At 43.3% G+C, this 286,538-nt stretch overlaps 7 protein-coding genes, 2 long non-coding RNA genes, 2 other non-coding genes and 1 pseudogene across 31 annotated transcripts in view; 5 read left to right on the top strand and 7 right to left on the bottom strand.

Moving 5' to 3' along the window:
- The first annotated feature begins 6,965 nt into the window (after nucleotides 1-6,965).
- MKNK2 (MAPK interacting serine/threonine kinase 2) lies at nucleotides 6,966-18,759 on the top strand. 2 transcript variants are annotated; one of them, XM_043912118.1, is made up of 14 exons: nucleotides 6,966-7,127; nucleotides 7,276-7,411; nucleotides 10,720-10,807; nucleotides 10,908-11,009; nucleotides 11,092-11,189; nucleotides 13,011-13,090; nucleotides 13,421-13,494; nucleotides 13,745-13,849; nucleotides 13,982-14,037; nucleotides 14,122-14,217; nucleotides 14,623-14,817; nucleotides 15,499-15,663; nucleotides 16,279-16,322; nucleotides 16,622-18,759. In XM_043912118.1, the coding sequence occupies exons 2-14, from the start codon at nucleotides 7,361-7,363 to the stop codon at nucleotides 16,860-16,862; spliced, it is 1,395 nt and encodes a 464-aa protein (XP_043768053.1). In that variant the 5' UTR covers nucleotides 6,966-7,127; nucleotides 7,276-7,360; the 3' UTR covers nucleotides 16,863-18,759. The 2 variants fall into 2 exon arrangements, with proteins under 2 accessions (XP_043768053.1, XP_043768055.1); XM_043912120.1 differs by lacking the exons at nucleotides 6,966-7,127; nucleotides 7,276-7,411; nucleotides 11,092-11,189 and having other exon boundaries at nucleotides 10,716-10,807.
- Nucleotides 18,760-19,011: 252 nt separating this feature from the next.
- On the bottom strand, nucleotides 19,012-20,664 carry LOC122699763. The gene is made up of 3 exons (XR_006342669.1): nucleotides 20,611-20,664; nucleotides 19,652-19,919; nucleotides 19,012-19,123 (listed from the first exon to the last, which is right to left on the bottom strand). It is a non-coding gene; the product is annotated as an uncharacterized LOC122699763 (long non-coding RNA).
- Nucleotides 20,665-80,030: 59,366 nt separating this feature from the next.
- Nucleotides 80,031-107,051, top strand: SEPTIN8 (septin 8). 10 transcript variants are annotated; one of them, XM_043912130.1, is made up of 10 exons: nucleotides 80,031-80,055; nucleotides 92,159-92,279; nucleotides 93,265-93,460; nucleotides 93,794-93,980; nucleotides 95,037-95,198; nucleotides 95,769-95,865; nucleotides 96,060-96,228; nucleotides 96,437-96,569; nucleotides 96,673-96,863; nucleotides 105,716-107,051. In XM_043912130.1, exons 3-10 carry the CDS (start codon nucleotides 93,294-93,296, stop codon nucleotides 105,879-105,881), a joined length of 1,272 nt encoding a protein of 423 aa, XP_043768065.1. In that variant the 5' UTR covers nucleotides 80,031-80,055; nucleotides 92,159-92,279; nucleotides 93,265-93,293; the 3' UTR covers nucleotides 105,882-107,051. The 10 variants fall into 10 exon arrangements, with proteins under 10 accessions (XP_043768065.1, XP_043768064.1, XP_043768060.1 ...); XM_043912129.1 differs by lacking the exon at nucleotides 80,031-80,055 and adding an exon at nucleotides 80,246-80,379; XM_043912125.1 differs by lacking the exon at nucleotides 80,031-80,055 and adding an exon at nucleotides 80,405-81,036.
- Nucleotides 106,763-114,731, bottom strand: CCNI2 (cyclin I family member 2). Its single transcript, XM_043913798.1, has 5 exons — nucleotides 114,701-114,731; nucleotides 109,721-110,187; nucleotides 109,289-109,420; nucleotides 108,656-108,730; nucleotides 106,763-107,017 (listed from the first exon to the last, which is right to left on the bottom strand). The coding sequence occupies exons 1-5, from the start codon at nucleotides 114,729-114,731 to the stop codon at nucleotides 106,763-106,765; spliced, it is 960 nt and encodes a 319-aa protein (XP_043769733.1).
- A 98-nt stretch (nucleotides 114,732-114,829) lies between these two features.
- KIF3A (kinesin family member 3A) lies at nucleotides 114,830-199,567 on the top strand. Of its 8 annotated transcripts, none has more exons than XM_043912132.1 (19): nucleotides 114,830-114,907; nucleotides 118,224-118,497; nucleotides 134,966-135,110; nucleotides 135,251-135,335; nucleotides 153,238-153,343; nucleotides 174,382-174,521; nucleotides 174,914-175,111; nucleotides 175,628-175,802; nucleotides 181,636-181,734; nucleotides 183,375-183,446; nucleotides 185,546-185,554; nucleotides 188,624-188,780; nucleotides 189,015-189,195; nucleotides 189,405-189,515; nucleotides 189,871-189,996; nucleotides 193,113-193,166; nucleotides 193,685-193,753; nucleotides 194,335-194,459; nucleotides 196,568-199,567. In XM_043912132.1, exons 1-19 carry the CDS (start codon nucleotides 114,830-114,832, stop codon nucleotides 196,614-196,616), a joined length of 2,253 nt encoding a protein of 750 aa, XP_043768067.1. In that variant the 3' UTR covers nucleotides 196,617-199,567. The 8 variants fall into 8 exon arrangements, with proteins under 8 accessions (XP_043768067.1, XP_043768070.1, XP_043768073.1 ...); XM_043912135.1 differs by having other exon boundaries at nucleotides 114,857-115,014; XM_043912131.1 differs by lacking the exon at nucleotides 114,830-114,907 and adding an exon at nucleotides 115,023-115,372.
- LOC122699767 lies at nucleotides 140,896-141,693 on the bottom strand (annotated as a pseudogene).
- On the bottom strand, nucleotides 142,773-142,879 carry LOC122701078. The gene has a single exon (XR_006342928.1). It is a non-coding gene; the product is annotated as a U6 spliceosomal RNA (small nuclear RNA).
- Nucleotides 199,568-205,110: 5,543 nt separating the features above from the next.
- IL4 (interleukin 4) lies at nucleotides 205,111-213,017 on the bottom strand. Its single transcript, XM_043912140.1, has 4 exons — nucleotides 212,817-213,017; nucleotides 212,486-212,533; nucleotides 207,588-207,713; nucleotides 205,111-205,306 (listed from the first exon to the last, which is right to left on the bottom strand). Exons 1-4 carry the CDS (start codon nucleotides 212,949-212,951, stop codon nucleotides 205,208-205,210), a joined length of 408 nt encoding a protein of 135 aa, XP_043768075.1. The 5' UTR covers nucleotides 212,952-213,017; the 3' UTR covers nucleotides 205,111-205,207.
- Nucleotides 213,018-226,137: 13,120 nt separating this feature from the next.
- LOC122700925 lies at nucleotides 226,138-227,943 on the top strand. Its single transcript, XR_006342877.1, has 2 exons — nucleotides 226,138-226,258; nucleotides 227,244-227,943. It is a non-coding gene; the product is annotated as an uncharacterized LOC122700925 (long non-coding RNA).
- Nucleotides 227,944-229,635: 1,692 nt separating this feature from the next.
- Nucleotides 229,636-232,474, bottom strand: IL13 (interleukin 13). Of its 2 annotated transcripts, none has more exons than XM_043912141.1 (4): nucleotides 232,280-232,474; nucleotides 231,258-231,311; nucleotides 230,914-231,018; nucleotides 229,636-230,563 (listed from the first exon to the last, which is right to left on the bottom strand). In XM_043912141.1, exons 1-4 carry the CDS (start codon nucleotides 232,451-232,453, stop codon nucleotides 230,456-230,458), a joined length of 441 nt encoding a protein of 146 aa, XP_043768076.1. In that variant the 5' UTR covers nucleotides 232,454-232,474; the 3' UTR covers nucleotides 229,636-230,455. The 2 variants fall into 2 exon arrangements, with proteins under 2 accessions (XP_043768076.1, XP_043768077.1); XM_043912142.1 differs by having other exon boundaries at nucleotides 230,419-230,560; nucleotides 232,280-232,414.
- An 18,933-nt stretch (nucleotides 232,475-251,407) lies between these two features.
- LOC122701087 lies at nucleotides 251,408-251,515 on the top strand. Its single transcript, XR_006342936.1, has one exon. It is a non-coding gene; the product is annotated as a U6 spliceosomal RNA (small nuclear RNA).
- A 21,344-nt stretch (nucleotides 251,516-272,859) lies between these two features.
- The window catches only part of RAD50 (RAD50 double strand break repair protein), a 248,484-nt gene continuing 234,805 nt past the window's right edge, over nucleotides 272,860-286,538 (bottom strand). For 2 of the 3 annotated variants that reach the window (XM_043912145.1, XM_043912143.1), the window contains 4 exons: nucleotides 277,851-277,936; nucleotides 277,160-277,302; nucleotides 274,899-275,032; nucleotides 273,167-273,512 (listed from right to left, as the gene is read on the bottom strand). In XM_043912145.1, coding sequence (XP_043768080.1) covers nucleotides 273,326-273,512; nucleotides 274,899-275,032; nucleotides 277,160-277,302; nucleotides 277,851-277,936 — 550 coding nt within the window. In that variant the 3' untranslated portion in view covers nucleotides 273,167-273,325. Of the gene's footprint in view, nucleotides 273,132-273,166; nucleotides 273,513-274,898; nucleotides 275,033-277,159; nucleotides 277,303-277,850; nucleotides 277,937-286,538 lie in introns of those variants that run through there. The other variant, XM_043912144.1, reaches the window with a different exon arrangement.

Here is a 286,538-nt window from a genome sequence, read left to right on the forward strand (position 1 = left end):
TCCAGTACTCTTGCCTGGAAAATCCCATGGGCAGAGGAGCCTGGTAGGCTGCAGTCCATGTGGTCGCTAAGAGTTGGACATGACTGAGCGACTTCACTTTCATTTTTCACTTTCATGCATTGGAGAAGGAAATGGCAACCCACTCCAGTGTTCTTGCCTGGAGAATCCCAGGGATGGCGGAGCCTGGTGGGCTGCTGTCTATGGGGTCGCACAGAGTCGGACACGACTGAAGTGACTTAGCAGTAGCAGTGGTGTGCTTTATCATTTTTGCTTTGTGTTGAACTAGTTTCAGATTCACAGAAAAGTTGCAAAAATGGTACCACGAGATCCCAGATGCCTTCCACCCAGTTCCCACTAAAACTAACATCTCACAAGGCCAGAGGACAAAGACCAAAGCAGGACACCTCAGGTTAGTGGTTTTCTGGGGTGCTGGGGTGAGGGGTGATGGAGGGACAGGAAAGAGGACCACCAGGGGGAAGCTGGGTCCACATCTCAAAGCCTGACATGGACCAGGGACCCTAACCAGCTCTTTGTCCCTCTCCTCCCCAGATCTCTGGGCCCGGCCACCCCTCTCTATTTTTTGGGACCAGCCATGACAGAGGCCTGGGACTTGGGCATCTCTAGGCCCCATAGGCCACCCCTGGGGGCACTCCAGGTGTGGGACACAGAAGGTGCAAGTGAATGTGTTTTTTTCCGGGTGGAGGGGTCACTTCTGGCTGCTCTCTGCACCCAGGATCTGCCAATGTCACTTCTTACTCCTGATTTGTCTTTCATTGACACGGGCCACCAGACAGCAGACAGGAGGGCCTGTCCAGAGTGAGGGGACGTTGCTCCCAGAGTCCACAGGAAACAGACCCACATCACCGACCCCCTTTGCTTTCCTCTGCGGGAACTGAGAAGGGAGTGGGGGGGATGGTGCGGGGGCATGAGACTTGGGCACAAAGGGGTCAACCTCCCGGACCTACGGGTGGAGACGGGGTCCTTGTGAGCGATGTTTCCTGGCCCTCGAGGAATAGGGATGGATGCAGGGACCCAGGCCTGGGGACAAATCTGATTCCCCAGCTGCAGCAGGGTCTTGGCGAGGGCAGGGGTGCGAGGGATTCGCCCTAAACCCCTGGGGCGTAACTGATCCTTCGGGCGGGTTTGGGCGGGGAGCGCAGCATGGTGAGCAGGGGGCACCTTCTGGGGAGCTGCGGGCTCCGGATGCACTGCCCCCCGCACCCTTGCTATGCTCACCTGGGGAGCAGACCCCTAACCCCAAGCCACGTCGTGCTCCCTGAACTCCGAGGCAAACCCGACGCAGTGAGATTCGCGCGGTCCCTTTAAAGGGGCGTGGCCCTCCTAGCACGACCTAGACAACAGCAATCCTATTGGCCCGAGGCAGGCCTCGGTCACGCCCCTTGAGTTCAACCCCTGGAATTCTATTGGCCTAACGCCAGGGCCCCGCCTCCCAATCAAAGGGAGCTCCGGCTCAGAGCCAGGTTCTTTGACGCAAACGCGTTGCCCCGGCAACCGGTCCCGTAGCGGGGCCCAGGGACCCCGCGCCAGAGCCAACGCGCAGGCGTGGCCTTCCAGGCCCCCGGGGCACCTAGTCTTACAGTTCACGCCCCCCCCCCCACTCCCCCCGCCATCGCCCCAGGCAGACCGCCGCGTCAGGGCAGCTAGCAAGGGGCTCCCCAGGAGACCCCGTACGAGAATGAGGAGGAGGCGTCTGGGGAGGGCATGCCTGGTGCTGGTCATGGCGTGGGAACCCGCTGGCCGCTGCTGGTGTCCCGCTGCAGATTGCGGGGAGGGTTCAGAGAGGCCGGGTCACACGCCAGGCAGCAGATCGGCCCGAGCATTTAGCAGTACAAGCAAATCCAACACCGGGGGAGGACATTCCTGGAACCTGGTCCCTGCGCCAGCCCTGGGGTCATGCAGAAGCCCCGCCTCCGGCCATAGCGGCTTCTGGGGCCTTTGGCGGGTCAGCAGACACTGGGCCCAGGTGTCCAGGTTGGAAGGGCCACTGAAGACATTGCCCCTGTCCCCAGTCCCTATTCCTGGCCCGGAAGCCAGATCGGTTGGCCTTCTCCAGGCCTGGCTGGACTTGCCTCATTTTGCTCATCTGCTAAATGGGGACTCTGGGGACTCTGGGATGCTGCCGGGGTTAGTGCCTGTATGAGCCTCCTAGGGCCGCTGTAATAAAACACCACAGATTTAGGGGCTCAAAACTGACAGAAATTTATTTTCTGACAGTTCTGAAGATCAGGAGTCTTCTGGTCTCATGAGGCTAAATCCAGGCATGGGCAGGGCCGGTCCCTCCAGAGACTCCAGGGGAGCACCGGCTCCTGCCTTTCCCATGTTCTAGAGGTGCCGCCTCCCTGGATCGCGGCCCCTCCCTCCATCCTCACAGCCAGCAAGGCAACATCTCCTGTCTCTCTCTGCCTCTGACCTCCCCCTCCCTCTTATAAGGACCCTGTGATGACACTGCCTGACCCTCTAATCCAGGATCATCCCCATCTCTTGGCCCTTGATCTCATCTGTAAAGTCCCTTCTGCCTTGTAAGGTTTCATATCCACAGGTTCCTGGGAAAGCCCTTCACCCTCCTTAAAACCAAGGGCTCCTGTAGGTGATGCCCAGATCACTGCTGGGGGGCAGGGGAGCTGGGAGTGGGAGACCTGACTCCCCTGAGAGCCACCAGGATGACACTGCCTGAGACCCAGAGAGAAAGTGGGACTACAAGACCCATCTCAGTGGCAGAGTGTAGCCTTTGGCCAGCTGTTAGGGCAGCACTGCTCAGCCCCCAACCCCACCCCCGCACCCCCTAGGGAACTTTCAGTGCCTGACCCCTGAGAGGCCACACAACCACCGCAGCAGAGCAGGCTCCACAGCTGCAGAGACACCCACAGCCAGGCTGGCAAGCCAGCTTATGACTCCTGGCCACACCCGCCCCTGCTTTCCCTTTTCCCTGCCCTCTCCCCACCCCCACTGAGGACAGCGGGCCTGGCTCCCTCCCCAGGACTGCTGAGCCACTGGAATGGAGCGGGCTGTGAGTCAGCCAGCAGGAAGGGACACTTACAGCCACTTGCATCAGATGTTCCTGCCACCGGGCCTCACGTCCAGAGGCCCCAGTCCAGTGAGGGCCCAGTGATGACCCTAACCATGACCCTCACTTACCTGGGGATCTGATAAGACCAGAGACTGGTGGTTCCTGTCCCTGGAGGTCCAGACAGGTGGGAATAAGAAGAGCAGGCGCCTGAGCTGAGGAGGGAGGGGCCCAGCACTCCACACAAAGGCAGGGGCTTATGAGGGTACTGCAGTGGTCCCAGCACCCCCATCCCCCACCAAGCACAGGCACCTACTGCTCTCTCGTGTGTATGCACCCTCGCCATCCACTTCCACCTGCACACAGTCTGCCCCACACGGACGCAGGCTTAGTGCTTCTCTAAACGTGTACAGACACATGCACACCCTAGTCCAGTCACACTCGCACACACTCGCACCCAACGAGTTCTGCTTTTATTTTTTGGCCTCACTACGAGTGGCATGTGGGATCTTAGTTCCCTGACCAGGGATCAAACCTGTGCCCCATGCAGTGAGGCACTGGAAGCTCAGTCCTAACCACTGGACAACCAGGGAAGTCCGGATGCTTCTTTTTAGCACTGGAAGACAAAAGTCTTTACCATTACCCCTTGGTAGGATTGCCGATAAAATAGAGGATACGCATTTAAATTTGAATTTCAGGCAAACAATGAATAATTATTTTGGATATACTAATGCATGGGGTATACATGAGAATGATACTGAAAGGTTATTCATTATCTGAAATTCAAGTGGCAATCAAATTTAATCAAATCAAATTTAAAGTGGCATCCTGTATTTTTATTTGCTAAATCTGGGGGCTCTCCCTGCTGAGTCTGGAGGTCCTGAGCTGTCCTTGGGTCCCCTGGCTGCTGTCTGGGAGGTGATCTCTGCATGCACATGACTAAGGCCCCAGGATCCCAGGGCTCAGCTACCCTGCCAGGCCTAGGAGGAGGTGGTCAGAGTGGACCCCACCCAGCCAACCAGTCTGCCTCCTCAGGCCCACAGAGGGCAGGGGGAGCAGAGGCCCGGGGATTCAGGACCTGTCTGCTGTATCCTCTAGGCTTTGGGGGAGATGCCCACATACAACAGGGGTAGAGTCACCTTGTAGAATCTGCCTCTCAGAGAGCTGGTTCCCTGCACCTTTGGCCTGAGTCCTGCCAAGCCTCATCCATGACTGAGGTGGAAGATGGAGGCCAGACCCCTCTCCTCTTGGCCACCTAGGATGCCACAAAGGAAGCTGGGATGGATCTGAAGTTGGGGAGGGGAGGCAAAAGCTGTGTAGCCCTGGAACTGCTCCAATTGATGCAAGAGACTTGTCCTCCTTGATCAGACCAGAGCCTCCCGACTCCTGCTCCTCTGCTCCTCGAGGGCAATCCTGAGACCCCTTCCCCAGCTGGCTGCCTCTCTGCCATCCTTTGGGTGGGGGGAGTATCCTTGTTCCAGAGTCTGTCTGTCCTGCCCACAGTTCTGTGTCATCCTTCCCCCTGCTGGACTGGCCCCTGACTAAACCTCACTGCCCCAACCCCGACAGTGCCCCAAAGGGGGACACTGGCCGGCAGGAGGGGAGGGAGGCAGGGCCCAGGCTTTCTGCTTCACCTCCTTGGCAGGTGGCATCTCCTAGAGGCAGGCGAGACTCCTTGGGTCCCAGGGTGAGGCGGGCAGGGTGGCCAGCTCCCCAGGTACCTCCCAGCCCCTGGGCACCTAGCACCTCTGGGAGTTTGGCCTGTAAACAGGGCTGTCCTCAAGGAAGATGGCAGCAATAGGCTATCCAGAGCTGGCCGCCAGTCTGTGGCAGGACAGGACTGAGGCCTCTGTGCCAGGAGCTCAGGCTCAGAGGTCCCTCTCCCTCCCTCATTCCCATTGCCAGCACTGGCCCCCCAGTGCAGACTGAGCTGGGGCTGGGCCTGGCTGTCTTGCCCTGGCCAGCACAACCCAGGCTCCCACAACAACCAGCACCCAGACCAATTCTGCTGCTCAGTCCTGGGACTCAAGTGTCCCATTCCAGGGGATCTGCAGTGGTTGTTTGCATATACCTGTATTTACCCGTGGATACGCACACACATGCATGGCCCCTACCCTTGTTGAATAGCCCATGTGTGCACCAGGACCCCCTCCCAGCACCCAACCAAGTGCTCCCTCCTCAAGCACAGGAGGGGGACTGCAGGATTCAGGGCACCCAGAGGGCATAAGCAGTCGGGGTCGGGGAGTGATCCTGCTCTCCAGGAGATGCCGGGAGGTGTTTGGTTGTCATGACTGGTAGTGGGTGAGGCTCCCAGCATTGAATGGGTAGGAGCCAGGGAGGCTGTTCAGCTGGGTTGAGGAGAGGAGATCTGGGTGGAAGGACCTCAAAGGCGAGGGCTGTCTTCCCATCTCTGTTTCCTGCTTCCCAACCCGTGGTACTGGGCTCACCAAGGGACCACCTGTCCAGACTGTGTGAGAGTATGAAAGCTCCTCTGAGCAGTGCCCAGTGCTGGACCTGGCTTCTGGTTTAGGGGAAAAAATCTGCCCCCACCAGCCGGACTCCCAAATCAGGCTGCACAGGACTGGAGCTCCACTGGACCTAGGAAGATAGCCCTGCAAGACCTTAGTTCATTTCTATTCTCTGAGGTCAGCGGCATGCATGTTCTTTGTTGCGGCACGTGGAATTTCGTTCCCTGACAGGGATCAAACCTGGGCCCCTGCATTGGGAGCACAGTCTTAGCCACCAGACCAGCAGGGAAGTCTCCAGGTGTGATCAAATTAAAATAAGGTTGTACCAGATTAAGGTGGCCTTCATGCAATTACTGGTGTCCTTAGCAGAGAGAGGAAACACAGAGAGACAGAAAAGATGGTCACAGGAAGACAGACAGAGATCAGGTGATGTGGCTACCAGTCAAGGAGTACTGGGGATTGCCAACAACTACCAGAAGCTGGAAGAAGTAGGAAGGATCCTACCCTGGGGCCTTCGGAGAGGGTGTGGCCTTACTGATGACACCTGGAATTCAGACTTCTGGGCTCCAGAAGCAGCCTCTGGAAGCCCACATCTTATCCCACCTCTCTATGCATGCACATAGACATGCATGCATGCACGTATGCTTCAGTGGACAGGCTGAGGCCTGGAGGAGAGGGAGGACAGTCTACTCTGCAGACGTGAGACACCACGTGTCCAGATATGGGCTCTGAGGATCATGCACGGCAGGGCTGCAGGGGTGGAGAGCTGGCTCATTCTCTCAGAGCCTGGGTCAAGGGCTCCAGCCAAAATGGGGCTGTGTTTTGCCTCCTGTCCTGGTCACCCCTACCTCTTGGGTTTTTTCTCCATCAGTCAAGGGAAATGTTCCTTTCTGCAGGACTGAGAGACTGTTCTTCACAGATCTGTCGCTAACCGCTACTGCGTCCCCTTTCCCAGTCAACAATTGGATGAACTCTTGGGGAGCAACCTGGGGAAGCAGCTGGGCCTATAAGCCTATTGGGGTGCACCTGAACGACAGCTAGTGCGCCTGCACGACAGCTGGGGCCAGGATCCGGGAGCTGAAAAAGAGAGCCACGGCAGATCCTAGAGCCGAGAGATCCAAGTGGGAGCTATAGCAGGTTCTAGAGCAGGCGTGTTGCCCATAGAAATCAGTGCATCCTAGGCCCTGACCGGTAGACTAGGGCTGTTGCCAGAGGGCAGAGCCGGGCTCCAGCTCAGAATCAGGGTCCCGCGGGTCTCCCCGAGCCTCCGGGAGACTTGTCCGAGCAAGCCAAGATCCTTCCCAGGTCCCGCGCCCCGAGACCCGCGCCACGCACGGCGCAGGCGCGCAGACACGCCCCGTAGCCGGAGGGGCCTTCCAGCCCCGCCCCTGCCGTGTGCGCATGGGCGGAGCCCAGAGGGGTGGGGTCTGCGTCGGGGCGGGGCCGAGCCTGGTCTATAAAGGCGGCGGCGACGCGACGCGCCCGGCTCCTCTCGGCGGTGGCGGCCCAGGCCGAGGAGTCCGCGGTGGTGGCAGCGGCGGTGGCGGCGCTGTTCCCCGCGCGGTCCGCGCAGCGGGGTCCGGGCTGCGCGTCTCGGGCGGCGGCACTGCGGCCCCGGCCCGAGCCCGACCCCGGTGAGTGTGGCCCTGCGACTCCGGCCCGGCCCGGCCCCGGCCCGGGTGCGGGGATCGGGCCCCACGAAGCCTGGCCGCCCTGGCCCGGGCTCCCTGCGCAGGCGGCCGCGGCCACTCAACGCCCTCCTTTGTCTGCTCCCGCCTTCAGGGTCCCCTCCCCTGCCGCCCCCCTCCTACGGGCCGCCCCCCCGGGCCCCACGTCCCTTCCCCCGCTGGCGGGGCCCGGACAGAAGATGGTGCAGAAGAAAACAGCCGAACTTCAGGGCTTCCACCGTTCCTTCAAGGTGAGGGTCAGGTCGGTTTGGGGGCGCCCAGGGCTGGACCACCGGAAAGGCCGATGGTGGGACTCGGAGCCCGCCCCCAGGTCCCGCGGCTCATGCCAACCTTACCCTTTGCCTGGGGCTGCCCCAGCCTGGTATGCATTGGAGGGGAGGTGATCTTGGGCCACAGTCCAGTCTCAAGCACCCTGGGACCTGTGAGGTCTTTCTTCCAGGAGCTCCCCAGTCTGTGGGGCCCCTACCCATGTGTACCCCTGAAGACCCCAGCCAGGCATGTGCTGGTATGGGGAGGGGTTCAGTAGGCCACAGTCAGTTCCTAGTGCCCTGGGGCCTCTGGGGTCTTTACTCCAAGCATCCCAGGCAGAACTGGGGGGCCCCTGCCCATGAGGGCCCCTGGCTGTGTGTCCCCTGCAGACCCCAGCTGAGTGTGCACTGCTGGGGCAGTCAGCAGCCACAGTCCTGTCCCCAGCGTCATGGGAGGGTCTGGGAGGGTCTGTTAGGTCCTTCCTCCAGGAGCCCCAGACAGGGCTGCAGTCCCCAGGATACCCTCCTGGGTGGTCTACAGAATGGGGCAGTGGATTGAATGCCTTCCCAGCTCTGCACCTCCCAGACACCCCAGGCCCAAGTGCTATTTCCTGTCGGAGCAGGAAGTTTCTGCGGCGGCCCCATGGCTGTGGCAGCTGAGTTCTGGTCTCAGATGAGCGAGTCTGGGGGGTGCGGGCAGGTGTTAGGCAGGGGCCCCAGAGGGCCTGGCCCTGGGGAGGCAGTGATGTCAATGGCCACCCCACTCCACTGACTGGGTTATGTAATGGCTTCCCTGGGCCTCCTTGGGCAAGGACCTGTTGCCCTGTAGAGAACGCAGGACCTGGGTGTGTGTGTGTCTGTGTCTGTGTATGTGTACGCTTGAGCTCCAGTGCCTACAGGTGAACTGCAACCAGGGTAGGAGGAGCAAGCTGAGACTAGGTTAAAATTCCCAGCCCATCCAGGCAGCGTCCCAGGCCAGCGCCCCACCCCTGCCCACACGCCTGTCATCCTGGCTTCCCCCTGCCTCCCAGAGCAGCTCCAGCCTTGGCATGTCCAAGTGTTTGGGGCTGGGGCGGGAGTAGGGTGGACGAGAGACGTCCCTGGTAGTGGTCTGTCCCCTCTGGGGGCTGGGCGGGAGCCAAGATGGGGTGAGCGTGTGGGGCCAGCACAGTGGCCAAAGCACACTTGAACTTTCTGGATGGTTCCAGCCACCTCCTGCCAAGGCCTGCTGACTGGAAGCCTGCAGCCAGCCCTGGGCCTGGTCTGGCCACACTGCCTGGTAGCACAGACTGGCCTCTGCAGGCCACACTACAGCCCTGCACTGAGGTGGGACTGTGGGAGCCCTAAGGGAGTTGGAGGGACCCTGGGCAGGGAGTCCTGGCTCTGAGGTGGCCCTCTCGGTGGCCAGGGCTGGCCACTCTCAGCGTCTCCTCCAGCTGCTCCCCTGGTCTGCCAGGTGTCTCTGATGTGTTTTCCCCATTTTAAGATGGGAAAGTGGAGGCTTGGAAGGCGTGGGCCTCCCCCCCAACTCCACCCCGCCAGCCCTCTGCACATGGTGACAAGGACACGGGAGCAGGCCTGCTGTCCCTTCATCTTGGTGGCTTGGCCATCTCGTCTCTCCAGGGTCCAGCTCTTTGCATTGGAGGCTAGGACGGGGCAGGGGGTTGGTCAGGACCCAGAGGTTCTCTCAGGTCCTTGCACCCTTCCGTAGTCCTATGATTCCCCACAGGTGCTCAGATCAGTAGGCCGGGGTGGGGTAGCTGGTGGGGATCTGCTGGCCCCGAGCTTCACGTCCACTCTCCCTCCTGATCACCCCCACAGTGCCACCCCTCCTCCCCTCCCCGGTGGAGGTGGTCACCCGGTGCCAACTTATCGGAGCAGTGATTGCCAGTGCTGGCACAGCTGTGTCCCTGACCCTATGGGTGCCAGAGCCCTGGGCGGGCAGGGCAGGGGCTGGTGGCTGAGCCCGCTCACACTGGCTGCAGTGCTCCCTCCCTCCCTTGCCCCCGCCCGCTGGGCCTCCTAGCAACTATCTGCAGGCGGGTGGGGAGTCCGGGCGAGCCCACGCCTGTTTTTCAGCCGCTCCCTCTGACCTCTGCCTGCCCCTCTGCTGCTGGACTGGCTTCCCGGCCTCCTGTCTGAAGGAACCTGGCCTGGCTTCTTCTGCCAGTAGACCCCTGGGTGTTCCTGGAGGGTCTCTTGGCATTTCTTCTCTGTCAGATGGCCCTCCTGCCAAAGCCCTGGGTCCAGTTGGTCCAAGGTCCAGAGAGGGGCAGCAACTTGACCCAAGTCATCCAGCTTCAGGGCTGGCACCATGGCTGTGTGTGCAGGCCCCCCATACCCACCTGAAGCCCTGGCCACCTGGTCCACCCTGACTCGTGGAGCTCAATGAGAGCAAGCTCGTAGAGGAGCTGGTGGGCCTCAGCGTCCCAACCCTCATGCCTTGGCATGGCTGCCAGTCATCATGCTCAACCTGCTCTGCAGGAACATATTTATCCCAGTTGTCTTTTGTTGGGAGGAACCCCAGCCGCCTTTGTTCCCGGGTTAAGGTCCCTTGCAGAGGACCTGGAGGCTGTCGGGGGTGATCTTGAGCTGGCCCCTGCTTGCTACATGGGCTCTTTCCTTAGCTGGACACCGGGGCCTGTGAGGGGTTCCCTTCTGGCAGGTAGCAGCCAGTGCTCATGTGGGAGACCATAGGCACTTCTTCCTTGTGCCCTGCATGGGTCATGGTGGTGAGGATCTGAAAGCAGATGAGGACAGGGGTCAGAGCAGGAGAGGAGGCGCAGAGCTGGGGGATGGGGGTACATCACAGGCAATGTGGTGGCAAGAAGGTGCAGCGGGGATGAGAGGACAGTGTGAGGCAAAGGAGACTGTGCTACCCCATTTCGCAGAGGGGAAAACTGAGGCCAGGAGGCCATGGGAAAGCAGGCAGGGCCACCTGGCTGGGAGCCCCACCCGGGGAAGCCAGTGACTCAGTCCTTCCCAGTGGCTGCCCCACGCCTTTGATCCCTGTGCCAGGTAGTGGTGCTGGCCCCATCCTGCAGGTGAACAGACCAAGGCTCATGACACAGCCTGGGCCCCACGGTAACTCAGGCCTGGCCTGGGAAGCGACACTCCCTCCCTACCTGCATCTGGCCTCTTCCCGTACCACATCCCCTCTGTATAGGCCCTGATGGCTGCAGGTGGGGGGTGAAGGGTCAATTTTCTGGTGGCCCAGCAAAGCCAGGCTTTGTGTCCCTTGGTGTATGAATAGGGAGCAGGCCTGAGCTCTGTCCTTTCCTCTCCTGCAGGGGCAGAATCCTTTCGAGCTGGCCTTCACCCTAGACCAGGCCCACCACGGGGAGCCTGACTTCAGCCCAGAGTGCCCGACCCGCCCTGGTGAGGGGCTGAGGGGAGGGCACGTCTCTGGTGGTGGAGCGGGGGGGGCTGGACTGCCTCCTGAACTGGGTGGGCCTCACCTCTGGCCCTCCCGGCACAGATATGCCCACGAGCCAGCCCATCGACATCCCTGATGCCAAGAAGAGAGGCAAAAAGAAGAAGAGATGCCGGGCCACTGACAGCTTTTCAGGCAAGTTTGAAGGTGAGTGGAGCGGGCCCGGGTGGGGGCTTTGGGAAGATGGGCTGGCCCAGGGAGGCTCTCACTCCCACCGCCGGGTCCACAGATGTCTACCAGCTGCAGGAGGACGTGCTTGGGGAGGGTGCCCATGCCCGTGTGCAGACCTGCATCAACCTCATCACCAACCAGGAGTATGCTGTCAAGGTGAGCCAGCCCACGGCACCAGAGCGCGCCCCTTGCCTCTCCCCAGCAGCGCCGGGGTCTGGCACCACCAGAGGTGGCAGAGGGAAGGGAGCTGGCATCTGAGCTGCCGGACTGGCAGCCAGGGAAAACCAGTGTCTAAAAATGGCCCCAAGGCTGGTGACTCAGGCCACCCCTGGGAATCTAGGTCAGCCCAGGCTGAGCCCCCAAGTCCAGGTGAGAAGTGACCAGGGGTGGCATGCTGGCACAGGTGGCCAAGGACCTGCTGCCGGGGGGTCGCCGAGACCTGGGGGTTCAGTCAGAGCCAGTGCTCACCTGCTGGGTCATTTGGGCCAGGCTCCTGTCCCAGGGCTAAGGAGTGCTTCTGGGCATTGATACAGAGATCAAAACCCTGTTCTCTGAGTCTGAGGAGCTGGGCACCTGGGGAGACCAGGGCAGGCCTGTGAGAGCCTCCTGCCTGTCCTGTGCTGCCCTGACCCAGGGTGTGGCCACGCAGCCTGTGTGCCTGGCCAGGCATCAGACCCCACCTTCTGAGAAGCCTTCCAGGCTTCCCTCGTGACCCTCTGCATCTGGGCTGGGTGAGGTCATGAGAGGCTGGCTGCCCAGGAAGGAGGGCCAGGTACTCCAAGGCAAGCGGAACTGGCTGGAAACCTCAGGCCTTGGTGGAAGCCTGGTGACCTGGGTGGCTGTGGTCCCCGCCCCTTGGGAGTGCCTGGGTGAGGTGGATGATGGTGCCACAGGACTGGACACCTAGCATCAAGCACTTTCATAGTTGGGGGGTTCCTGAACCCTCCCTTCTACGGGCCCTGCTGGGAAGGCTGGCTCCTGTCACTCTGACGGACAGGGAGACCAAGGCAGGGAGCCGTTAGGCTAGGTGTCTGGGTGGGAACCCCAGAAGGCCATACCCCTCATGAGAGGGACTGCTGTTTCCTCCATAGAGTGGGGGCCGTAGCCACGTTCCCAGGAGATGGGATGAGGTTCAGTTAACTCCAGAAGGGCACGACTGGTGGCACTGTGTCAAGGAACCCCTGGAATCTGTGGGGCAGGGGTATCTGTCACTCGATAGGTGGGACAGCACTTTGGGTGGCGGCCCAGGCCCAGTGGCCAGTGGACATGGTGCCAGCTTGCTACTGGAGCCTGGCCAGCAGAACACACCATAGGCGTTCCCCTAGGCTGCTGGTGGGCTGGAGCCCCGAGCGTGCTGGTGACCAAGCCTGCCCACCCACCCAGTGAGAGGGAGCCCAAGGTCCAGCCTAGGAAGAGGGTCCCAGCAGGTGCTGGGGGTGTCCCCCCAGATTAGCATGGGACTGGGAGACAAGATGTGGTGATGTGGTGCCCTGGCAAGGAGGAGAGCTTGGCAGGAGCCAGGTGCCCCAGGCATCTCTACTTCTCTGGGTCGGGTGTGAGTCAGCACAGTGGCCCCCAGTCTCCTGCTCCGGGCGGTGGGTGGGGGGGTGCCTTGTCTAAAGAACCTGCTGCCCTGAAGGTGTAAGTTGCAGGGGCTCCAGGTCCAAATCGGCCTGCTCCAGTAGGAGAGCTCCAGCTCCTCTCTGCCTCCCCTGCCATGTTTACCCCTCCTGGGAGGCCTCTGGGGACACGCTGCCCCCAGTTTGTGCTGACACCACAGTTTGACTTCCGGTAAATTCTGGGCCCCCATGGGAGAGCTCTGCTTTCCAGAGCCTAAAAGTCTAAGCTCTGATGAGTTTCAGGCGTGACCCAGGGGAAGTTTCTGGTGGGCTGTGGAGGATCCAGCTGCTCCAGTTGTGTTTCTGTATGTGTATCTGTCCTCACCACCCCTATCCCCCCCACCCCCGGCTGTTTCAGATCATTGAGAAGCAGCCGGGCCACATTCGGAGCAGGGTTTTCAGGGAAGTGGAGATGCTGTATCAGTGCCAGGGACACAGGTAACGTGACCTAGCCTCATCACAGCACTGGGCCCCTAGCCACCTTTCAGCGGATGAATGGGCCTGAGAGCCTTCTCATCACCCACAGTGGCCACTTAGTGAGCACCCACTGTGTGCCAGGCCCTGTGTCCTGGGTGGGCCCAGTGGTGGGCAAGCCAGACAGTCCAAGGTGGGCAAGGTGGAAGCAGGCCCATGGCCCTGGGCCCATGCCTCCTGCCTGCAGGTAGAGGTGGAGGAGGTGCACCCCTCCTGGGCACGGCTGTGGCTGTGGCTGCCTGCGGGCCTGAGGAAGCCTCAACCTTTCCCCTGCCCCTCTGCCCTGCACCCCAGGAACGTCCTCGAGCTGATTGAGTTCTTCGAGGAGGAGGACCGTTTCTACCTGGTGTTTGAGAAGATGCGGGGTGGTACGTGGGGCCTGGCGCAATTTTTATCTGGATCCCGATGGGCCTGGGGACTCAGGGCCACCAGGGAGAAACTTCCAGGGGGCCTGCCCATCAGAGGGACCTTGGGGGGTCCAGGGTGGCGGCCCCAGCTCAGGTTGAAGGGCTTTGGATTCAAAGAGACCAGAGTGGGAACTTCCCTGCCAGGGTGGGGTGGGTGCTGGGCGTTGGGCAGTGGAGGTGACACCTGTGTATTCTCCATGGTCTGGCCCAGGCTCCATTCTCAGCCACATACACAAGCGGCGGCACTTTAACGAGCTGGAGGCCAGCGTGGTGGTGCAGGACGTAGCCAGTGCCCTGGACTTCCTGCACAACAAAGGTGGGTGGCCGCGCCACCTGCCCCAGGGGTCCTAGGTGTCCACCCTTGCACCCCGTCCACCTGCCCAGGACTCCTGAAAAACGTGCCCACCCACCCCTGACCAGCCCTGGTGGTTCTTGGTTCTCCCGGCAGGCATCGCCCACAGGGACCTAAAGCCGGAAAACATCCTCTGTGAGCACCCCAACCAGGTGAGGGGCGCGGAAGGGGGCGGCCTTCTTTTCGGACCAGGCCCCCAGGATCCAGCCCTCACAGCCTGTTCCAACCCCGCCCAGGTGTCCCCCGTGAAGATCTGCGACTTTGACCTGGGCAGTGGCATCAAACTCAACGGGGACTGCTCCCCCATCTCCACCCCAGAACTGCTCACCCCGGTGAGGGCCTGCGAGGAGGGGCAGTGCTGGCAGGGGCGGAGGGGGCGGGAATGGTCCCGAATCCGGTCCCAGACCGCAGTTACATAACCTCAAGGTGCGGATCCTGCTTGACTGCTGAGGCCTCAAAGTTTGAGCTTCCGCTTAGCAACAGCCGCTGATTGGCTGGGCAGGGCCGCAGTCGCGGGCTCCGTGAGCCTGGGCGTGCTCCCGGCACCTGTTGATTGGGTGGGGGTGAGGGTGGGGGGTGGGTCCGGCTCCCTCGGTGGCTTCTGATTGGTCGGCAGAGCGAAGGCGGGGCTGTTTTCTTTATTAGCCTCTGATTGGTCGGGCACGGGCTTCAGGAAGTCCAGATCGGTGAGCCCCCTCCCGCCTCCGCGGGCCCTAACGCCCTGCCCCCGCCTGCAGTGCGGCTCCGCGGAGTACATGGCCCCGGAGGTAGTGGAGGCCTTCAGCGAGGAGGCCAGTATCTACGACAAGCGCTGCGACCTCTGGAGCCTGGGCGTCATCCTCTACATCCTGCTCAGCGGCTACCCGCCCTTCGTGGGCCACTGCGGCAGCGACTGCGGCTGGGACCGCGGGGAGGCCTGCCCCGCCTGCCAGGTGCGAGGGGCCGCCTGCTGTGCACCCCTCCCCCAGCACCCCGCCAGGCCTGCTTCGGCTTGCGCGCACACACACTCATACACACAGGCTGTGCACCTTCACCGCGGCCTGCCTGGTGCACCCCAAGGCCTGGTCTATGTACACACTTACCCCCCACCCTGGGGACCGGCTCGTGCATCCCCCAGGGCTGCCCTGTGTGCACATCCAACCGCAGGTTCTGTCGCGTGTACCCCTGAGCACCCCTTAGGGCTTCGCCTCCAACCGCTGGCCACATTAGCAGGCCACTGCCAGCCTTACCTTGCTGCCTTTCCAGAGGCTCTTTGGGAGCCTGAGGATAGGAATTTGAGGTAAGGCAAAGCCTATGGTTTGGCATGGTCAGGTTCTAGCCTTCTACAGACCACCTGAGGCTCAGGCGTCATGGCCTGATTTCCCCTTTATTCAGCTCACTCCAGCAGAGCCCAAGTGCCTCCCGGAAGCCACTCTCTGGCCCAGCCTCCCAGTGCCCCAGCTTTGCTAGCTGAGCTCAGAACACTTTCCCTAACTCTAAGCCCAGGCCAGGTCACACAGGATGTGGTGGAGGAGGGGTGCTGCTCCAGGTCTGGGCTTGCCCATCCAGGCATTGGGGACATGGCCTCAGCCCTTGCTGGCTGCAGCTGACCCCTCTCCCCGTGTCCCCTCCAGAACATGCTGTTTGAGAGCATCCAGGAGGGCAAGTACGAGTTTCCAGAGAAGGACTGGGCCCACATCTCCTTTGCTGCCAAAGACCTCATCTCCAAGCTCCTCGTCCGTGATGCCAAGCAGAGGCTGAGCGCTGCCCAAGTCCTGCAGCACCCCTGGGTGCAGGGGGTGAGTGGGGGCCCCAGGCGGCGTGGGAGTCCTCAGACCTCCATCCAGCCTCTGCCGATGGGCCGGGGTTACTCAGAGCAAGGGTCGAAGAGCCCCAGAGTGAGCTAGGGCGCAGTAGGGAAACCCCCACTGCCTGCTGGCCAAGTTCAAGCTGCACTGCAGGTGCTCCTCCTTGCCAAGCCCTGTGTCCAGGAGGTGCTGGGGCCACCTCTTCTGGAACAGCGTCAAGCTGAGGTCAGCCAGGTGGCAGTCTGGTAGCAAGCCAAGGTAGACTCATGGCCTGCCAATGGCCCAGGCTCTCTACCCACCAGTCTGGGAAAAGCGCGATGTCTTTGTCTTCTGCCCAGTGGTCATTCCAGGGGATAGGTGCTTAGGTTAAAGATCGGCACCATGGGGAGCAAAGACTCAAGGTGGAAGGGGCTCCCACCCTCTTCCAGGAGCTGGGAACCATCTGGAAGGGGCAGCTGTGGTGAGAGGCAGGCCCCGCCCCCAGCCTGGCGGGCTACCGGTACCACCCCTGTGCTCTGGTGTTCTCCGAGTCAGCCGGGCGGCCCGCTGGGGGGAGGGGGTGGGTGGGCTCTGCTCTCCAACCTCGCCTCTCCTGTCTCCTTGCAGTGCGCCCCAGAAAACACCCTGCCCACGCCCATGGTCCTGCAGAGGTGAGGCCCCAAGCGGGGAGCCCCAAGTCCAGGAGGGGCGCTAAATGTTAAGATGTAAAAAACCCTTTCAGTCCTGGGGCAGGGACTTGGGTGGCCTTATATCAGGTACAGAGTTTTTGTGCCTACAGGGGGGCGCCAACCCACTGCCGCCCCAGCCCCACACCCACCCGTCGGAGACTGGGACCTCTTAGGCCTGCGGCCCCTCCTCTGGGGTACTGCACTGGCCCAGGGGTTGGGGGGGTGTGTGGAGGCGAGGCTACTTCTCCCTCTGGTGACCCTCACCCCCGCCCGGTCCCCAGGAACAGCTGTGCCAAAGACCTCACTTCGTTCGCGGCAGAGGCCATTGCCATGAACCGGCAGCTGGCCCAGCGGGAGGAAGACGCGGCGGAGGAGGAGGCGGAGCAGGGCCAGCCCGTGGTCATCCGAGCTACCTCACGCTGCTTGCAGCTGTCCCCGCCCTCCCAGTCCAAGCTGGCCCAGCGGCGGCAGCGCGCCAGCCTGTCTGCGGCCCCCGTGGTCCTGGTGGGAGACCACGCGTGACGCCTTCCTTCCCTCTGTACATAGGCCTTCCCCATCCATCAGATCTAAAAAGATTTTTTAAGCTATTGCCCGCCCGCCCTGACCAGCGGGCTCCCCTACCCCCTCCCCTTCCTCCCTCTCCCGGCTGGATTCCGAGGCGCTCTGCTCAGCTCGGGGGTCTTTTTATATAAGGTTTTTGCTGTTGGTTGTTTTTTTTTTTTTTCTTTTTTTCTGTTTCTCTCCCCCCACCCCCCCTTCCAATGGTGTTAAAAGCAAAGCAGGCTGGGGGGAGGAGAGCTGAGGGCGCGCGGCCGGGTGGGCCCTCCCGCCGCCCCGCCCGGGACGCCTCGGCCACTGTGAAGGCCCCTCCCTCCGCCCGCGGGACTCAGGAGAGGAGGGCGTGGCGTCTCCCGGGCCGGGCGGGGCCCCGCCGCCCTCTCCGGCCCTCGCGGTGTTTTCAGGGACCGGTCCACCCCCACTTCCCCTGGATGAGACGGTAGCTCCTTCCCTCCTCACAGACACCCTGGCGGGCGGCGGGGCCGGGGGCTTCTCAGGTCTCCGCAGTCGCGGGAGCGGAGCCTGGGGCGGGGAGGGCGGAGTGACACCGCCCGCTGGACACCCCCACCCCCTCCCGCCGACTGACAATCGGGGCTCCCTCGAACCTTGACCTTAAGCTGCAGCTGATGGGCCCTCCTCTGGCCCCTCCACTGGGGACTGCCCACCCGAGAGGGGGGCGCCAGGGCAAGCGGGAGGGGCTGGACAGGCGCCCGTCAGCCGACGTGGGGGTCCCGCGGACCCCAGACCCGGGCACCCGAGTGCCCCTTCTCAGGGCTCAGTCTGACCACGGCCACGTCCTGCCCGGCCGCCCCTCGGGTCCGGCGTGGATGCCCCGTCAGCCCCCCCTCCCCTGCCCCGGGCGGCGTCTCTGCCCCGCCCATCTTCAGGAAAAGGCCGCAGCTGCTGCCCCGTCCGCCCGCGCCCGAGTCAGACGTTGTCGCGTGACCCGCCGGTCTGGGGAGTCTGGGCCCTCCCCGATCTGACGCCTGGGCCCTCGGGTAGGAGACACTATGCAATACACAGGCTTCCTTTTCTACGTGCACACGGGCTTTTGCCGGGGCGAGGGGGTGGGGGGGCGCCGGCAGGCGGTCCCCGGGGTCCCGGCCGGCCTCTGAGGGTACCCCGATCCGGCTTCTAGTCGTTCGTTCTGTTTCGTTAGTTTTCTAAAACAAAAGTTGACTTCCCTTCCCTGTTCTTGAAGAATACTTGAATGTGGGGGGAGGGGTTCGAGACGTGGGGAGCTCGGGCGCCGTTTCTGCGGTCCCCCCACGTCTGGAGGTTGTCGCAGTCCTAGGTGGCTGGTGGGGGCCGCCGCCCCTCCCCGCCCCCGCCCGCCGGATCTGTGGACTGGCCTTTCCAAAGACTCCGGGGGTGGGGAGGCCAACCCCCACCATCATTTCTCTCCCATTTGTGATTCCATGTTTTGCAACCGAGAATTCTGCCTTTTTGTAAAAAAAAAAACAAACGGACTCTCGCCCGCTGCGAGGCGCCATGGCCATTTTACTCGGGAAAGCTGAGCTGTGAGCCGCTTTTTTTTTTTTTTTTTTTAAATCCAAAGGTGGGACATCCACTTCCTCCCCGCTGTCTCGAACAGTGAGGCCCGGAGGACTGGTCAGAACCGTTACTGTGAATGAGCCTGGCTCTCAGGCTGCTCCGGCGCTGGGGGAAGGGGGTACAGCAGTGTTTCAATGTTAAGATGTGTAAAAAAAAAAAAAAAAAGATTTTTTTAAAGTGGGGGAAAAACATCCAAGCACTTTAACTCCACTCTACCAGGTGAGCTGATACAGCTCAGAAGTTTTCCTTTACACCAACTGTCAATGCCGGAATTTTGTATTCTGTTTTGTAAGGATTTAATAAAAGTCAAAAAAACCCGTTTGCATCCTCACATCGTGGCTTTCTGTTGTCCTGCAACAAACTGCCCCAAACCTAGTGTCCCAAAGCCGTTTTGTTATTCCTGGTGGTGCTATGAGTCAGGGATGCAGACGGGACTTGAGAGACTCAGTTTGTCCTTGTGCTAGGACACCTGGGTCCTCCACTGGGAAGGGTCATCATCCACAGGTGTGGGCTGGGCTCAGGCTGAGGCTAGAACCTGGACCAGGTGCCCACAGGGGTCTCCTGTGCGACTTGGGCTTCCTCCTGTGGCTGGCGGATCTGAGCAGCTTGGCTTCAGAAGGCATGCTGCATGGCCTTCCCAAGTCCAAGGTCAGGTGGAGTTCAGCAAGCAGCTGTCCCCGGTCCAAAGGGAGGGAGGAAAACAGCTTTGAGATGGGGCGGGGCACCTCTGGACAATGCAACCTAATTCAACAAAACCCAGTAATTCAGACCTCCCCCTCATGGCTGGCCCTCCTCCCTCTCTAGACTCCTTTCTCTCAACCATGATTATATTCTTGCCACATGCAGGTCTTTGCTGGACAGCCCAGGGCTGACTTCAGATCCTGGGGGGAAGAGGGGGAAGCAGTGTGTCAGGGAGGGCTTCCTGGAGGCAGAAGACAAAGTGTAGGGGGCGGTGAAGTCCAGTGGTTAAGGACAGCAGACAGGCTAGAACCCCAGTCCCTTTCAGACTGCTGTTCTTACCAGTTTCCTTATCTGACAGCAGGGGTCTTGAGAAAAAGCCAGGTGAAACCAGCAGGTAGCACAGCAAGAAGGCAAGAAGAAAGCAGATGAGGGGCTTCCCAGAGGTCCAGGGTTAAGACGACGCGGTGCCAGTGCAGGGGACATAGGTTTGACCCCTGGTTGGGGAACTAACATCATACCATGTGGTGCCACCAAAGGGTGGAGGGGGGACATCCTCTGCAGGGCCTGGAACGGGCTGGTCTGGGATCAGCCCCTGGAGCCTTCTGTGTCTGGCTTCTGTCTCCAGACATCGCGTCCTCAGGAGTCACATGTGTTGCAGTGTGTGTTGGTGCCTCACCCCTCTTCACACCCGAGTAATAGCCCCACTGTCTGGGCCGCACTGTGTTTATCTGCTACCCACCGATGGACACTGAGGTGTCCTGCTTTCTGGAGTAGCCAGTTGTGCTGCTGTGAACATGTAGCATACATTTGTCTGGATGTTGTTTCATTGCCCCTGGGTGGACACCCACAGAAGGAATTGAGCAGGGCACAGACCCCATTGGATGTCATTTCAGAAGGACTGATCTTGTCACCATGTGGAGTGTGGGCTAGGGGCCAAAGGACCCCATGGGGCACCACTGTCTCCCTTGTAGCCAGCCCAGTGAGGGCTGACAGGCCTACAAGGGTGGAGCCCACAGAGCAGATGGGTGCTTTGTAGGGAGTGGTATCTAGTAGCACCTAGGGACAGCCTGCGTGTTGTGAAGTGGGGCTCAAAGGGGGTTCTCCCCGCTTCTTGAAAGGCTTCCTGGAAAGGTGTAGGCATTGGGATTCCCTCTCCTGCCTAGGACCCCAGGTTTGGCAAGTGGCACCTCCTCCCTGACCTGGCCTTACCTGAGGCATCTTCAGGGATGCCTTGGAGCCTGGCCCCGCTCCTGCATTTGTTCAGCCACCCTCTGGAGCCCTCCTCTCAAACCCCGCAGCTACCCTGCCCCAGCCAGGACCATGGCCCCCTGCCTAGTTCCCCCAAAGCCCGACCTCAATGCTGTCCCTTACCCGGCCTGGCATATGTGGGGGAAATGGGGTGGGTGCCACATGCTAAACCACCACCCTCCCAGGTGGCATGGGGCCCTGCCCAGCCCTGCCAGGCTGCGCCACTGACCTCTGCCTGCCCCCTGCCGCCTGCCAAGACCGGGCCACCAGGCACAGCTTGTTCTCTGAGCTGCAGCCCTAAGTTTGATGTTTGCGGTTTCCTCTCGGCCGGCCCCACCCCTCCCAGGCCGACCCCGCCCCTTTCACGGCCTGCCCCGGCCCTTCCACGTCCTCTGGAGGAGTGGCAGGAAAATCCTGGAGACCCAGGAGCTGAAGACTTTCCCAGGCTGGCGGCGGGGCCTCCTGTCCGCGCCGCGGGAAATGCGGCTCAAGGCAGGCAGCTGGTCCAGAGCGTCTGCAAACTGGGTCTGTTACTCCAAGATTACGAGGAATCATGCGTGATTCTGGAGCTGCCCTCCCCCACCCTTCAGACAGCCACGCACACTGATGTACAGTGCTAAGGGTAGGGGAAACAGGGCGAGTGTTATCTTCCCAGCTTGTAAAGCACACACGCCCCCCTGCATTGGAAGCCTGGAGTCTTAGCTGCTAGACTGCCGGGAAGTCCCTTAAAACTTTTTTTTTTAATCTTTATTTATTTATTTGAAAAGACCCTGATGTTGGGGAAGATTGAAGGCAGGAGGAGAAGGGGACGACAGAGGATGAGATGGTTAGATGGCATCACTGACTCAATGGACATGAGTTTGGGTAAACTCCAGGAGTTGGTGATGGACAGGGAGGCCTGGCGTGCTGCGGTTCATGAGGTCGCAGAGTTGGACATGACTGAGCGACTGTACTGAACTGAACTGATTTATTTATTAGGCTGCACTAGGTCCTGTATAGTTCTTCTGTGTATTCTTGCCACTTCTTAATCTCTTCTGCTTGTGTTAAGTCCTTACCATTTCTGTCCATTATCATGCCCACCCTTGTATGAAATGTTCCCTTGGTATCTCCGATTTTCTTGGACAGATTTCTAGTCTTTCCTATTATATTGTTTCTCTCTATTTCTTTGCATTGTTCATTTAAGAAGGCCTTCTTATCTCTCCGTGCTATCCTCTGGAACTGTGCATTCAGTTGGGTGTGTCTTTCCCTTTCTCCTTTGCCCTTCACTTTTCTTTTTTCCTCAGTTATTTGTAAAGACTCTTCAGACAACCACTTAGCCTTCTTGAATTTCTTTCTCTTTGGGATAGGTTTGGTCACTGCCTCTCGTACAATGTTACAAACCTCCACCCATAGTTCTGCAGGCACTATCTACCAGATCTAATCCCTTGAATCTACTTGTCACCTCCACTGTATAATCATAAGGAATTTGATTTAGGTCATACCTGAATGGTCTAGTAGTTTCCCCTACTTTCTTCAACTTAAGCCTGAATTTTGCAATAAGGAGTTCATGATCTGAGCCACAGTCAGCTCCTGGTCTTGTTCTTGCTGAGTTAGTTGTAGCATGCGGGATGTTTAGTTGCAGTTTGCAGGATCTAGTTCCCTGACCAGGGATTGAACCCAGGCGTCCTGCATGGGGAGCATGGAGTCTTAGCCACTGGGTCACCAGGGAAGTCCCTCAAAACTGTTTTTTTAAAAAGATATTTTATTAAAAAAATAAAATGAAATAAGCCAGATACAAAAGGTCACATAATGTGTGATCGCACTTATGTGAAACGTCCACAACAAGCAAATCCATGAAGACAGAGAGTGAATTCCTGGTTGTCAGGGGCTGAGGATGACAGCCGGTGGCACTGCATTTCTTGTGGGGTGATGGAATGTTCCGGAACTACAAGTGATGGTTACACAGCCCTGTGACTATACTAAATGCCACTAAAGTCTTCATTTTATTTTATTTGGTTGTGCCATGGAGTAGGTGGGATCTTGGCTTCCCCACCAGGGTTTGAATCCGTGCCCCTTGCAATGGAAGCCTGTAGTCTTGACCACTGGACCACCAGGGAATCCCCCTAAAGTGTTCATTTTAAATGGATGAATTTCATATTCTGTGAATTTCCCTGCAATAAGCATGAAAAAGATGACAGGACCGAGTCTGTACTGAGTCTGGGACACAGTAAGTGCTCACTCAGTGTATGGAAAAGTGATTTACCACCAGCACAGGCGTCTCCACCCTAGAGTTTAGGGATTTGTTGCAGGTTTTGTTCCCAATGCTGTCTCTAGTCCGCACACCCGGCCCTCCTGGTGGTTCATCCTCACAGCTTCTTTCATCGTCCCGTCCCAGGAAACTGCAGCCTGTCCTGGTCTTTGACTCACCCAGAAAGTAGACAAACTGGTTTAAAGTGAAGCGTGATGAAATTCAGTCGGACGTGAGGAAGGACTTACCTCGTTGGTCGAAGCCTGGATGGGGTGAGCTGGCAAAGGAAGGAGGAAGGGAGGGCTGGGTTCTTGGGGCGGGGCCCATGAACGAGCCAGGTACTCCCAGCCCAACTCGCCTCTGGGATTTGGACAAGTGTCTGGAGCCCGGTGGCTCTGGGTTCATCACGTGCCGTGAATCCTCTCTGGTCCTGACACTGGGCTATATTCATCTCTTCCATCTGCTGGGACTTGTGCTCCCCTTCACACAGGGTTTGGGGTTTGTGGGCAACTTCAGGAAGATGCTGTGGGGTTTCCATGACATCTACCAGTTCCAGCTCTCCCCTGCCTTGGTTTCCATTTGATGACCTCTTGAGAGGATGCCAGCCAGAGGGGGTCTGCCCAGTGCTACATCTTTGGCTCAGGGACCAAGGAGGCCTCCAGAATCTGGGCCCTGGGATGGTGATGTGGAAGGCCCTTGGGGAGAGTATCTGGCGGCAAATCCCCAGCACAGACTGGGGGACAAACAGGGATGCGACCCTGTTGCCAGCATTTTTGTTTTGTTTTGGTCATGCCACATAGCATGTGGGACTTTAATTCCCTAACCAGGGATCAAACCTGTGCTCTCGCAGTGGGAGCTCAGAGCCTTAACCACTGGGCCGCAAGGGAAGCCCTGTGTTCAAAGGCACATCCACTCCATAGGTACAGGAGCCACATGAAGGCTGTGGGTTGGCACCCTGGTGCCTCCCCAGCCAAGGTTATCAGCCCAGTGGGTCACCGTTGTCCAGTCTCTGGTCCCATCATGGTCCTCACTTCCTGGACCGCTTCTTGCTTCACTGGGGGACTGATGCCAGGCACACCATGGTGAGAAAGCTGCTCGTCACCACTCCAAACCTGGGCCAGGACCCTCACCTGGGCCTAAAATTTAAGGGGGCACCAACTGCCTGCAATGCAGGAAACTTGGGTTTGACCCTTGGGTCAGAAAGATCCCCTGGAGTGGGAAATGGCTACCCAATCCAGTATTCTAGCCTGGGAAATCCTGTGGACAGAGGAGCCTGGTGGGCTACAGTCCATGGGGTTGCAAAAAAAGTCGGACACAGCTGAGCAACTGAGCACACACACACACAAATTTGTTCATGGAGGTAATGTTTGTGCTGAGAATGTTTGCTGGAACACCAGTGAATTCCCAGCAGTTGTAAGAACTAACATTTCCCCTAGTGGTAACATTTTGCAAAAGTCTATTACAATGTCACAAGCAGGAGCCCAACATGCTACAATCTTACTCGCAAGTAACCACTTTCTCTCTTACTCAACAGTGTGTTTGCAGTTCCTCCTCCCTTTGGTCTCAAAGTAAAACAAAACTCTACTTATTTCTTGTGCTCACTTGAAAATATTGGGTTGCCCAAAAAGTTTGTTTGGGTTTTTCTCTAAGATGTCATGGAAAAACCTGAACAGACTTCTGGGCCAACCGAGGAGAAGGTATCGGATGGGACCGTGGAAGCAGGTGCCTTCCGGTAGGACCTCCTGGAGCAATGAACCTGTTCTCCATCTTTGCAGCTACCAGCCACACATGGCTACTGAGCAGGCGCAACGTGGCCAGTGCAGTTGAGTTCCCTTTCATTTATTTATTAATACATTTCTTTGGTCTAGGGGGGCTACTGTCATCCCTACCCCTTTGGAGAATGCATGTCACAAGGCCCGATATCTGTGTTTCACCCCCAGTCCTTGGCTGAGCCTCAGCCTGTTTGCCCTGAGCCCCAGCCATATAGTTGGTGCTCAATAAATGTGGTGGGACAGGCTGAGTGAGTGAGGGCTCTGGATGGGTGGTCTCTCCTGGTCTTCTAATCACCTCCGTATGGTTCTGGCCCGGGCATGTGAGACTGGGTTTGTACTCAATATGCCCATCTGGTCAGGGCACTGGAGTACCAGGAGAATGACGTCCCCCATTCTTTACACCTTCACCCCTTGCTGGTGCAGATCCTTGGGTCTCCCGCCCCCTGATGGCCACATAAGGGAATACACCCCCATCTGCAGAGGCGTGCCCCTGGTGGCTCAGATGATGAAGAATCTGTCTGCAATGCAGAAAACCCAGGTTCGACCCCTGGGTCAGGAAGATCCTCCGGACAAGGGAATGCAGCCCACTCCAGTATCCTTGCCTGCAGAATCTCATGGGCAGAGAAGCCTGGTGGGCTACAGTTCATGGGTCGCAAAGAGTCGGACACGACTGAGCGGCTAACACACACACCCACACACACCACCAGGATGCACACCACAGAACAAGAGATGGAAGCAGGGCGCAGGGACCCAGTGGGAGCAGGAGCACCCTAAGCCCTGCCTTTGGGGCTGGGGGCACTCTGGGTGTCCCCACAGGGAGGAGGCGTCTCAATGGGGACCCGGAGGAGGTGCAGCCGTGGGAGTCACCCGTCCGCAGGCATGGAGCTGATGTGTCCTTAGTTGGATCACGGCCTCCCTCGCTCTCTCCTCTCCACCTGTCTTTCTGTAATAAAGGAAGTTACGTGTTCGTTGTAACACATCCAGAACCACTTTACATCCCAGAATAAACGTATATAAAATATATTTGCACCGTGGGCTAAAAAGAAACCCCAAGGGGATAAATGCTTTAATTTGCAGTGGCCATGGTTTTCCTGATAGCCAGGGGTGGGGGGTGGGCCCTGCCCACAGAGTAACCATCCCCCCACTGCTGCGGGACCCGGGGGGATCTTCACGCCTGGGTGTGTCGGTCACATCACCTGCAGGCCTACCTCTTTGGAGTGCTTGTCTGGTCTTGTTTATTTTGCCTCCTTGACTGGGCATGTTTGGTATCAGTGGCCTCCCCTGGCTTGGGGAGGAGCCAGAGAGGGGGAGCTTCACCTTGTGAAGAATTTAGGGGCCCAGAACCTTCTGTGAGATGAGGACTTGGAGGCAAGGAATCAGCAGAGGTTGAGGGAGCTCAGGAGACCCAGCCCCAGACCTCCTACTGCTCCAGAGGTATAAGAGCTCTCTCAATCACTTGTTCACTCCCTCTCTCTTTCTTCTTTCTTTTTATTTTTGGTTGTACCTTGAGGCATGTGGGATCTTAATTCCCTGACCAGAGATCAAACCTGGGCCCCCTGCACTGGGAAGCATGGAGTCCTAATCACTGGACCACTAGGGAAGCCCCAGGAGGTAGAAGATTTATTTTAAAACCCTGTGTTGAGTACCATTCGAGTGGAACTGCCAGTCTTGGTTGCCTTTCATGTTCATTCCCTTCTGTTTATTTATTTATTGAATTAAAAAATGTTGTTTGTTATTGAATTATAAGTTGATTTACAACATGGTGTTAATTTCTGCTGTCCAGCAAAGTGATTCAGTCATACACATATATACAGGTTTTTTTTTTTTTTTTAAGTCACCACTTTTTATTAATTAATTTGGCTGCCTCGGGTCTTTAGTTTCGACATGTGGGGCTAGTTGCTCTGAGGCATGTGGGATCTTAGTTCCCTGACCAGGGATGGAACCTGAGTCCCCTGCATTGGAAGGTGGATTCTTAACCATTGGATCACCAGGAAAATCCCCACATTCTTTTATTTTTTTGTATTCTTTTCCATTGTGGTTTATCCCAGGATATGAGAGTTTCCTGTGCTATGCAGTAGGACCTTGTTGTTTATCCATCCTATACGTAATAGTTTGCATCTGCTAACCTCAAACTCCCAACCCTTCCCTCTCCTACCCGCTTCCCGCTTGGCAACCATAAGTCTGTTCTCTATGTCTGGGAGTCTGTTTCTGTTTCACAGATAAGTTCATTTGTTCTGTATTTTATTTATTTTGTATTTTTGGTTGTGCCGTGTCTTCCTTGCTGCATGGGCTTTTCTCTGGTTGCGGCAAGGGGGTGCTGTTCTTCGTTGCAGTGTGCAGTCTGCTCGTTGTGGTGGCCTCTCTTGTTGCAGAGCACAGGCTCTAGGGCGTGAGGGCTTCAGTAGTTGCGGCACATGAGCTCAGCAGTCATGGTCCCTGGGCTCCAGAGCTCAGGCTTGGTAGTTATGGCACACGGGCTCAGTTGCTCTGTGGCATGTGGGATCCTCCTAGACCAGGGAGTGAACCCATGTCTCCTGCATTGACAGGTGGATTCTTTACCATTGAGCCTCCAGGGAAGCCCTGTGCCATATTTTAGATTCTGCAGATAAGTGATATCATAGGGTATTTGTCTTTTTCTGACTTACTTCACTTAGTATGGTCATTTATAGTTGCATCCATGTTGCTGCAAATGGCATTACTTTATTATTATTTTTTTTTTATGACTGAGTGTTTCACTGTGTATATGTACCACTGCTTATTTATCCATTCATCTGTCGATTGGAGTTTAGGTTGCTTCCATGTCTTGGTTATTGTCAATGGTGCTGCCATGAACATAGGGTGGCATGTATCTTTCCAATTATAGTTTTACCTGGGTATATGCCCAGAAGTGGCATTGCTGGATCATATGGTAACTCTAACTTTCATTTTCCATTCCCCAAACTCCTGAGATGAGCTTCCAGCATGTAGAGTGGCTTGATTTTTCCCTTTCATGATTCACCTGGTTATCTCAATGCCACCGATCATCACTGCTGTGACCAAGAATTTCACGAAAAGCTTCAAACAACTGGCTGGACTTGGTTGAAGCTGTCTTCTTCTTCCTTTCCCCAAATCCAGTCACATCCTCAGTTTATGACCTAGTGAGTGTTGTGCTGTCTCTTGGGCGAATCTTCTACTCTATGGTCTAGCAAACTCCACAGTCTGATGGGGTGTGAGAACTTAAATGGCCCCAAAACTAAATCCAGACAGAGCAACTGGCCCGGGCTGGGTCCCATCTGTTTGGGGTCACTGTCCCCCTTTGTAAGTGGTCCCTTTAGGACTTCAAGGAGAGGCTGGGGGTTGGCTTCTCAGAAGTGTTTTCACCTTGGACACTGGTTGATTTTAGGAAAGTAGAAACAAGAAACAACAGCTAACAGCTGATCTCATGGTATGGGCAAGGAAAATGTTTTCCTCTACCTTCTTTGTTTTTTTTAAATAAAGACTTTTAAAACAGAAAGAATTATTTATTTATTTGCCTGGGCCAGGTCTTAGTTGTGGCATGTGAGATCTAGTCCCCTGACCTGGGATTGGACCTGGGCGCTTTGCATTGGGAGCATGGAATTCTTAGCCACTGGACCACCAGGGGAGTCCCTCCTCTACACTCTCATATTTATGAGGGATGGCCTGAGAATTAAACTGACAAAAGATATTTTAACAAGAGGCAAAATGTACCAGTGTATTAATTTTTATTTTTTCTTTGTAATGGTTTTGGCTGTGCTGGGTCTTTGTTGCTGCTCATGGGCTGTTCTCTAGTTGAGGTGAGCAGGGGCTACTCTTTGTCATGGTGTGTGGGCCTCTCCTTGTGGTGGCCTCTCTTGTTGTGGAACATGGGCTCTAGGGTGTGCGGGCTTCAGTAGTTGCGGTTCCTGGGCTTCAGAGCGCAGGATTGGTAGTTGTGGCATGCGGGCTTAGTTGCTCCTCGGCATGTGGGATCCTCCCAGACCAGGGAGTGAACCAGTGGAGTCCTGCCCCAAGGCCACAGGTGCAAGGCTTGCACCAAGGCCACAGAAGTGGAGCCCAGAGCCAAGGTCATCTCCAAAGCTGACTCAGTCGCTTTTATAAACATTGCTCAAAGACCCCCCAATTTGACTGTTGCCCAGAGATCAAATTGCCATTATCCGTTGGTCACTGAAAAAGCAAGAGAGTTACAGAAAAACATCTGTTTTATTGACTACGCAAAAGCCTTTGGCTGTGCGGATCACAACAAACTATGGAAAATTCTTCAAGAGATGGGAATCTCAGACCACCTGACCTGCCTCCTGAGAAGTCTCTATGCAGGTCAAGAAGCAACAGTTAGAACCGGACACAGAACAACTGACTGGTTCCAAATTGGGAAAGGAGTACTTCAAGGCTGTATGTTGTCACCCTGCTTATTTAACTACTATGCAGAGTACATCATGCAAAATGCTGTGCTGGATGAAGCACAAGCTGGAATCATGATTGTCTGGAGAAAAATCAACCCAAGATATGCAGATGACACCACCTTTATGGCAAAAAGCAAAGAAGAACTAAAGAGCCTCTTGATGAGAGTGAAAGAGGAGAGTGAAAAAATTGGCTTAAAACTCAACTTTCAGAAAACTAAGATCATGACATCTGGTCCCATCGCTTCATGGCAAATAGATGGGGAAACAATGGAAACAGTTCAGTTCAGTTCAGTCACTCAGCCGTGTCCAACGCTTTGCGACCCCATGGACTGCAGCATGCCAGGCTTTCCTGTCCATCACCAACTCCCGGAGTTTACTCAAACTCATGTCCATTGAGTCGGTGATGCCATCCAACCATCTCATCCTCTGTCGTCCCCTGGAAATAGTGGGTGACTTCATTTTTGGGGGCTCCAAAATCACTGCAGATGGTGACTGCCGCCATGAAATTAAAAGACTCTTGCTCCTTGGAAGAAAAGCTATGACCAACCTAGACAGCATATTAAAAAACAGAGACATTACTTGGCCGACAAAGGTCCATCTGGTCAAAGCAATGGTTTTTCCAGTAGTCATGTATGGATGTGAGAGTTGGACTATAAAGAAAGCTGAGCTCCAAAGAATTGATGCTTTTGAACCATAGTGTTGGTGAAGACTCTTGAGAGTTCCTTGGATGGCAAGGAGATCCAACCAGTCCATCCTAAAGGAAATCAGTCCTGAATATTCACTGGAAGGACTGATGCTGAAGTTGAAGCTCCAATACCTTGGCCACCTAATGCAAAGAACCAACTCATTAGAAAAGACTCTGATGCTGGGAAAGATTGAAAGCAGGAGGAGAAGTGGACAACAGAGGATGAGATGGCTGGATGGCATCACCGACTTGATGGACATGAGTTTGAGCAGGCTCCAGCAGTTGGTGATGGACAGGGAAGCCTGGCGTGCTGCATTCCATGGAGTTGCAAAGAGTCGGACACAACTGAGCGACTGAACCGCCCCCCCACACACACACCCAATCATTGCCAGCAGACTTCCAGACCACAAATGAGGCAAAGATGCCCACTCCAGTGCTCATTCTGTAGCACCCTAACCAATCACCTAACAGCAATCTTCCAGCAGGAATTTTCTTTGTCTTAAGGATATAAACATTGGCTACGAACCCACGAAAAGCATTGACTCTCCCTGATCTGTCATGAAGTTAACCCATTGCTCTTGCAGAGCCCTCATCATCTCTGCTCTTTGTTCTTAATAAACTCACTCCTTTCTGAAATGCTTTGTGTCTGGAAATTCTTTTCCAACCCATGTTTGAACTCCCGCCATAGAACCCAAGTCCCCTGCATTGGCAGGTACATTCTTATCACCAGACCACCAGAGAAGTCCCTCCTCTACCCTCTTACATGTATGAGTGGGGGCCTGCAGATTAACCTGACAAAGAATATTTTTTAACAGTAGACAGAGTGTATAACTGTACTGATTTTTTTTTAACTGTACTGATTTTTAATTTTACATGCTTGGGGCATCAAAGAGGTGAATCCCCAAAGGAACAGTGAGATTTGAGAGCTCATAGACTCTCATATGGGCTTCCCTGATGGCTCAGATGGTAAAGAATCTGCCTGCAATGCAAGAGACCTGGGTTTGATTCCTGGATTGGGAAGATGCCCTGCAGAAAGGAATGGCAACCAACTCCTGGTGTTCTTGCCTGGAGAAGTCCATGGACAGAGGAGCCTGGCAGGCTGTAGTCCATGGGGTCACAAAGAGTTAGACACAACTGAGATGCTAACAGTTTGGATACAACTGAATGACTAACACTTTCACTTTCAGACCATCATATTAGAGAGGTGGGGGATAGAGGCCACTGATGGGAGAGCAGACGAACTTTAGGGAAGATAAATGGGCCTTTGAAGAGTAATTGAGACACATGACACTTTGTGACAAACTCTGTCTGGGAGCCCACTTGTCTTCTCCCAGAAGAGAAAATTAGAGTTGACTCTAGGCAGAGATTTATGACAATACAAAGCTCTGTGTTTAGGCAGAGAAGAAATTTCAGGAACTCAGAAGGTTTCAGCTCAGAGTCATTCTTATGCCAGAGTGGCATATTTTTGGATGGCAAAGCCTGATCTCCAGTTTTTATTGTTGTTGTTCAGACACTAAGTTGTGTCTGACTTTTTGCCACCCCATGGACTGCAGCACATAAGGCTCCTCTGTCTTTCACTCTCTCTCAGAGTTTGCTCAAACTCACGTCCATTGAGTCAGTGATGCTCTCCAAACATCTCATCCTGTGCCACCCTCTTTTCCTTTTGTTTTCAATCTTTGCCAGCATCAGGGTCTTTTTCAATGCATTGGCTCTTCACATCAGGTGACCAAAGTATTGGAGCTTCAGCAGTCCTTCCAATGAATATTCAGGGTTGATTCCCTTTAGGATTGACTGGTTTGATTTCCTTGCTGTCCAAGGGACTCTCAAGAGTCTACTCAAGCACCACAGTTTGAAAGCACCAGTTCTTCTGTGCTTAGCCTTCTTTATGGGCCAACTCTCACATCCCTACATGACTACTGGAAAAACCACAGCTTTGACTATGTGGACCTTTGTCAGCAAAGGGATGTCTGCTTTTTAGTACTCTGTCTAGGTTTGTCATAGCCCCAGCTGTCTCCTCCCAAGTTTTTTTCACCACCTCTCCAAATTTTTCTCCAATATCAGGCATTTTTGGTGTGAGTGATATCCCTGTGGACAGCCCCAGTGTCCTAGAGTTGGCCAGGCAGGATAGGAAATGACCTCTCACCTTTCTTGCCTATGATGTTTTCCTAAAAATTGCTGAACCCCCAGAATGAATGAAAACTCCTGGGATTGGCTATGTAAACAGCGCCCTCTAAAGGCCACCACCAGCTTAGACAGGGTTGGGGGTAGTTCAGTGACCATAAGTGTTTAACTCAAACACCCTCCAGGAATGACTGAAGGTCGCTGGATAAACAGACAGGAAACATGTCAAGGAGGTGAGGCAAAAAGATTGTCGACCTTCCCTTGTTACTCCCGCGTCCCAGTGGGCTGAACTTTCTGCCTTCACAGCTAATCTCTCTGCCTTTGAAAAGACTCTAGACATGAAGCTGTGTTGGTGGCTCAGTCGTGTCCAACTCTGTGCGACTCAATAACTGTAGCTCACCAGGCTCCTCTGTCCATGGGATTTTCCATGACAGAACCCTGGAGTGGGTTGCTATTCCCTTGTCCAGGGGATCTTCCTCACCCAGGAATCTAACCTGGGTCTCCTGCATTGCAAGCGGATTCTTTACCATCTGAGCTACCAGGGAACTTCAGTTCAGTTCAGTCACTCAGTCCTGTCTGAATCTTTGAGTATCCATGGACTACAGCACACTAGACTTCCCTGTCCATCACCAACTGCCGGAGCCTGCTCAGACTCATGTCCATTGAGTTGGTGATGCCATCTAGCCATCTCATCCTCTGTTGTTCCCTTCTCCTCCTGCCTTCAATCTTGCCCAACATCAGGGTCTTTTCCAGTGAGTCAGTTCTTTGCATCAGGTGGCCAAAGTATTGGAACTTCAACTTCAGCATCAGTCCTTCCAATGAATATTCAGGACTGATTTCCTTTAGGGTTGACTGGTTTGATCTCCTTGCAGTCCAAGGGACTCTCAAGAGTATTCTCCAACACCACAGTTCAAAAGCATCAGTTCTTTGGTGCTCAACTTTCTTTATGGTCCAACTCTCACATCCATACATACTGGAAAAACCATTGCTTTGACCAGATGGACCTTTGTTGGCAAACTAATGTCTCTGCTTTTTAATATGCTGTCCAGGTTGGTCATAACTTTTCTCCCAAGGAGCAAGTGTCCTTTTAATTTCATGGCTGCAGTCACCATCTGCAGTGATTTTTGAGCTCAAGAAAATAAAATCTGTCACTGTTTCCATTGTTGCCCCATCTATTTGCCATGAAGTGATGGGACCAGATGCCATGATCTTAGTTTTTTGAATGTTGAGGTTTTCACTTTCCTCTTTCACTTTCATCAAGAAGCTCTTCAGTTCTTCTTCATTTTCTGCCATAAGGGTGGTGTCGTCTGCATATCTGAGGTTATTGATACTTTTCCCGGCAACCTTGACTCCAGCTTGTGCTTCATCCAGCCTGGCATTTCTCATGATGTACTCTGCATAGAACTTAAATAAGCAGGGTGACAATATACAGCCTTGAAGTACTCCTTTCCCAATTTGGAACCAGTCTGTTGTTCTGTGTCCGGTTCTAACTGTTGCTTCTTGACCTGCATAGAGACTTCTCAGGAGGCAGGTCAGGTGGTCTGGGATTCACATCTCTTGAAGAGTTTTCCACAGTTTGTTGTGATCCACACAATCAAAGGCTTTGGTGTAGTCAATAAAGCAGAGGTAGATGTTTTTCTGGAATTCTCTAGCTTTTTCTATGACCCAGCAGATGTTAGCAATTTAATCTCTGGTTCCTCTGCCTTTTCTAAATCCAGCTTGAACATCTGGAAGTTCTTGGCTCACGTACTGTTGAAGCCTTGCTTGGAGTATTTTGAGCATTACTTTGCTAGTGTGTGAGATGAGTGTATTTGTGCAGTAGTTTGAACATTCTTTGGCATTGCCTTTCTTTGGGATTGGAATGAAAACTGACCTTTTCCAGTCCTGTGGCCACTGCTGAGTTTTCCAAATTTGCTGGCATATTGAGAGCAGCAGTTTAACAGCACCATCTTTTAGGTAATGCCAAGGGATGTCATAGTGATCCGCAATTGCAGCCCTCCAGTGTGAGCCAGTGAGCCCTCAGGGAACTCAGGAAGGAGAAGGATATCTGCTCTCTAGCAGCCATCAGACTGCAGCCACTCCCTAAGGTGAGCCCCGAGGAAAGGAAGCTCAGGATGCTGGCCCCAGATAGGTGAGGTGCATATGAAAGGAATGACTTCAGTGAGCCTGACTCTTGCATCTTCCTGTACATAAAAAATTGCTAAATTCCTTGACTTAGGATATCTGGTTTTCTTTAACAATAATCTTTCGACATTTGGACTACCTGCCCTTTGTTACAAAGTTCTGTGTAACCTGGCTCTTCCCTTCACCTTCTTGGGGCAGTTCTCTCAGGGTTACTTGAGATGGTGTCTCCTGGGCTTGAAGTCCCAAAAATTCCCACCAAATACAACATAATTATCAACTTTTAGGTTGTGAATATTTTTTAATCCCACAGGAATATTGCAATTTTGTTCCCATTTTCATTGTTTAAAGAACCTGCACACTGTCTCAGTGGGCTTCCCAAGTGGTGCTAGTAGCAAAGAACCTGCCTTCCAATGCAGGAAACATAAGAGATGCGGGTTCGATCCCTGAGTGGGGAAGCTCCCCTGGAGGAGGGCATGGGAACACACTCCAGTATTCTTGACTGGAGAATCCCATGGACAGAGAAGTTTGGCAGGTTACAGTCCACAGGGTCAAAAAGGGTTGGATGTGACTGAAGTGACTTAGCATGCACGCACACTGTCTCCATAGAGGCTGTTTCCAATTGACATTCCAGCATCGATGGAGGAGGGTTTTCATTTCTCCATTACCCTCTCCAGTTTTGGTTTTTCGTAGGGTATTTGACAATGGCTATTCTGACTGGTGTGAGGTGATATCTCATTGTAGTTTTGATTTGGATCTCTCTAATATTTAGCAATGCTGACATCATTTCCTGTGATTTCTTTTAAAGGGTATGAGTGAAACATCTTGCAATTGACTCTTTTTTTTTTTTTTTTTGCAATTGACTCTTGAACATTTGCCCTGTGCTTTAATGAACACTCCTAGAACATTCCTTGAAGTCAGGTGTTTTTTTTTTTTTTGAAGGCAGGTGTTGTTTACTCGCAACCTCAGGAGTCTTATGAATGCTAAGTGCCCATCAGTGCAGCTTTCGATCTTGTTGATATGGCAAATGGCCACAAGGTGGCAGCATTTTTTCATGCCCCCTTTTTCTTTTTCTTTCTGTGCAACTTCATTTTGATCTTATATTGGAATAGAGTTGATTTCCAATGTTGTGTTTGTATAAAGCATACAGGAACTTAATTCAGTCATGCCTAAATGCATATCTATTCTTTTTCAGGTTCTTCCTATATACAGAAGATCCTAAAACGTACTGAGAAGCAAGAATCAGAGAAGAGAATAAAAATGCAGCAAGAGGTGGTGGAGGTGTTGGAAACAAATGCAAAATCCAAGAAATGTAATCTTGTAGAAGCAGGGCTCTACAAATTTAAATCACAGAAACTGGATTCCGTGTCTGGCTAATGTCACTGAGCATAATACCCTCAGGCTTCATCCACCTGTAGCCTGTGTCAGAACTGCCCTCCTTTCAGACTGGACAACATTCATTGTGTGGATGGACCACGGTCTTCTTGTCCATTCTTCTGTTGAGGGACACATGAAATATCTACATTCATCACTCGTGTCTTGTAATATATGCGGAATAACTTCAGAAAGCCCCATGATCCAAAAGTCATTCACCATTAACTACTTTATAAACTTTTTGTTTTGAAATCCATCAAAGCTCAGAAGGGAAGAACGCATGTGAGCTTCACCTGTGTTTAGGAACGAACGCTTTAGGGTGTTCATTTTATTCCCATGTGTGTGCAGTGTGTGTGCGTGCACCTGTTTGCGGACATGTGCTATTCACGTGCACAGTGTAGGTGCGCAGCACATGTGTGTGTGGGGAGTGGGGGGAAGGGCTGGTAGTGGGTCACGGGCTGGGGGCTTGGGGCCAGAGGTGGGCGCAGGTGGGAGCTCCCCGTGGGTTCTCTGCTCTGATGGCATCTATGCCCCACCTCTGCCCACATTCCCCCTTGGATGCAGCACGGTGCCCAGACCCGGAGCCTAGGAGGCGTCAGCCCACCCTCCCCCCTACCTTGCGAGGAAGCAGGACCTGCGCGCGCTCCACCCATAACTAACTATCCGGATGGACGGACCCTCTCTCCCCGCCCGACCCTGCAGGACTGTACTTCCTGGGCGTCTGGGGCAGCGCCTCCTGCTGGAAGCCTGGGACGCTGCAGCCGGGTCACTTCCGGTCTGTCCTTGCAGAACAGGGCGCTCCACGAGGTTCCTGGCTCTGCCCTGGGCCCTGACCAGCATGTGGCCACAGAGCCTGGTCACGGTTTTGCTTTGCCCGTTGAAATGTTTAGTGACACAGCTTTTATTCCGTTTGCTGATGTGGGTGAAGTGTGGAGCCCGGTGGTGATTTCTTCTTCAAGAAAGGTTCAGGTGGGTGAGCCCCCTGTGCAAAGATGAGACACCCCAGGTGTGTGACCTGTGCCTCCTGGGAGCGCATCCCTCAGCTACTTTGAATCTACATGGTAGATTCAGATCTCTCTAAGTCCTGTCTACACGGATTATGTTTAGATGAGACTGTGTGCTTCTACAATGAGAACATTTACACCTGACTGGGTTTTCTGTGCAGTAGGACATGGAGACCTGGGTAGAGACCCGGCCTGGCCTCTGTCCCGGAAAACTCCATGCCTGTGTCAGAATGTCAGTGCTCAGATGTCTGGGGTCTGGAGCTGAGGTGGATTTCTCTGGGTAATCGTGCTGTTCTCTGAGTGGGGTTCCATGGCCCTCCCAGGGGTCAGTGTGGAGGTAGGGCTTTTAGTCTTTCCCTCCAACAAATTCACCTTCCCTGGGGTTCATCGAGACACCTCAGGCTACCTGGTTGTTCGGTCTCTGAGTCATGTCTAACTCTTTGTGATCCCATGGACTGCAGCACACCAGGCTTCCCTGGCCTCCATTATCTCCTGGTGTTTGCTCAAACTCATGGCTGTTGCATTGGTGATGCCATCCAGCCATCTCATTCTCTGTTGTCCCCTTCTCCGCCTGCCTTCAATGTTCCCCAGCATCAGGGTCTTTTCTAACGAGTCAGCATTTCCCATCAGGTGGCCAAAGTATTGGAGCTTCAGCTTCAGCATCAGTCCTTCCAATGAATATTCAGTTGATTTCCTTTAGGATTGACTGGTTTAATCTCCTTGCTATCCAAAGTCGCTCAGAAGTCTTCTCCAGCACCACAGTTTGAAAGCATCAGTTCTTTGGTGCTCAGACTTCTTTATGGTCCAACTCTCACATACAGGTCCAACTCTCCATACAGGACTACTGGAAAAACCACAGCTTACTATATGGACCTGGCTTGTTTACACATTGAGGGCCTGCCAACCACAGCCATGGTGTCCTGACCAAGGGAACATATGACCCCAGGTTGGGGGGTGGGTATCTGGGGTCTGTGTCTCACCCCATCTGCATGGGTCAAAATCACGTGCAGACGGAGACCATACACACAAAACTAAGAAAAAGGGAAGAATACATGTGAGCTTCACTTGTGTTTAGGAATTAATGCTTTTCAGTGTCATTTTATACAGGCCTGTGCCTATTCCCTCTTTACTCCTGTAAGGTTCCCCATCCCTGGGGCTCCTGGAGACTCCTCAGGTGAGCTACCTGGTAATTATTCCAATTCACCAGCACAAGCATGACAAGAAGAGAGCAGGTTTTCCTGGGCAGTTGATTGCTGGGCACGTGGATCAGGCGAAAAGCAATGGCAGCAGGTGAGGTGCTGCTGCACTGTCCCTGCAGGAGACCGTCCGTCCTCAACAGAGGCCGGGCCCGCCCCTCGTCTTCCAGCCCAGCGTCTGGTGTGTTTTCACAGCCCCTCCGTGGGACAACAAAAGGCCAAGACTGCCAGCACCAAGGTAGTGTGTTCAACAGTATTGTGGCAGCTGTAAAAACAATCACCATTACAGAGAACTGAAGGGAAAGGGGAGGACTTCCCTGGGACAAGTGTGGGGGAAGGAGACTGACCCAGCTCTTCCATCTACTGAACCAGGAGGTCACAGGAGCTCACTCATTTCCACCATAGCGGCCCAACCAGCAGAGGCATGGGGTCCTAACCAAGGGTCTTGCCACCCCAGGTGCAGGGTCTGGGGAGGTGAGGTCACCCTGGAGACTGTGGGCTTGTGACCCCAGGTACAAGTCTGGGAGATGGGGTCACCCCAGAGACTGTGGACATATGACCTCAGGTGTAGGGTCTGGGAGGTGAGTCACCCTGGAGACTGTGGACATGTGACCCCAGGTGAAGGGTCTGGGGGTGTCACCCTGGAGACTGGATGTGTGACCCCAGGTGCAGGGTCTGGGAGGTGAGTCACCCTGGAGACTGAATGTGTGACCAAAGGTACAGGGTCTGGGGAGGTCACCCTGGAGACTGGGACATATTGACCCCCAGGTGCAGGGTCTGGGGGGGGGGTCACCCTGGAGACTGTGGATGTGTGACCCCAGGTGCAGGGTCTGGGGAGGTCACCCTGGAGACGGTGGACATATTGACCCCAGGTGCAGGGTCTGGGGGGGTCACCCTGGAGACTGTGGACATGTGACCCCAGGTGCAGGGTCTGGGGGGGGCGTCACCCTGGAGACTGGATGTGTGACCCCAGGTGCAGGGTCTGGGGATTGTGTGGGTCTCACCCCATCCACATGGGCCTGGACCCTGTACCCGGAGTCCCCATCTGTGCTCTTTACCTGTGTGTCTTGCCCCTCTGAGATTTCCAGCATCTGAGTTGCGGGTGTTGCCCTGAGTAACCGGCGGTCCTTTTCCTTCTCTTCATGTAGTTGCATTCACATGAGGTCAGGCACCTTTGAGTGAATTGTGGCTCTGTGTTCTGCTGAGTGAAAGAAAACCTTTGGTGGTGTCGTATTAATATCATAGCATGTCATTATCTAATTCATAGGGTCACCACTGTCTGATTTCCTCTAGACCGAGTTCATGTAATTTAATTTGTAATTTATTGTTATTTTATATTGGGGTAGAGTTGATTTCCAATGTTTTGTTTGTTTTAGGTGTACATGAACTTGATTCAATTATACACAGATGTATATTTTTCCTTTGTTCAGTAGAGTCCCCAGTTCTACTCAGTAGGTCCTTTTTCATTATCAGCTTGATATATATTAGTGTATGTATTTTCATCCCAAACTCTTAATTTATCTGTCCCTTCTAATTTTCCTTTGATAATCATAATTTGATTTTCTCAGTCTGTGAGTCTTTTTCTATTTTGTAAATTAGTTCATTGATGTGAACTTATAGATTCCACCTGAACATGATATCTTAGGATATTTGTCCTTTTCTCTCTGAAAAGTATTTGTCAAATGATAATTTCTTGGTATATCAAAGCTGCTGCCAGTATCATTATTTCATTCTGTTTTACGGCTGAGTAGCTTTCCAGTGTATAGATGTACCACGTAGTCTTCATTTTTCTGTCAATGGACATTTTGGTGGATTCTGTGTTGCCGAGGTCCAGCCCCGGCAGGACCAGGAACACCCAAGGGATGAGTGGTGTCGGCGAGGAAGAAGACAGACAGACACACACACACAGAAGGTTTCGTAGAAGAGGTAGCTTTTTTTAATTTTTAGGATAGCTCAGTTTTTATAGAATGAACGTTACCTCCCCCTTAAGTCACCACATATAACATCAGATATTGGTTTCGTGCTTCTGTCAATATTTTTTTTCCATGTTTTTCCCCTATGCATTCATCTAGAACATTTCCGATTACAGGGTTTATTCTTAAATGTCCCGTACATAGTCTTCTTGCCTCAATGGCCTAACATTTTCACTCTAACAAAAACAATGTCCTACAAATCTCAGGTACAGTGTAAATTCTTTGGACAATAAAACAATACATGGGAACGGTCACAGTAACATGTTTGACATTTCTGAGAATAGTACCATGAGAAAAACCTGATATTTTTCTTTACCTGAAACCACAAAATCTCAATTTACAATGATTAACTATTAAACAGCAAAAACACCTCTAAAGCAGCAAAACACCTCTATTAATAGTGAGATAATGGCACTGAAGCTGGTTAATATAAATCTTCTATTGAAATCCTATGTACCCCATTTTCTAACTCTACAAAAATACCCATAATCTTCCATGTTGTTTAAAGAAAGGGAAACAATGAACAAATAGCAGCAAGGAAATAGCAATAATGAAAACCCTCTCAAACAAGGAGCAAGTAAACTGAAGCAGCATATCTACTTCTAAATCTAAATGCGTCTACTCTTTTCTTTTCTAGAACATTATAATCTTTTAAGCAAGCAGCCAAACTATACCTGTGGCCTTTTCTTTTCTGACTTGATGTTTATGGTCGTGTCCTGGGCCAGAGCAATCATGAGCATCTCCAAAAAGGCTTGGACTTTTCCAGGGAGGCCTTATTACTATATATTATATTTCCAAAAATTAATAGAAAGCCCAACAACAGTAAGACAGAAAGAAGAAAGGGACATACCGGGCCCCCGGGACAACCTCGAGGGGAAGAGCTGCCTTGCAGATTCCTTTCTCGTCCAGGCGGCTCCCAAGGGGACATATTGGGCCCCTGGGGCAACCCCGTGTGAGGAAGAGCTGCCTTGCAGCTTCCTCTCTTGTCCCGTGACCTAGTCACGGTTTGGGCGCACCCCGGTGGCTCCCGACACTGTGTCTTGGCTATTATAACAGTGCTGCCATGAAAATCAAGGTGCACGTGTCATTTTGAATGGTCATTTTCTCTGGACCTAAGCCAAGGAATAGGATTGCAGGATCATACGATACCTCTACATTTAGTGTTTCAAGGAACCTCCATGCTGTTTTCCATCGTGGCTTCACCATTTACATTCCCACCATGACTGTGGAAGGATTTTATTCTCCCTACGTTCTCTGCAGTAATTATTCTTTGTAGATCTTTTCGATGATGACCACTGTGGCCAGTGAGATGGTACCTCATAGTTTTGTTTGGTATTGACTTAATAATTACTGATGTGGACTATCTTTCCTTGTGCCTTTATTATTGTTTTTATTATTACTCTTACATCTTGTGAGAACAGTTGATCTCTTGTCTGGCTTCTTGAAAGTTGACCCTGTTTGGAATTTTTTCCCGATGATTTACCCCAGGACATTTCTTGAAGGCAGGTGTCATTTACAGCCCTCTTGGGCTTGTGACTATTATGAGCCCTTTAGCATCTGTTTTAAGGTGATCTGAACCAGCTAATTACTCCCTGCCCCTCCACCTTTCTTTTTTGGTAACCATGAGTTTCTGTTAAGGAGTACGTCAAGGCTGTTTATTGTCACCCTGCTTATTTAACTTATATGCAGAGTACATCATGAGAAATGCTGGGCTGGAGGAAGCACAAGCTGGAATCAAGATTTCTGATAGAAATATCAATAACCTCAGATATGTAGATGACACCACCCTTATGGCAAAAAGTGAAGAAGAACTAAAGAGCCTCTTGATGAAAGTGAAAGAGGAGAGTGAAAAAGTTGGCTTAAAGCTCAACATTCAGAAAACTAAGATCATGGCATCCGGTCCCATCACTTTATGGCAAATAGATGGGGAAACAGTGGAAACAGTGGCTGACTTTATTTTTCTGGGCTCCAAAATCACTGCAGATGGTGATTGCAGCCATGAAATTAAAAGAAATTTACTTCTTGGAAGGAAAGTTATGACCAACCTAGACAGCATATTAAAAAACAGAGACATTACTTTGTCAACAAAGGTCTGTCTAGTCAGGCTATGGTTTTTCCAGTGGTCATGTATGGATGTGAGAGTTGGACTATAAAGAAAGCTGAGTGCTGAAGAATTGATGCTTTTGAACTGTGGTGTTGGAGATGACTCTTGAGAGTCCCTTGGACTGCAAGAAGATCCAACCAGTCCATCCTAAAGGAGATCAGTCCTGGGTGTTCATTGGTAGAACTGATTTTGAAGCTGAAACTCCAATATTTTGGCCACCTGATGCGAAGGACTGACTCATTGGAGAAGACCCTGATGCTGGGAAAGATTGAAGGCAGGAGGAGAAGGGGATGACAGAGGATGAGATGGTTGGATGGCATCACTGACTTGATGGACATGGATTTGGGTGAACTCCGGGAGTTGGTGATGGACAGGGAGGCCTGGCGTACTGCAGTTCATGGGGTCTCAAAGAATCGGACACGACTGAGTGACTGAACTGAACTGAGTTTCTATTCTAAGTCTATGCGACTATTTCTCTTTTGTAAAGAAGTTTATTTGTATCCCTGTTTAGATTCCACAGGAAGTAATATCCTATACTTGTCTTTCTCTATCTCACTACACTTAGTATGATTATCTCTAGTTTCTTTCTGGTAACTGGAAGTGGGATTATTTCATCCTTCTTTATGTATGAATAATCTTGCATTGTGTCCATGTACCCCATTTTCTGTCTTCATTCATCTGTCCTTGTATGTTTAAGTTGCTTCCGCGTCTTGGTTATTGTACCTAGTGCTGCCATGATTGTTGGGTGCAGGTGTCTTTAAATTTTGTTTTCCTCTGGATCTTTGCCTAGGTATGGGATTGCTGGGTCACTGGGTTCATCTGTGTTTAGGTTTTTAAGAACCTCCATAATGTTGTCCCTAGTGGTTGTACTGACTTACATTCCCCACACAGTGTAGGAGGGTTCCCTTTTCTCCACACCCTCTGCAGACTTTATTGTTGTAGGGCTTTCGATGTGGCCATTCTGATCAATGTGAGGTAATACCCCATTGTACATTTGATTTGCCTTTCTCTAAGAACTAGTGATGCTGAGCATCATTTCATGTGCTTTATGGCCATCTCTATGACTTCTTTGGAGAAATGTGCATTTATTCTTTGGCTGATTTTTTATTGGGTTGTTTGCTTTTTTTTGATATTGAGCTGTACTAGTGGACTGAATGTGTTGAAGAGAAATTCCCTATAGGTATCTTTGCAAGAATTTTTTTCCATTCCAAGGGTTGTCTTCTTCTTTCACTGATGGTTTCCTTTGCTGTGCTAATGCTTCTAATGTTTATTAGGTCCTGTTTGTTTATTTTTGTTTTATTTTCATGATTCTATAAGATGGATCAAAAAAGAGCTTGCATTTTAAGTCAAGGCGTGTGCTCTTTTCCTTAAGAGTTTCATAGTATCCGTCCTTTTATTTAGATCTTTAATCTGTTTGGAGTTTATTTTTGTGTATGGTGTTAGGGAGCATTCTGATTTCATTCTCATTTTCATGAGAGGCTAAGGAACCTGCCCGGTCCTCCACAGTGGCTGCTCCCAATTTCCATTCCCAGCATCTGTATAGGAGGGTTCCCTTTGCTCTACACCCTCTCCAGCAATTATTGTTTGTAGAATTTCCATTTATGGCCATTCTGGCTGGTGTGAGGTGATGCCTTCTTGAAGTTTTGATTTGCATTTCTCTCATATTTAGCGATGTTGACATCTTTACATGTGATTTTTTAAAACAGTGTGAGTTAAACTTACTTATTCAAATTGGCTTCTTGAACGCCTGCTCTGTTTTTAATATTTTTCTGTTGTCCTCCCCTAGGACATTTCTTGAAGGCAGGTGTTTTTTTACTTACAGCCCTCAAACCTAGTGAATATTAAGTACCCATGAGCAAAGGTTTCAAAGTTGTTGTTACAGGAAATGGCCACAAGGCGGCAGTGTGTCTTTATGCCCCTCCCCGGTTACTGGGGGAAGCAGAGCCTTAGGGAAAGTCCTGTTCCTGGATTGTCAATTAGAGTGGAATGTGCTAGAAGAAACACCCAAGGCTTGTGTCCCATTCCTTCTTCCTTCCTTCCCCCTGTGCCCTGGACACATCCCAGCTCCTGCAGCACAACTCTGTGGAGGAGGCTCTCATCATAGGTGGGGTGACCCTTAGGAAGGAAGCTGAAGGTGGGAACCCCATCACCTGGAGACATGAAGCCCAGGGGGCTTTTCAAAGCTCTTCCAGCCCAGAAGCTCCACATCCTTTGGGTGCAGTAGGAATAGTTTCACTGCACCTACTGCAGTGAAACTGCCAGGATCTGGAGGTTGTGGGCTGGTGCAGAGGGAAACAGACACGCCAGTCCATGGGGCAGGGTTCATTGACTGGCATATCCTCCCAACCTCTCTCAGCCCCAAGACAGTTCATCCAAGAGACTCAAGCCTGCCCAGGCTTCAGGGATGTGGCAGCAGCCCAGGTCACGAAGGCCTGAAGGGAATAGGGTCAGCATTCTCTTTTTGTAGTTTGTGTTTTGTGTTGGTGTCGATGTGACTTACAGTGTTGTAGAGTGTGTGTGTTTTTTTGTTTCAGGTGTAGAGCAACATGATTCACTCATTCGTAGCCGTGTACATGTTCTTTTATTTTTAAATGTATTTCTTTACTTTAATTGGAGGCTCATTACTTTACAATATTGTAGTGGTTTTTGCCATACATTGACATGAATCCGCCATGGGTGTACATGTGTCCCCCATCCTGAACCTCCCTCCTACCTCCCTCCCCATCCCATCCCCCTGTGTTGACCCAGTGCACCGGCTTTGAGTGCCCTGTTTCATGCATTGAACTTGGACGAGTGATCTGTTTCACATATGGTAATATACGTGTTTCAATGCTGTTCTGTCAAATCATCCCACCCTTGCCTTCTCCCACAGAGTCCAAAAGTGTGTTCTTTATATCTGTGTCTCTTTTGTTGTCTTCATTTAGGGTCGTCGTTACCATCTTTCTAAATTCCATATATATGCATTAATATACTGTATTTGTGTTTTTCTTTCTGACTTCAGTCTGTATAATAGGCTCATTAGAACTGATTCAAATACATTCTTTTACATAACTGAGTAATTTTGCATTGTGTATATGTGTACATGTTCTTTTTTGGGTTCTCTTCCCATATAGTGTTTTATGCAGTGTTGAGTAGGGGTCCTTGTCCTACTGTGGGTTCTTGTTGATTATTTTACAAAGAATCATGTGTATATGTTCATCTCCAACTTCTCATTTCCTTTGCCCACCACCTTTCCCTTTTGGTAACCATAAGGCAGTTTGCTATGTTGCAAGGCTGTTTCTGTTTGGTAAAGAAGTTAATTTGTATCCATTTTTAGACTCCACCTCCAAGAGATATCATATGACACTTGTCTTCCTTTGTCTTCCTCACATCACTTAGTGTGATCATCTCTACCTCCTTCCTTGTTGCTGGCCGTGGTGTGGTGTGATCTCCCCCTCTTTATGGCTGAGTGACATTGCTCTGTGTGTGTGTGTTCCGCACCCGTCACCCATTCGTCTGTCCTTACATCACTTAGTGTGATCATCTCTGCCTCCTTCCTTGTTGCTGGCCGTGGTGTGATGTCACCCTCTTTATGGCTGAGTGACATTGCTCTGTGTGTGTGTTCCGCACCCGTCACCCATTCGTCTGTCCTTACATCACTTAGTGTGATCATCTCTGCCTCCTTCCTTGTTGCTGGCCGTGGTGTGATGTCACCCTCTTTATGGCTGAGTGACATTGCTCTGTGTGTGTGTTCCGCACCTGTCACCCATTCGTCTGTCCTTACATCACTTAGTGTGATCATCTCTGCCTCCTTCCTTGTTGCTGGCCGTGGTGTGATCTCCCCCTCTTTATGGCTGAGTGACATTGCTCTGGGTGTGTTCCCCGCCTGTCACCCATTCGTCTGTCCTCACTCACTTAGGCTTCATCCGTGTCTTCGCTCTTGGACATAGTGCTGCCGTGAACATTGCAGTGCCCTTGTCTTTTAAAATTTTGGTTTTCTGTGGATCTGTACCCAGGAATGGGATTGCTGGGTCCTATGGTACGTCTCTGTTTAGTTTTTCCATGCCCCTTTGTCCTGTTCTCCTTTGCGGATTTACTGACTTTCATTCCCACCAACAAGGAGGAGGGTTCTTTTCCTCTATTACCTCTCCAGCACTTATTGTTGTAGATTTTCTATGCTGACCATTTTGACGTGTGTGAGGTGATGCCACTTCTGATGCACAGTTCTCTAATATTTATAGATGCTGAGCACCTTTTCATGTGCTTCATGGCTATCTATGTCTTCTTTGGAGAAAGGTCCATTTAAATCTCGTGCTCCTAGTTGGCTGGGTTGTTTCTTTGATATCGAGGTGAATAAGCTGTTTGTATGTTTAGGAGAGAAATTTCTCGTGCATGTCTTTGCACATATTAGTTCCATTATGAGGTTTGTCTTTTTGTTGTGTTTATGGTTTCCTCTGATGTGCCAGCGCTTTTAAGGGAAGTTAGGTCTGATTTATTTATTTTTGTTTTATTTTTCATGATTCTAAGAGATGAGTCAAAGAAAAACTTGCTGCATTTTATGTCAAAGTGTGTTCTGCTTTTTCCCTTAAGAGTTTCATATTATCTATGCTTTTATTTAGGTCTTTAATCTATTTGGGGTTTATTTTTGTGCATGCTGTTAGGCACTATTCTACTTTCATTCTCATGACCATTTCTTAAAAACCCTGCACACTGTTCTTCATAGTTCAGTTCAGTTCAGTCGCTCAGTTGTGTCTGACTCTTTGCGACCCCATGGACCAAAGCACGCCAGGCCTCTTTGTCCATAACCAACTCCTGAAGTTTACCCAAACTCATGTCCATTGAGTCAGTGATGCCATCCAACCATCTCATCCTCTGTTGTCCCCTTATTCTCCTGCCTTCAACCTTTCCCAGTTTCAGGGTCGTTTCAAACGAGTCAGCTCTTCGCATGAGGTGGCCAAAGTATTGGAGTTTCAGCTTCAGCATCAGTCCTTCCAATGAACACCCAGGACTGATCTCCTTTAGGATGGACTGGTTGGATCTCCTTGCAGTCCAAGGGACTCTTAAGAGTCTCCTACAACACCACAGTTCAAAAGCATCAATTCTTCAGCACTCAGCTTTCTTTATAGTCCAACTCTCACATCCATACATGACTACTGAAAAAACCATAGCCTTGACTAGACGGACCTTTGTTGGCAAAGTAATGTCTCTGCTTTATAACATGCTGTCTAGGTTGGTCAGCTTTTCTTCCAAGGAGTAAGCGTCTTTTAATTTCATGGCTGCAGTTACCATCTGTAGTGATTTTCACCTTTTCACTAACAGTATGGGAGGGTTCCCTTTTCTTCATACTTTCTCCAGCATTTATTGTTTGTCAACTTTTGGACAAGAGTCATTGTGAACCATGTGAGGAAATACATCATTGTAGTTTTAATTTGCAAGTCTAATATTTAGTGATGTTGACATCTTTTCATGTGGTTCTTTTAAAGGGTGTGAGTTAAACTTACCTCTTGAAATTGGCCACTTGAACATCTGCCCTGTTTTGAATTTTTTTTTTCAGTGGCACCTAGGCTGTTTCTTGAAGGCAGGTATTTTTTACTTATAGCCCCTTGATCCTTGTGCGTATTAAATACCTAGCAGCACTGCTTTTCATGGTGTTGTTAAAAAAAAAGGCCACAAGGGAGCAGCATTGCTTCATGTCCCACTCCCTTTCCCCCCCTGTAATTTTCTTGTTATTGTATGTTGGAATATTGTTGATTTGTGATGTATCTGTTTCAGTCGTGCAGATACACGATTCAGTTATGCGTAGACGTTTATTTATTTTCTTTGTGCTCATTTTCCCAGATGGGTGAATATGGTGTGTTCATCAGCTTTCTTATGCTATTCAGTAGTTACTTTTTAATCATCTATTTGATGTATATTACTGTGTATATATTAATTCCAAACTCTTAATTTCTCCCACTTGTTTCTGAAGGTTGAGGTCTCTGCAGAGGGCAAGAGACACTCCAGGTCCATTGTGGAGGAACACTTCCTGCACATGCTTCCAGTTCCCTCAGCCCCAGGACACTCAGGCCTTGGTACCCAAGCCAATCAGGCTCCAGGGATGAGACACCAGCCCAGGTCACTATGGCCTAAGGGGAATAGAATCAGCATTTCTTTTTCCATATTTTTCTGTTTTTACCCTATGATTTGAACTGGAGTATATAGGTGAATTACAATATTGTGGGTTTTTTTTTTTTTTTCAGTCTAATGAGGATTGATTTTCTTGGTGACCAGAAGTTTCTTTTCTAAATCTGTTAGGCTGTGTTTCTTTGGGAAAGAACTTAATTTGTACCCATTTTTATATTATACCTAGAGGTGATATCATATGATACTTGTCTCTCCCTTACTTCACTTGGAATGATCATCGCTACTTTATTTCCTGTGGCCGGACTTCGCATTATTTCCTACTTCCTTATCGCTGAGAAATATTGCCTTGTGTACATGTGCCCCATCTTCTGTTTCCATTCATCTGTAATTTCTACGTTTAGCTTGCTTCCCAGACTTGACTATTGTACCTTGTTGGGCTGAGATTGCCGGGGTTCCCATGTCTTTAAATTTTTTATTTTCTCTGGGTTTATGCCCATGTGTCGGACTGCTGGGTCCTAAGGTACTTGTGTTGCAGTGAAAAGAGAAAAAAGAGGAATTTGTTGCAGTAAAAAAAAAAGAAAGAAAGAAATGAGTTTTTCTTTTTCTGCTTCCTGAGAGCTAAGAAGATAAAGGGAACAGTGAGCAGACCTGAACATTCCTAGTTGTTTTTTTCACTTTAGCCAATCCTAATTCTGCATGTCTATAATTAAGTTTGCTTTCCTGCCCCCTAACTCTAAAGGAGCTAAACTTTGCACCTATTTAAAGTCTCCTCTATACTGGGAACAATTAAATCATACTAAGAATAATCAGTCTAATAACACTAGAAAGCTAGGCTGGGTGCCTTATGGACAATGCCAGTATCTAGTTTCCCTAAAAAATAAGGTTTGGTATGGAACAAACTAAGTCAGATGACTTAGGTATATACTGGGCTACACATAATGGAAGTTCTTGACTTCAGTTCTTACTGATGACCTTATTATTGCTACCTATATTGCCTGTTTCAAAAGCGTTGTCCCAAGCCTATTATACAGAGTGAAGTAAGTCAGAAAGAGAAACACCGATACAGTATATTAATGCATGTGTATTAAATTTAGAAAGATGGTAACGATGACCCTATATGCAAGCAGCAAAAGAGACACAGATGTAAAAACAGACTTTTGGACTCCACTGGAGAAGGCAAGGGTGGGATGATTTGAGAGAATAGCATTGACACCTATATATTACCAAATGTGAAATAGATGACCAGTGCAAGTTCAGTGCATGAAGCAGGGCACTCAAAGCTGGTTCTCTGGGATAGTCCAGAGGGATGGGGGGAGGGGAGGCGGGAGGGGGGTCAGGATGGGGGAACACGTGCACACCCATGGCTGATTCATGTTGATGTATGCTAAAAACCACCACAGTATTGTAAAGTAATTACACTCCAGTTAAAATGAATAAATTTTTAAAAATAAAAAATAAAAGTTTTGTCCCTTATATTACCAAGTGTGTGACAAAGTGGTTATGTAATGCCCCCATCTGTGGTCAGATTCATGACCCTGAAGGGGCTCTGCCATCTACCTTTATAAAGATTAAATCATAGTGACTGAAGCTGCTGACCTTTAATACCCCCGAAAGGAGTTCAGGGCGGAAATTAGGAATGAGGCACTCTGTGCTTCATCCGGCATGGCATTTCGCATGATGTATTCTGCGTAGATGTTAAATAAACAGGGTGACAATATACAGCTTTGACATACTCCTTTCCCAATTTGGAACCAGTCTGTTGTTCCATGTTCAGTTCTAACTGTTGCTTCCTGACCTGCATAGAGATTTCTCAGGAGGCAGGTCAGGTGGTCTGGTATTCACATCTCGTTAAGAATTTTCCAGTTTGTTGTGATCCACACAGTCAAAGCCTTTTGTGTAGTCAATAAAGCAGAAGAAGATGTTTTTCTGGAACTCTCTTGCTTTTTCGATGATCCAGCGGATGTTGGCCATTTGATCTCTGGTTCCTCTGCCTTTTCTAAATCCAGCATGAACATCTGGAGATGCACGGTTCAGTACTACTGAAGCCTGGCTCAGAGAATTTTGAGAATTACTTTGCTAGCGTGTGAGATGAGTGCAATTGTGCAGTAATTGAACATTCTTTGGCATTGCCTTTCTTTGGGATTGGAATGAAAACTGACCTTTTCCAGTCCTGTAGCCATTGCTGAGTTTTCCAAATTTGCTGGCATATTGAATGCAACACTTCACAGCATCATCTTTTAGGATCTGAAATAACTCAACTGGAATTCCATCACCTCCACTAGCTTTGTTGGTAGTGATGCTTCCTAAGGCCCACTTGACTTCTCATTCCAGAATGTCTGGCTCTAGATGGGTGATCATACCATCATGGTTATCTGGGTCATGAAGATCTTTTTTGTATAGTTCTGTGTATTCTTGCCACCTCTTTTAATATTGTCTGCTTCTGTTAGGCCCATACCATTTCTGTCCTTTATTGTGCTCATCTTTGCATGAAATGTTCCCTTGTATCTCTAATTTCCTTGAAGAGATTTCTAGTCTTTCCCATTCTATTGTTTTCCTCTATTTCTTTGCATTGATCACTGAGGAAGGCTTTCTTATCTTGCTGTGCTATTCTTTGGAACTCTGTGTTCAAATGGGATGCATTTGAATCTTTACTTTTCTCCTTTGCCTTTAGCTTCTCTTCTTTTCTCAGCTATTTGTAAGGCCTCCTCAGATGGCCATTTTGCCTTTTTGCATTTCTTTTTCTTGGGGATGGTCTTGATCACTGCCTCCTGTATAGTGTCATGAACCTTCATCCATAGTTACAGGGACTCTGTCTATTCGATCTAACTCCTTGAATCTATTTTTCACATCCACTGTATAATCATAAGGGATTTGATTTAGGTCATATATGAATGGTCTAGTGGTTTCCCCTACTTTCTTCAATTTAAGTCTGAATTTTGCAAGAAGAAGTTCATGATCTGAGCCACAGTCAGCTCCCAGTCTTGTTTTTGCTGACTTTATAGAGCTTCTCCATCTTTGGCTGCAAAGAATACAATCAATCTGATTTCAGTATTGACCATCTGGTGATGTATGGTGACCATCTGTATCACCATACTCAGTGATGGCTTCAGTCTAATGCCTTTGCAAAATGTTTCCTCGTCAAGATTTATGAAAAGGACTTTAAGTTGCTAACTTTCAGAACATAATACTGAACTGAGTAAAAAAAAATTGAAGCATTATATTGAGAAACCTGAGGACTTCATGAAGCTGTTAACAGAAAGGATTAGTTACATAGAACTTAGTAAACTGGTAAGCATGGTTGTAATATTATGGTTTCTATCTGAACAGAATTATTAGTTTAAATCTGTGTTTTCCAGGTGTAAGAAAAACTTCTTCAATTCATTATGACTTGCAATAAATAGTTTGGTAGATTATGTCTTTTGGAACATTTATCTTTTTCTCTCTACTTGGTTGATCCTGCCAGTAACATATGCTTGTTTCAAAGATTAAGCTGTGAGTAAGTGTGTATGGCAGTTACAGTACAATGAAATTGCAGATACGTCATTAAGTCAATTATAGCTCCTTGGGCACTCTATTATTATAAATGGATTATAGCTAGTTATACTAATCATTAGTTAAATTTGCTCTTTGTTTTCAGATCATGCTTTGTGTCTATGCTGCTCTATGCCGTTGTCTGCATTACTTATATCCTGTCTAATTTGTAAGACTGTCTCTTACAATAACCAGTGTGTAAATCAGGCCTCCAACAAAATTTCCATGACTAAACATTTGAGAAGAAATAATTGTAATCGTGTGGTTCTTGGTATGGGAAGAAGCAATGGGGGAACATGTCTCCTGGATTATAATTAGACAGAATCCAGACAATTTTAATTATTGATGGAAGCTGGTCCAAAACTTAACACCTGGAGTGAAAAAATCAAGAACTTTTTAAGTGAACTGGAATGAAGCTCCCAGTGCCTTGGGACAAACTTTGATCATGAAATGTTTCCCAGTAATGGTCATTCATGAGCTAGAGGGGAAGCCCTGAGAAATGGAATCAGCAGTTGCAGCCCTTCAGTGGAGCCAGTGTGCCCAGAGGAAGGGGAATGCCACCCACCTGGCAGTCCTTAGATGGCAGCCACTCCAGACACTCCCTGTGGTGAAGCTTCAGGAGACTGAGAAAGCAGGATGACAGGCCCCAGGTAGCTAAGATATGTTAACTAGACTCAATGAGCCCTGACTCTGACGTCTTCCCATGCACAGAAAAGTGCTAAATTTCTTAACTTGAGATGCTGCCTCTTATGTTTAAAGGTAAGTATTTCTAAGTCTACAGGTGTAAAGTAGGCACTTTTCCAAGAGGAACAAAGGAAGACAAGTCTCAGCATTTAAAAACACCGGCACCAATGGCAGGAACTTCCAGGAAGATCCATCTGACAAGCAAAACAGCCCCCCTTCTCCCACAAGATTGTGGGATGGACACTGTGGGGCTTGTTACAAGGAAGGGTTAATTTTAATTTTACACTGGATCTGCTTCTGTGACTTGAATCCTTTTTTGTTATTACAAATATATATAAAGGCCTTCTTTAGGGAAAGAACCTAAGCTGCCCACCTGTGAAGGACTCTAAGGAAGTGAAACTAACACATTCCCCTGCCTGAGGCTTGCCATTCTAGGGGACATTTGCAAGGATTGAATAGTCTTTTTTCTTTATTTCTTCACCTCCCCCGCTCATCTCTGATCCATAAAAGAACCTGGCAACCAGGCCCTGACAAGATGGTTATCAAGGCGCTAGCCTGCCATCTTTTTGGTCAGCGGGCTCCTCTATTAAAGTCTCTTCCTTGCCACAAGCCCTCGTCTCTCAAATTCATTGGCATGTCTTGCGGTAGCAGAGCGAGCCAGTACTCCGTAACAGAAATAGTGCTCCCGTCTACGTCGGATGCATGCGCCTTTTGATCGATGGTTTTCTCGGGATATAGGCCATGGTGTGAGGCTGTCAGATCCTAGTTTTAATCTCTCTGAGAGGGTTTTTTCAGGCCTTCAAAGACTGTCCATTATGCTGACTGTTGCCAGTGTATATTCCCAGAGACCGTTTAGGGGCACTCTTTTTCCTCCAGGCTCCCGCCTGCCTTTATTATCTGTAGATTTGTGATGATGGTGGTTGTGACTGGTGGGATTTATTTCCTGTTGTCGTTTTGATTGGCATTCTGGCAGGAATTCGGGATCCTTAGCATCTTGTCCTGTTGTGGAGGTTTATTTTGTCTTTTTTTTTTCCTAACGGTGTCAGGACACTTTAACTTTGACAGTTGGGTTCCTGAAAGTCAGATGTGTTTGGAATTTATTTCTCCAGTACACACCCCAGGACACTTCCTGAGGGCATTTGTCATTAACAGAATCCCAGCCCTTGTGAACTGAAGTGCCCATGAACACCAGAGATAAAGTTTTAGTTATGGAAAGTGTCCACGAGGTGGCAGCAAGCAGTGTTAAGTCCTACCTTTAGTTCTTGGAATAAGCAGAGCCTTCGACATATCTGGGAAGATCTTGCCTTATACATTGTGAATATATATATATATTTACACCATTCACATTATACTTTTGATGCAGAAAAAAGAGAAAGAACTGCAACTCTGGGTTAGGACACCTCGGTCCTAAGTAAGGTTGGGTACCTTCTCATCCCACTTCCTTCCTAGGGCTGCGGGTGCCCCATTTTGGTTATGGTTGGGGCCATGAGAGCCTCCCTTGTGGCTCAGCTGATAAAGAATCTGCTTGCAATGTGGGGAACCTGGGTTCAATCCCTGGGTTGGGAAGATCCCCTGGAGAAGGGAAAGGCTACCCACTCCAGTATTCTGGCTTAGAGAATTCCATGAACTGTATAGTCCATGGGGTTGCAAAGAGTTGGACACGACTGAGTGACTTGAGGGAAAGTTGTGGCAGAAGTCGAAGAGGAGCTAAAGAGCCTCTGATGAAAGTGAAAGAGAGTGAAAAAGCTGACTTAAAACTCAGCATTCAAAAAACTAAGATCATAGCATCTGGTCCCATCACTTCATGGCAAATAGATGGGAAAACAGTGGAAACCCTGTCAGCCTTTATTTTCTTGGTCGTCTCCTTCACCTCCTGCCTTCAGTCTTTCCCAGCATCAGGGTCTTTTCCAATGAGTTGGCTCTTTGCATCAGGTGGCCAAAGTATTGGAGCTTCAGCTTCAGCATCAGTCTTTCCAGTGAATATTCAGGGCTGATTTCCTTTAGGATTGACAGGTTTGATCTTGCAGTCCAAGGGACTCTCAAGAGTCTTTTCCAACACCACAGTTTGAAAGCATCAATTCTTTGGCGCTCAGCCTTCTTTATGGTCCGACTCTCACATCCGCACATGACTACTGGAAAATCATTCTTTAATTATTAAATTTTTGGCTGTGCTGAGTCTTTGTTGCTATGAAGTCTTTCTCTAGCTGTGATGCGAGGGCTTCTCATTGCAGTATCTTCTCTTGTTGCAGAGCAAAGGCTCTAGAGCAAGCCCACTTCAGTAGTTGTGGAGAATGGGCTCCATAGTTGCAGCTCCCAGGCTCTAGAGTCCAGGCTCAGTAGTCATGATGCGCGGGCTCAGTTGCTTCACAGCACATGGATTCTTCCCAGACCAGGGATTGAACCCATGTCCCCTGCTTGTCAGGCAGATTCTTAACCACTGGACCACCAGGGAAGTCCTTTGGAAACTTCCTCCTAACTTGTTTTCCAGAAAAGTTACACCAGGAAATTCCTTTGTCTCTCCCTCGCTGATGTTGAGTAGTATCTTTTAGTATGTCATTTTGAAAGGCAAAAAAAAAAAAAAAAAAAGCATCTCATTCTAATTTCCATTTATTACTAATGAAGTTAAACTTTTCACCTCTTATTTGTTCTCTTTGATTTGTTCTTTTGTGATTTTGTTGCTTTTTCCCCATTTACTCACATTTTCTTGTTGATATGTAGTTTTAACCCTTAACTATATACGTTGTAAATATTTTCCTACTTTGTCATTTGTCCTTTAATTTTGTTTTCTGATGGCACTTTCATTTTTAGACAACTAGTCTTTAATTGCAAATGTTGTATCCTTTGAACTCAAGAATATAAGTGAAAAATAAGAAGGTACATCTCCCTTGTAAAGGAAAACTTTTAGCATCAATTTACTCTATAGCAACAAGCAGTCTACAACAGAATGACAACAATGCCCTTGGGAAAAGTCCTTATGTTTTTAACCCAGAAATTATAACCATAATCTGCTATCAGTTCTCTGTGAGTATTACCCCTTCTTTAAACCCAGCTCAAATCCTACTCTGTCAAGTCTTTTGCAACTGCCCAGGTGTATCATTCCTCTTCACTCTTCTTTAATTTATTTCGGTGAACATCTATTGGCTATCTTTGAGTGCAAGGCGGTGAGCCGGGTGGGAAGAAGACACAACCTGCCTTTGAAGAGCTTACTGCTTAGTGGAGAGAAAAACACAAGTTTGTTACATGTCCAAATGAAATGAATGCTCTATGTGATTTCTAACAGGTAGATTCTAGGAGAGGCACCTGGGAAAATCTTCACAAGGCAGGCTGTGAGAACAGGATAGGAAAGGGCTTGGAAGTTGGACTGTGAAGATTGAATCTGGGGTGAAGAATGCCTAGTGTGTTTTTTATTTAGGATATGTGTCAGAGACACAGAAGATAATATTCAAAAAGTAATCTGGGGCAATGGATGGAAGAATTTATATGCTAGTTTGGACTTTATCCTCTGCGGTAGGATGCCATTAAAAACTTTCTTCTTTTTAAAAAGTAGCTTATGGAGAAGGAAATGGCAACCCACTCCAGTATTCTTGCCTGGAAAAGTCCATGGACAGAGGAGCCTGGCGGGCTGCAGTCCATGGGGTTACATGACTGAGCATGTGTGCTCGAGGGTGGAGGGAGATGGGCTGGTAGCAATAAAGTGGTAGAACTAAAAAACATAAAAAATAAAAAAATAAAAAGTAGCTTAAATTATTTCATGATTATGAAGTTAATAGTGATGTTTTCCCAATTCTCAGTAGTTTCCCATATATGTGAAGAACAGAACATATGTTAAAGAACCACTCCTAATATTTTTTGGTTTATTTTGTGAGGTTTTCTTTTTACATCCATAGATATATATGCCATATATATAGCCATATATACCATTCTGCTCAGATAGAATTAGTCCACTAGCTGTCCCATAACCGCTTCTCCCTTACTGCCTGTTGTAACTGGTGCTGACATGGTGAGTGGGTGGAGGAGGAGGCCCTAGAGAGGTTATGACAGGGTCTTTGTGAGAGATGGTGAGAGTCATCCAGCTAGGGCAGAAAGACAAGGATGGATGACAAAGATGTTTCAGGAGGAGAACTTGTATTATATTGCTGGTTTTCATTTTTAAAACCACATTTCCTTTGTTGCAATTTTCATTTCAATATCTACTTTTTCTATTTTATTTTCTTAGCTTTTGCAGAACAAATGCTGGGTCCCTTGAAAAAATCATTTCCATGATCTCATAGGTAGTAGAGCCTCAATCAACTTGGAATTTTGTTACTGCCCCTCTCTGCAAGGAGAGGAGGGAGGAGCTTCCCCTGTTAAAGATTGTTATTGATTGATGTGGTTTGAATTCATGCTATGATTGGTAAGAATAGACAGGAATTAAATACTTTGCTTGTACTGAATTGCTGGTACAAGCAAAGTTTATTGACAATGCTTAACAGGCTTCAGGCTCTGAGCTATACAAAGAAATGTGCCCAAGGTCACAGTTAATAATTCGCTGAGCCCAAACTCATACCCCAGGCTGTCTGATTCCAAAGCTCGCGCTCATTTACCATGCAAAATTGGATCAGCAGTGCTTGAAATTGATGTTCTTTATGTTTACTAAATAGACTAGGGAAGAAGTCATCAAATAAAAATCTAAAAAAAAAAAAAAAAAAAAAAAATCTAGCTTATATAATTTATAGCTGTGCATCTGAACGTACTCTGCTTTATTATATTAAGTGATTGGTTTACAGTTTGGGGACACATTAGGATGAGAATGCCAATGACATCCAGGTCCCCAGGCTGCTTTTAAATTTTGGTGCCCTGCTGCCAGTGAGGCCATTGAATCATTTCTTCTAGTGACCCAGCAGTTTCCCAGTAAACATTTCCCAGGAAAATCAAATATATAATGTTTATTTATAGCAAGGATAAAAGTCTATAGTGTTTTGATCATGAGAGAAAGCAATAAGAAGGACATTTGGTTCCTATCTCAGTATCTTAAATTTGGAGGAGGTCAGGGCAGACAGCTCTTTGCATTTTTAAAGTCATATTATTAAATCAATATAAAATTAAAATCCTTCATAACTGTATTATATTATGTAGGACCATAAAGAAAACTGAGTGCTGAAGAATTGATGCTTTTGAATTGTGGTGTTGGTGAAGACTCTTGAGAGTCCCTTGGACTGCAAGGAGGTCAAACCCATCAATCCTAAAGGAAATCAGTCCTGAATATTCATTGAAAGAACTGATGCTGAAGCTGAAGCTGCAATACTTTGGGCATCTGATGCGAAGAATTGACTCACTGAAAAAGACCCTGATGGTGGGAAACATTGAGGGCAGGAGGAGAAGGGGACGACAGAGGATGAGATGGTTGGGTGGCATCACCAGCTTGATGGACATGAGTTTGAGCAAGCTCCGAGATTTGGTGATGGACAGGGAAGCCTGGCATGCTGCAGTCCGTGGGGTTGCAAAGAGTTGGACATGACTGAGCGATTGAAGTGAACTGATGCTACATTGTTATGTTACATACCTATTCCAACCCACACTATGCTCTGAGCCCTATAGAGAGCTGTAGCAGAGGCTTTATGTTTGCAACTATCTTGTCTTGGCTTCAATAGGCACCTTCCATTAGGCTTAGTCCACCACAGCCTGTCTCCTCTGCCATCTGCAGTCTCATCGGTGCGTTGTTATCTTTTAGGAAGAGGAGTGTCTGGGGCCCCAGTAGGCAGGAACCCCAGGGACATGAGGGGGATGGGCCACCCAGAATGGCTGTAAAGGGACTTTGTCCAGATATCAGACTTTTGTAGTCCTGACTCCAGGAACAAATCATGTTCTGTTCTTGCTTACCAGCCCAGGGGAAGCAAGAGGGGCCTCTTTTTTCTCATGCCTATGACTTGTTGAGGCCATCCTCTCTGAGGTTCAAATGAACTTTATTTCTAAATCTTAGTGACAAATGTCAGATCCTTCACCTCTGAGTTTTCATATCTGCAATTCATTTTTCAGGCTGCTTTTCTGACTCCTCAGACTGTTACCTGGTTGCTTAGTAGGAAACAGGAGACTTGGCCTGTGAGAGCTAGAAAGCTGTGTCCTGGCCAAGCGTAGCATGAGAGGATGCCTTTTGCTGGCTTTGGTCATCCCTTCTTGGGCTATTTTATTCTTATAGGCAAGTTTTTCTTAAGCCCCTGGAGAGACATTTAGGGGCTTTCACCTGGGTTAGTGTCTACATTAGGAGGGCTTAGTTTGCAAAGCCTGCAAAATGCTGTTTTAACCATTTTCTTAATTGTAAATTAGAGTCCCTGCTTAGGTCAGGGTGGACAGATCAGCAACCCAGAGGCCAGCCTTCCATTCCATTATGGTTACCCCTTCAGATGGGCTTGCAGATGAAAGCACCACACATTTGGAAATGTGAAAACTACCCTTAGCATCTGGCCTTAGAGACGGACAGGCAGAAATAGCTCAATCCTTCCCTACACTTTTATTGTACAAGCACACCATGTTTTTCTTGCCTTCCATGTGACAACACGGGTAAAGCTAGAAAGAATCCTTAGAGATCAACTTATCTAGCTTCCTAGTCACTGTTTCTTAGAGCTCATGAACAGAGAGCTGAAAATATAATAATTTGAAGTAAATTAGAAGAAAAGACTGAAAGCTATATGTTGACCGAGACCCTCCCTTCTAGAGGGAATGTGTTGGGGTGTAGCTGAGGCCTGTGTAACAGAAGGAGCAGCAAGGGGTGGGGGGTGGGCAGGCGGCCGAAGGGCTAGTTCCGGGTCCTCAGGAGATCTGCATGTTTGCCACTTTGAGACCATCAGCTGAGAAAATATCGAACAAATTTATTAACAACCTTCAGAGTAATAATTGGTGATACTGAACAACAAACAAGAAGCAGGAAGATGAACTGTACTTCTGAGGCTGTGTGGTCTGGGGAAGAGGTCATTAACAGTGCTGGTTTTACTTATCTAAGCATTAATAAAATACCAGCAGTACTAACTGAAAACGAGGATGATATATGTCTCCTTTCTTCAACCTATGCCCATAATCAAGCTCCCGGGAGCAAGATGTCGCGTCCTTATCAGTTCAGATATGGCTCTATATTCAGTTAATATTGATAGTGATAAAATGGCAGCAGTTTGTCACACAATAGTGACTTTCATTGCTTTGATTTTTCCATGATCAGAATGGAATTTTTCCATTTCCATTATCGGCTCCATTATCAGAATGGAGCTAGAGGGCACTGTCTACAGCAATTGTTCAGTAGTTATTTAATATGTTCAATAACTATTGATAATGAAAAAACAGTAACAGTTCGTCATATGATAGTGACTCTCATCCCTTTGGCTGTTTCTTTTCGAAAGTGGAGTCAGAGGTGACTGTCTATATCCCTGACTCTCAGTAAACAACTTGAATATGTTACAGCAGGTTATCATGGCTCACTAGCCGCATGATTTCAGAACCCATGGAGAGGGTTGCCTTCCTGGGCTTATGTAAATGTAAACTGGTTACCTTCCCAGATGGTGATCAAATGGAGGTGAGTACAGCATAGTAAACAATGCAAACATCTATGCTGACCTTGTAAAACTTCCATTTCAGATAAGAATGGCTGCAGCAAGAGCAAGGAACAAAAATGCAGAGGAATTTGGGGTGCTCTTCTAGAGGAGAGGTTCTGCTTTCCCACCCAGTCTCTGAAACAAACTATTGAGGGTTTCTCTCTCAGTGGAAAAAGGCTGGAGTCTGCAGTTTGGCTCTTCATGCGTGTGCTGTGTTCCTTCCTCTCTTCTTCCTCCTCCATCTTCTCTTCTTTGGCAGTGATGATAGAATTTCCTGGGCAAAATAATCCTTTCTTTTTTAACTGGAAAAATCTGGCATAATGTCACAGTGTTCTAATGTCCTCAGAGCTCAACATACTGGGCCTTAGAAAGTTTCCAGGGGAGAGACAATAAGACCACAGTCTGCACAGAGCCTTCTGTGTGGCTGTGACCGTGAAGACAAAAACAATCATGTTAATGTTGTTGTTTAGGATTGGGCTTGTTTGCTGCCGCTTCTTTGTGGTAGTTTTTCACTATTCAGTCTAAGTGTTTAAAGGACATTGTGTATGTCTCCATTAAGACAAATTGTTTACATCTCAGAGTTACCAAATTCTGTATCCTCTTTGTTATATTCTATTCAGAAGATATAGGAGGTTGAATAGTGGACCCCCCCCACCCCCAAAGATATACCTACATCCCAGAACTTGTGAATATGACCCAAACTCAAAAAAAAGCATCTTTGTGAATGTAGTTAAGGATCCCAAGATGAGAACATCCTGGATTATCCAGTTAGGTGCTAAATCCAATGAAAAGTGTCATTATAAGAGACAGAAGTCACAGAAGAGAAGGCTATGTGAAGACTGAGGCAGAGATTGAAGTGATACAGTCAAAGAAACCAGGGCATGCCTGTAGCCCCCAGAAGCTGGAAGAACTAAGGAAAGATTCTCCCCTACAGCCTTCAGGGGACTACAGCCTGATGACACCTTGATTTTGTTAATTTTATGTTTTTAATTTTTTAATTTTTTTTTTGCCAGATCACATGGCTTGCAGAATCTTAGTTCCCTGACCAGGGATGGAACCCTGGGCCCTGGGTCCTGGAGTCCTAATCACTGGGAGTTCCCAACACCTTGATTTTAGACTTCTGGTCTCCAGAATTATGAGAGAACACCTTTCTGCAGTTTTAAGCTGCCCAGTTCATGGTAATTTGTTATGGCGCCCCCAGAAAACTAATATAGAAGGTTAGGAGGACCTGGTGGATTTATCCAAACATTGTTGGAATGGAAGATTTCATCTCAAAGTAGCATTCCTCAGGTCTCTAGGACTCAGATAACCCAATGCTGTGATGTGATCTGGCCCAGGCATGTCTCAACTAAAACCCATGGCTGTGGTTGTCAAGTTCTAATATATACATCAAATTTGGGGAGCAGAAATTCCTTGACAGTATAAAGGTATCCAGACCTGGAGGAATGCTCTTCATTCTGTGAGGCATTGTATGTGATAGAATGGTAGACCAGCATGGTCTTTTCACTCCATTGGAAAGGGGTGTTTCTTGTTAGTTTGTTCACTGAACTCCTGGTTTCTGTCTCCTCTATCCCTGACGGACTTTCTCTTTCCCAGAACCCACCGCCACCTTTCATTGCCTGCATCCCTTCGGAGTCATCTGCAATGTGGCATTCCATGTTATCATCACCAAGCTAAGAGTGTTGGCAAACAAGATGAAATATCTTCATACTTCTAGTTTAAGGGGTAAAAATATAAAGGCTAGTAAGTGACAGTTCCTCTGTACTATAAACCATAGCCTGGGGAAGAAGATAGACATACAAATGGAGATCTATAGGAGAATGTGCTTAGGGCCAAACAGAGATCTGCTGGCCCCCTGGGGCACCCAGGGGAGGGAGCACTTCTCCTTGGGAGAAGATTGGTGAGAAGACAAAAGATTTGTGCTAATGACCTGGAACTCTGCAAGCTGAGAAGGGAGAGGAACGCATTCTCAAAAGAGGCATCAGCATAAGCAAAGACATATAGTCAATTTGTGGAATAGCAGAAAACTCTGGGTGGCAAGAGTAGGGTGAGATTGGAGGTGAGTGAGTGCAGAAACACAGAAATCACGGTCAGCCAGGCATCGGTTGTGATTCTTCCTCACGCTGTTTATTACTTCTTGAGTCCATCCAGCTCCCTCCATTCCTATGCCAGGCTGCCATCATCTCCAGCCTGGACATCTGCAATGGCCCTCTCTCCCCCTTGAACTCAATGTCCTTGCTCCCTTGTCTGCCCTGATCTCTAGTCCATTCTCTATTAGGAGCCAGAGCAATCCATTTAGAACACTGACCTAATCATATCACTCGACTGTCTTTGTAAAACTCAAAACTATTTTAAATGGCTCATAAAACCCTCTATGATATACCTTCTAATCAAAGCAACATATGCACGAAGGAGCTTATAATAGGAAGCACCAGTGCCCTGACATGACATTCTCTATCCCCGGGCTTTCTCCCTGCGGAAACTCATTTGACTAGTTCTAGATTTTGTACTTCTGGTGATTACATCCACATCTCAAGTTTTATGCTTGTGCTGAAGTCTCCAGGTTTATCAATCATGAATGTCCTAGTATAATAAATAAGGATTTAATTGACTTCTGTTACCTTTGTCTCCTTTCTCCATCCCCAGATTATTCCTGGTTCCTTCTCAGATCTGTTCTGAAACCTCAAAAAATATACCTAAGCCTTAATTTCTTTCTTTATCAATCTGGGACACATTTATCTCTAATTTATCATGTTGTAAGATGGGAACATTAGAGCTCCCACCCTACCCTCTGCCTTCCAAGCCCCATGTCTTGCCTACACCTTGATTTATACATTTGTCATTTGACGACATCTGTATTCCATTTAACTGTAGTGAAATCGTCCATAAGTGCTTTTTAAAAAAAATTAATTAATTATTTTTGGCTGTGCTGGGTCTTCATTGCTGTGTGGGCTTTTCTCTAGTTGCATGGAGCAGGGGCTACTCTCCAGTCATGATGCACGGGCTTCTCACTGCGATGGCTTCTCTTGTTGTGGATCGTGGGCTAAGGGCATGTGGGCTCAGTAGTTGCGGCTCCTGGGCTCTAGGGCACAGGCTCAGTAGCTGTGGCTCATGGGCTTAGTTGCTCCGCAGCACGTGGGATCTTCCCAGCCCAGGGATCGAACCAGTGTCTCCTGCATTGGCAGGTGGATTCTTTTTTTTTTTTTTTGGCAGGTGGATTCTTTACCACTGAGCCACCAAGGAAGTCCCCCAGCCCCCTGAATTCTTTTAAAGTTGATTCTAAAAGGCACAACAGTTTTAAAAAATTTTGTAATAACCATGAAAACCCATTCACTGCAGCTCACTTCTGTGCTGTGTTTCATTTTGCTTTATATTTGAGTCCTGCCTTTCTTATCTATTTTTTGTTTTTCTGGGAGTATAATTGCCTTTTTTTTTTGCCTTCTGTGGGTTTCCAGGGCATCAGTCACACTCTCCATCGTATGGGATCCCTCCCCATAACCCCTCGCCGAGAGCCCCCTGGTCAGTCTGCCTGGGGCTCCAGGCTCGCTGCACAGCTCTCGGCTCCCATCCTGGGGCTCCCCTGGACTGCTCTCCTGGCTTGGACACACTGTCTCTGAGCGTCATACCTTTCTCGCTTTCTTGGAACCTGCTGAAGCATGCTATCAAGTAACTTCCTAACAGAAGATGCCTAGGCAGTAATTTTTTTTTTTTTTTTTACCTTCTTGTTATGGAAAACTTCAAACATGTATAAAAAGGTAGAAAATAACAAAATGAGTCCATAATGATGGGTACATGACCCAACAACCAGCTCCAAAATTGTCAACTCATGGTCAATCTTCAGTTCAGTTCAGTTGCTCAGTCGTGTCCGACTCTTTGCGACTCCATGAACTGCAGCGTGCCAGGCCTCCCTGTCCATCACCAACTCCCGGAGTTCACTCAAACTCATGTCCATTAAGTCGGTGATGACATCCAGCCATCTCATCCTCTGTCGTCCCCTTCTCTTCCTGCCCCCAATCCCTCCCAGCATCAGGGTCTTTTCCAATGAGTCAGCTCTTCACATGAGGTGGCCAAAGTATTGGAGTTTCAGCTTCAGCATCAGTCCTTTGGAGTCCAGAATGGCGGTGGCTAAAAGACCTGGAAAGGGAAAGCCCGTGAAAATAGAAAAAAGGAAGGTCCAAGGACTGGAGTGAGAACCTCAGGTAAAACAAACAACAGTCCTGGCTGGCCCAATTTACATAGGACAGGCCCAGGGACAGAGAAACATACAAAAAGAGGAGCCAAAGCGCTCTTCTCTCGCTCTCTCCCAAGCGATGGGGCGCTCTTCACTTCGCGTCTTTGGATCCACGTGCTCTCAAGCCTCGAAGATGGATTGTTCTGCTATTATCTAAATAAAATAGAGCTGTAAAACTGATTTGTCTAAGAGCTATAACGTGGTCCATTCGAGACCTGAGAGCTATAACACGGTCTGTCTAAGACCCGAGAGCTGTGACCCGCCAAGGGGGCTTTAAGGTCTGTCACTCCAAATTTTTGTTGTGACAAGACAAAGAACCGAGGAGCATACACTCGCCTGACACTTCCAATGAACACCCAGGACTGATCTCTTTTAGGATGGACTGGTTGGATCTCCTTGCAGTCTGATCTTATTTCACCTATATTCCTAGTCACTTCCTACAAAGTGAAAAGTGAAAGTCACTCAGTCACATCCGACTCTTTTCAGCCCCATGAACTGTACAGTCCATGGAATTCTCCAGGCCAGAATACTGGAGTGGATTGCCATGCCCTTCTCCAGGGGGTCTTCTCAACCCAGGGATCGAATCCAGGTCTCCCGAATTGCAGGCGGATTCTTAACCAGCTGAGTCACAAGGGAAGCCTCAGTCACTTCCTACACTCCCAGATTATTTTGAAGCAAATTCCAGATATCCTATTACCAGTAAATACTTATGTATATATCTCAAAAAATAAGGATTCTTTAAAAAAAAAATTGCCATACCATTAACACATCTAAAAATTAGCTATACTTTCTTAACATCATCAAATAATCAGTCAGTGTTCAAATTTTGATGTACCTAAATGTTTGCTGGTTTGAATTGAATCCAATTACAGCTGTTTGATACACCTCCTGAGTCTTTTTGAATCTGTGGTTCCCCTGTCTCTTTCTTCCTCACAATTTATTTGTTGAAAAAGAATTTTTTGTTTGTTTTCCTTATAAAATTTCCCACAATCTGGATTTTGCTTCTTGCATTCCTGTTGTGACATTTGACATAGTCTTTTATCTCCTGTACTTTCTATGGGCTAGTAATTAAAAATAGAGTCTTGAGCAGATTCAAGTTTGATTATTGTGGATGTAGTTTCATAGGTGATATCTTGTACTTCCAAAAGGAGGCACATCACATCTACTTTTCTCTCTTTTATAATGTGAACAGTTGCTGATGATCCTTGCCTAGATCCATTATTTTATTGGGGATTATAGCATGGTGATATTTTGTCTCTCCTTCATCACTAGCTGGAAGATATCTATATTAGGGAGAAATTTCCCCTCATTTACTATTTAGTTACTCTGAGGTTTCTGTGGGAAAAGTTTAATAAATTCCCTTTCTTTCTTTTTTTTCATAAATTGCAAGAAGTGTATGTAAGATGTAAGCTGTGGATTTTTCATTTATGACTCTTACTATGCTGAGGTAGATTCCTTTAATTCCTAGTGTGTTGAGTTTTTAAATTTTTATTTTATATTGGAGTATAGCTGATTAACAGAGTTGTGATAGTTCCAAGTGGACAGCAAAGGGAATCAGCCTTATATGTATCCATATACATGTATCCCTTCTCCCCCAAACTCCTCCCATCCAGACTGCCACATAATGTAGACCAGAATTCCCTGTGCTATAGGACCTTGTTGGCAATCAATACATTAAATTCCCGTTATCATTTTTCAAAATAATGGGTCCCTAGCATCTTCATGGAGAAGGAAATGGCAACCCCCTCCATTGTTCTTGCCTGGAGAGTCCCAGGGATGGCGGAGCCTGGTGGGCTGCCGTCTATGGGGTCACATAGAGTCGGACACGACTGAAGTGACTTAGCAGCAGCAGCAGCATCTTCCAAAGGCAACCTGTGAGTTTTGAAAATTTTACTCATGAATTTAAACATATTTGATGAGCTTTAATTTGTTACAGTTATTATCAGTGATGCTCACACTGTATCTTATTTGTCAGTGGAAACTTTGTTCAGTTGCTCCTGACCCTCTAGACTTCATTCTTCCTTGATATCTGAAATAAGATGTTTCATTTCCATCTTGTGTGTATCCTATCCTAGATCTGGAATAAATAATTTCTCACTGTTACTGGATCGGTCATTTTTCTAGTCCTTTTCAGTAGACAGAGCTGGAAATATAATTTTTTTTTCCTTTTTCTTTTAAACTTTACAAGCCCTTTGGAAATATAATTTTTAAAGAGGAAAAAATATAATACTAAAACTTGTAAATCAAGTTGAAGACTGAGAAATTTTATTTAACTTCAAAGATCTTTTATTTCCTTTCTCCCACACTCAACAAAAGGTAAGCATTGTACTTTTAAAAATGTCTAAACATTTCTTTATTCTCCTTTACATTTAATGGACGGCTTCATCTTGTATAGGATTCTGTGTTGAAAATAATTTTCACTGAGAACTTTAAAGACATTGTTCCATTTTCTTCTAAGAAACCAGTGCTGCTAATGAGAAGTCTAATAGCATTCTGACATTTTTCTTGTGTGTGGTCTCCTATTCCTCCTCCTTCCCCTCCTCCTCAAAGAGAAATTCTTTCTTTGCAAATATCTCCTCTTCTTCCTTTGTGTAATGTAGCAGAAGGAAATATACATAAAAATTTCCTTACAATTATTGCAAATTGGAAAGAGATGGTAAAAACAACTGGAAGGCTTGACATGGTCTCTTAGCACTCTTCCCCTGACCTTTAGTTCCTCTCCATTCCTGGCATGGGCCTCTCTTTCTCTAAATGCTCTTTTATAGTCTTAGGATCTTCTCGTCACTTCACAGCCCACATGGACTCTGTGCCTGGTTCATTCCTGCTCATCTTACGTCTGAGCCCGGGCCTCCGGGTGGTCTCCTCTGATCCTTTGCTAGATGGGGTGCCCTCTTACATGCTCCCCTCACAGCCTGTACTTCCCCCATCACCACGTGGCCCCACCTACAGTCATTGCTTGTTCAGTGCCTGTCTGCAGGCTCTGAGTCCCTTAAAGTCTCATCTGCCTTGTTCAGGGTTGCAATCCTGCTTCAGAGAAGTTATGTGTGGGCCACAAGAAGTTAACGTGTGGCCGGTGTGGCTCCTAGCAAGCTATCTGATGGCGACATGGGTGCTGAGCTGTGGAGAGAGCCGGGTTAGGGAGACCAAAGAGGAAGCTACTGCTGGAGCCCACAGGAGATGAAAAGCTCTGGACTAGGGCAGTGACACAAGGGTGGAGGAGAGAGCCTGGTTGAGGCGATGTTTCTGAGGGTGCAGTCAGCAAATGGTGACCATCCAAACAGAGGTGAGGGAATATGGGTATTCACAGGTAATTCCACAAGTTAAGTCTTGTCAGAAGAGGAAAGCAGTGTTGCTGTTTGCTGAGATAGGAAGATTAAAGAAGGGGAAGGTGCAAGTTGAGTTTGGACAAGCTGAAGTTTCAAGTTAAGAGGTGTTTGTGTATCACCTGGAAGGTAGCTGCGAATGAGGATCTAGAGCTCAAGAGAGATGTCTGGTCTGGAGACGTGGGAGTGAGTCATGAGCCTCCAGATGATGGAAGATGTGAAAGTGTGGGAGAGCCCAGCTAGGAAGACGGTGTAGAAGAGCAGAAAGGAGTGGGTAGAACCCTGGGGAACCTCAGTACTGAAGGGGCAGGTAAAGAGCAGTCCATGGAGGAGAAGAGAAGTGAATGCATAGAGAGGCAGGAAATCCAAGGGAAGAAAGTGTTTCCGAAACTTAGAACATAGGCAGATGGCTAAAGGAAGAAAGGAATGGGAAAAGAGTGCTCAAGATGGCAAAGGGTCTCATGTGACTTGCATACAGAGAGCTGGAGTAAAAGTCAGAGAAGTAATGAGGAGCTTATATCATGTACCACCTTGCAGGCCATGATAAGAACGTAGGCTTTTACTCTGAGGGAGGTGGGAGCCACTGCAGGTTTGAGAATGGCAGTGATAGGATCTAACTTGATCACCCGTTAAGCAAGGGAACCGGTATTGAGAGTTCATGCTTTGAAGCCCAACACAGTGGTAGATAGAGTACGGGAGGAGAAAATTCAGAAGTTGGAGCTACACTGAAACAAGATAAACATTTCCATGGGCCAGAAACAGAACACAAACCCACAGCCTCAAGTCACATACCTAATGGGTTCAAAGTCCAGATGCAGTGGAGATACCCAGGAGCTTGGCTTTTGTGAAGTGCCAAGGTAAGAACACTCCTCACAAGTTTGGGGATTAGAGCCTGGCCCACGGTGGGAAGTCAGTGCTGGGATGGAGTTTGTAGAATGAGGTGTATAGTTTCTTATGTTTGTTTTTCGGAAAAATCAAAACTCTAACTGTGCATGAATTCTATTTTTGTTTATACCTGGACAAATATTTGGAAAGCCATGCATCAACCCAGGGAGTGGAGTGGGAGGCTGGGACAGGGGCCTCCCACTCTTTCCTTTTTATGTACTTCTGAGTTATTTGGCTCTTTTTCACCATGAGTATATGCAGTATTGTTTCTCTCCCAGGTGGCTTAGTGATGAAGAATCTGCCTGCCAGTTCAGGAGATGCAAGAGATGCAGGTTCGATCCCTGGATCTGGAAGATTCCCCTGGAATAGGAAATGGCAGCCCACTCCAGTATTCTTGCCTGGAAAATTCCATGGACAGAGGAGCCTGGCAGGCTACAGTCCATGGGGTCTTAAAGAGTCAGAGCACACGCACACATATACGGTATTCCAGAGAAAGTAACAGGAGCCCAATGCAGCGTGGGAGGAGTAAGATCAGAATTGAAAAGAAGCCACTGGGTTTGAACACTACGAGATCAGTAATAGCATCAGCAAGCGGTTCCCTGGGAGATATGGAGAAAAAAGACAGACTGACAGGAAATATGAGACATGTGAGTGAGTTGACAAGTAGATTTTTCCTTCAAGAAGTGGGACAGGAAAGGGAAGGAGAGAGATAAGTAGGGGACACAAGAGGGCAGGTGATCAAGACAGGAGGATGAGCAGGCTTGTGAGTGTTGGCTAGGTAAGAGGGTAGGAGAAGGGAGGAGGAAGGGAGAGATTTAAGATGTGGGAAAAGGAAGGAATAACTGACATTATAAAAGGGAATGGCCTTACTTTGTTGGATCCCAGAAGATGGTCCAGGCGGCACTGGTGGACATATGTGTTGGGCTGGGTGAGTCCTGGAGGGTGGGGTGTGGGATCAAGGCTTGGGAAGCTGGCTTAGCACCTTCACTTGTATCTGTCTGTATTTCTCTGGCTCCTCTGTACCGCAGGAGGGCAGGAACCAGGGCTGATTTATCCCTGTGGCTCCAGCGCCCTGTAGACCTCCAGTTAGTATCTGTTGACTGAATGAATGGAGTTTCTTTGTAAAGAAGAGGTCAAAGTGTCAGCTGAGCGTGAAGAGGGATGGAGTGGGGAGGAGTGATTGCTATTTGGAGCCACAGCGATGCGGAATGGGCCAGGGTGGTGCCTAGAAACAAGCACGGGATTTCTAAGCAGCCCTGGGGGTCTACTGAGCACGGCGCCACCAGGAGCTAGTGCTGTCAGGCAGCAGGGCTTGTGTTACTTTTTTTTTTGTACAACTCCAAGCTGTGCAGGAGCATGCCGAGAAAGCAGATGGGATTTTTGTAATGTGAGTTGACCTGCTGTCATCCTCTCAGTGGAGGCCTGGAAGAGCTAATGTAGCTCCCCAAAGGCCCTGGCTTCATTCCTAGACCATGTGCTTGCCTAGGGTGGGCTCATCCTTTGTGTTAGTAACTGCTGGGGCCAGCGGAGATTCCTGTGTCTGAATGTCATCTCCGGAAGACTTCTCCCCTCTCCAGCCTCACAGCCTCTGGACCCCTGGCAGGGGGTACCGCGAGTCCCACTTGGAAGCCTGGGCTGAGGGTGCAGTATCTGCCCAGGCCAAGTACATAGGAGGAGGGCAGGAGTCAGGGTGAGCTGTGCGGTGTCCATCGGCAGGCCTTCGGTAGGATCGCGGAGCCAAGGAGAGCAGGAACAGTGGTGTTAGCCAGGACCCAGGGGTCGGGAGGCCAACAGAAAACTAACATGCCCGTCACGTGGAGCTGGCTAGGTGAGTGAGACAAATACAAGGGGGAACAAGGTGGAGATTGGCAGTAAGAGACTACAGCCGGTTGTTGGTACATGGGGGTACAGGATCTGGGCTTCAGGATGCTGGTGCTTGTGCCTTTTATTGGACCCCTGACACTGCTTTGCTGAGGGCAGATTCTTAAAGGGGTGGCCAAGTTCGGCTATATGTTATTATCTTAAGCACTTTTTATATTTGCTTTCCTGTTGAACTCTGAACTCCAGGAGGCAGTAACTGTGCCTTGTTATCTTCACGGCCACAGCACATGGGAAGTGCTCAGGAAATCTTTGCTGTGTGAATGATGAAATGACCTCAGTGTTCAGCCAGTCTAGGAACTTATAAAATCATAATAGCCTGGACCAGCAGGGCCCTGAGAAGTGAGCTAGTCCTTCCCTTCAAGAGGATTTCATAGATGACAACAAATTCGAAAGGCCTTGTGTCTGTAATTTAACCAGAAAAATAGACTCTGTCTCAAATGAACTCGTATATCTGACCTCGAGTCAGAAGAGTAGACTAAGTGAACTCTTGTGACTTCAAACAGCTGACTTCAGCCATTCTCCCCTTCTTTATAACAGGACTCCAATTTTGTTTAGATAGTAATGCACCCAGTCCTAGAGGTTGACCATTATTGTCTATCATATGGGAAATTATCTTGATTCCATGTGGCTTCCAAGTGCTTTATCAGGGAAGCTGTCCAGAGGTCATGAACAGAAGGACTCATAAATCAATTTAAGATGGTCGAATTACTCAGCTTAAGGATTCAGTTTAAAACTTGCAGTAATAAAAAAGGGTAGGTAAATCCTTAGAAGTGGAGTAGGTAAATCCACTTAGAATTCAGTGTGTGTAGAGTGGAAGGAGCACACTGCTTGATCCTGAGTTCCAGTGTTCACATCCTCTCTTTATACCCCAGCATCCTTGCCTACGGATAGTGTGCTTATGAGAACCAGAGTTGAGATTGAACAAAGGGGCTTAGCAAACAGAAGGTGCCCGGACCCAACACGTGCTTGCCCAGAGAAACACAGGCAAGTACCCCTGGCTACAGCTGTAGCGTGTGGGTGACCCTGTGGGCAGCCGGGGAAGAGCAGAATGGGCCAGAATGAGATGATAATGGGTGTCACCAAGACAGTTAATTTGGGGATGACAGCTGTCAATCTGGCATTAACAGCATCCTTACCTTATAACTTACTTTTTCTATCCCTTTCTATCTGCAAATAACACTCTTGTGTTCTTGTATCCTTCTTATCTATGTTCAACATCCATATGTTTCATTTATTCTAAATCTAGCACTTCTCACAAGTTACCAACTTACTGTCTGTACTTAACAGATTTTATGAATTTTGCATGTTTTTTTTTTGTTGTTGTTGTTGTTTTTTCTTCCATTCTACAGGATATTTAAACATTCTCAACGATACAACCCAAACACATTAGTCTGAGCCAACCTTTGGCAATCCCCATGTGACTCATTTCTGGGGTCAATGAGACCCCAGGGGGAGTTTTTGAGGAGGCCATCTGGGAAAAAATTTCTTCTTCACAGAAGACAAGGGCAATGGAATGGAATGGAGGAATATCCCCTCAAGTCTTTGCCTGCTTTCTTAGAAGTTTTTTGTTTTGTCCCTTTTCCCCACCTCAGCTTGCCACTCCCCACCCACAGAGGATGAATATCTGGCAAACCAGCGGTAGGAGCCAAACAGCTGAGTTATGGGGCCTTGGCTGGTCATTGGCTCATCTGGGTTAGGTTCTATACATTAATCAGGTCCTTTGTTCTATTTTCATTCCTCAATCAGCTGGCCCCATCCTTCTCTATGTGTTTTCTTTATTGCTAAGTTAGTCTTATTTCTACTCCTAATACAAGTTAGAGTAATTTTTCTCAGCTCCCTCAGATTCATTCTTCCAATCTCCCCGGCCAACCCCCTGGTTCCAGGTAAGACTCCACCTCTCAGCGCTCTTGACTCAAACTCAGTTGTTCCCTTGGATCCCTTCCAGCAGCAGCCTTTTCCAGACCCATTTTGTCTGTCTGAATAAATTCCCCCCAGAGATGTGGTTTTCAGACTTATTTTTAGCTGCAGAAGAATCCTTTGTTGAAATGAAAACCCAATATATAAAGCAGATGGAATGGAGCTGTTTGGGAAGGGGGTAGAGCCCTTCTCTTCCCCACTCTTCCGCAGGGCCCCTCTGGGCCCAGTTTGAAAACTATTGCTCTGCAGACCCCTCCTACTCTAAGCTGTACCCTGCCATTGCTTCTCCTGAGTTAACTGTCTCCTTTCCTGAAGTCTTCCTTTGACACCTTGGCCAGAAGGAAGTATTCTTTCTCCCTCCACTTTCCACGTGGGCTTTGAAAGTAATTTTTTTCCAAAACTGCAAAATATTTTAACTTTCCCGTCTCTGCCTTGCGTATCACTATGTGGAGCTGCCTCTCACCTGCTTGTATCTCACCTGTTCGTGGCTGCAGGGGTGGAGAACATGCTGAAATGGGCTGGCCAGCCAGCTGCTTATCACTGGCTATTCCATATGTGAGCATCTTAAGTCTAACATTTGTACAGCTTGTAGCTCTCTGGTCACTGGACAGTCAGCATATTTTTCCCAGAGGATTCTGTTGGTCACAGCTACCTTGGAGGAGCTGAAATGCTTCCACAATAGGGAAGTCTGTGCCTACTGGGGGAAGCCGGGGGAGGCAGGGGCAGAGCCATGGGAGGAATCTTCGGACAAGTCACATACAGTCCCTTGTAAAGTTGGTATCAACCCCTGTCCTTGGCTCCAGGCCAGGTTTGGAGTGGGGTTTCCTCCTCATTGGGCAGCTCTGAACTATGGGGGTTGCTTCAGAAGTCCCTGTGGACTCAGGGACTAGGCACCTGTGGGTGTCTTTGTGGCCCCTTTACTAAGGACACCCTCAGTTCAGTTCAGTTCAGTTGCTCAGTTGTGGTCTGACTCCTTGTGACCCCATGGACTGCAGCACGCCAGGCTTCCCTGTCCATCACCAACTCCCGGAGCTTACTCAAACTCATGTCCACTGAGTCAGTGATGCCATCCAGCCATTTCATCCTCTGTTATCCCCTTCTCCTTCTGCTTTCAACCTTGCCCAGCATCAGGGTCTTTTCAAATGAGTCCGTTCTTCCCATCAGGTGGCCAAAGTATTAGAGTTTCAGCTTCAGCATCAGCCCTTCCAATGAATATTCAGGACTGATTTCCTTTAGGATGGACTGGTTGGATCTCCTTGCAGTCCAAGAGACTCTCAAGAGTCTTCTTCAACACCACAGTTCTTTTTTTTTTTTAACACCACAGTTCAAAAGCATCAATTCTTCGGTGCTCAGCTTTCTTTATAGTCCAACTCTCACACCCATACATGACTACTGGAAAAACCATAGCTCTGACTAGATGGACCTTTGTTGGCAAAGTAATGTCTCTGCTTTTTAATATGCTGTCTAGGTTGGTCATAACTTTTCTTCCAAGGAGCAAGCGTCTTTTAATTTCATGGCTGCAGTCACCATCTGCAGTGATTTTGGAGCCCCCCAAAATAGTCTGTCACTGTTTCCATTGTTTCTCCATTTTTTGCCATGAAATGATGGGACCAGATGCCATGATCTTAGTTTTCTGAATGTTGAATTTTAAGCCAACTTTTTTACTCTCCTCTTTCACTTTCATCAATAGGCTCTGTAGTTCTTTGCTTTCTGCCATAAGGGTGGTGTCAGCTGCATATCTGAGGTTATTGATATTTTTCCTGGCAATCTTGATTCCAGCTTGTGCTTTATCCAGTCCAGCATTTCTCATGATGTACTCTGCATTTAAGTTAAATAGGCAGGGTGACAATATACAGCCTTGACGTACTCCTTTTCCGATTTGGAACCAGTCTGTTGTTCCTGTTGTTTTAGGACACCCTGGGCCTCCTGAAACACATGAAGTTTGAGATCCCAGGCCTCTCACTTATATGGATCCCTTCTGAGTCCTGTTCTTTCCTCATTCAGTTACTTCCAAGCTTGTACTTATAATTGTGTATCCTGTTTTCTCAAAGAAAGCCTTTCACATTCTATAAGCTTCAGGCTCTATAAAGCCTGGATGTGTCCCTGGGAACCATGGTCTCAGGGTTCCCCTAAGAGACCCAAGGACTCAGGTGCTATAGGAGGCTCTTCTGTCTAAAAAGGCAAAGATCCCCATCTCCAGGGCTTTCCAAGGCACTCCTAGTGCTTTGTGTATGAGGCATCCATGCCACATGTTCTTGTGGAAGGCAGGGAGGTCTAAGTTCTGACCTGCTTCCTGTTCTGCCTGCAGCCTGCAGTCTCTACTGTGGGACTTGAGGTAAAAGACAGCTGGAAACCCATGAGGCCAGGGAAGGGCTGCTTCCTGCTGGTCGTTCCCCTTATGCCACATGACTCCTGCATCCAGCCTTGGTGCAAACTCTGACCAGTCTCCTGGAAAGAGTTGGAACATGGTTTCTTCCTCCTGGACAGTGGACTCCTGGCCTAGCCCTCAACCTGGCAGTACTGCCATTTGACTATCATTCCTAAATCTGGCTTGTAAGAGTCATGTTTTGCAAAATGCAAGAGTTAGCCTGCCTGGTTGGGACAAACTGGGATGTGGGGACTTGTGAACTCTGTGCCTAAGACCCAGGAGGTTCCTCGGATCTGCTCTCATTTTGGATCATTTCACAGCCCTTGATAACAAGGCAGATGTGAAAGCCAGAGATGCCCAATGCTGCTTTAAAAATGGGCAGGGGCTCTTCTAGATGTAGGTAGTGGATGAAAGCTTCCCCATCGGATTTCTCTTTCTCAATTCCTGACAAAATAAAGTAGATAAAAATCACAGGGGAAATTTACTGTCAGCAAATACAACTTCAAATTTCACATCCAAAGAAACAGCCAGGAGATTTTGGAGTGGCAAGAAGGGGCACAGCACATCTCTGCTCTCTACCCTATCCTCAATGCCCAGAGATTGACAAAACCTTGAACATTCTCCTCAGTTCTCTTGACTCTGAAAAGAAACAGATATGAGTCATGCTCTCATAGTCTTCCTTTCCTGAATGAGTAGTGTTACAGAGTGTACTGGGGAGAAATAGGGGAAGCTTGGAGCAGGATCCACGGTGCTGACTCAGCGAATGGAAATAAAGACTCCAGAAACAACACTCCAACTTGAGAAATTGATCCAAAGCCCGAGTTATTCTCCTTCCTTGGAAAAGGTATGTGGTGTCCCCCTATTCATCCCCATTCAGGTGACATGAGCCTTGTGCTGGACACTAATCAGAACCTCAGGACAGGAACACTCACAGTTATTCCAACAAACACTGCACCCTGCTTTGGCTGAGTGCCCCTCCTCCCCCTGCGACCATTCAGACGACTAGAAAGTGTACAGGCTAAATCCCCAGCCTATTGCTTAGGTCAGAGGGAGAAACAGACTGGTCTCAAACCTGGGGAGATGGTCAGTAAATGCCCCTCTCTTGCCATCAAGTTATAGCAGCATAAAGAAGGTCTGGACAGAGCCAGCAAATCAAGGTGGAAAGAAATGGATGCAAACACATAGTAGCAGATGATAGATGATAAATAGAGGGAAAACACTGCCAAAAAAACCCACCAAGGGCTCCTCTCCTCCTCCCCAAAGAAAATTTCTTACAATGGCTTCATATATAAAGCAACTTAATAAGAATATGAACTTAATAAATTGGAGGCTCAAAGATGGGATGATAAAATAAGAGCATTGGTGGAAAGGAAACAAAATGAGGACAAAACAGCATCATTATAGAACAAATAGATACAGAAGAACTAACAAGAAAGAGAACTGACCTCACAGAAGTTCAAATTACTGAACTGGGATAACTAAACAAGGTAAACAGATTTAAGAAATTAGAATAAATAATAAAAAAGAAATTAGAATGAATAGAAATGGAATACAGACAAAGATGATTCAATATAAGGATTAATTGATATCCCTGAAGAAGAGAAACCAAAAATAGAGCTAAAAAAGAATGTTTAATGCAGAAAAAGCAAAACTAAAACTGCTGGTTGAAAGACATTCTGTTCCAGAAAAGCTTTATTCAGAATGGTTAATACTAAAGCATGTTTTAGTTAAGTTACTGAACTGGAAAAAATAAAGGATGAAGAGTGACTGCTTTAAACACACAAGCAGGAAAAAAAAGTCACCCACAAGGGGGAAAACTCAGGCTGGCCTCAGGCTTCTTCCCAGAAAAAAAGGAACAAAACCTACCACATTCTATGGGAAAAAAAAGGTGAGACCTAAGAATATTTTATCCAGCTAGGATATGGTTCCAGTGTAAAAGCAACAGACCGACATGCTTAAACATTGAAAACCCTTCTTGAAAGAACAACTTAACAATGAAATTCAGTCCATTAAGAGATGAATTGAAATAAAGACCTCATAAATGGAGAATTTTTGATATTAAAGGATCAGTCATGAACACTGAATTTATTTAAATCTAGAATGTATACTAAGTAACTAGAACAGAATATGATTATCATAAACTTGGACAATGTAACAATAATATGTAACAAAAGTCAGGATGCAGGGTCAAGAGCTGTGGAAAGATGGAAAGAATCATGAGAGCTAATACACACACACATACAGAAACGTGCAATTAAAATGCATAATAAAAAAAAAAAAAACTGACTCCAGCCTCTTAATGTTTTTCACAGTTTTTACTTTAACCTCAGAGGTATCTTTTAGGAAGTAATCTCTCTTGTGGTGAAGAAGCATTATTTGAAGCTCAACTTTTCCTTCAGTTTCACTTCTTTAAATTAAACTTCTTTTAAATTCGAGTAAAATTAAATTTACTAATTAAATTGGCATCTCTATTATTGTCCAATTCTTACAAAATATCTCTATATTTTCTCCTGTCTGTAACTAGGCATAGTGGGTTTTCTGGAATGAGGTAATATTAAGGTAATTTCTGTGGTTGATTCTAAAAGGTGTATATAGCTGATTATTTTCTTGTCATTTTTAAAAATTTTAATTTCTCAATACATAAATTAAAAATTAAAGAATTAGAAAAAAATTTCAGGCATCTTACTCAACACATTCAGAAACAGATTTAGCAGAGATTGCTACCATCTCCCAAAGTCTACTCTCCTAACATTTTACGGAATTTTTAGCTTGTCACATGATGGCCAAAATAAAGACCCCATTTCCCAGCAGTGGTCAATATGATATAAACAGACGAGCCATTTGGCAGTTTCTGGAACCATCTGGGAGTGTTTGTTCATTTTCCTTTATTACCTTCATTCCCTCCTGCTGTCTGGAATGCTGACTTCACCACGTGGGACCATGAGGTCCAGGTTTTTCAAAGCAAAGCAACATAGGAGGTGTGGACAGAATGTCACATCACCGAGACTGCCTATCTGGATAATGTGAGAAAGAAATGTCTACCTTATTAAAACAAGTAAACCTTCTAACTGAGCCACAGACATACACACACAAACAGAAATTTAGTCTGATACTATTTGCATTGTACCTCAAGTGATGATGAAACAGTAGGTTTGGCACACACATAAACAAATCACTGAGGAGCTAAATGTGAAAAAATTAACGTTTTATTAGAAGATACAAAGAGAATATCTTTATGCATTTGAGATAGGGAAGGACTTTTTTTTAAAGGGGGCTTCTCTTGTGGCTCAGCTGGTAAAGAATCTGCCTTAAAGGAAATTTTATGGTGAAAACCATAAAGAAAATAACAGGTAAATTTTACAACATCAACATTTTAAACTTTTGTATGACAAAAAAATTATAAACAAAAGTAAAAGACAAGCAACAATGAGGACTGTCCAGTTCAACTTCAGTGTGTATGCAGGGAAGGGGCATAGAGATGGTCAATTAAGTTTGAGGAGGGCTGCATATTCCCTTTACCACTCCAACAGTGACAGTGCATGTTACCTTATCAAAAGCTCTGACGACTTGTACAGAAACATTTTCCTGTGTGGAACTAAGCCTTCCATACATACAGTTGTTTAACTATGGGACCACTGTGTGTCTATGTGTGTGTAACCGCTATGAAGTTCTCCAGGGTTTCTAAGAAACACTAGGAAATGCTGCCCTGGTGGCTCAGCTGGTAAACAATTTGCCTGAAGTGCAGGACACCTGGGTTTGATCCCTGGGTTGGCAAGATCCCCTGGAGAAGGGAACAGCAACCCACTCCAGTATTCTGGCCTGGAGAAGTCCAGGGACTGTATAGTCCATGGGGTCGCAAAGAGTTGGACATGGCTAAGTGACTTTCACTATCAGGAAATGCTGCCTTGAGAAATAACATTTCACCTTGTGTGAGAAATGATTGCTGTATTCAGCTTTGCGTCTTCACAGATAACTCTCCTTCCTTCAGTAGTTCTGACCAGCAGCAACATTGAAGGAGGATGGGGCAAAGAAGAAGGAGGAGGAGAATGTGATGGAGGGAGCAAAGAAGAGGAGGAGGGGAGGGGAGGAGAAGGAGCAGAGAATGAAGAAGAAGAGGGGAGGGAAGGAGAAGAAGAGGAACAAAAAGCAGATGGAGAAGAGGAAGAAAGAAAAACAAATTTGAGGTTTGGGGAGTAGATGTAAATTTTCCTAGTAGAGCCGAGCAAACATATCCCAAGAGAAGGAAGTCAGCTGTAATCTGGGCTCTTCCTTCTTACAGCCAGCAGCTATAGCTGCTAGAAGTAGATCATTTTGAAAATATGCCCCACTGGGGGGTGGAGGGGAGGAACCATTTTAGAAATAATTTAGGGCAGGTCTCAGAGAGTTGTGATGCAGAAAATGGTAGTTGGGACAGATTTCTTGCCAGTTACAGTGGAGAAAAAGGAAATAACAGATCTGGTCTAGGATGATCAACTCAACACTGAGTGACCCCCTCCCCCCCGCCCCAGCCGGCCACACCCTCTCTGGCTGGGTTCTGACATTAGGGCATCAGTCATATTTACAGGAAGATTTTATTATGCATTTTATTTCAAATATAGTTTAAAGCCCTTATTTTATTGTGTTTAATCCTGTGGCAGAGGTACTATAAGTGAAAGTCACTCAGTTGTGTCCAACCCTTTGCGACCCCATGGACTATACAGTCCATGGAATTCTCCAGGCAAGAATACTGGAGTGGGTATCCATTCCCTTCTCTAGGGGGTCTTCCCAACCCAGGGATTGAAACCAGGCCTAGAGTGAAAAAGTTGGCTTAAAGCTCAACATTCAGAAAACAAAGATCATGGCATTCGGTCCCATCACTTCATGGCAAATAGATGGGGAAACAGGGGAAATAGTGGCTAACTTTATTTTTCTGGGCTTCAAAATCACTGCAGATGGTAATTGCAGCCATGAAATTAAAAGACACTTACTCCTTGAAAGGAAAGTTATGACCAACCTAGACAGTATATTAAAAAGCAGAGACATTACTTTGCCAACAAAAGTCCATCTAGTCAAGGCTATGGTTTTTCCAGTGGTCATATATGGATGTGAGAGTTGGACTACAAAGAAAGCTGAGCGCCAAAGAATTGATGCCTTTGAACTGTGGTGTTGGAGAAGACTCTTGAGAGTCCCTTGGATTGCAAGGAGATCCAACCAGTCCATCCTAATGGAGATCAGTCCTGGGTGTTCATTGGAAGGACTGATGTTGAAGCTGAAACTCCAATACTTTGGCCAACTGATGCAAAGAGCTGACTCATTGGAAAAGACCCTGATGCTGGGAAAGATTGAGAGCAGGAGGAGAAGGGGACGACAGAGGATGAGATGGTTGGATGGCATCACCGACTCAATGGACATGGGTTTGGGTGGACTCCGGGAGTTGGTGATGGACAGGGAGGCCTGGCGTGCTGCGGTTCATGGGGTCGCAAAGAGTCAGACATGACTGAGCGACTGAACTGAACTGAACTGAATTCCCACATTGCAGGCAAATTCTTTGCCAGCTAAGCCACCAGGGAAGCCCTAATTATTCTCAATTTTAGTATGAGGAAAGAGAGGCATAGGTAAGTAAATTGCCTTAAGTTAAAAAGATAGCAAGGGATAGAGTCAGGGTTCTAACCCCGGCAGTTTGCTGTAAGTCCAGCTTCCTTAACCACAGCTTTGCCCAGTTCTTGTAGATAACTACAACATAGCTTGTGAAACACCGTGATAGGGAGGAGCAAAGTGAATACACTGAGTCAGAAGGGACCAGCAGGATGTCGCTCACCTCAGTGAGTGTTTGCCCTGGAGAGAAGGGAGGGGAACGCCACTTCAGGGTGACAGGATCAACTGCCTGAAAGTCAGCAGATGGGACAGGGAGGGGCTCCTCTTAAAGTCAGGTGTGCCAAGTCCACATATGGTTTTTGGGCACCTTCAACCAGGACGATTTCCTGAGTCAGAGGGACAGGCTGGGTTGTTCCTCAGGAAACTGTTGGTGGGTGGGAGGGGTGTGGAGGGTGGATACGCCTGGGATGAGGCCACTGGAGGAGCAGGAGGCAAGCCTTGCTATATATATTTCCAAAAGAAGAGAGCACAGAGAAAGGCAGAGAGAAGGGAAAGAAAAAGAATTTCAGAGGATTTAGAGATGGATTTGATATAGTCAGTGAAAAGGTCCAGAACCCCCTGAGGCCTCTGGCTTGGGCAAAGGTATTCGTTTTTCCAAGTTTTGTACAGGTTTTGAGCAGTGAGATTAGCAGAAAGAATGTGCATGCGTAGGGAGCCGCAGTCCTTTCTGCACAGTGCCCAGATTCCATTAAGACATTTCCCCAAACCCTTGGGGGCAGGAAGGGTGACAGTCACTTGCTATCTGATGTCCTGACTGTCCAGCTCGTTTTTTCTATTGCTTGAGTCCTGAGACTGAACTGCGCATCCTGAGCATTCGTTGCGCAAGAAGCTGAAGGCTGGTCCCTGGCCCGGGAAGGCCGCCCGGCCGGACGCGCGGGTCCGCCCTGGCTAGGACCGGAGCATCAGGTGGGGCCCAGGGTACGGTCATTCGAGGCTGAGGCTCCTCTCCTGCACCCCACGGGTCGCAGGCAGTCCGTCGACACTCTGGCCGGTGGTCCCGATGCACTGCAGGCTCCGGCCGACCGGCTGGAGGCGGCTTGGTGGGGGAGACCCCTAGGGCGCACGCGGCACCCCAATCTCCTCCGCACGGAACGGACTTCTTAGCGCGCGGAAGCCGGGCACTCCCTCCGGGGCTCGGCCCCAGCCTCTCGGGGACACGCGGCAGGCCAGCAGACACCGGCCCCGGCCACCGGGGACTGCCCTCCCGGCCCCCCAACTTGGAGACTACAAGTCCCAGCAATCCCCGTAGCTGGCACCTCCCGCCTCGCAGCGGAGACCCCCGGCCATCCCCGCTGAGGGGCTTGGGCTGCGCTCGTGGTCGGACCGGGCCAAGCGGGGAGGCCCGTCCCGCGGGCGGGGGCGGGGGCGGCTCCGCGGCTTCTCCCGCCGCCGCCGCCAAGGGGAGTTTCCAGGAAGTGGCCATATTGGATCCATTCAGCCGCAGCCGCCCGGGCGGAGCGCGTCCCGCAACCGGCTTGTCCCCGTCGCGGCCCAGGTGTCGCCCCGGCTCGCCCGCCCGGTGCGGAGCTCGCCATGGCGGCCACTGACCTGGAGCGCTTCTCGGTGAGGGCCCTGCTGGGCCGCGGCGCGCGCGGGAGGCGCGGGGCGCGGGGAGGGGGCCGCCCTGCTGCTGGCCGGGGGCGCGAGCCGGGCTGTCAGCGCCGCGCGGCCGGGCCTTGACGCCGGGCGGGCCGGGGGACCCTGGAGCGGGCTCTTCGCGGCGCGGGTCCCGGGTCCCGGGGCGTCGGGCGCGGGCGCCTTGCCGGGAGGCTGGCGGGGTCGCCTTCCTTGGGCGAAGAAAAACAGACCCCTTTCGCGAAAAGGAGCAGATAAATACCCGCCTGGTTGTGGCCCGGTGTGACGACAGACTGGGGCCCCGGGAATCAGAGGGAAGATCCAGGATACTCCTGAGCCCCCCTTTCCCTGAGTGTTCTTTTGCACGGCTGGGGAGATTCCTGGCCGCGCAGGTGCTGCTGGATGGACACAGTCGGTGACGATGGAGCCCTAGGGATCCTAGGAAGTCCCTCGGATGAGCTCAGGGCAGTTGCAGACTTGGGTCCTGAAGACCTTGGCCTGCTGCTCCTTCCCGCTCCAACCCCCGCCCGCCACCCAAGCGCCAGGATCCAGGGTGCGATTCCAGTGGGTGCCTCAGTGGTCGGATCTGAGGCAGCCGTTCCCCAGGAACTGGAGCGATTCCACATTCAACCCAGTGGATGTTTGTTTGGGCCCCAGACCGGGTATGCCTTCTGCAGGGGTATCATCTCTGGTGGTCCCTGCAGAGGTCTCTTTGGGCTTGAGCCAGCCAGTAACCAACTTCCCAAAGGTTTTTATAATCTGTCCCCCCAGCCCACTCCCCCTGGGGAGAGAGGCCTTTTGGGGATTGTATCTGCATGTCCCCCGATGTCTAAGGCTGGATTTGGGTGTGTCTGGGAGGTTGAGCTGTGACAGGGAAGGAAACTGTGTCCTCTTGCCAGCATGTGAGGCCCTGGTCGGTGCTAAGGGGAAGGGAGGAGGGCCCGGGGATGTTGTGGGTAGGGGGTAAATGCTAAATATGTGACTGATACGGAATTGGTTCTGGGGCTAAATAAGGGATTCAGGACTTATGTAATTAATGCTATAAATATTGTCATCTGAATTTATATATGTAAATTTTCTCTTTAATCTGAAAATACATTGGTTGGTCTATTTTGGAAACATGCGTAACTAAAGCAGGAACTCTTGGTGTCATAATTTTAGACTTGAATGTTTTATGAGGGGGTTGCGAGTCAGTATAAATACAAGAGGAGCAGATTCAGAGGTTGGGCAAATCAGAGATTCACCCCAGCCCTGCACTCTGAACAAGAATTTATGTACCCTAGGAGGGCTGTGCCTGAATCCCAGCAGACCTGCTGGTTAGCTGGAGACCAGCAGACCTATGTGTGTTTGCACATCTCTGCCTGCATGCCTGTGTGCATTTTCTGTGCCCAGCTGACCAGAAAGTTATGTCTGGGGCTTGTCTTTCTGTGGCCAGAGGTTGCTCTAACAGTTGGTCTTACAGGTGGGAGCGGTATGCAGAGTAACTGGAATCAGACTGCCTGACATGAATCCTAGATTACTACTTGTTGGCTGTGTGACCTTGGGCAAGTTGTTTAATCCCTCAGTATTCTCATCTGTATAATGGGATAAAAATACTACCTCCCTCATCAGGTTATAGGAAGGATTTAATGAGAGGGTCCAGATGAGGTACTTAGAACAGTGTCTGGCACATGATGAAGACACAGTAAATGATACATGATACTTAGTACCCATGTGGATGTGAAGACTGGCCCTCTGTGTAAGAAGGTAGCAGAGAATGAATTTGCTCTGTTCCGGGGCACCCTCCCTAGGGGCTCCCACCACTACCCACCCAGAGATTATCCTCAGAGGCTGAGCTGAGGGGTCTAGCTGCCGTGCCAGACGATGGGCTGGAAAGGCTCTTCCCCTTAGATTCCTGTCTTTGCAAGGATTTCAGGTGTTATCAACTTGGTAATAATGACTGAGGCACAGAGAGGGGACCGACTCAAGTAGGGATGTATAGCCTGAGTTCAGGATGGATACCTTCCACGCCCTTCACACTCTGAGCCATCAGCCTCCTGGGAGGACTTGGACATGGTTGAATTTGGGTGGAGACCTTGGGTTGGGTTTGGCCTGAGTCTCGGAGTCTGGACTCCATTCTCCTCTCCTATCTTGTCATCCTGGGAAAATGATTTCTTCCTTTCTCCTGCTGTAAAGTCGGAACAACCCTACTGATACTCTTCAAAGCGTTTATGAAGATAATTGCAGTCTGTGACATGTTTGGAGATATGTTTAGCTGTCTTACCAGCTGCAGGTTGAACTGGGTGTTAGTCAGTGGCCATGAGGTTATAATTTGATTGAGCTGTGGTAGGTTGACACTGTTCCTCAGGCTCGCTTGGTGGTCAGACCAGCTCAGGAGGACATGGGAATTGTCCCAACCTGGAGCTTAGATGAGCATATGGAATGATACTTTTTCTTGGGGGCGGGGGAGTCACATTGCATGAAATGTGTGATTTTAGCTCCCTGACCAGAGATCGAACCCACACCTTCTGCAGTGGAAGCATAAAATCCTAACCACTGGACTGCTAAGGAGGTGCCTGAGATGGTTCTTTGAGGTCAGTGTGTGCTGGGTTCCTATTGTCCACAGGCTGAGTGACCTTTACATTTTGACTGGGCCTTGCTCAATCCTAGATCAGCCCTGAGGTTATGATCAAAATCTCCTAGGATGTTCATGTCTGGGACAGCCCTCTGGGGAGTCTGTTGCCTCTTGCCCTCCTTGGGCAGCCAGATTCCTATCCACTCTTCCTCTGCCCTTCCTCCTTACTGGATCCCAGACTCTTTTTCTGTCCCAGGGGCCATCTCCTGTGCCTCTCCTGTCAGAATCTCATGGGGCAGGGTTCAAACTCCATGGTTGGGGAGGACCGAGGAGGGGCTGGAGAAAATGAAGATCTGAGGGAGAGAGGGAAGAAACGTGTGGCATGGCAGCCTGGAGCCTGGCACTCCTCCCAGCCAGTCACTCCCCTCCCAACCCCATCTCCACTTTATTCCCAGCACCATCTGTCACTTCCGTTGTCACCCCTGTAATCTTGACACTTTCCCAAGAAGCAGGCTATCCAGGGAATGCCTATTCTGTCCCCAAGACAAGAGCTGGTGGGAAGGAATGTAGAAAGCAACCCCTTACTCAAGTGGGGGTGTCACAGAGGGTGTCTCCCTGTCCTATAAAAATGGCCAGAGACCTCTCTGCTGAGCTGTTCTGAAGGAGAAGTGAGAACTGAGCAAGGGACATCTGTGCAGCTCTCAGTGCCTGGCGGTGGGGAGCGGTCATACATGAGCACCACCTGCAGAGCTGAAGCCCCACCCCCTTCCCCTGGGAGGTTGGTCCACCCTGCTCTGCCCCCTGCGTCCATGGACATTGTCCCATGCTATGGGTGCTCACTTTAGAAAGGTCTGCCCAGGATCTGCATTGGAATGGACCAGAGCAGGCACACTGATGAGAAGGCGCTGGTAATCCAAGGGAGCACATGACAAGGGATTGGCCAGAGCAGGAGCAGAGAGGGTGGTAAGAGGGAGACCGGCCACAGTGCTAACAATGCGGGAGAACAAATGGAGGCTGGGAACCCAGGGCCCGATATTTATCAAAAGCTTTGGATGGCAGGAGGGTGCTGGGTGCTTTGTGTCCGTCATCTTGATGCCAGCAGCTCGCAGTTGGGTGAGATGCAGACTCTGGGGCCTGAGACCTACGCTCAGCCCCCAAGGACCCCTTGTGATGACAGAGAGGGTGGAGCCCTCTGAGTGTGGAACCCAAAGATGAGCTAGGTGGAGGTATGTATTGGGGGCAATAACCACCATGAAGGTTTCTGTGGCTCTGGTCCAGCTACCAGAAGGAAGCTGCTGCAGGATGACGGAGCAAAGGGCCTGAGGACTGGCTGGCCTCTGTGTGTCCCTTGCAGCCTCTCCGATCTTCCTGCCTCTCTGCTGCCAGGTTGGCTCTCTCTCAGGATCCCCAGTCCCGGCCCCCAAGGCACAGGCTTTGCCAGACTAGGTATGGAGCTCTGCAGGCAGGAGGGAGACACGTGTGCCTGGGGAAAGGATGCCTTCCAAGGTCGACATGCCCTCCTGATAGAGCTGGGGTGTTCTTTACTGGAGCTGTCTGCATCCTTAGGGCTCACGTGAGGAACTGTGGCTGGGAAGAGGTGGTGGACGACAAAGCACGGGGCGTGTGGGCTGTAAGATTCATCGCCCCTGTTGGCATTGGGGCAAATTAGATATTCTCTTCCTCAGAACACAGGGCTTGCAGATGGTTCTTGGTCCTTCTCTTGGAAGCTGCATTAGAGGGACAGAACCAGGGGAGGAAGTAGTAAGAGCCTATTTCAGATCACAGGTGCTGGCTTCTTTCTGAAGGCTCTCCTGGGCTTGGGCCACCTGAGGGCTGTGGTTCGAGAGGGCCTGTGGGCCGTGGATCCAAGTCCACTCACCAGATCTGGCTGTGGGGCCTGGGTGCGAATGTGACGCTCTGCCTGGTGCTGGGGTGAATGGTGCAAGCAACAGAGAAGCATAGCCCTGCTGCCCTGAGCCCCTGCTGGCTCACGTCAGTGCTCATGTAGTTCTCTGCTTCTTCCTGGCACCGGCATCCGTCCTGGGGCAGGAGGGGGGCATGGTTACCTTTGCTGCCCGTATTCTTCTTTCCAAAGTTCACTGTGGAACAAAGGCCACCTCCGTCCAACGATGTCTCGACCCCTGTGGTCGACCCTGCTGTGGGGAAGTCCCCAAGTCCCAAGTGGGAAAGTATGAACGCCTGGGCTTGCAGTGCCTTCCCCATCTGCTCTGTGGTGGGATGGACCATTCCCTCCCACGGGAGGCACAACACCACAAAGTCTAGGGGCATTTTTGTGTCCTGGCTCTGGGGAGGGCTGGGTGGGCCCAGAGGCCGATAACTGGGCTCCTGGCTTCTTGGAAACCTGATTCTGACATGAGAAGTGTGAAACAAACCATCCCAAATGACAGAGTGGCAGTCCTGGCTGGCTGTGTGCAGCAAGAGGGGAGGAACGTGCCCTCAGTGAAACAGGGAAGCAGGGAGACTGAAGTTTTGGGGTCAGGGCACTGGGTGGCTTTGGACTCCTAGGGATAGTTTTGCTTCCAAAGTCCCTTCACTTCTCAGGCTGGGGGAGAGGATGACTGGCCTTGAGAGAGTGACTGGCAGCCTTCTCCTGGGGCCCAACTGCCACCTTGCCATTCTTACCTCTTCTGCTACTGTGCAGGCACCAAGAAGGCTGATCCTGGCTTGTGTCGTCTCCCCGGGTTTGTTGCCGCCATAGGAGAGAGACACCAGAACTTTGGTTCTCTAGTGTCTTCTTGATTGGGGACAGGTATATCTTGCCTCTGTTCTTCCCTCCTGGTCCAGGGTGGCACTATTCTCCCCCTTCCCACCGCCCCCACCCAACACACATCTCTGTGGTTATTTCCCGTCACCTTTGACCTGGGTTTAGAGGCTTGCTATGGAATCCTGGGACTAGAGCCTAAGCCTTTCCTGGGAAAATTCCTAGGATTCCTCTCAGACTCAAGGACAGTTGCGCCGTGACCACGGGTTCTGGCCAGAGGCCTCTGCTCTGGCTATTTAAGGCCCAGGCTGCTGAGAGCGGTGAGAGCCGAGGGGAGAGTGGTTTGTGCCAGAACATGGGTGGAGGAGGTTCCCGATGGCAAGTGACCCTTGGGTCCACTGCACAAGGACTCTGTAGGGCCTCCCAGAGCTGACTGGTGGCCTCCTGGGGCCCACGTGCCCAAGCCTTCTTCCTGCCTGCCTGTGGGGTGCTCAGGGTGGTGGGAACCTGAGGGGAGAGAAGTGTCCGAAGTCTAATGCACTTGGAGAGAACTCTGTGGAAGGCCTGGAGTGGGGGCTGCTCTTTGCCTAGGATTTAGGAGCCAAATACTTGAATGTTAGAGTGTCACCTCTACTCCCACCCCAACAACTAACCTCATTTGGGAGGTTTGTTCTCAAGGGGCTCTTTTCACCCATAGATTCTCTGGCTATGTTGGTTCAGACATTCAGCAGATTTCCACTTCCTTCTGGATGAAAGCCTGTTTCTGTGTGGGCAAGTGCAAGACATGGTTTTCCCCCAAATCCCACCTCTCTTCTTGGTTAAAGGGGCGGCTCCTTTTGGCTGGTGATTGGGGCTGCTCCAGAAGGCTCAGACAGCATTTCCTGGTCAGGAAAAGGACGTCCTATTTATCCACTGGGCTGCATAACAAAATGCCATTCTCTGCTTTGTTCTGGATGACCGGGCATGGAGGAACGCAGTCAGCCTGAGCAGTTATTATTTTGGTTGTTGTCTTTGATGTGCCAAAGAAATGATGACATAGAAGCCTGGCTCAGGAGCCAGAAGCTTGTTAGTGATTAGAATGGGGATAAAGGCCCTGTGGAGTTTCCCATTGTGTGTGTAGAGCTCAGAGCTGCCAACTCTATCCTGGAGCTTTGAGTACAGTTTGAGCCCCCTGAACTGGCCCCCTGGGAGCTGGGTATGTGGAAAGAGTCAGAAGCAGCTAGGTCTGCCTCTCATCAGAGTCCGGGTTAAGTTATCCAGCCCAAAGGCTCCTCCCACAGAGCCTGTGGTCTCCTTGCCCCAAGGGTGCACCCTGGGTTTTGTTCTTCCAGGTCACCATCTTGCCAGTCCTGGGGTTGCAGACTGTCAGGCCATGGATCCGGTTCAGCCGTCAGACACGTTGAGCTGGGCCCTGATGGTTTTCTCCATTGGCAGTTGTTGCCAACCTTTGAAAACTAGTGGGTTTCCCATAAAAATCTGGATTTCTGGATTTTCTTTAAAAATTGGAAGGTTTGGCAACAGTAGGTCTGCATTCCCACAGTTGGCTGGAGTCACGGAACCATAGCCATCGTGGACTGAGCCCAGCCTCTGCAGTTGCCCACTGCTCCTGCCTTTCCCCGAGGGCCCCCGTGCTCAGCCAAGTCACCGGGTCTTCCATCCAGCAGAGAGCGGAGTGATGTGGCTGGAGGTGTGGCTTGTGCTGTAACACCATCACCACTGAGATTCTGCCTTCACCCTCCTGAGCAGTGTGATCTCGGGAAAATTCCTTCATCTCTTGGTGCTGCAGTTGTCTATTTCGGTACAGTGGGCATAATATACAGCCTGCCTCGCAGGGCTGATGTGTGGACTGGGTGAGATCAGAGTCATAACTGGTCAGCAGTTGATAACTGTTCTGTGTGGTTGTTGTCATTTTTGTTACTATCCTTCACCCATGTACATGACCTGCCAGGCCGCCACAGCCATTTGAGTCTAGACTGAATTAGACTGGGCCCCTGAGGTCAAGGATCTGGTGTCTTCGTCTTTGCATTGGCTGCCATTCCAGTACCGGACACCCAGTGGATGTGACCAGCGAACCTGTGTTTTCTGGCTGAATGAGTGAGTTGGGAGCATAGTAAGAGTAGGGGGCAGTGTAGCTCCGTGTTCTGGCTTGGCTGCTCTCAAATCCCGACTCTACCCTGATTAGTTCTTTAGCGTAGGTGTACCTCAATGTCCTTACCTGTACAACGGGCATGATAATAGTGTCTGCCACTATTGGTGGTTAAGGGTGGCTAAGGGCTGTGTAGGAGGTGGTGTAAGTCACTTGGCTTAGCCCATACAGGTGTCCTCGGTGGGGTGTTGGTGTCATCATTTGATGTTCATTCTTCCCTGTGTATGTAACTCCACTTTTTTCTTCCCTGTCTTTACTCTTCTTGCTTTCTCTCTGTTCCTCTGTGTTCACAGTTTCACTTTGGGGACTGTAGCAGTCAGGATATTTTCAGTTGCATGTAATAGATAGCCCCATTCAGCTAGCTTAAGCAGTGGAGGGGAGATGTGGCTGGGATAGAGGGAAAAGCTGGCGTGGGGCAGATGCCGGCTGTCTCTCCTCTGTGAGGTGCTTGGCTCTGTAGTCCTGGGTGAGTGGGCTTCCGTCTTAGACTGACTCCCCTGATGGTTACAGGATCGTCATGAAGGTTCAGTCAGGGTCGCTTGCCCCTGCCTGTGCCCATCGTGGGATCATGCTGATTGGCTCAGGACTAGTAGGACCCAGCCCTGGAGCTAAGGGCTTCCCTGACAAATTGCAGGTAACCAGTGGGAGATCTGACGTTCCTTCCTGAGCTGTGGTAGCTGGGTCAGAGGTGCTTTATAGGCTCCTGGCTCCTCCTGGGCTGAGACCCCACACAAGTCAGCAGACACACCTGGGCAGGCACCTTGGAGAGAGTGGTGCACCTTGGGTCACATGTTGTTGATGCCACATGTAGGATCACGGAAGCTGGCATTAGTCAGAGTCACACCTCAGTAGAGCTGGGAGGTTAGAGCAGTCTTTTGAGACCAGAGAAAAACAACTCTGTCCCCATGAGGACTAGCGGCCATTCTCTCTGTGCGTGTGTGCGCATGCTCTGGGGATTGATGCTCCAGGGGTCCCTGAGGCTCCTGAGCAGGATCAGTTGCCCCAGGTCTGTGGCCCTTGGATTGACAGAGAGCAGCCTCGGTGACAGCTTGGGGATGGAGACTGCCTTGTACTCCACACACTTCTGCAGAGAGCCCAGCTGCGTGAGGAAGGCAGGTAGGGCTCACTGAACACAGGCAGGCAGACTTGTGTGAGACCCCCGAGTTCTGCTGTTAGACTCGGGGAAACTGAGGAATAGGATAGCTTCTGGATCTTTGCAAGGACTCTGTAACTGGTGAGTGCGCGTGCGTGTGGCTTCCAGACACAGCCGACTTGGTGGGTTTTGGCGGCAGACTACAGGATGTTGGACTGCATCCTGATTGTGTCACCCTTGGAAGAAGAGGATGAATAAACACATAGCCTTCTCTGCAAGCACAGCACGCCTTAAATTTTGGAGATTTTCAGTCTTGCCCGAAAAGAAAAAAGCTCTAGACTAACAGCTCTGTCCTCTATTTGATCCTCAAGCTGCCATGAGCAGGTGGGACAGAGATGGAATAATGAAGCTCTGTGTAAGGTGGGCAGATGCGCCCGATGCTGTGGCAGTGAAGCCGTGCTCAGTGATTTATAAATGGTAGGGTTGTCTAGCACGTCGGCCATGGTGGTGGGAGGGTGGGAAGAATGGGAACACTGACCTCCCCCAGCCTGCGGCCCACTTTGAGGAGCTCATGGAAGAGTTGAAAGTCACGATGCATATCAGGACAGCTAATAGTGCGAGGAAATGGGGTCACAGCCAAGTGAGGGGTCTGCAGTAGGAGTACTTAGGGGCCAGGTCAGGGCAGGTGCCAGGGAAAAGGTAGTGAGCTCCAGGGCCCAGGGAGGGGGCCGAGTTTGAAAAGTATATCCAGAGATAACCAGCTGTGCAGGAACCGAGCCTGGGAAAAAGGCCTCAGATGGTAAAGACCTGGCATGCCATGCTAGGGAGTTTGGACCTGACCCAGCACATGCTATGCTCCATTTACTGGTTTTGCTGTAGCCACCAGTGAGAGGAAGCTGCCTTTGGGGCCTCTTTGTTGTTATGTTTGCAGCCCTGGGGGGCCTGGACTTGATTGGGAAGGTTGTGACTCAGTTCCCTGGGGATAGAGGACTCCAGCTTTGAGAGCAGAGACTCTGTGGAAGAGGGTCATTGGACAGAAGAGATTAGGGGTAACTCTGACTTGTTTGACCGGGTAGCACGGCTTCCCCAAGGGGCCATGTGAGGTCTAGGCTGCCCATGTGCACACTTGGGAGTCTTTGATACAGGGATACATCATGACTGAGCTGGGGAAAGGGCTTGGGGAAAGGGCAGGGGGACTTAGTTAATGAAGAGGAGGGGGGTGGGTTTGAGTGTTGAGGGGCTCTGGTTGAGAGGAAAGAATGGTTGGAGGGTTCAGGCTGAGATAACAGGCTGTAACTGCAGAGAGGCTGAGGGACCGCAGGTGCTCCAGAGACCCCTGTGCTGGAGGGCAGGCAGCCAGGGCCCTTCTGGCTGGTCCTCAGCCTCCTCTGCCCCCTGGGCCTGCACCCACATAAGGGCTGCCACTGTCCTGATCTGTGCCCCTGGGACTGTTTTCAGCCGGGCCTTTCCTCCCCTCTGAAGGTGTGGGCTGGATGGCAGGATGAGACTCAGATCCATCATCCTGTCCTGTCCTTGCTCTGTCTGGCTGGCAGTCAGGGCAGAAGGGCTAGGGGACAGAGGAGGTGTGTTTCTGCCCTACACGGAGCTGCCTGGGGTCTGCCCTCTAGGGGCCAGACCCGGGAATGCTGAGCCTGGGAACCTTCCCTCAGGACAACATTCCACCCCTCATTCCCAGGGAAGCAGAGAATCCGCACAACTTGGAGCCTGACCTTGACCCTGTGCTTAAGGTCATGCTGGGTCTTTTTTTTTTTTTTTTCATGCTGGGTCTTTTTATAGTGCTGTGGGCCGGCTCAGTGACCCCTGCTCACCCAGGACCTGCTGCCTGCCTCTCTGGGCTGGCCTCCACATTCTCACCCAGAATCCTCTGTCTAAGCAACCAGGACTGGGGCGGGGCTGGGAGGGGGACACGAGCCAGAGCCTGGGAGTCCCTAGAGAGTACCGCTGAGGCCTTGGACTCAGGATGCCCCAGAGACTGCTCCTGAGACCCAGTGGTGGGTCTGAGTGAGTGCTGGCTCCTTTAGCAGGGCTCATGTGTGCATTCCATGCTTGGGTGCATGAGAGGCAAGGGGTGCCCATGGAGGACTGTGAGCCCACCTGATGGGAGAGCCCCCCAACGGTGTGAGTGTGAGCGGGTCAAGCCAGACCTGCCCCTGTCTGCGTCCTGCTTCAGCAGGAGAGGGCCACAGGAACATGCACATCCTCAAATCTTGGCCTTTTGAAATCTTTAAGATCTAGGGACCATCTGGGGCCTCCTCCCAGGCAGGAAGGCAGATGAACCCTTGGGGCAGCAGCCTTGGACCTGGGGCCTTCTGCCAGGAGACACCTCCGGCTCAGGCATCCCTTGCCAGCCCAGTAGACGCAGAGCCCCACGTAGAGTCATGGGTCCTGAGGCCCATGGGGCTCCCTGTGTGGAAACTTGTCCTGGAGTTGGAGCTCCAGTGTACTCACGATATGTCCTGAGATTTGCTGAGAACTGAGACAAGTTTGAGGGGTGTATTGACTCTGGTTTCACCTCCCCTCTTCTCAACCCCTCTTCCCCAGCGGGCTCACTGCATCTCTCTTTTCTCTTTGCAGAATGCAGAGCCGGAGCCCAGGAGCCTCTCCCTGGGTGGTCATGTGGGTTTCGATAGCCTCCCCGACCAGCTGGTCAGCAAGTCGGTCACTCAGGGCTTCAGCTTCAACATCCTCTGTGTGGGTGAGTGTCATGCCTGGCCAGGGAACAGCCTTCACTGAGGACGAATGAAGGCTTCCTGGGAGATGAGATGCCGCTGTCCTGACTACCCGTTGAGCTGCAAGGGGACCTCCCAGGCAGAGTGACACTTTGGGGGGTCAGGATGAGGCTTTGGTGTGTGTCTCTGCCAGGGTCAAGGATAGCGTTGGAGCCAGGGCCTGACTCAGTTGCCGTGAAGAATAAACAGGATTAGGTACCTGAAAGTGCTTTGTAAACTAAGGGTATTTATCACAGTGGTTGGGATCCATTTGTTTGTTTTAAAAACATGTATTGTTGTTCTTACCATGTGTCAAGGACACTGGTAAACCAGACTCTCTCTCCATTACATTGTCATGTAGTAAAAGCTCCAGTACTCATCTAAACAAGTACACCCCCAACAGGGAGGCTCTGGAAGGTTCCATGTGCCCCAGGGCACAAAGAGTTCTGCCAGAGCCTCCACAGGTGCTCTGGGAACCCCTTGGAAAGCAACCTCTCCTGAACCTCCTCCCTCCCATTTAAAGCTTCATGGAGTTGAGGCCACCCATGACAGGTGCGCTGAGCCACTCGTGCCTTTAGACCTCGGTCCTGCTGGCCCCGTGGCCCAGGAGGAATGGCCTGCAGAGCAGGTGACCAGGTCCCATTGAGGCCAGAAGAGGCCAGTGTCCACTGGTGTCTCCCAGCTGCCTGGCTCTGCTTCTTCTGCACTCCCAGCAAAAACATCTTACACAACCCACATAGCCACATCTTATGTCCAAGCCAGCCTTTTGGCTCTTCCTTCCACATGTTATTTCTGAGGCCACTAAGAAGGGATGGTTCTTGGGGTTAGGGACAGTGAGGGATGGAGTGGGAGGCCTGCCTCTCTCTTGTATGGAGACCAAGGGTGCCTGAGCCCCTCCTGGCCTAGCTAGGAGCCAGGACAGCTCCAGTTCCAGTCTGTGACAGTCCCTCTGCCCACTCCCCGCTCCCCCAGGGGAGACTGGCATCGGCAAGTCCACACTGATGAACACGCTCTTCAACACGACCTTTGAGACCGAGGAGGCCAGTCACCATGAGGAGTGTGTGCGCCTGCGGCCCCAGACTTACGACCTCCAAGAAAGCAACGTGCAGCTCAAGCTGACCATCGTGGATGCCGTGGGCTTTGGAGATCAGATCAATAAGGATGAGAGGCAAGAGGCAGGAAGGGCGGTGTCTTCCCCGTCCCTCCGTGTTGGCCGTGGTTCTAACACTCTGCCCTAGCGCTCCGCACTCCTTGCTGCCCCCAGACAAGTAACCAGCCCTCACTCCATGAGGTCCATGGGAGGGCTGCCTGGAGAATATCTAAGGTCCTGAGGACCCTGTGGGGGACCAGGAGAAGGGGTCAGCCACCTGTACCCAGGCAGGAATCCCCAGGTAGAAGCTGTTTGTTCTCACAGAGAGAAGGCTGGTGGGCAGCTTGGCTGGGCTCCGGGCCCTGGGCCGTGGCCCGGCTGTCTGCCTCCCTGTGATGGAGCTGTCTGTAGTTACAGGCCCATAGTCGACTATATCGATGCGCAGTTTGAAAACTACCTGCAGGAGGAGCTGAAGATCCGCCGTTCGCTCTTCGACTACCATGACACGAGGATCCATGTCTGCCTCTACTTCATCACACCCACGGGGCACTCCCTCAAGTCCCTGGATCTGGTGACCATGAAGAAACTGGACAGCAAGGTGTGGCCCCCTTCCAGCTGATTCTGTGGGTGCCCTGTCCTCCATGGAGACGGGGCGCAGTGACTGCATGAGACTGTCCACTGCAGTCCCCAGGGGCTCTGCTGGTTGGGGGCTTGTAGACAGCTCCCTTGGCTTGGTTCTCTCGGTATCTTCTCTTGTGTCTGTCCCTATGGCTCCAGCCGGTCCCCGTTGATCCGACCTCTTCAGAGCTCTATCTTTGCCTCTGGCCCTGGGCACCTTCCCTCCAGCTGAGATGATTCTTATTCTCAGCCTGGTGGCTCCTGGCATCCTCCCCGTGCCCCTAGAGTTACCTCCCCACCTCGCCCTGTCCCTCTGCCCCTCTAACCTCCACTCCCCAGAGCGTGCCAATTCTCTGCTCTTTTTCTCTCAATTCCTAGTTCCTCTGCTCCCTTCACTTCCCCTGGCCTTCCTGCTGTGACTTTCCCTTGGGGTCCTCATGAGCACAGCAGAGAGAGGAGAGTTAAGCCCCAGAATTGGAGTAGGAATGAGGAGTGTGTATTAAAAAGGCAACTGCATGGGAATGACAGGAATGATGGGGGGTTGTGGAGGGTGTACAGCCCCAGGGTCACCTGTCAGCTCTCATGTGACTGTGCTCCCCATCTCAGGAGTTAATTTTCACTGTGAATAATGAGATAACTTTGGCCTGGGAGATATTGAGGTCTTCCTGTGGCTACTGCTAATGGGTCATCTAACTTGTGTAGGGGTACAGCCCCCTACTGCCACTCCTATCAGGCCCCATATTGGCTAAGACCTTCAGAACACTCTGGGTCAAAGCTGAGTGTGCCCACAGGACACATTTGGGGCTGGATGGAGGTTGAGCAGAGCAGGGAGGGGCTGTAAGAAGCCCGCAACCAATTGTCACGACCTGTCAGAATGGTCCCACCTGACTGGATTCAGGCTGGGACTCCACTGGGGAGCTTTGGGAGCAGCTCCATCTCTTTGGCTTCCTGCCCCTCTGCCCAGGGGCGTGACCTGAGATGGGCTATCCACAGTCGGGGAGCAACTCACCCCTGACCCTCTCCACAATCCTGGCAGGTGAACATTATTCCCATCATTGCCAAAGCTGACACCATCTCCAAGAGTGAGCTCCACAAGTTCAAGATCAAGATCATGGGTGAGCTGGTCAGCAATGGGGTCCAGATCTACCAGTTTCCCACGGATGACGAAGCTGTTGCCGAGATTAACGCAGTCATGAACGTGAGCATTGGGCAAGGGTCTGAGGGCTCTGGGGTTGGAGGGCTTGGAGCTAGCCCCCTGGCCACTGTCTTTTCCCTGGGTTCTAGCCTTAACTCTCCAGGAAAGATGGCTGGGCACCTGGAGCTGGCCAGTCCTGAATCCTCTGGACAGGGGATGGGAAGAATTGGGTATTGGGCTGGTCCTGGCGCTTCCCCAGGTTTAAGTACCCCAAGGTATGAACCCAAGGCAGGGACCTGAAACCTGCAGGATTGAGCAGGCAGGATGCTCGGACTTGGGAACCTAGAAGAGAGGCCCACAGGTCTTTTGAGGGAGCTTCTTTCTACTGGCTCCCGAGGAGCTCAGGGGCTGAAAGAATACCCTATAACAAGAGGAACAGGGTTGTGGGTTCAGCCCACTCCCTTGTTTGGAGGTCCCAGGATAATTTTCTAAAGGACAGCCCGAAAGTGAGCATCTGGCCCTGCCTTGTTCAGGTCTGGGCAACCCCTCCCCGGGGCCCAGGGGCAGCGAGGGTGGGTCTGCCCATGGGCCCACGTCTGCTCAGTGCTCACATACGCTTGGGCCCCTTTCCAGGCACACCTGCCCTTTGCCGTGGTGGGCAGCACCGAGGAGGTGAAGGTGGGGAACAAACTGGTGCGAGCGCGGCAGTACCCTTGGGGAGTGGTGCAGGGTGAGTGTGGTGGTGAGAGCACAGCCCTGGCTGGGAGCCTGGCCTCGGCCCCCTGTCCTCTGTCCTCCCCGTGACCATCTGCTGCCTGTCTTCCCTCTGGGGTCGGCCTCTAACACCCACCGCTGCCTGCACCCTGTCCCCTCCGTGCTGGTGGCCGGGTCCCTGCCTGATGCCCGCGTGCCCTCCACTTCCAGTGGAGAACGAGAATCACTGCGACTTCGTGAAGCTCCGGGAGATGTTGATCCGGGTGAACATGGAGGACCTCCGCGAGCAGACACACAGTCGGCACTATGAGCTCTACCGGCGCTGCAAGTTGGAGGAGATGGGCTTCCAGGACAGTGATGGTGACAGCCAGCCTTTCAGGTGACAGCCTGTCTCCCCAGCCACAACCAGACTTGCCATGCCAGCATCTGTTTCTAGGGGCTTGTGAGCCAGGAGTGGGGAGAGGCTGTTGGAACAGTAGCATGAACCCCTGACCCCCATGTGTCCACATGATTCCACCCCTCTGGCTCTGCCCAACCCCATCCCACCATGATCCCCTCCTTGGCCTCTTCTCTCTGGGTCTCCACAGCCTCCAGGAAACATACGAGGCCAAGAGGAAGGAGTTCCTGAGCGAGCTCCAGAGGAAGGAGGAAGAGATGAGGCAGATGTTTGTCAACAAAGTGAAGGAGACGGAGCTGGAATTGAAGGAGAAGGAGAGAGAGGTGTGTGCTGGGCTCGGGGTTGTGTGTGGCCAGGCCAGGCTGGGGAGGGCCAAGGCTCCCTTGGGGCCCACACGGAGCTGGCCTCCCCACCTTCTGCTCCCAGCTCCACGAGAAATTTGAGCACCTCAAGCGGGTGCACCAGGAGGAGAAGCGCAAGGTGGAGGAGAAGCGCCGGGAACTGGAGGAGGAGACCAACGCCTTCAACCGCAGGAAGGCAGCAGTGGAGGCCCTGCAGACTCAGGCCCTGCACGCCACCTCGCAGCAGCCTCTGAGGAAGGACAAGGACAAGAAGAAGTAGGTGGTGGGCTCCCTGCCCCGCGCTGGCTCGCTCTCTCTCGCTCTTACTCATTCTTGCTGGCTCACCATTTTGCTGTCTCCTTTCACTCGCTCTCCCACCTCTTTCTTGCTCACCTTTCTTCTTTCAGTGGTGATCTTCACATCTTCAGGTATCAACGTTCATGCCCACTCTTGTGTTTGTGCACGAGTGGCTCCTCTCCCCACTCTTCTACCCCACACCCTATTTTTTCTCTATCTCTTTTTCTCTTTCTCCTGCAGCCCCCTCAAGAGCTGGGTGGAGAAGGCTGGGCCACACGGGCAGGGAGTGGCCCCTGAGAGGGTCCTAGGGTCTCAGGGAAGGTCCATCAGGCCAGGAGATGGTCAGGGCCTGGGAATGTCAGCATTTTCCAGACAGATTCCAAAAGCTCCTGTGGTTTCTGCTTAGACAGCTGTGGTGCCTCCCCCTCAGTCCTGAGGCTGTGGACGTGGGTTCCGTTTCGGCAGGTGGGTGGTGACTGAGGGCAGTGGAGACCTGAGCTCAGCCAGCACTGACCCCCAGACAGTGTGGTCACAGCCTGCTGAAGGAAGGACAGCAGCTCCCTGGAGGGGCTGTGTGAGTCCTGCTGAAGAGAGGAGCTGCCCCTCCAGTAGAGGCGGGAGCTGTTCCTCAGCCTCAGAGCGTAGCCTCAGAGGAGATAGAGCGATGGGGGAGAGGAGGAGGCTTTTCCCAGCCTCCGGGAGTGCAGTTAACTTTGGCAAGGTGGGGGCTGGTCTAAGTCTCTTCTCCTTGACATAGCCTGTTTCCATGCTCACAGCTGGATCCCAGATGCCCTGGCTCTGGGTGGGGGTGGGGGGGTGCCTCCCTCCCCTGCCCCGCTTCATTCAGTGTCCCCGAGGGCATCTCTCCATGGGGATCCTGTCTGCCCCTGCTTCTCCCTGCCCCTGGTCTGTATCCAGTACCTTCTTTCTCTTGCCAGCCTGGAAACTAAGCAGGTATACGCACCTCGGCCCTCACTCTTATTCTCTTGGAATTCCATTTCCTCCTTGAATGTTTGGGAACGTGTGTGTTCAGGCTGTTCCTTCCTTGGCGGCAGTGGAGCCTCGTGGTTAGGGCCAGGCAGTGCATAGCTAACTGTGGCCCTGGGGTGCTGCTTGTGGCGTTGGCCCTCCCCCTGCCCCCCAGTATTGCGTCCCCTAATGCTGCACACGTGCATGACACATGTACACTGTCTCCCTCTCTCTTTTCCCGTGACATACACAGATCCAGACATATCTCCACTAACACACACAGTCTCCGAGACACACAGGCACAGAGGTACAGACACATCGAAGTTTAAAAAGCTTCTCCCTGGGGAAGACCAGGGGGACAGAACCAGCCATTTAGGAACTGGACGCCAATTCTCGTTCCTGAGGCCTGTCTTCTGCTTTGGGACAGACCCTGTAGTTTCCTCCATCCTGCTGACTGCCTTGCCCCCGGCCGTTGGCCCTGCTGCAGCAGATAAGCCCCTGCTGGTCCCCAGCTCCACAGGCCCCTCAACCGTGTACATTTCCCTTCTGCTTTGCATTTGCTTCCGGCCCTGGTGCCTGTCTCGGTCTTGGTGAGCTTGGTGAGCATGCAGGCTCTGTGAATTGCAACCCATGTGGATTTTGAGCTGGTAGCTCAGAAATCTGGTTTCTCCTGGGAAGTGGTGTGCTATCCATGACCCAGTGCTGGCTCCCAGAGAAACTTTGCCTTGCTCCCTGCCAGCTTAGCCCAGGCCATTTTGTTTTTTTATTTGTTTTTCTTTAAAAAAAAAAAAAAAAAAAAGGGCAGGCAGAGTCCCCTAGGAAGTAAGCTTATGGAGAAACCACTCAAAAGCAGCTCAAGGACCCGTGGCCAGGTCAAGGTGTTGAGGGCCAGTGGGGGTGGGGTGCAGGCTGGCTGCAGGCGCACCAGGCCAATTCAGGGTGGGGCTCATCACTGATGTCAGGCCTCCCTGCTTTTTTTCATGTGACGTGGGCCTGGAGAACAGGTCTTTTCTGTTTGCTGGACATTCCAGAAAGCTTCAGTCAGTTTGGCCTCTGGGAGAGAGCCCTCTCCTCCCATGCTGGCCTTGCGGAGGCCAGGAGTAGTGTGGGTGGGCTGGCTGGGAGCACCCCTTCCCTCTGCCCTGGTTGGGATGGGTCAGGAGTACATTTGGAGGGGGGATGTTGTTTTGTGACCATTTAGTTGAATGGTTTTGATTGATTGTACTTATTCTTCAAATTTTAATTCATTTTTACAAAATTACTTCCCAATCAGATCTTGACCCCTCAGCCTGGGATGCCATAAACTGAAGTGAATTCTCTGCTTTGCTCGTCACAAGTGCCAAACTGACTGTCCTTTCCCAGTGTTCATCTTGCTGTCTTTTGCTTCTGTTTGATTTGGTCGTCTGTGTATCTTTTAATGTGTCTGTTTTTGTTTTGTTTGTTTTATTTTTATTTTTCAGTTAACGCACGCACAGACTTACATGTCAAGAGCGGACTTTAGACTTTCATGTGTTAAGTTGCTTGAGTTACACCTTGTGACCCTTCTCCCATATCATGGTGTGAGGACGGACTGGGAGCCGGTACAGACTCCAGTGTTTACAGCCCTGCCTTGTCCCCCACCCCTGCCCCCCGGGCTGCCCAGGCCTGGCGGGCTACCCTCTCTATGCAAACTTGTTAAAGCCATGAATGCTGGAACCCAAAACTGATGAGGTTTATTTTTTTCAGAGCCAGTGGCTGGTCTTCCATTTACAGTGTCACTATTCCTTGACGGAGCAGTTTTGTGCCGCTCTAGCAGAGGCCCCAGCCGGCGATGCTCGGCCTAATTGTTCAGCGTCAAGATGGCAACTCATGCAGTGCCCTAGGTGTGGCCACGTGGTGTGGTATACATGCTGCAGAATTCCCCCCACTCCCCTTCATTTTAATTTTTCTAACCTAGAGCTTAATTTCAATAATAACTTTTAAAGCACTTCTAAATTTTTATTTTGGCACGAGCGTAAAGACAAATAATACCCCCTCCCGTTATTTTCGTAAGTAACACAGATTCCCTGATTTTTAAAAACTAAAAATATCTCTAAACCTTTCTTATGTATAAAGTATCCCTATAAAATATAGGGAGAGGTGGGTAATAAACGTCCTGTAATGACAGTGTTTGGGATTTCTTTATGAATGAAAGTGGATCATGAAAAAGGCCACGTTCAGTGTTGTTACTGTGAATGTAAATGGAACAGCAGCCCGAAGCAGTTATCTCTGTGCCCCCCCTCCCCCCCGAGGTGCTACCTGTGAACAGGGACCAACCCCATGTGTGCATGTTAAGTGTTTGACTCTTAATTAACTAAGCCCCCCACTACCCCCCCCCCCCCAGCCCAACCCTGCATATTCCAAATGCAAAGAGTGCTCAGGGGGAACAGGTTTCTCTCTGGGTCATTCTTTCCTTTTTCCTGGCTGAGTTGCAGGGAAAGAGATGAAGGTGCCTGATGTATGTAAACAATTAAGAAAAAAACTACCAGCAGAGGAGCTTTTTCCCTTTCAGCTGCATTCTTAAAAGAGAACCTTCTCAGAAAGTACAGCGTTCTATGTTCCTGTTGGTTGGCAAGCCACTGAAACTATCAGGGTTGAAAGTATGGCCTGATAATATGGGACATAAAAAATTAATAGATGAAAGGAAGGATCCCACTTAATGCTGATCAAGCGCTGTGCTGGACACAGGCTACCCAGAGTACCGCACAGCTCTGCCCTCAAGGAGCTCAGTCTAGTGCACTCTCTAGTTGGAAGCCTTAGGAAGCTGTGCTGATACATTGTTGGATTGGCGGTTTGTGTTTTTATGTCCTTCATTTTCTTTCCCATCATCTTTTCCCTCTTCCTGCCTTGGCTTGCTTTACTGATTTCCAAGGCTAGAGTTCTGGCTCCCTCCTGACCTTCTCAGATCATGCTCCATTCAGAGAGGGGTGGAGGGTGAGCTGTATGTATCCACTGAGGTATGACCAGGAAAAGGTGGTCTTTTTCGCTTCACCTGGAGCAGAGCAGGTTTTGTTGAGACTCAAAGTGAAAATTCTCCAAAGTTATGCCATGACCACGGGTGGATACAGATTTTTGAGGGGCTCAGGCTACTTGAGAAGCCTTCTTAAGAGAACATGAGTATAAAATCAGGTACAGGGCCTTGGAAGAGGCCCTGAGAATTAAGTTTTATTAGCTTTAGAGTAAACCCACTTGCGGTTGTAACTGGTAACTGATGCTTCAGTGTGGGTATCTAAAAAGGTAAATCAGCATATCTAAGGCAGATGTGGACTGCAAGTGACTTAACTCTAGGGTCATTATGTGTCTGAAAGTATATTCAGTTGGATGGAAGTATGACCTTTAAGATAGCCTCTGTCAGCTAGTGTATTTCTGAAGATGAGGCTCAATGACCCAGCAGGCTCGGTTATGTAAGAAATGAGCACTCCTGGCCAATCTGGGGACTCTTAGAGTGGTCAGATCCTGCTGCCCATCTACCCTCACCTGCACATGGGCTGCACCCAGGGCATACTTGGGTGGCCAGAATTGTGGCTGGTCACCTGCCTGCAGGCCCCAGGCTTCCAAGAATCTCGGGGCAGACCCGTCCTTGTTACATTTTCTGGGGTCTGGGCTGCCTCCACAGGACCCTCTGACTTTAGTGAGCCTCACTGCACTTTTCTCTCATGCTGTTTGTGTTTAGAATTTTGTCATTTTTAGCTGAGACCAAATTAATCTTTGGTGCACAAGGTGAGCTTAAAAACTTACCATTCATTGTTTAACAAGCTACCCACCTCATGGAATGTGACCCCTGTCTGCAGGATCTGATTTTCCCCTCATTTTCTGTCTCCGTATCATCTGTTGGCATTGTTAGGGCTGTCAGCGGGATCACTGGCATTTACTATCATGTCTTTCATGAACCAAGTTGATGTTGGGTAGGATCACCATATAATTTATTGCCCAAGCTGAGACTTTTGAGAGTGAAAGGAGATTTTGCTAAGTCAACGAGCATAAGCCATGATTGTCTCAGGCAAACTGGGAGATATGGTCACCCGAATTGTGGGTAACCTGAGTCTAGGTGGTCTGTACTTATGCAGACCGACTCCATACATGTTGTGTATGTCTTTGTGTGGGTTCCCTGTTAAGTGGGGCTCCAGTTACTGGATAAGAGGCCCAAGGGAAGTGTGGCTTGCTAGTCTGTTACGTTAACATGCTTTTCTAAAACTGCTTCACTTGTTAATTCATTTATTCCTTCATTCATTGACTGTTTTTGTTCCTTTCCATTCACTTTGTACTCATTTTTTTCATTAAATTTTGCATTTATTTTGAGTTTTTGTGGTGTCTTTTTTGGGCAGTGGCTTTTCTGATTTAATGTTTCCTCTATTAATCTGCTACAGCTGTGGTAAAATACAGCTTGTTTTTTCTGTGAACTTTGTGGGGTTGATCAGCTTCTATAGGAGTTATGTTTTAACTCTTGAATGGGTGTGGGATGGAGGCAAGATAGGAAAGAGAAGTTGCAGCCTGTGGTCAAAGGATCCTTATCAGACAAGACACAGGAGAAGGCAGATCCTGCCCTTGAAAAGTTTACATCCTTGTGGAGGAGGCTTGTCATAGGACAACTAACATTTGAGTTCTTACTGTGTGCTAGTCATTGTTCTAAAGTGCATTTACATGTATTAATTCCTCTAATCTTCACAATAATCCTATGATTAGGTACCAGTTTCTCCTTTTTATAGGCAAGGCACAGAGAGGTTAAGTAATTACCCAAGGTCACACAGCTCATAACTGGAGCAATTGAGGTTTAAGTATTGCTATCCTGTAGCCTTATTCCTGTGCAGTTTGACAGTGTAGGTTGGTGGACCTAAGAAGGTTTTGCTGAGGTGGGATGCTGTAGTAAGTAGGCAAATATTTGGTTGAGGAAGGGATGGCAATCTCCAGGGCCCATTTGTCGAGGAGCTTTCTCTGTTGGACACTAGGCTAATCTCCGGGAAGACCAAAATGAGGAGATGGAGGACTAAGCCCAGCAGGGAGACTGGCATGCTGGCCTCCCCAGTGAAGGTACAGCACCACTCTGCTCCTGGGCAGGCAGGTGCAGGGAGGCAGAGTCTTCACCAAGCTTTGAAGGACGAAGACTTTCCAGGAAGCCAGGAGAAATAGGGCCACCTTGGTGGAAGGAACTTGGCTCACCCAAACGAGGAGGTAATATTTGGACAAGTTTAAGATGTGTCCGTGATACTCATCTACTATGTTCTTCTCTTAGCCCACCCACCTCTGAGCCCTGTCCCATCTCTGTTTTCGGCAGTCACAGCCCTTTACCAATCTCTGTGTGAATGGTGACAAATGGGAGATGGATCATGTCCTTATTTCTCCCTCCACAGTGAACCCCAGTCTCTAATCTGAAGTGGAACAGAAATTCCTAACTGCAGGGAAAAAATGTTAGAGGAGAGTAAGATAGAACTTAGGGCTCCAAGGCAAGCTTGAACAACATAAAAACTTAAAAACAAACAACAAAAACCCCTCACAAGTGGTACTTTGGCAATACGAAAGTTTGCCAAGGGAATACTATTTACAGAAAGATGAAGCAACAAGGCTGTCCCTTACCCCCATCTGTGGCTCACAGGTCTATCTTCTTCTTTTCCCAAGAGATGGAGAGTTGGTTTAGCTCTGGGGAATGAAGCTTACATTCCAGAGCTACTTGGTTCGGGGGAGGGGAGGGGTCCAGGTAATTCTTACCTGTTTTCTGAAGTCAGAGACAGCCTGAGTTGGCGTGGGCCCTCAGGATTAGCCTCTGTTCCACCAATGACGGTGCTGCTTACAGTGGAAGGAAGGAGGCAGGGGAAGCTGAGGCCATGAGCAGCAGGCTGCCCCCCAGCACGTTCATTTGTGCTGGACTAGAGGACAGTTACTGATAGGGTTTGAGAGATTGCATTTCATGTGTGTTTGACTCTATCAAATCTCAATGCATGGTATCTAATACATGTAAAATAAGACACAGAAAGGATTGAAAGGAAGTCAAGTGTATTTGGAAAAAAGCTCCAACAAGCAAATCTGTCTTAACCAGAGGCAGAGATTTGTGCTGACTACAGTGCAGACACTAATACGGTATAGCTAGTATTGCACCTAGTAGCAGATCACCCTCTACATTTACAGAAAACTGTTCACTGTGGAAGGACTTCACAGATGACCTCTAAATGTGTGGCCCAGTCATTCACATCCCCAGGACTACTTCCACAGTCCCAGCTGGCGTCACTGTCAGCTGGACTCCACTGCCTAGAGAATGGCTCATAGTCTCACCGCTCCCCAGGGGCAGCTGGTTTCTCCCTCACAGCATGCTAGTGGTCTCTCCCTCCTCTCTGCAGTAGTGGGAGCTCAGCTTCAGGACCTGCTCATCTCAACCAAAACTCAGGGAGCTGTGCCTTCCCAACACAAGGATCACCTCGAAGTGTCATTATTTAAACACAAAAGTTCCCCTAGTTAAGCCTGTAAACTAAGAGTTAACCAAGCAGAAATATGCTTAAAGCTTGAACTGGTTACTGTATATGAAATAAAGCACAATTTATGAATTGAGTTCTTAACAAAGAAAAGACTTAGATGCTGGGCAATCAGGGTAAATCCCATTTCTGCAAAGGCGAGCAGGGCACTTGGGACTTGAAGCCTGCACATGCTCTTGGTACAGGCCTGGGAAGCTGGAAAGTCCCGGCCAGTTCTGGCAGGTGGAGCAGCAGAAACTTGTCTGTCAGCACCCGCCTGGCCCTTCTGCCCTGAGCAAGGCCTGCCTCTGACCTCATAGTCCAGTTGTCTTATAGGCTGATACAGCCCTTGATGAGGAAGAAAAAGCAAGCTGCACTATGAGCATTTATTCCCTCTCCCTGGTTTCAGGCCCAGGGTCATGAGGGAGGCAGGAGTCTGAGTTTGATTTATCAGACTACCTTTCCCTTTAGGGACCCTGACCTGTCTTTTTGCCCCCTTGTTTCCCCCCCCCCCGCCCCCCTCCCCGCCGAAGAATCAGGAGTGTTTTCTCAGTTGCTCTTTCAAGGCCTTCTTGCTTTCTTGTTGCAGGATCCATAAAGCCTAGACTATAGAGGAGTCGAAGTCCAGCTTTGCCAGTATGCTGTAAAGGGCTCTGGGGTAGGGCACAGATGCTGGCAGGTGAGCCAGAAAGTGTCTGTGCAGGAGGACGACTAAAGGCTTGCCAGTTGCTCCTTTACAAGTTCTTTGCAGCGGTTCCACTGCCTTATACCAACCTGTAATTAAAACAGAGTGGTCATCCTTGAGGCAGAACCATTTTACATTCTAAACAATGAGCAACTGACTGCCAGAATGTTAGCATGGAGCACTTCCAGGAAGTTCCAACCACCCAACTTGAGAACATTAACCCCACCATCTCAGGGACACCCATCTTCAACCTTAGTAAAAACTCATTTGTCTAACTGCATTCCATCTTATGCTGTCCATCCAGAGTGGTTCTGACCTCCCACTACCTACTTCATAGTACCTTGGTGCCTGTAAAGGGTCTGAAATTTATACTCCCCAGTGTTAAGCTCAGTGTTGTTTTCTCCTGAGCTCAACATGTCCCCACATCCTCTTGACTACCAGGGCTGCCACTGAGATACAGCTTCGCTCATTGTCAGAGAAGCCCACTGTGGTGAAGGGAACGTGTAGCTAATACTCAAGCCCAGAGGATAGGTCGTGTGTGGAAAGCCTAGCCCTTAGGAAGGGTCTTCAGAGTCATCACAGCCAGAGTATCTCCTGGAGCCCATAAGGGCCGAGAAGGGGCCATAGGTACCCTTTTGGGGGCAGAGTGCATCAGCTGAAGGGGCAAAACTGAGAGCCTGGTGTGGGGCAAAGTTGATGTCTACCTGTGCTTTCTTTAGCAGATCAGATATAGGAGTACAGCAGTCGGGCATGAGCCTCTCCAGCTCTAAGGTGATGATGACCAAGGCCAGTGTGGAGCCCTTGAACTGCAGCAGCTGGTGGCCCGCCATACAGTGCTGCAGCTGCCTGGTCAGGGACGCGACGTGGAGGGAAGGATTCCTCTGAGGCATCAGCTCCTTCACGTGGGGCCAGCCCAGGACCACCAGGGCGTGGAACTGGAGACCGTGGTTTTTATGTTAGAACAGAAAACCCCATACTTTTCATAGATCAATGACCAAAAGTGCAAAAAACAGTTTAAATTTTCATCAGGGAACATTAAATGTTGCCCAACCCTTTTCGTTCCCATCCATGGCCCCAGAAGGGGGTTGAGGCTTAATACCCACTGTGCGGCCAAGCTAAGCTTCAACCCTGGTGAGAAAAATACAGTCTGCTTTGTGACATGGTCCCTAAGAGCCTAACGTACCCACTTGACAGTGTTTCACTTCTGAAAAACAGAAGCAGACAGTTCAAGATTAAGGTAGCAGAGAAGTTACTTATATGTGCTCGACATGAGAAGAAACGCTGCCGCTTGGCCACAATGGTCAGTTTTTATAATGGTACAGCCCTTCATGATTTAATCGTCACACTTCATAACAGACCAAAACCCCATGACATTTCCATATGACATAATTTTGCCTTACTAACAGAATCCTATCCTTAAGGATGACCATCATTCTCTAACTAAAACAAATACAAACTAACATGACATTTTTAAGTGCCAGATCAATATGGTCTAAAGCCTCAGTAAGGATTGTGTGTAGGTGAATAAAGACAGCTAAGTGAATGTGTGTAAAGTGCAGCAAAAGCAGACAGATTTTTATGTACAGTATTCATAGAATGGAAAGTTAAATATTTTTGCAGTGTGTATTTAAAAGAGAAGCTCACCATAATAGTGCCGTCTAAATATCTTTGTAAAGGTAATGTCCTTTAGAAGCGGGAGTCTGGCGGAACCGTGTTGGATGTAAGATAATATTTTAACTCTGCCGTTATGTCGTGAGCCTTGTGGGTCACGTCACTGTGCTGCATGTGTAAGGACGTGTGCTTTGCCGTCCTATATTGTGAACAGCTGTTCCAAAGGCACAATGAGTCCAGGGTAGGCTCTGGAAGTTCCTCGTACTTACTGTGAACAGAAAGTCCAGCGGTGTCCCGATGTAGAGGTCCCAGTGCAGTTTGTCCAAAATAGCCAGCTCCATCCTGAGGAGCTCATTCGGGGAATAGCCAGAGCCATAATGCTTTATGAAGTCTTTTACGCGTGGAATTAACTGTAAAAAGAAAATAAAAGAGGCCAAAGCCCTACACTATGTCATAGTAGCTTTTGTTTTCTTGTTGCTGGGGACTGGGCATCCATGACCCTAGTAGAGTTGTCTTCCAGTGACCCACCACAGAAAACGCTTCTGAAAGAAAAACCAAACCAGATCTTGGCTATCTGTCAAGTCCCCAGGTAGTTGTGACAGTGTGTAGTAAATGTCACGTGGTCATCTGCTGCCAACAGGTCTTGATCCCCAACTGCACTCCAGCTCCTACTCAAAGGTGCTTTGGAGGCTGGGACTGTGCCGTCTCCCACATTCAGCTGCAAGAACTCACTCAAAGCTTTCCAGCTATGGACTCTACCCATTCCTGGTTCCAATCACTACCATGATTGTTAGTCATAGAGAGAAGTAGGCCTGTGAGCTTCCTGGTCTGCATCAGACAGACTCACTGATAAAACCTCCCAGAACCAGGTAACACCACAGCTGCAAACACATTCCTTTCAGCCTTAATTGAAGGCAGTTCAGTTCTGGAAAAACTATGACTCTTTCCCAGAGAAATTATAAGGCTTGTCTATGAGTAAACATTCAAATACCAAGTGCATTGAAGACTTGGTCCTACTCTTTTAGATAAACAAAAGTATAACCTCTAGGAGTAGTTCTTTTAAAGGTTATTTACTTGGTTCTTAGTTGAACAAAAGCATTTTTGCGGGACACACATTACATTCTAACAAACAGGGTTAAAATAGTTTTTAATCCAAGTTTGGAACTGGACACACCATGCCTTTTTCTGGCCCCTTGGACCCTGAGATCAGCCAAGGGGACCTTGTATTAATGGCAGTGGTTCCACAAAGGGGGAGAGGTTGGAGGGAGGGAAGAAGGAAGGGAGGGAGGTTTGGGAAGGATACTGGGAGAGGATCTTCTCCTGAAAAGAAGCCATAGCGAAACTGAGAAATTCAAGCAAGCCTGAAGCAATTCCAGGGGCTTCTCTTCCACCCACTGCTTGTGGCCCTCGTGGCCCTCCTGCCCCTCCCAGACGAGGGTCCCAGACTCCCTGAAGACCAGTTTCTTTGACACAGGCAAGTCCTCAAGTCTCAAGCAGCTTTCTTAGATGTAGTTTCTGGGGGATGGCTATTAGGCCATATGGTCTGGGAGGCCACTTTCCTCTGCTTAGTGGGAGGTGGCATCTACCATCAACCAATGAGGCAAGATATATCTGCCAGGAGATCAGGCTTCTGGCTTTGGTGGGCCAGGACAATTCAGCTCTTCTGTTTTCCCATTTGTGGGGTACCAGAATTCCCATGGCCCAGATCGGTAAAGAATCCTTCAGGAGGCCTAGGTTTGATCCCTGGGTTGGAAAGATCTCCTGGAGAAGGAAATGGCAGTCCACTCCAGTATCCTTGCCTAGGAAATTCCACAAAGGAGTGTGGCAGGCTATAGTCCATGGGGTCGCAAGAGTCGGACTCAGCAACTAAACCACCACCACCAGCGTCTGACAAGCCTGAGGAACGGACAGCTGAGATCCTGGGAGGTGTGACTTTTCCCAAAATGTCCATTCCCAAGATCACAGACCTTTCAGGAAACTTGTGTTTCCAATGTTATACACCCCTATACCTCAAAAGCAGCCATTAATGAGCTTCCAGGGATGCATACCTCCTCTTCTTCATTAACTTTTGTAGCAAGTCTCAAGGAAGTAATTGTGACACAATGGAGTAAATGCTTTTTTATCTGCAGTATGGAAGAGACACATTTGCAAATATGAGTGCCAGAGACTAACCATAAAGCATGTGGGTTTGTTGTTTTTTTTTAAGAAATCGAGTTTTTTTTTAATTTTTAAAAAGGACATTGTATTTATTCACAAAGAGTTTAGCCCATTTTTAGATGTGACCAGTGAAAACCTCCTGGTTTCAGAACCACAGATGACTAGTCAACAGCCCTTTGTTAGAAGACTGACTGGAGGTGGGAAATACAGCATCTTCTCAGGGAACACACAGGCCCCTCCTGGCCTCAGGCTGCGAGTACTGGTCCAGACAAGCACACCTGACCTCATAGCACACTGAGAGTCCTTTCTCAGCTAGGTCCTCTCATGCTCCCCAAGTCCACCACTGATGGCCACACAACACTGAGCCAGACAGGTAAGGTGGTAGGATTTTCCAATTCCAGTTCTATTCTGGGAGTCACTGACTTAATTTATAATGTTGGGTTTGAGCACCTGGGGTGGCAACAGGAAACAAAGGTGAGTTTCCACACCCAACCATCTGTCACCATCCCTCATAACTCCTTTACCTTTACTGAAACAAGGAGGCGGCTGAAGATAGTGAGAGCCAGGCTAAAAGTGTTCTGAGAGAAGTCAAAGATGTTCTCCACTCTCAGGAGCCACAACACAACTTCTCTGAAGGCTTCGCAAATTTCCGCCTGCTGGAAGGAGGAGGTGGGGGAGAGCAGGGAAGGTCGTTGGTCTCAGCCTATCAGTGGCTGGACCAGAGGTGTTGTAAGAAGCCCCTTCACCCGAAATAGCGGTCACATAAAAGTGTCTCTCTTGTCCAGATGTTCCCCCATTCAGACCCTCTCCTTCCTGCGCCCGTTTTTTGGGTCTTCAGCTGAATTCCCCAACTCAAACAAGCCCTCTTCCAAAGCCCTCTAGTGAAGCACCGTTTCAGTGAGATAAGCGGAGGGGGACGCACCCGGGGAAGGTGCAGGCTCCAGGGTGCGGCTCACCTGGTCGCGGGTGCACGTGGAGCCCGGCCTCGTCCCGTGCGCGCGTGAGGGAGGGGGATGACCGTGCTTCCGGGAGGGCCCCGCGAGGGAACCGGTACCTGGAGTTGGCCACCCCGCCACAGACGCGCCTCGCGGCCCTGGGCCTGCGTCAGGTAGGCGAGCAGCCGGCGCTGGTCCAGGAAGCCTCCCCAGGTTTTCTGCATGAGCCTGGGCGGGCTGGGGACTGGGGGCTGCGTAGATGGTGCGGGCGGCGGCCCCCCAGCTGCGGCTGGGTCGGGGGCTGCAGCTGGCCGAGCCCGCATTCCCGCCCGCACGGATCTGGTCCACGAAGGTGCGGGGAGCCGGAGAGCATCGCGCAGGCACGCCTCCGAGAAACTTTTCCGGATCGCGGCGGAGAGAGAGACGTTCCACGGCCGCGAGGGGAGCGGACGGCGAAGGGCCATTTCGCCTTGACTTTCGTCCGAACTCTTACCTGGACGTCGGGAGGCTCTCACCTCCGAGGCCGAGTTCTGCGGCGCATGCCGCCCTCCGGAAGCCATGGCTGCGTCAGATCCTGGGTCTGGGTCCCGGCTTGGCTCGGCGTTTTCTACCCCAGCGTCAGTGACTTGCAGCTGGGGAGGCCACGAGGCGGGGCGGGGCGGGGCGGGGCGGGCTCAGCTGGCCCACCCCCAACCCCTGGCCCTGGGACTGTCCTGGCGCGCGGGGGCCCGCTCTCCCAGCCCTTTGTTCCCGAAGTGAGGGGCGCGGGCCTGGGACGCGGCGGGAGGGAGAGCGCGCAGGTGGGTGAAGGATCCTCTGTATTCTTACTCCACCCCGCGCCCACCCACTGAGCCCCTCTTCCGCACCTAAAGCCCTAGCCCCAGGCGCAGAGTCCCCAGCCGGGCTGGGGCGGCTGGTAAGCAAGCCGCCCTGGAGAAGGTTATCTATTGAAGGCTGCAATGTGTTAGGCGCTGGAACATAACAGTGAATAGAAGAGACGTGGAACTTGTATTCTAGTTAGGAAAGAGGAAAGCTTGAGTAGAACATATGAAAATCCCAGCAGTTCCACTCCTAGATAGATGTCCAACAGAAATGCATATGTGAACCTACATGTTCACAGAAGCACTATTTGTAGTAGCCCTAAACTGGATACAACCCAAATGTCCATCAATAGTTGAATGGGATAAACAAATTGTGGTATAGTCACACGATATAGGGGATACTATACCACATTGAAAAAGAATGAACTGCTGCACCCGATAAGGAAGAATCTTAGAAACATAATATTGAATGTCAGAAGACAGATAAAAAAGGATTCATACTGTATGATTTCACTTATAAAAAGCATAAAGAAGGGATCTATAATGTTAGAGTCAAGATAGTGGTTACCCTTGGGGGATATGTGTGTATGCTACAGAAAACTACAGAACATTACTGAAAGAAATTAAAGAAGATCTAAATAAATGGAGAGACATTCCATGTTTATGGACTGGAAGATTTAAACTATTAAAATACCAATAGTTCCAGAACTGTCTATCAATTCAACATAATCCCTGTTAAATTTCTAGCTGTGTTTTTGATTCCTATAGCGTATCATATACAAAAATAACTGAAAATAGATCATAGATCTAAACTAACAAGGTGTTTTAAAAATTCCTATGAACAACCAAAGAATTCAGAATGATCAAAACTACCTTGAAAAAGCAGATATGTAGGCTTTGTAGTATCTAATTTCAAAACTTACTACTAGCCTATGGTAATCAAGACAATATAGTATTGGATGGACATATAGATTCATGGAATTGAAATGAGAATCTGGAAATCAACCCTCATATTTATGACCAATTGTTATTTGCCCAGGTTGCTACAATAATTCAATGGAGGAAAGAAGATTCTTTTTAGCAAATGGTGATAGGACAGATGAATATTCACGTGCAGAAGAATGAAACTGGATCCCAATAACATACCATATACAAAAATAACTCAAAATAGATCATAGATCTAAAGGTAAGAGCTAAAACTAGAAAACTGTTAAAAAAGAAAATCTTCATGTCTTGAGTTAGCAAGTGGTTTCCTAGATTTGCACCAAATGTACAAGAAAATAAACAACAAAAGAAAATTTTGGACTTGATCAAAATTTAAAACTTTCGTGCTTCAAAGAGCAGCATCCAGTAATTCAAAAGACAACACACATAATAAGAGAAAGCACATGTATATCATATATCTGAAAAGAGACTTGTATTTAGAATATTTAAAGAATTCTTACAACTTAATAATGAAAAGTGCAAATAATTGATTAGACATGTCTCTGAAGGAGATATTCAGATGGTCAAAAAGCGTATGAAATCATGTTCAACATTACTAATCATCAAGGAAGTACAAATAGAAGCTACAATGTGATGCTATTTTACATCAGCAGGATGGCCATAATAAGCAACTCAAGACAACTGCAGGTGGTGGTGAGGATGTAGAGAAAATTGTAAACCTCATACACTGCTGGTGGGAATGGAAATCCTCTTACATTGCTGGTGGTGCAGCCACTTTGGAAAACAACTTGATAGTTCCTCAAAATGTTAAACATTAGTTACTAAACAATCCATCAATTCCACTTGTAGTATATACCCAAGAGAAATGAAACATGTTCACAAAAACTTATAGCAGCATTATCCATAGTACCAAAAAGTAGAGACAACCCAAATGTTCATCAATTGATAAATAGATAAAAATGTGGTATATTTATACAATAGAACATGATTCAGCCATAAAAAGTAAAGGATTATTGTTATGTGTTATAATAGGGATGATTTGGCTCAGAGGGTAAAGTGTCTGCCTGCAATGCAGGAGACCTGGGTTCAATCCCTGGGTTGGGAAGATTCCCTGGAGAAGGAAATGGCAACCCACTCCAGTACTCTTGCCTGGAAAATCCCATGGAAGGAGAAGCCTGGTAGGCTACAGTCCATAGGGTCACAAAGAGTCAGACAAGACTGAGTGACTTCACTTGAAAATATTATTCTACGTGATAGACATCATTTCACAAAAGGTTACATATTATATAATTCCATTTATATGATAAGTCAAAAATAGGCAAATCTGTAGATACAGAAAGTAGATTAGTGGTTGCCTAGGGCTGGGATGTTGCAAGGGGGAAGGGGGAGTGATAGCTATAAGTGTTTCTTTTGAGTGTGATGAAAATGTTTAAAATCGATTGTGGTTATGGTCACACAACTCTATCTATAGTAAGAATCACTGAATTGTATAAATTGGTGAATCTCAATAAAGCAGATATATATTATATCTATCATATATCAGAGAGTGATAAGTACTATGGAGAAATATAAAGTAGGGAGGGAAGATAACAAGGCTGGGACTGAAGATTGGAGTTTTGTTTCCTTTTTTAGTTTTTGGCTGTACCGTGTGGCATGTGGGATCTTAGTTCCCTGACCAGGGATGGAACCTGCATCCCCTGCATTGGACCGTGGAGTCCTAACCATTGGACCACAGGGAAAATCTCTGAAGGTTGGCATTTTAAGTAGAGAGATCATTGGTAGGGTTCACTAAGGAGGTGATATATGAACAAAGATATTCTGAAGGCAATGAGGGAGTCAGGCAATATTTAGTGAGGAGCTTTCTAGGCAGGGCCTGGCTTTGGATCTGAGCTTTGTCACTGCCTATATGTATGACCTTGGACAAGTTACTTAATGGCTCATGCTTCAGTTTTTTAAATATGTGAAATGGTTACTCATATTTTCTATTAAAATGACTAATGGTACCTATTTCAAAAGGTTATTATGTGAACTAAATTAATAATTAAAAAGGAATTAAAGCACTTAGAACAGTATGCTGACACTAAGTATTTTTATTAGCTCCTACTGCAAGCATAAAAGGCCTTGTATTCTATCATGAAACCATGCCTGCAAGGTCATGCCTGCAATGAATCAAGGAGGCCAAGTGGAGCTGGTGCGAGAGGGATAGCTTGCAATAAGGAGTAAGAGGGAAGACTGCAGGAAACAGGGAGAGGGCCTGTGACTTTTATGCTGGGAGATGAGAAATCACTAGCAGGTTATGAATGAAGGCAGTGTTGTTTTAGTTGCTAAGCCATGTCAGACTTTTTGCAACCCTATGCACTGTAGCCGCCAGGCCTTTCTATCCATGGAATTTCCCAGGCAAGAGTAGGTTGCCATTTCCTTCTCCAGGGGATCTTCCCCACCCAGGGATAGAACCTCCGTCTCCTGTATTGGAAGGCGGATTCTTTACCCTTGAGCCACCAACAGTATCTGACTCATTTTAACACCAGCACTCTGCGTCTTATGTTGAAAGTAGACTAGATGGGCAAGGATGCACTTCAAGGAAATCATAACCTGCAGGCGAGAGATGGTGGTACTCAAAGTGTTCAGATTCTGGTTCTACTTCTGAGATAGAGAAGACTAATTCTAGTTCTATAGAAAGATTGGATATTAAGTATGAGAGAGAAAGACTGGTTTTAGTCTGATCAATTGTCAGAATCCAGCTTACATTATTGTGATGGATTTTTTAAATTGTTTATTTTATATTTAACAGCTGTGGCGTAGGTACTAGTAGGCGATAGGAAGTGGGAATCAACGTTTCAATTTTGGACATGATAAACTTGAACTGTCTATTGCACGTCCAAGCAGAGCAGTGTTCAGGGGAGAGGATCGGACAGGAAAGAGGATAGATCATTCTTTCTTTCACAAATATTTATTGAAAACCCACCTTGTGCCAGCTTCTATTCTAGGCTCTGGAGGTAATTGTGAGAATGCTGACAAAGTTCCTCAGCTAATGGTGAGACAGGTCATAATCAAGTTGGCAATCAAGCACAATAACGTATGTAAAGTGGCTCTTCTGAGGAAACACAATGTACAATTGCTATTGTTGTTTATAATATTTAGAACACAGCAAGCGCTAGAAGATGGGAGGCGTTGCCAGTCTACGACTGCCTCTTCCCCATCGGTAGTAGCCAGATATCCCACCTGCAAATCCGGCCAGATATCCAGAGGCAGCGGAATGGCAGCATTGCGCAAGCGCAGCCTCAGTCTGGCTTCCTAGGAGACGGACTCGGAAAGTTCTGGCGCAGGCGTAATACAAGAGGCGGAGGAAGCCTCGAGCCCGGGGATGGGGCGGGGCGAGCCCGGAGTGCGCCTGCGCACAGCGCGCTCTCGCCAGAGGAGCCGCAGTCTTGGGTGCGCCAAGGTGGTGTTTCAGTTGTCTTCTGACCCGCCTCTCCCGTGAACCCGGCGTCGTTGGACTGCACCCCGGGCGGGGACGTCCGCGGGGCACGGGAGGAAGCCGCAATGCCGGTTAGGAGAGTCACTCAGCCGCTGGGGTTCCTCCTCATCTCTGAGGCCTGGCCGGGTGGCGCGGCCGTTACCATGGAGGCGCGGAGCAGGCGGGCGGCCCGGGTGGGGTGGGGCGGGGCCGGGCCAGGCCGGCCAAGCGGTGTGGGAGCCAGGCGGGTGGGCCCGGGCATGTGGGGGTCCACCCGACCCTGGGAGGGGCCCGGAGCAGGCTTTGCCACCTTGGTCGCTGCTGCATCCCGAAAGGCCTGGGGTGCTTGACATAAAGGCGCTGTGCCAGAGGATGCGCTCTCGCTCCCAGCCCTGTTCTCTGGGTAGGGCGTCTAGGAGCGGCCGCGGAGAATTGGCTCTTGGATGCCGGGTGGGTCTCTGCGTCGCGGAGCCAAGCTCTGGAAGGCAGCAGAGCAGGGGTTGTCTGCCCCTGCTCCAGGCTCCTGACTCCAGCTGTCATTCCTCTCGTGGCGCTCTAGCTTACAGTGCAGAATGTGATCCGTAGGTGTCTTTGTGTGTGAGGGGGGCGAGTGGTGGGTGATGGTTTGCTTGTCTTGTAGGATTTCAGAGATTATTATCGTGTAACTTAATAAGGGGACGTCGTAAGTCCAGTACAGAGTCATGGGGAACATTTCAACTGTGGCCGGTTGTTTACGTGAGGGGGTGAGTGGTGGGTGGTCGTATGTTCGTCTTGTAGGATTTCACAGATAATTATCGTTCACTTAATAAGCAGGCGTCGTAAGTCCGTTATAGGGTCATGGAGAACACCTGAGCAGTGGCCGGTTGCGAGGCCCTGGGTAATTTATCTTTCTGGGTTCTTCTTTCCTGCATAATTAAACTTTTCCTCATGGGGGTATCAGGATGAAATAAGATAATGCGCAGGAGGCTTGAAGGACAGTGCTTGACTTTTAGCATTAAATGCTTAGTATTTGTTCCTTGTTGCTTTCTATTTAATTATCAATTTATTCAACAATTTATTACTGGGCACCAGCCACACTGGTGGCTCAGTGGTAAAGAATCCCCCTGGTAATACAGGAGAAGCTGGTTTGGTCCCTGGTTGGGGAGGTTCCCCTACAGAAGGAAATGACAACTCACCCCAGTATTTTTGCCTGGAAAATCCCATGGACAGAAGAGTCTGGCAGTTACAGTCCATGGGGACACAAGTTAGCTACTAAACAGCAATTACATACTAGGCACTGGAGATACAATATTGAGCAAAACCAGCCAGGTTCTTGAACTTGGGAAGAGAAAAGCTTGCTGTGTAGAGCAGAAGTGAAAACCACACATATTTACAGTGATAGAATACTTAGCTAAGTGAAGTGGATAGGTGGCATGCAATAGATAGAAGTAGACTCTGGTGAATTGTTTAAATGTTGCCATGTAGGAACGCTGGCTTACAAATGTCAGATATGTATTTTTTTCAGAGAGTCTAGAGATTGTTATTTTAATGAAATTTCTAATTTTTAAATTTTAGTAACTAACTTAAAAGATTTTTAGATAATAGGAGCCAAACAAAAGACTTTCGTGGGCTGGATTTAGTCCCTTGACTGAGTACCTGTTTGGAACTTCTCATTTTAGATACAGACATGGACTTTAATAGAATAAGAAGCCCCCCCCCCCGCCTCCAAAAAAAAATAAAATTGTAACCAATGCAGAAGAAAGAATGGTGCTATCAGGACCTATATTAGGTCAACTCTAGTCAGGGAAGTCTTCCCAGGTGAAGGAGCTATTGAGCTGATCTCTACAAGGTAATTGAAGAGGGTGGAGTATGTTTTAGGCATGAGAAGCAGCACCTGGAAAGGAGTGTGGTGAGCGGAAGCATGAAGACAAGAAAAGGCCTAAAAGAAAGCCAGTGTGAAAAAAAAAAAAAAAAAAAAAAAGAAAGCCAGTGTGGCTATGACTAAGAAAGTCAAGCAGAGTAACTTGTGAAATAAAGCTGGAGAAGTGGACATGGGCCAGGACCAGATCTTACAGACCACTGTAAGGATTTTGACTTTTATCCTAAAATCTGTGGGAAACTATTGCAGAGAGTTCTGAGTAGGGGAGTGACATAATTAGATTTGTGTTGAAACCGACTGCCACGTAGAGAACAGACCATAGGGGAACCTAATTAGATGCAATAGTACAGTTGTAGGTGGTGGTGTTTAGTTGCTAAGTCATGTTCAACTCCTTGCCACCCAATGGACTGGAGCCTCCCAGGCTCCTCTTGACCTTGGGATTTCCCAGGCAGGAGAACTGGAGTGGGTTGTCATTTTCTTCTCCAGGGGAAGTTCCCAACTCAGGGATTGAACCTGAGACTCCTGAATTGGCAGGCAGATTGTTTATCGCTGAGCCACCAGGGAAGCCCAGCAGTACGGTTAGGAGCCTCTTAGAATTCGGGACAAGATGATAACCTGGAATAAGGTGGTGAAAGTAGAGATGGAAAGAAGTGTGTTGAATTGACACCATCTATTCCTTGTGAATGACAGTGGCTCATGTTTGTTTCTCTGATGCTTAGAAGAGTATCTGAAAGAGTAGGAATTTAATATCTGTTCAACTAAACTGTTAAACTGGATGATAATTGGATTATATTTAATAATTGGATTGAATTTTAATATAGATGCTTAATCATAGAATTTCAGAATTTGAAACTTCACGTATACAAATGTTCTTAAGGGTAGAGTCATTTAAAAATTTTTTCCAAAACATTTTTTCTCTGCCATTAGGCTTTTTTTTCCTGTCTTTCACTAATATAGAAAAAGTAGACCTTATGTGGATATATTATTTGATTAATTTCTTTTTTTTTTTTTTACTAATGCATTGTAGAAAATTGAAAGTCTCAGAGGGCACAGAGGACCTACTACTGGATTCTTGATTAAAGTTATTAACCACATTCACATTTGTTTTTCTATAGGCAGGAAACTCAGAGGAAGTCAGGGACTTTGTGCAGAAAGACAGGTCTCTTATAGATTCTGATTTTTCTGCCTGAATAGCATTAACTATAACTGTAAATTAAATTTCCTCTTCCATTATTTGTATTTATAAAAGAAACTTTTTATACCTTTTAATAAGTTTTTCTATATATCTGTAAGGTCTTTAATTACATTTAACAAGTAATTATGGAGAGTTTAACGTGTGCAAGGCACTGAGGTGGCAAAGTAGCCTTTTCAGGTTTTAAATTTAATCTGTTGAAGGTAAAAGTAAATGTTCTTTTCATTATTTGTAAATATTTTCTCCACCAGATCAATAAATCAGAGAAGCCGGAAAGCTGCGATAACGTGAAGGTGGTGGTTAGGTGCCGGCCCCTCAATGAGAGAGAGAAATCTATGTGCTACAAACAGGCTGTCAGTGTGGATGAGATGAGGGGAACTATCACTGTGCACAAGACTGATTCTTCCAATGAACCTCCAAAGACATTTACTTTTGATACTGTTTTTGGACCAGAGAGTAAACAACTAGATGTTTATAACTTAACTGCCAGACCTATTATTGATTCTGTTCTCGAAGGCTACAATGGTGAGTACTTTAGTTTACTTTTAAACAACTTTTTATCAAGTTATTAATAATACCCAGTGAATTCACCCACTGTAATTGTATAGTTGAATTGTACAGTTTGAGTTGTAGCAAATACATACAGTTGTGAAACCATCAGTTTTATCATCCCCATAAGTTCTTCTGTGTCTGTTTGCAGTCCTACCCCCAGCAACCATGGACCTGCTTTCTGTCTAGTTTTCTTTAGAATTTCGTATAAATCAGATTATACACTATTTTGCCTTTATCTGTTTTCTTTGAGTTGTTCAGTTGTGTTGGACTCTTTACCACCTCGTGGACTGCAGCATGCCAGGCTTCCGTGTCCTTCACTATCTCATCAAGTATGCTCAAACTCATGTCCATTGAGTTGGTGATATCATCCAACCACTGTGACTCAGACAGTGAAGAATCTGCCTGCAGTGCAGGAGACACGGGTTTGATCCCTGGGTTGGGAAGATTCTTTGGAAAAGAATTCTCCTGTATTCTTACCTGGAGAATTTCATGGACTGAGGAGCCTGGTGGGCTACAGTACATGGGTCCGAAAGAGTCAGACATTAGTGAGCGACTAACACTTTCTTTGATTTAGTGTAATATTTTTGAGGGTCATCCATGTTGTAGCATATATCAGTAGTTCCTTTTTTTTTTTTTCACTAGTTCCTTTTTATTGTTAAATTTTATTCTATTATATGAAAATACCACCTTTTATGATCTTTGGGGATTTGAATGATTCTAGTTTTTTGGCTATTAAAAATGATGCTGTTAGGAACATTGTTTTGTTAAGTCTTTCTGCAGATAAGTTTCAAAATTTGTCTTGGATAGATACCTAGGAGTGAAATTGCTGTGTCTTGTGGTTTATGTATGTTTATCTTTTGAAGAAACTGCAAAACAGTTTTTTACAGTGTTCACTATTTCTTTTTTCCCAACAGCATAGTATGAAAGTTCTAGTTTCTTTATGTTCTCACCAACTCTTAAACTATCATTCTTCTTAATTATAGCTGTTCTAGAGGATATATAGTGATATCTCATTGTATTTCCCTAATGATTAACAGCATTAAACATCTGTGTACTTATTGGTCATTTATGTATCTTCTTGGTAAAATATCTCTTAAAATATTTTACCCATTTTAAACTTTGGTTGCCTGTGTTCTTATTATTTAATCATGCTCTTTATATATTGGATTCATATATATGATCAGATACGTGATTTGAAAATATTTCTCCCAGTCTGTGGCTTGTCTTTTCATTTTCCTAGTGACGTTTTTTGAAAAGTTTTATATTTTGTTGAAGTCTAGCTATCAGTTTTTCTTTTATCATATGCTTTTGGTGACATAGCTCAGAAATTTTTTCCAAACCCAGGACCACAAAGATTTTCTCCTGTGGTTTTATCTAGAAGTTGTAAACATTTAGATCTTACATTTCTTAAAAATAATTTTGTTTATCTTTTTGGCTGTGCTGGGTCTTCATTGCTACAGGGCTTTTCTCTCGTTGTGGCGAGCCAGGGCTGCTCTCTAGTTGCAGTGTGCAGGCTTCTCATTGCAGTGGCCTCTCCTTATGCGGAGCACAAGGGTCAGTAGATGTGGCACATGGGCTTGGTTGCTCCACAGCATGTGGGATTCCTGGACCGGGGATTGAACCTGTCTTCTGCATTGGCAGGCAGATTCTTTACCACTGAGCCACTGGGAAAGCCCTCTGGCCCATTTTAATTTTTATATATGATGTGAAGTTAGGATTTGAGTTTTTTTTTTTTTTTCTTCCTTTCTCTATCTCACTCCCTTTTTTCCTTATCTTGCTTGTGGATATCTAGTTGTTCCAGCATTATTTATTGAGAAGACTACTCTTTCTCTGTTGAATAACTTGGTGCTTTTGTCAAAATTCAACTGACAACAAATAGGTGGGCTTATTTATGGATTGTCTGTTCTATTCCATGTCTGTCTTGTTTTAATTATTATAGCTTTGTAAAATGTTTTGAAATTAAGTAGTATATGTTTTCTTATTTTGTTACTCTGTCAAAGTTGTTTTAACTTTTCTAGGTCCTTTGCATTTTTATGTAAGTTTTAGGAACACGTTGTCAATTTACGTATACAACCTCCTAGGATTTTGGTAGGGATTGTGTTGAATTACTATTCTGACAGTATTGAATCTTCCAATACATGAACATGATATATCTATTTATATCTTAATTTCTCTCATCATTTTGTAGTTTTTAATTGCAGATCTTATACTACTTTTGGTAAACTTTTTAAAGTATTTTTTGATGCTTATTGTGAACAGAATTGCTGTCATAATTTTCTTTGGGGAATTGCACATTGTTAATGTATAGAAATGCAATTGATTATTTTAGGCTTTTTAAATTGAGATAAAATTTAAATAACATGAGTAAGTGGTAAAGCGTTAGTCATTTCAGTCATGTTTGACTCTTTGCGACCCCATGGACTGTATCCCATCAGGTTCCTCTGTCCATGGAATTCTCCAGGGAGGAATACTGGATGGAGTGGGTTGCTGTTCCCTCCTCCAGAGGATCTTCATGACCTAGGGATCGAACCTGGCAGGTCTCCTGCATTGCAGGCAGATCCTTTACTGTCTGAGCCACCAGGGAAGCCTAATAAGTTCACTATTTTAACCATTTTACACTGTACAAATTAGGGGGTTTTAGTACCTTCATATATGCAACCATATGTCTGTTTCCAGAACATTTCCATCACCCCTCAAGGAAACTCTGTACCCATTAGCAGTTACTCCCAATTCTCTCTCCTGCCCTGGCAATCACTTACTTTGTGTGTATGAGTTTGCCTTTTCTGGGCATTTCTAACATATAGAGTCATATACCATTTATTCTGGTGTGTCTGGCTTCTTAACATGATGTTAAAAATTCATTTACTCACTTAGTTTTTGGCTGCACTGGGTCTTCACTGCTGCTCTTGGCCTGTCTCTAGCTGCAGTGGCTGCTGTTGCAGAGCCTGGGCTCTAGGGCGCGTGTGGGTTTAGTTGCCCCATGGCGTGTGGAATCTCCCCAGTCCAGGGATTGAGCCTGTGTCCCTGGTATTGGCAGGCAAATTCTTAACAGCTGGACCATTGGGGAGTCCTAGCATGATGTTTTTGACATTCATCCATGTTGTTGTGTATATCCATACTTCATTCTTTTTTAATGGCCAAATGATGTTCCGTTGTCTGGATATACTATATAGTTTATTCATCAGTTGATGAACATTTGGGTTGTTTCCATTTCTTGGCTTTTGTGAATAATGTTGCTATGAACATTGTTGTACAAGTTTTTATGTGAACATAAATTTTCAGTTTTCTTAGGTACCTAGGAATATAACTGCTGAGTCAAAATGCTACCTGCCTTCATGTTGATGTTTGGCAGAAACCAACAAAATTCTGTAAAGCAATTATCCTTCAATTAAAAAATAAATTAAAACAAAAAAAACAGTAACTGAGCAACTGCTGGTCTGTTTTCCACAATGGCTATACCATTTTTACATTCCTGCCAGCAATATGTGAAATTTCCAATGTCTGCATAACTTTGCCAAAACATGTTATTTGTCTCTTTGATTATAGACAACGTAGTGGGTGTGACCTCTCATGTGGGAGCTCATGTTTTGCAACTGATTTTTGTATATTTTGTATACTGCAACCTTGCTAAACGTATTATTTCTAGTAGGCTTTTTTTGGGGGAAGGTAATCTCCCTAGGATTGTCTACACACGAGAGCTCATCTGAAAATAATGACAGGACAGCTTCTTTCTTTCCAGGCTTTTTGTTACCCGAATTGCCCTGTGTAGAATAGAAATGGTAAGGGGGGACATTTTTGTATTGTTCCTAATCTTAGGGAGAAAGCATTCATACTTTTACCAATGCGAAGTTCTCTGTAGATTTTTCATAGACACTCTTTACCAGATTGAGTGAGTTCCTGTTTGTTCTTAGTTTGCTGAGAGATCTTTTCAGGAGTGTATATCAGATTTTGCCAAATGCAGTTTTTTTGCACTTAAATTATTTCTAAAAGTTTTTTAACATGATCCATTACATTGATTGATTTTTAGATGTGAAATCAGCCATGCCTCTTGGTCGTGGTGTATTATCCTCTTGTGTAATGTTAGATTTGATTAGCTAAAATGCTGTGTAACATTTTTGCAACTGTGGCCATGAGGGATGTAAATAATGTGGGTTTCTTGTAATGTCTTTATCTGGTTTTGGTGTCAGAATAATGCTAGTTTCATAGAATGAGTTGAGAAGAATTACCTCCTTTTTAATTATCTGGAAATATTTGCCTAGGATTAGTATTATATCTTCTTTAAGTGTTTGGTAGGATTCGCCAGTGAAGTCTAGTAGGCCTGGAATTTTTTTCATGTAAAGGTTTTTAGCTACAGATTGAATTTCTTTAATGGATACAGGAATATTCAGATTATTTTTTGTTTTTTTTTTTTAGTGAGCTTTGACAGTTTGTCTTTAATGGAATTTGTCTGTTTCATCTAAGTTATGAGCTTTATTGGAGGAAAGTTGTGTGTGTCAATCCTCTATCCTTATGTTAGAATGTAGTGATGTAACCTTTTTCATTCCTGATATTGGTAATGTGTGTTCTTTTTTTCTCCTGATTAATCAGGCAAGAGGTTTATCAGTTTTATTGATCTTTTCTAATTTTCTCAAAGAACCAATTTTTGGTTTTACTAATTTTTCTTCATTATTTTTATGATTTTCAATTTTATTGATTTCTTCTTTGATCTGTTTTTATTCTGTTACTTACTTCATCTTCTTTTTCTACTTTGTTAAGGTAGACGCCAAGGTCATCATTTTGAGACCTTTCTTCCTTTATAATATAGGAATTTAATGCTTTAAATTACCCCCTAAGTACTGCTTTAGTGACATCATACAGATTTTGACATAGTGTGTTTTCATTTTATGCAGTGCAAAATACTTTGTTTTCCCTCTTGATTTCTGGGTTATTTAGACATGTCTTGGTTTCCAAATGTCTTGACATCTTTCTGTTACTGATTTCTAATGTAATTCCATTTTAGTTAGAGAAGATACTCTATGTAACTTGCATCTTTTGTTTTATGACCCAGAATGTGGTTTATTATTATTCATTGTTTTGTGTATATCTGAAAAGGATGTATATTTTTGCTATTGTTGGAATTTTTATAAATGTCAATTAGGTCAATTTGTTTGGTAGTGTTCAAATCTTCTGTGTACTTAATTATTTTCTACTTGGTCTGTTATTGAGAAGGGGGTATTGAATTCTTTTATTCTTGTATTTCCCTGTCATTAAATCTGTCAGGTTTTGCTTCATATATTTTGAAACTCTCTGAGTAGCTGCATAAATGCTTAGGGGTGTTAAGTTCTCTTGATGAACCTCTTTTTCAGTATTAAATGATTTTCTTCATCCTTGGTAATATTTTTTGCTTCAATATCTACTTTGTCTGATATTATTATAAACATTCTAGCTTTCTTTTGATTGGAATTAACGTGGTATATCTTTTTCCATCCTTTTGCTTTTAACCTATATGTGTTTTTATAATGAAAGTTCATTTCTAGTAGGTAGTTGTCCTGGAGGTCACTAAGATCACCCCAGGTTTGATGATTGCTAGGAGGATTCATGGGAACAGCATATGGTTGTACTTACAGCTTTGGTTACTAGAACAAAAAGGATACCAAAAAAAGAATCAGCAAAGGGAAAAAGTGCATGTTGTGAAGTCTGGAGGAAATCAGGTACAGACTTCTAAGAGTTGTCTCCTAGTGGACCCTCAGGATACACTTAATTCTCTTTGCGTTGATCGTGAGAGTACTTGTGAACGTTGTCTGTCAGAAAGCTCTGCGGAGAGACAATGCCCAAGGTTTTTGTTGGAGGCTGCTCATGGAGGCCCTCAGCTTGGTACATGCAAAGATCCCAGACTCTCATAAGTAAAGCAGATGTTTAGTATAAACCACCATGTTTATACAAACAGTTTGGGCATAGTGAGTTATTCTTAATAGTCAGGGATTGGTGGGAACCCTTCCTAAATCTGAATTCCCAGATATCAGCCAAAGGCCAGTTTTGAAAGCGGGACTTTGAAAGTATAGCTTTCTCAGGTCTGCTAAGTTAGCTGTTTTCTGCACAGCAGCATGTGACTGGTCTTGGGTTTTAGTCCAGTCTTATCTCTGCTTCTTAATTAGGGTATTGAGACAGTTTCTATTTATTGTAATTACTTGCTTAGGTGTAAATCTGTCATCTTGCTGTTTGTTTTCTGTTTGTCCCATTTGTTCTTTGTTCCCTTTTTCTCTTTTTATGCTCTCTCTAAAATTAATCAAGTGTTTTTATTATTCCATTTTATCTTTGTTGGTTTATAGCAGTGTATCTTTGTTACATTTTAGTGGTTGCTTTAGGGTTTATAATATAAATATTAAATATATTATGGTTTTACAAGTGCTATTGCACCACTTTATGGATAATATAAAAACTAACACTGTACTTCCATTTCTCTCCTCCTAAGCTTTGTGCCATTGTTGTCATACATTTTACTTGTACATGTTATAAACTTCAGACCATATTGTTATTATTTTTGTTTAAACCATCAGTTATATTTTAAAAAAACTGTGTTTATTTACCCATGTAATTACCATTTCTAGTATTCTTTGTTCCTTTATGTAGATCCATATTTCCATCTAGTATCATTTTCCTTCTGCGTTGAAAATTTTTGTTTAAACATTCCTTAGAGTGCATGTCTACAGGTGATAAATTATTTTAGCTTTTGTAGTCTAAAAAAAGTTTTTTTTTGCCTTTGTATTTGAAGGATATTTTCACTGGATATGGGATTCTAGATTGATGGTTTCTTCCTTTAATATGAAAGACAGTGCTCTTCTTTCTTCTCATTTAAATTATTTTCTGACCAGAAATCTACTTTCATCCTTTTCTTCTTCTTCATGTAACATGTCTTTCTCTGGTTGCTTTTAAGATTTCCTCCTTTGTCACTGGCTTTGTCAGTTTGTTTATGATATGCCTTAATGTATTTTTTCTTCATGTTTCTGGGCCATAGTTCATTAATCGGCTTGGATCTGTGGGTTTCATCAAATTTGGAAAATTTTCAGTCATTTTTCTTCGAATATTTTTTCTGTCCTCTCCACTTTGGGGGGGCATATAATGACACATATGCTTAGCTGCTTGAAATTATCCCACAGCTCACTGATGCTGATTTTTTACTTTTAATTTTTTTCTGTGTTTCATTTTAGATTGTTGGTATGTTTTCAGGTTTATAGATCTTTTCTTCTACAGTGCCTAATCTACTATTATCCCTGTGTGTTGTATTTTTCATCTCATACACTGTAGTTTTCATCTCTCGAAGTTTGATATGGGTCTTTGTTATATCTCCCATCCACGTTCTTCCAAACTTCCATCCAGAGTTTCCACTTTATTGTATAAAGAGTACAGTTTTTATAACTGTTTTAAAATCATCTGCTAGTTCTAACATTGTGTTAGTTATAAACTAATTTTGATTGATTTCTTCATTATGAGTCATCATTTTGCCTTTTTTTTTACAAGCTTGGCAATTTTTGGTTGGGTGTTCTGAATTTTACTTTGGGTCTTGGATTTTTTTTCATTCTATAAATATTCATGAGCTTTGTTCTGGAATGTGCTTACTTGAAAGCAGTTTCATTCTTTCAGGTCTTTTTTGTAAGATTTTTTGGTTAGGACTAGAGCAGTGCTTAGTGTAAGGTTATTATTCCCCACTACGGAGGCAAGGCCTTACTGTATACTGTATGTTCCTAATGTCCTGTGAATTATGAGAGGCAACAGATACAGTTCTTGGCCTTTGTGAGTGCTGGGGACTTTTCCTTCCCATCTTTCCATATGATTCCTTCCCCTACCACCCATACTTAGATAGTTTCCTTATACTTTCGTGCTAACGAGTACCCAGCTGAATATTCAAGGAGGAACTTCTGTAGATCTCTGGAGATCTTTTTGTGCAGCTTTCTCTTCTCTGGGAATGTGTCCTCCAAATTTTAGCTATGTTGGCCTCTTTGGAGTCTCAGCTTCTTCTCAACTCAGGGAATCTGCTGACAGCTACTTGGGTTCTTCCTCCTCCTGCATGACTTGGATTCTCTCTCACGACAGGAAGCTGGGCAATCATATGACCTACCTTACCTGTTTTTCATCTTTCAGGAACCACAGCCCTTTGTTGACTGATGTTCATTCTCTTGAAAACTATTGTTTTTATATATTTGGTCTGCTTCTTGTTCTACCGGGAGAGTGAATTTGGTTCTTATTCCATCTTTGTTGGGAGCAGAAATGCCACAAGTTGAATTTTGAACTGTTATGTATATATAAAAAATAAACATTATAGAGAGTAATGTGTGAATGTCAAGGACTTTCTGCCCGTTTTCTAGTGTATTATGCTGACTGAAGATTGTTGATAGTAAAAAATAGAAAAACATTTTGAAAAAGGACAAAAATTAAGAATGCTATAATATATAATGCAGTTTACTCTGCATTATTCACATGTAGTTTAATTGTAACTTTTTGGATTGTCAGTAGCAAGTACATAATCCTTCTACCATTTAAAAAAGATTTTTAAAATTAATAAGCTATTTTTAGAACATTTTATGCTTGCAGTAACATTGAACAAAGTAGTGAGAGTTCCCCTATGTCCCAGAATGCACAACCTTCCCCGCTGTTAACATCCTGCACCACAGTGACTACATTCGTTAAAATTGATGACCCTGTATTAGCATATCATTATCCTCCAAGCCCCGTAGTGTGCATTAGTGTTCTCTCTAGATATTGTACATTCTGTGAGTTTGGACAAATAGATAATGACAGTTATTCACCATTGTAATGTCGTACACAGTCGTTTCACTCTGTACTCCACCTGTTCATCCCTCCCTCCCCCTTAAACCTTGGCAGCCACTAATCTTTTTACTGTCTCCATAGTTCTGCCTTTTCCAGAGTGTCACATAGTTGGAGTTATATATATAGTATGTTGCCTTTTCTGATTGATAGTAACATGCACTTAAGTTTCCTCCATGCCTTTTCATGACTTATTAACTCATCTCTCTTTTTTTAATCAGTGAATAATATTCCATTGTCCTGATGTACAACAGTTTTATCTGCCTACGGAGGAAATCTTGGTTGCTTCCAAGTTTTGGCAGTTATATATAGCTGCTGTAAATATCCATGTGCAGTTTTTTGATGAACCTTCTGTCATTTTAAGTATTAGTGATCATAAGAAACAAGGAGACTGGGTAAAATCTCAGGCCATTTTTAATTTTTAAAAACTAACATTTAAAAAGTTCATATGAAGGAAATGATAGCATTAGATTTGTTAAGAGTGATATTTAAAAAGTAGAAATTTGGAGTCTCATTTCTGAAAATAAGATGAGATTCTTTAATTTTAGGAGATTTGTGGTCCTTCTTTCTCAGTTTTAATATTGTGAATTACTATTCTTTTAACATTTTTTAAAGTTTGATTTTTATTTCATATTGGAGGATTTACAATTTTGTGTTAGTTTCAGGTATACAGCAAAGTAATTAGGTTATACGGATATCCATCTTTTTCGGATTCTTTTCCCGTATAGATTAGTACAAGTAATTGAGTTCCCTGTGCTGGACAGTATGTCCTTGTTGATTATCCATTTTATATACAGTATGTGTGTATATTAATCCCAAACTCCTGACTTATCCCTGCCTACCAAGGTTCCCTTTGGTCACTCTTAAGTTTGTTTCTGACGTCTCTAAGTCGGTTTCTGTTTTGTAAACAAGTTCATTTGCATGGTATGGTAACACAAATTTTTTTCAAGATTTTTTTTTTTTCAAGATTTTTTTCAAGATTCCACATATAAGTGATATCATGTGATAGCTGTCTTTCTCTGACTTCACTTGGTATGAGAATCTCTAGATCCATCTGCGTTGCTTCAAATGGCATTGTTTTATTCTTTTTTATGGCCAACTAGTGTTCCATTGTATATGGGTACCACATCTTCTTTATCTGTTCTGTTGTTGATGGACATTTAGGTTGCTTCCATGTCTTGAGTATTGTAAATAATGCTCTAATGAACATTGCGGTGCCTGTATCTTTTTGAATTATGGTTTTCTCTGGATAAATGCCCAGATGTGGGATTACTAGATCATATGGTAGTTCTAGTTTTAGTTTTTTAAGGAACCGCCATACTGTTCTCCATAGTGGTTATACCAATTTACATTTCCACCAGCAGTGTAGGAGGGTTCTCTTTTCTCCACACCCTCTCAAGCATTTATTATTTGTAGACTTTTTAATGATGGTCATTCTTACTGGTGTGAGATGATCTGTCATTATGGTTTTGATTTGCATTTCTCTGATAATTAGTGATGTTGAGCATCTTTCATGTGCTTCATGGCCATCTGTATGTCTTCTTTGGAGAAATGTCTGTTTAGGTCTTCTGCCCAATTTTTGGTTGGGTTATTTGGTTCTTTCATATAGAACTTCATGAGCTGTTTGTATATTTTGCAGATTAATCTCTTCTCAGTGGCATACTTTGCAAATTTTTTTTCCCATTCCACCTAATTTTGTTTATGGTTTCCATTGTTGTACAAAAGCTTTTAAATTTAATTAGATCTGATTATTATTTTTATTATCCTAGAAGGTGGATAGAAAACAGTCTTGTGATTTATGTTAAAGAATTCTGCCTATGTTTTCCTCCAAGAGTTTTGTAGTTTCTGGTCTTACATTTAGATCATTAATCCATTTTGAGTTAATTTTCATGTATGATGTTAGGGAGTGTTTTATTTCATTTTTTTTTTTTTTTAATATATAGCTGTCCAGTTTTCCCAGCACTGTTTATTGAAGAGATTGTCTTTTCTCCATTGTATAGTTTTGCCTCCTTTGTCATAGATTAATTGACAGTAGGGGTGTGGGTTTATTTCTGGACTTTTCTATCCTATCACATTGATCTATATTTCTGTTTTTGTGCCAGTACCATGCTATTTTGATGACTGTAGATTTGTCGGATAGTCTCAATCAGGGAGCCTGTTTCCTCCAGCTCCTTTTTCTTTCTCAGGATTGCTTTGGCTATTCTGGGTCTTTTGTGTTACCATACATGTTAAAATTGTTTTTGTTCTAGTTCTGTGAAAAACGCCATTGATCATTTAATAGAGATTGCATTGAGTCTGTAGATTGCCTTGGGTAGTATAGTCATTTTGACAATATTGATTATTCCAATCCAAGAACATGGTATAACTTTCCGTCGGTTTGTGTCACCTTTGGTTTCTTTTATCAGTGTCTTACAGTTTTCAGAGTACAGGTCTTTTGCCTCTTTAGGTTTGTTTTAGGTACTTTATGCTTTTTGATGCAGTGGTAAATGGAATTGTTTAATTTCTCTGTCTGATCTTTTGTTGTTAGTGTATATAGAATTGCAACAGATTTTTGTGTTTTGACTTTGTATCTTGCAACTTTACCAAATTCATTGAGCTCTAGTAGTATTCTGATAGCATCTTTAGGATTTTGGATGTATAGTATCATGTCATCTGCAATGGTGACAGTTTTACTTCTTTTCCAACATGGATTCCTTTTATTTCGTTTTCTTCTCTGATTGCTGTATCTAAGACTTGCAAAACCGTGTTGAATAAAAGTGGCAAGAATGGACATCTTGTCTTGTTCCTGATTTTGGAGGAAATTCTTTTAGTTTTTCACTGTTGAGAATGATGTTAGCTGTGGGTTTGTCATACATGGCCTTTGATTATGTTGAGGTAGGGTCCTTCGGTGCCCACTTTTTGGAGAGTTTTTTTATCATATATGGGTGTTGAATTTTGTCAAAAACTTTCTGCATCTATTGAGATGATTGTACGGTTTTTATCTTTCAGTTTGTTAATATGGTTCATCACACTGATTGATTTGTGGGTACTGAAGAATCCTTATATCCCCAGGATAAATCCCTCTTGATCACGGTGTGTTATTCTTTTAATGTATTGTTGGGTTTGGTTTGCTAGTATTTTGTTGGAAATTTTTGTGTCTGTGCTCATCAGTGATATTGGAGCCTGCAATTTTCTTTTTTTGTGTGTGTGGTGTCTTTGTCTGGTTTAGGTGTCAGGACGATAGTGGCTTCATAGAATGAGTTTGGGAGTGTTCATTCCTCTGCAATTTTTGGAAAGTTTCAGAGGCGTTAACTTTTCTCTAAATGTTTGATAGAATTTGCCTGTGAAGCCTTCTGGTCCTGGACTTCTGTTTGTTGGGAGTTTTAAAATCAGTTTTAATTTTCAGTTCAGTCGCTCAGTCATGTTGACTCTTTGCGACCCCATGGACTGCAACACTCCAGGCTTCCCTGTCCATCACCAACTCCCGAAGTTTGCTCAAACTCATGTCCATCAGTCAGTGATGCCCTCCAACCATCTCATCCTCTGTTATCCCCTTCTTCTCCTGCCTTCAATCTTTTCCAGCATCAGGGTCTTTTCCAATGAGTCAGTTCTTCCCATCAGGTGGCCAAAGTATTGGAGTTTCAGCTTCAGCATCAGTCCTTCCAATGAATATTCACGACTAATTTCCTTTAGGATTGACTGGTTTGATCTTCTTGCAGCCCAAGGAACTCTGAAGAGTCTTCTCCAATACCACAGTATAAAAGCATCAGTTCTTCAGTGCTCAGCTTTCTTTATAGTCCAATTCTCACATCTATAAATGACTACTGGAAAAACCATAGCTCTGACTAGAAGGACCTTTGTTGGCAAAGAAGTGTCTCTACTTTTGGTTGTCTAGGTTGGTCATAGCATTTCTTCCAAGGAGCAAGCGTCTTTTAATTCCATGGCTGCAGTCACCATCTGCAGTGATTTTGGAGTCCAAGAAAATAAAGACTGTCACTGTTTCCATTGTTTCCCCATCTGTTTGCCATGAAGTGATGGGACCGGATGCCATGATCTTAGTTTTTTGAATGTTGAGCTTTAAGCCAGCTTTTTCACTCTCCTCTTTGACTTTCATCAAGAGGTTCTTTAGTTCCTCTTTACTTTCTGCTGTAAGGGTGGTGTCATTTGTGTATCTGAGGTTATTGATATTTCTCCCGGCAATCTTGATCTTAGCTTGTGCTTCATCCAGCCTGCATTTCACATGATGTACTCTGCATAGAAGTTAAATAAGCAGGGTGATAATATACAGCCTTGATGTACTCCTTTCCCAATTTGGAACCAGTCTGTTGTTCCATGTCCGGTTCTAACTGTTGCTTCTTGACCTGCATACAGATTTCTCAGGAGGCAGGTCAGGTGGTCTGGTATTCCCATCTCTTGAAGAATTTTCCACAGTTTGTTGTGATCCATATAATCAAAGGCTTTGGTGTAATCAATAAAGCAGAAGTAGATGTTTTTCTATAACTCCCTTAATTTTCCTATGATCCAACAGATGTTGGCAATTTAATCTCTAGTTCTTCTGCCTTTTCTAAATCCAGTTTGAACATCTGGAAGTTCCTGGTTCATGTACTGTTGGAGCCTGATTTGGAGAATTTTGAGCAGGAAAATTGAGCATTTTAGGAATCAGTGAACATTTCAGGAATGTTTTGGGTTTTAGTTCTAGAAGGTCTTGTAGGTCTTCATAGAACTGTTCAACTTCAGCTTCTTTAGCATTACTGGAGGCAGTGATCAAGACCATCCCTGTTGTACCTTGTAATTGGTCTGTTTTTATTTTCTATTTCTTCTTGGTTCAGTCTTGGAAGGTTGTATATTTCTAAGAATTTTTCCATTTCTTCTAGGCTGTCCATTTCATTGACATATAGTTGCTTGTCTCTTACGATCCTTTGTATTTCTGCAGTGTCTTCTGCATTGTAACTTCCTTTTCATTTCTAATTTTATTGATGTGAACTGCCTTTTTCCTTAATGAGTCTGGCTGAAGATTTGTCAGTTTTGTTTATCTTTCAGAGAAGCAGCTTTTGGTTTGATTTTTTTCTGTTTTCTTTGTCTCTGTTTCATTTATTTCTGCTTCTCCTCTGATCGTTTGATTTCTTTCCTTCTACTACTTTTGGGTTTTGTTTGTTCTTCTAGTTACTTAATATGCTTTTAAAATTAGTAATGATCGTGTATTTAATCCATTCATAGAAATTGCATTCATTTTATTTATGTATTTTTTGGCTGTGCTAGGTCTTTGTTGCTTTGCATGGGCTTTCTCTAGTTGTGGCAAGCAGGGGCTACTTTTTGCTGTGGTGTGTGAGCCTCTTATCATTACAGTGACTTCTCTTGTTGCAGAGCACAGGCTCCGGGCACACAGACGTCGTGCGTTGTGGCACAGGCTCAGTGGTTGGAACCCGTGGCCCCTGGTGTGCGCAGACTTGCAGAGTTGTGCCATGCAGCCTCAGCAGTTGTGGCTTGCGGGCTCTAGAGTGTTGACTCAGAGGCACACAGGCTTCGTTGCTCCACAGCATGTGGAATCTTCCCAGACCAGGGATCCAACCTGTGTCCCCTGTGGTGGCAGGCAGATTCCTATCCACTGCACCACTAGGGAAGTCCTGCATTAAATAGGTGTTAATTTTGAGTTAAAAAAATTTTTTTTGGTCATTACATACTGGTAAAAATACATGGGCTGTGGAGCCAACTGGAGTGTGTCCAGATTTTGTTTAAAATGACCAAGTAATTCAACCTCTCTAAGCCTTTGTTTCCTCAGCTAAATTGTGGGGATATAAATATTGCCTAGCTCTTAGGATTGGGGTGAAAAATAGGAATGCATATAAAGTATATGACATAGCACATAGCAGATGGTCAGTAAATGATAGCTGTTGTGTCTTTTCTAAAATGCAGTATATGAGTTCATGGTATTTTTAGCTCCTTTTAATGTAGTAAGTTATATTCTTAATGAAAGAGTTTGAAATACTTAGGGAGTTAGAGAAAAATCTACTTTCTTAGCCTTTCTCGTTTCTGCTGGCACTTCCTGGGCTGTATCTGTTGTACTGTCTCCTGAGGAAGTCTCACCCAATGCCACAGCTTCAGCTGGCAAATGAGTCTCATCCATCTGCCTGCTTGCTGGGCACGTCCATGTGAGTGTATCATAGACTTAAAGCTCGGTACCTCCACACTCGTTGCATGATGTTCCCTTTCAAACTGTCATTTCTTCCAGTGGTGTTCACCATCTCAGTACATAGCTAGCGTTACATTCCCTCAGTCAAGCCAGAAATTTGAAAGTCACCCTCAATTCTTCCTTTTCCCTGGTCTGCTTTTGACTAGTTCTTTCCCAGGCCTCTTGATTCTAACTGCTAAATATCTGTGAAATACTTTCCATCTTTCTCATCCCCTTCTATTGTCAGCACCATCTCTTACCTGGTTAACCATGTCAGCCCTCTGGCTGGTTTCTTCACTTCTTCCGTTGCTTTTTTCCAGTTCTTTGTATACAGTATAGCCAGTGACTGTGATGACACTCTTCTTCACTTTGTTTTTAAGATAAGCTCTAGAACCTTAACATGTTCTTCATCACCCTGTATAATTAAGCCCCTCAATTTCTTTAGCTCTAACCGCATCCACTGTCCTTTTCCATCTCTGTCTTTTCCCTTCTGGTCTCCTTGCGTTTTTGCGGAATCTCCCTTCTCTTTTTTGCCTTTTGCTGTCCATCTGTTTCTAACTCAAGCTCATATATTATATGGACTCTTCTGGAAAGCTTTCTTTGACCTCTTCCCCTTTCCTTCTGCCTTAGTTTTCTTGCCTAGATTATGTTCCTGACTCTCATGTAGAACTCTGTGTTTCTCATTCCCAACACTCATCTTGCTTATAATTATTTGGCTAATATGTTCTCTCCAAGATGACACATACTATGACATTAAAGATTGTGTTTGTCATTGTGTCCCTGAGGCATAGCACCATGCCAGGCTCAGGTGTATAGTATTTGTTAAATGAATTAATTTGGATATTTAGAAAATTTAAGTTGTATCTGTAATTTCTTGTAATATATAGTCACTTCTTTTTGTTAATTCCCCCTATTCCTTGTAGCTATTACTTAAAACTTTTATTTTGAAATAACATACTTATTTTAGGATTAGGCTATTTGCTCGGTGTCATGTTAGTTGCTTGAAGTAAATTGTTTCATGTGATTCTTGTTTCATGTGATCAATGCACAATAGTTATTCTTATCCTCATTTTACTATCGAGGAGATAATCTTTGGGTAGATAGTTTCTAAGGTCAAATGTCTGAAAAGTGGCAAATGTGTGGATTCATGTTGAGGTCTTTCTACTCTGGAACCTTTGTTCTTTTGCTGTAACTGTACTACTTTCTCTAATGTCTGCATTAAGTAATTAACATAAACATAAGAAATTTCTTAGGATTAGCTAAAATGCTCGATTTTGCATTTATCTTGTTGGATAGAACTTTAACAGTACTGTGCTCGTGTGGTACACAGTTCATGCTGTAATTGCTGAAAATAAAGGAGAAATTTATATTAGAATAAACTTAAATCCAGGCTAGAAATTGCATCACTGTGTCAAAAGAATTAATTTTAAGAGCTATTGTTCTGTAGCATCAGACTGTAGAATCAGACTTGATTCTCTTCATTGTTTTCAGGGACTATTTTTGCATATGGACAAACTGGAACTGGCAAAACGTTTACCATGGAAGGTGTTCGAGCTGTTCCTGAACTTAGAGGAATCATTCCAAATTCCTTTGCTCACATATTTGGTCATATTGCAAAAGCAGAGGGTGATACGAGGTAAAATAACTATTTTCTAATATTGAGAAGTACAAACATAAGAAAGATGTACAACCTTTATAAACACATTTTTAAAACTGTTCTAATAAATATTTCACTGCTTTTTTTTTTTTAATTTAAGAATGATGTTTTCTTTACAGATTTTTGGTTCGAGTGTCTTATTTGGAAATATATAATGAAGAAGTTCGTGACCTTTTGGGCAAGGATCAGACACAGAGGTTAGAGGTAAGGATAGTTGAAATTGGAGTACTTTCCAAAGCAAGAGAATGTGTACTGAATTAAGTTCTTTTTTGAACAAAATGTACTCTTAATATTTTATTATTTTTGACCAGGAAACTTGATAACATATTTCAAATATACAACTATTTTAAACACTTATGCACTGAAAAGTCTTGGTTCCTACCCTATTTCTCCCTACCCTAAGATAACCACTTTCGGTATCCTTTCAGTGTTTTTCATGTAAATACAAATATAATTTTATTTTTACTCCTATGTAGCACCCTATATACATTGATCTGCACCTTTTTTTTTAAATTAAAATTTTTATTGAGATAAATTCACATGCAGTTGTAAGAAATAATAGAGATTACCCTTTACCAGTTCTCCCCAGAGATAACATTTTACAAAGCTATAATGCAATATCATAATGATATTGATCTTGATGTAATCCACAGATATAATCCATTTGAATCCATTGTTCAAATGCCCCAGTTTTTCTTGTAGTCATTTGTGTTGTATACTATTTTATCACACGTGTAGATTATTTTATCCACTATTGCAACAAGGTACTAAACTGTTCCATCTCAAAGATGCCTTAAGTTGCCCTTTTATAACCACACTCCACCTCTCTGCTGACCACTCTCCTCTGTCCCCATCCCTAACCCCTGACAACCCTAATCTCTTTTCCAGTTCTACAGTTTTGTCATTTCAAAAGTGTTATGTAAATGTAAATATACAATATGTAACTTTTTGGAATTGGCTTTTGTGACTTTGCATAACTCCCTAGAGATTCATCCAACTTGTTGCATGTATCAATTACTCATTCCTTTTTATGTCTGAGCAATAGTGCACAGTGTATTTAACCATTCACCTGCTGAAGGACAACCATTCACCTGCTATGCATAATTTGAGGCTGTTATGAGTAAAGCTGCTATGAACATCCACGCATAGATTTTTATGCAAACATAAGTTTTCATTCTCTGGTATGAATGCCCAAGAGTACTCCAGAATTTAAAGTCAGAAGTTTTTAAAAATTTTAATTAATTAATTAACTTTTGGCTGCGCTAGGTCTTCATTGCTGTGCATGGACTTTCTCTGATTGTGGCAAGTGGGGGCTACTCTCTAGTTGCTGTGTGTGGGGTTCTCACTGTGGTGGCTTCTCTTGTTGCAGAGAATGGGTTCTGGGGTGCATGGGCTTCAGTAGTTGCGGCACATGGGCTTAGTTGCTCTGTGACATGTGGAATCTTCCTGGACCAGGGATCAAACCCATGTTCCCTGCATTGGCAGGCAGACTCTTTACCAAGTTTTTACAGTATGAGAAATGGAGGTATTAATACTAATTATAAATGTTGTCACAAATATTTGTGTTTTTAATCTTTCTTTTACCTGAAGGAAAAACCAGACTTTCTGATTAGTTTGTATACTTTTGGGTAATACATTGGCACTACTTTAATCTTACATTTTAGAAAAGGGGAATGTGAGATTATATGCATAACTATCAGATAATCACAAAAATTGTGGATTGGTTCATTATAGCTGATTCACATTCAATATTTTTTCTTTTTTTTCCTTAAACTTTAAACTTTTATTTTGTGTTTGGGTATAGCCAATTAACAATGTAGTGGTAGCTTCAGGTGAACAGTGAAGGGACTCAGACTCCATTCTCCCTCAAATCGTTATTTTTTTAATTGAGATGTAACTTACATAGCATAATATTCTTCCTTTTAAAGTGTACAATTTAGTGATTCTTTGTATATTCAGAAAGTTATACAACCATCACTACTATCTAGTTCTAGGACATTTTCATTATTCCTGAAGGAAACTCCATGCCCATTAGGTGTCACTCACCATTCGCCTTCTGCCTCCTGGCAACCAGTAATTTACTTTCTGTCTCTATGAATTTGCCTATTCTGGACATTTTATTTAAATGAAGTCATACAGTTGTGGTCTTTTGTGTCTGGCTTCTTTCACTTTTTACGATGTTTTCAAGATCCATTCATGTTGTAGCATGAATCAGTATTTCATTTTTCCTTTTAACATCTTGTAAAAGTTTTTGTGTGAATACAAGCATACCTCACTTTATAGTGCTTCACTTTATTATATTTGTTGATACTGTTTTTTCTTCCCCAAACAAATGAAGGTTTGTGGCAACCCTGCATGGAACAAGTCTGTTCAGCTCTGTATTTCCAACAGTATTTGCTTAATTAATTCATGTGTCTGTGTCACATTTTGGTAATTCTTGCAGTATTTTAAACTTTCCACCAGCAAAAAGATATGGCTGGCTGAAGGCTCAGATGATGGTTAACATTTCTTTTAGCAATAAAGTATTTTTAAATTAAGGTACAAACATGTTTTAAACATAATGCTATTATACATGGATGTCTATGTATATGTCTATGGATGGTATAGTGTAAACATAACTTTTATATCCACTGAGGAAATAAAAATTCATGGTACCCTTTATTGTGGTAGTCTGGAACTGAACCTTCAGTATCTTTGAACTGTGTATTTTTTTTTTTTTTTTTAGTTCTACCACTTTATTGCTACCAACCCATTTCCCTCCACCCTTGTGCACACATGCTCAGTCATGTAATCCCATGGACTTCAGCCCGCCAGACTCCTCTGTCCATGGACTTTTCCAGGCAAGAATACTGGAGTGGGTTGCCATTTCCTTCTCCATGAACTGTATATTTTTAAAGTTCTCTTGGTTATGTATCAATGAATGCAGTCATTAGATAATGTGGTAATTCTACTTTTAGGTACTGCCAGACTGTTTCCCACAGTGGCTGTACCATTTTACGTTCCTATCAGTAATGTATGAGGAGTCCAGTTTTTCCATATCCTTATCAACACTTGTTATTGTCATTTATTACAGCCATTTTAGTGGGTATAAAGTGGTATCTCATTTGTGGAGTCCAGTTTTTCCATATCCTCATCAACACTTGTTACTGTCTTTTTTTTTTTGTTACTGTCATTTTTTATAGTGATTTTAGTGAGTATAAAGTGGTATCTCATTTGTGGGCTTGATTTCCATTTCCCTGATGGCCAATGGCATTGAACATCTTTTTACACCATCTGTGTATCTTCTTTGGAGAAATTTCAGTTCAGATCCATTGTTCATTTTTAATTGGGTCTTTATTTATTTAATTAAATATTAATACTTTTTTATATGGAGCTTCCCTGATGACTCAGTGACAAAGAATCCACCTGCTAATGCAGGAGGTGTGGGTTCAGTTCTTGGGTCAGGAAGATCCCTTGGAGCAGGAAATGGCAACCCACCCCAGTATTGTTGCCTGGGAATTCCCATGGATAGAGGAGCCTGGAGGGCCATGGTCTGTGGGTCACAAAAGAGTTGGACATGACTTAGTGAATAAACAACAATTCTTTATATATTCTAAATGCAAGCTTGTTAACAGATAATAGGGATTTACAAAAATATTCTCTTATGGATTGTCTTTTTACTTTTTTGATGGTGTCCTTTTGGAGAATAAAAGTTTAAATTTTGATCACATTTACTTTATCTACATTTAGTTTTGTTTCTTGTGGTTTTTGGTGTTGTATCTAAGAAATCACTGCTTCATCCAAGGTCACAAAGATTTATGCCTTTGTTTTCTTCCAAAGAGTTTTATAGTTTTAGCTTTTATATTTAGGTCTTTGGTTCATTTTGAGTTAATTTTTTATATACCTTGTGAGTTAGAGGACCAACTTCACTGTTGGATACAGATATCTGGCTGTCTCAGCACCATTTTTATTTTTTTTTGTAGCTGCGTGGCATGTGGGATCTTAGCTCCCCAATCAGGGATCGAACCCACCCTCCTGAGGTGGAAGTGTAGAATCTTAACCACTGGACCACCAGGGAAGTCCTTTAGCACCATTTGTTGAAAAGACTTTTCCCCCTCATTGTACTTTGCCTTTTTTTTTTAACTGAGCAATGGATTGTGACAGTCTTTCCATATAAGTAAAGAGAAATGCTTCTACATTCTTTTTTTGTCTTTTTTTTTTCCTTTCTGCCTCATAGTATCCTTAGTATGGACACAACGTTTAGTTTGCCTAGCCACTCCGCTATTGATGAACAGTTGGGTTGTTTAAAATCTTTTGTTCTTACAAACAGTTATGTACTAAATAACCTTGTAATTACACCATTTCATACATGTGCAGGCTTGTCTGAGGATAAATTCCTGAAACAGGATTGCTGAATTGAGTGGTAGATGACTAGTAATTATTGCCAAATATATTAAGATTTTGGTGTATGAAACAAAAGGTTAGCCTTTAAAATATTAATATTGGAATTTTGATTGGAATTGTCAATAAAATAATTAGAGAATAATGTGTGTAGAATAACAGTAGAATAGAATATAGAATTGTGGTAGCCTCCATTGTAGAACAGCATAGAATATACTGAGAATAACAGTAGAATAATAGAATAACTATTATTAAGAAGCTCTTATAATGCAGCAACAGGCATTTAGTGTAATAAATGGTGGTAGTAGTACATATTTTATTTCATTTAACTTTTCAGCAATTCAATTTTGTTAATGTAAAAAAATGAAACCTAGAGGAATTTTCCTGACTTGCTTGTGTAAGGTAAATGGGTTAAGGATTAAAGGGTGATTTCTGAGGTTTTAACATCTTAGCTTCAATATTGGCTCTGATTGCTTAAGCAGGTTACTTACTCTTTATGAGCCTTAGGTTTGCCACATGAACATGGAAATAATAATAGTATCTACTTTATAGGATTATTGCCAAAGATAACAAATTAATACAAGATTTTAAGATCATTGCTTGACACATAATATTTAATAAATTCTAGCTTTTTAAAAAATTTTTACTATATGAACTGAACTTTTGGAGCAATATGTTACAGGCTTAGGTGTTAATATTATTTGAATTTGTTGGACCTTAATGAAGACTTAATCCATAGTGATAATGTGTAGACAACAAATATAGAGATGTTTCTTTTTTCTTGTCATCTTTGGTTTTTTTTTTTTTTAAGCTACACAATTTTATTCTTAAATGAAAGTACATCCCAGATATTGTTAATATTCGACTGTTGGAGTTTGCAAATTGGGAACACTTCTGAGGTTTAGGTAAAGCTGTGGTAAAAGCAGACCCTTTCAGCCTTATGATTGTATCTCACATATAAGAAAAGTACATTGATGCTTTTAACCTGCCATGTACAATTTTTTAAAGAATTGCCATTTAAAAAATCTGAGACAGCTAACATTTAAACACATCATTGCTGTTTGGGAATGATATTTGAATGAAAGATGCTATGCACATATTTCCTACTTTATACCATATTAAGATTTTAGATACTATAGTTATTGAATATATCTTATGTTGAATAAATGGTATTTGAAAATAAGTATATTTTTCTTTCTGAGTAGCCTTCTGGAAAGAGTTCACTGAATATGTTTCCAGTAATAGTTTACTTTCCTAACTTGTACTTATTTTAAAATCTCATCAGCAGGGAATTAAACAGTGCAAAAACCCAGCAAATCTGACTTTCCCTTGCTTTGATTTGCATGTCCACTTATGGCCATCATTTTTGGGGAAACTTTCCACTTAGTGTATCAAAAATCAATGCTATGAAAGTTCTTTAAAAGGTTCAGCGGTTTTTTTGAGTCTCTGAATGATTACAGCATTCTGTAAATCAGCTTCTTCCAATGTGAGTGTTTCATCTAGCAATTTGAGGAAAGGAAGAGCAGTTGCCAGGGAAAAGGGAGGACTCCTCTGAGATCCCTGGTATTTTTCGATGAAGTCTTTGATGTGGCTTATCCTATGAGAAATGTTAAATTTCTGGACAATCCTTTTCCCATTGGCTAACCAGATCTGTATATTAGTGATGGGTTCCAGATTGTTTAGTGGGACAGCAGACAACTTATTTTTATTCTCAACTTCAGTATTCTTTGCTTTAGAAACAATTTTTGGTGTAGCACTTCCCAGTCTGTGACCTTGTCCTGAGAAGGGCTGGAACACAGGCTTTGTTGACATACATACTTCATTTTTCTTATCTTCAACTTTAACATCCACCTCCTCTTTATCAAAAACTCCCTGTAATTCTAAAGGTAATTCCCCTTTTTTGATGGAGTTCAGAAACTGTTGACTTGCACCATCAGAATAACTTCTGAAATCATCATTGACAGTGAATCCATTTTTCCATAATTTTATACTTAACATCTACCTGTTTCTTTTGTTCAGTGGGAGACAAACATTTGGCACCAACCTTCTGAGCTTCCTCAAAAAGGCTGTCAACAAAATATTCACAATTTGTTTGTTGACTATCACTAAGAGGTTGGTGGTCAGATCCTGTTTCACAAACCCATTCTTCCGTTATACTTTGAAGATTAGCTACTACTTTCATTCTCTTTTGTTTGACTCCGGGCGCAGCTGCTGGAGGGGGCCACGGGTGCCACCGCCGCCGGGCTGGAGCCCCTCAGACAGGGGCACCGCCGCCCCCAGGCCCAATCGAGCTCGGCGGCCGGGCCGCTGGAACCGCGCGCGCCTCCCTCGGTCACCTCATCTTTGGTTTTGATGGATCCCTTAATTCTGTGCTTTTTACCTTTTAAAAGTTTGTTATTTGTACAGATTATTAGAATAAAAACCATTTGGAAGGAACATTTCCATTTTTATAATAGTAATTATAGATCAGATTTATTCTCAGAAGCAGTCTTGTTAGTGGTTTTCAAGTACATTAGACCCAGTGCTCGTTTTTTATATCATATATTTTGTAATGCCCCTTTGATTATTCTGAAATAAAATTCATAGATGATAAAATCTATACACATAATTTTAAAGATATCAATGTACTGTCCAACTCTAATATTACTTTTAAAAAGTACTGGTATTTCAATGTATAATATAAATGCTTACATGTGATCATACTCAATGACATACATAAATAGAGGCATATTTAAATCATTATGACTGCAATACCTACAAATGCAGACTATTACAAGTATGTTGAATTGGTAATCTTTTTTTTTTCATTTTAATGAGTTTATTTTTTCATTTATTTTTATTAGTTGGAGGCTAATTACTTTACAGTATTGTAGTGGTTTTTGCCATACATTGACATGAATCAGCCATGGATTTACATGTGTTCCCCATCCCGATCCCCCCTCCCACCTCCCTCCCCATCCCATCCCTCTGGGTCTTCCCAGTGCACCAGCCCTGAGCACTTGTCTCATGTATCCAACCTGGGCTGGCAATCTGTTTCACCCTTGATGGTATACTTGTTTCAATGCTGTTCTCTCAGAACATCCCACCCTCGCCTTCTCCCACAGAGTCCCAAAGTCTGTTCTGTACATCTGTGTCTCTTTTTCTGTTTTGCATATAGGGTTATCGTTACCATCTTTTTAAATTCCATATATATGCGTTAGTATACTGTATTGGTCTTTATCTTTCTGGCTTACTTCACTCTGTATAATGGGCTCCAGTTTCAAAAATATGGAATGCTTCACAAATTTGCTTGTCATCCTTGCGCAGGGGCCATGCTAATCTTCTCTGTATCGTTCCAATTTTAGTATATGTGGTGCCGAAGCGAGCACTGAATTGGTAATCTAAACACCTTGTTTGGTGTTACTCAATGACATGGTCCTTTACAATAGTATCTAGCTCTTGGTAGAGTTCTGAGGAAAATAAAGTAGTTCTTTCCTCAGTTCTCCTGTATTTCTATATTATTATTACCATGGGAAAGCACTTTGTCTTTATATGTAAAAGTAGAGTTAGGATCTAAATTCAGATAATTAAATTAATAAGTTGTTTTTTTCACCCATGTGAATATCTGGTAGGACATTCAAAGTTGCATGGGACCATTCATGATTGTGACCATCCCACCTACTTCAGGGTGTTTAGTATCCCAGTCTCCTGCCTACAAATACTAATAGCTTCCTTAACTGAACCAGAAACTCCCCCTCAAGTTTCTAAAACAGCCTGGTCAGGGGAGTAGCTGCCTTCATTGAGATCCATTGTTTTGGTGTCACAAGCTATTTGTTATACAAATTAAATTTTTTTGTTTTTATGATAATTCTTTGCTAAGATTACCATCCAGTTTTTAAGAGCTTTCATTAACAAATAGTAGTCATAGACAGTAATATATAACACTCACATTCACATGCCTCACTTCTAGATTAACTTGGCCAGCTCTGACTCAGACTCATGACTGAATTTAAACTGTTAGTTTCTATGAATGTCTAGACCACATTTAAGTTACCAGGAGTCTCACAAAGGTAAAGACCAGGGTCCTCTAATGAGGGTCAATGTCAGGGGTGTCTCTGAGAACGATTAATCCTTTCATTTCCTTTCTCTCCTTGTGGTGGGGTCTCCTCTCAAATCAGGTCCAGGATCCCCTGACGAGGGTTGAAACTAGAGAGGAAACAGAATTCACACTCATGTATTGAGACTCCCAAGATAAAAGTCAAGTTCATTTTGATGCAATACCATAAAACCTTTACATAAGGAATTTTATCCCATTTTCTTCCCTTTTTACAAAACAGTTCTAGCTGAATGTAGGTGTTATAGTCTACAGACAATTGAGGGGGGTCATTATTCATCAGAGCCTAAAGAATATTGGGGCCATGTGGTGTTACAGTTAAATATCATTGTCTTTCTTTTCATGGGAGTACAGCTTAAGATCTTCCAGGTTTGCAAAATACACCTTAGGGAACTACAAGATGGAACATAGCTCTCATTATCCATTATTCTTTCACGTGAGTGATGTTACCAGAAACAGACTAGCAGATTAGTATCTGGAGTCTTCTCAGGGTCACAGTTACCTGGCATGAGAATGGGGGTGCAGATGAGCCTTGCTCTAACAGGGAGTTTCTCGATTACTGCTCAGGCAGTGCTGGACCACGAAGGGACTCTTTGTTCTGGAAAGGAAAGTCCAATTAAAGTGGTACTGTGCTCAAAACCAGATGACAGAGTCCTACACCTCCCCTCTTCCCAAAAGTAAAATTCCAGTCAAGGCAACCCACTAGGGAAGAATGCCCTGGACATGAGAGGTTGCACCACTTACTAGAGAGCTCTTACCGACCAGGACCAGAACCTTGTTTCCTTTACCAGGGAATGAAAACACCATGGGCCAGTGATGCCATTAGTGGTAAGCACTTGGGGTGTCCCTGAGACAGAAGTGCTCTGGCACCTGCTAGACAGGGTCTGAGTGCCACTGGCAGTCAGGGGCTGATGTACAGTGGATGAGATGCCTCTTAAGATGGCTGTCCCTTCTTGGTCCCCAAAATTGTTACTGAATCAAGCTTAGGTCTGCTTGCCTGTCACACAGCAAGGCCAGTCTATTGACAGGAGTTTGTGTTGAGGGAAAGTACAGTGTTTTATTGCATGGTGCCAAGCAAGGAGAATGAGCAACCCTTGCTCAAAAGGCACAAACTCGCTAATGACTGTTTTTCAGGGAAGGTTTTTTGTTTTTTTTGTTTTTTTTTAATTTGGCTGCCTGGGGTCCTAGTTGTGGTTTGTGGGATTTTCATTGCAGCACATGGACTCTCAAGTTGCTGAGCTTGGGCTTAGCTGCCCCTTGGCATGTGGGATCTTAGTTCCCTTACCAGGGGTCAAACCCGTGTCACCTGCATTGCAGGGCATATTCGTAACCACTGGACCACCAGGGAAGTCCTTCAGGAAAGGGTTTTTAAAGGCAACATTTGTGTTGAGGGTTGCAGGGTGCTTGACTTTCTTCTGATTGGTTGGTGGTAAGTTAACAGGGTGATGTTTTAGGAGTCTTAAATCATTAACCTCCTAATTTAACCTCCAGTCTGGGGTCTAGTTCTTGTGATCTGCATGTAGTCATCATCCTCAAGCTGGATAGGGGTCTTAGTTTCTGCAGAACAGTTCTAAGATATGCATGAGATTGTTGAATATATTCCTCCAGAAGGAACTAGGACTCTGATTATAGATAAACTATTGTCTCAACGACATAGAGTAATTTCTTGACTTTTTCTTTGATTTTGTATTCCTTCCTTTCCTTAATGAGTTACTGCTTGACTCTGCTCTTTGGAATTCAGAAAAGGCCTAGCTGACTACATCCTTTTTTGTACAAACAAGAAACAGGGAACACGGAGTGGCTTTTGTACATGGGAGGGTCCTGCAGGGTCCTGTCTTTTTTTTTTTTTAACTTTTTAATTTTATACTGGAGTGTGCTTGGTTTACAGTGTTACGTTAGTTCCAGGTGTATAGCAAAGTAATTCAGTTGTACACATACGTGTATCTGTTCTTTTTCAAATTATCTTTCCATTTAGCTTATTACAGAATGTTGAGTAGAGCTCCCTGGGTCCTTCCTTGTTGGTTATCTATTTTAAATATATTACTGTGTATGTGTCAGTCTGAAACATTTAATTTATCCTTTCCGCCCTCAACAGCCTTTCCACTTTGGTAACCATAAGTTTGTTTTTGAAGTCTGAGAGTCTCTTTCTGTTTTGTAAATACATTCATTTGTACCTTTTTTTTTTTTTAATGTATGTATATACTTATTCTGCATGTAAGCAAATATATTTGTCTTTCTCTGACTTACTCAACTTAGCATGATAATCTTTGGGTTCATTCATGTTGCTGCAAATGGCATATCATTTTTTTTTAACGGCTGAATAATTTTCCATAGTACAAGTGTACCACATCTTTTTTACTCCATTCCTCTGTTGATGGACATTCAGGTTGCTTCCATATCTTGGCTATTGTAAAAGTGCTGCAGTGAACAATGGAGTGCATGTGTCTTTTCAAGTTAAGTTTTTCTCTTGAGTTTATGCCCAGGAGTGGGACTGCTGGATCATATGGTAGGTTTTTTTTTTTTTTTTTTTCTGTTTACTTCCTTGGCTGTGCTGGGTCTTTATGGCTGTGTGCAGGCTTTCTCTAGTTGCAGTGAGCAGGGGTTACTCTGTAGTTGCAGTGGGCAGGCTTCTCATTGCAATGTTTTCTCTTGTTGTGGAGCATGGGCTATAGGGTACATGGATTTCATTAGTTGTGGCACTCAGGCCTAGTTGCCCCACAGTGTATGGATTCTTCCCGACCAGGGAGCAAACCTGTGTCCCCTCTGGGAGGTGGATTCTCAACCACTGGACCACCAAGAAGTCCCATATAGTAGTTCTGTATTAGTTCTTTAAGGAATCTCCATACTGTTCTCCATGGTGGCTGTACCAATTTATTTTCCCCGCTAACAGTGTAGCAGGGGGTTGCCTTTTCTGCATGCCCTCTCCAGCATTTGTTATTTGTGGACTTTTTGATGATGGCCATTCTGAGGATGTGAGGTGATATCTCATTGTAGTTTTGATTTGCATTTCTTTAATGTTGGTTATCTTTTCATGTACCTCTTGGCCATCTGTGTGTCTTCTTTGGAAAAATATCTATTTAGGCCTTCTGCCCATTTTTTATTAGATTGTTAATTTTTTTGTTATTGAGCTGCATGAGCTGTTTGTATATTTTGGAGGTTAATGCCTTATTAGTGGCATACTTTGTAAATATCTTCTCCCTTTTTGTGGATAGTCTTATTTTTTCATTTATGGTTTCCTTTGCTATGCAAAAGCTTTTAAATTTAATTAGGTTCCATTTGTTTGTTTTTGTTTTCATTTTCATTACTCTGGGAGGTGGATTTGAAAAGATCTGTCTGATTTATGTCAGAGTGTTCTGCCTATGTTTTCCTCTAAGAGTTTTAAAATATTTAGCCTTAACATTTAGGTTTTTAATCCATTTGGGGTTTATATTTTTGTGTATAGTGATAGGGAGTGTTCTAGTTTTCTTTATTTAATGTAGTTGTCCTGTTTTCCCAACATCACTTATTGAAGAGACTGTCTTTTCCCCTTTGTATATTTCTGCCTCTTTTGTCATAGATTACGTGACCATAGGTACATAGGTTTGGTCTGTTCCTGTTTTCTATTTCTTTCTGGTTCAGTTTTGGAAGGTCGTACCTTTCTAAGAGTTTGTCCACTTCTTCCAGGTTGTCCCATTTTATTGGCATATAGTTGCTTGTAGTGTAGTCTCTTATGATCCCTTTTATTTCTGTGGTGTCCATTGTAATTAATCCTTTCACTTCTAATTTTACTGATTTGAGCTCTCTTTTTCTTGATGAGTCCAGGTAAAGGTTTATCAATTTTGTTTACCTTCTCAAAGAAACAGCTTTTAGTTTTATTGATCTATTCTATTGTTATCCTTGTCTCCATTTCATTTACTTCTGCTCTGATCTTTATGATTTCTTTCCTTCTACTGACTTTGGGTTTTGTTTTTTCTTCTTTCTCTAATTGCTTTAGGTGCAAGGTTAGGTTGTTTATTTGAGATTTTTCTTGTTTCCTGAGGTAAGATTGTATTGCTGTAAACTTTGTATTAGAACTGCTTTCATTTCATGCCATAGCTTTTGAATATTCTTGCTTTCGTGTTCATTTGTCTCTAGGTATTTTTTTATTTCCTCTTTGGTTTCTTCAGTGATCCATTGGTTGTTTAGTAGTAGCATGTTGTTTAGTCTCCAAGTATTTGTGTTTTTTACAGTTTTTTTTTTTCTCTTGTATTGATTTCTCATCTCATAGCATTTTGGTCAGAAAAATGCTTAATATGATTTCAGTTTTGTTAAATTTACTGAGGCTTGCTTTGTGACCCAGTATGTGATCATTCCTAGAAAATGTTCCATGTACACTTGAGAAGAATGTATATTCTGCTGCTTTTGGATGAATGCTCTATAAAAATCAGTTGTCTGTCTGTTCCAATGTCATTTAAGACCTATTTTTCCTTATTGATTTTCTGCCTGGATGATCTGTCCATTGTTGAAAGTGGGGTGTTAAGTCTTCTACAATTACTGTGTTACTGTCAGTTTCTCCTGATCTTAGCATTTGCCTTATATATTGAGGTACTTCTGTGTTGGGTGCATGTATGTTTACAATTGTTATATTTTCTTCTTGGATCAATCCCTTAATCATGTTAGTGTCCTTCTTTGTTTGTTAAACAGTCTTTAAATTCTGTTTTGCATGATATGAGTATTGCTACTCCAGCTTTCTTTTGATTTCCACTTGCATGGAATATCTTTTTTCACCTCATCACTTTTAGTCTGTATGAGTCCCTAGAGCTCAAATGGATCTGTTGTAGACAGCATATATATAGGTCTTGTTTTTGTATACATTCAGCCAGTCTATGTGTTTTGGTTGGAGCATTTAATCCATTAACATTTAAGGTAATTACTGGTATGTGTGTTCACTGTGTTGGATTTGTTTTTGTAGGTCTTTTTGCTCCCCTTTTTTTATTCTCTTTTTTTGTGATTTGATGATTAATTTTAGTGTTGTGTTTGGAATCCTTTTCGATTTTTGTGTGTGTATCTATTGTAGATTTTTGATTTGCTGTTACCATGAGGTTTTGATGCAGTAGTTTATATGTAAATGAGATCGATTTACGCTGCTGGTCCTTTCCACTACCCTGCTTTTGTGCTCTCCTCTCTTTACGATTATGATGTCATATTTGTGTGTGAGTATTTCCTACCTTTACTCTATGTTTGCCTTTACTGGTGAGTGCTTCCATTTGTAAATTTCTTTTTTCTATTTGTGTCCTTTTCCACCTAGGGATTTTCCTTCAGCATTTGTTGCACAGCTGGTCTCCCAGTGCTGAATTCTCTTAGGTTTTGCTTGTCTAGTAAGCTTTTGATTTCTCCATCAAATCTGAATGAGAGTCTTGCTGGGTAGAGTATTCTTGGTTGTAGGTTCTTCCCTTTCATCTCTTTAAATATATTTTGCCACTCCCTCTGGCCTTCAGAGTCTCTGATGAAAAATCAGCTGATAATGTTATGGAGATTCCCTTGTATATTATTTGTTGCTTGTTTCTTTTAATATTTTCTCTTTGTTTTTATTATTTGTCAGTTTGATTACTATTTTGTTTTGGCATGTTCCTTCTTCAGTTTACCCTGCATGGGGCTTTCTGTACTTCTGCCTTGGGTGACTGTTTCCTTTCCCATGTTAGGGGAATTTTCAGCTGTTATCTCTTCAAATATTTTTTCAGGTCCTCTTAGGACCCCTGATGCAAATGGCAATGTGTTTAATGTTGTCCCAGAGGTGTCTGATACTGTTATCATTTCTTTTCTTTTTTTTCTGTTTTCTGTTCCACAGCAGTGATTTCCAATATTCTGTTTTCCAACTTATTTACCTGTTTTTCTACCTCATTTACTCTGCTACTGATTCCTTCTATTGTGTTTTTCTTTTCAGTTGTTGTGTTGTTCATCTCTGTTTTTTAGATCTTCTAGCTCTTTTTAAAAATTTCCTGTATCTTTTTGGTCTGTGCCTCTATTATTTTTTGAGATGTTGGATCATCTTTACTCTCATTACTCTGAATTTTCTCAGAGTGCCTGTCTCCATTTCACTTAGTTGTTTTTTTATAGTTTTATCTTGTTTCTTTGTCTGGGACACACTCTCCTGCCATCTCATTTTGTCTGCCTTTATGTGATTGCTGTTTCCATTCCACCAGCTGCAGGGTTATAGTTGATTGCTTCTGCTATCTGCTCACTGGTGGATGAGGCTGATCTAAGAGGCTGGGGCAGACTTCCTGGTGGGAGGGAGTGTTTCTTGCCCACTGGAGGGTAGAGCTGGACCATGCACCTCTGGTGGACAGTGCTGTGTCAAAGGGTGTGTTTAACAGGCAGCCTGTCTGCTGATGGGTGAGGCTGTGTTACTGCCCTGTTGGTCATTTGGCCTGAGGTGTCCCAGCACAGGAACCTATTGGCTGTTGGTTGGGGTTGGGTCTTGTGAGAAAATGATGGTCTCCAGGAGGGCTCACATCAATGAGTACTTCCCAGAACTCTTGCTGCTAGTGTCTTCTCCACACAGTAATCCATAGCTAACCCCGACTCCCTAGGAGACTCTCCAAGACCAGCAGGTGGGTCTGGCCCAGGCTTCTATAAGGTCGCTGCTTTTCCCCTAGATACTCTTCTCCATGAGACCTTGTGTGTGCCCTCCAAGAGTAGAGTTTCTCTTTCCCCTAGTTCTGTGCTCCACAGGCGCCTCTCGATGCCAGACCCCAGGATGGGGAGCCTGATATGGGGCTTAGAGCTTTCACTCTTGTGGCAGGACCTCTGTGATGTGATTATTCCCCAGTTTGTATGTTGCCCACCTGGCACATATGGGATTTGATTGTATTGTGATTGCACCCTTTCTATGTCTTGTGGCTTCTCCTTTGTCTTTGAATATAGGCTATCTGTTTTGGTAAGTTTCAGTGTTTGTTTTTGTTGTTGAGGTGGTGGTTCACCAGTTAGTTGTGACTTTGGTGTTTTCTTGACATGGTATGAGCTCACATGCTTCTGCTACACCATCTTGTGTCAGGGTCCTGCTTTATTGCAGAATCATATTCAATTTTTTCATGTTTCATATATAATTTATGCTTAATAATTGAATATAGAATTAATAACTTGTGATTGGAAATGACCTTAGACTTTGCAGACTGATGCCAGTTTGAAGAATGTTTCCCATCTGCAGTAAGATAAGCATAGAAAGTGAAAGTACATGATTAAAAACTTTCATTGAAATCAGACATTTTCATGACATCCAAGTGCATGATTTTTTTCCAGAGGTACCACTTTTCCACATTAGAAATATACACATTATCTTTTAACATAGATTTTCTGAGCATTGGTATAGACCAGTAATATTCACATAAAGATTTAAAGCATTTTAACACTTGAATCAAACCAGACCTTATGTGGAAGCCCAATCTATAAAATAAATGAAAGTAAAGTTCTTTTTATAATTTGTCTGGGACTAAAAAACCCCAAACTCGAACTGTGGCCCCCTCATTGCCACCAGTAGGCCATCTAGTGCTTGTCAGAGCACAGTCTGAAACCCACTGCTTTATGGAGATCAACACATTTATTTACTGCTACTAAAATTAGGAGTTAACATATATCCCATGACAGAGAAAAGGCAGTATTTGTAATGCATAAATATGTCTTATAAAAAAGACCCCAAACTCTAATTAGATTTAAAATCAACACCTAGAATTCAGAGTATTTGCTGCTGTGACTTTGTCTCTGATATTGCTTTTTAAACTTTTGTCATCTTTGTCTGTGAGGTCTCACTACCTGTGGAAACAGCTTGTCCCACTGGCAGCCACAGACCTCTACCTCAGTTTCACGTTATTCTGTTGATTTTTGGAGGTGACTTCTAGTCCATGCAAAATGAGTTTTATATTTCTCTGTATATTTTTCAATTAGTATTAAAATACTGTGTGTATTTTAGATACACCTATCCTAAATACAACCTTCAAGTTGGGTCAAAGTTCTCATAAAGTTACTCACCGAAAGATAATATTTTTACATGGATACCATAGATCTGGTTATTTCACTCACCTGTGTGAAATATTCTAGTGATTTCAAATTGCTGTTAAGATAAAGACCAATAATTAGAAAAGTGCAAATCAAAACTACGGTGAGGTATCACCTCACAGCAGTCAGAATGGCCATCATTAAAAAGTTTGTAAATGCTGGCGATGGTGTGCAGAAAAGGGAGCCCTCCTGCACTGTTGGTGGGCATGTAAATTGGTGCAGCCACTATGAAAAAACAGTGTGACGATTCCTCAGAAAACTAAAAAATAGAGTTGCCAAGTGACCCAGCAATTCCATTCCTGTGTATATATCCAGTCAGAACTCTAGTTTGAAAATATACATGCTCCCTTACCTCTTATGAACAGTCCCTCAGAGCCATCTGAGAGGCTGTCTCTTGGGCTTAAATCTTCAGTATGTCCACTGAATAAAAACACAGTTCGTAACTTTAGGTTATGCATATTTTTTAAGTGGACACTAATTTCTTGGTGAAGCAGAGAAGGATGTGGGTAGAGGGTCCAAGTCAGAATATGAACAGCAGCACTATTTATAGTAGCCAACACATGGAAGCAGCCTAAATGTTCATCGACAGATGAATGGATAAAGAAAATGTGGTATATGTGTGCAATGGAATACGACTCAGTCATGAAAAGGAATGAAACAATGCCATTTGCAGCAGCATGGATGAACCTTGAGACTATCATACTTTAAGTGAAGCAAGTCAGACAAATACCACAGTGTTGGTTTTTTGTGGAATCTAAAATATAACTCAAAATTAACTTACTTGTGAAACAGAAACAGACTCACAGGTATAGGAAACGGACTTGTGGCTGCCAGGGTGGGGGGAGTGCAGGGGGGATGGATCAGGGGTTTGGGATTAGCAGGTGCAAGCTATTATATACAGAATAAAAAGCAGCAAGGTCCTACCGTGTGGTACAGGGAACTATATTCAATATCCTGTAATAACCATAATGGAAAAGAATATGAAAAAAAATGTGTGTGTATGTGTGTATATGTATGTAATCTGAGTCACCTTGCTGTATACCAGAAGCTAGCCCAACATTGTAAATCAACTATAGTTCAATAAAATCAAATTTGTCCAATAACTATGCTTAGTCTTATTTCTGCTTACCTCTTTAGCCAGATATCCCACCTGTTTCCCCTGAGCTGCCTGCTCTTTATTTGGCTTTTGTTTGTTTAGTTGGTTTTTGTTTTTTAAATTACCTAGTTTTTTCTCATTTCAGGCTTTTTGTACATACTCTTTCATCCTATTCTAACACAGATTGAACCTTCTATTTCTTCAGGTCTTAGCTTAAACATCATCTTGGGGAAACTTGTCCGGTTCCTGCTTCACTAGCTTGAGTCTCTCCATAATGTATTCTCCTGTAGTTTCTTGTATTTTTTTTTTTTTTTCATGGCATTATCACAGTTAAAATAATTTTTATGTGTAATTATTTATTTGTATGTTCTCCCTGCAGATTTTTACTTCCGCCGTGTAGAAACTCTGCCTTGTTCATCACCCTATCCTCAGTATCTAGCAGTATCCAACATGTAGTAGATATTCGGTAAATAACTGTGGAAAAATTATGGATGTATGTGTAAAATCTGTATTTCTTTTTTTTTTAGGTTAAAGAAAGACCTGATGTGGGAGTTTATATCAAGGATTTATCAGCTTATGTGGTCAATAATGCTGATGATATGGATAGAATTATGACACTGGGCCACAAGAATCGTAAGTGTAGTGCTTAATTGTGATTAAACAGTTACGTGTCGAGTAGCCTGGTTTAGAAGCCAAGTTGGTATGGCACTTTGTACCATAAAGATTGGATTTTTAGGTTTCTTGTAAACCATTTCTCTTTGATTATGAAAGCATATATGCTTTGATATAAAGCATATGAATGAAAGATATCACAGATTGCTTTCTATGCTGTCCAGAATTTTGTTGCTTATTGATGATGCTGTTATCTGAGACTCTCATATCACTGTCTTTTGTTAGCTGTAATAATATTGGTAACATTTATTGAGTACTTACCATGTGGCAAGTGCTTGTGCAAATGCTTTGTAAGAATGATCTCTTTTAATCCTCAGAGTGGACTTTATTAAGGTATTAAATTCCTATGTTATAGCTGAGAAAACTGACATTTAAAGTAAATTATCTAAGGTCATATACTACTTAATAAGTGTCAAGAGTCAGTATGTGAATCTACACTGTTAGTCAGCAGTAACCACTCAGCCACAAAAAGGAATGAATGTGAGTCAGTTGAACTGAGGTGGATGAACCTAGAGCCTGTTATACAGAGTGAAGTAAGTCAGAAAGAGAAAAATATTGTATATTTACACACATATATAGCATCTAGAAAAATGGTACTGATGAACCTATTTGCAGGGCACCAGTAGAGACATGGATGTAGAGAACAACAGACTTGCAGGCCACAACAGGGGAAGGAGAAGGTGGGACGTACTGTGAAGGTAGCATTGACGTATGTATACTACGATGTGTAAAATAGATAGCTAGTGGGAAGCTGCTCTATAACACAGAGAGCCCAGCCTGGTGCTCTGTGACAACCAAGAGGAGTGGAATTGGCGGGGGGAGGTTGGGAGGGAGGCTCAAGAGGGAGATGATACATATATATGGGCTTCCCTTGTGGCTCAGCTGGTAAAGAATCTGCCTGCAGTGCGGGAGACCTGGGTTTGATTCCTGGGTTGGGAAGACTACCAACCCAGGAATAGTATAGTCCATGGGGTTGGAAAGAGTCGGACATGACTGAGTGACTTGCACCTTACACTTCAATTCATATATATATATGTGTACATGTGTGTGTATATATATAGTCATGGCTGATTCATGTTGTTGTAAGGCAGAAACCAACACAGCGTTGTAAAGCAAGTATCCTCCAATTTAAAAATTAAAAATATATATTCAGCTTAAAAAAATACCCTGGCTCTATAGTGCCTTCCTTTTATTGCTAAGAAAGCAAACAAAGCGGCGTTCTTTTTAGTAAGTTTCAAGTTTTTTATAAAGAATAAAAAACTTTTGCAATATTGCTGATCCCTCTCTCCAGCCCCTCCTGGGCTCAGTACTAATGATGTTGCTAACAGCAATTAGAAGTTTGAGGTGAAAGATAAGAACATAGAAAGTAAACTTTTTTTTTTTAACATGAAACTTTGTATTTTGTATTGGGGTATAGCCAGTTAACAATGTTGTGGTAGTTTCAAGTGAACAGCAAAGGTACTCAGCCGTAGATACACATGTATCCATTCTTCCTCAAACCTTCCTCCCATCTAGGCTGACACAGAACATTGAGCAGAGTCCCATGTGCTGTACAATAGGTCTTTGTTGGTTATCCATTTTAAATATAGCAGTATGTACATTACCTTCCCAAAGTCCCTAAGTCCCCCCCCCCACCTCCCCCCAACCATAAGTTCATTTTCTAAGACTCTTGAGTCTGTTTCTTAAGTAAGTTCATTTGTATAATTTCGTTTTAGATTCCGCATATAAGGGATGTCATATGATATTTCTCCTCTGACTTACTCCACTCAGTATGACACTCTCAAGGTCTACCCAAATATCATTATTTCATTCTTTTTAATGGCTGAATAATATTCCATTGTATGTATGTACCACCTCTTTATCCATTTCTCTGTTGATGGATGTTTAGGTTGCTTCCATGTCTTGGCTATTGCATACAGTGCTGCAATGAACATTGCAGTGCATGTATCCTTTTGGATCATGTTTTTCTCTGGGTATATACCCAGGAGTGGGATTGCAGGATCACATAGTAACTATTTTTAGTCTTTTAAGGAACCGTCATACTGTTCTCCATAGTGGCTGCACCAATTTACATTCCCACCAACAGTGCAGGAGGGTTCCCTTCCCTCCACACCCTCTTTAGCATTTGTTGTTGGCGAATTTTTTGATGATAACCATTCTGACTGGTGTGAAGTGATATCTCATTGTAGTTTTGACTTGTATTTCTTTAGTAACTAGCGACACTGAACATCTTTTCATGTGCCTGTTGGCCATCTGTATGTCCTCTTTGGAGAAATTCCTATTCAGGTCTTCTGCCCATTTTTTGAGTGGGTTCTTTGTTTTGATGCTATTAAGCATCATAAGCTGTTTGTAAATTTTAGAGGCTAATCCCTTATTGGTCACATCATTTGCAAATATTTTCTCCCAATCTGTGGGTTGTCTTTTCATTTTGTTTATTGTTTCCTTTGCTGTGCAAAAGCTTTTGAGTTTAAGTAGATCCCATTTGTTTATTTTTGCTTTAATTTCCATTATTCTAGAAGATGGATAAAAAAAGATGTTGCTGTGATTTATGTCTGAGAGTGTTCTGCCTATGTTTTCTTCTAGGAGTTTATTTTATAGTGTCCCTTCTAGCATTGAGGTCTTTAATCCATTTTGAGTTATTTTTGTGTATGGAGTTAAGGAATGATGTAATTTCATTTTTTGACATGTGGCTAGTCTTGACATGTGGCAGTTTTCTCAGCACCGTTTGTTGAAGAGACCGACTTCCAACATTGTGTGGTCTTGCCTCCTTTGTCATAGATTAATTGGTCATAGGTTCATGGGCTTATTTCTGGGTTTTCTGTCTTGTTCCATTGATCTATATTTCTGTTTTTGTGCCAGTACCATACTGTTTTGATTATTGTGGCTTTGTAGTATAGTCTGAAGTCAGGGAGCCTGATTCCCCCAGCTCCGTTTTTCTTTTTCAAGGTTGCTTTGGTTATTTGGGGTCTTTTGTATCTCCATACAAATTCTGAGACTTCTTTTTGTTGTTGTTCTAGTTCTGTGAAAAATGTCGTTGGTAATTTGATAGGGATTGCATTGAATCTGTAGATTGCCTTAGGTAGTATAGTCATTTTGACAATATTGATTCTTCCAGTCCATGAAAATGGTTTATTTTTCCATCTGTTTATATCTTCTTTGATTTCTTTCATCGGCATCTTACAGTTTTCAGAGTACATATCTTTTGTCTCCTTAGGTTTTATATTCCTTAGGTTTATTCCTGGGTATTTTATTCTTTTTGATACAGTGGTAAATGGAATTGCTTCTTGAATTTCTCTTTCTGATCTTTTGTTGTTAGTGTATAGAAATGCAACAGGTTTCTGTATATTAATTTTGTAACCTGCAACTTTACCACATTCATGGATGAGTTCTAGTAGTTTCTGCAAACAGTGATGGTTTAATTTATTCTTTTCCAATTTGGATTCCCTTTATTTCTTTTTCTTCTCTGATTGCTGTAGCTAGGACTTTCAAAACTTTGTTGAATAAAAGTGGTGAGAGTGGACATCCTTGTTTTGTTTCTGATCTTAGAGGGAATGCTTTCAGCTTTTCACCATTGAGTATGATGCTAGCTGTAGGCTTGTCATATATGGTCTTTTTTTATATTGAGGTATATACCCTCTGTGCTCACTTTCTGGAGAGTTTTTATCATAAAAATGTGCTGAATTTTGTCAAAAGCTTTTTCTTCATCTATTGAGATGGTCATGTGGTTTTTATTCTTCAGTTTGTTGAGGTGGTATATTACAGTGATGAATTTGTGGATGTTGAAAAATGCTTGCATCCCTGTGATGAATCCCACTTGATCATGGTGTATGATCTTTTTGATGTATTGTTGGATATAAATTGCTAGTATTTTGTTGAGGATTTTTACATCTATGTTCATCAGTGGTGTTGGCCTGTGATTTTCTTTTTTTGTGGTATTTTTGTCTGGTTTTGATATCAGGGTGATGGTGGCCTCATAAAATGAGTTTGGAAGTTTTCCTTCCTATGCAACTTTTTGAAACAGTTTCAGAAGGATAGGTATTAAGTCTTCTTTAAATGTTTGATAAAATTTGTCTGTGAAGCCATCAGGTCCTGGACTTTTGTTTATTGGGAGATCTTTAATCACAGTTTCAGTGCTTGGGATTGATCTGTTCATACTTTCTTGTTTCTTCCTGGTTCAGTCTGGGTAGCCTGTACCTTTCTAAGAATTTGTCCATTTCTTCCAGGTTGTCCATTTTATTGGCATACAGTTGTTCATAGTAGTCTGTTAAAATCCTTGGTATTTCTGTGGAGTCGGTTATAACTTCTACTTTTCCATTTCTAATTTTACTGATTTGAGTCCTCTCCCTTTTTTTCTTGATGAGTCTGGCTAAAGGTTTATCGATTTTGTTTATCTTTTCAAAGTATCAGCTTTTAGTTTCATTGATCTTTATGATTTTCTCTTTGTCTCTATTTCTTCTCTGATCTTTATGATTTCCTTCCTTCTACTAACTTACAGGTTTTGTTCATTCTTCTTTCTCTAGTTGTTTTACGTGTGAAGTTTGGTTGTTTATTTGAGATTTTTCTTGTTTCTTGAGATAGGATTGTATTGCTGTTAACTTCCCTCTTAGAACTGCTTTTGCTGCATCCCATTATTTTTTGGACCATTGTGCTTTCATTTTCATTTGTCTCTAAGTATTTTTTTTCCTTCTTTGCTTTTTTCAGTGATCCAGTGGTGGTTTAGTAGAATGTTATTTAGCTAAACACATGTTTGTGTTTCTTAGAGTTTTTTTCTTGTTTATTTCTAATCTTACAGCATTGTGATCAGAAAAGATGCTTGATACAATTTTGATTTTCTTAAATTTGCTGAAGCTCGTTGTGGCCCAGCATGTGGTCAGTCCTGGAGAATGTTCTGCGTGCCCTTGAGAAGAATGCATAGTCTGCTGCTTTTGGATGGAATATTCTATAGATATCAGTTAAATCCAACTCGTCTATAGTGTCATTTAAGGCCTGTGTTTCCTTAGTGATTTTCTGTCTGGATGATTTTCAGGATGAAAATCTGTCTGGACAGATTTTCTGTCTGTCCATTGATAGAAGTGGAGTGTTAAAGTACCCCACTGTTATTATGTTACTGTCTATTTCTTCCTTTATGTTTGTTAGTATTTGCCTTACATACTGAAGTGCTCCTGTGTTGGGTCCATATATATTTATAATTGTTATATCTTCTTGGATTAAACCCTGGATCATTATGTAGTGTCCTTTGTCTCTTATAACCATCTTTGTTTTAAAGTTTATTTTCTCTGATATGAGTATTGCTGCTCCAGATTTCTTATGATTGATGTTTGCATGAAATACTTTCTCCCATCCTCTTACTTTCAATCTGTAAGTATCTGTAGGTCTGAGGTGGTCTCTTATAGACAACATATATATGGATGTTGTTTTTCTATCCACCAAGCCAGCCAGTCTATGTTGGTGCATTTAATCCATTTACATTTAAGATAATTATCGATATGTATGATCCTGTTACATTTTGTTAATTGTTTTAGGTTTATTTTTGTAGATCTTTTCCTTCTCTTGTGTTCCTGCCGAGAGAAGTTCCCTTAGTGTTTGCTGCGCAGCTGGTCTCACGGTGCTGAATTCTCTTAGGCTTTGCTTGTCTGGTAAGCTTTTGATTTCTCCATCAAATCTGAATGAGAGTCTTGCTGGGTAGAGTATTCTTCGTTGAAGGTTCTTCTCTTTTATTACTTGGAATATATCGTGCCATTCTTTTCTGGCTTGTAGAGTTTCTGTTGAGAAATTAGCTGATAACATTATGGGATTTCCTTTGAATGTTGCCTTTTTTCCCTTATTGGTTTTGTCTTTAGTCTTTGTCTGTTTGATTACTATATGCCTTGGTGTGTTCCTCCTTGGGTTTGTTCTGGCACTCCCTGTGTATCCTGGACTTGGTTGACTATTTCCTTTCCCACGTTAGGGAAGTTTACAGTTGTTATCTCTTCAGATATTTTCTCGGGTCCTTTCTCTCTCTCTTCTTCTAGCATCCCTACCATGCGAAAATTGGTGCATTTAATGTTGTTCCAGGGGTGTCTTAGGCTGCCTTCTTTTATTTTCATTCTTTTTTCTATTTTCTGTTTTGCAGCAGTGATTTCCACCATTTTGTCTTCTGAATCATTTGTCCATTCTTCTGCCTTAGTTACTCTGCTGTTGATTCTTTGTAGTGTATTGTTCATCTCTGTTTGCTTGTTCTTTAGTTCTTCTAGGTCTTTGGTAAACATTTCTTGCATCTTCTCCATTCTTTTTCTGAGATCCTGGACTGTTGTCACTGTCATTATTCTGATTTCTTTTTCTAGGTGGTTATCTATCTCTACTTCATTTAGTTGTTTTTCTGGGGATTTATTTTGTTCCTTCATCTGGGACATAACCCTATTTCTTTTCATTCTGGTTAGCTTTCTGTGATTATGGTATTAATTCAGGATTATAGTTACTGCTTTTTCTGTCTGCCTTCTGGTGGATGAGGATAAGGGACTTGTGCAAGCTTCTGGATGGTAGAGATTGGCTTTGGGGAACACTGGGTCTTGCTCTGGTTGGCAGGGCCATACTCAGTAAAACTTTAATCCAGTTGTCTGCTGGTGAGGGGGCTGCACTCCCTCCCTGTTGTTTGGCTTGAGGCAACCCAGTCCTAGAGTCTGTAGGTTCTGTGATAGGGCTCTTGGCCGCCCCCAAGAGGACTTAGGCTGAGATGCATCTCCCAAGACTGCAGTTGTCAGTGCCCTTGTCCCTGTGGTGGGCCACCACCAACCAACACCTCTGAAGGAGACCCTCACACACTCATAGGTAGATCTGGCTCAGTCTCCTGTGGGCTCACTGTTTCTTTCCCCTGGGTCCTGGTACACACAAGGTTTTATTTGTGCCCTCCAAGAGTGGAGCCTCTGTTTCCCCACAGTCCTGTGGGAGTCCTGTAATCAAATCCTGATGGCCTTCAAGGACAGATTCCCTGGGGATTCCCAGTCCCTTTGTTAGGTCCCCAGGCTGGAAAGCCTGATGTGGGGCGTAGGTATTATTGTTCTCCAGTTTGTGGTTTGCCCACCCAGTGGGTTTAAGGTTTGATTTTTATCGTGATTGCACCCCTCCCACCATCTCGTTGAGGTGTCTCCTCTGTCTTTGGATGTGAGGGTATCTTTTTTTTGGTGGGTTCCAGTGTCTTCCTGTTGTTGTTTGTTCAACAGCTAGTTGCAATTTTGGTGCTCTCGCAGGAAAAGATGAGTGCACGTCCTTCTACTCTACCATCTTGAACCAGTCTCAGGTAAACTTTTTTTTTTTTTTTTAAATTTGTGACTAGACTAAAATCTAGCAAACTCAAGGAAATGAAGCAAAAATTTTTAAAAAATCAATTGCCTTCTTATAAGCCAAATAATAGAAAAATAGAAGACCAAAATTTTTACAGGAAAATGAGCAAAAGATATATGTGAATATGTTGTTCACAGAACTATCCTCAGCAGTAAGTATATGAAAGGATGTTCAACTTCACAAGTAATCAGGAAATGTATATTAAAACAACAATGGGAGATATTTTATTCATCAGTTTGGATGAAAGGATATCCAGGTTGGTGATACTCTGAAGAAATGGTCAGTGGTGATGGAAATATACAGCCTTTTTGAAGGGTAATATAAGTGTATCTGTTGAAATTTTAAGAATGCAATCCTTTGACCCACTGTTTCTATTTCTAGATATATTGAATATATTCTAGAAAGATATTTTTTGATGTGAACAAAAAATACCTTATTGCAGCATTATTTGTAAGGGCAAGAAGTTTGATGCAATCTAATCATCAGTAGAATATTGGTTATGTAAATTATGGTGCAAAAATACTATGGACTATAATGAAGCTATAAAAAACAACACTGAGTTAAATCTACATGTAGAGACTCAAAAGACTTTACAGATGTTAAGTGAAAAAGAAAGCTAACTAGCAAAGTATGTACTGCATTATCCTATTTATATATGTGTTAAGAAAGCCAAATTATTAAACTTTATGTGTTTAGGTATTGTCTGTGTGTGTTCACATGTGTGTATGTGAAGTACAGAATGAAGACATTTAATAGTGGTTACATTTAGTGAAAGGGAAATAACATTGAAAGAAAGGGCTGTAAGCCCTTTGCTCTTTGCTTTATGTATGTGTGTATTTTTAAATTTTTTGTATTAGGAATATGTACATGTATTGCTTATTTAATTAAAAACTTGAACATAATTTATTCATAATAGTGACCAAAACCTTCCATTAACTACTTAAAAATTAATTTAACTTGATATGTGAGATTTGTCCAAGGAAAATGAAAAAATTCTAATGGGAGAAATAAAATGAAAGGAAGGTAAAGAGATTTGAAGACCTAACAGCAGGAAGGAAAACAATCTTAATAAATAAATTGAGTTCAAGAATTAAATATTTAGGGTGGAGTGGCGGGGGGAAGGGAATCCTACACTATTGGTGACAATGTAAATTTGGTGCAGCCACTGCGGAAAATAGTATGGAGGTTCCTCAGAAAACTAGAGTTGGCCATATAGTTGAGTAGCTCCACTCCTGGGAATATATCCAGACAAAAGTATAATTTGAAAAGATACATGCGGAGAACAAGATGGTGGAGGAGTAGGTATATGTGGAGCACATCTCTCTCCACAGATACATCAGGAATATACCTTCTGACACAGAAGTGTGTGCAGAACAGCAGCTGAGAGTGGACAGGAGTACCTGACTGGCAGAAAAGAATGTATTGACTCACGCAAAACTCAGTAGGATGAAGGAACTAGGGGAAAAAACAGGAGTGTTAGTAGGACTGGACCTGCCTTTGGCAGGTGGGGGAGCTGAAGCAGGGGTCAGGTCCCCACATCGGGGCAGTTTTCTGAGTCAGAGGAGAAACATGTAAGGCTGAGAGTGAAACAGCTGATTTGTGGCAGCCTAAGTGGAATGAGAATCAGTCCTTGCTGCAGCCATACATACCCCAGACGGCACAGTGGCTGGGGGCTGGAGTTTAGGGATTGTGGAGCAATCCCCCTGGTGAGGGCTGCTGTTGACTGTGGAGAGACGGAGGGGATGTGAGGGAGGAGATTATGGTGGGAAATGCCTGTGGAGGAAAGTGGGGCAGCTATGGAAGCAAGGCCGTACTGCTGAGTCACGCGTAGGGGATGGAGCCATCACCATAGCCTCTCTCCCCCCACATGCCAGCATGTGCAGCTGAACAATAGAGAGGCCGGCCCCTCAAACGCCTGATGCACTGAACTACAGAGTAGGGCCCCAGCCAGGAGGGCCTCTCTATGTGCCTGATGTGCTGAACAACAGAGACCCCAGGCAAGGAAGCCTCTCAGCGCCTGATTGTGCGAACAGAGACCGGCCATAGAGGCCTTCTGATCGCCAACTATAAGAGGCTAGAAAAAAGACTCTGATAGGGCCATAACTCCTGCGGCAGAGGCAGTCCGTGTCCCTGCACACTTGGCGCCGCAAGGGTCTCTGCAAGCCAAGCAGCTGTGCCACCTTCATGCTCAACTCTCACTGGGGCACAGCTGCCACAGGCAAAAGAAGTCTTGTGCCTATGTGCACAGGGTCACTTCTGTAGTGTCTGACTCTTTGCGACCCTGTAGACGGTGGCCTACGAGGCTTCTCTATCAGGGAAGGGGCTTCTCCAGGCAAGAAAACTGGAGCGTATTGGCCGATACTGGCATATTGGCCAAAGGATATTGTCATACCCTTCTAGAGCACTATATTTCCTGCTGCCCTAGCTGCCAACTCCCCTGAGTACCTGGTGCTGCCAGAACCCCTGCGACCTAAGCAGCTGCACCACCTCCACACTGGTCTTCACTGGTGCTGACCCAAGTCATCCAGAGCAGTCTCAGGAGCAAACCCCAGTGGACGACCCACATGCAGAGGTGGAAATAAAACCACAGTTGAAACCCAGGGGCAGTGTAACTGAGGAAGAAGACCCAAAACCCTCCCACCAGCTGTACAAGCTGCAGATTAAATCCACGTGATCAACTAGGCAGCTCTGTGTCTGTGGAATATATAAAGGGTCATTGAGAGCTCCCACAAAAGAAAACGCACTAGTTCTGATAGCTGTGGACATTGGAGGCAAGAACACAGAGAGGAGTAGAACCAGATTAGGCCTGAGCTGCCCCCACAGCAGGTCCGGAGATCAGCACAGTGTTGGAGGGCATCCTAGGGAGGTGGGGTGGACTGTGACTCCCAGCGAGGGAAAGGACTCTGACAGCAGAGACTCAAGAAACACATTTATTATTTTCTTATGTTTTGACTTGTTCTGTAGATTCTTTTGGATTTTTTTCCTTCTTTTTTTCTCCCCGCCCCATTGTAGTTGTTGATTTTATTGGCACTAGGAAGTCTAATTAAGCTTTTGAGCTTTTTTCTTTTCTTTTTTTTCTCAGTCACATTTTTTCATTGTTGTAAACCTCTGCCTCTACATTGGGCTTTTGCAGTTCTGGGGAGTTTTCCTTTTTCTTCCCTTTTCTCTTTATTAATTTTAACTTTTAAAATCTATTATTATTTTTCTGCATTCCCATGTTTGCTTTTCCCACTGTTCTTTCCCCCTTGCTAATCTTTAATATATATAAATCTTCTTTGTCTACTTCTATTTAACTTTGCAAATCTATTCTTTCTTTTCTTTCTTTCCTTTCCTCTCAACATGTTTGTTTTATTTTCATTGCTTTATACCCCAATTGGCATCTTGCCTTAGTTTTGTTTTTCAGTTTGTGCTTTAGTTAGTTTTGTTCTGGTAGACATAATTTTTGGTTCCCTTTGTTCCATGGGTCAATCTGTTGTACCGTATTTTGGTTGTACTGTTTTGATTTTGCTTATGAGTATATATGTAGATGTGTACATTCAGTCACTTTTTATTGTTTTACTTCTCCATTTGTATTGGGCTTTTGCAGTTCTGTGGAGTTTTCCTTTTTTGTTTCTTCTGTTTTTTTTTTTTTCTCTTTTTTATAATTTTAATTTTTAAAAACCTATTATATTTTTTCTATGTTTATTCCTTTGTTTGTCTTTCCTCCTGTTCTTTTCCCCTTGCAGTTAATCTTTAAAGTATATAAATCTTCTTCATCTGCCTCTATTTAACTTTGCATATCTATTCTTTCTTTTTTCCCTTTCCTCTCAACATTTTTGTTAGTTTTCTTTTCATCGCTTTATTCCCCACTTGCCACCTTGCCTTAGTTTTGTTTTCCAGTTTGTGCTTTAGTTAGTGTGTTTTTAACTGGTAAATATAATTTTTGATTTCCTTTGTTTGCTGGGTCAGTCTATTGTACTTGATTTTTGTTGGACTCTCTTGATTTTGCTCATGGGTGTATATGTATATATTCCATTATTTTAATTATTATTTGCCTGATTTTGTAACTGCCATTTGTCCGGGGCTCATCTTTGGTTTCTCATTTTTGGATATTTGTTTTAATCTCACTTAATGCCATAACAAACCACTTGTAGAATCTTTGTTCCTGACCAGAAATCAAGCCCTGAGCCTTTGGAGTGGGAGCAGTGACTCCAAGACCCTAGACTACCAGAGAACTAACCCTTGGGGGTATCAAATAGTGAGAACTCACACAAAGGAAACCACTGGAATACAAGACCCGGCATCACCCAACCACCAGTAGCACCCTGTGCAGGAAGCCTCATCTAAACAACAAACCAAACAAAAATACAAACCCACTCAGCAGCAGACAGGATTACCACCTCACTCAGCCTTGCCACCAGAGGAAAAACAAACAAACAAACAAAAACTCAGAACAAATTTCACCCTATACAAAACTTACACAAACCACTGGACCAACCTTAGGAGGGCAGAAACCAGAAGAAAGAAAGAATTCAACCTTGAAGCCTGGGAAAAGGAGACCTCAAACACAATAAGTTAAAAAAAAAAAATAATGAAAAGGCAGAGAAATACTACACAAATGAAGGAACAAACTAGAAACACAAAAGTCCAAATAAATGAAGAGGAAACAGGCAAACTACCTGAAAAAGAATTAAGAATAATGATAGTAAAGATGATCAAAAACCTTGAAAGAAAATGGAGAAAATGCAGTTACAAAGACCTAGAATTATTAACAAAGACCTAGAAGAATTAAAGGATAAACATGCAGAGACAAACAACACAATTACTGAAATTAAAAATACTCTAGAAGTAGCACAATCTACTGCTACTTCTAGAATCAATAGCAGAATATCTGAAACAGAAGAGCAAATCAGTGAGCTGGAAGATAAAATGGTGGAAATAACTTCTGAAGAGCAGAATAAAGTAAAAAGAACGAAAAGAACTGCAGATAGCCTCAGAGACCTCTGGGACAATATCAAATGCACCAACCTTTGAATTTTAGGGGTCGCAGAAGAAGAAGAGCAAAAGAAAGAATATGAAAAAATTTTTGAAGAGATTATAGCTGAAAATTTCCCCAACATGGAAAAGGAAATAGCCAATCAAGTACAAGAGGCACAAAGAGTCCCATACAGGATAAACCCAAGGAGAAACACCCCAAGACACTTACCAATCAAACTAACAAAGCCTAAACACAAAGAATATTATAAGCAGCAAGGGGGAAGCAACATGTGACATACAAGGGAAACCTCATACACTTAACAGCTGATCTTTCAGCAGAAACTATAGGCCAGAAGGGAATGGCAGGATATATTTAAAGTACTGAAAGGAAAAAATCTACAACCAAGATTACTGTACCCAGCAAGGATCTCATTCAAAATTGATGGAGAAATGAGAAGCTTTTCAGACAAGCAAAAGTTAAGAGAATTCAATACCACCGAACCAGCTTTACAACAAATGTTAAATGGACTTATATAGTCAAGAAATACAAGAGAAGAAAAAAGAGCTACAAAATCAATCCTGAACAATTAAGAAAATGGCAATAGGGACATATATATCAATAATTACTTTAAATGGATTAAGTGCTCCAACCAAAAGACACAGACTGGCTGAATGGATAAAAAAAAACAAGACCCATATATATGCTGTCTACAAGAAACTCACTTCAGACCTAAAGACACATATAGACTGAAAGTGAGAGGATGGTAAAATATATTCCATGCAAATGGGAAGCAAAAGGAAGCTGGAATAGCAGTCCTTTTATCAGACAAAATACACCTTAAAATTAAAAAGATTACAGGAGATAAGGAAGGACACTATGTAATGATAAAGGAATCAATCCAAGAGGAAGACACAGCAATTGTAAATATCTATGCACCCAACATAGGAGCATTATTCAATCCGTAAGACATAAGACACGTTAACAAAACTAAAAACAGAAGTTGACTGTAACACGATAATAGTACGAGACTTGAACACCCTACTCACACCAATGGACAGATCATCAAAACACAATTAATAAGGAAATACAAGTCTTAAATGATGCATTAGATGAAATGGATCTCATAGATATCTTCAGGACATTCCATCCAAATGCAGAAGAATATACCTTCTCAAGTGCACGTGGAATATTCTCCAGGATAGTCCACATCTTGGGTCACAAATCAAACCTCAGTAAATTTAAGAAAATTGAAATAGTATCAAACATCTTCTCCAACCACAATGCTATGAGACTAGATATCAATTACAAGAGAAAAACTGTAAGAAACACAAACACATGGAGATTAAATAACACATTTCTAAATAACCAACAAGTTACTGAAGAAATCAAAAGGGAAATAAAAAAATTTCTAGAAACAAATGACAATGAAAACACGACAACTCAAAACCTGTGGGATGCAGCAAAAGCAGTCCTAAGAGAGAAGTTTATAACAATACAATCCTACCTCAAGAAACAAGAAAAACATAGACTAGACAACCTAACTTTACACCTGAAGCAACTGGAGAAAGAACACCCCCCCCCCCCAAATTAGTAGAAGGAAAGAAGTCATAAAGATCTGAGCAGAAATAAATGAAAAAGAAATGAAAGATACAATAGTAAAGATTAATAAAACTAAAAACTGGTTCTTTGAGAAGGTAAACAAAATAGACAAACCTTTAGCCAGACTCATCAAGAACAAAAGAAGAATCAAATCAACAAAATTAGAAATGAAAAAGGAGAGGTTACAACAGACAATGCAGAAATACAAAGGATTATATGAGACTGTTATGAACAACCATATGGCAATAAAATGGATAACCTGGAAGAAACGGACAGGTTCTTTGAAAAGTTCAATCTTTCAGGATTGAACAATGAAATAGAAAATATGGACAACCCAATTACAAGCACTGAAATTGAAGCTGTGATAAAAAAAAAAAATCTCCCAGGAAACAAAAGCCCAGGACCAGACGGCTTCACAGGAGAATTCTATCTAACATTTAGAGAAGAGCTAATGCCTATCCTTCTAAAACTCTTTGAAGAAATTGCAGAGGAAGGAACACTTCCAAACTCATTCTACAAGGCCATCATCACCCTGATACAGAAACCAGACAAAGACAACACCAAAAAAGAAAGCTATAGGCCAATATCTCTGATGAACATAGATGCAAAAATCCTCAACAAAATTTTAGCAAACAATTCAGCAACACATCAGAAAGCTCATACAGCATGATCAAGCTGGGTTTATTCCAGGAATCCAAGGATTCTTCATTATATGCAAATCAACCAATGTGATTATATACCATATTAACAAATTGAAAGATAAAAACCATATGTTAATCTCAATAGATGCAAAAAAAGCCTTTGACAAAATTCACCACCCATTTATGATGAAATCTTTTCAAAAAATGGTCATAGAAGAAACCTACCTCAATGTAGTAAAGGGATGTATATGAGAAGCCTACAGCAAACATTATTCTCAATGGTGAAAAACTGAAAGCATTCCCCCAAAGATCAGGAACAAGACAAAGGTGTCCACTTTCACCACTATTATTCAACATAGTTCTGGAAGTCCTAGCTACAGCAATCAGAGAAGAAAAAAAAAAAAAAAGAATCCAGATTGGAAAAGAAGTAAAGCTCTCACTGTGTGCAGATGACATGATACTGTACATAGAAGACCCTAAAGATGGTATCAGAAAATTACTAGATCTGATTAGTGAATTTAGCAAAGTTGCAAGTTACAACATCAATACACAGAAATCACTTAAACGTTTCTATATACTACCAATGAAAAATCAGAAGAGAAGTTAAGGAATCAATCCCATTCACCATTACAACAAAAAGAATTAAATATGTAGGAATAAACTTACCTAAGGAGACAAAAGAACTGTACATAGAAAATTATAAGACACTGATGAAAAAATCAAAGACAACATAAACAGATGGAGAGATATTCCATGTTCATGAGTAGGAAGAATCAATATTGTGAAAATGGCTATACTGCCAAATGCAGTCTATAGACTCAATGCAATCCCTATCAAATTACCATGGCATTTTTCACAAAACTAGAACAAAATATTTCACAATTCATATGGAAACACAAAAGACCTCAAGCTCCAGTCTTGAGAAAGAAGAGTGGAGCTGGAGGAATCAACCTTCTGACTTCAGATTATACTACAAAGCTACGGTCATCAAGACAGTATCGTATTGACACAAAAACAGAAATATTGACCAGTGGAACAACATAGAAAGCCCCAAAAAAAACCCATGCACCTATTGGTACCTTATTTTTGACAAAAGAGGCAAGAATATACAATCGGACAAAGACAGCCTCTGATAAATGGTGCTGGGAAAACTGGACAGCTGTGTGTCAAAGAATGAAATTAGAACACTTCTTAACACCATACACAAAGGTAAACTCAAAATGGATTAAAGACCTAAATGTAAGACCAGAAACTATAAAACTCTTAGAGGAAAATATAGGCAGAACACTCAATGACATAAAGCAAGATCCTCTGTGACCCACTTCCTAGAGTAAGGGAAATAAAAACAAAAGTAAACAAGTGGGGCCTGATTAAACTTAAAAGCTTTTGCACAGCAGAGGAAAGTATAAGCAAGGTGAAAAGACAACCCTCAGAATGGGAGAAAATAATAGCACATGAAACTACTAACAAAGGATTAATTTCCAAAATATGCAAGCAGCTCATACAACTCAATGCTAGAAACTCAAACAACCCAGTCAAAAAAGTGGGAAAAAAGACCTAAAGAGCCATTTCTCCAAAGAGGACATACAGATGGCTAACAAACACATGAAAAGATGCTCAACACTGCTCATTATTAGAGAAATGCAGATCAAAACCACAATGAGATATCACCTCTCACCAGTCAGAATGGTCATCATAAAAAAATTGACAGACAATAAATGCTGGAGAGGGTGTGCAGAAAAGGAAATGCTCTTACACTGTTGGTGGGAATGTAAATTGATACAGCCACTATGGAAGATGGTATGGAGATTCCTTAAAAAACTGGGAATAAAACCACAATATGACCCAGCAATCCCACTCCTAGGCATATACCCTGAGGAAACCAGGGTTGAAAAAGACACATGTATCCCCTTGTTCATTGCAGCACTATTTACAATAGCTAGAACATGGAAGCAACCTAGATGTCCAGCAGCAGATGAATGGATAAAGAAGATGTGGTACATATACACAATGGAATATTACTCAGCCATAAAAAGGAATGCATTTGAGTCAGTTCTGATGAGGTGGATGAGCCTAGAACCTATTACACAGAGTGAAGTGAGTCAGAAAGAGAAAGATAAATATCATATTCTAATGCACATGTAAGGAATCTAGAAAAAAGGGTACTGAAGAATTTATTTACAGGGCAGCAGTGGAGAAACAGAGAATAGACTTATGGAGATGGGGAGAGGGGAAGAGAGGGTGAGATATATGGGAAGAGTAAGATGGAAACTTAGCTACCATATGTAAAATATAGCCAATGGAAATTTGCTGTATGTCTCAGGAAACTCAGACAGGGGCTCTGTATCAATCTAGAGGGGTGAGATGGGGAAGAAGTTTCAAAAAGGAGGGGATATATATACCTGTGGCTGATTCATGTTGAGGTTGACAGAAAACAACAAAATTCTGTAAAGCAATTATCTTTCAATTAAAAAACTGTATATTGAACAACTTAAGAAAAAAAAGTTACATGCAACCTAGTATTCATGGCATTAATATTCACAATATCCAGGACTTGGAAACAACTTAAATATCCATTGACAGATAAAATGGATAAAAAAGATGTGATGTGTGTGTGTTTGTAAATTAATATATATGTGTATATACTAATATATATATATTTATGTGGTATATAAAGTAATACATGTATATATATTAACATACACATGTACACATATTAATACATAATATATGTACATATTAATATGAATTAATATATATGTATATATACATATAATGTGATATTGCATATGTGCATGCTAAGTTTGTTTCAGTCATGTCTGATTGCAACCCCATGGACCACAGCCTGCCAGGCTCCTCTGTCCATGGGATTCTCTAGTCAGGAATACTGGAGTGGGTTGCCATGACCTCCTGACCCAGGGGTTGAATCTGTGTCTCTTATATCTCCTGCATTGGCAGGCAAGTTCTTTTTTTTTTTTTTTTTTTTTTTAGGCAAGTTCTTTACCACTAGTGCCATCTGGGAAACTCAGTTACTCAGACCAAAAAAGAATGAAATAATGCCATTTGCAGCAATATGGATGGACCTAGAGATTTTCATAGTAAGAAAGAAAAAGATAAACACCATGTAATATGACTTATATGTGGGATCTAAAATACAGCACAATTGGACATATCTATGAAACAGAACCAGACTCATGGATACAGAGAACAGACTAGTGATTGCCGAGGAGGAGGAGGAAGGGTGGTATGGAGGAGGATTGGCATCAGTTTTTCTGTACCCTCTTGTAAAACAAAAATAATTTAATTTTATATTCCAAAATAAATATTTTGACAAAAATTACAGCTATGGAAGTGTTTAGTTTTATTTCCATTATGTAATGTATCATTAGGTTGGGTCATTGAATCTACTCAATTGCTGCAAGCTATTCTCTCCTAGACATTGTAAAATTTAATGTAGGTCACTTTTGATATAATGTCTGTCACATTGGTTTGTTTTCATGACTGGAAAGAGAGAAAAATCACAATCATAAGTAGCATGCTTTACTTATATTGCAAAAATAATAGGTATTAAAATATTAAATATGACTTTTTCAAATTAGACTTCCTCTCCAAATTAAAACACTGCTGTAGTTTGATTGGATAATCACATAGCTATAAAACTATTCCTGTTATTTCATAAGGTAGTTCCAGTTTAAAAAATACATCCCATGGATATAATTCTAAAGAGAAAAAAGGTATCTGCTCAAGATACTCATATTAGTTTCCTTTATAAAATATAACTAAAATAGGAAACAATTCCAAATATCCCTCAGCAAGGCAATAACAAATCAATTTTAGTAAAAATTTTAAGTTGTTTTTAACATGGAAATATATGTAGAGATAATGTTAAGTGGGAAAAAAATAAGATAAAATAAGACCTATGCTGTGGAATCCTAAAATCCTAAAAGATGATGCTGTTAAAGTGCTGGACTCAATATGCCAGCAATTTTGGAATATTCAGCAGTGGCCACAGGACTAGAAAAAGTCAGTTTTCATTCCAATCCCAAAGAAAGGCAATGCCAAAGAATGTTCAAACTACCGCACAATTGCACTCATCTCACATGCTAGCAAAGTAATGCTAAAAATTTTCCAAGCAAGGCTTCAGGAGTACATGAACTAAGAATTTCCAGGTGTTCAGGCTGGATTTAGAAAAGGCAGAGGAACCAGAGATCAAATTGCCAACATCCGTTGGATCATAGAGGAGGCAAGAGAGTTCCAGAGAAACTTCTATTTCTGCTTTATTGACTACTTAAAGCCTCTGACTGTGTGGATCACAACAAACTGTGGAAAATTCTTCAAGAGATTGGAATACCAGACCACCTTACCTGCCTCCTGAGAAATCTGTATGCAGGTCAAGAAGCAACAGTTAGAACCAGACATGGAGCAACAGACTGGTTCCAAATTGGGAAAGGGTACATCAAGGCTGTATATTGTCACTCTGCTTACTTAACTTTGATGCAGACGTCAATGTGAAATGCTGGGCTGGATGAAGCACAAGTTGGAATCAAGATTGGTGGGAGAGATATAAAATAAATAACCTCAGATACACAGTGATACCACCCTTATGGCAGAAAGTGAAGAGGAACTGAAGAGCCTCTTGATGAAAGTGAAAGAGTTGACTTAAAAAATAGTGGAAAAGTTGGCTTAAAACTCAACATTCAGAAAATGAAAATCATGGCATCCAGTCCTATCACTTCATGGCAAATAGATGGGGAAACAATGAAAACAGTGACAGACTTTATTTCTTGGGTTCCAGAATCACTGCAGATGGGGATTGCAGCCATGAAATTAAAAGACACTTGCTCCTTGGAAGAAAAGCTATGACAAACCCAGACAGTGTCTTAAAAAGCAAGGCATTACTTTGCTGACAAAGGTCCATCGAGTCAAGGCTATGGTCTTTCTAGAGTTGTGTATGGATGTGAGAGTTGGACCATAAAAAAAGCTGAGCACCGAAGAATTGATGCTTTTGAACTGTGGTGTTGGAGAAGACTCTTGAGAGTCCCTTGGACTACAAGGAGATCAAACCAGTTAATCCTAAAGGAAATCAGTCCTGAATATTCCTTGGAAGGACTGAAGCTGAAACTCCAATACTTTGGCTACCTGATGCGAAGAACTGACTCTCATTGGAAAAGACCCTGATGCTGGGAGGGATTGGGGGCAGGAGGAGAAGGGGATGACAGAGGATGAGATGGTTGGATGGCATCACCGACTTGATGGACATGAGTTTGAGCAAGCTCTGAGAGTTGGTGATGGACAGGGAAACCTGGCAAGCTGCATTCCATAGAGTCGCAAAGAGTCGGACATGATTGAGTGACTGAACTGAACTGAATTGATGCTGTGGAAATATGTATCATGTGTTTCTTATAAGATGATTTGAAGTCAGATTTATCTGTTTTTTTATATCTTGTGGGAAAATTCATAAATCTGATTTTTAAAAATTCATGATTTGAAAGAAAATAGAAAAGATTATGTATGAGTCACAAACCCTTGCATTTTCCCTCACTGATTTCCATTTACCTTCTTTCATTGAGCTTTTCTCTTCTTTATCTATGCAATTTACATTCTAGTTATCTGACTTCTAATATAGCTATTTGCTGATAAAGAGTACCCTTTTAATGTTTAAATTCTAAAATCGCAGCTTGCCTGTACAGGAATGTATAGTAGGAAAATAATTTTGGTGTTGGATGAAATTAACATATTGCTTTTAAAGTACTTTGGAATTTAAGGAAAAAACCCACACATGCCCATTGTGAAAAACAAAGCATCTTTTTATGTGCACAATATATTCATGTAAAACATTTATACACAGTCAAATTCTTAGCATATTTTGAATGGATCCTTTTGTTTTACAGAAATGGGATTATACTCTATACTCCTGTCTAACTTTTTTCTCTCTAGTTCTTATGTTTTGGGTATCTTTCCATGTCATTAAGATCTACCTTATTTTTTTAAGAGAATGCTTCGTAATCCATAGTGTGACTATTCTATTAATATAATTGATTAACTGCTGCCCTATTGGTTGTTTTTGATGTCTTGCTGTTGTAAACGGTTTTACCCTGAAGATTTTTGTTATCATCTAACGTATATGTGAAAGTATTCCTGTGATTGTTTCCCAGAATATAATACCTTTTAGAGACAGCTGAAACAGAAGTTTATTTTTTGAACTATTTAACATATATTTTAAAGTCAGTTAGTTAATTTTTTAAGTCAATAATACTTGAAATTAAGTATTTTGTCCTAAAAGTACCTCTTTAATATGAAAAAATTAGTTTTTTATTACCAACATAAATGTCAGAAATTTCATAGCTAAATACACCTAAGCTTTTGTCTTTTAACCATGTTCTCTGGCTTTTGGCTGTGATGAAATTTAGTATTTTGGATATTATTTTTAGAGGCATTCCTTGTTGTTAATAGTTTTCAAGAGTTTCCTTCTTTTATTCAAGGTTCTGTTGGTGCAACTAATATGAATGAACATAGTTCCCGTTCGCATGCCATCTTTACAATTACTATAGAATGCAGTGAAAAAGGTGTTGATGGTAACATGCATGTCAGGATGGGGAAGCTTCATCTTGTAGATCTTGCTGTAAGTAATAGAATGCTGGTTAAGAATAACTCGTGTAGTTTCTTTTTATTTTATAAATGAGTAATAACTCAAGTGAGAAGGAGTGATTATATATATATATTTAAGTTTTATATGTGTGTTTAACTTACTATTAATTAAGAACTATTTCTAACATATACAAACAAAGAAGAGTATAATTTTCCAAGTACTCACCACCCAACTTTAATAGTTATCAGTTCATGTTCAGTTCTATTTCATCTCTACCCTCAGCCACTTCTTCCCTTCTAGTATTATTTTGAAGTGAATTCCAGATACCATATTAGTTTTTACTGTTAAAATATTTTTTTTAACTTTGGGAAGAATATTCTGCATTTTTTTGTTATAGCTTTACTTCTGTCTCTGTTTATTGCTAGGGTTCAGAAAGACAAGCAAAGACTGGAGCTACTGGACAGCGCCTGAAAGAAGCTACAAAAATCAATCTTTCGCTTTCCACCCTTGGCAATGTTATTTCTGCCTTGGTTGATGGAAAAAGCACTCATGTGCCTTATCGTAACTCTAAATTGACTCGTCTTCTTCAAGATTCCTTAGGAGGAAATTCAAAAACCATGATGGTAAGACTTAATTGGTGGTTTAGTTACTATCAGGAAAATTTTAAGATTCTGATTTATGCCAGCAATTGATATTCATAACATTTTAAAAGCTATTGATTATTTTACTTTTTAAAATTGTGGTTATTTTTTCTAGCACACTATGTGTGCTAGCCTATAATTGGATTGTTTGGAAACCCATGGGGTGATGCCCTCTTTTTCACGGCCAGAGTGGAAATATGTTCCAGAATTCTTTGATATATTCATAATGGTAGTATTAATTTTAAGTGTGTTGAGACTTCCCTGGTAGTCCAGTGAGTGATTAAGACTTCATGCTTCCACTTCAAGGGATGCTGCAGTTTCCATCCCTGGTCAGGAACTAAGATCATGCATGCCATGCAGCGTGGCCAAAATATAAATAATTTTTAAAAATTAAAATGTAATAATAAAAATAATATAAATATTATTTATAAAAATAAATTTAAAAATTTTAACTGTATCACATGTACAGTGAAATGTTTTGTGTTCCTGATTCAACAGTGTGCAAATATTGGGCCAGCAGATTACAATTATGATGAAACCATCAGTACATTGCGGTATGCTAATCGTGCTAAGAATATTAAAAACAAAGCTAGAATTAATGAAGATCCAAAGGATGCTTTGCTTCGTCAGTTTCAGAAGGAAATAGAAGAACTGAAAAAAAAGCTTGAAGAAGGTAACGTTTTCTTGAAAATATTAATCTTCAGTTCAGTTCAGTTACTCAGTTGTGTCCGACTCTTTGCGACCCCATGAATTGCAGCACACCAGGCCTCCCTGTCCATCACCAACTCCCGGAGTTTACTCATAGTCATGTCCATTGAGTCGGTGATCTCATCCAGCCATCTCATTCTCTGTCGTCCCCTTCTCCTCCTGCCCCCAATCCCTCCCAGCATCAGGGTCTTTTACAGTGAGTCAACTCTTCTCATGAGGTGGCCAAAGTATTGGAGTTTCAGCTTCAGCATCAGTCCTTCCAATGAACACCCAGGACTGATCTCCTTTAGGATGGACTGGTTGGATCTCCTTGCAGTCCAAGGGACTCTCAAGAGTCTTATCCAACACCACAGTTCAAAAGCATCACTTCTTTGGCGCTCAGCTTCCTTTATAGTCCAATTCTCACATCCATACATGACTACTGGAAAAACCATAGCCTTGACTAGATGGACCTTTGTTGACAAAGTAATGTCTCTGCTTTTTAATATGCTGTCTAGGTTGGTTACAGCTTTTCTTCCAAGGAGCAGGTGCCTTTTAATTTCACGGCTGCAGTCACCATGTGCAGTGATTTTGGAGCCCAGAAAACTAAAGTTTGCCACTGTTTCCCCATCTATTTGTCATGAAGTGATGGGACCGGATGCCATGATCTTAGTTTTCTGAATGTTGAGCTTTAAGCCAACGTTTTCATTCTCCTCTCTCACTTTCATCAAGAGGCTCTTAAGTTCTTCTTCACTTTTTGCCATCTGCATATCTGAGGTTATTGATATTTCTCTCAGCAATCTTGATTCCAGCTTGTGCTTCTTCCAGCCCAGCGTTTCTCATGATGTACTCTGCATATAAGTTAAATAAGCAGGGTGACAGTATACAGCCTTGACATACTTCTTTTCCTATTTGGAACCAGTCTGTTGTTCTATGTCCAGTTCTAACTGTTGCTTCCTGACTTGCATATAGGTTCCTCAAGAGGCCTAAAAATGTGTTGTTTAACCAGTAAGTGTTCTAACAAAACCACATATTAAAAATTCTCTGAACGTCTGACATTGATGTTTAAGGGAATATTTTTGCAAAGTAACTTGCTACTTAATTATTAAGCATTTTCACATTAAGTTCAAGTAAAATTATGTAATATTTGTGTAGTGATTTAAAAATTCATTTGATTTAAACCTCCATCTCAGTCTTCATGATCTTTTGTAAAGATTTCATATGACCATTTACCAAACAGGGAATTTTTGTTTCTCTCTATATGAGTGAGTTCTACCGTACATGTAATTAGTTATTATGACCAGAGTTCTTTGTAATAAATATCAGGCACTATTATTTGAAGTAAATAAAGCAATCACAGAGTTATGGGTAAACCTAGTTTGTTGTTTGTTGTTGTTCAGTTGCCAAGTTGCATTCCACTCCTTGCAACCCCATGAACTGCAGCACACCAGGCTTCCCTGTCCACTGTCTCCTGGAGTCTCCTCAAATTCACGTCCACTGAGTCGTGATGCTATCTAACCATCTCATCCTCTGCTGCCCCCTTCAGTCTTTCCCAGCATCAGGGTCTTTTCCAATGAGTTGGCTCTTTCTTTACATCAGGTGGCCAAAATATTGGAACTTCAGCATCAGTCCTTCCAATCAGTATTCAGGGTTTGTTTCCTTTAAGATTGACTGGTTTGATCTCCTTGCAGTCCCAGATCCTCTCAAGAGTCTTCTCCAGCACCACAATTCAGAAGCATCAATTCTTTGGCACTCAGCCTTCTTTATGGTCCAACTCTCCATACATGGTCCAACAATCCATACATGACTACTGGAAAAACCATAGCTTTGACTATGTGGAACTTGGTTGGCAAAGTGATACCTCTGCTTTTGTATCTCTGCTTTTTCATAAGCTGTCTAGATTAGTCATAGCTTTCCTTCCAGGGAGCAAGTGTCTTTTAATTTCATGGCTATAGTCACCATCTACAGTGATTTTGGAATCCAAAAAAATAAAATTTGTCACTGTTTCCACTTTCTCCCCTTGTAGTTGTCATAAAGTGATGGGACCAGATGCCGTGATCTTAGTTCTTTTAATGTTGAATTTTAAGGCAGCTTTTTCACTCTCCTCTTTCACCATCATCAACAAGCTTTTTAGTTCCCCTTCACTTTCTGCCATTAGAGTGGTATCATCTACATATCTGAGGTTGTTGATAACTTCTCCCAGCAATCTTGATTCCAGCTTGTGATTCATCCAGCCCAGCATTTCGCATGATATACTCTGCATAGAAGTTAAATAAGCAGAGTGACAATATACAGCTTTGTTGTACTTCCTTCCCAGTTTTGAACCAGTCAGTTGTTATGGTTCTAACTGTTCCTTCTTGACCTGCATACAAGTTTCTTAGGAGGCAGGTAAGGTAGTCTGGTATTCCCATCTCTTTAAGAATTTTCCACAGTTTGTTGTGATCCACACAGACAAAGGCTCTAACATAATCAGTGCATTGACTGCTCATGTAAACCTGGTTTACTATAAGTAAAAATTGATTGCATGGCCTTGAAAATATGCTTTCATATTTAAAGTTGAACTTGAGATTCTATTTTGGAAATCATTTTTTAACAAGATATAATGTTAGACATTTAGAAAATTTGAAGACCTTGTCATGAGGGTGAGAAATTTACCAACCATCATTAGTTGGTCAGTAACTCTTTGAATCTTCATGCTATGAACTAGCTGGCACAGGGCTCCTTTACATACCTGGTGAATAAAGGGCTTTGAAATTGCCTCTCTCCAGTCTACGGGGAAACTGGTTAAATCAGATGTAAAATCCAGATCCAGACATCACAAACATTTGAAGAACGTGCTGATTCAATAAATTTGAGTAAGATTGTTGAGGAAGAGCTATAATTTAGCTGCCTCTTAGATAATGGAATTTTGTATTTTAACTGTGACCACTAGGTGGTATTTATAGTCAGTGTGTTTCAAAGATGTAAAATTTCTTAGATTTGTTAGTATTGAGTTCATACCTTTATATTGCTGATCCATTTTTTGCATTTTTAAAATTGTGGTAAAATATATAATAAATAACATAAAATTTACCATTTTAACTATTTTTGTGTTAAGTTCTATGGTATTAAGTACATACGCATTGTTCTACAACTGTCACCAGCTTCCATCTCCAGGACTTTTTAATAATCCCAAAATGAACCTCTGTCTGTACCCATTAAATGCTAAATCCCCATCCCTCTCTCCCCTTCAATCCCTGGTAACCATTATTCTACTTTCTATCTCTCTGAATTTGAGTATTCTAAGTACCCCATATAAGTAGAATCATATAATATGTCTCCTTTTGTGTCTGGCTTATTTTACTTGGCGTAAGGTCCTCAGTAGTCATCCATATTGTAGCATGTGTCAGAATTTTCTTGCATGTTTTTTTTATCCTTTTGTCTGTTGATGTATACTTGGGTTGCTTCTACCTTTTGACTATTGGGAATAATGCTATTATGAATGTCAGTGTATAAATACCTATTCGAGTCCTTGCTTTCAGTTCTTTTGGATATATATCCAGAGGTGAAGTTGCTAGATATATGGTAATGCTAACTTTATTTTTAATAAACTTCATTTTATTTACACTCTTAGGACATTTCTTATAATCCAGTTAATAGAGTTGATCATAGGAGTAATCTAAAAATAGGCAAAAATATTAAAAGAATAACTTTTTAACTTTCACTTTGAAGTAATTTTAGGTTTATAGAAAACTCACAAGTATAGCAAGGAGAGTTCTATGTACCTGTTACCCGGCTTCCCCTGAGGTCAGCATCTTACATAATCATGTAAGATGATTATCACACCAGGAAGTTTACAATGATACAACTTTTTAACTAATCCATAGATTCTTACTAGAATTTTGACAGTTTTCTCTTTAATGCCCTTTTTTTGTAGTTCAAGATCCAGTTATAGATCATAGATTGCATTTATCGATAGTTGTCATGTCTGTTTAATTTCCTTCAGTCTCTTAATATCTCAGTCTTTGTAATCATGACATTTTTGAAGAGTACTGGTCATATATTTGTAGAATGTTCCTCAATTTGAATTTATCTGTAGTTTTCTCATAATTATTCTGCAAATTTTCACCACTGAAAGATCCCCTGGAGAAGGGAAGGGCTACACATTCCAGTATTCTGGCCTGGACTGAATAGTCCATAGGGTTGCAAAGAGTCAGACACAACTGAGTGACTTTCACGTCTCATAATTATTCTGCAAACTTTCTCCATTGTAAATTTATTTTATTATTTCCTTTGTATTTAATTTGTATCTTGTGGAGATATACTTTGACACTATACAAAACTTCTGTTTCTCATCATACTTTTTTCTCACTAATTTTAGCAAATCCAACAGTAGTCCTGTGGATTTGCTCAATGATAACGTTTTCTTCCCATTTTTCTTTCTGATGTTTAGTGTTCTGAATTTTAGTGTAAGGAAGATTGGTCTCCTCTGCCCTATTTGTTTGAGTATTTTTTAATGTCAGTATGGACTCGTGGATATTTATATTAGTCTGTGGGTTTATGATACAATAATATTATTTATTTTATTGTTCAAATTGTTCCAGCTTTGGCCATTAGGAGATCTTTCAAGGTAGTTCCTGTATCCTTTCAGCATGCTCTCATTAGTTTGTTTGCTTATTTTTTGAGCACTTCCTGATTTTCTGGCACCGCAGGTGCTTGAGGCTCATTTTTATATTTTCTTTACCCTGTTCTTAAAAATCATCTGTTTCTTCCTGGTTCCTTTCATTGGAGAATGGTATTTAGAAACCAAGATGTAGGCATTACGTGTACTCATTGCTGCCAGGGTGTCATTGTTTCTAGACATGAAGAAATATATGTTTAATGAATTTCTTTTCCCAAGACTCTGAATTCTTTCCATTTTTTTGTTTTTTAGGTTCAACTATTATGATTAGTGTATGTTTTACTCCCTCCCACCCAGTTATCTTTATTTTCCTAGATATTTCTTATGTGGACAATGGTAATTTTAAATAACTACTTTGAAGGTGCAATAGTACTGATTTGCATTAATATTAGCTTTATAATTTCCTTTTTAAAAAATTTTTTTAAGTTAACATATTTGTTGTACAAATAAGCCCTTCTTCTATTACTTCATGAGATATAGTCCTAAAAGTGGGATCATGTGTTAGATGACAGTTTTATGGCTCTTAAAATATAAAAAGGTTGAATAAATTATTTAAAATCTTATGGATTTTCCTGGTGGTCCAGTGGATAAGACCCCATGCTCTCAATTCAGGGCGCCCAAGTTCGATACCTGATCAGGGAACTAAGATCCCACGGACTGCAGCTGAGCCTGTGTGCCATAACTACAGAGCCCACGTGCTCTAGAGCCTGCCAGCTGCAACTGGGGAAGCCTGCTCATGGTAACGAAGACCCAGTGCAGCCAAAAACTAAAGAAGCAAAAGAAATGAGCCAGTGAGATGTGGCATTTATAAAAATAAATAAAATCTTAAACAGGAAACTGAGGAAAAAATGCTTCCTAAAAGTGATCATATTTTTCAAACACTGAAGTAATATCTCTAACGTGTAACATTTAAAACTGTAAACTAATCATTTGAAAGTTGAAATAGGTCAAAGTCTAACTTCTCTTTAGGAACTTTAAAAATAGAACCTCTGTGTATATCTGTTTCTGAGGTTAACATATCTGATATACTCTCTAGGAATATTAAAATAAGGTTTGTTTAGGGCACAAAAACTTAATGAAGAAAGTTGATATAGGCATTTCCTGAATAGGCAGTGATCTGGTACAGAATAAATATCATTGTATTAAATTTCTGTTCAAGGGGAAGAAATATCAGGCTCTGATATCAGCGGGTCAGAGGAAGAGGATGATGAAGAGGGTGAGGTTGGAGAAGATGGAGAGAAAAGGAAAAAAAGAAGGAGTAAGTTCATTTCAGTGTTCTAAAAATTAAATGAGATTGCTGCCTAATGATGGTTTAACATTCCTAAGGCTGTTGAGTACATGCTTTTTATTTTGCCATTTTTTTTATTGTGGTAGCAATTTGAACAGAGGATTTGCCATATACCTGGTTAACTTTGCATTATTTTTTCCTCCTATACTGATCTGTTATTTCTAGATGAATCAGCATACAGTATGTTCTAGTTTTTTATACTACTTAGAATTATAAAAATCTGTGATAGTGGGTATTCCATTTTTAAATTTCATGTGGGATTTTAATGTGAGGACCTTTATCTATGTTAGGAATCTGAATATTTTAGGAAGTTAAGATGATGTGATTTTTTTTCCAAATATGATTAAGCTTCAGAAGTCATTGAATTTTTAAGTAATAAATTTGTAGAAGGATTCTATTATATAATAGCAGGTAAAATGTATTTTCTTTATAAAATGTACTGATCTGTTAACATGGGGCATTCGTTTCCAAGTATCTATTAAAACTGTATATTGTGATAAAGACATAGGTGACAGTGCGAAAGAGAGACACACATTATAATGGCCTACATTTCAGATCTTTTTATTGGAGTATTTATTTCAGAACTCTCTTCCATTAATGTGGATCATTGTTTTCAAGCTGGTGCATATTTTGCTTGTCTTATTAAAATGTTCTTGCTGAAAATAACTCATCAATGTTTGATCAGGTGTCCCAAATTTAAAAGCCATAGAGAGTCCTCCAAAAGACAGGAAAAATATAATTTAGAGCAAGAGCTGGCGAGTAGTCTGCTGGCCAAAATCAGCCCACCATCTGTTTTTGTAAATATAGTTTATTAAGCAGCCATGTTCATTTGTTTGCATACAGTCTACAGCTGTCTTCACATGTGTCTATGGCCTGTGAAGCCTAAAGCACTTATCTTCTGTCCCTTTACAGCAAGTGTTTGCTGACCCCTGATCTAGAGAAATGGTTTTGTGTCCATACCTATTTTTTCAGAGTAAGCTATTCAAAGCTAAAGCAGATAATTTGTTAAAAAAATGAAGTTTTGAATTTAGAAAAATGCCACTGCTTACTTACTATACTAAAATATTTAATAGTAACATCTTCCTTCCAGGCTTAGAAATTTTCACAATTTCAGTAAGCCTTTTAAAGATTTGCTGTGAAACCTTAAACATATATATCTGATAGTTTGATGTTTTGGAGATGAAAGAGTGAAATTGGAGACATACCCAAACTGTTTGTATTAAAGGGTAATTTATCATTCCTATAACTTTAATTGTGCATGACTTTAAAGCTCAGTTCTTTTAGTTTATCAACAGAAACGGTTTAAATAGACTTACGTGTCACCAAGTGACTTATTTTTTATTCTTGTCATTCCAAACCTCTGAATTACTGTACTTTAAGTGAACAGTGAGGTTTGCCTACAGTGGATACTTACAGTTTCTAATTCTCCTATATGGCTTTGTAATTAGAGAATACTACATAGACTGCCAAGACTGATTTTAAGGGAAAGTAAGTTTTGGTTCTTTAATACAAAACTTGATTGTCCTTTAAAATTCTTTCTCTGTGTATGTGTTCATTTTCTTGTTTCCTCTTTCTTTGGTTCCCGTTGGGCTCATTTCTTTGTCTTCCAGGCAGTAGCAGCAGCAGTAGTTCAGACTCCACATGTTCTGTCATAGAGAAACCTCTGGATAAGTTCTTGCCTAGTGAGTGGTAGCTCTTAAATTCTCTAACAGAGCTTTGGCTTTTCCATAACTCATGGGCTTCATTTGAGAAATGCTGCACCGCTCCCTGTCATGACTTAAAGAATACATGTTGGACTTCTCAGTAAAACAAAGCATGTGGTGATTTTTCCTCCCCTCTTCATTGCTTCCAGTTAACCATAATTGTTAAAACATATGCTTAAGCTTATGTTTGAGACAATGGAAGAGAGATTCATGCTTTTGCAGTTGAGATAATGTAAAGAGAGCTAGTAAGCTGTACAAGAGAATAACTTACGGTTCCTTTTCATGTTTCATCATACATCCTAGTCAGCGTAAGGGAGCTATCTATAATAACAAAATTCTGAGTTTCATGAGGTACACATTTTATTTGGAAGTACAATGGTGCCCATTACAACATATTGTAGTTAAAAAGATTTTATGCTTTGGTGTCCTATTCTTAGGGGTAACTTAAGACCAAAAGCTCCCAAATAAAGAAAAATGTAAAGTTTGAAGCAAGTAAGATAATGGTATTTTATATCAAATGACCATTTATTTCTATTTCTAAATGACCTGATTGATTTTAAGAAACTTTCTGTGTTATGATTAGAGAATTCAGATCCACCAGAAATTGTGCAGGATCTGTCTTGACTTATTTCAAACCTAAAGCTTTTTCTTAAACCATAATTTGATTGATTATTTTGAAAAGTATCTTTAATTTTATTTATATTTTAGTTTCAGAAGAAAAGAGAATTGATGTCTTCTTGTACTAGCTTGCAGCTTACTGCTTTTTAAAGCATTATCTATATATTCTTACCTTTCCAAAACTAATAAAAAAAACATTTGGTTGTTGTTCTCATGCTTTTAGCTTTCTAGAGGAAGAGTTCTCAGAATATTAGGAATTATTTTCTCTCTTGTCAGTTCCTATATTTTTCCAAGACAATTAATTTCATAAGCTAACTCATAAAAGACATGACATTGCTTTAGAAACCATATAGAAGTCTCATTTTGTATTATAAATTGCTAAATGTAAGAAAATATCTGAGTGGGAGGTATTATAATTTAATTTTCTGTTTTAAAATTTTACATTAATTCTTAAAAAGCAGTTACATGAAAATTTGTTATGAAATGAGTTGTACCTTGTTCCATTCAAGCAGTTTTAGCTACTCTGTGTATACCTAGTGTGTAATGTTAAGTTCTTTTGTTGCACTGTGGGTATGTTGATGACATGGAAAGATGGTTGCCCCAGCATGTGGTTGCTGTGTGTAACTTGTATGTACCTTCCTTTTGAAAAATATGAATGGCCCTTTTTTTAGGTGGTGTTTGCTTGAATCATCAATTGATCATTTACTTATATAGAATCATTATAATTACCCTTAACAGTCTACTAATAGATTGAATGCAAGTTTGTTACTGTACAGGTGTACTTCACTTTATGCAATAAGCATTTCTTGAAAATGCTTATAAATCAAGTTGGGAAATCAGTTGTATTGGGAGAATTGCTGTCTTTAAAAATTCTTTATTAAATGTGCTTTTGTTAGTCACATGATCACTGCAAATTTCTCTAGTTTATCTGTTTAGTTGGTTGAAGGTTTTGTGTTTGATTTTCTTAAAGGGGGGCACACCTGTAATGTATCCTTATTAGAGGTCATTGAATTGGGAAATTTTGAAAATGGACAGTGTGACTTCTGCTACTTTTAGCCTTCTAATTTTAAAAATGGGCTTTATTTCCTGTTTTGCTCTTTTAGATTACTTGCCAGGTCTTAGCAGGTTCCCAATTCCATGTCCTCCATTTGTTGCTCAACTGTTACATTTGCAAGTTTGGGAGTCAAGGTTGATTTGAAATATAATCTTTGACTAAATTAATCTTACTATTCTTGCTTAAATTATCATCTCTGATTATGTTGAATATACTTTTCTTTTTGCATAAAACTGCTCTATTTCAGTTTGTATAATGATTTTACTCCTATACTTTTACTATAAATAAATGCTATAATACATTTTTCTTTGTTTTACAAAAGAAATAATGTTTTTTTCTTTTTTTCCTGTTCATCTCTGTGCATATGCTTCCTGTCTCCGATTTGCTTACTACTTCTTGTTGAAAGATCAAGCAGGTTGGTGTGATTGATTTGCACTCCACGTGGTACAATTATTTAAACTATAGAGAACTTTGTTATTTAACCACATTACATTTTTTTAATTCTTTTTTTTTACAAGGTAAGTATCTCTTTCATATTTTAAAGTATCTTTCAGCTTTAGCTTTTTTTTAATTCATTTTTATTAAATTCTTTTTTAAAAAGCTTATTTCACTTTTTATTAATGAAGGTATTAGGAACATTTTAGTTTCCAAATTATCTTCTTAAGGAAATAATTCTGAACTACTAGCTTGACAGTGACAAACACATTGTATATTCTAGACCTAATTAACAAAATAAACAATAAAAATAAATATATCACCAGAACCACATGGCATAATCATTTCTTTAAATTCTTAAAGACCTAGTAAGCCAAATTTTAGAAATACAAATGAATACATATACAAGCATTTTTCTCCTTTTTTTTTTTAAAGCGAGGACTCAAATGCCTGTTTATGTACGGCCATGGATACTCATGTAATGAAAATGAAGTTAATCCAGTTAACACCTCCTAAAATTCTTCCTTTTAATTTTACCTTGCCCAAGTTCACCTTCTCAGTTTTGGTTAGAGGATGTGGTAGATGGGAATTAAAATATTATCAATCCTCTTTGGCTCAGTTAAATATTCTGTGGCATTACATTCTTTTTAGATTTTTTTTTACCTGAAACTTTGTGTTAAATTTTTACAATTTTAGGAGGGTTTTTTTTTTTTTTGGTTGGTTGATTGGTTTGATTCATTAATAATTTTTTTTGATTCATTAATAATTTTTTTAAAATCTTTAAAAAAAATCTGAAAGTGACTTTTCATAGTATCATGTTTTTAAATGCCCTGTTAGAGTTGGTACATATCCACATTTAGCTTATAATAAATACAATTCATCAGACTAATTCTGGCTAAAATAATATATTACTTAAATATCAGACTTTTGAAACTGAAACTAACTATGTATGTATGATCATTTTTATGAAAATGCTGTGAGAGCACAGTAAGGTTTTTGCTGCTGAAGCATCAGTTTGCAAATATTACCTGAATGATTTTGAGTAAGTGATGCAGTTCAGGCAGAGTAGTAATTCATCAGTAGGCACGTGCTTTTGTATCTCTACATATATATATATATATATATATACACACACACATATTTTTTTTATTTAGCTGCTTTTTAATGTGTTTGGAAACTATGTATTTTTAACTAACGACACAGTTGCAACCCCAGATGCCTAAAAAATGAATGTACTTGTGTTGACAGGACCATTTCCTCTATACACATAAGAGTTTTCACACATACAGTTTTTCACATATTTGCCATTTTTTCTTTACGATAATTTTAGAGTCTAAAGGAAGTCAATTATTTTAGTGCATACACTTACTTTATACCTGAACTTAACACTTTCCCCCCTCAAATTTCTAAGAAATAGTTACACTGATGGGAACTCCTTTCTAGGAATTCATTGGGAATAAGAGTTAAATTACTTTTTAATATTACTTTTTAGCAGTATAGTTCAGAGTGTTTAATACAGGTGATTGTGCCAGAAAACCAATAGAGTCAGGTCTGTATCCTGACTTTGGGATGCAATGAATCACACCACACCAAAGCATGAATTTGGATCAGTGCTTTTGTTTACTCTCTTATTTAACTTATTCATCTTGTGGCTTTAGTTTGCTTTGGACTTATATTTCTGAAGAAGTGAAGGGTAATGTATTTTAAACCTTTGGGGGTTTTATATGATTTTAACCCAAAGAATTAAAGCCTGTGAATGATTCATTGTCTTGTGGTTCCTGAAAGAGTTTATTCAGATATATATCTCCATCATCTTTATTTTTCAGTTCTCTTTCCTTGTCAGTATGTGGGGTTAGTTTTTGGGTGGAGACATTAACAGTTTATAAACTCTTCTACACTCTTCTGTGGTCCTTTGGGAAGGAAGTTAAGAATGACAGAAAGCTTTCAGGAGAGCCTCAGACCAGTTCTACGAAAAATTTGATTGTTTTTTCTGAAGGAAAGTACATTTCAAAGAAATTGTATTACCAGAAATGAATTATCTTTAATTCGGTTTCATAACGAGTTTAATAAACTGGTTTTTCTTTTTTTATTTTTCATTTTAATTTCATGATTTTGAAATTCATTAAATCTTTAATGAACATTTATATGTATATATAAAACATTGTGTTAGGCATTATAATCAAAACAATCATTTGGAAATTGTATTTTTAGCTGTATCATTTGATAATATTTCTACTTATATTTCACACTTGAAATGTTTAATCTGACTTGGGGAGATTTAGGATCCTGAATTTGACAAAATAAGTTATTTTAGTTCATTTAAGATTTGTTGATACGTCATGACAGCTCAGCAACTAAAAAATGCCTGGTTAATTACTATGTAACTCTTACATAATTAGTATAGCATTACTTCATTTAAAAGTAAGCTATGAAATAAAATACTTTCAAGTAATTTTATCAAGTAAAATTTTTAAAAACCTTTGAAGATATATTTAGCTTCAGAGCTAAATATTATATATATATTAAGAGCTATATATTAAGTAGTTAAAAACTACTTAATAAAAAAAAACTACTTAATATAAATTCTGTCTGATCTGTGACTTTTACTTATTCATTTATTTTAATAAATTTTGTGGGAAGGTGTTTTGAGAAGCAACTTGATTTTGTACCTGGTTATCAGAAAAAAGTAACTAAATAATTATATTGCTTTTTTGATGAAATATGTTATTTGGGGATACAGAGATCTTTGCTTTTTTGTTTATTTGGTTTTCCTGTTAATCTCTCTCTCTTATTTTTTCCTACTCATCTCATGTTTCTCTTTTATTTACTTTTGTTCTTAGTTATCATTGCACAGTTCGACAACAGTTTGAAGTTAGTTAAAAAATCTTTTAGGAACATAAGAAGTAGAGTTAAAAAATACTGTTCAGTTGATTTCCTTAAAATGTTGAGATTTGATTTTGTATTCTTGAGGAGTGTATCTTTTGAAGGTAATGTGTATGTCTGAAACACTGACTCTGAAGTGATTGTTGCAATTAAATGACTCAAACAGGTAAAAAGAAAGTTTCCCCAGATAAGATGGTTGAAATGCAAGCAAAAATTGATGAAGAGAGAAAAGCACTTGAAACAAAGCTTGACATGGAAGAAGAAGAAAGAAACAAGGCTAGAGCTGAGTTAGAGAAACGGGAAAAAGATCTTCTTAAGGCCCAGTGAGTGTTACTGAATTGAGATGAATTTGTGATTTAAATTTTTTTCTTATAGTATGCATAAGCAAGAAAATTGAATTGTAATTAAAAGTAATACTACCCAGTTGTGTAATTTGAGAGAGATGTACTTACATTCCTCTTTTGAAATTTTATATCTAAATTTTTGTTACATTTGGGTAAATTTGGTAGAATAGTAGATATTTGATGGATATTGTATATTCTCATTTTAATTAACAGACAGGAGCATCAGTCTTTGCTAGAGAAATTATCTGCACTGGAGAAGAAGGTAATTGTTGGTGGTGTTGATTTGTTGGCAAAAGCTGAGGAACAAGAGAAACTTCTTGAAGAATCCAACATGGAACTGGAAGAAAGGAGAAAAAGAGCAGAGCAACTTCGTAGAGAACTTGAGGAAAAAGAGGTAATGTGAATTTTTATTATTGGTTGATGTTTCATCTGAGGTATTTACTTTTATAGTGAAAAGCTGAGCATCTATAATCTTAATAAAATTTTGAAGCATATCTATGGATTGCTTTGAAAGATAATACTTGCTAAACATTTATATCATTTATTAAATAATTAAGCTTTAATGAAGAAAATTATTCTGAAGTTCACCACTTTTTGTCATAGCAAGAACGCTTGGATATTGAAGAAAAGTATACCAGTTTGCAAGAAGAAGCACAAGGAAAGACCAAGAAATTAAAGAAAGTTTGGACTATGCTGATGGCTGCAAAGTCAGAGGTTGATCTCTTAGAAATTACCTATTATTGTTGTTTGAATTTTTTAGCTTTGCTTAAGTATAATTAAGAATCCTAAAGGAGTCATAAAGTGTGCTTACAATTTTAAAGAAGTAAAATTTTCACCTTTATGTGATATTTTAAATTTCATCTGTTAAGCTAGTAAAAATAGTTTATCTCAGCCTTAACTACTAATGTGGTGGAGTAGACAGTGATAGTATTACATTATTCTGTCCATTGTTTTTGTGAAAGAACTGGGTAAGCTTTTACAAGGTTTCCTAGACTACTGCCCTGTCAGATGAAATTGTTTTGTATTTAAAATCTTTATTTGTCCTTAGTATTTTCATTGATTCTGATAGATGGCTGATCTCCAACAAGAACATCAGAGGGAAATTGAAGGCCTCTTGGAGAACATTCGACAACTTAGCCGGGAACTGAGACTTCAGATGCTTATTATTGATAACTTTATACCTCAGGATTATCAAGTAAGTGGGAAGTTCTCTGACTTAAATATTAGGTCACTTGGCTGGGGTTAAGGACTGAAGAAATGTAATTTCTAATTTAATTAACAGTAAGTATTTACATTTCAGTTGTTGCTGATAAAATTTTCTTTAATTCCATCACATTTTACTCCAGCTGTTAACTTTTCTTTCTTTCTTTTTTTTTTTTTAGAATATATTCACTGTGGCTCTCTTCTTTATTTATTTATTTTCATTTATTTTTATTAGTTGGAGGCTAATTACTTTATAGTATTGTAGTGGTTCTTGCCATACATTAACATGAATCAGCCATGGATTTACATGTGTTCCCCATATTGAACCCACCTCCCTCCCCATCCCATCCCTCTAGGTCATCCCAGTGCATCAGCCCTGAGCACTTGTCTCATGCATCCAACCTGGACTGGCGATCTGTTTCACACTTGATAATATACATGTTTCGATGCTATTCTCTCAGATCATCCCACCCTCGCCTTCTCCCATAGAGTCCAAAAGTCTGCTCTATATATCTGTGTCTCTTTTTCTGTCTTGCATCTAGGGTCATCATTACCATCTTTCTAAATTCCGTATATATGCGTTAGTATACTGTATTGGTGTTTATCTTTCTGGCTTACTTCACTCTGTATAATGGGCTCCAGTTTCATCCATGTCATTAGAACTGATTCAAATGTATTCTTCTTAATGACTGAGTAATACTCCACGGTGTATATGTACCATAGCTTTCTTATGCATCCGTCTGCTGATGGGCATCTAGGTTGCTTCCATGTCCTGGCTATTATAAACAGTGCTGCGATGAACATTGGGGTACACGTGTCTCTTTCAGTTCTGGTTTCCTCAGTGTGTATGCCCAGGAGTGGGATTGCTGGGGCATATGGCACTTAACTTTTCTTAATATATTATTCTCCATTTGAGTAACTAAGTATCTGAATAAGAATTTCTCAGTCCTTAGGAGGAAGGCCAGATTCATGTAATTCATGTAAAGGCATAGGTCCTATTTATTTTTTCAACATTCTTTATCCTGTGAATAGGATAAACAGAATTCCTGTGCCAACTTTTTTTTCCTGTTTATGGATGCTAATTCTGTGTGTTTGAGGTGGAGTGGTAAAATAGACTTAATATGAAATTTACCATTTTAACTTTTTAAGAATATATTTCATTAAGTACATTCACAATATTGTGCAATGACCACTACCATCCATCTCAAGATAGATGCTAACTCTAAATACTAGTATAATTTTAAAATCAGAGCCTCTATTATTCTTTTCACCAAATATCTCTTTCCAATACATTTTAGTAGACTTTAAGATTGATTTTTAAATTTTATTTTAAATCTATGTACAGTTTTAAGAAATTTGTCTAAACATAAGCTTTAATTTTTTTTTTCTTTTCCTTTTCTTTCTTTTAAATTTTAAATCTGTGTACAGTTTTAAGAAATTTGTCTAAATATAAGCTTTAATTTTTTTTTTCTCTTTAATTTTCTTTTCTTTCTTTTTTTTCTTTTCTTTCTTTCTTTCAGAGTTAATATTTGGTTCACGGTACACTGTCCTTGATGGTCCTTGGATGGCCTTCTTTTATTTACTTAATTTGTAGTTAACTCGTCACCCAGAACAAAATCTAGGACCATTATAGTGACCTATTTCTAACCAAATGGTTTCTCTCTCCCCTCTTCCATCACTTTACCTCTTCAAACTCAAGGTATCCACCATCCTGAATCCTAAATTCTTTATTTCCTTGCTTTTTATTTTTATGTAGTTTAATTGCATCTACTTATATTCCTTGAAGGTATATATTTTTAAATTTATAAAAGGGGCATCACATGTGCTTGCTCAATTGCTCAGTCATGTCCAACTCCTTGCAAACCCATAGACTGACTGTAGCCTGGCAGTCTCCTCTTTTCATGGGATTTTCCAGGCAAGAATATTGCAGTGGGCTGCCATTTCCTTCTCCAGAGGATCTTCCCAACTCAGGGATTGAACCCTCATTCTCCTGTGTCTCCTGCGTTGGCAGGCAGATTCTTTACCACTGAGCCATCTGAGAAGCCCAAAAGGGCATCATGCAATACATAATGTTTTGAAACTTAGCTTTTTTCACTTAATATATTAAGATTTTAGTTCCATGTTTTGTTTTTTTTTTTTCCCCAATGCCTCCTTCTGACCCTGGTATTTACTTACTGAAAAGCCTTGCTGACTCCTTTTCTGACTAAACAGAAACTAAATCCTACAGTGTGTTACACAAAACTTTTGGTAAACTGCCCCTCATCTGTCTTTTCCAGCATGATTTCCAACAACTTCATAAATCAGCCCTTTGCTTCAATCTGTTCTACCCAAATAATTTGATGCTTCTCAGTCCCTTGATTTTTCTGTTGCTCTTCTGTTTTCAAGCCCTGCTTCCCTGTTCTGCCTTGTAACCTGCTCTAATCTTCCCTCCTGAGTTAAAAAAGTAAATGCATCCTCCCCCAAACTTCTATATCACTTCCTATCTTGTTACTTTTACCTCTCGCTCATATTTTCATATAAATGCACACATTTGGCTGATTTTCATAACAAAGGACATAATATAGTGAGACCTTACATATACATCCTTGTATTAGTCTTTCATCCAATGATTTGAAATGTTTATCGAGCATCGCACATGTGCTAGGTGATGCAAATAAGCAATGACCAAGAGGCATTTGTCTGTACTCTTTTGGGGCTTAGTTTACAAATGCTAAACTTATTGGTAAATAAGTGGTGAATCAGTAGTTGATAAATAAGGATGATGATAAATACTAAAAATAAAAAGTATACAGTGCAGTACCAGTATATAGAACGTGAACATATGATACTGTTTCTATAATCCAAAACACCCTTTCAAAATGGAGCCGTATCCAGTCTAGCCTAAAAGTATGTGCTAGTCTGTGTGTGTGTGTGTGTGAAGTCACTCAGTGGTGTCCGACTCTTTGCGATCCCATGGACTGTAGCCTCCCAGGCTCCTCTGTCCATGGGATTTTCCAGGCAAGAGTACTGGAGTGGGGTGCCATTGCCTTCTCCATAGTTCCATGTTTAAGTCAGTATTTTAAATGTTACTAAATATTAAAAGTAGATCATCTTTGACTCTTTTAAAAGGAAATGATTGAAAACTATGTCCATTGGAATGAAGACATAGGAGAATGGCAGCTAGTGAGTATTAACCTTCATCCTTTTATGAAATAGTTAATGGAGTACTTCCTATAGACAGGAGTGTGCTGGCTACAGTGGGGAGGATGGTCCAGAGGATGAATCAAATGATAATCCACTAGGATGGATAAGATGTTTAAAAGGTTATAACACACAGAATATTCAGTAGAGATGGTATTATTGGTTGGTGTGTAGGACTGAATGACTCTGGGTCTCTCTTTCTGTCCCAGCATTCAAGTCATGTTTTTAAAAAAAAAAAAAAAAAACACATTTATTTACCTATTTGGCTGTGTTGGGTCTTAGTTGCCCTGTGGCGTGTGGGGTCTTAGTTTCCTGACCAGGGATTGAATCCACGTCCCCTGCATTGGCAGGTGGATTCTTAACCACTGGACCACCAGGGAAATCCCTCAAATCATGTGTTATGAGTGTACTGTCAGAATATCTCATAGTAATTTGCTTCATTCATAGTGTTAATTGCTAATTAAGATAATTCTCCTCCCCCTCTTTTTTCCTTTTTTGAGAAATGTGTTGCCTACACAGGAAATAACATGAGAAAGCAGACTCCAGTTCCAGATAAAAAGGAGAAAGATGTAAGAGTGCTTCTTTTTTAAAAAAAAAAACAACAAAAAGAAACTACAGTTGGTTCTTTATAGGAATGTGGTCACTAAATTGTGTTATCATGATATCTGTTAATCAGCTCTGCTGAAAAATAGGCTAATCTTTTGAGAGTAGAGGCCCTAGAATCAGGGGATTATCAGGACAGTTCTGCTTACCTGCAGTCCTGGGAGCAGCGTATCATCTCTATATCATAAGAAGGGCATGGAGTCCTCTTCAGAAACTCTTTCACCACCTCTCTGGGTCTTGGGGATTTGTTTAGAGACTAGAGTGTGTTTGTCCCTCTCAAAACTGGTCCTAATCTTAGGTTAACAAGCGAAAGCAGCAGCTTTAGGGAAAAACCAACAGTTTTTCTTTACTACTGAGTAATTTATAGTGGGTCAGGGCTTCTTCACCAATGATTGGTATATACATTTGAGATATATGGAATTAGAAAAATATATCTGTAGATATTTATTTGGTTTTGTCTCTGGCTTTTTTCTAGGCGTTTATTCAGCATTTTAAATCTTCCCTCAAATCTGTGTGTTAGAATGTCTTATTCCTTTCCTTTATATAGCCCTTTGAAGTGGACCTTTCCCATGTGTATCTTGCCTATACTGAGGAGAGCCTACGGCAGTCCTTAATGAAATTAGAGAGGCCACGGACTTCAAAGGGAAAAACAAGGCCAAAGACTGGGAGAAGGTAAGAACTGTCTTTGGGTCCCATGAGCCAAAGGCAATGAGATTTTCAAATTAGGTAACATTTAAGGGAAATTTAATTAACGTGATAGTGAAAGTCACTCGGTCGTGTCCAACTCTTTGCTACCCCGTGGACTGTACAGTCCATGGAATTCTCCAGGCCAGAGTACTGGAGTGGGTGATCTTCCCAACCCAGGGATCGAACCTGGGTCTCCCTCAATGCAGGTGGATTCTTTACCAACTGAGTCACGAGGGAAGCCCAGTTAACATGATAACTATTTAACTAAATAATTCAAGTCCTTATGTAGTTTGGATTCTTCTTTAGCCCTCCTGAGTAGTAGAATTTATTTCTAATTTACTTTGTTCTTTCCAAATGTGTAATAAGGCAAATTCCTTGATCTTTGTATTAATTTTTCTAGTGAGATACCAATTAATTTGCCTAGTTAGACTCTCAAGGTATTGTATTCAACTGATTCATTTTTCTGTCATGAATATTGCCTCAGGAACCTTGATTTCCTCAGTTACCAGTTAAAGAAAACTTCTCTGACTGTCTTTCCCTCTGCTTTGTGGTCTAGTTTTGACTGTTGAGTAGTTTAAATGTATTGTAATGTAGCCCAGGGAAACCAGGATACGAAAGTCCTGGGCTGGAGCTTGTTTATTCTCTCCCTTCCTTACATCAAATACTGTTCAGCTTATTTAAACTGACTGTAAGACTTTGGGGCTCCTAAAATGATAGGAAATAATAAACTTGTATTTTTCCCTACTTTGAGTACATAGCCTTCACCGTACATGTAACTCAAAAGTCTTAAGTTTTAACATTTTTGTGTTACATAATCGTATAGGCATAACCTAACTTTTATAAATTTTGGAAGGAGAAATCAGCATATTAAAAGTGTACAAATTTTTACATTCTCCAGCATTTAGATGTCAGACATGAAAAGCTTTTCATATGCCAAAGGAAGTCATGCATGATTAATGAATGAAGCAAATTGGTTTAAAGAAATACAAATTCCTCTAGATCGTTAAGTTTTCCACTTTTTTTTTTTTTAAGTTTTCCACTTTTAATGGAGGTATTTTCCTCCTAACTTTGCAGTTAGTAAAAAAAAAAAAAAAAAAGTAACAAGGCAAGTGTGATGATAAATGCTAAGACAGTTGGCCTCAATGTAGGAGAAAAATAGGCATTGATGTGCTGGGGTAAACGAGCAGAGCGTGGTCTGAGTAGCTGCTACCCTGTTTCCTAGTGAGTTTGAGGAAAGAGGACCCATTGTTTCTGGATCTTCCTATATCAAAGGAGAAACCAGAAATGAGGATTATTTATATGGAGTCTCTGTTTTTAGTTACTTTTAAGAAACTATGTGGACCTAAAACAGTCAAGCAAATAATTTAATACGGTATTTGGATACAGTTTTCAGAATGCTCATTTTAAAATAATGTACTTTTTTGTTAATCTAAAAAAAAAAAAATGTGAGTGAACATTAGATGAGCCAAACCCAGCACCTCTGTGTACCAGAATTAGCCTGCTATACTGTGAAAACAGTAGATGGCCATAAATACAGACAAATGTGCACATTACATGGTTTTTTGATACTAGGTTACATTACTTGGTAATGTTCAATGTGATGTTCCTCATTAGAAACACATAGTTCAGTGTACTAAGCAAAACTACAATAAACATGATACATTAATGGAGCATTTCCATCAGTTCGTACACAGTCATCTATGAGGTGTTGCTTCAGGTGATCTGTGGCTCTGATTTTCACTGAATAAGCTGGAACCCTTAGCATACTCCAGAAGAGATAATCAAGGAGTTCAAATCTGGCAGGCATGCAGACCACTCGGCCTGTCCATGTTGTCTAGTCTGATTTATCACTCACTCATTCCCTCATCACTGTGGGTGGTGGGGTGCAGTGCCACGCTCTTGGGGTCACTCTAAGCGACTTTTCCCTAGCCTGAAAAGGCAGGCATTAATTGATCTCTTAACATAGCATGTCAAACCTTGACTGGTTTCTAGATTCTCTGGCTGCTTGATATTATCTACTACATAATGTAAAGTGTTTGTACTTCTGTCTTTTAGGGAAGCATTCATGTTTTCTTTTTCTCTTCTCCAAACAGAAAGCGTTCTGCAAAGCCTGAAACTGTAATTGACTCTTTACTTCAGTAAACGTTACAGACTTAAAGTCAAAATAAAAATTAGTGATATTCTCATGCCTGGATAAAATATTTAATTAAAACATTGAAGACTTTTGTGTAATTTCCAGTAATTCAACTTGTAAATCATGGAGTAAGTCTGGAATTAACACTTTGGCTAATAACTTTTAGTCCATATATATTAAGTTAATATAACATGAAAATTGTACTGCTGGTAATTGTTCAAATTGTCAGTTCCTTTTTCAACTTATACTGTGCAGGGAAGTTGAAGGAGCAGTCCATACTGTAGAGAGTTGCAGTTTAAATGTGTACGTAAGTCTACCAGTGATTTCCTCAACTACTATCTATTTAGATAACTGGACAGATATTCAAAATAGAAAAAAAAAAACAAAACAGTAAGTCCTGTTTTGCACATAGAAAGTTGCAGGTCTAGTTGTCCTATGATTTCCTGTTATATATGAATGTATGGGTTGCATATCTAAGAAATGATGGAATCCTAACACTCACCTGGCCTTTTAAAATATATTCTAATTTTTATACTCACATTGATTGCATTTAATGTGTGAAATGGGTGATCTTATTAATCTATAGAACACTTTTATGATTTGACAGTCTAGAAGTATACATGTTTAAGAAACAAAAGCTGAAAATATGTTTCATCTGGACCTCTCTTGATCTTTTCTGCCACTTTAACTTCAGGTCAAAAATTTTGTTTGATTTCATGTTTCTTGAAACATTGAATTTGTACCTAAATATAAAGGAGTCACCCAGTTACAGAAAATTAAGAAGCTAAATATTTGTCAGTAGGTATTATTTTTTAAATTCACTTTGAAGCTTGATTAATGGACACTTTCCTGTGTCTGACTTCTAAATTTTGATGGAAATTGCTCTGTCTCTCCCAATTGAGAAGGATCTCCATTTTCTGAAAAATACAACCAAAGCAGGAAAAATACCTTTTAATTCTTTGTCTTTAAACACTTTGTCTTTCTTCTTATTTTATAAAGAAAATAGTCTTCCCTGAATTTCTTCCATTGACAATTCCAATTAGAACACACCTCTAAAATAAAAATTATATTTATTTTATAGTAAAAAGGAAAAGTTTTCATAGATAGAATTATTGTTTTTTTTGTTGGCTGCTTGTAAAATTTTTATTTTTTTAAGTTATGCTACTCTAAAACCACTATATATATATATATATATATATATATTTATCTTTTATGAGTTTTAAAATTATGTAATCACCCCTGAAACACATTGGCTACATGTTTTAAGACTGCATAAATTAATAAGTTTGGTTAAATATTGTTTTACAATTACAAAGCTATGTATAGAATGGAAGTGAAGGTAGCATATTTGTGAATTGTGTAAAAATATGTCCATAAATTTAAAGTACATTTCAAAGGTGATGTACTAAATATCTTGTGTATGGTGAATTTTTTCTAGGTAAGAAGAATTGGATTTAGTTTAACTAACAGCATTTTCTTTGTGATATGCAAGATAGTTAGACATTTATCACTTTGTGGGGCATTGTTTAGATACTGTGAAGACTTGAGGTGAACTTATGTCTTGTAAAAACTGTGTAAGCAGAATATCTTGGCAGTTATAGATGCACATTTAACTCTATTAGTAATTACTCTAGAGAAATCTTAATTTTACCAGTAGAAAAAAAGAAATGACTATGTCTTCTTTTTAAAAGTCCACAGGTCTAGCCTTTAACCATCAATTTAATAGAAAAGGGATAACTTTTGCATTAAGCTTTAAAACATTAAGGAAAATTTAAGTCAGTATCTTAGATTTTTTTCTTTACCGTGTCACCGCAGTAACAAAAAGAAAGCTATAAAAAGTCAAAACATTGAGAAATTTTAAAAATAGGCTGCTTTAGCATTTACATTAGAACTGATATCAAGATTAGATATTGGAGCCAGGCCTGAGTATCCATGTGAAAGCATGGGAACCTAACGTTAAAGCTGTTCACTTAGCTCCAATCATAGCAGTTCTGTGGTTTCTTCACATTTACTTTGCGTCATCGTCCAAAAATGAAGTATTTTGTAACATCAGTGTTAGTTTCATGAAAAGATATAGATAAATTTGCTCATTATTTGAAATAAGAAACATTTAAAATGAGTGTCACATATAAGTAGGTTATTGAATGTGAGTGGCTATTTTTTCTCTTTAATTTAAAAAAGTAGTATTTATTAAGAGGAGCCTTGGTAGAATGTTGTTTGTGGTATGTTCTTTAGTAAACCTTGCAAATATATGTAGTAATAATTGGGATATTAAAATATGATAGTATTCCCTATTTTTGTTTAGATTCTTGTGAAGTGTAGGGGTAATTAAGGTGGGAGGTTTACATCCATGTGTTCATCCCACAGGTAGAATCAGTTTGACATGCCATGTCATCTACTTCTTGAGAAGAGGGGGCCTTTTTTTTGCTGCAAGAAATTTAAGGTTTCTTTGGGGGAGAGGGTGGTGCTACTTCAACTGTAACATATTTTTTTAAATTATAGCTTTAGTTTGTTGTGTTTCTTTTTCATCTTTTAATAACATTTTCCCCTTAACTGTTACCATAAGGAAAGTCCCTCCTTTTCCTGCAGGGCTGTAAATTAAAGGATGGGTAGAGTTTACATTTAAGTACGTCAGTGTCTGCCCAGTTTATTAATGTATGCATCTGTGTTCCTCTTTAGTTACTTTTTGATGTAAATGCTAGAAGAAAACATAGATCTTCCTAGTGCCTTTGAACTTCTACTGTAGTCTAATTTAAATCATCAGTAACTTCAATAGCATTACTACAATACTGTATACTGGCCAGAATTACAAATTGTATGATGAGTTTGTTGCATTAATTTCAAAAGCCACACTTTCACTGTATTTTATGTATAAATTGTATTTGTTCAAGTTGTATATATTGATATTGTATGTATACATACAGCATGCTTAAGTAAGAAATAAAAATCTTTAGCCTAACGCCTATAATTGTGGTCTGCTTCTTTACTCGACCATTTTTGTGTTTGTGTCCATCTTGATCTTAATAATTAATAAGCAGGTTCTTTGTGCTTGGCATGTCAATTTCATGAGCTTAAGAGAAGCCTATGTAGTTTTGTACCAGAAACTCTTAATGTTGCGGGTCTTTAAACAGAAGTCATCATGATACAGAAACCTGGGAGAGATGTTTTTAAAAATGCTTCTCATTGATAAAAGTTTATTTTCACCAAAAAAAAATGTAATCTAAGTTTTTTTATTATCCTTATCATTTGGTATTTGAGAATAGAAACTTTAAAGAAGTCTGTATGGAAAATGTATCTCACTAAAAGGTAAAAGACGTATCTTAGTGGTAACGGTATCATGATCTCTTTCAAAAACTATATTTGTTTAAAATATCTCAAGCCATAATATTGCTTGAATTATTGTTAATCATGCATTCTTTTCACAAACACTTATTGGTTATTAGGCAGCCACAAGAAGTTCACAGCGGACATTACAAAGTTTTGATTTGTCGGCAAGTTTCAGAGGATTTCCGTGTGCTTTTTGTATAGAGAGGGGACTCTGGCCATTTCAGATCTTGCTGTCTCGGTCTTCCAAACTGCTCGCTGGTGTAAAACTGCTACACATGTGTAGAATATGAAAATAAGATTAGAGGCCTGCCATAGTGTAAGCAAGAGAATCAGTAGTGCACTCGCTGCCCCTCCTCCCCAGTTGAATTCTGGAGCTGTGATGCTCACTTTCACCAAGCAACACCACTAAGGCACACCCCTCAGGGAGCCTGTTGCTGCTTGTGTTGTCAGGACGCTGCTGGGGTCATTGTTCATCCCACCTTCTTATGAAGACCCTTGAGAGTCTGTTTTAAAGTCGAGTACTAAAAACAGAACAAAATAAAAATTCTAAGATACCTCAGTTCGCATGTGCCTACAGGAACTGTTAACACAGTTCTGAAGCTGCAGCCCAAACTTAAAGTGAGCCTTCTAAACAAGCTGTAAGATTGTCTGAATGTCTCATTCTTAAGCTGTTTCATTTGCAAAGCAAATCAAGTATTCAGTCCTCCTTCGGAAGTTGAACACATGTGTGGGAAAATGATTATGAAGAGGCTACTTCAAAAAGAACCTGTTTCCTCTCAGCATTTATCTTGGGCTTCCTGTGACCCAATCTTAAAGTTACTTTTATCAACGTTATCAGAACATCACTTTGTCTTACCCAAACACGTTTATGGCTCTGACTAAAGAATATGACAGATCAGACATTCTTCTACACCTGCTCCCCTCCCCCACCCCTTTTTAGAGGCCTGGGGAAATTTTAGTTTTTAATCAAAGACTTTATTTCTCCAGCTTTACAAAGGAATTTAACTGGGACTTTACAACTGAATAAAATATTTCTCAGAGTTGATACCAATCTTAACAAGAGGATATTGCCTAACCCAACCTAAACTGCTAGAGTCATTACAGAAATACTATGTTGACCTTGATTTCTGTTCCATCATGTGTTAGGGCGCTCGGTCACCAGGCGTCTTCTGTATTTACTGTGGACCCATGCATGGCTCATGGCCATATGAGTGGAAAATGACATGTCGAAGGCTGTAGTGAAGGAGGGTGAATGGTGAGCTGCCAGGCACAGCATTCCTCCCTAGCAGCGGACCCAATGCCTAGCACATGTTTGTCTGACGGGAGGGTCAGAAAAGGTTCATCCCAGGAGAAGTGCTGTTCAAGGCGTTAAAGCATTTGAATGGTGCAGCAAGGCATTCCAGGCAGAAGGAGTAATGTGAATGTCATGTGCATTGGTGGCCTGCTTGAAGTAAGGCAAAAGAGGTGGGGACTGATGATCCTGAAGAGGAAAGAGACAGGCCAGGATCCAGAGTTTTCTTTAAGCAGTGAGAAGCCACAGAAGGATCTTAAGGGGGTGACTCATACATTATTTGTGTTTTAGAAAAAACAACTGCTAAAAAGATTGTGAATGATTAGATTAGGAGGAGCTGTGAGAGCAGATGATGTACACACCTGTGCCCTGGAGGCTGGGACAGTTACGGGCCAGAGGAGCCAACCTCCTCCTCTCCTTGCTGGCTGTCTTGCCCTCAAGACTGGTACCCAGGCTGAGGGAACCTAGGTATCTTTTACTTTTTTTAAATTTTTTTTACTGATGTTGTATAACATGTACCCAGGTATGCAGTCAGCACCTAAAACATCTGAACATGCTTGTGTTTGGTTTAATGCTGGCTAATAGGAAGCAAGCAAGGAAGAGACATCCTAGAGACTAAACATTGAACAAGGAAGAAGTTGACATGAAGGATGGATCAAAAGAAACACTAGAGCTGAGGAGAAAATTTCTTGACTGCTCAAGGGCAAAGGCAGCTAACTGGGAGGTTTGAAAACTCCACCTGGGAATGGAGCTCCAACTGCACTGATCACTTGAACCAGGACATCAGCTCCGAGACTAGGGAAAGTGCTTGCTTTGTCCTCAATGGAATGTGGTAGGAATTGCAAGGCTAACCTTGTATGCTGAGAGGCCAGGCCACGAGAAAACTGCGCCCTGCACTTTGCCCCGAAATTCTGCATTCTCAGATGATATGGGCACCCTAAGAAGCTGACCAAGAGGACCTGCCGAGAAGGGTGGAAAAAAGTCAGGGCACTGGCTAATAGCAACAAGAGAGCCCTTGGTGCACTTTTATCAGAGGCTGGCATTTCTAACTTGTGTTTCAATGAAGATCATTCAGCTATAGATTTGAGCAATGTGTTTTTTCTTTTATTTGCTTATTCAGTAAGTATTTATTATCTACAAATGCCAGTTAGAGATAGACTGTGCTCATAGGTAAGAGGTGGAGGTAGGTGAAAGCAGGGAGGGAGGAGATCAGCCTGTGCCTTCGTCACACGTTCCATGTGTAGACGAGAGGCACGTCCCATGGAGTAGGTGTGGGCTGTAGCTGAGTTTCCTAAGTGAGCGTGCTTAAGTGATTAGCATCTCAACTTTCACTTAATCCTGATGTTTCTCTGCTCGCCCTTCTGGTGAGTGTCCTCCTCGGTTCATGTTCTCTCACTCCCTTGGTAAACCCCAGCGCTTACTGTTGGATATTTCCATCCATGACAGACAGATCTGCCTGGAGCCTACGTACGACCCTTCCATGGCCTGTTCTAACTCTTTGTTCCGATTGCCTTTCTTTTTACCATCCTGGCCTCATACACAAACTGTAACCCACAAGTCATATCCTGTGGCAGACTACAGCTCACATTAGCCATTGAATGCAAATGAATTAAAAGTGTTCATTGTGGCCTTAGAAGGCTCCATGACTCTCTTAGTTACTTGTTGCCCTTGGCATGCTGGTATTTTATGTGGGCAGGGTGAAACTGGCTGTGGTCAGGGTGAGACTTTAAGCTTTTGATTTGTTCCCTTATTTTGAAAGGGTTAAAAAGATGTTATATGTTTTGGTATAATTTTAGTACTAGTATTAATTTTTGTCATATGTGTGTGAGCAAGAATGAAAAGAGAATGCTCATTCACTGTTACTAGATCCATATTCTTGCAGACATGTCTTTAAAGACAAATTTCAATGACTTGACATTTGTTTTTTGCCCTTTAATTTCTTAAAATAGCAATGTTATTGAGATATGTCACATAGTGTAAAATTCATCCTTTTAAGTATATAATTTAGTGGGTTTTAGTAGTTTCACAGAGTTGTACAGCCATTATGACTATCTAATATCAAAGCATTTTCATTACTCTCAAAAGAAGGCCTGTATCTATTTGCAGTCACTTGGTCTTCCTTCATCCCCTCACCCTCTAGCAACCAATATTCTACTTTTTGCCTCTGTGGACTTGCCTCTTCTGGGCATTTCTTATAAATGAAGTCATACCATATGTGGCGTTTGTGTCTGGCTCCTTTGAGTTAGCATAGTGTTTCCAGGCTTCATCCATACTGTAGCATATGCCAGTACTTTTCTTTTTACTGCCGAGTAATATTTGTATGGCTCTACCCCATTTCGTTTATCCATTCATCAGTTGATTGACAGTTGTGGTGTTCCTGCTTTTTTGCTGTAAATGGATAATGCTGCTGTGAACATTTGTGTAGAGATTTTTGTGTGGGCATGTTTTCAATTCTCTTGATGGAGATACCTAGGATTAGAATTACTGGAGTATATGGTAACTGTTTAATCTTTTGAAGAATTGGCATACTGTTTTCCAGAGTGGCTGCACCATTTTCTGATCATACCAGCAATGTGTGATAGTTCCGTTTTTTCACATCTGCACCAATGTGTGTTACTGTCTGTCTGTAATTTTAGTGCTTTAACTTTTAAACTTTTCTGTAATTTGTTTTAATCTTTTGGCTGCACCTCACGGCATGTGGGATCTTAGTTCCCTGACCAAACTCACACTCCGTGTGCTGGCAGTGCAGGATCTTAACCATTGGACTGCCAGGGAAGTCTCCTAACTTTTAAACTTTGAAAAGCATTTTCTCACTTGTGCACATGGTCATACACACAGACTTCAAGTAGAAAGTAAAAAATCTCCTGCCCTTTCACTGTTCCTTATTCCAAGTCCCATCCTCAACAATCCACCTTCCTTTTTTTTTTTTTTTAAGTTTCTCTGGTGGTTCCCATTGTAATTCCAAGGATTTCTTGATTTACTCACTATTGTTCTTTTTTCCCCCCATTTTTCATTGTAAAAACTTGCAAACAAGTAAAAGCAGAGTAATGCAACCAAACTTCACGTACCCCTCTCCAACTACAATGTTCAATTCATGACCACCACGCCAACTGTTTTTATCACACTTTAGATATTTTGTGTTGGTTTCTCCATTGAAAAGTGAGAGTCTGCCTTATTTATATTGCTGTTTCCAAATTTTTGTAGTAAGCTGTTTTTAGATCTTCTCTTACTTTTGCAGTTTTGAATAAATATTTGATTTGTTCATGTTCCATCAAGCTTTGACAGTATTGCTGACCTCTCCCTGAGTGAGCTGGGGTGTATTGGTGCCCCCACCTCTTTCTCTTCTTTTGCTCTTTACCTCTCAATCATTTTCAGCTTATTTTTATGTTGTCAGTTTGATAGCATTTACAGTCTGTTCTGTAAGCATAATTAAGTCTTCTTTGCTTTGTCTATTGGTTGGTTCTAAGACTTGAGTATCAAAAGGATTTACATTATTAGGACTTTAACTCTTGTTTACTGTAGTGCCGTGTAGTGTGCTAGAATTATTCCTCCCACCCCCATGCTTATGGACTAAATATAACAACCCTTGTGCCAATAGGAGAAGAATGTTCTAAGCATCCAGTTGACACGTTTTCAATTCAGAATTTTTCGATAATCAATGTGACTTATGGACTTAATCTGCAAGCTCTTTTAATTATCATTTATATCTTATGTAGCCTTGTATTCTTTAATCATACCATGCGTTATGTCCCCACTGAGAAAGCTTGAGAGGGAAGTAGTTTTTCCCTTTTGACTCTCACACCAATTTTATTCTCTTCAGTAAATTGGTTTTCCCAATAGTTGGCAAGCAAATATAGCCTGTGCCATTAAAGTGACATCATGCATCAGATTCTACATATACTTTATTTTATGATGAATTATAAATATATAAATATGTTTAAAATAAGGCTATTAAAAACTCATAAATTAAAATAATCAGCTTCAACACTTTGAGTATTTCTCCTTCATAATTGTCTTTAGCCTTTCCAAGAGGTTTTTCAGCGTACTTGTACTCGTCTTGGCTTCATTCACAGAACAGGTCTACAAAAAAAAATATTTCATTAGTTTGCATTGCTAAGTATTTGAATCTTGCTTGTGCCAGTCTACCCAGGTCAAGCCTGCGTTTGCACTTGCCACTTGAACAATGATCAAACCAAGGCTGCCAGTCTGGCTTGACTCTGCTGCTAGGCTAACAGGGTTTAGCTGTTTTTTGTGCATGCTACTTACATTCCAGAAACGGCCACTGTAAATCCATAACTGTCTGCCTTCAGGGTGTGGCCATCCCTGGACAGGTGTGTCACAGCTAGGTGCTGCTCAGGGCGTAACAGGGATGGAGGCTCAGACCTGCCCACTGCCGTCTTGGGCCTTCTTTGTGGCCACCTGGACTACTGAGAGACAGATTCAGTCCACTTGCCATCCTGCCCATTAAACAGCAACCTAACAGGTTGGCAGCACTTCAGTTGGGAAGGATTCCTGCTGCCTACCACCTGGCCACTGCTTCAGTTTGAATCTCAGCTCTACCAATTTATTAATTGCATTGCTTAAGACAAACTACTTAGTTTGTAAAAGCTTCAGTTTCCTCCTTTGTATAAAATGGGAACAATAGTGCCTACTTACTAAGATCATTAAGAGGGTCCAAAGAGACAATGAGTGTAATATCTGCTCCCTGTTCTGTTACCTTCTAAATAAAGCAGCATGCCCAGAGAGAGGATGAACATCCCCAGTTCCTCTGCTTGGCATTAGGTAACATCCACTCTTGGCTCTGCCACTTCTCCTACATCATCAGTTCTCCCCTCTTACTAGGTCATTCCCACTGGTATATTGACATGCTCCGTATAGACCTCATCTTAAAAGCACTTCCTTCACTTCGTACCTGCCTTCAGCTATTGTTCTGTTTCTCTGCAACCCTATAGAAAAACACCCTAAAGGAGTTTTTCATACTCAGTATATCTTTCTTTTCACTCCTCCCCACACCTGTTCTCTATGGAACCTACTCTCCTCAGACTTTCATTCCCACGTCTCCATCTGTGTCAGCACCGTCAGTAACCTCCATCATGCCGAGTTCAATGACAATTCTTAGTGTTCATCTTACTTGACCTTTCAGTACATTTGACACACTCCCTCCTTAAAAGAGTTTCTTCGCTTGCCTTCTGGGATACTGCACACTCTTTGATTTCCTCCTACTTCACTGGCTACTACTCGGTTTCTCTTGCTGGTCCCTCCTCTTCCTGACTTCTATATGAGTGCCTCTGGGCTCAGTCCTTGGATCTTGTCCTTTCTCTGTGTCATTCAGGTCTGTGACTTAAAGATCTTTCTGAGAACGCTTCACTTAATACCACAAGTTCTGACCTCTCCCTTTAAGCTTCAGACTTTTTCAACAGTCCTATCAGTGTCTTCACAACCTCCAGCCTTGATCACCCCCAGTCTTCCATATCTGTAAACAGCACCAACCATCCACCAAGGGGCCCAGGTTAGGAACCGGGAAGCCATCTTCCACCCTTCCCATTACCCCGCACTGTAGATCTGTCAGCAAGTCCTTCTGGCTCTATTTTCGATCATAGCCAGAATCCAACAGTGTCTGCCACTGTTACTCTGCAATACCCACCATCATCTGCAGCTGGAGTACTGTGGTAGCCTCCCGACAAGCCGTCTCACTTCTGTGCTTACTCTACTCATTCTGTTTACCACACACTAGCCAGAATGATCATTTAAAGTCACATAAATCAGGTGGTAGTCTCTGCCCTGCTCAGAACCCTGTGGGACTTCCCCACCATGCTTGGGGCAGAATCCATAGGCCCTGTGTGGTCTCCTGCTAAAAGCCCCTCACTTACTCAGATCCAGCCACATTGGCCCTCCTGTTGATCTTTGAACACATGAAGTTCATTTCTACCTTAAGGCCTTTGTACAGCTGTTCCCTCTGCCTGGAATGTTCCTTCCAAGTTAGTGATGTGGCCAACTCTCTTGCTTAATTCAAATACCTGCTTAGATGATGTCGCCAACTACTAAATCAGCCCTCTCCCCTTGACCTCTATGTTCTTTACTCCTGTATTTTTCTTCATAGCACTTATCACTGCTGGACGTCATGCTATATGCTTGCTTGCTTTTCTCACTGACCCATTACAACATTCTGTGAGAGCAGGAAATGTATCCCCAGTGCCTAGAACAGTACCTATAAGCAACACTCACAGAATCTCAACAAATAAAATTTGTTGAATGAATGAACAGGCTGATTAAAAGTGTACTGCTAGTCATAAGGAGGAATATTTTAAGAAGTCGTACTGCCATCCATTGGATGGCAGGCTGTTGTCATAGCAGAGCTTACCTTGCTTGCCAAGCCGCTGAGATTCCTGTCAAGTCTGCTCAGGAATCTGTTCAAGCACGTGTGGCTCCTGTAGATACGCCTAAGCTCAATTCCAGCCCTGCACAAGGTTTCCTTCTCAGTTGTGTTCTAGAAAGAGAAATGCTACAGATAGCCACTGGCCAGCTGGATTTTGAACACAGGAGAGAGAGATTTCCTTTTGATTTCTTCTTTCCAGGGGGACAGGTGGAGAAGGTGAGTTTGCTCACCTGTGGTCCAGCTATTCAGGTATTCCTGCCATGTGAATGGAGGCTGCTCATCACAGTAAATAGCCTTTCCCAGTTACTTGCAAATGCAGTAGCCTTTTACCGAAACCTCCCAATTTCTTTTCCATTGGAGAGTTTTATTGAAAGGGTACCTGAAGCAAGTCACTCAACTAAGTTAATGAGAGAGTGGGGTTTGAATGCAGGGTTACCTGTCTACAGCCCATATCTGTTTCTTTACCCCATGCAAGTTCTTCTGTCTGTGGAGGGAGTCATAGGTACATGAGCTCATAATCAGAGTCTGCTCTCTCTTACTCCTATACTTTATAGTTTTTGAATCTAGGTTTCCCTGGAAATCCCACATGCTTATTGAGAAAATGAATGTCCATCCTTTGGCCTGGACAGTGCTGCTTTAGCCCCAGTACTCTCCCATTTAGCCCTCCTCCTGGAAGGTAGCAGCGTGAGGAGGCGTGTCCCCACACAGCTGGACGTGAGTTCCGGGGTCAGGGCCAGGTGCCCCAGGAGGTGGGCCTGGGAAGATGAGGGGCAGCTTCTGAGAGAGTGCTGGGCCTTGGACGGAGTTTCTCTAAGAGGCCTTTGGCCGTGAGTGTGCAGGGTCAGAACCTCTTTGGAATACTGGCAGCTCTGATGTGAGTCTGGCCACATGGTTCTCTTTTTTATGAACCTGGGAGAGGGAATATGTCTCGGGCCAGGTCAGGCCTGGTATGTTCTCTCATTCTACTCTAGGACAGGGTCATGGAACCTGGAGGGTATGTCTTAAGCTTGAGCCCAATCCAACTCAGATAAACCTGTCTTCAGCCTCTGCCAGGACCTTTTCTCATCCCTTGCCACTCAAAGTGAGTCCGTGAAGCAGCAGCATGGACATCACCTAGGAACCTGGTGATGCAGAATCTCAAGCCTCCCTCTGGACCCACTAAATCAGTCTGTGTTTACGGGATCTCCAGGGGATTTACATGAGGAGCTCTGTCCAAGCAGCTTTTTTGGTTCTCCCATATTTTTTTCTGATTATCAAGGCTTTTTACTATAAAAATTATATGCATTCAACAAGAATGGATTTTTTTTTTTCATCAACCATCAGCCAGAGAGAACTACTATTACAATTTTGGTAACTATATTCCCAGATTCTTTTTAATACTTTTTTTTTCAATAGGGACCAACTAGTGATATTCTTTTCTATCCTCTTTACGCTTAACATATAGTACTAGCAATTCCTTAAATCATTCAATAGTATTTTAGAACATGAGATTGAGAACTGTGGAGGAACGTAGGGCATATTTGTGCCACAGCTGATCAATCCCCTACCTTTGCATTGTTTTTGTTTATATCAGTACAGTAGCAGCAAGTCATCTGTATAGATCTTTGAATTCATCTCTTATTTCTTCAGGCTGAATTCTAGAAGTGCTGTTGATTTTTTTAGGATATTTCCAGGAAAACCTTCACCCAGACCGAGGCACCAGAATCCCAGACTACAAAGCTTCCTCTGCACTGTGGAGTTTGATGGCCCATAGTCCTTTAGAAGGACATGTATATAATGAACAGCCATGAACCCTCCTGGGTCCTGACTCTAATTGGAAGTTTAAGAGTAGCACCAGTGTCTCTGGGCCCTGGGAGTCAAGAAACCTTCCATAAATCACTGTATCTCTGGGAGGCGTTGTGGGTGAGCAGAGGTGGTGAGACTAAGATGACAGACTCTAGCTGTGTATGAGGATGGAGGCAGACGCCTGTGTTGCTGGAGACAGAACAGTGAGGTTCAAGAATGTCAGAAGGAGAAGAGATCCTTTGCTTATTTTTCCATCAGAATCTAGTGAGACTTTTCTAAAATTTTGACTACTTTGACTAGGGACTTAGAACTTACACTGCCTCGATTTTGAGAAAACATCTTCTAAAGAATTTTCAAAAGATTTCTAAAAATGATTAGGATAAGTATAGAAAAGAGTTTGAATCAAATGGAAAACCTTTAAAAGAAGAAATTCTAAAGGCAGTTTTAGTTAAAGGCCTTAATGTTTTAGTTCCATTGGGATTGTGGCAATAGGATGACCCTCTGTACCGCCTGCTTTTTCATCTGCTTGTCCAGCTTCCACTGCCTTGAGTGTATCTTACGTAGCTCAGGGGGCTCACTTTCAGGAGCCATGTGGACTCTGCAGTTCAAAACTGCTCAGGAAAGAGGCTCCAAAGGGAGACCTGGTTTCCTGCCAGAAAGAAGCCTGCCCCTCCTGGGAGTGCAACAGTGGCGGCACACCATTCCTGAGACTTCTGTGCAGGGTTTCTGCTAGAGCTCTAACGAGGGTCTTGCCTAGCTTCTCTTTGGGACAAACAGATCTATCCTATATGTATTGTATCCATTATCTCCACTTATGCCCAAATTTAATCAGCCAGTGCTATATGTGAAAAAAGTCCTCTGCTTTCACTTTTAAAAAAAGATTTCAGGTTTGGCATAGAGCTCTCTGAAAACTTACGGACTTTTGCACCTTTTGGTAGTAGAAAATGCCTCCAACTAATAGTCCACCAGAGAAGTCCTTCCTAGACCTGCCAGCTTGCTAGCTTTCTACCTCGCTCACCTTACTTCAGAGACACTGGGAGCACTGCCTGCAGAACCCAGCATTTAGATCAGCACATTTTCATTGTTCCAGCGTGTGCCAAAGAGCAGGATGCCACCCAACTTGAGCGTAATGGACCTCTGGATCTCAAAAAAGCACTAAAATCAATATGCTTGATTTTTGGAAAGATATTCTTGAGAACACAAGAAAGTAACTTTTCCTCCCATATAGCAACCTTGTGAGTTTTGAAAATAACAGCCTTTTTTTGTTCCGAAGTATCTTGAAAGGTAAGTAAGCAGTGCTGAGTCTTTGAGGAAAAGAGAATGGAAAAATGAGATTGTTAATCCAGGAGGAATAGAAAGCAGTTCAGGAGAAGGCGTGAGATAGGTAAGAATGAAGGAAGGTAGTGGGAACTGACCTGCACCTTGGCTGGGGAGAGGATTGGCTGTCTTCTTAGAGCAGCCCAGAGTGGGGTCGCCCTGGGCTCGTAGTCATGGAGAGTTGATGATCTCAAACCCCTGGCCCCTCTCTCTCAGAATGATTGCTTCTCTACAACCAGTTTTTGCCTTTAATCAAGAGTTATATAGTAACATTTTCCACTAACTCAAGAGTTGCATTCCAACCAACTTTCAAAATTGCTTTCTTATCTTCAGATGTAGAAACTGAGGCACAGAGAGGTGTAGAGGCTTGTCAAAGGCCACATAGTTAATAGCAGAACTGGGGGTAAAGCCACCAGCTGTCTCACTTCCAGCCCCACAGTGCTTCTGCTGGGCTTTGCCCTTGGCTTTGATAGCACCCTCTCAGCAGTGACCCACCCCCTGGAGAACCCAGAGCATGACTCAGTGATGCTTGGCTGTTTTATTTCTCTCTGTATAAAATATTAAGATAGATAAAGTATTACATATAAGATATCTATATAAAATATTAATAAATGAAATATATAAAGTATTATACACTAGGTATGATATTTTATATATATATATATGTAAAATCCTTCCAACCTGCTGTTAGATAGTCTGATACAGGATGAGATTCTGAAGGATAAAATTATATAATATGTATTATACAGTACATATGTTTATATTATATGCTATTATATTAAAATATTTCATATTATTGTATTTCCGACTCCTGGAATAATCTTTAATGAAAAATGAGATAGTCTGGATAAAGGCCTGAAGAACAGTTTTGCTCACAAGCAGGACAGGCCTGCGCTCTGGCCCTGGCCAAGTTACCCTCTGGTACACATGGAAAGCAGGTGGTTAGGAGACCACTGGTAAATTGAAGCTTTGGGTTTTTCATTCTCACTTGTGTGTTTCCATGAAAACAGGAACTGATGTGCTGAAAGCTATTGATATGGCTGTAGTCATGTGTTTGTCAGAGAAAATGCACTATCAGCTGTCAAATCTATCTCCTCCCACTGCAGATCGGGAGGCGGGGGTGAGGCGCAGGAGGAGGAAAGGTGAGATGCCCTGGCAGGAGCAGCCGGAGGCAGGGATATGTGGGCCCCTGTCTGATAGGATGGTTCTGGACCGGCCAGAGGGGGGTTTGCAGGACAGAGAAAGCTGAGGGTCTCTGGACAGCCATGCCCGGAGCTGGTGGGCTGTTAGGTGACCGGGCTGCGGAAGAGGAGGGGCTCTGGCGATACGTTTTCTGTTGCCATAGGAAGTCTCTTAGACAAAATGAAAGCTCTCTCAACCTGTAATCTCAATATCTGTTTTTGTGAGAGTATTTGGTTTTTCAGAAATGTATGGGCCAGAAAAATTCTCTCCTTCAGCAGCATTAATTGAGTGCCTCCTATATTCCAGGTACTAGATCTGGGTTGGGTAAAGTCTTAACGAGCTTTTCCTTGATTGAGGTCTAAATTATGACTACAAAACCCAAGCTTTCTACTATGTATCTTCTAAGTCAAGTGAAACCAGAAACACCAAAATGCATTTGAGAATAAAGATCAGAAATTCTCAGTCTTTGAAAACATTTCATACATTATAGTTAGTTTGAGCCTGTTTGCTTTCTGTTAAAGAAATTTGTTTAAACACTTGTGGATGGCTCTCGTCACTAAGTCACCCATCAGCCAAAGCAGACCCAGGACAGCTCTTACCTTTGGGGCAGCAAAGACGTCTGCTACAGGCAGCTCCATGCATGAATTCTTGGCCCAGGCAGGAACGAGAGAACAAGAGAGTGAGTTACCTTCAACTGCATGGGGTAAGCCTTCCTGAGCAGCCCTGACTCTCTTAAACTAAGAAAACTTCCTATAGTCCCTCAGGGGGAAAAAAAAAACAAAAAACACCAGGAGAAAAATCTCCACAGTGCTCACCATCCTACCACCAACCACCAAGTCTCTAGGAGCTGTTATCTTCTTTTCACAGTCTAAGAAATAGGCACAGCATCACCAGAACATCTGGAGAGATGGTGCCAGATAGCTTACTCACCTTTCTCGCTGTGAGGATGTTCAGCGTTTTGATGATCTCTTCTAAGGTAATATCGCACTTGTGTCCGTGGACGAAGTGGCTGGTACATGCCAGTAAGCAGACCAGCACTGGGATCAGCTGGGAGGTGAGCCCCATTAATAGTATCTCTATTTGCACTGACAGTGTGAGACAATTAGTTTACCAGGAGAAGCTAACAATGCAATTCTGATAAAGATATCTCTATATATAGATTTAAAAATTGCTGAAACTGAGGGAAAATAAGTTTACATTGGAAATTTTCATTACACCAGGTTGTCAGTCATTTGGGGCCAATCAGCACCTCTCTTCCAGGAGAAAAAATGCCTCACAAAAACAGGTAAAATGTTCCTGTGAAATCAGACCAGTAGGAAAATGAAACCTTTTTTTAAAATTAACTACAAAGTATCAGCATAGGAAATTACACCATAATTTGCTCTTTAGATTAATCTTATCAGCTTGGGGTTGCTGCTGGCTTTTTACTTTGCATAGAAGGAAGAGGCCACAGGTGTCCGAGTTTGTTTTAGTGCAGCCCTCCTGGGGAAAGATAGAGTAATATCAAGAAAGTTTGACTTGATTAGTATTTCACCTTGGCTTCTTCCAAGTATGGGTGGCATCTGGGAAACTCTCCTTTTGTGGAAAAGCTGATCTGTGGTTCTTATCTCTGGGTAGAAGGAAAGTAATGGGCACAGATTCTCTCCTGTTGTAGCACTCAGACGTGCCTTTCTTCCACATTTAGGATTTTGGCCAAGGACGTGTAATATGTGGTAGAGCTTCATTAGGACCATGTCAGGTCCATAGGTCTTTAACAATAAGGAGGCTCTAGGCAAAGTACGCCTATCCCGAGGTTTCAGGAATGACTCTTTTGAGGGATTTTGCTGGCAGTCCAGTGGTTAAAACTCTGCACTTCCACTGCAGAGGACATGGGTTCGATCCCTGGTCAGGGAACCTAAGATCCCACATACTGTGCAGCAAAAAAACAAATAAAAAATAGAAGTAATTTTTAAAAAAGGAATGATCACTTTGAAAATGGATTTGAAATACAACCTCAGCTAATTAGGGGAAGAGAGTGATAATTTCACAGATTTGCAAATCAATTGCCCTGGTCAAGGTGCCACCACTTGCCCTGGCACCTCAGTCTAATTCCTGTGGGTGCTGCACACCCCTACCACTGACTCAGATGCCTGCGTCCCAGCATACCACTGGTTATTCCTCTCTGAGCCCTTCCTTCTCTTTCCTCTCTACTTCCTTTCTGTTGGTTTCTGACCTTCCTCTCCAATAATTTCCTCTGGAAGGTCATACAGAAACCATGACTGCTAAGGTCATTCCTGCACTTTGGCTCTTATTTACATGACTTGTAGTCCATGAAAGAATCTGGACAATTGTAACAGGAAGGTCCTTGGACCATATTTAGGATCCTTCCATTGGGACTGTGCAGCGAATTTGCCGGGCTCAGCGCAGTGACGTCTGACACCAGCTGCATGACGTCGGGCCAGACTTCCAGGTTAAGGGCACAGCTTCCACAGTACTGTTCTCACTTCATACACTGGCTGATCATTCAGGGATCCCCATTCCACCTTCACTTCTGTCCAGCTGGCTGCAAAATTGAGTCCCCACTATCCTCTCGGATTCATAATTTGCTAGAATGACTCACAGAAATCAGAGAAGCACTATATGTAAGGTTATAGTTTTATTACAGCAAAAGGATACCAGTCAGACTCAGCCAAAAGAAGGGACATGGAGGTTGAGGCCTAGGAGTGTCACAGGTATGAAGCTTCCTCTGTTCTCTCCCTGGAGTCAGAGCACATCGCTTCCTCAGCACTTTGCTGTGTGACTCCACACGCAACGTGCCAAGCGAGGCAGCTCATCAGAGCTTCGGTGTCCAGCTTTACTTGGGTGTCATTCAGTAGATGTGACTGATTGAATCCATGGCCTCTTGGTTGACCTCATCCTCCAGCCTCCTCCTTGGAGGATGGGCTGATGACACAACAGCTTAATAGTGTAACTGGTCTCCAACTTGAGTGGCCTTACTAGCATGAACTGTTAGGTTCTGCCACAAATAGCAAAGACACTCCTGTAACTTGGAAGACCCCAAGGATTTACGGGCTACCTCCAGGAACTGGTGACAAAAGACCTGTCAGTTCTTTATTCAAAGGCTTTAGAGGTTACCTCCCAAGAGCCAGGACAAAGGTCAAACTTCTCTGGGTAAGTTCTTTTTTTATTTTTTATAATACTTCTTTTTTTCCCCCAGTTTTATTGAGATACAATTAACATGTCACTGAATAACATAATGATTTAAATTATATTTATCAATATATTGGAGAAAGGAATGGCAACCCGCTCCAGTATTCTTGCCTGGAGAATCCCAAGGATGGAGGAGCCTGGTGGGCTGCCGTCAATTGGGTCGCACAGTCTCGGACACGACTGAAGTGACTTAGCAGCAGCAGAAGCAGCATTGTGAAATGATTACAGTAAGTTTAGTTAACATGAGTTCTCTCATATAGATATAAAAAAAGAAAAAATATTTTCCCTCATGATGAGAACTCTTAGGATTTATACTCTCAACAACTTTCAAATATTCCATACTAGAGTATTAACTATAGTCATCATGTTTTATGTTATACCCCCCAGTTCTTATTTACAGCTGTAAGTTTGTACCTTTTAAAAAAATTTTTTTGTTTTTCTTTCTTTCTTTCTTTGGGCTTCTCTGGGTATTAGTTTTGGCATGTGGGATCTAGTTCCCTGACCAGGAATAGAACCCAGCCCCTTGCATGGGAACTTGGAGTCTTAGCCACTGGACCACCAGGGAAGTCCCTAGTTTTTACTTTTTGATTGGCTTCATCCAGTTCCCCACCCCACCTTCCCCCACCTATGGTAACTAAAAATCTGATCCCTTTTTCTATGAGTTTTGTTTTTTTTTTTAGATTCATATATAAGTGAGATTATACAGCATTTGAGTTTTCACTTCAGTGTCTATCTCTGTTATCATATATGGCAGGATTTCCTTTTTATGGGTGAATAATATTCCATGGTATATGTACTGCAACTTTTAAAATTCATTTGTCCGTGATGAACACAGGATGTTTCCATACCTTGGCTGTTGTAAATAATGCTGCTTTGAATATGGGAATGCAGGTATCTTTTTGAGTTAATGATTTTGTTTCCTTTGGATACATTTCCAGAAGTGAAATTGCTGGATTATGTGGTAGTTCTTATCTTTTAATTCTTTGAGGAACCTGTATAACTGTTTTTCGTAATGGCTTTGCCAGTTTGTGTTCCTACCAACAGTGCATGAGGGTTCCCTTTTCTCCACATCCTTGCCAATGTTCTCGTCTTGTTGATGCTATTCTAATAGATGTGAGGTATTATCTTATTGTGGTTTTGATTTGCATTTCCCTGATGATCAGTGTTGTTGAATACCTTTTCCTGAACTTGTTGGTCATTCATATACCTTCTTTGGAAAAGTGTCTATGCAAGTTTTAGACATTTTAAAATTTGATTATTTATGTTTTTTGCTAGGGTATGTTTATTTTTTGCTACACCAATAGGGGGAGTTAATGAGAAGGGCAGACTTCCTTCTAGGATAGATAGAGACTTCAAATCCAGATTAGCTATCATTTGGAGTAAAATGGTGCCTAGTTCTTTTTTAAGAAAAGGTTCAAGGGGTGTAGAGCACACCTCTAAAGCCTTGAGGTTTGAGGCAGAGCTGGAGAGGAGGAGAGTTCACCAGAATCCCAGCATGTGTGGGAGGCAATAGAAAAGCTGTCTACATATTGAACAGTTGTTTGTTTTTTTAACCTTTGCTGAGGGCCACACCTTGGGCTTGGGGTTCTGGGGTTAAAGATGTGAGTCAGAAAAGGAATATAATTTGGTATCCATAGCCCAGAAGCAGAATACAGCTTCTTTTTTGCTGTTTCAGTGGTTGGATGAGGCCAGAGAAAAAAGGATAAACTCTCCAACCTATCAGGAGTGACCAGAAGTTCCCCTCAAAGAGTAGCAGTTAAAAATGGTCACCCTGCCTGCAGGGTGGAACCATGCATGTGACCGGGTGTTCAGAAGCTGGGAAGGTGGGGACCTGCATGTCAGGGACAGCAGCCAGCACCTAGCCATGTGAGACAAAGGAACCTTTCCCAGCCTGCGGGAGCTGTGGGGCAGGATGGCGAGGCAGGTGGGGCACCACTGAAGTGTCATGTTCCAAAGGACAGCATTTGAATCTGCACAGGCTGGGGGATTTGTCTGCCTCCCCCAGTGTTGGGGGGAGCCATAATGCTGTGAGTGGACAGAGGTTATGCCTTGCAGGCCTCAAAAAGAAAACAAAGTCGAGATCGAGAGAAAGAAAGCAAGAGTGAAAGTTAGTTGCCTCAAGCCAGAACTGGGCGAAGCCTGCAGGTTACCTTGACTTCCTGAATTCCTAGGTTTCGGCACTAAATATGATCTCAGGTGGCATCGGCTTGCAGCAGCTTGAAGCCAGGCTTCGATTTCCCACCAGATTGAGGTCCAGTCTTAGCAGTGAAAATGCCAAATCCTAGCCGCTAGACCAGTGGTCAGTGACCAGGCCCTGACCATTTGACTTTTCAGAAAAAGAATTCTCACAAAGATGGAAAGAAGTGAAACAAGTATTAAGTCCTTATTAGGAGGAAAAGAAGTCTAGTATGTGCAGATAGACACACAGCGGACTCAGAGAGAGAGTCGCTGAGTCTTGCCCTTGTGGTGAAATAATTTACCTCAGATTGGTACTTGAACCCATGTGCTGGAACTCAAACCCAGCCAAAACCCAGTTTGGGACTTGAATCCACATGACTGAGACTCAAACCTGGCCACAACCCACAATCTTCCAATGAAGGTCACACATCTGGTTTCTGGATTTAATGAAGCTCAGGTTCTTTGTGTCTTAGTGCATGAAGAATTTAACTAGAGGCAAAGTGATAGGCAAGAAGTACATTTATTAATATAGGATGCTTGTAAGAGATGCAATGGGGCAGGCAAGGGAGCTATGCCCTGAGGATTTAGTGAGCTACAATTTTATGTGCGTGCTTAATCCTCAGTCCTGTCCAACTCTTTGCAACCCTTTGGACTGTAGCTTGCCAGGCTTTTCTGTTCATGGGATTTTTCAGGAAAGAATACTGGAGTGAGTTGCCATTTTTTTCCTCCAGGGGATCTTCCCAATCCAGGAGTAAATTTTATAGTCAGAGGAAAGTGGGAGAAGGGAAAAGATCATCTTCTTTGAGTAGACGTGAGGCTTAAATTGCTAGCTTCTCCTCCATATCAGGCAGGAGAGTATCTGACCCTATGAGATCAAACTAGGATTTTCATAGCATTTATTTGAATCAGTAAAGAGATGGTGACATTTTTCTTTCACTTAATGGCCTGAGGCATATCTCATGCTTTTATTTATAAGCAGTCTTTATAGTTAAGCCTGCTTCATGGTGGGATGTGACTTTTCTTCTTTCACTTAATGACCTGGGGCATAGCTCATACTTTTGTTTATAAGCAGGCTTTACAGTTCAGCAAGCCTGCTTCATTCAACGACATTCCAATAGATCATTAACTTACAGTGGTCTCCCAAAGTTTCTTAGGTTTCCCTCTATCTACAGTCCCCTACTGGGACTTCTACAGCTACCTGTGTAACTGTCCAATCCCTGTCAGAGACGGTTTGAATTACTTTTATGGGGCATTTCTTTCAGGTTTTCTTTGGCCAATCATTTTGATTTGTCTGGTTAAGAGTCCGTATTTGGCATATCTCAGGATCCTCCCACCTGTGCACACACATCAGTTATCCAAAGAGGCCTGTGGGTAGCTTGGCATCAGTGAGCATCACTCCTCTTCTGATCTCCAAGGAGGCTTTCTGCTGGTGTGTAGTTGGAGAGGTCTCTTGACTTCGAGTGAGAAAAGTGTTTTTGGAAGGGCCCAGCCTCTTCTCTCAGTTGTCCTGCTATTCTCATCTTGGAGTTTTGGTCCATGGGGGATGAATCTACTATCAGTGTACCCAGGTGAGGGGGGGTGCCCATCTTCCTGCCTCTGAATAGTTAGATTAGAGAAGCAAGGGATTAAGATCAGTAAAAGACTTATAATCAGAGGCTCAAGCACGGGTGGGAATCTGGTTGTACAAGGTCAGCATATCTTTGTTATTTTCAGGTTTTAAACTTTAGCATCTTTCTCTATTTCTGTAATGGAAGATCTGAACCTATTGGTCCCAGACCTCATTCTTGGATTGAAAGGTCTTGGTTGCAGATGCCTGAGAAAAGGGGGGTTATAAGAGAATGGAAACCTCCTCTTAGAAAGTTTTTAATACCTTGTGGGATCCAGGAAAACAAGTTAGAGAAACCATTTTCAATTTCCCCACCCATATTGATTGGGTGGATTGGTGGTGAATTGTCTGTTGAAGCCAGGTAGCTTGCTGTCAATTTTTTTCCATGTTGATCTCTACCTGGGAAGGAGTGTTAACGTATGTGCAACAAGAAGTGTTGACAACTGCACATACTCCTCCTCATTCTGTCAACAGATAATCCAGGGCCAGACGGTTGTCAGGTGCCACCTTGACCAGCGAATCTAGAGACTTCTGTAAACTAGTAAGAGAACTAGTTGTGGCAGTAAGAGATAAGTTTTGAAGAACATGTTGGTGGGCGTCTGCTCCCCACCATGGTAATGAGGTGTACCCACAGAGATAGGCATGTCCATCAGGGATACCAACAGGTAAATCTCGAGTTAGTTGAGTAAACAGTTTAATGAACTTTCCCAGTGCTTGGATTCATTTAAGGAGTGGATTGAGAAAGGAGTAATCAAGGCTCCCAGCATACACTGTGTGGACATGGAGTTATTGTGTAGACAATTGTGTAGACAGGTCCATGGTTTCTTATCTATTTGGCATATGTTTGCTGGCAGGGCACAGCAGACTAACAGGCTTAAGAATTTAAGACCTAGCCATCTAACTGGACCTAGCCAACTCATTGGAAAAGACCCTGATACTGGGAAAGATTGAGGGCAAGAGAAGGGAGCAACAGAGAATGAGATGGTTGGATGGCATCACTGAATCAACGGACATGAATTCAAGCAAACTCTGGGATATAATGAAGGACAGGGAAGCCTGGCACGCTGCAGTCCATGGGGTTGCAAGCAGCTGGACATGACTTAGCGACGGAGCAACATCCAGTTCTATTGTTATGGGAGTGTTTTCCAATCATATACTCAATGTATTCCATCCACGTCCATCCCAATACCTGTTCCTGTAAGGTGGATCCTTCTTCCTTTCTTCAGGTAGCAAGTTAGAATTTGAGCTCACATAGGTAGCTGGAATTCTGACTTAGGAGGATCCTTTATAAAGTGCTGGGGTGCTTTAATGCCAATTCATCCTCCCAGTTTGAGTTCATGTTCTCCTTCTGTTGCTAAGGGGAGGATTAGGGAAGAGGCATTAGAATTTTCTTTAGTAGGAAAATGAACAGTTCTAATCCTGTACATTACTGCTCCGAGCCTTGGGTCTCTGGTAGAACCAATTTCCATCAGGAACTTGGCTAAAATTCGTCACGGGATAGACAGGTTGCCATGGCCCATGATGAACTTAACTCGGGGTAAACAAGTCCAGCAGTCAACCAAGTGGAGGAAGCATGAGTTCATGCACTGGGGAGTTGAGAGTTGTGTGTCCATCCTACAGGTTAAGGGAAATAGGCATAGAGATGCTAAGGCAGTTAGTAGTTTCACAGTACCACCAGTCAGGGTCAGTCAGTCAGATAGTAGCTATGGGTACTTAGCCTAGGGTAACAGAAGTATTTTTTATCCTTTTTGAATAGCAGCTTCAAGTCTTGTGGTGGCCCACTCATCTGCCTGGAACTTTCAGGCTCTTCTGGGTCCTCTGGATCCTGTAGAGACTTGGAGGGAGGGGTGGATTCATAGGGATGGCTGGAATGTGGGCCTTGAGGTTCCTGTAACATATCAATGGAGATAGGTTTGATCCTGGATGGATGAACCCGGTTGGTCACCCCCTGGAGTTTGACTACCGTAGGGGTGCTCAGCAGGACTTGGTAAAGACCCTTCCATTTTGGGAGTCGCTGGTCACCTGGGGACTCATTTTTCCAGGTCTTTAAAAGTGCCCAGTCTCCAGGTTTTACAGCAGGGTAACTGGGACTGTCATCTGAAAAGGGCTTTATTACCCTTCTGCCATATTCTTATATAGCCTTCTGGACCTGGCCTAGGTTTATAATGTATTTAAGATGAGCCTTGGTTTCTGGGTTAGCATATCCAGAGTAAGGAATGGTCATCTGTATGTCATTTTGAAAGGGGTTAATTTAGTGGTTATTTTAGGCGCTGCCCTGACCCTTAAGAGAGCTGTTGGCAGTAGGCAATACCATGACCCTGAGGCAGGAGGTAGATGGGCCCCCCTTCTGTGGAAAAATGATAGGATGTTCATCTCCTGTGGACTGAAATGCCTCAATGAGAATAGCAGGACAGTTGAAAGAGGAGGCTGGGTCCTGCCCAGGCCACATATTTATTACTCTCGGAGTCAGGAGACTCCCACACCACACATGGGCAGAAAGGCTCCTTGGAGGTCAAAAGGGGAGTGATGCTCAGGCTACTCATAGGGCTCTTTGGTCAAATCCATCTTGGCTAAGAGATGCATACGCACTCACAGGAGGATCCTGAGATATGCCAAATATGGACTGTGACCCAGGCAAATCAAAATAATTGGCCAAAGGAAGCCTGGAAGAAATGCCCCATAAAAGTAATTCAAACTGCCTCAAGGGCACGACTTGGCGATGCTGTCTCTGAGCCCACCTGTGTTCTGTGCTCTGTCTCCTCCTAATAAGTACCTGACTCGTTTCACTACTTTGTGTCTTTGTGGGAAAGACAAAGTCTCTCTGCAAAGTCGGATGGCCAGGGCCTTGTCAGTAACCTGGTTTAGTGCCTAGGATTCGGAGCTCTTACCCTGTGACCTGGCCTCAGCCTCTGGCGGGGAGCCAAAGCCCTGCTTCAAGCCCCTGCAGGCCGAGGCCACCCGAAAGCAACTCCATGAAGGGCGGCTGTTCTGAAGGCCCCCAGATCACCCAGTGGGCCAGCTCCCATCCTGCTGGTCCTGGGCGCTCTGCTTGCTTGCTCTGTGGGCTTAGACATGCCCCTCAGCCTCCTCTGTCTGGTGGGGATCATAGTGGAGCTTGTCTCTGAGGTTGTTCTGAGGAATAAAGAAGTTAATGTTTTTGAAGTAGTGAGTCAGATTAGTGCCCGGCGCCTAGAGAGTGCTGTTAGTTAACGTTAACCATATCTTTGGTCATCTGGACGACTGTGGTACTTTTACTTGTTAGGCAAACTTGAGTCCGAACAGCACCAGTGGAGGTTTTTCCAGTGGCCACTTCCCCACCCATGTCCCTCTTGGATGCATCTCCTTCTTTGAAGCTCCATTCCTGTTTGGAGAGTCACTCTTAGCTGCTCCACTGTGGCCCTTATGATTATTTATCTGGATTCATTACAGGAAACAAATACTGCAGTGGCACCTTATGCAGAAAGCTTTGCATGCAGGAAAGTAGGTATTATAAAAATGTTGGGAGGTTAGAGGGAAGGCTCCAGGCTGGGTTCAGAACTCTAAAGAGATGGCCCTCGGAGGACTGCTACCCGTGAGGCTGCCATTACAGGCCTGGAGCCCAAGAATGTCCTCAGGCTGCCATCCGGGGATCCTAGGGCTACTGCCTCCTAGCATCTACAAACTCCTCCAGGGGGAAGCTTGCCTCCCTACCCCTAGTCCAAGGGAATGGAAAATGGTGTCTGCACACACCCGCCCCCCACCTCCCCTCTAGGAGAGCAGTTACACCCAGACTCTCACTAACTTCAGGGGCATCTGAGAGCTGTTGTTGTGAACATTCAGGGGAAAGGCGTGGAGGGTGAGCAGAGCAGCCCAGTCTCTCTGGACCCTGGCTGGTGATTCTGCCTCTCCCACCATCTCTGTGGCTCGTCCCACCCCAAGCCCTGCTCCTCTTCTGTCAGTTGTGCCAGACAACACCCACAAGAGCCCTTCCACCTCCTATGGGCTTCTTCATGGAGACAGGTGATACTCCTCCAAGGGGGTGATGCTTAGTAGAGACTGGAATATATAGGGGACTGGAGGGTGGGGAGGGCGCTAGGGCAGGGGTAGCGGTGAGAGGCCTACGGAGGGTGGGGGCTCCCTGAGGAACCAGGAGAGCCAGTGGGTCGTGGGGAGGAGGGAGCCAGTTAGAGCACTGCAATCCTGTGAGGGAGGGAGCTGGCATGGAGGGTGAGACAGTGAGTGCTGTGGGTCTGGGGTTTACTCAGCAGCAATAGAATATTCTAGACTCAGTGGGACCCAAGTCTCAGCTCTGTCACTTATTCTCTGGGTGACCTTGGGAAAGGGTGACCCTGTCCAGGCTTCTCTGTCAAACTGGAAAGATTATCTGAGGTAATAAAGTGTTTGGTGTGCCTTCCATGTGGGAAACCCATAGATGCCAGCTAGCATTTTAACCTTTATCATTGTTATCATCATCATTATTACTATTAATGGCACTTAGAATTGGCTGAACATGGGGAAGAGGAAGAGGACCCCAGGATTCCAGCTTGGGGAACCACTGTTTGCAGAGATGGCCATTGAGGGAGGGAAGAAGGATGGGAGGCGGCTATGGACTGAGGCCCCTGCTGCTGGGTCTGCAGCTCTGAGCTGAGGAGGGGCTGCATGGTAGACAGAGAGTGAGGGGATGCCAAGGGAACAGTCCTGCCTGGGGGTGGGCAGAAAGGGGAGAGGGGGACGAGAAATGACTGTGGCACTTCAGTGACACTGGAGGGAGGGAAGGAAGAAAAGGTAGGCAGCCCAGAGCCCTAGAGGGAACCCAGGCGTGAGAGCCTTGGAGGACAAGTGAGAGGTCAGCAGTGTCAAGTGTTCCTCAGGGTCAGATGAGATAGGGCAGAAGGGCTTCTGCTGGATTTAGTGATGGAGATAATCAGTGACATCACAGAGATGGCTTCTGGAGCATGTGGGCTCATGAAATGGAAACAGCGGCATGGATACATTCTGGAAGGCAAGCTATGTTGGGGTATTAGCTGCAAGGGATGGGGAACAACACATGATCAATAGTTGTTTTTTTAAGTGGGGCACACTTGAGCACAGGCTTCCTTTGTAAACGTCAATTCCATTCTTCCGGGTGCTTGTGTGTGTGTGTATGCATGCCGATATGCATGTGTGTGAGTTGCTCAGTCATCTCCGATTCTGTGTAACCCTATGGACTGGAACCTGCAGGGCTCCTCTCTCCATGGAATTCTCCAGGCCATTCCCTTCTTCAGGGGATCTTCCCAACCCAGGGATGGAACCTGGGTCTCCCACATTGCAGGCAGATTCTTTACCGCCACCAGGATGCTCATACCCTGGTGCAAACCTGCTGTGCCCTACACCCAGTTTGCCACCAAAGTCTCTGCCTTCAGACTGCAGTCAGAATTGAATGATGTGCTGGCTCAGAAGTGGGACAGCTAGTGCAGAGATGGATGAGGTGATAACTTTTTTTTCTAAGGTTTATTTATTTAATTTTTTGGCTGTCGTGGGTCTTTGTTGCTGCGTGCTGCCTTTCTCTCGTTGCAGAAGGTGGGGGCAACTCTTGGTTGAGATGCGTGGGCTACTCTGTGGTGGCTTCCCTTGTTGCGGAGCACAGGCTCTAGGCACGCGGGCTTCGGTGAGTGCAGTGTGTGGGCTCAGTAGTTGTGGCTCTGGAGAGCGCTAGAGGGCTCTAGAGTTCTGGTGCGCAGGCTTGGTTGCTCCACCGCACGCGGGGTCCTCCCAGACCAGGGATCCAACTGGTGTCCCCTGTGTCGCAAGGCGGATTCTTAACCACTGGACCACCAGAGAAGCGCATGAGTTGCTAAGAGTTGAAGTTGGACATTGGATATCTGAGAGTTACTTTTGTACATTTTTGAAAATTTTCTATAGTAAAAGATTTTTAAATTTTATATGGATAGAAAAGTTAAATATATATTTAATATATACATTTATGTACTATACAATATACATGTATTTATAATTACTGTGTATCATATGTAATGTTGATGTAAATGATGTATACAAATAAGTATATATCAGTATACATCTGACTCTGACCTCCCCTCACCACATGGCAGCCCCTGCTTGCCCCCTAACTGCTCTTTTGCCCCCACAACACTCACTGTCCCCTGCACGTCCTGTGTTCCCTTGTTTGTGCATCCTGTCCCCCCAGTAGAAGTAACCTTGTTTTTTCCACCATGAGTCCCCAGCTCCTAGAAAAGTGTGTAGCACCTAATAAAGGCCTCAGGAGGTCCTTGAATGAATGGAGCTCCATTTCACAGAAGGGCAGCTGAGACTCTGCCTAAGTCACAACAGGGGAAGTCAAGGGCACAGCTGGGACTTGAAACCAGGGCTGTTTGGATGCTGAAGTCATTGCCCTGAACCCTTGGAGAAGGTAAGGGGAATGGGGTTCTGGGTGTAGACCCAGGGAGGACCCCTGACAAGGGGACAAGGAAAGGAGGGAGGCAGGCTGTGGACTTGGTCTTTGCCAAGCAGATGCTAAAGCAGTCCCTTCTCCTGAAAGAGAGGGAAGCCGGCTGAGGAGTCTGCAGGAGCTGTCCATCTGCCCCCAGGGCACCTCAGTCTCAGAGCTGGGCTGGCAACCTACCCTTTCCTCTCTCTTCCTGCTCTGATCCCCTTGGCCCCAGCTCCAGGCAGGTTGGGCTAGGTGAAGATTCCCAAGAATAGGACATCTTCTCTATGTTTGGCAGTATAGGATTTGATTGGTTCAAGAAGGTCCAGCCTCTGTGGGGAATAGTGTAGGACCTCCTACGTCTTGGCCCCTACAGAAGGCCCCCTCCTCTCCTGAGTCAGCCAACCCCAGGGAGCAGTCCGCCCTGAGCTGAGGGGTCCTGGGCTCTGCCTCTCGTGTGCACTGCTGGCCCTTCCCAGCCCCAGATTTGATCAGCTCCTTCATGGACGTGGCATCAATTCCATGTTCTGTTGCTTTATTTTTCTAATTATATTCGTCTTTGTCCCCCAGTGGGAAATGAACATATGCTCATTGTTCATAGAAAATGTGGGAAGACAAATTAGAAGAAAGAAAAGGCAATGAATGAGAAACTGCTTTTCTAGTACCATAACCCCTTCTGGCCCAGGGCCCTCTGGCCCACCAGCGGCCATCAGCTCGGCTCTACAGGGTTTGCTACAGCCAGCTCAGGCCTTTCCACCCTCGTAGGTTTCAGGAAGAACCCTAGGGCCCCCACGTTGGTCCAAGTGATGCAGAGAGCAGAGCTGACGAGAGTTACTATATTTAATTTTGGCGTCTGCGTCACTGGTGACCACACAGCAGCATTTGCCCAGGCAACACGGGCTGGGGGCGTTTCTGAACGATGCTTTGAGAGAATCACTTTCCACAAGAGAAGACACTCAGGAGGGGAAGGGAGAGAACGCAACAGAAAGTGAGGTCGTAAGTAGAAAATTGCTTCTGGGATTTCAAATGGCTTCGTCATGGGGCCCTCCCTTGCTGCCGAGAAATCAGTTGATCTGGGAAAGTTTGTTGCAAACCCTGTGCTCTGTTGCCTTTGGGTGGAGCCGAGAAATGAGTGAAGATAATGAGGCTTTATGACTTTTATTTTTCAGAGTAGGAGTGGGCAGCATGTGTGGGAGGGATGATACAGCCAGCAGTTCTGACACCAGCTTGGACCTCTGGAAAGGCTGGCTCCCTGGCCTGTGTATGCCAGGCCAGGCCGCCCTGTTTGGACACAGTCAGCCTGTACTTGTCCGGGTCTTCTTAGAACGGAGTCAGCTCAGGGGAGGAGTGGGTTTTGAGTTTGTTCAAACTGACCAGCAAATTCAGATCATGACCAGAGGGCACTTCCCCATTGATCATAATGAAAAAGTGATAAGCTGATGGATTTGATAAACCCCAGCCTTCAAGCCTCTTGGTCACAAGGAAACAAGATGCAGGCCCTTATCCTCCTGGGTCCTGAGCAGTTCAGACGGCCAGCCTCAGAGAAACCCCCGAGGTGACTCGGAATGTTTTCTGACACCTCATCTGAGCAGCAAACAGAGGTGTTTGGCACCAAGTTCACTGGAAACCCGAGTGTGTGTCTCACTTCTCACTTGAGCCCCAGCCCCTCTTCTAGTGAAACCTCCCAGGCCTGGGGTTCCTGGGGTGCCAAGGGGCTCCCCACCCTGGGCCCCACCACTGCATCTCCCTCCCACTCACCAAGGATTCTGTCTCTTCTGATGCCCCTTCTCTCTGGGCCCTGCTTGGGGTTTACCTTGTGCATGAAAGCTGTGAGGCCATGTGGTTAGAGAAAACTTCCAGCAAGTACCCAGCGGGTCAGTCCCCAGGTGCCGATGCTCCCAGCCACAAGAGCTGACACATACCTTTTTTTTCCTCTTTCTTCCTTATCTCATTCCTGACTGGCCCACCTTCCTGTTGCCAGCAGCAGAGACTTGATTCTGTGGTTCTGTGAGGTCTGTCATCTCTGGAAGCCCCCGGCCCCCTCCGGCTCACCGCATACCCCTGGAGACCACAGGCCCCTCTGCGGACAGTCTCGGAGGAGGTGCAGGCAGGGAGCTGCTGTTGAGGATGTGGCGCGCTGTGGACCCCTAGTGGTGAGGTCCAGGCAGCCCTGTCGGGACCGCAGCCGGGCCCTCCTGTGTGGTGTGGGAAACCCTAAGGGGTCCTCCCCTAGGTCAGCCTCTGTTCCAGCCTTTGTTCTCAAGAAATTCACGTGGAATTTTCACTGGAAGTCTTTTCATCTTCGTTTTGGACAGACCAATGCCCTGCTTGAGCAGGGAGGATGTGGGTCAGAAGTGATGCCACCAGAGAATGGATCACTAAGTATTGTGTTAAAAAAGAAAAAAAAAAAAAAATCACCCTAGAGAAGGAAGTTGCAACCTGCTCCAGTGTTCTTGCCTGGAAAATTCCATGGACAGAGAGCCTAGCGGGTTACAGTCCATGGGGTCTCAAAGAGTCAGCTGTGACTGAGCACATCAGCGCATACTGTGGTGTAAAATGGGTCTTTCCTTTCGTATTCCTACCAGAAGAGTTTGGGGCTTCCAGTTCTTCCATGTCCTTGCCAATATGTTTAGTCTTTTTTAAACTTTTGACTTTTAAATAAATGTGTGGCATTAAAAAGATCAATCTTCCATAAATAATACTCTTTTGACTATAAATCTTCAAATTTCTGGATGAAGGAGGATGGCAGAGATCTCACTTCTGCTCCCACCCTGACATTCGAGCTTTCCCCCTCCCAGGGTAGAGCACCCTTCTCCAGATACCATTGTTTTGTTGTTCAGTTGCTAAGTTGTGTCCGACTCTTTGCAACTCCAAGGTTTGCACCCCATTGTTTAAAGACTTCTTTCTTTCTGCTGCTAAGCTTTGAGTACGTGTGGTGTCTTGGTCATCACTGTCCCAGGCTGGGGAGGTGCGGGCCTCAGGCAGTCCTCAGCAAATGCGGTGGCACTTGACAGGTTCTGAGACCTCTTGGGTGCAGAGACTGTCAGTTCCCACCTTGGACAGCCCATGGGACACTCAGCTCCCGCGCCTACTCCCAGGTCTTCCCTCTCTGGGCTGGGCATCCCCAGGTCCCTGCACAGTTGACTGTGGCTTCCTCCCTCACCTCTGTCTAGGTGCAAATGAGGGGTTCATTCTATTTGTGAGTGGTCCCCGGAGCCGTGCACTGTGGTCATCTGCACCCTGGACAGGTCCTGCCATGGTCTCTGTTGCCTGAATCACGCACGGCATAAACTCTCACTGCTCCTGAGTGACTGTCTCCACTGACTTGTGAACATCACTGTATATGTTCCCCCAGGGTTCTGGGCCCCCCAGGAAGTGTGCCTGCATCCCCGCAGCCGGGCCCTCCTGTGTGGTGTGGGAAACCCTCAGATGCTGACCACTCAGCATCTGAGACTGGTCTCTGATGACCCACCACCTATGGCAAGAAGCATCTTGTGCTTTCAAAGATGCACAGTGTAAACCATTGCTGATGGGTATGCCCATTAGCTGTGGCTTGCTGTGACTGGCTGCTTCCTGCCCTCCATGTGCTGGCCTTGACTGAAGGAGAAGCAAAAAGACCTGCTGAGGGGAGCAGTCTGACCTAGGCCCTGCGACCTTGGCTCTCCACCTCGGTCACTACACAGACCAGGGACCACAAGTCAGTGGTACTCTTTGTTCACAGAGATGGTGAGTGTGCATACCACAAGAGGTGTCCAGAATTGAATGGGCTGTCCCTAGAAAGTAAGTAGTGAACTACCCATCAGGGGAGGTGCCCAGACAGGCTGGTGAAAATATTATAAAGGTCGTGGATTCAGGCCAGATGGCATTTGAACAGAGGAAGGCAGGGTAGTTAAACATGTGAGCTATGGAGTTGGAGTGAGTTTGGGGTTCACACCCTGGCATTGCTCCTGACCAGCTGTGGGACCTTTGGTAAGCCACCTCCTCTTCCCTGAACATCATAGGGTGATACCAGAAGGCGAGTGGGTGGTGCCAGACAGAGGCTGGCCACCCATCAAGAGCTGTGGTCATGAGACCACTTCCGAGGTCTCTGCCTGCTCCAGACATCCTCTTTGAACCCCGACACCCTGGCCCATGCTTCCTCTGCCTCCCTGTGGGTGGTGATGGGGGAACTTCCTCCTGGCCAGGGCTCTTCTCCCCAAGGGGTCTGCTTGTTTCCTTTCAGCCTAGGTCTCGCCCCTCACTACCCCCTCCACTCTTATTCTAGGCCCCCTCCTCCAGCTGGCCTGCTTCCCAGAGAGCTCCTCAGAGTTTTAAGAACACAGGCCAGTATCCCCAAAAGGCCAAAATTAAAAGCAAACACCATCAGATCTCTTGTCACCATCTTTATTTTAGCTTTTAGCTTGACAAAATCAATGAAACAGTTTATTCAGTGACCCCCCCACTCAGTCCACACATACCATATGCAGTGTTCTAGACTTCTATATATTATTAACTCTTTGATAACATATTTTAATACTTAACTTTAAATACAAGGAAAAATAATAAATTACTTGGCTGAGGGCCCACTGCTGGCTGTCAGACAAGAGTGGCTACTCTGGCCCTCTCTCCTGTCCTCTGCCTTGGCCCCAGGACCCTAGTGAGGTAGCAGAAGTTTGCATACAGTACTTACTGCCAGGGATTCCTAATGCCCACTGCTTTAGTGCTGGAGCCCCAAGGCTCCAAGTTCTGGCAGTAACAGTCCCTCCTAACCCCAGTACAGACAAAAACACTTGTTTAAATAACACACAATAATAAATAAGGCCAAGAAGGAACGTGCCTGGGCTGCTCTCTGCCTCAGTTGCCCCTGTGTAAAGCAGGTGACTCCTCCACCAGGTGTCTAACAAACACTACAGTTTGTTCTGAGGAGGGAGAGGTCATGTGGGGCAAGGTCCACCCTTGTCCACCGAGCTCGGAGTCCTGGATGGAGGAGGCCTGCAGGGCGGAGCCCCGGATATCAAGGTACAGGGCAGCTGAAGTTGGCTAGGCTCAAGGCCGGCAGTGCAGGCTCAAGTCTAAGCTAAGGACATCTTATCCCCCCTCCCTAACCCTCCTTTAGTCTCCCCAAGGAATTTCTGACATCTGAAAGAAAAATAAATCTGCAACTTAGATGGTCAGGATCTGCCTCTGCAGATAATAATGCTAGCTTTTCATATTTCAGTTGAATTTTCCGTTGCGAAAAGCGATCCTTGAATGTTTGAGCAGGTCCTTTAAAAACTGGGCCACTTCAATTTTGGTGTCTCGGACGTACTCACTGGAAACCTGCTGCAAGGCAAAGAGGCCAGCATGTTGGTGGGACGCCAGAGTGAGGATGATCAGCATCCATCAGGGGCTTTCCACTCACCGACTGGTTCATTCTCCACAAAAGCCCCCATGAGGTGGATACTGTTATCACCCACATTTTACAGACGTGGAACTGAATGAAGCTCAGGTAGGAGTTGGGAGCCCTCAAGCCCATGTCTTGGAAATCCCAAAGCCATGTCCCTGCTTCCACAGTGGGCCCACCCCTTTGTGGACACATGCCTCAGATGCTCAGCCAGGTTCCTCTGGGGCTCCCAGGGTGAGCCCAGGGCTGGCAGAAGTGGGTGCCATGTCAAAGGACGGTGGGGCCTTACCTTAGCTGAGGGCTGGTAAGAACAGAGCGCACTCAGCATCCTCTTGGTCCTTTGGATGACGCTGCAGTTGGAGATGCTGATCAGGGAGTCCAGGGCTGCGCAGTACTGTGGGGGGTGGGGGAAAACACCAGTGAGTCAGGCTGAGTTCAGTGAGTCTGTAGGAGGAGGGGAACTGAGCGGCCTGGTGGAGACAGGTCTGGCTGGTGGGGGAGCCCAGATTATGAGGGGGCAGAGAGTGGCTCTTGCAGCTTGCTTGGAACACCCCAGTCGTGTGAGCGAGGCTCAGAAATGACCTCAGAGGGCTGCAGCCCTGGCCGCGTCCCCGCGGTGTTGGGGGTCCTCACCATGCTGTTCGTCAGGTTGAGGCTCCACACCATGCTGCCATTGCACAGCGGCACCTGAGGGAGCAAAGACAGCAAGCTGAGTGCTGGCAGGGTCCCAGGCCAGGCCTCCACAGCGATCAGGCCCCACAAGCATTCCCAGGACAGCAGGGGCAGACCTGGGCCCTTCAGTGTTCCCGAGCTTCATTGCCCGCTCTGCGCAGTGTGGGAGACCCCTGTCCAAGGGCTCAGAACTGAGAAATGCTGAGTGACACACCAGTGAGGGACAAGCCTTGCCTGAAGCTTGCCATAGCCATGGCGGGGGGCAGGTGACACTGGCGGGGGCCTGCAGGGAAGGCCCAGGGCTGGGGAGGGTGAGCGCAGAGGTGCCCGGCCAACCTGATGGGAGGTGATGGGAATCTGGTCTGGAAACGACCTGCCTTCTGAACTGGGGATGCTACAGTTCAGAGCATGGGCACTCTGGTGTCAACCAGTACTGGCTTGAATCTGACTTTCGTCATTTAACCTCACTGATGCTTAGTAAAATGGGGTATCATATGTGTCTCTTGAGGTGGTTGGCAGCAATGTCATAAGACGTAAAGCCCCAGAAATGGGCCTGGCACATTATTAGTGCTCAGAAAGTGTGGGCCGTCACCACTGGGGAGAGGAGCTGACCCCACTAATGCATTCTTCCACATGAATGGGCTTAACTAAGATGCTGTGAATAATGGCCCCATCATGGTGTTCAGATCTAGTTGGCAAATGCCAAATAGTTCTAGGAGGGTGCCAGCTCTTCTCTTCTTTCCTCTGTTCCAAAACCACTGAGCAGGAGCTGACCGTGGCAGGCAGGGCCAGGCCAGGGGAGCAAGTGGTCCCTGGGGTCTCTGCCATATTCCTTGATGGGTCCATCCATATTGCTGCACCTCACCCCCAGCCTGGTTCCTCTCCCTCAAGGTCAGACTCACCTGCAGTTCTCAGGGCTTCTTCCTTGAGAGCCCCCCACCCCTGCCCCCTCAGAGTTGGGACCCTGGCCCACAGGCACTCACCTTCTGGTTGTGGGTGATATTAACCAGCTCTTCAATGAGCTCCTTGAGGGCTGTAGGGTGAGGCACAGGGCCCGGGGAGGCGAGGCCACCAAAGCAGGTAAGAACAATGACCGCAGTCAATAAGAGCGCCATGGAGCCTAGAACAGCACAGGAAGAATTGAGAAGCAGACACATAGGCTGGCCTAAGCTGAGTGTCTTGTGGCCTTAGCCTCTTGTGGCAGCTTTTATAGGCCCAAGTGGTGACGCCTCACACCCTGGTCTCCGCTTTGTCGGGCACTATCTACAAACCACATCTTTACTCATCTTAATTTTACTTTGTGGAAAATCCAGTGTCACATAAAGGAAAGAATTTGATTTCTTGTGGACTTGTGACTGAGAAGGGTCTACGGCAGGTTCGAGATCTGGGTGAACTTACTGCAGGGGTGAACGAGAGGACCCTGAGGGCAGCCCGATGTCAACTATGCCAGCTGGAACTCCAGCACTTTTAATGAGTGCCCACCCAGCTCCTGTCCGCAGATCTCTTTGGGTCACCAGAAGTGCTGGAGAGACAGTGCTCTGATCACAGTCTATCAGATGTGGGAATCTGGGGGAATTATTTTTTCATTAAACAGTTCTATTACATTACCAAAACAATGCTTGCTCTGGATACAGAATTCAAACAGGATAAAAGAAGAGTGATGTTCATTTCTTTTAACCCATCTGATTCCCTGTTGCCCCAGTGTGGGAAGGACTGTGGAATTTCAGATTCCCAGGTCTCCACTGAAAGACCCTTGCGGGAGCTTTCCTTTGGAAGGTTGTTTTGCTGATACCTCTCAGTATGTGCAGCCTGGACACTGGGTGCCACACCCAGCCTTCAGTGTGGGTTCATCTTGCTGGGAAACCTTCAGAGGGCAGCGCTGGCAAGAGGTGGACCCAGCCTTCGCCCTGGAGAGGACCTGTTGGAGAGTAACTGTCCCCAGTGCCATTGAGACCTGGGGCGACCCCCTCTCTACACCAGTATCTGTGAGACCAACCTGTGCTCTCTGAGTCGTCAAGTTTCCCTGGCAGACTGAAGGCTGTGGAGGGTGACTCCTGGGCCTGCCCCCACTCTGGGGTCCCCTGTGGGCAGCCCACCCCCTGAAGGGACACTGGAAGGGTAGCCATTTCCCTGTTCTCCCCTCATTTCTCTAGAAGTCCTTCAGAAACTCATGCAGCCTGGGCCCCAGTATTTGCCTATCGGGTGCTGATGTCAAGCTTGCTCCTTCACCCACTTCCTCCCCTGAGCCAGTGCCTCCCCCACCAGGCCCCCTCTCTGTCTGCTCTGGCTGCCTCTCCGTCCTGTGCCAGCGGGGCTCAACCTGCCCACAGGGTCCTCTAAGGGACACTGGGGCTGTCGCTCCTGCTCAGAAGAGAAAGCCCAGCCTCGCCCACCCTCTCCTCTCACTGGTAACATGGTTGTCACCCCCTCTTCTCTCCCAGCCCCAGGCTTCCTAGCGTAACTGAGACACGAAGGCCTGGAAGCCAGGCCCTGCCTTTTGTGGCTCGCGGGTGCCTGGAGTGCTTGTGGGCCCTCAGTTTCTTCCTCTGCAGAACAGGGTCAGTAGCATCTCCTGGGGGAGTGGGGGGTCTCTGTGTTGGGGGAAGGAGTGGGGAACCACCATGGCCTGTGCCAGGATGAGTGGAATGCCCCCTCCCCGCTACGAACAGCACAACCAAGCGGGGAGCGGTGGGCAGGGGCGCCCCCGCGCGTGGGAGAAGGCCCGCGGTCGCAGCGATGCCCCGGAGATAGGCGCCGCCTTATGTAATGGGAGATGGGGCTGATAAACGGGATCCGCGCAGCTTGGGTTCCCTCTGGCTGCAGGCGTCCGCTGGTGAGGGAGGGAGGGGTAGGAGTGCAGACTCGCTTCTCCGCAGAGTCGCGAAGCACCCACTCCTGCCCCTGGTCCTCGTCCGCGCGTGTTGGAGGCCCGACAAGAGAGTGGCAAGGGTGGGAGCAAGCGGACTGAGCGCCAGACTGGGTCAGGGTGCCTGTGCGCACCAGCTAGGGGACGGCGCCTATGTCCCCAGGGCGGGGATCTTGCGGGGACACAACCGAGCTGCCCGCCCCTCCTGAGTGGGCCCTCAGCCCCCGGCGAGCCCCTGCTGGCTACTCAGTCGGACCGTGATGCTGTTTTGTTTTCAGCGGGGCTCGGTTCACGTCCCGAATCGTTGAAATAAGCACAACTACAGAAGTGCTGCTCCGGGCACTTGACACACGTGGCTTGCAGCTCTCCACCAGCCACTGCGTTGGACCGCCGGTCCGGCTCTTACAGGAGCAGAACCCGGCTCTCAGGGCGTGTAGGAGCCAGCCCAGATCCGTGGCCAGGGAAGGGCAGCCTCAGGAGCCTCACTGCCCGGCTCTGGCCACGGACGGTTTAGGACGCCCTTCACTGGGACCAGCCTGCCCTGCGTGAAGTTTTGAAAAACTTCCTTTAACAACTTTTCCTCCCAATTTTGGTTCTGCGTTTGAAAGAAGAGATAACCCAGTCAGTTGGAATAAGGCTTAGGCAAGGAATTTTAATAATGTAAAATTCCTAACTTAATAGATTTTCTTTTTTATGAAAGTTATACGTGCATGTCATTTTTAAAATCAATTTCAGGAGGTTTATTGTGAAAAATAGCACTTTTGAGAATTTCCCCATTGGTCTGCATGTCTGGTGAGTGAGGCATGCTGACTGCCCTCCTTTGTTCCCTGCAGTCTTTTTAGAAGTGTTTGCATAGCTAACAACCTTGGAAGAGATAGCATCTTCCTCTGAAGCAAAAAGCAGGCAGACTTAAATATCCATTATTAGCAATTCAGGTTGTCCAAGCTCAGACTTCTTATCTTGTAATGCAACTCACTGTGTGTACAGGTACCATATGGCTCTCTTGACATTACTCTGTGAGAACTGGGATTCAGGGAATCTGAAAAAGATAATACTCTAGGAACGTCCCTGGTGGTCCAGCGGTTAAGACTGCCTTCCAGTGCAGGGGGTGCACATGCCTTGTGGCCAAAAAACCAGAATATAAACCAGAAGCAACGTTGCAACAAATTCAATAAAGACTTTAAACATAGTCCATATTAAAAAAAAAAAATCTTAAAAAAAAAAAGAGCTAATACTCTCATACTCGTGCTTCGTCCAATAAACTGTTTTTTGTCTCTGATTTGGGAGTCCTGTGTCTTCTGCCAGCCTCCATGAAACCATGGCAAGCTGACTGGTTAGCATGCAAGTGGGATAAAAATCTCAGAGCCTTCAGTTCTGACAAACAATTCCCTGCCTCCCCATTGGCCTCCAGAGGAACTATGACCTTAACTATTTCTTTTGGTATTTATCTCCATGTTTCTAGATTTCTTGGTTTTCAGATGCAGGCATTATCTGTGGTTTACAATGAATATTTAATTATTTCTCCTTGCCATCCTCCTTCCATTGCATCATTCCTTTTTTTCCTCATTCTACCAGTATACATAGATCATAATTTGGAAATTGGTCAAAAGTTTTATTGTTTGCATAATTATGCTAATATATTCTCTGCTAAAGCCTATAATTAAGGTTAATTTTCTCTCAAAAACTTTTTTTTTCTAATAATAATAGTCTTATTTGTCCATCTGCTTAGTTTGCATAATGTCCCTCTCAGTGGTTTAATCCTAAATTCTCAGCCACTTACATAAATCTCCTTTCAAAAGATTTGGGTAAATCAGTTATTCTCACAATTTCATCTTCCCAAGAAAGTCTCCCCTAGAGCCTGCTGACCTGCTCTGACATGGACACTGCCATCTGCCGTGGGAATTCCCTTCTCCTGTCTCCTTTGTGGCTCTCCTACTCCTTGTTTCCCTGGTCTTCCTCTTTCTTGGGAGGAACACATCCAAAAAAACACAGAATTTCAGAAAAGAAGTAATTTTCCTTTAGAATTTTGAATACCTGTGCTATTGTCTCTTAGCTTCCAATATTGCTGTTCAGAAGTCCAATAACATTTTGAATCCAGATCTTTTCTAACTCTCCTTCTAGAAATTTGTAGGAAAATTTCTTGGTTCCCATGCTCCAAATTTCACAATGATGTTCCTTGATGTGGCTCTATTTTCATCTGTGATGCCAGACATAGTGGGCTCTTTCAAACAAACATGTCTCTAAGTTTTAGGAAATTTTCTTTCTTTAAAAAATTTTTTTTAATTGAAATATAGTTGATTTACCATACTTGGTTAGTTTCAGATGTATAGCAAAGTGATTTGGTTATACATATAACCTCTTTAAAAAAATGTTTCACATGTACAGCAAAGTGATTTGGTTGTACATATAACCTCTTTTAAAAAATCTTTTCCATTATGCTGTATTTAAAGATATTGAATATAGTTCTCTGTGCTATACAGTAAATCCTTGTTGATTATCTAATTTATGTATGGTAATGTGTATCTGTTAATTCCATGCTCCTAATTTATCCTTCCCTATCCTTTCACTTAGGTAACCATAAGTTTGTTTTCTGTGTCTGTGGGTCTGTTTCTGTTTTGTAAATAATTCATTTGTACTGTTTTTTAGATTCCACATTTAAGTGATGTCATAATATTTGTATTTCTCTGACTTATTTCACTTAGTGTGATAATCTCTAGGTCTATCCAAGTTTCTGCAAATGGCATTATTTCATTCTTTTTAATGGCCCAGTAGTATTCCATTGTATATATGTACCACATCTTTATCCATTCACTGTCCATGGACACTTAGGTTGCTTTCATGTCCTGGCTATTGTAAATAGTGCTGCTATGCACAGTGGGGTGCATGTAGCTTTTCAAATTAGCTTTTGTCTTTTCTGGATATATGCCTAGGAGTGGGATTGCTGGATCATCTGGTGACTCTATTTTTAGTTCTCCATAGTGGCTGCACCAATTTACATTCCCATCAACAGTGCAGAAGGGTTCCCTTTTCTCCACACCCTCTCTAGCATTTATTATTTGTAGACTTCTTGATGATGGCCATTCTGATAAGAAATTTTAAACCTCTTATTATCTTATTTTTAAAAATAATTGTAAAGCCATTGCTGTTTTAAAAAATAATTTTATTTTCTAGAGAAGTTTTAGATTCTTGGCAAAATTGAGTAGAAAGTATAGAAAGTTTCTGTATACTCCTTAATCTCACACATATGTCACCAACATCCCCCACCAGAGTACATTCATTACAATTGATGAACCTACATGAACACATCACTATCACACAGAGTCCATAGTTTACTTCAGGGTTCACTCTTCATGTTGTACATTCTGTGGGTTTTAAAAAATGTATAACGTTGTATAGTCACTGCCACACACACATAGTAGTTTAATTGCATTAAATATTCACCCTGTCTTCACTCTAACCCCTGGCTACCGCTGATCTCTCTGTTTCTATAGTTGTGCCTTTTCCAGAATCATATAGTTGGAATCATACAATATATAGCCTTTTAAGATTGACTTCTTTCACCTAGTAATATGCATTTATGGTTCCTCCAAGTCTTTTCATGGCTTGACAGCTCATTTCCTTTTAGCATGGAATAATATTCTGTTGTCTGGATGTACCAAGTTTATTTATTCATTTATCTACAGAAGGATATCTTGGTTGCATCAAGTTTGTGTAATTATGAATAAAACTGCTATAAACATCCACGTGCAGAATTTTGTGTGGACCCAAGTTTTCAATTTATTTGCGTAAGTACAAAGGAATGCAGTTACTGGGTCATATGGTAAGAGTATGTTTAATTTTGTAGGAAACTGTCAGAGTGTCTTCCAAAGTGGCTGTACCATTTTGCATTGCCACCAGCAGTAAATGAGAATTCCCATTGCTTCACATCCTCATGAGAATTTGGTGGTATCAGTGTTTTGGATATTGACCATTCTTATGGGTATGTAATGGTTCAGTTCAGTTGCTCAGTCATGTCCGACTCTTTGTGACCCCATGGACTGCAGCTCACCAGGCCTCCCTCTCCATCACCAACTCCCGGAATTTACCCAAACTCATGTCCATTGAGTTGGTGATGCCATCCAACCATCTCATCCTCTGTCGTCCCCTTCTCCTCCTGCCTTCAATCTTTCCCAGCATCAAGGTCTTTTCCAGTGAGTCAGCTCTTTGCATCAGGTGGCCAAAATACTGGAGTTTCAGCTTCAACATCAGTCCTTCCAATGAGCACTCAGGACTGATCTCCTTTAGGATGGATTGGTTGGATCTCCTTGCAGTCCAAGGGACTCTCAAGAGTATTTGCCAACACCAACACCACAGTTCAAAAGCATCAATTCTTTGGTGCTCAGCTTTCTTTAGAGTCCAACTCTCACATTGATACATGACTACTGGAAAAACCATAGCCTTGACTAGACGGACCTTTGTTGGCAAAGTAATGTCTATGCTTTTTAATATGCTGTCTAGGTTGGTCATAACTTTCCTTCCAAGGAGTAAGCATCTTTAAATTTCATGGCTGCAGTCACCACCTGCAGTGATTTTGGAGTCCCCCAAAATAAAGTCTGACACTGTTTCCACTGTTTCCCCATCTATTTGCCATGAAGTGATGGGATCAGATGCCATGATCTTAGTTTTCTGAATGTTGAGCTTTAAGCCAACTTTTTCACTCTCCTCTTTCACTTTATCAAGAGGTTCTTTAGTTCTTCTTCACTTTCTGCCATAAGGATCATCTGCATATCTGAAGTTATTCTAACTCAATGAAACTATGAGCCATGCCGTGTAGGGCCACCCAAGATGGACAGGTCATGGAGGAGAGTTCTGACAAAAAGTGGTCCACTGGAGAAGGGAATGGCAAGCCACTTCAGTGTTCTTGCCTTGAGAACCCCATGAACAGTATGAAAAGGCAAAAAGATAGGATACTGAAAGATGAACTCCCCAGGTCAGTAGGTGCCCAATATGCTACTGGAGATAAGTGGAGAAATAACTCCAGAAAGAATGAAGAGATGGAGCCAAATCAAAAACAAAACCCAGTTGTGGATGTGACTGGTGATGGAAGCATGGCCTGATGCCATAAAGAACAATATTGCATAGGAACCTGGAATGTTAGGTCCATGAATGAAGGCAAATTGGAAGTGGCCAAACAGGAGATGGCAAGGGTGGACGTCAACATTTTAGGAATCAGCGAACTAAAATGTAATGGTATCTCCCTGTTTTGATTTGCATTTTTCTGATGGCATATGATGTGGAGTACCTTTTCACAGGCTTACTTGCTATATAATCTTCTTGGGTCAAGTGTCTATTAAAGTGATTGACCTCTTTCTAAAATTGGGTTATAAAAAAAATAAAATTGGGTTATTCATTTTCCTATTTTGACTTTCAAGAGTTTTTTTGTATTTGATGTCTTTTTTAATTGAAGGCTAATTGCTTTACAATATTGTGTTGGTTTCTGCCACATATCAACATGAATCAGTTATAGGTGTGTGTGTGTATCTCCTCTCCCTCTTGAGTCTCCCGCCTCTCTTCCCTCCATCCTCCCCTCTAGGTTGTCTCAGACCCCTAGTTTGAGTTCCATGAGTCATACAGCAGATTCCCACTGGCTGTCTGTTTTACATTTGGGATTGAATATGTTTTCATGCAACTCTCTCCATTTGTCTCATCCTCTTCTTCCTGCCTTCCTATGTCCGTAAGTCTGTTCTCTATGTCTGTGTCTCCATTTTTGCCCTGCAAATAGGTTCCTCAGTACTATCTTTCTAGATTCCATATATAGTACTCATTTTTCTCTTTCTGACTTACTTCACTTTGTATAATAGGCTCTAGGTTCATCCACCTCAGCACTGACTCAAATGCACTGCTTCTTATGGTTGAGTAATATTTCATTGTATATATGTGCCATGGCTTCTTTATCTATTCACCTGTCAATGGACATCTAGCTTGCTTCCATCTCCTAACTATTGTAAATAGTGCTACAATGAACACTGGGGTACATATATCTTTCAGTTATGGTTTTCTAAGGGTATATGCCCAGTGGTGGGACTGTTGAGTCATATAGCAGTTTTATTCCTAGTTTTTTAAGGAATCTCTATACTGTCTTCCTGGAGATGGCAATGGCAACCCACTCCAGTGCTCTTGCCTGGAAAATCCCATGGGCAGAGGAGCCTGGTAGGCTGTAGTCCATGGGGTCATGAAGAGTCGGACACGACTGAGCGACTTCACTTTCATTTTTCACTTTCATGCACTGGAGAAGGAAATGGCAACCCACTCCAGTGTTCTTGCCTGGAGAATCCCAGGGACGGCAGAACCTGGTGGGCTGACGTCTATGGGGTCGCAGAAAGTCAGACACGACTGAAGCGACTTAGCAGCAGCAGCAGCATACTGTCTTCCATAGTGGGTTTATCAATTTACATTTCCACCAACAGTGCAAGAGAGTTCCCTTTTCTCTACATCCTCTCTAGCATTTATTATTTGTAGATTTTTTTGACGATGGCCCTTCTGACTGGTGTGAGGTGGTATCTCATTGTAGTTTTGATTTGCATTTCTCTAATAATGAGTGATGTTGAGCATCTTTTCATGTATTTATTAGCCATCTGTATGTCTTCTTTGGAGAAATGTCTGTTTAGGTCTTTTGCACACTTTTTGATTGGATTGTTTGTTTTTCTGGTATTGAGTTGCATGAACTACTTGTGTATTTTGGAAATTAATCCTTTGCCAGTTGTTTCATTTGCTATTATTTTCTCCCATTCTGAGGGTTGTCTTTTCACCTTGTTTATAGTTTCCTTTGGTGTGCAAAAGCTTGTAAGTTGAATTAGGTCACACTTGTTTATTTTTGTTTTTATTTCCACTCTAGGAGGTGGGCCATAGAGGGTCTTGCTGTAATATATGTCATAAAGTAGTCTACCTATGTTTTCCTCTAAGAGTTTTATAGTTTCTGGTCTTACATTTAGGTCTTTAATCCATTTTGAGTTTATCTGTGTGTGATGTTAGGAAGTGTCCTAATTTCATTCTTTTACACACATCAATAAGTGATGCTGGGAAAACTAGACAACACACTGTCTAGGTTTGTCCAACCTAGATAGCATATTTAAAATCAGAGACATTACTTTGCCAACAAAGGTCTGTCTAGTCAAGGCTATAGTTTTTCCAGTAGTCATGTATGGATGTGAGAGTTGGATGGTGAAGAAAGCTGAGCACCAAAAAATTGATGCTTTTGAACTGTGGTGTTGGAGAAGACTCTTGAGAGTCCCTTGGACTGCAAGAAGATCCAACCAGTCCATCCTAAAGGAGATCAGTCCTGGGTGTTCATTGGAAGGACTGACGTTGAAGCTGAAACTCCAATACTTTGGCCACCTCATGCGAAGAGTTGACTCATTGGAAAAGACCCCAATGCTGGGAAGGATTGGGGGCAGGAAGAGAAGGGGACAACAGAGGATGATATGGCTGGATGGCATCACCAACTTGATGAACATGAGTTTGAGTAAACTCCGGGAGTTGGTGATGGACAGGAAGGCCTGGCGTGCTGCAAATCAGGGGTCACAAAGAGTCAGACACAACTGAGCGACTGAACTGACTGATTAGGTTTGTCAAAGCTTTCCTGACAAGAAGCAATTGTCTTCTAGTTTCATGGCTGCAGTCACCATCTGCAGTGATTTTTAGAGCCCAAGAAGAGGAAATCTGTCACTGCTTCCACCTTTTCCCCTTCTATTTGCCATGAAGTGATGGGATTGGATGCCATGATCTTAGTTTTTTTAATACTGAGTTTTAAGCCATCTTTTTCACTCTCCTCCATTACCTTCATCAGGAGGCTCTTTAGTTCCTCTTTGCTTTCTGCCATTAGAGTGCTATCTCTCCATTTATTTAGTTATTTCATTTCTCTCATCAGAATTTCATAGTTTCCCTCATATAGATCTCATACATATTTTGTTAAATTTATAGTAGTTCATTTTGTAGTTCATATAGTAGTTCATTTGGGGGGAACTAATGTGAAAGTATTTAAAATTCTACTTGTTCATTGTTGGTGATCAACTTTTGTGTATTAAACTTGTATCATGCAAGCCTGCTATAATCACTTGTTTCAGGAATTCCCATTGATTCTTTTGAATTTTATACTTAGATGATCATGTCATTGACAAAGTTTTCTTTCTTTATTCCTAATCTATTTTCCTTTTCATTTCCTTTTTTTGTCTTATTACTTTAGCTAGGACTTCTAGTATGATGTTGAAAAGCAGTGGTAAATGGAGGTATCCTTGCCTTGTTTCTGATCTTTGTGAGAAAGCTTCATTTCTCACCATGATGAATGATGTTAAGTGTAGATTTTTGTAGCCATTTTTTATCAAGGGAAGCTCCCTTCTATTCTTAGTTTACTGAGAGTTTTTATCATGAGTTGGTGATGGATTTTGTAAAATGCTTTTTCTGCATATCTTACTATGATCATGTGATTTTTCTTCTTTAGCCTGTTGATGTGATGGATTATATTAATTGATTTTTAAAATATTGAACCAGCCTGTCATATCTGGGATAAATCCCACTTGGTGGTACTGTATAATTCTTTGTATACATTTTTAATTTAGTTTGCATCTATGTTCATGACAGATATTGATCTGTACTTTTCTTGTAATAATTTTTTCTGTTTTTTGTTATGGTAATGCTGGCCTCAGAGGATGAGTTAGGAAGTATTCTACATCCATATTCTGAAAGTTATTGAAGAGAATTTCTATATTTCCTCCTTAAATGTTTGGCCAAATTCACCAGTGAACCCATCTGGGTCTGGTGTTTTCTGTTTTGGGAGGTTATTAATATTATTCAGTTTCCTTGATAGATACAGGCCTATTTCAGATTGCCTGTTTCTTCTTGTATGAATTTAGGCAAATTGTGTCTTTTAAGGAATTGGTTTATTTCATCTAGGTTATCAAATTTGTGGCCATAGTGTTGTTCCTATTGTTCCTTTATTATCCTTTTAGTGTCCATAGAATCTATAGTAATGTCTGTCTTTAATTTCTGTTACTAGTAACTTGAGTTATCTCTTTTTCCTTGGTTTGCCTGACTAGAGGCTTATTAGTTTTATTGATCTTTTAAAAGAAACAACTTTTTATTGTAATTGATTTTTCTCTATTGATTTCGTATTTTCAATTTCACAGATTTCTATTCTAATTCTTAATATTTCTTTTCCTCTGCTTACTTTGGATTTAATCTGCTCTTTTTCTAGTTTCCTAAGGTAAAAGCTTAGATGATTGATTTTAGATCTTTCCCTTTTCTAATGTATATTTTCAATGCTATAAATATACTAAGCATTGCTTTCACTACATCCTACAAAATTTGATGTTATGTTTTAATTTTTATTTCAAAACATTCTCTTGAGGTTTCTTCTTTAACCCATATATTATTAAGATGTATTTTGTTTAGTCTCCATATTTTGGGGGCCTGGTGGCTCAGAGGTTAAAGCGTCTGACTGCAATGCGGGAGACCTGGGTTTGATCCCTGGGTTGGCAAGATCCCCTGGAGAAAGAAATGGCAACCCACTCCAGTATTCTTGCCTGGAGAATCCCATGGATGGAGGAGCCTGGTGGGCTACAGTCCACGGGGTCGCAGAGAGTCGCACACGGCTGAGCAACTTCACTTTCACTTTCCAGCTTTCTTTCTGTTACTGACTTTTAATTTGATTGTAGTTTAAGAAGAGTAGACATTGTATGATTTCTGTTCTTCTAAATTTGTTAAGGTATTTTATGGCCTGAAATGGTGGTCTATCTGGGTGAACTTCCTCTGTGAGCTTGAGAAGAACATCCATTCTGCTGCTGTTGGATGAAGTAGTGTATAGGTGTTTTTATATATGATGGTGCTGTTGAATGTCCTTACTGAAGTGTTACTTGCTGAATGTTTCTATTTCTGATAGATGGGTGTTGAAGACTCCTAGTTATAATACTGGATTCATCTATTTCTCTTTGTAGTTCTAACAGTTTTCACCCCATGCACTTTGATATTCTGTTGTTAGAGGCATACACATTAAGGATTGATATGTCTTCTTAGAGAATTGACTCCTTCATCATTATGTAATGCCTCTTTTTATCCCTGATAACTTTCCTTTTTTTGAAGTCTGCTCTGAAATTAATATATTATTACTAATAATAAAGCCATTCCTTTCTTTTGGTTAGTTTTGTCATAGTACATTTTTCTCCATCAATATACTTTTATTCTATATATATCTTTATATTTAAAATGGATTTATAGTTAGGCCTTGTTTCTTGACCTACTCTGAAATATTTGGTGCATTTAGGGCATTGATATTCAAAGCGATTATTGACATGCATGTGAAGTGAAAGTCACTCAGTTGTGTCCAACTCTTTGCGACCCCAGGGACTATGTCCATGGAATGCTCCAGGCCAGAATACTGGAGTGGGTAGCCTTTCCCTTCTCCAGGGGATCTTCCCAACCCAGGAATCAAACCCAGGTCTCCGGCATAGTGGGCAGATTCTTTACCTGCTGAGCTACAAGGGAAGTCCGATTATTGATATAGTTGAATTAATTGTTGTTGAATTATAGTTGAATTAATCTATCATAATTGATACTGTTTTCTAGTTTTTGCCCTTGCTTTTTGTTGCTGTTTTTGCCTTTCACTTTTTTCCTGCCTTTTGTGGTTTTTTAATTAATTAAGCATTTCAAATGGTTCAATTTTCCCTCCTTTATTAGTACATTAGTTATACTTTTAAACATTTTTAGTGGTTGCCCTAGAGTTGGCAGCATATATTTACAATTATTCCAAGTTCACTTCAAATAACACTATACCACTTCCTGGGGAGTGTGATAGCAAATAACAAAATAATCCTGATTCCTCTCTTCCATCTCGTTTCACTGTTGTCGCATACATATAAGCCTGTTTGCTTATGTATGTATACTGTTATCCATCAATATCCATCAATACAGGCGACTGGTTCTAGGACCCTCTCTAGATACCAAAATTCACAGATGCTGAAGTCCCTTACAGTCAGCCCTCTATATTCATGGATGTAGAACTCATGGATATGGAATGTGTATTTGTGTTTATTTATATATAACCATATATAATCAAATACATTGTTGCTATTATTTTGAAGAAATTGTTATCAGATCAATTATGAGTAAGAAAAATAAATGTTTTTATTTTACCTTCACTTATTCCTTCTCTGATGCTCTCTTTCTTTATGTAGATCTGAGTTTTATCATTTTCCTTCTCACTGAAGATTTCTTTTATCATTTCTTACAAGTTCAGTCTACTAGCAATAGATTGCCTCAGTTTTCACTTGGGAAAGTTTTAATTTATCCTTCAATTCTGACGGATAATTTTGCAAGGTACAGAATTTAGGTTGGTGGGGGTTTTTTCTTGTAGCATTTAAAGTATTTCACTTTACTCTTTGCTTGCTTGCCTGATTTCTGAAGAGAAAGAGGTTTAATTCTTATCTTTATTCTTTTATAGGTAAGGCATCCTTTCCCCACCCCCAGCTTCTTTAGAGTTTTTTTCTCTTTTTCTATTGAAGTATAGTTGATTTGGGGCTTCCCAGATGGCTCAGTGGTAAAGAATCCACTTGTCAATGCAGGAGATGTGGGCTTAATCCTTGGGTCAGAAAGATTCCCTGGAGGAGGAAATAGCAACCCACTCCAGTATTCTTGCCTGGGAAATCCCATGGACAGAGGAGCCTGGCAGGCTACAGTCCATGGGGTTGTGAAAGAGTTGGACACAACTTAGTGACTAAATAACAACAATAGTTAACTTACAGTGTTGTGTTAATTACTTCTATTCAGCAAAGTGATTTAGTTATACATATATGTGTATATATATTTTTTCATGTTCTTTTCCATTATGGTTTATCAAGTATATTGAATATAGTTCCCTGTGCTATACACAGTAGGACCTTGTTGTTTATCCATTCTATATATGCCAGTTTGCATCTGCTAATCGCTAACTCCCAGTCCATCCCTCTCCCACCCATTCTTGGCAACCACCAGTGTGTTCTCTATGTCTGCAATTCTGTTTCTGTTTCATAGATAGGTTCATTTGTGTGTGCTCCCCATGACTAGGTCCTTTAGAGTTTTTAGTCTCAGATTTGACCATAGTGAGCCTCCAGCAACTCTTCAGTTATATTTTAGATCACACATGTAAGTGAGATCATATGGTATTTGTTTTTCTGACTTCACTTAGTATGATGATCTCTAGTTGCATCCATGTTGCTGCAAATGGCATTGTTTCATTCTTTCTTTTATGGCTGAGTTGAATTCCATTGTATATATGTACCACAGCTTTATCCATTCATCTGTCAGTGGACATTTACATTGTTTTCCTGTCTTGGTTATTGTGAATAGTGGTTTTAATCTTTGACTTTCTGTATTTTGAAAATGATATGCCTAGGGTATTTGGAGAGAGGAGTTTGGGATGGGGCATTTATCCTGCTCTGTATACTCTGAGCTTCCTGGAATTATGGTTTGGTGTCTGACATTAATTTAGGAGAATTTTTCCTTCATTATTGTTTCAAATATTTCTTCTATTCCTTCTTTTCCTCTTCTGAAATTCTGATTATACATATGCTTCACCTTTAGTAGTTGCCTCACAGTTCTTGGATATTTTGTTCTTTTTTTCTCTCTTTTATTCTCTTTGCTTTTTTCAGTTTTGGTGGTTGCCACTGAGCTATCCTCAAGTTCAGAGATTTTTTCCTCAGCTGTGTCCAGTCTACTAATAAGCAAAACAAAGGCATTTTTCGTATTGTTTTTTATCTCTAGCATTTTTGCTAGAGTTCATTCATAGAATTGCCATTTCTCTGCTTACACTGCCCATCCATTATTGCATCTTGTCTATTTTATCCATTAAAGGCTTTAGCATCTTAATCATAATTGTTTTAAAGTCCTGATCTGATAATCACAACATCCCTGCCATCAGTTCAGTTCATCAGTTCAGTTCAGTCGCTCAGTTGTGTCCGACTCTTTGCGACCCCATGAACCACAACACGCCAGGCCTCCCTGTCCGTCACCAACTCCTGGAGTCCACCCAAACCCATGTCCATTGTGTCGGTGATGCCATCCAACCATATGATCCTCTGTCATCTCCTTCTCCTCCCACCCTCAATCTTTCCCAGCATCAGGGTCTTTTCTTTTCTTTTCTTTTCTTTTTTAGTCTCTCTTCACTTTATTTTTTTTTTTCATTTATTTTTATTAGTTGGAGGCTAATTACTTTTCAAATGAGTCATCCCTTCACATCAGGTGGCCAAAGTATTGCAGTTTCAGCGACAACATCAGTCCTTCCAGTGAGCACTCAGGACTGATCTCCTTTAGGATGAACTGGTTGGATCTCCTTGCAGTCCAAGGGACTCTCAAGAGTCTTCTCCAACACCACAGTTCAAAAGCATCAATTCTTCAGTGCTCAGCTTTCTTTAGAGTCCTACTCTCACATCCATACATGACTACTGGAAAAACCATAGCCTTGAATAGATGGACCTTTGGTGACAAAGTAATGTCTCTGCTTTTTAATATGCTGTCTAGGTTGGTCATAACTTTCCTTCCAAGGAGTAAGCGTCTTTTAATTTCATGGCTGCAGTCACCATCCACAGTGATTTTGGAGCCCAGAAAAATAAAGTCAGCCACTGTTTCCACTTTTCCCCATCTATTTCCCATGAAACGATGGGATCGGATGCCATGATCTTAGTTTTCTGAATGTTGAGCTTTAAGGCAACTTTTTCACTCTCCTCTTTCACTTTATCAAGAGGTTCTTTAGTTCTTTTTCACTTTCTGCCACAAGGGTGGTGTCATCTGCATATCTGAGGTTATTGATATTTCTCCCTGCCATATCTGAATCCAGTTCTTTTGCTTGCTGTCTCTTCTGTGTTTTTTGCCTTTAGTATGTCTTATAATTTTTTTCTCGATAGCCAGACATGATGTACTCAATAAAAAGAACTGCTGTAAATATGCCTTTAGTAATGTGATGGTAAGTTGTGTATGTATGGGGGTGGGTTGTTTTCTATAGTCCTAAGAGTAGTGCCTCTTAGTCTTTTAGTGAGCCTGTCCCTCTGGAACTTCACATGTGCCTGTCAGTCCTCTCACCCTTCAGTGGGACAGAATGCCTAGAGACAGCTGGAGATGGGAATTTCTCTTCTATTAGGCCAGTTCGGCTCTGACAAAACTCCAGCAGATAAGGCTTTGATGTTATGGAAAAACCCAAATAAGTTTTGGCTAACCCAGTAACTTTGAATAGGTATTCCATTCACATGGCTCAAAAGTCAGAATGAAATATATGAAAAAATTAAGTGAACTGCCTCAAATTCCCCCACAAATTTTGTTGTTGTTCAGTCGCTCAGTTGTGTCCGACTTTTTGCAACCCCATGGACTGCAGCACGCCAGGCTTCCCTGTCCCTCACCATCTCCCGGAGTTTGCCCAAGTTCATGTCCATTGAATTGGTGATGCCATCCAACCATCTCATCCTCTGTTTCCCTCTTCTCCTTCTGCCTTTAGTCTTACCCAGGATCAGGGTCTTTTCCAGTGAGTTGGCTCTTTGCATCAGGGTTGATTTCCTTTAAGATTGACTGGTTTAATCTCCTTGCTGTCCAAGGGACTCTCAAGAGTCTTCACCACCTCAGTTCAAAGCATTAATTCCTTAGCACTCTGCCTTCTTTATGGTCCAGCTCTCACATCCGTATATGACTGCTGGAAAGACTATAGCCTTGACCATACAGACCTTTGTAGGCAAAGTGATGTCTGCTTTTTAACACACTGTCTAGGTTTGTCAAAGTTTTCCTGCCAAGAAGCAATCATCTTCTAATTTCATGGCCGCAGTCACCATCGGCAGTGATTTTAGAGCCCAAGGAGAGGAAATCTATCACTGCTTCCACCTTTTCCCCTTCTATTTGCCATGAAGTGATGGAACCAGATGCCATGGTCTTAGTTTTTTTAATATTGAATTTTAAGCCAGCTTTTTCATTCTCCTCCTTCACCCTCATCAAGAGGTTCTTTAGTTCCTCTTTGCTTTCTTCCATTAGAGCGGTATCATCCACATATATAAGGTTGTTGATATTTCTCCCAGCAATCTTGATTCCAGCTTATAACTCATCCAGCCCAGCATTTCACATGATGTGGTCTGTGTACAAGTTAAATAAACAGAGTAACAATAAACCGACTTATTATACTCCTTTCTCAATCTTGAACCAGTCAGTTGTTCCATACTGACATGTGGGTCCATGTTCTTGACCCACATACGGGTTTCTCAGGAGACAGATAGGATAGTCTGGTATTACCATCTCTGTAAGAGTTTTCCACAGTTTGTTATGGTCCACAAAGACAAAGGCTTTAGCATAGTCAATGGAACACAGGTAGATGCTTTTCTGGAATTCCATTGCTTTCTTCATGATCCAGTGAATGTTGGCAATTAGATCTCTGGTTCCTCTGCCTTTTCTAAATCCAGCTCGAACACCTGGATATTCTTGGTTCATGTAATGCTGAAGCCTAGCTTGAAGGATTTTAAGCATAACCTTACTATCATGGGAGAGGAGTGCAACAGTCCAGTGGTTTGGACATTCTTTAGTACTGCCCTTCTTGGAAATTGGGATAAGGATTGACCTTCTCTGGGGCTTCCCTGGTGGCTCAGCTGGTAAAGACTCTGCCTGCAACGCAGGAGACCCCGGTTTGATTCCTGGGTCAGGAAGATCCCCTGGAGAAGGGAATAGCTACCCATTCCAGTATTCTGGCCTGGAGAATTCCATGGACCGTATAGTCCATGGGGTCACAAAGAGTTGGACATGACTGAGCAACTTTCACTTTGACCTTTTCCAGTCCTGTGGCCACTGCTGGATTTTCCAAATTTGCTGACATATTGAGTGGAATACTTTAATAGCATCATCTTTTAGGATTTTAAATAGCTCTGCTGGAATTCCATCGCCTTCACTAGCTTTATTGGCCCCAGTACTTCCTAAGGACCCACAAATAACTAGTTTTTATTAGTTTTTTGGTGTATCCTGAGTTTACATACATATAAGCAACTATTAATATATGGCTTTATTTTTCTCTTCTTCATACACAAGAGGTAGCATCCTACATAACTTTTGCACCTTGCTTTGTCTCACTTTTTATAATAATGTATTTCTATATTCAAACTTAGATTAGGATATTTCAAAATGTTTTATAATTCTATTATCTCTCTTCTCTCTTATTGGAACTATAAGTTTTTGATGATATACCTCTTGGACTGGTACTCTAATTTTATCTTTCTCATTTTTTAATTCAAAATTTTTCTCTTCTCTAGGGTATTTCCATAGCATTACCTTCCATGCCAAGGGTGTTATACTCTTCTCTGAATATGTATATGTCTAATAGCACCAAGTTCTTATTTTCATTGGTGACTATCTTTTCTTAGCAGTCTGAAATGTTTACTGATAATTGTATTTTTTTAAAGTTTCCTTCTCCATACGTAGTCTCTATTTCCTCCATGTTTTCTCTTTTAAATGTGTTTTGACTTTTTTCTTTCATGTTATGGAATTCCCTGATCATACTTAGTAAGAGTGGAGGACTAAGAACAGATTTAAAGGCTTCAGAGAGTGTGTGTGTGTGAGAGATGTGTGTATGTGTGTGTGCTGATGCTGGCTTGTTTCAATGGGGGCCCTCCCATACCAGCTTCTTAAGGACATTTTGTGGGAGGTGGGGGAGCTTCCCCAGGAAAATTCACCATGTCTCCAGCTTGGCTGACAGCATTTTGGCAGCCAAGGGTGGGTAGAGGGCTGTACCAGGGGGTCCCAGTTCAGTCACTCAGTTGTGTCCGACTCTTTGCGACCCCATGGACTGCAGCACTCCAGGCTTCCCTGTCCATCATCAACTCCTGGAGCTTGCTCAAACGCATGTCCATTGAGTCGGTAATGCCATACAACCATCTCATCCTCTGTCATCCCCTTCTTCTCTTGCCTTCAATCTTTCCCAGCATCAGGGTCTTTTCCAGTGAGTCAGTTCTTCGCATCGGGTGGCCAAAGTATTGAAGTTTCAGCTTCAGCATCAGTCCTTCCAGTGAATATTCAGGACTGATCTCCTTTAGGATGGACTGGTTTGATCTCCTTGCAGTCCAAGGGGCTCTCAAGAGTTTTCTCCAACACCACAGTCAAAAGCATCAATTCTTCAGTGCTCAGCTTTCTTTAGAGTCCTACTCTCACATCCATACATGACTACTGGAAAAACCATAGCTTTGACTAGATGGACCTTTGTTGGCAAAGTAATGTCTCTGTTTTTGTGCTTGCTTCAGCAGCACATATTACTAAAATTGGAACGATACAGAGAAGATTAGCATGGCCCCTGTGCAAGGATGACACGCAAATTCGTGAAGCGTTCCATATTTTTGAAGCATTAGAACAAATGATGCTGGGTTAATAAATTGCCTCATTCATTAAAAAAAAAAAAAAAATGTCTCTGCTTTTTAATATGCTATCTAGGTTGGCCATAGCTTTTTTTTCAAGGAGTAAGCGTCTTTTAATTTCATGACTGCAATCACCATCTGCAGTGACTTTAGAGCCCAAGTTAATACTCTGTCACTGTTTCCATTGTTTTCCCATCTATTTGCCATGAAGTGATGGGACTGGATGCCATGATCTGAGTTTTCTGGATGTTGAGTTTTAAGCCAAACTTAAAACTTTGTTTAAAGGTTTAAGGTTCCAGCATCTGTTAAGGGGGTCCCGGCATCTGTTAATTTTTCACTTAATGCCCTGATTTCAGTAGAGCTAGGCCACACTCAGCTGTGCCTAGTGTTTCTTGGTTTAGATACCCTCTCCAGAGAAAAAATTCTTCCATCTTCTGCTGGAGTGGCATCACTCAACTTTGAGGAGTGGAAATGGGAATTTAACTGCTTCTTTAACCAAGTTCCGACTTATTTTCACCACTCCCTGTCCAGAGGTACTTGGTCTTCTGTCTGCTTCTGATCATCTGAGGAATCCATACATCAGAGTAGGTCTCATCTCTGTGGTTGGTTTAAGATTCAGTATTTTGGGCTCAGCCAAGTAGTGTGTCTGCTTCAGTTTGGTTTATACTCTTCAAAATGCTGTTGTTACTTTCTTCCATTTAAAAGGTTTAAACCTTTTAAAAATTCAATTACTCTCATCTTACTGGATTATCAGGTGGGAGTTTTATGTGTTCATTCCACAGTTTTTATTTGGAATATATGTTTTTAAAAAGAGAGAATTTAGTAAGGACACAAGCAATGAGTAGGAAACACTAACCCTGCACCTTTTTGACCTGGCGCTGATAACACCTGAGTATCTATTAGCAGTCCTTTTTCTGTACACATTTATATTTTGTTACAAAAATGGGATTATATACTTTTTGCATTCTTTTTTTCACCCAAAATATATGAAAAGCATTCTCCAAAATCAATGTTCTGTATTTTATAAAATACACACAATACTGTGTAAAGTGCAGGTTGCAAAGAAAGAAAAATCCCCCATAATCTCAGCATCCAGCATCACTGTAGTCATTCTAGTAGGTATATGGGTGTATGATGAGTACCATTCCTAAACTAAAAATGAAATTTTTGCCTTTGTAAATATTCAGCCTAGTGTGGAAGACATGTTTTAAGCATATAATTCAAACAATATGTGTGTGTCATGTTGTACAGAATAATCATAGTGCAACTGTAACAAAAATTAACATTGGCTTACTATTATCAAGAAACTACAGACCTTATTCTAATTTCAACAGTGTTCTCTAATGTTCTTTTTCTGTTCCAAGACTTAACCCAGGACCCCACATTGCATTTAGTATTAGTTCCTAGTCTTCTGCAGTCTGTAACAGGTCTTTAGTTTTTCTTGTCTTTCATAACCTTGACACTTTTCAGTATTGATCAATTATTCTGTCAAATGTTCCTCAATGCCACTCTTGATGTTTTCTCAAAACTGAAATAAAGTTATACATTTCTGGCAAGAATATCACAGAAATGAAATTGTGTCCTTCTTAAGTACATGTCATGGAGTTCATAATGCCAGTATGACTAATTATGGTGGTGTTGACCTTGATCACTTGGTTAAACTGGTTTCTACCAGGTTTTTCCACTATAAAGTTACTTTCTCTTCTTAGTTAATAAATACATTGAGATAGTTTGAGACTGCATAAATTATTTTTCTTTAGTTTGTGTCCACTAATACTAGCACCCATCAGTCATTGGGTGGTGGTTGTTCAGTTGCACGGTTGTGTCTGACTCTGCGACCCCCATGGACTGCTGCGCTCCGGGCTTCCTTGTCCTTGACTACCTCCCAGAGTTTGCTCAAACTCATCTCCACTGAATCAGTGATGTCATCCTCTGTCATCCCCTTCTCCTCCTTCCTTCAGTCTTTCCCAGCGTCAGGGTCTTTTCCAGTGAGTCAAGATTTTGTTTGAAATCATTTTTACTGTGTTATTTGCCTAATGGTAGTTTTTCTATTTCCCTCATTTCTTCTGCATCTGTCATTTGTAATTCTGCTATAAAGAAAAGCTGTCCCTTGTTCCTCTTTTCATTTATCTAGTTAAGTACTTTATATCAGTATGACCTCATGACTTCAGTTCTTTGGATATGGATCTTGAAGTGAAATTGCTGGATCATATGATAATTCTATTTTTAATTTTGGGGAACTGTTATAGTGGCTACATCATTTTACATTTGTATAAATACTGCCCAAGTGTTTCAGTTTCTCCACATCTTCATCAATACATTTTCTATTTTTTGATAGCCATCCTAATAGATGTGAAGTGATACCTCATTGTAGTTTTGCATTTCTCTAAAGATTACTGATGTTGGATATCTTTTTATGTGCCTATTGGCCATTTTCATATTCTATGGGTTGTTATAGAAGCATCTTACTCTTGGTACTTATTTCTATCTTAATTGATTTGGGCTACTATTAAAAAAAAATACCAAAAAAAAAAAAAAATACCATAGGCTGGTATTTTTAACATTAGTGAATGACTTAAACAAGAATAGCTTGTTTCTCAAAATTGTGGAGGCTGGGATGTCCAAGGACAGGAAATTAGCAGATTTGGTATGTGGTGAGGGCCAGCGTTCTGGTTCCTAAGTGGCCATCCTCTTGCCGTGTCCTCACATGGTGGAAGGGGGCAAGGAAAGCACTCTAGGATCTTTTATATAAGGGTGCTAATCCGATTCACCAGGGCTCCACCCTCATGACCTAATAATCTCCCAAATGCACCACCTCCAAATACCATCATATTGGTGATTAAGTTTTAACATACGAATTTTGAGGGATACAAACATTCAGTGTGTAGTAGGAAGGTTAGGTCATTGATTTAAGATCAGTTTTTTCTTTTTTTTTTTAGTTTTTTCTTTTTAAATGTAAGCATTTATGGCTATAAACTTACCTCTAAGCACTGTTTTCATTGTATCCCATAAATTTGGGTGTTGTGTTTTCATTTTCATTCATCTCAAAATCTTTTGTCTTTTCCCTTGCAATTTCTTCTTTGATCTATTAATTATTTAATAGTGTGTCTTTTAATTTCCACATATTTTGACTTTCCCAAATGTCTTTATGATTTCTAATCTCCACTGTGGTAGGAGAACATATTTTTTACAATCCCAATCTTTTCAAATTTATTGAGACCTGTTTTATGGCATAACATATGATGTATTCTGAGGAATGTTCTGTATCACTTGAGAAGAATGTGTATCTTGCTTTTGTATGATAGAGTAGGTGTCTGTTAGGTTTAGTTTGTTTATCGTGTTGTCCAAGTCTTCTATTTCCTTGTTGATCTTCTATTTCTATCCATTATTGAAAGTGGGTTAATGAAGGCTCCACCTATTACTGTTGAAACGGTCTACTTCTTACTTTAATTCTGTCAGTTTTTATTCATATATTTTGCATTCACTTATCTATTGTTATCTGCATATATGTTTATAATTTCTTTGTCTTCCTGATGGATTAGGGCTTCCCTGGTGTCTCAGATGGTGAAGAATCTGCCTGCAATGCAGGAGATGCTGGTTTGATCCCTGGGTCAGGAAGATCCCCTGGAGAAGGGAAAGGCTACCCACTCCAGTATTATTGCCTGGTGAATTCCATGGACCAGAGGAGTCTGGAGGGCTGTAGTCCATGGAGTCGCCATGGACTAACACTTTACGTTTTCCTGATGGATTTACTTTTCATCATTATAGAATGCCCCTCTCTGTTTTTAGTAATAATTTTTATGTTAAAATTTATTTTTCCCGAAACTTCCCTGACAGTCCAGTGTTTATGACTTTGTTTTCATGTGGGTTTGATCCTTGGTTGGGGAGCTGGGATCTCATATGCTTCACAGCCAAGAAACCAAAATATGGGACAGAAGCAATGTTGTGGCAAGTTCAATGAAGACTTCAAAAATGGTTTACATAAAAAATATTTTTTAAAAATCTATTTTTTTCTTTTGAGTACTGTTTGTGTGGAATTTCTTCTTCCATCTTTTATTTTCAACCTATTTGTATAAAACATCTAAAGCATGTCTGTTATAGACAGCATATAGTTATTTTTTTAAAAAATCATTCTGCTAACCTTTGCTTTCTGATTGGAGTCTTTAGTCCATTTAGTGTAATGACTGATAATATATGATTTATGTCTTTCATTTTGATATTTTCTTCTGTCTCATGCTTTTATTGTTTTTCTTAGTCTTCCTTAACTGTTTTCTTTTGTGTTAGGTAGATAAATTCAAGAACACTAAAGTTCCTTTTTTTCTTCTGCTATAGGTTTTTTGAATTATTTTCTTAGTGGCTGCCTGGGGGTTACAAGTTAGCATTTTAGTTTAGATGAATACCAACTTAATTTCTATTTTAATAGCTTCTGTATAGCTCAGTCCTTCCTCTTTGCCCCATACAATTATTGTCATATAAATTATATTTTTATACAGTATAAGTCCATCAACAGTGTCTAAATTTATTCTTATAGTTTTTTAAAATCAGATAGGAAAACTGAATTATAAACCAAAGTACATTTATACTTTTATATTATCTGTGTATTTACCTTTACTGAAGCTATTTTCTCATGTGGATTTGAGTCTAGTTTTACTTCATTTCAGCCTGAAGGATTCTTTTAGTATTGCAGGGCCAAGTCTGATGGAGACAAATGATTTTGGTTTTTGTTTATCTAAAAATCTCTTATTTCCTCATGGTTTTTGAAGGATAGTTTTACTGGATATAGGATTCTTGGTTACAGTCTTTTTCATTCAGCCATTTTAGTATGCCATCCCAGTATGACTTTTGGTTTCCACTGTTCCAAGGAGAAGTCAACTGTTAATTTTATTGAGGCTTCTTCACTGCTTTCTCTTCTCTTTCCAAGATTCTGTCTTTTGTTTTTTGACACTGGCTATGATGCATCTAAGTGTAGATCTCTTGAGGGTATTTTTTCTTTTTTGAGGTATAATTGACATATAACATTGTATTAGTTTCAGGTGTACAACATAATGATTCAAAAGTTGTGTATTTTGCAAAATGATTACCACAGTAAGTCTAGTTAAAATCTGTCACCATCCCAACAATATGTATGAAAAAATACTAATAAACAGAATGTAAAAAGAAAAAAAGAAAAAGAAAGTGTGGTGTATTCATACATGGAATATTACTTGGTAATTAAAAGGCAAACCTACAGATACATAAAGTTTCATGGATGAAATCTCAAAAATGTTATGATGAACAACAAAAGCACCCTGAATTTTATTATATATAAATTGTATCTCAATAAAAAATTAACTTTATAAAAAAAAAATCTGTCACCATATATAGTTACAGGTGTTTTTTTTTCTTATGGCAAGAGCCTTTAAGATCTAGTCTCTTAATAACTTTCAAATATGCAATACAGTATTATTAAGCATAGTGGCTATGCTGTATCTTATATCCTCATGACTTATTTTACAACTGGAACTTTTTATCTTAGAATCTCCTTCACCCATTTCACACACACCCCCATCCTCTACCTTTGTCAACCTGAAATCAGGTCTTTTTATCTATGAATTCATTTTTGTTGTTGTTTTTTTAACATAAACTCTTATATTTTATTAAAAAATGTTTTTGGCTGTGCTGGTTCCTGTGACGCGTGGGCTTCTCTAGTTGTGTGGGCTCGGTGGTTGAAGGGTGCTCTCCTGTTGTGGTCTGTGGGCTTGGCTGTCCCACATGTGGGATCTTAGCTCCTGACCAGGATTGAACCCATATCCCCTGCATTGGACGGCAGATTCTTAACCACTGGGCAACCAGCGAAGTGCCTGTTTTCACATTTTAAGATTTCATATGTAAGTGAGATCTGTATTTGTCTCTGACTTATTTCACTTAGCATAATGCCCTCAAGATCCATCCATGTTGTTGCAGTGGCAAGATTTTCATCTTTTTTATGGCTGAATTACACATACATCCACCCCGCATTTTCTTTATCTGTTTATCTGTTGATGGAGATTTAGGTTTCCCTGTCTTTATTATAAATAATGCTATAGTGAACAGTGGGGGTACATATATCTTTTCAAGTTAGTGTTTTTGTTTTCTTCAGATAAATACCTAGGAGTGTAATTGCTGGATCACACAATAGTCCTATTTTTAATTTTTAAAGGAACCACCATACTGTTTTCCAGTGCCTGCACTAGTTTACATTCCCACCAACAGTACTCAAGGGTTCCCCTTTCTCTATATCCTTGTCAACACTTGTTTTTTCTTGTCTTTTTATTTATTTATGTTTTGTATCTGTATTAAAAAAAAAAATCTGTCGATGAACAAGGAGCCAGGTGTCGGGGCGGGGGTGGGGGGGAACATTCTCATGGAGGTACTGGAAGGCCAAGTCGGTCCACTTCATCTCTTTGTTCTTTAACAGATTCCGTGGTGCCTCCTTTGTCCCCGTTCAGGTTCAGGAAGCTCATTCAGTGGTATTGCAACATCCTCGTGAGGCAGCTTGTCTTCTCGCCAAGCATCGTCAGTCAAATCCAAGATCCTTCCAACTCTTTGTACTTCACTGTTCATTCTCTTGCAGCTTTGATCTTGTCTGACCTCTGTATTACAGCTCTGTAAACTTGTAGTTACAAGAGCAAACCTGGAGTGCCTTTTCCCTCAGTAAAAATGACCCTCTCGGGCCACCACCGTCCAGTACAGGTGTGAGAGCCTACCCCACAGCCTCGGCTTCCGCCCGAGGCAGCCTATATCAAATGCTGAAGTGGGGGAAGTCCAGGACTTCTTGTCTTTTTAATAAGTCATTCTAACAGGTATCAGTGATATCTCATTGTGTTTTTGATTTGCATTTCCCTGTTGGTTAATGAAGGGCTTACCTGGTGGCTGTTAGGAACATGTCATGATCCTATTGGCCATGCGTTCTTTGGAAAAATGTCTTTTTAGATTATCTGTCCATTTTTGAAATTAGATTGTTTCACTGCTATAAAGTCTCATGTGTTCTTTATGTATTTTGCATATTAGCCCCTGGTCAGATACATGATTTGCAAACACCTTCTCACATTTACTGGGCTGCCTTCTCATCGTGTTGATGGTTTCCTTTGCTGTGCATGAGCTTTTTAGTTTGATGTAGCCCCACTTACTGATTTTTACTTTTGTTGCTTTCACTTGTGGTGTCAAATCCAAAAAATCCAAATTGCCAAGACTGATGTCTAAGAACTTACTGCCTATGTTTTCTTCTAGGAGTTTTTGGTTTCAGGTCTTATGTTCAAGTCTTTAATACATTTTGGGATAATTTTTTGTATGGTGTAATATAGTCCAGCTTCACTTTTCTGAATGTTGCTGTACAGTTTTCCCAGTACCATTTATTGAAGAGACCGTCCTTTCCCCATTTTATATGCTTGGTGCTTCTGTCGTAAGTTAACTGACCATATATGTGTGGATTTGTTTCTGGGCTGTCTATTCTTTTTTTTTGCGGGGTGCGGGGGAGCTGTCTATTCTGTCCTATTGATTGATGTGTCTTTTTTGTTTTTTGCCATGCCACGTGGCATGTGGGATCCTAGTTCCCCCACCAGGGATCAAACCCATGTCTCCTGCACTGGAAGTGTGTAGTCTTAGCCACTGGATCACTGGCAAATTCCCTTGATACATCTGTTTCTGTCAATACCATACTGCTGTTTTGATTACTATAGCTTTGTAATACATTTTGAGATTAGGGGGAACATGATGCTTCCAGCCTTATTCTTTCTAAAAACTGCTCTGACAATTAAGAGTTTTTCATGGTTCCATATAAATTATAGGATTGTTAGTTCTTCTGCTATGAAAAATGCCATTGGAATCTTGATAGGGAATACATTGAATCGGCAGGTTGCTTTGGGTAGTATTTTAACAATATTTATTCTTCCAATTCATGAACATGGAATACTATTGCATTTACTTGTATCAGCTTCACTTTTGTTTTGCCAGTGTCTTACAGTTTTCACTGTAAAGATCTTACATCTCCTTGATTAAATTTATTCCTGGGCATTTTATTCCTTTTTATTGCAATTGTAAATTGGATTGTTTTAATTTCTCTGATAGTTCCTATTCAGTCCATGGAATTCTCCAGGCCAGAGTACTGGAGTGGGTGGGTAGCCTTTCTCTTCTCCAGAGGATCTTCCCAACCCAGGGATCGAACCCACGTCTCCTGCATTGCAAGTGGATTCTTTACTATCTGAGCCACAAGGGGAATCCAAGAATACTGGAGTGAGTAGCCTGTCCCTTCTCCAACAGATCTTCCTGACCTAGGAATTGAACTGGGGTCTCCTGCATTGCAGGTGGATTCTTTACCAACTGAGCTATCAGGGAAGCCCTAGTTCCTTATTAGTATATAAGAATGGCACAGATTTTTGTTTATTGCTTTTGTATCCTGCACTTTACTGATTTATTAGTTCTAAGTTTTTCTTAAATGGTGTTTAGTGTTTTCTATTATTATATGATCTGCAGATAGTGACAGTTTTACTTTTTCCTATTAGATTTGGACTTCCAATACTACACTGAAAAAAATCAGCAAGAGTGGTTACCCTTGTTTTGTGCCCCATCTTAGAGGAAAAGCTTTTAGCTTTTCACTATTATGATGTTAGCTGTTGGGTCTTTGAGTTTATTCTACTTGGAGTTTGTTCAGTTTCTTGGACATGGTGATTAATGATTATCATAAAAGTTCAGAACTTTTTGGCCACCAGTTCTTTCAGTGTTCTTTCTACCCCTTTCTCTTTGCCCCTTCTGGGATTCTTGTTAAGCTTGGTGGGCTTATAATGTTAAGTATGCTTGACACTGTCTCATAGGTCTCGAACTTTCTGTTCATTTTTCTTCATTTTTTTTCTGTTGCTCAAACTAGATAATCTCAGTTGAGCTCTTTTCAAGTTCACTGATTGTTCCGTCAGTTTAAATCTGCCATTTAGCTCCTCTAGTATATTTTTATTTGTTATTATATTTTTGAATTCCATAATTTCTATTTGGTTCTTTTAAAACTAATTTCTACTTCCTTAATGGCAGTCTCCATTTGGTGAGACATCATTCTCATCAGTTCAGTTCAGTCACTCAGTCGTGTCCGACTCTTTGTGACCCCATGGACTGCAGCATGCCAGGCCTCCCTGTTCATCACCAACTCCCAGAGTTTACCCAAACTCATGTCCATTGAGTTGGTGATGCCATCCAACCATCTCATCCTCTGTCATCCCCTTCTCCTCCTGCCTTCAATCTTTCCCAGCATCAGGGTATTTTCTTTCTTTCTTTTTTTTTTTTAGGGTATTTTCTTTTTTTTTTCATCAGGGTATTTTCTAATGAGTCAGCTCTTCACATCAGGTGGCCAAAGTATTGGAGTTTCAGCTTCAACATCAGTCCTCCCAATGAATATTCAGGACTGATTTCCTTTAGGATGGACTGGTTGGATCTCCTTGCAGTCCAGGGGACTCTCAAGAGTCTTCTCCAACACCACACTTCAAAAGCATCAGTTCTTCAGAGCTCAGCTTTCTTTAGAGTCCAACTCTCACATCCATACATGACTACTGGAAAAACCATAGCCTTGACTGGACGGACCTTTGTTGGCAAAGTAATGTCTCTGCTTTTTAATACGCTGTCTAGGTTGGTCATAACTTTCCTTCCAAGGAGCAAGAATCTTTTAATTTCATGGATGCAGTCACCATCTGCAGTGATTTTGGAGCCCCAAAAAATAAAGTCAGCCACTATTTCCATTGTTTTCCCATCTATTTGCCATGAAGTGATGGGACCAGATGCCATGATCTTAGTTTTCTGAATGTTGAGCTTTAAGGCAACTTTTTCACTCTCCTCTTTCACTTTATCAAGAGGCTCTTTAGTCCTTCTTTACTTTCTGCCATAAGGGTGGTGTCATCTTCATATCTGAGGTTTTTGATATTTCTCCCGGCAATCTTGATTCTAGCTTGTGCTTCATCCAACCCAGCGTTTCTCATCATGTACTCTGTATATAAGTTAAATAAGCAAGGTGGCAATATACAGCCTTGATGTACTCCTTTTCCTATTTGGAACCAGTCTGTTGTTCCATATCCAGTTCTAGCTGTTGCTTCCTGACCTGCATACAGATTTCTCAAGAGGCAGGTCAGGTGGTCTGGTATTACCATCTCTTGAAGAATTTTTGACAGTTTATTGTGATCCACACAAAGGCTTTGGCATAGTCAATAAAGCACAAATAGATGTTTTTCTGGAACTCTCTTGCTTTTTCGACGATCCAACAGATGTTGGCAATTTGATCTCTGTTCCTCTGCCTTTTCTAAAACCAGCTTGAACATCTGGAAGTTCACAGTTCACGTATTGCTGAAGCCTGGCTTGGAGAATCTTGAGTATTACATTACTAGCGTGTGAGATGAGTGCAGTTGTGTGGTAGTTTGAGCATTCTTTGGCATTGCCTTTCTTTGGGATTGGGATGAAAACTGACCTTTTCCAGTCCTGTGGCCACTGCTGAGTTTTCCAAATTTGCTGGCATATTGAGTGCAGCACTTTTAACACCATCATCTTGTAGGATTTGAAATAGCTCAACTGGAATTCCATCACCTCCACTAGCTTTGTAATGATGCTTTCTAAGGTCCACTGGACTTCACTTTCCAGGATGTCTGGCTCTAGGTGAGTGATCACACCATCGTGATTACCTGGGTCGTTAAGATCTTTTTTTGTACAGTTCTTCTGTGTATTCTTGCCACCTCTTCTTAATATATTCTGCTTATTAGGTCCATACCATTTCTGTCCTTTATTGAGCCTATCTTTGCATGAAATGTCCCCTTTGTATCTCTAATTTTCTTGAAGAGATCTCTAGTCTTTCCCATTCTATTATTTTCCTCTATTTCTTTGCACTGATCACTGAGGAAGGCTTTCTTATCTCTCCTTGCTGTTCTTTGGAACTCTGCATTCAAATGGGTATATCTTTCCTTTTCTCCTTTGCTTTTTGCTTCTCTTCTTTTCACAGCTATTTGTAAGGTCTACTCAGACAGCCATTTTGCTTTTTTGCATTTATTTTTCTTAATCGCTGTCTCCTGTACAATGTCACGAACCTCCATCCATAGTTCATCAAGCACTCTGTCTATCATATCTAGTCCCTTAAATCTATTTCTCACTTACACTGTATAATCATAAGGGATTTGATTTAGGTCATACCTGAATGGTCTAGTGGTTTTCCCCACTTTCTTCAATTTAAGTCTGAATTTGGCAATAAGGAGTTCATGATCTGAGCCACAGTCAGCTCCCAGTCTTATTTTTGCTGACTGTATAGAGCTTCTCCATCTTTGCCTGCAAAGAATATAATCAATCTGATTTCGGTGTTGACCATCTGGTGATGTCCATGTGTAGAGTCATCTCTTGTGTTGTTGGAAGAGGGTGTTTGCTATGACCAGTGCGTTCTCTTGGCAAAACTCTATTAGCCTTTGCCCTGCTTCATTCTGTACTCCAAGGCCAAATTTGCCTGTTACTCTAGGTGTTTCTTGACTTCCTATTTTTGCATTCCAGTGCCCTGTAATGAAAAGGACATCTTTTTTGGGTGTTAGTTCTAAAAGGTCTTGTAGGTTTTCATAGAACTGTTCAACTTCAGCTTTTTCAGCGTTACTGGTTGGGGCATAGACTTGGATTACCATGATATTGAATGGTTTGCCTTGGAAATGAACAGAGGTCATTCTGTCATTTTCGAGATTGCATTCAAGTACTGCATTTTGGACTCTTTTGTTGACTATGATGGCTACTCCACTTCTTCTAAGGGATTTCTGCCCACAGTAGCAGATATAATGGTCATCTGAGTTAAATTCACCCATTCCAGTCCATTTTAGTTCGCTGATTCCTAGAATGTCGACATTCACTCTTGCCATCTCCTGTGTGACCACTTCCAATTTGCCTTGATTTATGGACCTAATATTCCAGGTTCTTATGCATAGTGCTCTTTACAGCATTGGGCCTTGCTTCTATCACCAGTCACATCCACAACTGGGTGTTGTTTTTGATTTGGCTCCGTCCCATTCATTCTTTCTGGAGTTATTTCTCCACTGCTCTCCAGTAGCATATTGGGCACCTACTGACCTGGGGAGTTCATCTTTCAGTGTCCTATCTTTTTGCTTTTGCATACTGTTCATGGGGTTCTCAAGCCAGGAATACTGAAGTGGTTTGCCATTCCCTTCTCCAGTGGACCACATTTTGTCAGAACTCTCCAATCATCTGTCTTGGGTGGCCCTACATGGCATGGCTTAGTTTCATTGAGTTAGACAAGGCTATTGTCCGTGTGATCAGATTGGCTGGTTTTCTGTGATTGTGGTTTCAGTCTGTCTGCCGTCTGATGCCCTCTCAGCGCCTACTGGGGTTTCTCTTACCTTGGACACGGGGTATCTATTCATGGCTGCTCCAGCAAAGCACAGCCGCTGCTCCTGACCTTGGACGTGTGGTAGCTCCTCTCGGCTGCCGCTCCTGGACATTGGACATGGGGTAGCTCCTCTCTGCCGCTCGCCGCTCCAGCACCGCACAGCCACTCCTGTAACCCCTGGACCACCTGTGTCCTGGTACATCCGAGTGGATGCTCTCAAGAAAGCACTCCAGTAGCAGTGTCGTTCCAGCCGATGGGCCACGCCATCTGGTACAGAGTTCGAGTTGCTGAAGTTCCGGCTGATTGTGAATTCAGCGGCCTTTCCCTTCTAGTAAAAAAAGAAAGTCTTTACTCCCTAAGAGGACCAAAGCGTGGAAAAGCAGAGGGCCCACTAGCCAAGCAGATAAGCAAGACTCGCCACACCTGCCCAGCATGCACTCTGAAAATCTCATTCTCATATTTTAATCCTTTAAAAAAGAATTATTTATTTGGCTGTGCTGGGTCTTAGTTCCAGCATATACAGGATCTAGTTCCCTGACCAGGGATCACATCTGGGCCGCCTGCCTTGGGAGTGTGGAGTCTTAGCCACTGGACCACCAGGGAAGTCCCTCCTTCAATTCTTTAGACATGGTTTTCTTTAGTTCCTTGAACATATTTATAAAGCTGATTTAAAGTCTTTATCTGGGCTTCCTAAGGGACAGTTTCTATTGACTGCTTTTTTCCCTGTGTATGGGCCATATATTCCTGTTTCTTTGCATGTCTTATAATTTCCTATTGGATATTTAAACAAATATAATGTGTTGACTCTGAATCCCCAGGGTTTGTTACCTTAATCCCCAGGATTTGTAATTGTTACTGTTCGTTTAGTGACTTTCCACAAAAAAGTAAAGTTTAGTGACTTTCAGTTCAGTTCAGCCGCCCAGGCATGTCTGACTCTTTGTGACACCATGGGCCGCAGCACACCAGGCTTCCCTGTCCATCACCTGGAGCTTGCTCAAACTCATGTCCATTGAGTCAGTGATGCCATCCAACCATCTCATCCTCTGTCTCATCCTCCCGTCTTAAATCTTTCCCAGCATCAGGGTCTTTTCCAGTGAGTCAGTTCTTTGCATCAGGTGGCCAAAGTATTGGAGTTTCAGCTTCAGCATCAGTCCTTCAATGAATATTCAGGACTGATTTCCTTTAGGATGGACTGGTTGGATCTCCTTGATGTCCAAGGGACTCTCAAGAATCTTCTCCAACACCACAGTTCAAAAGCATTAGTTCTTCAGTGCTCAGCTTTCTTTAGAGTCCAACTCTCACATCCATACATGACCACTGGAAAAACCATAGCTTTGACTAGATGGACCTTTGTTGGCAAAGTAATGTCTCTACCTTTTAATATGCTGTCTAGGTTGGTCATAACTTTCCTTCCAAGGAGCAAGAATCTTTTAATTTCATGGATGCAGTCACCATCTGCAATGATTTTGGAGTGTCCCAAAATAAAGTCTGTCACAATTTCCATTGTTTCGCCATCTGTGTGCCATGAAGTGATGGGACTGGATGCCATGCTCTTAGTGTTTTGAATGCTGAGCTTTAAGCCAACTTTTTCACATTCCTTTCACTTTCATCAAGAGGCTCTTTAGTTCTTCTTCACTTTCTGCCTGAAGGGTGGTGTCATATGCTTATCTGAGGTTATTGATATTTCTCCTGGCGATCTTGTTTCCAGCTTGTGCTTCATCCAGCCCGGAATTTCTCATGATATAATCTGCATATAAGTTAAATAAGCAGGGTGACAGTATACAGCCCTGACGTACTCCTTTTCCAGTTTGGAACTAGTGCATTGTTCCATGTCCAGTTCTAATTGTTGCTTCTTGACCTGCATACAGATTTCTCAGGAGGCAGGTAAGGTGGTCTGGTATTCTAATCTCTTGAAGAATTTTCCACCGTTTGTTGTGATCTACACAAAGGCTTTGGTGTAATCAATAAAGCAGAAGTAGATGTTTTTCTGGAATTCTGACTTTAAATAGTGACTTTTAATTACTGACTTTAATTAGTACATTAGTGACTTTACTCTTCTGTAAAGCTGTATTCTTTCTCATGTGTGGTCACAGAAGTCTTAGCTTAGTGGTATATTGATGATTTGACAGAGATTTCTTTTAATGCCTTGAACTAATAAAATTTCAAGCTTTTGTTGGAGGGCTTTGTCTGTATGAGACAGTTTGTTCAGTCATGTCTTCAGTGCTGCAGAAGGTAAATTACAACTGGGTCCGTATTCTTGCTTGGGAAATACCATGGATAGAGGAGCCTAGCGGGCTATAGTCCATGGAGTCGCAAAAGAGTGGGACATGACTGAGCAACTAAACAACAACCTCACCTTCACTTCTTTTTTATAAAATACATGTATCTTACAAAATTTTTTTAAAATTTGGTTGGCTGCTTCAAGTCAGCTTCAGCACACGGAATCTTCAGTCTTCCGTGCAGCATGTGGGATCTAGTTCCCTGACCAGGGATCAAACCCAGGCCTCCTGCATTGGGAGTGTGAAGCTTTAGCTACTGGACCATGAGGGAAGTCCCACTGTCTTCACTTCTTGTATAAGTAGTTTCAAGGTCACTCAGAGGTCAGAGCTTAGGGTCTTCTTAGGTCTTTCCTGAGTATGCACAAAGTTCTGACATACACATGAACTTCTAGACTCCTAGGAATTATGTTCAAGCTTGTTGAAGCCCCCACGGACATCTCCTTTTTTTGGTTACTCTCTTTTGGTCCCAATTAATAATGCTGCCTTGGCAGCTGCAGTGTCAGCCAATCATCACTAGTTGACTACAGCAGGTAGGGCTGTTTGCAGAATGAGCTGGAGTCAGACTGAATAAAGAGTGATTTTCAGTAAGCTGCCAGACAGGTCAAACACTGGCACTTCTGTTCAGCTGAAGATTTTGGGGAACTCCATATCTATTCTGCTCTTTCCGGTGGTTGCTGCTTTCACAGGTACTGTAGTTATGGGGCTTTTGATCTTCAAAGCTACCACAAAGACAGGGCGAGGGGAGTGGGTTTAGAGCAAGTTAAAATGCCACTGGCTTTTCTCCCTGAAATCCAGCTGTTTTCCTTGAACAAACTATCCTTGGCTTGTTGTAAGCCTTAACTTCCAAAGTTCTGAAAAAGTTTGACAGTTTTTGATAGGGTTTTCATTGGTTTTATGGAGGAGCAGAGTTTTGGCAGACTTTACTCTTTCATTATTTTCCCTACTTTCTTCCCAGTTTCCCCTTCCCTTACATCCCTGAAGAAAGCAGAACTCCTTTACTTACTAAAGCCATACATTTATACTGATACTTCAGATTCAATCCAGCACTACAGGGGGGTTCTTTTTATAGCCTTTCTCCTTTCTTGATATGCAAACATCTTTCTCTAACAGTGAGAAACTGTTATTATCTACAAATGTGTATGTATTTATTTTCGTATGTAAAGTGGTTTCAGAATTGCTAACCCCTACTCCAGTGAAAAATGCATTTGTTTGATTTACTTTTAAAAAGATGACTGACTGACTGCTATGTTAACAAATTGTGAGGAGAGGGACCAAATCAGCAAGAGCAGTTAGGTGGTTCCTGATTATTTGGCTTAAATGATGATGATGGCTTGGACCAGAGCAGTGATGGTTTAGATGGTGAGGCATGGTCAGATTCTGGATATATTAAAGTTGAATCCATAGTATTAAGCTGATGGGTTGAATGTGAGATGAGATAAACAGAAAAGAGATGTCAAGATTTTTTCCTGAGTAGTTGGAAGACGAGTGGTCATTCCCCCAAAGCTATGGGAGGTGCAGGTTCTCAGGGAAGACTGGGCCATTTTAAGTTTCAGATGTCTGTTAGATGGCCTTCCAGGTGCAACCAGCTATCCAGTTGCTCCTCTCCTGCTTCGTCGTGTGTGAGTCAGGAGTTTAAATCACTTTGGACTGGAGACACACCTGAGGATTCAACTCTACAAGACTACTAAAGGAGCAGCCAGGGCCCCCCCTGTGCCGGAAGCGTCGTGTGCTCCAGCCCACTTCCAGATGCTGCTCTTCTCTGTATCTCTGTCAGAAAGCTTTTTTCTCACCCCCCACCCCCTTTTTAAAAAAAACTGTGGAAGGCAGCTCTGTGGAAGATGTACATGGAAAGCCAGTAGCTTAACAGGCCCTGAAATAGCCCTAGTGATTCTTGGGAGTTGGTATATAAATACCCCAGCTCTCTTGCTCCTCGGTTGGGATAATTCTGAGGTGCACGCTTTGCCAAATTTCCCACACACTCTGTGGGATTAAACTCCAAATCGCCTACTATGGTAGCTGGTGTAAGAATACACTTTGTTGGATGCTTTCTCATCACTATGTATTGTGATTCCCCATCTCCTACTGTCGGACTATAGAGAGCTGAGCGCCGAAGAACTGATGCTTTTGGACTATGGTGTTGGTGACGACTTTTGAGAGTCCCTTGGACTGCAAGGAGATCAAACCAGTCAATCTTCAAGGAAATCAGTCCTGAATATTAACTGGAAGGACTGACTGATGCTGAACCTGAAGCTCCAGTACTTTGGCCACCTGATGCGAAGAACTGACTCATTGGAAAAGACCCTGATGCTGGGAAAGATTGAAGGCAGAAGGGGATGACAGAGGATGAGATGGTTGGATGGCATCACCGACTCGATGGACTTGGGTTTAAGCAAACTCCAGGAGTTGGTGATGGACAGGGAAACCTGGCGTGCTGCAGTCCATGGGGTTGCAGAGTCGAACACGACAGAACGACTGAACTGATCTCCTACTGTTAAGTTTCGCTTGAATCACTGTTTCAGGTTTTACTTCTGGGAGAGCTCAAACTAAGATAATTTTAAACCTGTGGGACTGGATGATGTCACCAAATAAGTCAGTATGAGAAGAAGAGATGTAGATGCAGGGTGAGCTCTAAAGCAGGGCAATACCAAAAGGCCAGGGAAATAGAGAACCAGCAGAAGAAAGTGTGTGTGCAGGGAGAAGGGAGTACTGTTTTGCCAGGGTTGGATACTATGAGAAAAACTTGTGAACGGAAGAGGGAAAATAAGGTTGAGTTTTAATGCAAGACAGTATTACTAGGATGGACCATGGAATTTAAAGACCATGAACTGAAAAAGTGGTAAAATCAATGGGTTGAGATCCTGGTGGGCTTCAATGTACCTTCCCAGCACGGTCCTTGTTGAGAACGCTGGCGAGGACAAACAGCTGGGACTTCATTGAGCTTCACGAACAGTTTCACGTGACCTCTTTTGTTTGTGCATGCTTGCTAGTAAATGTTTTTTTATGGATAGCGGAAAAAGAAACATTGGTGGGCTTAAAGAATTGCCGGAGTTGGAGATCCCAGGAGTGAACTGTAAAGATACCGGAGATTATTGTAGATGCTTAAAATGGAAATATGGAGAGTTGTGGTTATTGTTGTTGACGGACTGGACTCTGGCTAAAACTATGGAGTTATCTCCTCACTGGAGGAAACAGCAAGGAGAGATCTAAGTGTATGATCTAAGTGACCATCATCTGGATTCTGAAGTCACCAATGGTCATGAAATTAATTTGGAGAATAATTCTCAACTGAGAGCTGAAATTGCCACTAAGTGGGAGTGATGGGGCTGGGGCCTAAAGATAACTACAAGAAAGAGCAAACTGATGAGGTGATGCTTTTCTTAAATACACACACTTACTTATGTGCCAGGGAATTCTAAGCAGTTTTAAGTCACTTAATCCTCATACCACCACAAGATAGGCACCATTTTAGCTACTTTTACAGATAAGGAAACAGGAGCAAGAGAGGCTAAATGACTTGCCCAAAGTCCTAAAGCTAGTAAGTGGTGGTGTTGGGATTTAAGCCTGTGAGTCTGGCTCATATTCTTGACTTCCATATTGTGATGTCCATTCATCTTCAAGTGTGTGTGTGTGTTTAGGGGGTAGGGGGTGGGGAACAATGTAGAAGCAGGGTGAAAAGCTTAAAAAGGGGACCTACTCGACCTCCAAGTCCAAGTGACATGAGGGAAATAAAGTTACTCAAAAGGGCTGTGAGGGAAGTCACATCCTCAGAAGAAACCAGACTTGAAATTGGGAGTCCTGTTTTAATTTGTAAGTAACTTTGTTTCATTGGCTGTATTTATCTTGTATTGCCTTTTTGTTATTTGTTTCAATGACTAGAGCTTTCAAAAATATGTTGATGGAAATTACCTGGTATTTTTATTTAATGGAAAATATTTCATCTTTTACTATTAAGATGACCATTAAATTTTAACTCAGACAAATAACACGAAGAAAATATTATTCTTTGCAAAACTTGAGTTTACTAAAGCTAGGAGGTGTTGAATTTTATCAAAAAATGGTCAAATAATTTATCAAAAAAAATCTTATCAGAATTTTTCCCCTTTGCCTTTATTATGGTAATGATTTATGAACAGAGTTATCCTCTGAAATATTCTTACATTCTTGGGATAAAGATACCTTGGTTATTACATGTGTTTATTTTAAAAGATGACTGGAATTGATTTGTTCTTTCTTAATTTATGAATTCTTCAATGTGTCCTCTCAGTGAGGATTGGTCTGCTGTTCTTTCCTCATGGTACTGCTGTTGATATCATGCTAGCCTGGCTAATATAGCAATTTTATTTTACTTTTTATTAATTTATTTAATGGGAGGCTAATTACTTTATAATATTGTAGTGGTTTTTGCCGTACATCGACATGAATCAGCCATGGGTGTACATGGGTTCCCCATCCTGAACCCCGCTCCCACCCCATCCCATCCCTCAGGGTCATCCCAGTGCACCAGCCCTGAGTGCCCTGTCTCATGCATCAAACCTGGATTGGTGACCTGTTTCACATATGATAATATACATGTTTCAATGCTGTTCTCTCAAATATCCCACCCTTGCCTTCTCCCCCAGAGTTCAAAAGTCTGTCCTTTACATCTGTGTCTCTTTTGCTATCTCGATTATAGGGTCGTCGTTACCATCTTTCTAAAATCCCTATATATGCGTTAATATACTGTATTGGTGTTTTTCTTTCTGACTTACTCCACTCTGTATAATAGGCTCCAGTTTCATCCACCTCATTAGAACTGATTGAAATGCATTTTTAATAGCTGAGTAATATTCTGTTGTTTATGTACCACAGCTTCCTTATCCATTCGTCTGCTGATGGGCATCTAGGTTGCTTCCATGTCCTGGCTATTGTAAACAGTGCTGCAATGAACACTGGGGCACACGTGTCTCTTTCAATTCTGGTTTCCCTGGTGTGTATGCCCAGCAGTAGGATTGCTGGATTGTATGGCAATTCTCTCTTTTTTTGGTATGGCAATTCCATTTCCAGTTTTTTAAGGCATCTCCACACTGTTCTCCATAGTGGCTATACTAGTTTGCATTCCCACCAGCAGTGTAAGAGGGTTCCCTTTTCTCCACACCCTCTCCAGCATTTATTGTTTGTAGACTTTTTGATAGCAGCCATCCTGACCGGCGTGAGATGGTACCTCATTGTGGTTTTGATTTGCATTTCTCTCAATTTTAGTTTTTCAGAGCTCATTGGGATGACTGAATTTAGTCAGTGGACAAGAAGCAGGTGGCTAGAGTGGTGCTTCTACTGCTTGGCCCTTTCCTCCAGGGATTAGTGAGGGTCTGGACCAGACTTCCTCAAACAAGGTTCTTTGTGTGAACCATAGAACACAGAAAATGGTGAGTTTTCTCAAGGTAGTATATAATCACCATCAATGCACAGAAATTGGTTATATACAGTGGATACTGTATTAGCTCCTATTGCTGCTGTAACAAATTAGCACAAATTTAGCAGCTTAAAACAAGTATCATTCTCTTACATAACTCTGAAGGCCGAAAGTCCAAAAATCAGTTTACTGGACTGAAGATGAGGTGTCAACAGGGATGGTTCTTTCTGGAGGTTCTGAGAGGAGAATCAGTTTGCCTTTTTTTCAGCTTCTGTGGTTGCTTATATTTCTTGGTTTATAGCTGTTCCTCCACCTTCAAAGTGCATCGCTCCAGTCTCTGCATCTCTCAATACAGTACCTTCTCCTCTTCTGCCATGCCATCTCCTCTCTCTGCCCGCTCCTTACCAGGATACTCTTAATTACATTCAGCCCACCAGGCTCATTTCCCCATCTCAAGATCCTTAATTTTAATCATATTTGCAAAGTTCCTTTTGCCATATTATTAGGTAACATTCACAGGTTCCTGAGATTAGAACCTCAGTATCTTCAGAAGCCGTTATTCAGTCTATCACAGATAGCTTAAAACCTTAGGGCTTACTTCTTTTCTAGACCCGTGTTGAGAAAGGCTGTCTGTAGCATGTGCTCATTAGATTTGCAGATGGGCAAAAGTGACGGTGCCTTGTTACTGACAGACTCTAACAGTCTAATTCAGAAGTGTGTGACTTGGTAGCACTCTTGTGGCATGCCTGTGAAAGGCTTCAAGTTGTCAGCTGGCAGTTCCAGGGAAAGGGTATGATTTGGGCTCTCATTAGAAACAACATCTGGAATGAAAATGAGGTGGGCTTTTCCAGGACTGCTTGGATCCCATCAGGAGCAAGTCTTGACTTTGAGCAAGCCCTGCTTCCTTTCCACACCAGAGCTCTAAGTGGGAGAGCCGTCGGGACATGCGGTAAGGCCAAGCTGATGAAACAGCACAGACATATGGGAAAGTTACAGACCCCTGCAAGAAGGCAGGTCAGGCCCCCCAGGGAGGAGGAGGCCTTGCTCTTGGGCAGAGCTTTCCAGAAATGGATGTGCACAGTGGGGAACTTCCTGTCTCCAAACAGCCCCGGTTTGGAGGACTACCTGGTTAGGGATATGTGGGGAGGGAATAGAGTGGGCACTGAAATTAAATTACTTAAGATTCCTTTCAAACTCTGAAGCCCCCATTTGATGACTGCTAATTTAAATTGGAGAAACTGAGGTCCCAAGAGGGAGAGGTCACTTACCTAGATTTATAAAGTTAACAGAGCCAGATATTAATAATCATTTCTTTCATCTTCAGATATTAATATTGATAACTCAGTTTTTTAAAACCACATCCAACCAACTAAATTTAGAGGTAACTCTTAACACTGACTTTTTTTTAAATGCCCAAACTATAGTTTCCAGGTAGAGAAACTGCTTCTCACTAATGCTTTGAGAAGTGGACGTTTAGTTAGAAGCTTCAGGTCCCATAGACTCCTTCATTAGTGCTAGGGAGGGAAGCAGGGAAGTTGAGCATATCTTCGCTGCTGTTGAGGCTTGTCAGATGCTGCCTGGAGGGGAATGAAGTTCAGAGAATCAGCCCAAATTTCATGTGAAACACTTTTAATGATTTTTGAACCTCTCAGACATTAAAAACCCTAGACACAAGGCTCATTTGAAAGAACATTTTCATATTGACTCAATACCAGAAATAAGCAGTTGCCAGAGGACCAGTGTTTCTAAAGTATGTAAGTCTTGAATGTTTTTAATGAACATAAGATCCTAGGGAACTAACACTGCATGTCACAATCTCTGAGCACTGCTCAATGTTCTTCTTAATCCTGTAGAATTTCTCCACATATTCAGAACGCCCTAGGAGCTCCACAAAATCTTCATCATGAGTGATTACCAGAAGCTGGAAGTTACGCTGTTGTGAGCGACTTTTTATTATCCTGAAACAATATAACATTTTATTACTAAAGAACATACATAACTCTTTCCTTTATTTGCAAAAGCCATTGAGCACCCTGTCAGACACATAAAGTGTGTGCTGTGTGTGATGACCAGGCTTTTCCTGTGTCGTGAGAGTATCAGGGCCTCTGACAGCCCTGCAGGAAGTGGCGGGGGAGGGGTGGGGTGGATCCAGGCCTTCAGGCCAGCCAGGTAGCAGTCTCATCTCTCCAGACAGTGGGGATGTGTGGCCTGACTCTTCACTGAGGTCTGACTTAAAGACTGGTGAGAATACATGATGAACTAGTTTTATTCTTAAAGCAGGTAGAAACGTTTTATTGCATTTTCCTTAATAATCTATGCCACTCAACTTTAGGAGTCTGACTTATTCCTGGGGTTTTCTTGACCTGATATTAGTTTTCTCTGGAAGAAAACTATTTAAAAAAAGAGTCTACAGGCAAGGGGAATAACACTGTGAGCCCCACTGCCTTCTTAGGAGCTGGGTCTACTTAGAATTCTGCCACCACCAGTCACTAGATGCATCACTGGTATGACACACAGGGGGCCTGAGTGGGTGTACTGAGAACATTTTTGCTTGTTATCTATATGTTAAGGTAACTAGTTATGAGTCTGAGACCTAAGACTTTTTCTTTTAACTAACCACTTATTTATCCCTTGCCTGGAGCTGGATGCACTTAGGTTTCACAAGCACCAACCCTTACTTGTGGGTCACACAGGACTACTGAGAGAGACAGCTGGCTCTGGGGCCACTCAAGTCTCCTACCACAGGAAACGTTCTCTCTGCTAGGAAGAGTCTGTCTGGAGTGAAGAGCCCCCAGCAGAGCTTCTCTACCTCATGGAGACTGCCTTTCCTCTGCTGGCACTGTGCAGAAGCAAGGGCTGACTATCCCTAGAGCCTGCACCACCCCACCAGTGAACTGTGATAAATGTGTCCACAGTCTGGATTCTATTTCACCACTAATACCCTTTTTGAGTAAGCGCTGTCATTCCTCATAGATGCTGACACATGTGAGAACCTGGAGAGGTAGTTTAAAACCCACAGTCACCACCTAGAAATGCCTTAGTGGAGCACGCTAACTCCTGTATAAGACACATGGGCCCCTCTGGTGGGTTTACAGGAAAACCAAACCAAGCCAGGAAACCCTCACTGTGAACACTCCTGGGGAGATGTAGGATGTGTCTGGGGCATCTGTTCACCAGGTAGTTCTTTTTTTAAGCATCTGAAAAATTACTATCAAGGTGAAGCCTAAGCTCTGGTAAAACCAGTTTCACCAAGGAGGACACATCTACAGAGGATTTTCACCACAGAATTTCTTAATCTTCCTTTAAAAACGATCATAACTTGGCCCCAAATTTGAGATACTTACTCAACCAGAGCATGTGCAAGAGATTCAATGTTTTCTCGGTCAAGATTTGTCGTTGGCTCGTCCAAAGCAAGGATGCCACAGTTTAAGCAGAATGTTTCAGCCAGGGCTAGGCGAATGATGAGTGAGGCTAATACCTGGAAATAGGGTGCCAGAACTCAGCTGCACTGCACACACTTCTCACTCGCCTGAGGAAAACAGGCAGACCCGGCACAAGGTCTTTCGAAGGGAAAGGTGGGGCAATGTCACAGGATCACTGACCTCAGGCGTGCATCACTAAAATGCCACACCAACACCTCACGTCAGCTGTAACAAAGCTTCCAGTTACAGACCTGCATCAGAAATGCAGTTAACACTTATCTAGTGTTACTGACAATGCTAATAGTGGTATAACATGATTTTTATCAGGTATAACCTTAAAAATTCATAATCTGGCTATTTTCCTGAAGATGTTTGTTAGAAAACTTGGATATAATACATTTCCAGAGCCTCACAGACACCGTTTCTCTTGGAGACATCTTTAAATCTCTCTGTTCTGCAGAACCAAAGCGGCACCATTGGTCTAACCCAAACTTAAATGTTTATGTGTTTGATTCTGAGAGGGAGGGAGAGGAAAAGTGTGAGTACAGAAGTATGGTTTTATTTAAGCTTGACTATAGAAAATCCAAGCAACCAAAACTATGAGGAACTTTTGTGGTTCATAGAAACCTAATACTAAGACTGCCACTGAAGCCATCTGAGGGTACAAGGGACACAGAATTAAGAGGGAAGGACTAGTTTAGGAAGTATACACTACTTTTTGTGTGAGCGTTAATATCCTCTCCACCCCCAGATTTGTGAGCAAAGGTGCATCAGTGAGTGAGTGAGTGAGTGATCTAAGAGCAGTTTAGAGCTTTTCTCTGATGCACAGGGCAGGCTGGCAGATTGAAGATGCCAGGGCCATAGTCCGGCCCTTCTCTCCTGCTGCCACTATCACCCACACTCAGAGTGGAGTAGGAATGGAGCTCCTGGCCCACCTCTACAAAGCATTGTCTGTTCTGTCACTCAACACCAAGGAAACACTAGCACTAATTTTTATAATTTATAGTAGCTACAGGAAATCCACTTTTGTTCAGAGAGTATTTTTAAACCAAACAGACACGTTTCAAACTCAAGGGATATTGATTATAGATCACAAATTTGTCATTTTTGCAGTCTGATTAAGATAATAATCTGCAGATGCCTTATAAATTTGTATCAGCTGTCTGGGTTGATGACAAAAATACATGCATGGTGTGTCTTTAAAAAATTGCAAACTTTTTATGTGAATAACTCTTGATGATGTGAGCATCCATTTACAGAACTACAAAATTTTGTTAAGAATCAGGGGTCCAGAGGTAATATTGATAATATTCTGCTTCTAATCTGCACAGAAGGAAGATCAAAAATCTATAACATTTTGGGGACAAACCAGTGCACAGTGAAAGAAGCCAGCATTGTTCCCCAAGGATGCAGGTTCCACTTTCCCAACTTTCTGAAATGTTATTCCTCTGTGCTCTGTATATCCAACCTAGGCTTCCCTCCCAGAGCTCCCTGCAGAGCTAGGCGGCCTGGCCCAGCACTGAGTCCCTGAGGTGGGGGTGCAGAGGCACTTGTGGGTTTCACAGCCTTTGACTCTGGTAGACCCTGCTTTCAGATGGTTTCCAGGCCCCAAGGCTAGGCTGGGAGTGGCGGTGGGGACTCAGTCCCATGGTGAGGCTGCCTTCTCTATCAGACCCTCAGTCACTGTAATGCCTCATCTGGCTCAGTCTAGGGGGCGGTGTGCTAATACTGTGTGTCACTGATTCTAAAACATACCCTCCCTTATCCTTTGACTTCTCTGAAATCAAGATGCATCTTAGAATTACTATTGAATTTTGTCTTTCTTGGTGGCACATAAATTAGTGTGGGTCTATAAATGATGATCAAATAACCTTATTCTCATAAGGAATGCCATGAAACAACGAATGGCCTTCAGCTTTTTGCTCTACATTTAGGCTATCCTGTGAGACTGTTTCAGGTCCTTCTTCTAAAAGCCTGCTTTACACAATGTTGCAGGAAATACTGGTTAGAATTCAGAGTATAAGGAGAGTAACTGAGCCTGGTTCACTTCATGTGGCAGCGATGATGCCATAAGGAGCTTCCCACCATTCAAGGGCACCTTGGGCGCTTCCTCTGCACCGACAATCATTTCTCTTTGTCAATTTTCTGTGTACAAATGGTTTTATGTTCGTGAAGATACCTGCCTTTTGTCCGGCGCTGCAACGCCCTCTCATATCCAAGGCTGTGTCTCCCTTTAGCATCACCACTCGGTAGTTATAATTCCTCCTTTTATCAGAAGCTGATACATTTTCATCGGCATCTGATCGAATTTCTATGTACTCAATATCTGATACAGAAAGAAGAAGATTTTAGGAACCTATACTCTGCAACCTTTTGTCATTTGCAAACCTTATCAAAGAACATTATAAGCAACATGCAAGGCTGCCATTCCCAGGGAAAACACTGGGTGGTTTGGAAACTTTTCCTGGTTATGAGGATTCCTGGTCAGAAGCAACCAGATACCCAACCAACCTGTGGTCTCAGCTGTGCCCTTTTCTTAGTTCCCCTATTAAGAATTTCCTCCTAATGGTTTTCTTCTTCTTCTTATCTCATTTCAGCTTATCCCTATCTGCACTTCAACAGAACCTATTATGTCATCAGCTAAATATAATGTGTACCATAGCCAAATTTGTAAGTCCTGTCAGGCTTTGGAATAGAAAGCTTTGCATTTTTTTCTTGCTACAAGATATTATCAAGATAAGAATTCTTAGAAAATCTAAAAGAGATGTTCAAAAAGGGGTCTAAAGGCGATACTGGCATGATGAGAGGTCATATGAAGCGAGAGCTTGACACAGGGCTTTAGAAAGAGCATTCATGTTACACCATGTTAATTACCTTGTCCACGATAGGTACTTCGCCAAAGGTCACGAATAATTTTGTTGATTTCTTCCATTTTCATACTATGAAATTTCATTATTGCTCTGGAAAAAGAATCCACTGGTAAAGATAACATAATATTTAACTGGAGTGGGTTGCCTATTTCCTCCTCCAGGGGATCTTCCCAGCCCAGGGATCGAACCTGGGTCTTCTGCATTGCAGGCAGATTCTTTATCATCTGAGCCACCAGGGAAGACCAATATATTTAACAGTATATATTAAAAATATACAAAATGTTTAATAATATATATAGTAAGTAACATCATAACAATGAGATAACTTCCCCCATATTAATAATAAAAGTAGGATATAGTAAAAGCTAGAAAAAATAAACAGAACCAAAAGCTTGCTATTGGCTAGTACTGCGAACTGTCAGGCATATATAATTCCAGCACTCCAGGGTCCTTATCCTTCTCCACTTTCACTCTCTAGATCACACCCTGGTCTCCTGCATTGCAGGCTAATTCTTAACCATCTGAGTCACCAGGGAAGCTCCATAATAAGACAAACATTCCCTTAAATGCTTAAATACTGTGAAAACTTCTGAAAACAGTTTTTTATGAGACTTTTCCTTAGGTTTAACAGAAGCGCTGTTTCCACTGATACCAACTGGTTATACAAGAAGCTCTGCTGAATGGATGACAGTGAGTTAAAGAGGGGTAGAAGGTGTACAGGGTCCCTTAATCCACGGGAAAATAGGTGAATCTCTGGAACTGCTGCCTTTTTTCTCTTCTATTTTATTACAGTTTACCGAAGTCAACCTCTGAAGCTGCTTTTGTCTCAGATCTGTGAGCTTTTTACCAACCAGAAGTGCTGGTTCAGAGAGGAGGATACAGAGGCTTAAGCTGACCTGAACTTCAAAATTTTATTTTCCCTTACTAGTTAATGATTCAGAAATCCTAACTCCAAACATGTGCATTAACTTTCTTTGATCATGGCAGCCCTCTACCCTCCACAACACTCTTGAAATACTAGTAGTTTTGAAATACGAAAAAGAAAAGAAATGTCTGTAAAAACAAAAGTAGCCTGTCAAAATCTAACACCGTTTTCACTACAGTCACCTTTCACCAAAAAGCCCTTAGGTTCTCTGGAAGTGGGTTTATGAATTAATAAATGTTGCAACAGTCACAAAAAAGGCAAACATCACTGCCATCACCATACAAAGGATGTGAGGCGGACGTACTTCCATTTGCAAGTCTCTTATCTGATATATACAAAAAAAGAAACTGAACGTAATGCTACTGCCTCTGCAGAATCATTTCATGATCTTCTGGTTTACCAGCAAAAGAGAAAGAAATGACTCAACATAAATACATTTTAAATATCAGATGAAGGATTTTTAAGTATAAAGCCTGGAAAAAAACCATATTCTGCCTGTTGATGAGAATGCAACAAGTCTCTATTTTCTACTTTTATACATTTATCTCAGATTTTATACTTCTTTCAAAAGGACAGAGACACAACTTCTAAGTATTTGTCTAAAACCAAAAAAACCTCAGAGAATGTTCTTGAGATGAATCATGTGATCCTTAGCTTTATACATTATGATCTTGAGTCTTCAAATGACTTTTAAAAAATGTCATCTTTCCACTCAAGTTAAAAATCGTCCATAATTAACACAAATAAGCACTCTCAACGTGGAGGACAAGCTCCAGGTGGGGCACACATTTCCTAATACATACTTAAGAGTTTACACCATGGCACCCTGGGACACCAGAGGTGGGGCATCCTCACCCATGCGTAGGTCTGCTGAGAGACTAGTCCTTAGGGCAGTCTACACTCACCAATGAGTGTGGCAGACAGCTGATGTCAACAGTAGTTGGACCACTCACTTTGTATCTTGCATGCACGCTCAGTCACGCACTTATGTCTGACTCTGTGGCTCCATGGACTGTAGTCTGCAAGGCTCCTTTGTCTGTGGGATTCACCAGGCATGGATACTGGAGTGGGTTGCCATTTCCTACTCCAGGGGCTCTTCCCAACTCAGGGATCAAACCAGCGTCTCCTGCATTGACAGGTGGTGGATTCTTTTACCACTGAGCCACAGGGGAATCCCACTTTGTATCTTCTCTCTGCTAATATGGAGTTTATAGCCCCACTATGCAATGATTACAGTAACTACATGGGTTCAATCCCTGGTCAGGGATTCCACAAGCTAGGCAACACGGCCAAAATGAAAAAAAGAAATGGAAAGATATCCCTATGTTCATGATCGGAAGAATTATGTTAAAATGTCAATACTACTCAAAGCTATGTATGTAATACAATGCAATTCTTATCAAAATTCCAATGGCATTTTTTATAGAAACAGAAAAAACACTCCTGAAACTTACATCGAACTACAAAAGACCCCAAATAGCCAAACAAACCTGAGAAAGAACAACAAAGCAATGGTATTGTATTTCCTGATTCCAAGTTATACTAAAACTACAGTAATTAAAGCAGTATTGTACTCCCATAGACAATTAATCTATGACAAAGGAGGCAAGAATATACAATGGAGAAAAGAGTCTCTTCAATAAGTGGTGCTGGGAAAGATGGACAGCTACATGTAAAAGAATGAAATCAGAACATTCTCTAACACCACACACAAAAGTAAACTTGAAATGGGTTAAAGACCTAAAGATAAGACTGTACATTGTATAATTCCTAGAGGAAAAACACAGGCAAAACACATTTGAAAATAAATTGCAGCAGTATCCTTTTGGATCCATCTCCTAGAGTAATGAAAATTAAAAACAAAAAGGGACCTAATTAAACTTAAAAGCTTTTGCAGAGCAAAGGAAATGATAAAATGAAAAGACAACCCACAGAATGGGATAAAATATTTGCAAAAGAAGCAACCAACAAGGAATTAATCTCCAAAAATATACCAACAACTTACACAGCTCAAAAAAAAAACTAAAAAAAGACAACCCATCAAAAAATGGGCAGAAGATCTTAACAGACATTTCTCAAAAGAAGATATACAGATGACCAAAACACACATGAAAAGATCCTCAACATCTCAAAAGAAATGCAAATCAAAACTACAATGAGGTATCACCTCAAACCAGTCAGAAGGGCCATCATCAAAAAGTCTACCAACAATAAATGCAGGAGAGAGTGCAGAGAAAAGCAAACTCTCCTATACTGTTGGTGGGAATGTAAACTGGTATGACCACTATGGAGAACAGTATGGAATTTCCTTTAAGAACTAAAAACAGAACTACCAGATGATCCAGCAATCCCATTCCTGGGCATATATCCAGAGAAAAACATAAGCTGAAAAGATATATGCACCCTAATGTTCACTGCAGCACTGTTTATAATAGCCAAGACACGGAAACAACCTGAATGTCCATCAACAGATAAAGAAGATGTGGTACATATATATAATGGAATATTATTCAGTCATTAAAAGAATGAAATAATGCCATTTGCAGCAACATGGAGGACCTAGAGATTTTCATGCTAAGGTGAAATAAGCCAGAGAAAGAAAGACAAAGATCATATGATATTGTTTATATGTGGAATCTGAAAAAAAAAAAAAAAGATTAAAATAAACTTATGTAAAAAACAGAAATAGACCCACAGACACAGAAAACACTTATAGTTACCAAAGGGGAAGAAGGGAGGAGAGGGATAAATTAAGAGGTTGAGATTAACATATACATACTACTCTACATAAAATAGATAATCAGTAAGGACCTACTGTATTGGCACAGGGAATTATACTCAATCTTTTGTAATAAGCTATAAGGAAAAAGAATCTATAACATATGTATATATAACTGAATCACTGTGCTGTACATTTGAAACTAACATGACATTGTAAATCAACTATATTGATACTTCAATATAAAAAGAGACTTAAAAAAACACCTAGTATGGCAGTGACATAAATGACAGCCCAGAAATTAATCCAGACACATACAGTAAACTAATGTTTGACAAGGGAACCAAAAACACTCAATGGAGAAAAGACAGTCTCTTCCGTATGGTGTTGCGAAAATGGGATATTCACATGTAAAAGAATGAAACTGGATCCCTATTTTAATCACTCATAAAATGAAAGCTAAATGAATCAAAGGCTTAAATGTAAAACCTGAAAGTATGAAACTGCCAGAAGAAAGTTCCTTGACATGGGTCTTGGTAATGATTTTTGGAAATCACACCTAAAGCACAAACAACAACAAAAACAAAACAAGTGGGGGAATACATTAAAAAGTTTCTGCACAGCTAAAGAAACAAACAAAGTGAAAAGACAACCTATGGGATGGGAAAACATATCTGAAAGCCATGTATTTGATAAGGAGTTAATATCCAAAATATATAAAGAACTCATACAACCTGGAAAAAAAAACAAACTCAATTTAAAAATGGACATAGGACCTTAATAGACATTTTTCCAAAGAGCATACATGAATGGCCAAAAGGTCCATGAAAAAGATGCTAACGGTCATTAGGGAAATACAGATTAAAACCACAATGAAAGAGCACCTCACATCTCTTAGAACATCCAACAAAACATAACAAATGATGGCATGGATGTGGAGAAAAGAAAACCCTTGTGCACTGTTGGTAGAATACTCTGTAAATTGGTACAGCCACTGTGGGAAACAGTATAGAGTCCTAAACAAATTAAAACTAGAAGTAACATACCATCTAGTGATTCCACTTTGGGGAATGTATCCAAAGGAAAGGAAAACACTAACTTGAAAAGTTATCTGCACCCCCCCTCCCCCATTCACAGCAGCATTGTTCGCAATAGCTAAGACACAGAAACAACCTAAGTGTCCATCATGGAATGAATGGATAAAGAAGATGTGAGAGATATATATATCTCTCTCAATATATCATATCTATACACACACATTTACACATATAATGGAACATTATTCAGCCATAAAAAAACTAAGAAGTCTTACCATCTGGAACAATGTTGGATGGACCTTGAAGGCATGTTAAAAGAAGTCAGTCAGAAAAAGACAAATACTATAAGATCTCACTTACATGTGGAATTTAATTTCCACTTATAAATATGTACTAGGTACATAATATACAATATGTTAACACTGCTGTATGACATAAGAATGCTAGGAGAGTAGATCCTAAGAGTTCTCATCACAAGAACTTTTTTCCTTTATATCTACATGAGATGATGGATGTTAACTAAACCTACTTTAATAATCTTCATAATATGTGTATATCAAGCCATCGTGCCATACACCTTAAACATATACAGTGATGTATGTTAACTATTTCTCAATAAAATAAAACAGAAGCTGGGGAGAAAACTGAGATTTAATCAAATTGGTAATGTGCTCAAGATCAGAGAAAAATGGGATATTAATAGCCCTTGAATATAATCAAAATTCTTTGAACGGGCAGTCAAAATGCCATCTTTAAAAGCCATCAGACTCAGATAGTTTTATAAATGAGTTTTCATATCTTCAAGGTACCCCTAGTTCCGAAGTATATAAATACTACATAGCAAGGAGAAACATAAGTAAGAAAAAAAAAAGGATAGGCTTGTTTTGCTTACAAATATAGATACAAATATTCTAAATAATACCAAATTTAGGGCTGAGCATATTAAAAACAGTGTATTACAACCAAATAGTGTTTATCTCAGGAACCCAAGAATGGTACAACAGATAATTAAGATAATTAACTTCATTAAAAGATTGCAAGAAAATATTATCGAAATAGATGTCAAAAAGTATAATACTGAGTTTTGATAAAAACTAAATACAGAGAAATAGAAAATTTTCTTAATTAGACAAGATGACTATCAGATAGCCACAGCAAGCATCAAACTTACTGTTAAAATGTACAAAAGTGTTCCTCTTAAAGCTAAGAACAAGAGAAAGAGAACTCTCAGTACTGCTACTCTAAAATAATGTCCTGGAGATCCCTAACAACTGAGCAAGACAGTAAAGAGAAATGAAGACTAAACGAGGGGAACAAAAATAACAACTTGTTATTGTTTCTGCAGATGATGTATCTATACACTCAGAAAACCTAAGAAATCAACTGACAAACTAAGACTGATAAGGTAGTCAGAAATAAACATACATTACTGTAGCAAAATTCAATATGAAATATAATAGAAAAATGGATCCTATTCATGATGGCAATAAAGACTAAGAAATACCAGGAGAAAAAAGGTACAGAATCTAAATGAAAAAGCTGTAATACTTTACAATAGAACAAAACAAACAAAAACAAAACCATCCTAAATAAATACATTACAGGGAGATTCAATATTGCAAACATTTTCTCTGAAGTAATCTTGAATTAAATGGAATCCAAACAAAACTCCCAAAAAGATTAAATAATTTTTTAAATAAAACCCACAAGATGACTCTAAAGTTCATATATGAGAGATAATGCCAATGAATAAAATCATAGTAGAGGACAAGAATAAAAATTAAACCAACTATATACAGAACTTTATAACTGACATTTCAGGTCAATGGGAAAGGTTTTAATAGTGCTTAGAAGAGGAAAAAACTAAAATTATATCACTATCTTTTATCAAATTTCAAACAAAGTCCAAATAAAAGATTAAAAATAAATAAGACTATTAAAACATTTTTGTAATCTTAGGATTAGGAAGGTCCTTGTAATTAAGAAGCCATACATTAAAAGACCAAAGATTTATTGACCTAAAAACTAAGCTACAAATAATACCATCAAGAAAGCTAATGGACAAATGACAAACTAGGAAAAACTTGTGGTGTATGTAAAAAGGATGAATATCCAGAATCTATTTTAAAATAGTAATACAAATCACTTAGAAAAAGACAACCTAATAGAAAACTTGGCAAGGAGATATGACTGGACAATTCCTGGAGAAGAAATACAAACAGCCAACATATGAAAAGACATTTAACCTCACTATTAAATAGGGAAATGTAAAGTGAGAATATTTTATGTATAAGACTCAAAAATTTTAAAAGTTGATAATATGTAAAGCAGACATAAAGAAATGCCATACATTTAAGTAGGTACTTTCATGCACTACTGGTAGAAACAAACTTTGTGCTTTTGGAAGGCAATGTGGCACTAACAAGTTAAAAATGTACATACCCTCTGACCCAGTAGCTCTAAGTAGCCATCTTTCTGATATATCTGCACAAGTGTACGAAGACATACATTGTAGCATTATCTGCAGTAGCAAACATTTAAAGTTTTCCTAATATGTCTATCAGTGGTCAAATAAAGTAGGCAACATCCATCTTATAGAATATTATGCAGACATTAAAAATAATGAGGTATTTACATATACAAACATGAATTTCATCACATGGTAAAGTGAAAAAAAAATCTACAGTGTGATACTATTCACACTAAGCAAAAGATATATTTATGTGTACATACATGCAAAAGCACTGTGAAGAAAATGAAAATGTCTCATCAGTGTAATTCTACTGAAGTGTTGACTAAATGTCAAAGCCTGTCAAGGAAATTTCAAGTCCCAATCTGAACCATGTTCTGTAATTTGCAGAATAATGGTGTAGAGGAAATAAAAATATCTGTAATACAAGACTGAATGGGTTAAGTGGTACAAAATATTATGATGTACAAAGGAAGAAAAAATTATAGCACTTGTATGTTACAGGCAATTAACACTTAAGAATGACCTTGAAGGTCCATGACATCTAGTAAACTATCATTCTGCTTAGGCAAAGATATATTTCATGGGCTGGAAACTATTGTGGGTAGGTGGTCATCGGGCTAGCTGCATCAGCCCCACCTGTGCCTATAATACTGATGCATGTTAAGTGTATGTTTTGTAAAAAAGGATTTCCCAAAATAAAATGAAAAGTTCTAAGATCTAAGAAAACAGTGATTTATAAATCAATCTTATATTGAAATATTCTTGGTAATTTGAAAGATTTTCTTGAAAATCTCAGTAACAATCTATTGCATTTTATGAGGACAAAGGATGGTTTTAGTGGTATTTAAATTCTAGTGATCCATGAAAGTGTTAGAATGTGATCCTCAGAGATGACAAAGGCTTAGCTGTTTGAAAGGGGGCACAATGAGGCCAAAAGACAAAAAGACATATACAGGTGAAACTATTCCATATGATACTATACGGGCAGTTGTTCTTCAGTCGCATCCAGCTCTTTGTGATCCCATGGACTGCAGCATGGCAGGCTACATGGGTAGTTACATGTCATTAAACATTTGTCTAATTGCACAGAATGTAGAACACCATGAGTGAAGCCAAATGTGAATTACAGATTTTGGTGAGTATGATGTTCATCAAATGTACCAATCTGGTAAGGGATGACTGTGGGATAGGCTATGGTCAGGGAAGGGTGGAGAAAGAGGTATATGGGAAATCTCTGTACTTTCTGCTCGATTTTACTGTGAACCTAAAACTGCTCAAAAAATAGTCTATTGAGAGAGACAGAGAGAGAAAGGAGTATGAACTAACGCAGTGTGTAGAGCTGTTTTCGTACATGTCCCTCTTCCCTCTTCACACACACAGCTCTTTGAATGCCAAGCTGACTGTCCTGTCCATCAGCACCTCTTCGCACTATGGCTTCTGCCCCAGCAACTTCTAGATGGCTTTCCTTTTTGTTCTAAGCTGTCAAACTGTCTCCACTCCTGGGCCTTTAATAAAAAGCTTCTGCAAGCCTTGGAGTT

The sequence above is a fragment of the Cervus elaphus genome, chromosome 9 (genome assembly GCF_910594005.1).
Source record: "Cervus elaphus chromosome 9, mCerEla1.1, whole genome shotgun sequence".
NCBI classification, from domain to species: Eukaryota; Metazoa; Chordata; class Mammalia; order Artiodactyla; family Cervidae; genus Cervus; species Cervus elaphus.

Coding starts and splice junctions, on each gene's coding strand:
- MKNK2 (XM_043912118.1), top strand. CDS start 7,361: ATGGTGCAGAAGAAAACAGCCGAACTTCAGGGCTTCCACCGTTCCTTC. Junction 11,010..11,091: donor CTTTTCAGGCAAGTTTGAAG/GTGAGTGGAGCG, acceptor CCGGGTCCACAG/ATGTCTACCAGCTGCAGGAG. Junction 13,850..13,981: donor GGACTTCCTGCACAACAAAG/GTGGGTGGCCGC, acceptor TTCTCCCGGCAG/GCATCGCCCACAGGGACCTA.
- SEPTIN8 (XM_043912125.1), top strand. CDS start 81,007: ATGGCGGCCACTGACCTGGAGCGCTTCTCG. Junction 92,280..93,264: donor CTTCAACATCCTCTGTGTGG/GTGAGTGTCATG, acceptor CCGCTCCCCCAG/GGGAGACTGGCATCGGCAAG. Junction 95,866..96,059: donor CCCTTGGGGAGTGGTGCAGG/GTGAGTGTGGTG, acceptor CTCCACTTCCAG/TGGAGAACGAGAATCACTGC.
- CCNI2 (XM_043913798.1), bottom strand. CDS start 114,731: ATGCTGCCATTCCGCTGCCTCTGGATATCTG. Junction 110,188..114,700: donor CCGCTGCCTCTGGATATCTG/GCCGGATTTGCA, acceptor CGTCCAGGTAAG/AGTTCGGACGAAAGTCAAGG. Junction 107,018..108,655: donor AAGTTAATGAAGAAGAGGAG/GTATGCATCCCT, acceptor TTCTTTTTACAG/TTAATTCCACGCGTAAAAGA.
- KIF3A (XM_043912132.1), top strand. CDS start 114,830: ATGGGGCGGGGCGAGCCCGGAGTGCGCCTGCGCACAGCGCGCTCTCGC. Junction 153,344..174,381: donor GACACTGGGCCACAAGAATC/GTAAGTGTAGTG, acceptor CTTTTATTCAAG/GTTCTGTTGGTGCAACTAAT. Junction 188,781..189,014: donor AAAGATCTTCTTAAGGCCCA/GTGAGTGTTACT, acceptor TTTAATTAACAG/ACAGGAGCATCAGTCTTTGC.
- IL4 (XM_043912140.1), bottom strand. CDS start 212,951: ATGGGGCTCACCTCCCAGCTGATCCCAGTGCTGGTCTGCTTACTGGCA. Junction 207,714..212,485: donor ACGTCTTTGCTGCCCCAAAG/GTAAGAGCTGTC, acceptor TTCTCTTTCTAG/AACACAACTGAGAAGGAAAC. Junction 205,307..207,587: donor TCAGCGGCTTGGCAAGCAAG/GTAAGCTCTGCT, acceptor TTTTTTTTGTAG/ACCTGTTCTGTGAATGAAGC.
- IL13 (XM_043912141.1), bottom strand. CDS start 232,453: ATGTGTCTGCTTCTCAATTCTTCCTGTGCTGTTCTAGGCTCCATGGCG. Junction 231,019..231,257: donor TCAACCTGACGAACAGCATG/GTGAGGACCCCC, acceptor CACCCCCCACAG/TACTGCGCAGCCCTGGACTC. Junction 230,564..230,913: donor CTTACCAGCCCTCAGCTAAG/GTAAGGCCCCAC, acceptor TTTGCCTTGCAG/CAGGTTTCCAGTGAGTACGT.